At 36.0% G+C, this 288,358-nt stretch overlaps 3 protein-coding genes, 1 long non-coding RNA gene and 1 other non-coding gene across 6 annotated transcripts; 1 reads left to right on the top strand and 4 right to left on the bottom strand.

Annotated features, from left to right (window-relative positions):
- Positions 1-19,662: 19,662 nt before the first annotated feature.
- MMRN1 (multimerin 1) lies at positions 19,663-81,215 on the bottom strand. Its single transcript, XM_027600733.2, has 8 exons — positions 80,547-81,215; positions 59,048-59,167; positions 56,140-56,246; positions 43,253-43,366; positions 41,733-41,906; positions 34,749-36,737; positions 21,823-21,975; positions 19,663-20,603 (listed from the first exon to the last, which is right to left on the bottom strand). The coding sequence occupies exons 1-8, from the start codon at positions 81,119-81,121 to the stop codon at positions 20,182-20,184; spliced, it is 3,654 nt and encodes a 1,217-aa protein (XP_027456534.1). The 5' UTR covers positions 81,122-81,215; the 3' UTR covers positions 19,663-20,181.
- Positions 81,216-106,666: 25,451 nt separating this feature from the next.
- LOC113926050 lies at positions 106,667-106,770 on the bottom strand. Its single transcript, XR_003521136.1, has one exon. It is a non-coding gene; the product is annotated as a U6 spliceosomal RNA (small nuclear RNA).
- Positions 106,771-120,228: 13,458 nt separating this feature from the next.
- LOC113925533 (soma ferritin-like) lies at positions 120,229-120,798 on the bottom strand. Its single transcript, XM_027600091.1, has one exon. It carries the CDS (start codon positions 120,796-120,798, stop codon positions 120,229-120,231), a length of 570 nt encoding a protein of 189 aa, XP_027455892.1.
- A 21,206-nt stretch (positions 120,799-142,004) lies between these two features.
- SNCA (synuclein alpha) lies at positions 142,005-287,754 on the top strand. Its single transcript, XM_027599921.2, is given in 7 exon segments — positions 142,005-142,176; positions 143,365-143,510; positions 152,248-152,289; positions 160,323-160,366; positions 160,368-160,466; positions 284,328-284,411; positions 286,630-287,754. Coding segments are annotated over 6 exon segments (423 nt in total). The 5' UTR covers positions 142,005-142,176; positions 143,365-143,389; the 3' UTR covers positions 286,663-287,754.
- Positions 234,319-275,242, bottom strand: LOC113925278. 2 transcript variants are annotated; one of them, XR_003520964.1, is made up of 5 exons: positions 275,104-275,242; positions 274,364-274,491; positions 257,756-257,809; positions 257,229-257,359; positions 234,319-234,461 (listed from the first exon to the last, which is right to left on the bottom strand). It is a non-coding gene; the product is annotated as an uncharacterized LOC113925278 (long non-coding RNA). The 2 variants fall into 2 exon arrangements; XR_003520965.1 differs by lacking the exon at positions 257,756-257,809.
- Positions 287,755-288,358: the final 604 nt, after the last annotated feature.

The following is a 288,358-nucleotide window of genomic DNA, read 5'->3' as shown; positions in this document are numbered from 1 at the left end:
CTTTTGCGGCTTTCACATCAGTCCTATTAGGTGAAAAACCATATGATATAAGATGAAAACATTCAAATTTAAGTTGAATATTCCACAATCACTCAGAGCTGTCAGAGGGAGGGATGAAGAGATAAAATTGGCATATCTTGAAAATAACTGGGTCAGGTCTAATGCTGTTTGAAACTGTCATACTTGAGTATCTATTGAGGAAGCTTTGCCAAATATAGATGCATTCAGCCCCGCCACACCGCTTTTGAAAGACGATCCCTGACAAATACCATGTCCTGATTCTTGTTTCCTGATTTTATACTCAGGAAAATTCTTAATTTCATTCCTCTACATTCTTACCGATATTTGTTATATTCAATCATTTTATTTTCAGCAATTCGGTGGTGTGTACACTTATTTCGTTGTGCTTCTACTTGGCATTTCCTGATGTTGTGCGTCCTCTTAAATGTTCTGTGTCCATTTGAATATCCTTTTTTGTCAAGTTCCTGTGGAAGACTTATGCCCATTTCTCTTTTAAGCTGTATTTTCCTTGTTGATTTATAGGAGTTCTTTGTATGTTCCCAATATAAATCCTTAGTTGGATACATGTATTGAAAATAATCTCTTCATTCTGTAGGCTGCCTTTCACTTTCTTAGTGTCTTTTTTTTTTTAAGATTTTATTTATTTGACAGAGAGAGACACAGCGAGAGAAGGAAGACAAGCAGGGGGAGTGGGAGACAGAGAAGCAGGCTTCCCGCTGAGCAGGAAGCCTGATGCGGGGCTCGATCCCAAGACCCTGGGATCATGACCCGAGCCGAAGGCAGACGCTTAACTACTGAGCCACCCAGGCGCCCCAGAGATTCTTTGTATAGACATTTTCACCTCAGTTTCTCATCATTTCCTTGTAATTTTCTATTTTTTTTAAAGATTTTATTTATTTATTTGACAGAGAGAGACACAGCGAGAGAGGGAACACAAGCAGAGGGAGTGGAAGAGGGAGAAGCAGGCTTCCAGCGGAGCAAGGAGCCCGATGCGGGGCTCCATCCCAGGACCCTGGGATCATAACCTGAGCCGAAGGCAGACGCTTAACGACTGAGCCACCCAGGCGTCCCTCTTAGTGTCATTTTTGTACGTGGACCAATTATTAATTTTAGTATCAAACAAAATACCTAATTTTTTCTGTTATTTTTTTTTAAAAGGTTTTATTTATCTGTCAGAGAGAGAGCACACAACCAGGGGAGCATCAGGCAGAGCGCGCAGAGGGAGAAGCAGGCTCTGCGCGCTAAGCGGAGAGCCGGAGGTGGGACTTGATCCCAGAACCCTGAGATCATGACCTGAGCTGAAGGCAGATACTCAACCACTGAGCCACCCAGGCGCTCTAATTTTTTCTATTATGATAGGGCTTACACAACCATTTTTAATGCTTGCTATTAATCATGTGATCAACCAGCTGCATGAATTTAAATAACTATTTTGAAACACCAGGTTTATGGAATGACATCAACCCTAAAATAATGAATCTTCAGGTGCAGACCCCAATTAGATTTCATTCCCAATTATTTTAATGGGAGTTATATGTTAATGTAGCAAAATAGGGAAAAGAGTGGATTTTGGCATCAGACATGTTCATAACCTTCTTCTGCCATCCAGTTCAGCATAGTGGATAATCTAAACTTTGCGAGTGTCTCAGGAACTTCTTATGTAAAATAGGGATAACAATGTCTACCTGGTAGACTCATTTTGTTTTTAAATTGTTATATATAAGGTGTCTTAATATGATGTTATTCTAAGATGCCACTTTAGAAGCATTTAAAAGAAGAAAAGTACCAAAATGTTTTCAACCTGAACTCTAGTAGGATCCAGGCAAGTTTCTTGCTGTCACTAAATATATGAATCAAAATGTCCCTATAGCTGTGGAATAAATACAACTCATGTGAAAGTGAGAATTATAAAGCACCATTCAGGTGATGGATGGATGCTCACAATTTTACTTCACAAATGACACTGAGGCACTTAATCAATTTTTAAATTGCTTTTTGAGAGATGAAAAATAAACTCATATATCATAAACATAACAATGTCAACTGAAACTGTACTTCAGAATGATGGTCTTAAAAGGAGAATATAACTTAGATTCAACCATTCCAGAGCCACTTTTATTCAATAATTAAATCCCACGGGTCTTAATGGTATGTTTAAAACAAATGGGAAGATGTTCAGCAATATTAACAATAAGGTGCTATATATACTGCATGAGTAAAGAATAAGCCTTATTTAAGGCAATAACATCTGCTGTAGAGGAATGTGTGGACCCATGATCAAGGCTGTCAAATATAGTAGACAGGCCCAACAATGTGGAAGTTGACAGCATGCTGTTATCAGCATAGCTGAGCAAATGATTGGTACAATACTCTGAAAGAGGCAGCCATCATCTTGTGGAAAGATCAAAACACAGATAGAAATTTCTTGAGGCAATTGTGTGTGTTGTCAGCACTTTTTTAAAATGCTCTTGGCTGGAGAAGGCAAATTGCTTGGTAGCAAAGTAGAATTAAACATCCCTTATAAGCTATCTATGAGAAATGATCTCTGCATTCTATCATTTTTTTAATTCACAGTTAGTGTTTTCCACTATGGGCAAATACTTCTAAAAATTTGCTTGCTGACATAAATAAATTATATTGAACTCAATATCTCCTCCAAGCAAATTCACCCAATTGGAACATTTATAGGGATAGATGATATAGACAGAGATATAATGTTATCAATTTATATTAACAAATAAATTAATATTATATATCATTAATATATAATATTATATATTACATATTAATTTACATAACACCATATATATTATGTATAACTAATACATGTATATATGAGATTATATATGATATATGTATTCATTTGCTAGAGCTGTCATAACAAAATTCCACAGACTAAGTGGCTTAAACAGCAGACATTTATTTTATCTGGAAGCAAGAAATCTATGATCAAGGTGTTGGCAGGTTTGGTTTCTTCTGAGGCCTCTCTCTTTGGTTTACAGATGGCCACCTTATCACTGTGCCTTCGCATAGTCTTTCCCCTGAGACCATGCCCCTCTAATTACAAGGACATAGGTCAAAGGATCAGGCCCACCCTAAAGACCTCATTTTACCTTAGTTACCTTTTAAATACAGTCACATTCTGAAGTACTGGGGCTTAGGATTTCAGCATATGAATTTGGGGGGGCACACAGTTCACCCCATAACAATATATTTTATATGAATCATGTGTATTATCATATGGTTAATAGAGTTTTCTTATAGCTGCTAGATTTTACCGTTCAGTGTTTCATTTTCATTTATAGAAATGTCTTAAATAATGTGAAATAGGCTCTAGATTTAAGATCTCAGCTGCTACGAGAAGTAGGGGAAGATGCCTGTAGTCTTATCTCAAATGATCCTTGAGTGACGCTTCCAGGAAAACTGGAAGTATTGAGGGGTTGGCATTGGCAACCTCAGTGCCAAGACCCTGACAACCTTGACAACTCCTGTTCTGAGCTTCCTCCCACATGACATTTGAATTGTTCCTTGGGATACAGCATTCCCTTCTGGGTGGGACACTCTGAAAGAGGCATTGAGGAGCAATAGCAAGCCCATAGAAATTATCTCCTACATGACTCTACGTAACTGAACTAAACTCACTTGTGAGAATAGCAGGAAATGTATTTCATCTTAATATTGAGAACAATATATGTGCCTTAAAATGGAATGGACTTCTCATTCTGTAATAACCCTCACCATCCAATAAAGTATTCTGAGGTGGGATAATCTCTAGACTACCTTCCATGAAATACTCTTCTCTTTTAATTTCTACTGTTAATGTAACTGGATGATTTGCATATTATCTAAACTCTGCATGCAATTACTGATTTGTCTCCACCCAGAGAAAAGAACCCTATGGATATGTACAAAGCTGCACACCTTTTTAATACCTGAAGGTATCCAGGGTTTTTGGAAGGTCAAAGACGGTGAAATACAATAGGATAGTTGCCATATTCTTCTCCTTAATTTAATAATTTATAATTAAATTTATTCACTAAATTATTATTTAAAATAATTTATTATTAAATGTGTTATTAATTTATGACTATCATTAATTTCATAATTTAAAAATCAACATGAGAACTTCTTTTTAGTGACTTCTTTTTGTATTAGGCTGTTGTGCTGTCCTCAATATAAAAGCCACTACATACCGATGCATCATTTTTTGTTTTGCTTTTTTTTTTTTCAGAGAATGAACTATGCAGCCCATTGTGTGGCTTAAGAGCTCTGATAGCTTTCCATACTATGCAAATGGATTTTTTGGAATAATTTCAAAAACGTTGCCCCGCTCTGATTGTATCTCTACTCTTCGTATTGTCTCCTAATTCATGACAGATCAAATGACTAGACCAAATGAAGAAATTTTTATTCTCAATGATATAGAAAGGCCTGTGTGAGGGAGCTCCTCTCCAAGAGGGAAGCAGGATATGAGGGAGAAGATGGCGGATACGGGTTGGGAAGAGTGACCGAATAGATTCCCCAGGGTGTTGTGTTCCCTGCATAGGATCGCGAAGTCAGGGGGTAGGTTTCACCTGGGGGAAGCCAGTACTAGGAGAAAAGGAAGCAGATTTGACACCTGTGTTTGTGGCAGGTTGATACCATTTCATCTGACATGTAACTTGGTCTTTTCTTCAGATTCAATGTAAAGTTGAGTTTTTGCCCAGTATTTTGTTATAGTCAGGTGAACACATATCATACAACAATAAAAAAATATTACCATGGTGGTTTTTCTCAAAATCAGGCATTTTTACATAATAAAAATTGTTTAATCATATTATAACTCATGCCAGTGTTATTATTCTCACCTCTAAATGCAACAGAATATTTACTTACTTTATACAGTACACTTGATCTTAGCCAAAAGGCCAAGAAGCGATACTTACTTTATACAGTACAAAAAGTAAGTGGAATTCTGAATTTCAGAAAATAATTTCCTATTACATTTTCCCTTGTCTATGCTCTCATTTTAAATGTCCAGCTGTTTCTTCACAGACTGACTTGTTTTTCTAGAGGTTAATGACACATTTACATTTCAGAAGTGGATGGGAAATCTAGAGTACAAAACCATTTTCTCTTGGTGCTTTTTTTCCCTCCAGTACTTCGGTTTTTCGGATGTATATGTATATATGTAACAAAAAGCATAGTACCTTTTGCTAATTCATTGTCAATTTTCATCTTGTTGCTTTTCTTTCTCACTGCCAAATCAGTAATCTGACAGCACAATTGAGTCAGTCTTAACCTAGCCCCATCTTGCTCTACCTAACTGCATTCTTCGTCAATGGATGTTGGGTTGTTTTAATATGCTTCTTTTTTCATCAATACTCCTTTACTCAGAATACCTTTTTATAGTGGTCTACTACTCTGATCTGTTTTTTATCTATACAGAACAGTTCTGTCTGACACCAAATGTGTTATTAGTTTTTCACACCAAGCAATTCTGTAGTCTTTGTGGACACCAACTGGGTGTCCTACAATTTAATTCAATTCTGATACTAAGTACTCAGGGTTAGTGCAGACCTGCAGGTTAAGGGCTCAGTCCCACAAGACTGCCTCTCCACCTTTAGATGTCAATCACAAGTAATAGGTCCCCAGATTGCCCATGTTTCTGTCCAACTTGGCTACAAACTGGGGTCCCCATGACCTCCTCCTCAGGCTTGATAATTTGCTATTGTGGCTCACACAACTCAGGAAAAAAACTCTACTTACTATTACCAGTTTATTGTAAAGGATATAGATAAACAGATTTTGAGGGACATAGGTGAGGACTGGAAGGGTCCCAAGTGCAGGAGCTTCTGTTTCCATAAAGTTTGGGGTACACCACACTCCCACATGCCGATATGTCCATCACCCCCAGAAACTCTTCGAAGCCCTTTGTTTAAGGTTTTAATGGAGGTTTCCATTATCTAGAGATGATTGATTTAATCATTGATCTTTAATGATTAACTGAATCCTCAGCCCCTCTTCCTTCCTGGAGGTCCAGCGGGTGGAGTTGAAAGTTTCAACCCTTTAATCACATGGTTGGTTCCTCTGGCAACCAGCCCTCATCCTGAAGTTTTGTACTGTTCCAGCCATTAGTCATCTAATTAATATAAATTCAGGTGTGGTTGAACAGGGCTTATGAATAACAAAAGACACTCCTCTCCATCCATATCACTCAAGAAATTACAAGGGTTTTAGGAACTCTGTGCCAGGAACCTGAGATAAAGACCAACTGTATATTTCTTATTATATCACCCACATCACAAGTGGATTGAACCACTCTGGGAAATAGCTAATCAGAACATTTCTGACCCTCTGCTTGAGTGACGGATAACTAAATCCATGCAGGAATCCACGTGGATTAAGTTTGAAATCTGTGATTTACCTGTACCATAGGCAAGGAACTTCATCATGTAAAAAAGCTTTAGCAGGGCAAAAGAGATAGAAGGAAATCATGAGTGGGAAATTCATTTTCGTATCTGAATGTTTCTGTTCTACATTGGCTTACTCAAGAGATTCCTTAAAAAATATTTTCTATAGCTTTGTTTCAAGTGAAATCTCTTTGAAATTAGGAACAAATATTTTGTTGGATAATAAATTGAGGTAGACAGCCCTGAGCAACACTATACTGACACCCAAAAAGTTTGTATCACATTTTCTGAACTTCGAAGTTGCTAATTATTTGTTGCCATCATTTCTTAAGTGAAGAATTCCAGAAACACTGCTAGTGAATACTCCAAGAGTGCTGATTATATAGCAATTACTATTCTAAATGTTGCATATTAATTAATTCAACCCCTGCACCAACCCTGTGAGTTACCTATTATTATTGTTACTTATTTTACAGAAGATAAAACTGAGACTCCGAGAGACTAAGTTACTAACTAAAGGTCACATAGCAAGTAAGTGGCAGAGTGAGGTTTTGAGCTAAGCAACCTTGCTTGTGACCATTATGCAGTCTGCCTCTTAAATAAAACCTTTTAGTTAATCTGCTTTCCTTTTTTTTTTTTTTTTTGTCTTTTCCATTGTGCCAGGGAGGGAGATGAATATTTTTATCCAACATGTGAAAATTCTTACTATACATAGTTCAATCAAGAAAGTTCAGTGAAGCACTTTACCAATACTGAACCAAACAATTTTTAGCAACATAAAATGATTTCCTTAATTTTCATGCAATAACGAAACTGATTTTTTAAAAGGCAATAAACAAGCTAAAAAGTAGATTTTAAAAATTTACTTATGTGAAAAATTCTTTTTTATCTTGGCAATGATTCTTTTTCATATTCTTTTGTAACTAACTGTTTTTTTTTTTTACATTCCTGCAAGGTTAAAACATGTCACTAAATATAAAGAAAAATGATGAGTTAATATAACATCTGAAGTCCAACGAATTTTCTTCTTCATATGCCTTCATTTTCTATGTCTTTTCCCTAAACACTGATGTGTTAATTCAGGCTGAGGTAACAGGCTATTTGATTTCAGAATTATAACGGGGCCCAAGAGTGCAAGAACACCTGGCTCAGGGGTTCCAAACAGATCACTCACTGCTGACAAAATCCAAGGGAGGCAAAGAGAGGAAAGGTGGTAAAACAAGAAAGGAATTTAGTTCAGTGAGACCAACACTGGAAGACCGCAGACTAACATCTCAAAGACGGTCTCCAAAGTGCTGAAAGTACTTCTAGGTTTATATAAAGAAAACATGGGACAAAGGTTGGAGGGTATGTGCAGGTGACTGGTGAAGGTCAAATCGATCCTTGTCTTGGGGTCCGTCGCGTGAGGGCTTGCTGATGGCAGGGCAGTCCCTGTTGCTTCAGGGGGTAATTTCAGGATGCTTTGCCTGCCGGGTCCTTTGCCTGAGTTAAAAAATAAGTTGGAAAGAAGTACTTAATCAGTTAGAAAGTACAGACTAACGTCAAAGTGGAAGGAAAGTCTGCTTTCGGATGCATGAGATCCAGGGTGTGCAACTGTCTTTTTATCCATTTTTCCCCCTTCGGTTTTTCAGTCCATCACATCATGCTCGTACAAGTTTTTTTTTTTTTTTTTCTGGTGACATGGTATCTTTTGCCCTACTCGTTTTCATGAGCTTTCTCACTCTACTAAGTCTATTCATTTTGTTGCTTTTCTTTTTCTTTGTTAAAACTCGAATCCAACAATAAGCCTTATTGAGAGCTTGCTAATCATCTCTCCTGCGCATCCCTTTCCGCCCTTCACAATCTTCTTTTCTAGCATGACAGTTCTAGCTGGCCGTAGATGTGCTAAGTGCTAGTCATTGTGTGTAATGTTTTACGTGCCTTGTCTTCCACATAAGAATACTACTAATAAGTAGGATCTAATTTTTATGTCTATTTACAGATAAAGAAAACAAGGCACGGGAAAGTGAAAGTCAAATGGCCTTGAGTTTGAACACAGTCAATCCTTGCCCATCATATGCCCCAACCTTTACAGACTGCCTCTCACATAAACTATGTGTGACCTTTGGGTTTGACCAAGTGACAGCTGATTTTGATGCAGGCAGTCCCAGCAGGCTACAACCCAGAGTGGGGTCCGGCACGACCAGCCAAGAGGGTCCATGGCTTTGCGCAGGACGGAAATCATCCGCGAGCTGAGAGGAAGTGGGGGCAGAGTTTATTGAAGATGTAGAGAGAGTGTAGACACAAGCAGAGTGTCTGGAGACTCAGAAAGGAAAAAAGAGTGAGTCTCTTCTTTGCTTGGGACCTGAGGTTTTTATTGAGGATGGTGGTCTGGTGCATCTGTCCTCTCAGGCATCCAGGAACAAAGACAAGTGTTTAGGTGTTCTCCTTAAGCCACTTATGCCCTGGAGCCATGGGTCCTGGTGAGTCTGTGGTCTTGGAAAACGTTCATGCTGACTCTGCCCAGTCACTGCTTAGGTGTTATCTATTGTTCTGGAAGACTCCAAAGAAATTATTAAATCTTTGACCTTTACCAGGAGAACACACATTACTTACCATATAAGGCGTGTGTAAGGCAGGGGTGTAGGATCTAGCAAGAATAGAAGCAGGGAAATGGAGGAAAAGAAAGTGGATTTTCAGGGGGTCCCTTTAGTTTCCCTGTCCCAATTTCTGGCCTTGTTAAGAAAGGAACACCTGATTATCCTGGCACCTAAATCTGTGATGAATTCTGCTCAGAAAATTTGATATAAGGAAAAAAATAATGAAATAAAAACATTTAGCAACACACAAATAGTCAAACTGTAGTTTATAAATGATTCTTATAGCCTTCTATTTGGATTTGATCCAGCTCTACAGATTCAATTTAATTGTTATACTGAACAGACAGACGATTACAGGCAACTGCAGTTATGGGGAAAAGATAGTTTTTATAAACATTTAATATGACTTTTACTATTTCACACACCTGCATATATAAATTAAGCAATTTTTATGGCATCCTTCTGTTGAAGTTACTTTCTTAGGCAACATGATATATTTGTGCACAACGAAAACATATGTCCTATAACACTTCACTCATACATTTATTTCTCAAGTCAAGCATTCAGTAAACAAATACTAAATAAATGCCTGCTATATGTTGGCCATTGGGCTGGACCTTGTGAATATTGCAAACATCAAGAAAAAACAATGTTAAAGCCTTGTGAAATGGCTTTAATAAAAATAACAAATAAGTAGGTATTGCAGATTTCCGATTCTGGGATTCTTTTTCTTCCCTTCCCCCTCCCCATTTTTTTTTAAATTTCTTCAGTAGCTATGCCAAATATAAATACTAAATACCAGTGTTTCTTTGTCATGAAAAGCAGTATGTATAGGGTTTCAGAAATCTTTTCTTTTTTAAAATTTCACTCATTTGCAAAGTAGGTTTGATTATTTAGAGAGGTCTATAAATTATCCTTTATTCAAAATGTCTATAATTTTAATCATGTTATTTTAATTGCAATAGGTTGTAAATTTGCAATAAAATAACAAGAAGGGAGGCTGTAACAGATGTTCTGTCAGCACATGTGATTTCATTGGAGACAATCAAGCATTCATCTTGCTTAATCTTCATCAATTGAAATGTACTGATTTTCAATAATGTGAGCGCTGTACACTCAAAAGGCTTCTGATACTTAGGAACAAATTTTTTGACTGGGACCTTTTTTTTTTTTTTGTATGGTGACTAATTTACCCCAAGAACTTCTTCATCCACTATTATAAATAATTTTATTTAGAGGCCCCTGGGTGTCTCAGTTGGTTAAGCATCAGACACTTGGTTTCCGGCTCAGGTCATGATCTCAGGGTCCTGAGATCCAGCCCCAAGTCAAGTGGGCCTCCCAGCTCAGTGGGGAGTCTGCTTCTCCTCTCTCTCTCCTCTGCCCTTCTCCCCACTTGTGCACTCTCTCTCTAAAATAAATAAATACATCTTTAAAAATAAATAAATAAATAATTTTATTTAGTTATATACTATGTTCATATTACTTGATTATAAAGGTAGCTTTGTTTTTTATGGATACAGGCTTTTTTTGGTCATTCCATGTTTTTTTGCACATGGCAAATGTTTCACCTACATCAATAAAATATCCTCTATGCTTAAACTGGATGCAATTTGTAAATAATGATGTTAAATTATTTCTTTGAAATATATTGCTCAGACGGCAGTTTAATTTATTTAGATAGCTGTAGAATCTTATGAGCAGCACATTAGCAGTAATACTTTGATAAAGAAAATATAGTTAGGGCCTGCTTCAGGACTGTACACGATGAAAATAAATTTCATTGTAAACATAATACTTCCTAGGGAGTATTTTGAATTATTATTGGACCTTAGAAAATATGGGGTAAAAATAAACGTGACAAAATGATCATCAGGGTTTTATAATCTGTCCATTCTTTAGATGATGCTTTATGGGAAATTGTGTAAGAAAAGCAGAGTGGGAAGGAGAAAAAACAGGAGGGAGCAGAGAAGGAATAGGGAGATAAGCAGAGAAAACACAGGCAGTTAGAGCGACAAGAAAAACAAGAATGAAAAAGAGGAGGAAGAGGGGTGGGGGGAAGAGAAAGAAGAGACGAGAGTCTCTTACAAAAGAAACAGGATCATGAAAGTTAAAGACCAAAGCTTTTCCTTTCACTAGCAAGGCCAGACATTCTCTGTGGCCTTTCAGAGTCTCACATAGAGAATCAAGCTGTTGGGTAATGGGAAGGTGATCTCCTGCCTTGAGGCTTGCTTTCATAGAAAAGGAGTGGATGTGAGGGGAGAAATGAATAAAAGTTCCTGCCAATGGGACCTGGGGAGAGGCAATTAGGTCTTGGCTAGTTCTCAGGTACTGCAAATGCCATTTGTCTGTACCTGGAAGCGTCCCGGTCACTGGGTAAATGACAGTGGTTTGAAAGGCTCCTGAGGAAACGTGGGGACAGGGAGAGTGAATCTAGAGGTCAAAGTAAGATGTGAAGTGGGCAGAAAAGGAACAGAATTACTCTTATTTCTTTGCTTTTTCCAACCAAAAGCTTGGAAAACAAAATACGGTAACTTCCAGAGTATCTTTCCATTCATTCTGAAAATATTGTCATTTTAATCTTGGATGGTGTTCTACCTCAGGAAGGGAAAATCAGAAGAATGTTCCTCTGATATCTGTTCTGAGATTTTATAAAAATCTCCTCTCCCAAGCTCCGCCCCAACAGTTATTTATTTATATCTTTGTTTACCAGTATTCTCTCCTTTTCCAAGAGAGATGCAGATGAAATCAATGAAATTTTATTTCAGGTGGAAATTTTCTCTTTTAGGATCTGTTTTGGAGAGAGAGAAGTACATATTATTACAATCGTTTTCTGATCAATTTTTATGCAGAACCTACTTTATTTTAAGGGCAATCTGAATTCAGTGCAGATTCATTTTAAAGCCACTACTCTAAGAAATTTTTTTTTAAAAAATCTATAGCATTTTCCTCACTTTTAGACCTCAGAAAACCTAGAATGTCTAAATTTGCTAACTTCCTACATTGATTCAGCAGCGATGACTGGGTAGAAATTTAGCAATTCCGTTACTGGAGCTTAAGCTCCATTTATTTAAAAAAGTGCCCATTTTCCCCATCCATGACTTTTATTTTAATTCACAAAGCTGCTTCATAGGACTTCAAGAAGTATGCTGAACAGCACACTGCTAATCATGTTATTAAGAAACAATTTTGGGATTCTACTAAAAGAAGATGTGTGGGGTGGTAAGTTCCTCTCTTGTTAGACAATTTGTCTGACAGTTTACCATGTTTTAAGAAACAAGGGAAGAAAAAATAAGAACACATTAACCACAAAGAATTTTGAGAGATAGGGAGTAATCTGTGTTCCTTTCCTTCCTAGTTTGTGAGGCTAGTGTTACAATTACTCAGGGACCAGCATTCCACAGAGTCCAAAGGGAAATATATGTCTTAAAATTTTTGCAAGACAAATTCACAGGTTTTCAAAATGGCAGCTGGGGTAAGTAGAGAGAGTAATTTACCTAGCATAGATTTCCTCTGGGGGAGAATGGGTGGCTCGGTCGGTTGAGCATCAGACCCTTGGTTTCAGTTCATGGGTTGTGGGATGGAGCCCCACGTCAGGCTCCAAGCTCTGCGGGGAGTCTGCTTGAGAGTCTCTCCTTCTGCCCCTCCCCCCACTCATGCGGGCACACACTCTCTCTCTCTCAAATAAATAAATAAATCTTTAAAAAAATTAAAAAAAATTCCTCTGCTAGTTTTTTATATTATCTGGGATAGAGAGAAGTTGATGAAGTGGTAGCAGTATCTTACAACTCAGTTGTTTTTTCACTCTTCCTCATTCTCTCATCCTGTGTCTGTTCGTACCCTCTCTCACCACTGACCAGTTTGGCTCTTGTTTTTTCTCCTTCTCCTTTTTCCGGCCTTTCTCTTCTCATTGACATCCATTTCCTCCCACCCTTCTTCCTCTTCCTCCTCCTTATTTCTGATTTGCTCTTTTTTCTTGTTCCTCTTCCTCACGTCTCTGCTCTCTATTTTCTGACAGCCACCAGAAGCAATAGGGAAAGAAAATATACAGGAGTTTTCTCCCTGAAGTTTGTGTTGCTTTTGATTTCATAATTGTAGCGGAAAATGATGTTATAACTTTTAAACTGTAGTGATATAAGGGAGATTAGTAACTTGAGGTCTGTGTACTTCAAAAAGAGAATGGCAGACCAAAATCTGCCTAATTCTTTATTCTTGAAGGTGATCATTTTCCCTGAGGTGGTAATTGGCCCTAACGCAATTAGTTTTCTCTCAAGGTCACTTGCCAAGATAACTGGTGTGAAAAAGATGTATCTTCTTGACAAAACTGCATGAATATATTAAGGTTATATCTAGGGCATGTAGATATAACCTTTGTTACAGCTCAGAATGAGAGCATTTTAAGAAAATTTGATATCTTCATCATAGTCCTAAAACCTCTAACAAAGATAACATTAGCCAAATACAGATGTCACCTTTTAATTTTCTAGATTAAAAAAAAGAAGAAAAATTGGAATAGCTTTGGGATTGATGATTATACATTCAAGAACGTCTCCAAGAGTCGGAGTAAAATGAATTTTCCTAGAAAATTTTCTAAATTTGTAAAATTTAATTAATGAATTTAAGGCATTTAATTCTTTCCACACTCCCAGGAGGTTCTGTGCATTTCCTATCAATGACTTTCCTCTAGCTGCAGTGCAAGAACATTAGCAATAGGCCTCATGGAATTCTCAGATGCTATATAGCCATCTTAGAGTCTGTCCATTTTTCAGAATAGACTACAGAATCAGTTTTCAGATACCAATATTGCTCCATGATACCTACAATGTATTTCTTAATTTTTTTTACTATACTCAAGAATGCCTTTAGGGTACACAGGTGTTGTTTTCTCAAACATGTTCTACTTTGAGTATACACATGGGAAAAGAGAAGACAAAATGATACAGAAATGCCATGATCGTCTTTGGTCATTTCTTCCGTTCATTGCCAGGGATAGAGTTCAGAATTTGCTGTTAATGTAGAGAAAACTGTGTGATAGACTAAAACTCACTGATGACTTCTCAGTGTGCTGGCCATTTAAAGGAAATAGAATTAGAGTGTATGAAATAGAATCCTGATTCAAAAGATTTAATGATAAAATTCAGAAAGGGCAATGAAAGTCACCTTAAAAAGACACGCGATCTCTGGAGGGTCTTTTAAATTTCATCTACAGAAAAATTTCCACACTATTTAGCTGGCTCCTCAGCAGGATTAAAGAGATCTAAACATGTTTGTTAAATAGCAAATCTATAATGATGGGAGAGGGAGTAAGGGACGGTAGGGAATTAAAAGAGGATTTGAGACTATGGGAGGTATCTCTGTGGGATATTCTCTGTGAACAGCAGATAAGTCTGATAAATCATGAAAATCAGTGCATGTGAACATATCTAAGAAATTAGAATTTAAAAGTACGTGTTCTTGACAGATATTTGCTGTATAAGTAGCCACTAACTTTGTCAAAATTTAATATTTCTCTTACCATTTATTATCCATCTAGCAACCTCAAATCATTTTTGGAAATGGATAGGTAATATAAATAAATGAATTTTTCCTACACGTTTTCTGACAAATTACTGTCATCCTAATCTGCAGATTTCATAGAGATAAAGGAATACACATGTGGTCCTCTACAAATTATGCACAATCAAATGCTTTAGTGGTAATGATGGTGGTGGCAAAGATAAATGAGAGGAAGTAAATTATAAAAAAAAAGTTTAGAAAACTATCTGTAATCGTATCCTGGTAAGAAGAATCTAGTGAGTCATTTTTTTCATTAGTGGCTGAAGTAAGCAAAGTAGAGTAGTATTTATAATAACACCCACCCTTTGGGTTGTGTCATGTAGTAGTCTCACTCTTAACTTGAATGATTTTGATATAGTATTTTTTAATCTAAAAAATAAGAAATTCAAATAAGTGTTTGAATCCAAATTTTTGGATTTAGGTTCAGATACACTGAAAAGACACTGAAAATTAAAAACAACAACAACAACAACAAAACAAAACAGTACTAACTCCTACATTATGTCATGGAGCATTTTTTCCCTGTGATCTTCAGTGGGCTCAATATAAGTATTTATTTGATTCTAATAAGAAATCACATTTCAACCAGGATCTGCTATAGACTGATATTTTTTAAACTATGGAAATAACATTTTAAAATATTCTAAATATTACTACATTCAACACTTGGTAACTATAAAATGTTTTGACTAAAGCCTTTAACAATTCATGAAGCAATCTATGAAAAAAAGTAATGAAAACTCCAAAATTTGGACTTTTTCCAGAGTTTGGGATTGTTTAATTAGGATGTCAGCCCAGAGAAATGAATGCTACTTTGTTGTTGTTTTCTCTAAACACAAACACAGTATAGCTCATTGAAGAGTCTCACTGAGCTATGGTAAAAGCTCTCAAGGGAAGGGGCTTTATAACACTCCTCAGCTTATTGATGAAACCCTGGATTTGAAACCACTGGGGCGGCAAACATCTTTGTCTCCAACAGGAGAGATCCACCCAACTAAATGTACAGTCTAAGAAGGGCAGGGTTATTCCTGATTTAATGGGTCCTGCATGTGCCTTGCAAGGATAGAGAATAGAGGAACAGGTTTGAATAATAAGGAAAATTTTGTTACATTAAAGATCGCTTTTGATGAAGATGAGGAATATTACTCACCTAATTTCTAATATGAAAAAGTTGACCAGTAACAGCATTTTTTTTAAAGGTACCAGCTTATCTAAACATTTTATTTATTTTATTTTTTTTAAAGATTTTATTTATTTATTTGAGAGAGAGAGAATGAGAGAGAGCATGAGAGGGAAGAGGGTCCGAGGGAGAAGCAGACTCCCTGCTGAGCAGGGAGCCCGATGTGGGACTCGATCCCGGGACTCCAGGATCATGACCTGAGCCGAAGGCAGTCGCTTAACCAACTGAGCCACCCAGGCACCCCTATACATTTTCTTTAGACTTGAATGAAAAGTATGTGATCAAAACCTTATTTAATAAATATATATATTATAATTTATATATTAGATAAAGATATGTATGTTAGATACATTAGATCAATGAAACTTTTTAATTATAGAGCTGAATGCATATATAATATTAATATAAATATATAGTACATAGATAACATTTATATATAATGTAACTAAACTTCTACAAATTAGAAATTCATTTGATTCAGTAAATTTAAATTTTGAAACAGATGAACAATGACAAAATAATCCCCTCTGAGGAGATTAAAGAGGCTAGTCAACTGAAAATCAACATGGCTTATTTTAATAAACTTAAAATGTCATTTCTTAATGCTCAAATGATATTAGCTCATTTTTCCAAAATAAGAGTTTTGACTGATGAAAGAGAGTAAGGAAGAGCAATTTAGGCCCACCTGGCTTTGAATATGAACTTCTTCAATTCCTGGAGTGATCCAAAGGAGGTAATAGAAGCTTAGTCAGAGATGCAGAAAAAGGAGGGGATGGTTATTAAAGATACATTTCCCAACCTCACAGAGTTACTCATGATTTCAGTGGTAATAAATGTCAGCATGAGTCTGGACAATGTATTTCAAACGCAGCATCTGTCTGTACTGATTTATTTGATATTTATTTTTTATTATTTAAAAATATGATTTATCCTGCCTGTCACAAAGTAGGTATTTATTCAATAATTGATGAATAAATGGATATGAGATTGTCATCAGTAACTAGGGCCTACTGTACTTCAGGAGCTTGCTGAGCAAGAAGGTCTGACAACAGAGAAGGGCTCGGGAATTCAACTACAAAATAATATCCATGAAAGTCGCTGTCTCCATAGGAGAAATCGAGAAAATTCCAGTGCTGTATTTTTTTACACATGGGTAAGTTTGATCATGACAAGTAGAAATATATTACTAAATTAGTTGTCTTACATTATTTTGGGTGTATTTAAAAAAAAATAGCCAAACAAATCACAGTAACTTAGAAGTTGCTACAATGTTTCTTTGCTATTGGTAGTAATTTGTCATTTGTGTACTTCTAAAATATGTACAAAAATAAAGAATTATATTAATAATTAAAATTCCAAACACCAAAACATCATTTAATGCTAAATGTTCTTAATTATCTAATTATAAAATCAATTAACTAAATTGTGCATGGCAATGACAAATATTGTCAAATGATTTACGCCCTTCTGTTCTAATATTTTAAGATTTTTATTCATTTATTTGAGAGAGAGAGAGAGAGAGAGAGCGAGTGAGGGGAGGGACAGAGGGAGAAAATCTTCAGACTGTCCCCTGAGCATGGAGCCCAACACAGGGCTCCATTCCCAAGACCCTGAAATCATGACGTGAGCTGAAGTCAAGAGTCAGACACAGAACCAACTGAGCTATCCAGGCGCCCCTATTCTGCTAACATTAGAGTACATTGCAATCATTGGAATCTATGTTGAAAGTATGTTTGTAAGACAAAAATTCTGTTTAATCTATGAGTACTTGAAAATATAAAAACATCTTAGATTGTGATGCAATTTTAGGCAGGGACTAAAGAAACTATCAAAACTTTCCAAATATTTTTGAAAATGACACATTTACACATAACAGAATAGAAGTTGCGAGTCACTAAGCCTCCACTTGTCCGTATCTAGCTCACACAATTTCCTGGTAGCCTGAGTCTATTACTGCGTGAGCCTCTGTGAGCTATTTTGGCTCAACATGAGATATTCTGATGGGTAATACTAAAGTTAATGATACTAAATTGCATACTTGAAAATTGCTAAGAGAGTAATTCTTAAAAGTTCTCATCACTAAAAACCAATATATTATAGCTATGTGAGGTGATGAATGTTAACTAAACATTCAATTATATCTCAATTAAAAAAAATTCACTCCATACTTTTCTGCAGGGTTGGCCAAGTTTTATCAAGCTACAGTTTGATATCTTCTCTTACAAAATTGTTATGAGTTTCATACATGTTGTTGGAGTTAATTCCTTTTTATGGCTTGGCGTCAACTGTATGCATATACTAGAGTTTGCTTAACCATTCATCTGTTGCTGGACATGTAGATGGTACCTAGTTTTTGACTATCACAAATAAAGCTCCCATGAACATTCACGTACAAGTCTTTGTATGGACATATGCTTTCAAGTTTTGGCAAATCTGAAATTTTTTCAAGCTTCCATTATAAGAACATACCATTTTCATCTTCTAGATTGGCAATATTTAAAAAACTGTGTATTTTGATGAGGGTGTATAGCGGATAAAGAACACTCTTTCACAAGCAAAATGGGGCTACGGATTGGCACAAACTTTTCAAGGGTAATTTGATAGAACTTATCAAATGAAAAAAATATTCTTATCCTTTATTCCAGAAACTCCTCATAATTTGCTGCAATTACCCTCTGTGTGCCTCAGTTTCTCAGCAGTAGAAAGAGGATGATAATACATAACATATATCTCATTGGTTCAATAGGTAATTCATAGGACTATAGTGAACATTCAATAAATTAATTCATGAAAAATGTTTGTCATGTCAAAATTCTTTTTCATTATTATTTTCACTATCACTTATAGGAAGCTATTCTTCAGAAATACTTTATCAAATATGGAAGAAATGTACATTTAAGGGGTTCACTACAACCATATTGTTATAATAAAACACTATAAACAATCTAAAGATACTATTACATAAATTGTGGTAGATCTGTTGGAGGCAATATAGACAAGGTGTGACAGGCAACCCAGGAGGAGATTTGGCCTGGTTCTAAATCCTGACTCAGTCCTTGCTAGTCGTGGAGTTTGATCCATTCCTTAATCTATCTCTCAGTGTCTCAGTTTCTTCAACTGTAAAAATGATAATACTAATACCCACTTTATATGAGTTTTTGTGCAGAATCAGTAAGACGTTATAGGTAAGTTCCTTAGAAGAGAATCAGGACAGAGGTGCCTGGGTGGCTCAGTCGGTTAAGCGTCTGCCTTTGGCTCAGGTCATGATCCCAGGGTCCTGGGATCGAGCCCCGTGTTGGGCTCCTTGCTCAGTGGGGAGCCTGCTTCTCCCTCTCCCGCTCCCCCTGCTTGTGTTCCCTCTCTCTCTGTGTCTCTCTCTGTCAAATAAATAAATAAAATCTTAAAAAAAAGAGAGAGAATCAGGACATAATGGACATTCCACAAATCGTAGCATTAGTTTGGAAGGTTATATGGCCTTTATAAGAATATGAGCAGGCCCACATGTGCTTCTATAGAAGGATGCTCATTAGAGGAAGCCTTTATTTTTTTTCCCTGTAGATATTGTATAATGGGTGCAGGTAAAGGATCCACTTATATATGCTTAGACATGATGTTCAACCATTTGTCAATTATTACTTTAACCTCTTATTATAGACAGAGAAAAATAGTTAAGCATATTTCAAGTTTCAAATACAACTTTCTTAATTTTGATTACAAATGAAAAATTTTTTTAAAGATTTTATTTATTTATTTGACAAAGACATAGCGAGAGAGGGAACATAAGCAGGGGGAGTGGGAGAGGGAGAAGCAGGCTTCCCTCTAAGCAGGGAGCCCGATGCAGGGCTCAATCCCAGGACCCTGGGATCATGACCTGAGCCGAAGGCAGACGCTTAACGACTGAGCCCACCCAGGCGCCCCTACAAATGAAAATTTTAACATATAAAATTGATCAACACAATAGTGAAGAGTAAAAATCAAAGTTAAAAAACAAACAAACAAAACAACAACAACACTTCTTGGTCTTTGAGTAATTTATTTGAATTGTGAATTTAGGAAATATATGTTATATATTTATATATATAGTGAATAACAAGAGGTAAGCATTTTATTGGAAAGATTACTGTGACCGACAAAACTGAATGATTGCCATTTAATCGATTACCTTAACGTTAAAATGACTTAAGACGAGAGAATAAGAACTGTTATGTTAACAAATGCACTTCACTTTCTCTGCCACTAAATCACTTTAGGAGCAAGAACTTCTTTGTATACAGGTTATCCAAAAGATACTCAAATAATCTTATGACATAAACAAACTTACAGCCTTCCTCAGATTAAAAAAGCTGATTTTCATTTCATGTTAGAAAAGCCCAAAACAGAGCAGATGTGCAGGCAAAGACAAATAAAAACACTGGCTCCTTCTCAGTAAAGGTGATAGTCTGTCTTTCACACTAATTTATGTACGGTATAACAAGTAACCACTAAATGTCGTAGCAGGGGGAAATTTGGCGGGAATTGTTCCTTTTACAAGTCGCAACCACACTTCCTGCCCATAATTTAATTCTAACAAAGCATCCCCAGTTAAAACCCTGTCGCAGTGTATTTCACCGTTAACATTCTCAGATTCAAACGCAAGCTTGTCTCTTCCATCAACCACTAAAAATCCAGAGATATGGGCACTAAATGACTCAATGGTGTACTTAAACACATAGACCCCAAGATAAGGAATTCTGAATTTTCCAGTTCTTGGAGTATACGAAGCTCCATAATTGATGTCCAAATTATTAAATAGGATAGGACCGGGCGTCGTCATTCCATATGTGTGAGATGCAAAAAAGGCCACCATCGGTGCATATCTGTAAGATCCTTTGGAAAAATCTGTTAGAGGAAAAAAATGGAGTCAGTTTTCATGTTTGTTTTTTTTAATCATGTTTTGTCTTTCCTCATTTCTTTATCATTTTATCTCAGTTATAAAAAGGGGTAGCAGAAGAAACAAAGGTCATTCATCAGATTTTTAACAAGGGTATAAATGTCTGGATGCTTGTCTCTTCTCTTGGCTGAATTACCTGAAATCATTTGCTCTCTGTGAGCCTCAGTTTCTCCATTCAGATCAAGATAGAATGGTAATAGCGCTTGATATATCCCTCATAGAAATGCCTCAAAGATTAATTTGCATGTTGCTTTGATCTCTCCAGAGATAAAGGAATTCAAAGCACTCTATGATTATTATGGTATGCCAAAATGTTTTAAAGCCCCTTGAAGGAATTGAAGCTGACATGATATAGAAACAATTTTTCCAGCACCTTGTCAGTTTCTAGAGGGTAAAACGGAAACCAAACGAAGTCATATGCACTATAAAGAAGTAGACAAAAGCAATTTTCTATGTAATTAATGCCAAACATACTTACAAAGGCTGAGATTCAAATAATAGTCTAAAAAATTTACTCTTTGTTATGCAGCATATTATTAAGAAAAGCCTGATTTGAAATTTGTTTTTGCAGTCATTAAAATATATTTTAAATGCTGCACAAATTTTTTATATAAAAATCAGAAATGGTACACTCTTGAAGTTAATTTATAACAAACAATACTTATGAAGGTAAATGGACAAAAAAGGCATTTTGTTCTACTCAATACATTTGAGCATATTCTAACAGTCCTCACCCAGTCAAAATGACATTATTAGCTTACCCTTCAAGGAAGACAGGCTGCCAATTACTTTTTAAAACTTCATTTAAGTGATCATATGTGATATGAATCAAAGGTATATTTCTTTATCAACTTGTTTGAGGAGAAAGAGTTTATACCAATCAGATATATGCATCTGTATTTTCTTTTGAGATGCCCAGGAAAAGAAAAAGACTGCCTCTGTCATATCAATATTGAAAGTGTCCACAAGTGTACATCAATATGGATTTACCTGGCTGACATTTCCACTTGTAAATCATGTACGTACTCAGTAAGCTTCAGAAGTAAAAGGAATTAATCCTCACATGAGTCCAGATTACTCCGGTTTAAATATTCATTGGTAAATACTTTCAAGTAGTGTTTTTGTTTACAATAGCGAGCGAATCCAAGGACGCATGCGCGTTCATACCTGGCGCCAACGAGTTTTCTTGCACCAGCTTGACGGTGCAATTGTCACCCGTGAAAGGGTGTCGGCAAGCGCAGACAGAGTTCCCTCTTGCATTTATACACGTGCCCCCGTTCTGGCACGGGGACCTGCTACAATCTGAATACTCCTCTGTTACTGAAAAAGAATCAAGATAAAAGAGGGTCAAAGTGAACAATTTTCTCGTTGATCTTGTAGTTTGCGGCAGAATGGGAAAAAACACTGAAGGAGAAATAAGAAAAATGGGTCCCTGGGCCCAGGCTGGCCGCCAGTGTAGTCACAGGACTTCATACAAGCCTCTTAAGTCTCTGAGCTCCTTTTACGGCTTCTTGGACGTGGGGATTATTCTGTGACAAAGTGGGGATAATCCATTCTACTTCTTTGTGTGAAAATGTCAAGATTTTGGTCAACTGTAGAACAGAATAGGGTACCTGGACACATTTATATATATTTGGAAGTGACACATGATAAAGGTAATATTTCAAATCAGAGAAGAAAATGTCTATTCAATATATGGTGCTACTATAATTGAATATTCATAAAAACATACTTTCCACATGTACAAAAATACTAAAGGTCAAAAAACCCAACAACCTATATGACGGTATTATAACCAAGTAAAAGGAATATCTTTATAGAGCTTTAAAATTTTGGAGAATTCAGAGCAAAACAAAACAAAACAAAAAATCCAAAAGCCGTAAGAGAAAAATCCTGATATTTGACCACCTAAGAATTAAAAACATTTTTGCAACAGAAGTCACCATTATCAGGTTCAAAGACAAGTAACAGATTAAGAGAAAAATGATTTCTCAGACACAAAGATCTAATGGATAATATCCATAACATGAAAAGTTCTGACCAATCTAAAAGGTTGTGGGGAAAAAAAAGTGAAAAATGAGCAAATGATATGAATGGGCCAATTACCGAATGAAAACTGCAAAAGTTCATTAAAATTTTTAAAGCTTATTCAACCTCACTACTAATTAAGGAATAATGAATTTTCACCACCAACATTTTTATATCAGGTGCCAACATTCTAAAAGATAGAAAATATTCAGTCATGAGGAAAATGGGCATTCTCATATAATGTTGGTTAGAGCTTAAATTGTTAGAACCTCTGAATGAACAATTTAACCATATTTATCAGAATTAAAAAGGTTCATTTGCTCAAAGCCAGAAATTTTTCCTGGCAGAATATATACTCCAGAGACACTTGCTTATGTATACAAAGAGAACTGTTAAAAAATGTTCTGTATGGCATAATTTGCATTAGTGAAAAATTGTCAGACACCTAAATGACCATTTCATTGTTAAATAAATTATAGGTATCTTTTCCCTAAGGAATATTAGACAGCAGTTAAAGAGTAAGATAGATCCCCCGACACATTTGATTTACTGAAGGCGGAAAGCTCCAGTTCACACATTAGATATGGAATAATTTCAATTATTTAGAAAACCTCAAATTATGAATATGGTTATAAACATAATAGATAATTATGTAAACAGAGAAAAGGTTGAGGAAAGAATATACATTGCTGGCCACGGTTACCGCCATGGCGCCACCTTGTGACAAAAGTGTAAACAGTTTACAATTCACTCATTTCAAATCCTGATTGTTGTTTTTTTTTTAAAGATTTTATTTATTTGACAGAGAGACACACACAGCGAGAGAGGGAACACAAGCAGGGGGAGTGGGAGAGGGAGAAGCAGGCTTCCTGCAGAGCAGGGAGCCCGATGCGGGGCTGGATCCCAGGACCCTGGGATCATGACCTGAGCCAAAGGCAGACGCTTAATGACTGAGCCACCCAGGCGCCCCTCAAATCCTGATTGTTGGTGATATTTAAATTTAGGGTTGTTTGGTTTAACATTTTTCTCAAGAAGTGAGATCTGTAAATGTTTTATATACATTATGCTTCATATTTGAATAATTCAAATTCACATAAACTGTGACCAAACTACATGCCTGTATTGGAATTTTTTTGCAAAGAAGATACATATTACTTATGCAATTAGAAATTGGTTTGCCTTATTTTGATGTATTCTCTGCAATATTCCATAAACGATTTTGCTCACTAAGGTACATATGGAAAATATTACATATATGCAATATCTTTTCGAAAGTATTTCAAACTGGCCTACATTTCTTTAACATCTTTTCTCAACCAGGTGAATAGGTTCTTAAACCCATCTATTTACTGTTAGCTATCATTCTAAAACCTAGCCCATTACTTCCTAGTTTTAAAAACTTCAGTGATTCTTTATGACCTATAGAAATGTGAATTCTTGATGTCAAAGCACTGGTTTCATTTGTTTTCACATTTTCTGAATCTAGCACAGTGACTGACTCACAGGGTGGTGTTCAATTACTGTGTTTCACTAAGAATGAATCAACTGTGCAGGGGAGCTGGGGGGACACTGAATTATTTATGCAATCTGACTAGCTCTATAATTCTTATTTTCCCAGGTGGGAGAATGCACTCTCACCTGGAGACTCTGCCCCTGCAAGAATCAGGGATCAAACAGAAATGTACTTTTTTTGTATTGCTATTGGCTCTACTGTGATTCTATACGACCAGGGCCTTTGCCTTCCATTTAATGTCTAGGATGCACCTTTCATTTTTCTCCTCTGTCTATTCCCTTATGTCTAGGAATGGGGTGTTTCCTTGTTCCCTTTGAGTCGTTTCAGAGGATGCCATTTTGCCCTTTATTCCGATTTCTTTGCAGGGTCATTCATCTGGAGGAAGGTTCACTTGAGTTTGCTTGGGGCCTGCTATCTCCTATCACTGTAGTAGCTCGAATTTGCTGAGAATACACCTGGTTTGCCCGCTGGGGCCTCTCTCATGTTCCCCCTGAATTCCTGTTCAGGGTACCTCATACACTGGTCTGCACCTGCTTCTGTCACTTGTGTTTTAAGTTCCTTTCTTGCCTTCTTTGATATTTTTGATATCTCTGGTCTCCAAGTCCCCACCTAAATAACTCACATTATGATACATAAAATTATGCCCATGGCTCCCAGAAATGGATATATTAGGAATAGACTCTAATTAGAGCAGGCTACAGTAACAATCACCAGTTATGCTCTTATACTGAAATGAAATGACTTTAAACTTCTGTTAATGTTATATAAGCATGAAGTGCTCATGGTCTATTTTTGCATCTGTATTACATTGTGTCATAACAGGCCTTCTATGCCCTGATGTCACTGAAATTACCTAAAATCTCATATTTATTTAATTCATTTTAGCATGAATTTGCAATTATTACCAAGAAATACATTTATATTATAGGATTTATCATCTGTCCATAGAAACTTCGTTTTAATTCTGCATACTATGTTTTAATGAACTCTCCCAGCTTCATCATTTCCAAATTTACATTTTATGTGTTCATCCAAGTCATTGATAAAAACACTTAATGCATCAGTGTTGAGCACAGAGCTTTATAACAACTGAGACTGATTGGCATTGATTTATCAAATTGAAACTATTTACATTTTAATATACAATCAGCTAAAATCTACTTTTGTACATCATCCAACTTATATTTTTTACTTTATTACTAAAATACTTAAAAAATGGTTAGGTACCTTTATAAGTTCCTGTACATATTTGTGCTCAAAAGGCAATTTTTTCCTGAATTAACAAAAATCAGACCCCCCCCAAAAAGCATCATTTTCTTCCTGACCCCCCAAAAAGCATCATTTTCTTTTTGAAATCTTCTCTCATCCCCGTCAATAGAATTAATTACGTTAATTCTCTTAATTATGGTCAGATGCTCAGAAGTTCTCTTGTTGAACTTATCACACTCCACTGTAATTGCTCCCATGTCCTGACTGCCAATTAGATTGTGAGCTTTCGTGAAGTCAGGGCTCGGGTCCTCTACTACACTTTGTGTCATTACTAACTAGCAGAGTGCCTGACATACCAAGTGCGGAAACGTCTTCTTAAAGATGAATAAACCAGCACGGGGTGATGTACGGAACTGCCGAATCACTATATTGTACATCTGAAACTAATACTGTATGTTAACTACCTGGAGTCAAAATAAAAACTTAAAAAAAATAAAGGTGAATAAGCAAATTAATGAAAGATTGAGTAGATGACAACATTTTTAATCCAACACTCTATCCCTTCTCCACAGTTCTCAAAGACCAGGTAGAGTTTGATGCTATGATGTCATCAGCACGTTTTTTCTAGAGACATGGAATCATCTCAAGCAAACTTTCCCCAGCTTCTCTCCTACCATGGGCTTCAGTAACTCTTAAACTCTTTCCAGCCCATTTATTTTCTTTGGTAGAGGTCGGTGCAATTAGTTGAACAGTCCTGCCAATTCAACATTCTACTATCTTGTGCAAATGGCATAACTAATCTTTCAATATTCATTTCCCTGCTCTGAACATGACTAAAATTCCTTTGCCATTGTGTTGGAATGTTTCATAAGCTTCAATTTGTTCTGGTCTGTTCTTTCTGGACCCTAATATGTGCTCAAGTTACACTTTCCTATTAATCCTACTTCTATATTTCATAAATGTTCATGTTAAATTTGAACTGATTGGAGAGCTCCTTACATTTTCAAAAGCACTCTGCCTTTGCTAATATTTGCCATTCTTTATTATAATTATTTGCGTAATGTGCAAGGTCCATGAGAAGAGGGAGTGTGTTGAATTTACCACTCTGTCCACTTAATCTTTCTCAGGGCTCATTCAACACTCACTCAATAGGTATTTAATGGATAAAATAAAGCAGCATATTATATGGGTGTCTTCTCCTCCATTCTTATTTTTATGTTGGCTTTTCATAATGTTTTACATATTTTATTTTATTTGGTATTTTCATTGCTTAGTCCTGCTTTATCATCAACATCTTATTTTTTCTTTCTTTATTTTTAACAATAACATTGCAGAGTGCAGATAACCCTGATCTCTGCTTGGAGCAGAATGGAGTTTCCAACAGATTAGTGAGGAAACCTAGCATTGCCTCTGGGCCAGTTTGTCATACACAGAGAAATGCATTATGTACAAATCCACTACACAACTTTGCTCAAGGTAACATGTCCACACATTAGGACTTTATTTGTCATCCCAATTCCAATGCTCTCTAAAATGATTCCTTCCACTTATGGGTACATTAACATTCAGCACTATGCTGTGTCTCCATTTATCAAAATTGTTCCTATCAAATAAGGTTTATCCTTCCATTGTTCTAAAAATACTCCATATGTTCCTTTCCAACAACTTTAAGAAATGTGAATATTTATTTGTTTACATGAAATTTCCAAATTCATTGTTCTAATTACTCATATTTTGTCCATTGGTGTAGAGATGGATGGAAATATTGTTTCCAGCCATCTTTACTATTTTTCCTTCATAGTATGTTTTTATTTTTGTTCTTTTTAAACACATCTGTTGGTCTTGATACTGTTTCTGGGGTCTTTTTTCTCAGTCCTTCAAATATAATTTTAAAGCTCATTTAATCATATCAGATGTATTATCCCTGTCCCAAATAACCTTTGTCATTAAATTATCATTCATCTTAAGTCATGACCTAGGAAATTAAATGTTTTTATTTGATATTACCAACTTTATTCACCTTTTTCTTAAAAGTCATAACTTTTAATCAAAAGCACTATTTGAAAAATGACAAATACATTAAAATATGTTCAAATCATTAGTCATCGGGAAAATGCAAAAGAAAGTCACAGATACAACTAAATGTTATTCAACATAAACATAGATGAATAGTTCCAATTAAACCTATAATAAAATACTTATTATTTCTTTTCAGAGTCACTTTTAAGCTGTGCATAGTAAAATTGGCAATTAAAACCTTAAAGCATGTTTGTCAAACTTAATGTTGTAAAAATTTGGTACAGCTGTTATTTTTATGCTTCAATGTTTTGTCAAGATGTAACTCAGACCACTGTGCAATAAGTTCACGATATGTGACTTAATAATCCCTACACTTTCCTTTTCATGTTTGATAACCAATATGACAGAAAATAATACCACATGGGCAATTCTGAATTTATAGTGTTTTCGATGACCAGTAGAAAGACATCTATTCGTTGTATTTAATTATAGATCAGCTAGTAATCAAATTTGGTTTCAACTCTTGGGTGCCAAAGAAATAGTCTATTGTTGAGAAATAGCTTCTGTGATTCTTGTTAGAGAACGAACCCAGGCACGTGCAGTGTCTGTGTAAATGGGCCCTGGTATTCTGTCCCATTTCCTGTTTTGGTCAGACCATGTGTTATAAACTTTGGTTCAAATGCAAGTGTCAAACACATGGGCTCCTGCCTGCTCACCTTAGACATCATGGCCATTTTATAGCATGCCAAGGTGCAGGAAGGGGCTGTCAATTTTGTCAGCATCCTCTCCTCAACGGTCTTCCTTCCATCAGAAGGAGAATTACATAGAAAGCTGGGGAGTCATTTCTTCTCCCAGGGAACGAGAAACGAAAATCGTTCATTTAATTCTTCTTCGACACTGGTAGGTTTTATTGATACCAACTAGGGAGACTATCCCCAGTGGATAGGCTTGCTAATCAATTGTGACACAAAGAATACCTTTAAGATCATGAACAGAAAAGAATTCATCGAGCAGGCCTGAGACAGCTATCTTTAGAAAGGCCTGCCTGCCAGGTTTTGCCCTTAGCCCACATCTGGGCTTTTGGTTTCTTGCCACTTCCTAATTGTAAGTGTCATTCACTGTGCCCCGACTATTTGTACAAACAGTATGGTTATGCTGAACATCTGCCTTCCTTCTGAGAGTCCAGAGTTTCGGTAAGTACTAGGCAGAGGGTGCCAACATAACCAGTCCTGTTATGGACTGAGTATTTGTGTCCACTCAAAATTCATATGTTGAAATCCTGACCCCCAATCTGATGACACTGGTAGGTAGGGACGTTGGGGGGTGACTAGGTCATGAGGGTGGAGTCCCCATGAATGGGAGTAGTGTTTTTTTTTTTCAAGAGACCCCAGAGAGCTCTCTCACTCCTTCCCTTTCTGCCACATGAGAATACAAGGAGTTGACAGTCTGTATCCTGCAGAAGGGTTCTCACCAGAATCCAACCAGGATGGCCTGATGTGAGACTTCCAGCCTCCAGAACTGTGAGAAATAAATTTCTAGTTTATAAGCCACCCAGTCTATGGTACTCTGTTAGAGTAGTCTGAATTGACTAAGACAAGCCCCAGTAAAACCCCTGGGTGCTGACTATCTGATGGACTTCTCTGGACAGAAATACTGCATGTGTGTGTGACTAGAGAAAAGAGTGCACATAAGCATGTCCCCTTCTTGGACAGAGTGAGCATTAGAGAGCTTGCACATAGATTTCTCCAGACTAGGCCTGTATCATTTCCCCCCACAATCCTTTCATGTATCTTTTCATCAAAGTAAACACTAGCTGTGTGCCTCACTCTATGCTGAGTTCCAGGAGTACCGCTAGCAGATCACCAAACTCGTGTGTGCTTTTGGGGACCTTATAAAACACACCACAAATTCTAAATTCAAGCCGTTATCCTTCAAAATTTAATTAGCTTAAAAGTCAACCATTTTGGACAGAAGTCAACTTATTAGTTATCTTGAGGTATATTTGAAAATGTTAATTTTTATAATATGGAAAAACATAGGAAGAGTAGACAACACCTTGGAAAAAGCCATTATTAAAATTCTTGCAGACATTTTTCAGCATTTATTGATACACATGCATTTTTGTGCAGCTAAGCCTTTACATTTTGTATCTTGTTCCTTGTGAGTTATCATTATATAATAGGCATAAGCTCACTTATAAACATGTTGAATTTAAAATGGAATGACTTATAAAGACAGGGAATGATGGGATACCTAAGTCTGTAAATTATGTTCATATGTGCAAATAATTTTATGTCAAATATTAAGTGAAAATATTAGAGAAAAACCATAAATGTTGGCTAGAGCTAAAAAAAAAAGCATCATAACTAATTTCATAATATACTATTTACAAGTCAGTCCATGATTCTCAAAGTAAACTTTTGAGGTGGATATATTATTCTATATTTTACAAATGAGGAAAGCAAGTTTTAGGAAAATGAATGACTTGGTACAAACAAAAACGTTGCCAGGCAAGACCTGAACCTTGGTTTCCTGACTCCAAAATCAGTGCTCCTTAGTCATCATAAAGCCTCAATGCAGAGTCACAAAAATTAAAAATCAGTTTAAAATGGAATAAAACAGTGAAATATCCAGGCTCTTATTTTTTCTCTTTTAAATCACTTATACCCTCAGCAATGATAATTTTAAAAGAAGTTGTATTTGGTACACTACCAAGTCTTATGTGGAATGTAATCTTTCTTAAGAGGAGTGGTGAAAGGGGCAATTATGAATCAAAGAGGTTTATCATGAGAGTGAAGTATATCTGGTAAATATTGGGAATCCTGGTCACAATAAAAAGTCAATGGTCTCACGAGCATCAGGTGCTCGTCCTCAGTGATATTGTTGCTGATGCAGATGTGTTACGGCAGGACCGAGCTCCTCTTACAAGGCAAGCTGCCAAACCCTCTCTGCAGGGACAAGTCTGCCAATTGCTGTACAAACAAATCTTCAAAGATGAAATAAAACCCTCTTGGTGTCTATGGGAATATTGTTTAGACACAAATCAAATATTTAGTGATTCAATCGGAACAGCTTATCAGCACTGGCCTGGGAGGAATCATAATTAACATAACTGAATGTGGGGATTCCTAACGGGAAGTGATAGGGATCAGGACTCTGAATTTTGCCCTCCTACCGCATCAGTCAAAAAAGGATCTTGTGAGGAACTGATGGTCACTTCCAATGGCAACTGCCTCTCAGCCATATCACCAGAAAAATCCAAACTGAAAAGTAGCACCTTTACTTCCTGGTAAGTGCAGAAATGAATGGCAGTATTCAGATCCTCAAGAAGGAAAACTCCTTTGGAGTATCGATTCTGGCCATCTGCAATATTCAGATATGGCCAGACTCCGAGATAGATCTGATGCACTGAACAGAAGCAGAAGGAAGAGAAAGGCAGGTAAACATACTCCGCAATCTCTTTGAGTAGAGTAGTTGAGGACTGAGCCCTGAGTCCAACAGACCGAGAGTCGGGTTCCGTCACTAACTAGTTGCATGACCTTAAGCAGAAGAGGTCAGTTCATCTCTCTGAGGGTTAGTTTACTTATCCTCAAAATAACAATGATGATAGCTACTTCGTAAGTATTGTTAAATGAGCTAACGTATACAGTATAATTTGTACAACACCTGTGATACAGCATTAATAAGTAGTATCCAATATTAGCTATTATAATCTTACTATTATTAGGCTTCAAAGGAAGTTATCAGTATTAAAATTAAGATTCAGTTTTATAAACTAAATTCATAGGGTTTTTCATTCTATTAACTGCCCTTGTTATTCTGCAAATGATAGTGGCTCTGATCTGAACAATATTGTTGTGAGATTCATAAGATGATGATAAATTACCTTCTGATGTTAGTTAATGTAGGGGAGCAATCTGGTTACATGGTATTTGTAATATAATATAATAGTAAAGGTCAAAGGAAACCCAGCCAAATTTAGCCAGTGTGCCAGTGTGCCCCACCCCTGGTATGAAACAGGGTATCAAACAAAGTAGTTAATTGCAATTGGTTTATTCTTTTTTTTTTTTTTTGAGAGAGAGAGAGAGAGAGAGCACAAGAGGGGGGAGGGGCAGAGGGAGACGGAAAGACAGACACCTAAGCAGGCTCCATGCCCAGCACGGAGCCCAAAGGGGTTTGATCTCACCACCCTGGGATCGTGACCTGAGCCGAAACCAAGAGTCAGGTGCTTAACTGACCGAGTCACCCAGGTGTACCACTGTTGGTTTATTCTTACAGGAGAACTTAGCCTGAGTCCACTGGTTGTATAGCCAAGCACAGACTTCACCAGCTCACTGTCCAATGAATGCCATCGGTTTTATGGCCCATAGAAGACGGCTTAATGAGCATGCCTATCTACACACCTACTAAAGGGGTGTTACACATTATGCTGCTGGTCCTACATAAAGTGAATATCCACCCAGTTCCTGAAATTAGGCCAATATATCTTTATTGTCCTAATGTTGTTGGCTATCTTTCCTGAAATAAAGAACTTTAAATTAATTATTAATTTTGGTAGATAGGCCTGTAAAAAATTCTACTTCTAGTAAATAAAGGAACAGGAAGCAATTTTATCAAGGCATCATGGGAAAAAAGAGAATGGGAACTAAGTTAATTATTAGCCCATTAAGTTCAATATTGAGTCAGCCGCTATTAATAATACTGCTACCCTCTCATTTCCCAAATTCAAAACTTTGAGTATTCTAGGTCTCTCCCTCCCCAAGTGCCATGCATTCAGGCCGCGAACAGCTCACGTTTTTTACAATAATGCACTCTGCAACATATTTCTACTAATGAGCGCAGCAAAATACCTCCACAATCCTATCACTTAAAAGGAAGAAACAGAGACCCAGAGAGGTGGACTTGCTTAAGGTTACAGAGAAATCACTGCAACAACTAGGACCAGAATCCTGATTTGTTCCTTGGATCATCGGTTTTTCCACTCTCCTGCTGTCTCCATTAATTTTACTTTCAGGGCGCCTGGGTGGCTCAGATGGTTGAGCGTCTGCCTTCGGCTCAGGTCATGATCCCAGGGTCCTGGGATCGAGTCCCGCATCGGGCTCCCTGCTCCTTGGGCGCCTGCTTCTCCCTCTGCCTCTCTCTCTCTCTCTCTCTCCCTCTCTCTGTCTCTCGTGAATAAATAAATAAAATCTTTAAAAATTTTTTTTTTTACTTTCACAACAGGTTTCACATTTGTCCCCTCTGTTTCAACTTCCTCTTCCTTAGATCTGGCTCTTAATTGCTCCGCTAATACTCTCCTAACTGGTGTCTCTAATTTCATTCTTTGCAGTCGTGCTCTCTACTACTGCCAGCCTCATGCCTCTGAGATACAGTTCTTACCATACCCAACCCTCTGCTCCACATTTTCAAAGACCACTCTTACAAAACCTTGTCTAAATGCCTTAGTGTTATGATCTGAATGCATCCACCCAAAATTTATATGTTGAAATTCTAAACCCCAAAGTTGGTGATATTAGGAGGTGGGGCCTTTGGGAGGTGGAGCCCTCACGAACAGGATCAGTGTTCTTTTAAAAAAGACCCCAGAAGAAGATATTTGCAAATGACACTACAGACAAAGGGCTGGTATCCAAGATCTATAAAGAACTTCTCGAACTCAACACCCAAAAAACAAATAATCAAGTCAAAAAGTGGGCAGAAGACATGAAAAGACACTTCTCTGAAGAAGACATACGAATGGCTAACAGACACATGAAAAAATGTTCACCATCAATAGCCATCAGGGAAATTCAAATCAAAACCACACTGAGATACCACCTTACACCAGTTAGAATGGAAAAATTGACAAGGCAAGAAACAACAAATGCTGGAGAGGTTGTGGAGAAACGGGAACCCTCTTACACTGTTGGTGGGAATGCAAGTTGGTACAGCCACTTTGGAAAACAGTGTGGAGGTGCCTCAGAAAATTAAAAATAGAGCTACCCTATGACCCAGCAATTACACTCCTGGGTATTTACCCCAAAGACACAGATGTAGTGAATAGAAGGGCCATATGCACCCCAGTGTTCATAGCACAATGTCCGCAACAGCCAAACTGTGGAAGGAGCCGAGATGCCCTTCAACAGATGAATGGATAAAGAAGATGTGGTCCATATATACAATGGAATATTACTGAGCCATCAGAAATGATGAATACCCAGCTTTTACATCAACGTGGATGGGACTGGAGGAGATTATGCTAAGTGAAATAAGTCAAGCAGAGAAAGTCAATTATCATATGGTTTTACTTATTTGTGGAACATGAGGAATAGCACGGAGGACATTAGGAGAAGGAAGGGGAAAATGAGGGGAGCGGAATTGGAAGGAGAGATGAACCATGAGGGACTGGGGACTCTGAGAAACAAACTGAGGGTTCTAGAGGGGAGAGGGGAGGGGGAATGGGTTAGCCCGGTGATGGGTATTAAGGAGGGCACGTACTGCATGGAGCACTGGGTGTTATACGAAAACAATGGATCGTGGATCACTACATCAAAAACTAATGATGTATGATATGGTGAGTAACATAATAAAATGTAAAAAATTTTAAAAAAAGAAAAAAAATAAATAAAAAAGACCCCAGAGAGATCTCTCACACCTTCCACCTTGGGAGAACACAGCAAGAAGTCACCAGCTGTGAGCCAGGAAGAGGGCTCTCACCAGAATTTGTCATGCTGACACTTTGAGCTTGGACTATCTAGCCTCCAAAACTGCAAGAAATACGTTTCTGTTATTTGGAAGCTACCCTGGTCTTTGGTATTTTGTTATAGTAGCCCGAATGGACTAAGACATTTAGCTTGGCATTCGTAGCTTGTTGTGATCTACGCAAATCAAATTCCTACTCCGATATGCATTCATTCATTCAGTAATTCAACAGATATTTACTGAGTTCCTATAGCACACAAGACATTTTGTCAGGTAATGCCAAAATGAATAAGACTTAGTCTGGTCATATTCAACCAGAAGCTGATTATCTAATAGCTTTCCTTAGTTACATATGAAAGCAAAAATGTTCTACAGGGGCAAATTTGATTGTATTACAGGGGTTTTGTCAGAAAAAAGTTAAGAAACATGTAGACAAATATTTATACTCTAAACACTTGATGCCTAATTTACATAGGATGGAATCAGATTCAAATGGTACATCAGTGATCTATGAATTACCTAACTATTTACCCAAGTTCAAGAAACTGCCTTTTATGTCTTATGGTCTTGAAAAACCCCACAGATCTACTAAATATCCTTTAAATAGAAAGAGAGATTAAACATTATCATTTCAGCAATAGCTTACCAGGAACTAGAACGTTGTCTGTGTTTCTTTGGGACCGGCCTATCAGGACAGTGGTAAGATTCACTGCTGGTTTTTTAAGTGAACTGGGTTTCTTCAGCACTGGTTTTATTTGCTTCTGAGACTTGACAACACTGGCAAGACCACCAGACAGTGTTCGATTTATATACCAAGTTAAATTAGATATGGCAATTTGAGTTTTTATTTCAATTATTGATTCCACAAATTCTGTCAGACCTTTCTGAAGAAGCTGAATATCAGGTAGGGAACTTTCTATCTGCTTGGGTATGGTTGCATTCAGTTCTGAGATACGTGTAGAAGCATTATGACACATGATTAAAACATCAGACAGAGTTTTGTTAAGTGAAGTGAAGTGAACTGAGAGGTGAATGGATTTTGCTTCCAGCGCCTTAAATCTGGAAGTTAGTACGTGCAGTTGAAGAGCCTGGTCTCTCTCATTTGTAGTCGCACTGCCTTTTTTTAGTGAAACATAATAAGGTATGAGTGTCTTGGTCACTTTAGTCTCAATACCTTGCAACCTAGTTTCAAAATTTTTGGAAATCTTTGTGGCTGAGAGTATATTTTCCTCCAAATAACTCATATTTTGCTGGTATTTTATCAGTTGGGAAGTGGTTTCATTGAACATTTGATAAATCTTTTGAAAGCTGGACTGACTTAGTTTTTCATCCTTAGGAATATCTGCAAGGACCTTGGCAACTTGCAAAATAAAGTTGTATCTCTGATTGTCATTGACCAACATCTGAATGGAATCATTCAAGCGTTGGAATTGAGAAATAAATGTCAAAACAGTTTCCATATTTTGGGTACATGGATGATGGACTTCGGGATTATACTTTATTGTACTTAAAGTCTCTTTTAGCACATAGTTATCTTGAAGGAAATCAACGGCATTATTTATAATAGTCATTGTCTTATTTAGGCCATCTTCCATTTCTAAGGCATATTCACTGATACGTCTGTCCAAGGCATCACTGCGACTCTGTACTTCATTCCTAAGTGAGTTGTGTCTTTTTGAAAGTTCTTTGATAAGAATACTTAGACTGTTGACAGCACTAGTCAGGTTTTCCACTTTTTTCCTTGTAGCTATTACTTCTTTTGGTGGTTCTTGTATCATTGTCTCTTTAAATGGTGCTGCCTGCTCAAGCAAGGGTTGAAGGATCTCCATATCATAAGTCAAGTCATTTAGCTGCTCATTCATTTTATCCATCTTATTGTCCATTGGAAAGAGAACGTCAGCCAGTGTTTGGTTTAAAACTTGTAAATTCTCTTCCGTGTCCTTAATTTGAAATTTAAAATCATTTCTGCACTTGGATAGCATGTCTTCACATTCACCCCTGATAGATTCTTTCTCTATCTCCAAAGCAATAGTGAGATTGTTAATCTTGCTGTCTTGGATGTGCAAATCATCAAACATTTGCAGCATCATCAAACCCTGCTTCTTTATATTCTCTTGTAGAGCAGACATGTGCTTAGTGACATTACTGCTAACTGATTCAGCAGTTGGAACACTCCTCTGATCTGATACTCGTTCAGTTGATAAAAGCTGCTCGTGAACTTCCTTCATTTTAGAAAGAGTCTTGTTGAGGGATTCATAATACAAAATGCTCCGTGAATGTTCCTGTTCTAAAGCACCTTCTAAATGAGCTTGCTTTGCTTCTAGTTCTTTAATAGGCTTTTCACATGTAAAGGTCATTTCTTGCCTTATATTCACAATGTGATTTTTTAGATCTAGTACATCAGTCAAAGTGGGCCTGTTTTCTTGCATTAAAAAAGAGTTTTGCTGGACTGCTATTGAAACCACAGATTCATTAACTTGATGAATTGTTTGTCTGGTGTTTTCAAGGTCCTCTGATAATCTTGATACAGTCTTGAAGAGTTGTGCTATAGTCTCTTGCATGTCATTCTGAAAAATTTTAAATTGCTCTCTTACTATGTTCTTTACCAGATCATTAATGCTTTTGGATTTTAGACCTAGAGAAGGAAATATTAAACAACAATAAATGACATATGATTTTAATTATGTAAACTTATGATATCTCTAAAAAGATAAAAAGTTTGAGACTAAGCACTAATAACCCATAGTAATAAAAATACTTCTTCACTACACTTACTTATGGAATTTTAAAAATCACTATAGTTCATAGACGGTGATTACATTCTTAACTGATAAGTCTGAGGGGAGAAATCAATTGTGGTGAAGAACATACCAAAAGCATAAACAAAAGACATGAAGGAACTGATACTGATTTCAGTTAATAGAGCCTCGTATGTTATGATTCTAAGTCTACTCTTACTCTGGTATGAAAATAAATGGCCTTGGGCTTTCCAGCTCAGTAAATAATACCTGGTATTATCTCAGGACTATGTTATTAGGTTGCTAGTAATTAGGTTTCAGAGCTTGTGTTTTGAGCTCATAAAAACTAACAAACTGATGGCAAAGAAGAAATTTAATGAGATTCCCAAATGAGGAACAATATAAAGTAATGGTCACAAGATTCAACAATAGTTTATATCAACAGTAAAATAATAATGAGAGGTTTGGGGATCACAAAACAAAGTCAAATGAAAATAGGAATTCAAGATATACCTTGATTATCATAATATGACATTAATTCTTAACAAAAATAAGAGAAAACTTGCCACTAATGAAACACACATTAGTATTTCCAGTATTAGAAAGCATGGACTGATCATAAATCAGAATTATGGACAGCTCTAAAAGTAACATAAAAAAATTAAAAAAAAGGAAAAGGGTCCTGAAGTACTCAAAACTCAGAACTATTCTGAAGAGGAAATTAGTATTTAAAAATGGAAAAAAAACAACCCACCAAACCTGTTACATACAAAAATAGAAAATGGGAAAAAATAAAACATATGCTTGAGGTGTATTTATAGTACATAGCTATGAAGCACATGTAAATGGAAGATAACTCCACTCAAATACAAACGGTAATGTTTGTAATGTAAAATACTGGCAACATACTACAAAGCATGTAGAACAGGAAGGTCTGCACAACTGTGATGTGACTTCTGGCTGTCATAAAGTCTATTTAAGAAAGATAATTGTAGAATAAAAATGTAGGGTCTCTACATGTCAGAAGCAAGTTTTAAAAGGTATCTGAGATGCATGAGAGATTTACATAAAAAGTATGTGAAAGATCAATTATAGCAAATACAATGATGTATTGCTTGAGCATCTTGATATTAATCTGATACAGAGCTGTAAATGTTGTTTACATGAATAAATATTTCCCTGGAAATCCTATACCCTACCGGTCAATATTGCTAATTGATCTTTAGGGAATGGTATTTCCAGAGTAAAAAAAAAAAAAAAGTTTACATTTCTAAACATAGTGAAAACTGAAATACATTTAGCAGGCCAAAAAATATAAGTAAGTGAAAATCAATCTGTATCTAATGGAAAAAATAATAGTAAAATGTAAAGTAAGTAGTAAAAATGTAAAGTATGGGAAGAGTAAACAATGACACAGCACCAAAGTACTAAGGAAAGGCTAAATTAATTAGATAAGTTTAAGCAATCGCAATTAAGATAAATTATACTGAAACAGTCCTGGCTTTTATATGTAATAGCATGAATAATTGCACCACAGGCTTTTAAAGTATTCTTATTTTCTAAATTTTACTTAGCATTTAACCGGTTACCCATTTACACAACAAATCTTCATTGAGTGTATTTTATATGCTACACAGAGGGTAAAATTTGGAAAATCAGATTTCTGATACTAAAAACAGAATTATGTTAGCTTCACTGGGTGTAAGTTGCTACTCAATAGCAAAGTTATTTTTATTATACTTCCCACAAGATCATTTAGTCATTTCGTGTTAGTTAAAATGGTCTTAAATTTTCACGACAACTTGATGAAATACAATAAAATATTTAAATTTAGGGATCAGACCTTCTTGAAATTTATATCATTTTGGCCTTAAAGTGTTTTTCAAGATTGAAAAGGTAAAATAAAACTTAAGTGTAATTGAATTAACTAATTGTGTATAATAACAATAGCTGTTTAAATTCAGCCAACAAAAAATTATGTGATCTGGGGCACCTGGATGGCTCAGGCAGTTAAGTGTCTGACTCTTAGTTTTGGCTCAGGTTGTGATCTCAGCCCAGTGTTGGGCTCTGCGGTCAGCACAGAGTCGGCTTGAAATTCTTCCTCCCTCTCCCTCTGCCCCTTACCCCCCACTTGTGCTTGAGCAAGCATGTGCTAAATAAATAAATAAATAAATAAATAAATAAAATTTTTAAAGGAAAAAAACATGTGATCTGAAAATCAGAATAAGAATGATAGGTAAAAACACTGTAAATAGGTAAAGTGTAGTTCAGAGTCTGATCAAAGCAACTAGGAAAAAAATAAACAGTGAAAATGGAAACTAGGAGGTGCTTTAGCTATTATATATATTTTTTAATTAAGATTTTATTTATTTATTTGGGAGAGAGAGTGCGCATGAGCAGGTGGGAGGGGACAGGGAGAGGGAGAAGCAGGCTTCCCGCAGAGCAGGGAGCCCAATGCGGGGCTCAATCCCAGCACCCTGGGATCATGACCTGAGCTGAAGGCAGACGCTTAATGACTGAGCCACCCAGGCGCCCCTATATTTTAAATCTTAATGGAAAAATATACTGGGGAAAGGCTAAAATCACAGCAGCGTCTGAAAAGAAATCAGACTATTAGCTTTAAGAACAAATTATTGTTTCTGGAAAAGGAGCTTTTCAGATAACATTTCCATAATTTGTTGCTAAAACATTTTCTGCATAAGAATCTGATTTTGCAAAAATATGTCAAAGTGCTTTATGTCAATATCTGAGTGGGAACATACTTTTTAACTCTATTTGATTCTGTTTCATGTGACTCATGTGCTTCTACTTCCTAAAAAAAGAGGACACTGTGGTGACTTAACAGACAGGTATGAGATCAGATATGCTGGCGGGCCCCTCTGTGGTTGTGAATGTAGGTGCCTCCTAAGGAATTGGGACATTTGATGTTGAACAGTTTCTGTGGCTACTAGTGGATAAGCCGTGTTCCTCATCCCGGATGTAGAGTAAGCAAGCGAAGAGGTGGTGGTTTTGTTAGGCAAGTGCAGTGCCGTGGGGTGAGTTTAGTTTTTGTTACCTGAATGAATATTCATTAAGTACAAGCTCTCTGGTTTTCATAATTGATTATGCTTAGCACACAACTAATACCTCCTAACGAGGGGAGAATTTTGTTGTTGCTGTTGTTATGAGTGTATGCTTTTTTCCTGTGTCACTGCCAGAATCTTTGCTAGTAGTTTCACAAAAAGCTGTTGACAGGCCTAATTCTCTCTAATTGTCTTTGGTACTGATAACCAAATTTTGCCAAACAAATTTCATTATGGTAGGTATAGTCAATTATATACTGTTTCTATTTGACTTCTTTATCACTTCAGGGAAAATATATTCCTTTCTCATTCTTGTCATTGGTAAGTTTGGTCATAGGGGACATGCCAGAAATGTAGAGCAGGGTCTTTCCTTCAGGGGCTTAACAGCACCAATTATTTACATAATAAAAAAAAATCATGGTTGCTGCCATACTGGCAGATGATATGGAAACCTCCAACTTATCTTTTACCTGTGAACCACAGGTGGAAAACAAGGAAAAAAACAACGTGATAGATACAGAGTTATACAATAAGTATACTTTTATGTATAAAACAAAGTGAAAGGGACCCTAATGCTGAAATTTGGAAAGATACAATAAGATACAACGGAGAACTGAGATATTCCTAGTGACCAAATTACTTGCTAGAAAATCCATGTCCTCCTTGAAACCCCTTTGCCTAATTAATTCCTCCTGATCCATAGCATATTAGTTGAGATGGTTTCTTTTTGTAGAGGTCTTCCCTGGCGCCCTTAGATTGGATTTGTTGAAACTACCAAATGGTCCTACTGTACCCTGTGCATAACACTACCATAGCAATTGCTCACTATCTACAGATCCGTGTGGTAGGCAGAATAATGCTGTTCCACTCAAGATGTCCACACCCTAATTTCCTGAACCTGTGAATATGTTACCTCGCCTGGCAAAAGGGCCTTGGCAGATGTGATTAAGGTTAAAGACTTTAAGATGAGAAGATTATCCTGGATTATTCAGGTCTATCCAGTGTAATCACTGAGCCCTTAAAAGAGGAAGAGGAAGGTAGAAGAGTGGGTTTGAGACATGCCATGAGGACTCAACAGTGTTGCTGGTTTACGAAGATGGAGGAAAAAGGCCATGAGCCAAGAAGTGCAGTGGCCTCTCTAGAAGCTGGAAAAAGCCTCAGTTTATAGCTATCAAAAAAATAGGACCTCAGTCCCACAACTGCAAGAAAATGATTTTTGACAACAATTGGAATTAATAGGAAATGGATTGTCCTGTAAAACCTCCAGAAAGGAACATAGCCTGCTGTTTTAAGAGCACAAAAGTTGGGCAAAGCTGATTCACATTTATAAAGAAATCATTATTTCTATTACCTGAGATGTTTTAGGATGTATTTTATTGATTAAACTCCATAAGCTAGATAATTTCTGGGGTAACAACACACTTTAGATTTATCTTCAATATATTCATCAATATTATTGAGACAACCATATATCTGTGCCTTGATAATCCTTTCTTAACCTCATCTTTATCTTGAACTGGAAACCACAATGGAAGTAAACTAAGTATGGCTCATTTTAACTATAAAGAAATACAAGTTAAGCTGTAACTAGTACTTAATGAAAATAAATCAGATGAAATATTGAGTAAAAGATCTGACTATACAGTAAAAAAGTATTTAGATGCTTCAAATTATTTCAGAGATTGATTTACAAATATCTTACTCCAAAACTATAGTCTTAGACTTTTATACCACCCAATCTAAAGCAAAGATTCCAAAATGATATGAGAAAAGATAAATGAGTCATTTACCTTTTGTCTTAACTGAGTGACTATTTCACTTTACTTTTACCTTTTAGAAAAGATTGAAATTCTCTGTCTTTATCTTCACTGATTTTCCCTTCTAGGGAGGAGTACGTGTTCCTTACATCACTCACAGCCAAAGAAATATTGTCAATCTTCTTCTGGAGAAGGGTCAGTTTCATTGCTTGGTAGTTCATCTGCTCGGTCATCTTTTGTGTCACTGCTGCATGGAAAAGAAAAGAATATGTATATTCTTATATATATATACATATACATACATATATAATACTATTCAAAATCATTATTGAAATATCATGGTAGGTTTAAGGGTAATTCAAATAAATCATGTTTGTACTACATATTTGAAAATATAGACTACTGTAAATGCACTTAGCAAATGGCAGCCTGAATTTTACCCTAAGGGTGAAAATTTATAATATATAAATATATAACATATAAATGTAAAATACATATATATATACATTTATATATATTAGATTTCTAAAATGTTTTAACTTTGCCCAGAATCTTGTCTTTTTTTTTTTTAACTTCAAAGAGTTATTGTTACATTCTTAAAAGATGAAGAAACTGAGGGACAGAAAACCAAAGTATTACTGGTTTGCGGTTGCAGAGCTAATACCTCATCTTCTGCTTTCAAATCCGACGTCACAGAATTAAATATGTGTCGCTCTGTATATGTGTGTAGTCATATCTATAGTCTGAAGATTTTATTCTTTACTGAGGTTTTTTTTAATGAGTGATAAAGATTCAGATTTAGTCGGAATCATTTAACATAGCAATGATACTTCCCATGCTTTTTCACACACCAGTAATTCAAGGAGGATTTTATAGTATTTTATGAAGATACTGAATTCCAATCCCTTTTTTTAAAAAAAAGTACAGTTTCTATGATATATTCACCTTTATTTCCCCTAAGTCCCATTTCTCAATTTGAGTGCCCTATTTAGTATGACTAGATCTGTGGCAAGCACACAGAGATGTTTTCATTAGTAACCAACCTTATGTTTCTAAGAAATAAAGTCAGGCCTAAAAGAAATGGTAAAATACTCATGATTAGAAAGATGAGAAACTATGTGGCATGCCAACTTCGGATCAACATGAAGTTCTCGTTGATTCTAAGTCACAATTCTTTTCCCTAGTCAGTGATCCACATCCTTGGCGATCTCTTATCAACCAGGAGCTTTCTTAGCTCCTCCAGATGATGACGTCATTCCTTCCGCCTCAAGATTCTTCCACGATTTCAGGCTTTGGAGGACAAGAGTTTGACCTTACTTTGGACACCTGTGATTTCCTTACAGCTAGTATAACAGCGTTTTTAATCGTCTCCTGTGTTTGCACACAGAGCTTCAAAATTACGTGTGGTCCCTCCAGGCTGGGAACCTACGGGTCCTCCACAGTTTCTCCTAACATGGGGCACCAATAGAAAAGGACTGAGGGGTATGCTAATGTGTCACCACCAAACATTTGACAGCCAAGTGATTTCTTGTTTGGAAGTTGAGAGTGTTGACAAGAACTGGGTTAGGGATGTTAGCAGTTACACCCTGTGACCTGCGTCACCACAGTCTCGCTGCAGCTGCGGCGGCCCCTCCTCCGCGGTCTCCGCGCCGCCGGCGGTGTGACTCTCAGCCTGCTTGCTGTGCATCAAGGGCGGCTGCTCCTGGGCTAGACGGACCCAAAAAGAGAAGAGAGAGAGTTAAGCACTGGGACTGCCTCATTTCTTCCAGTCCTTCAGGGATGGGGCTGCCATTCATTTTCCTGTGTCCAGAAGCACCATGCTCTGCGATGATTGCCAAGATTGTGGAGGGAGCTGCTCCGCCCCCAGCCGTAGGGCCACGTGCTACCACGTGGGGTTGGAAGTGCAGGGCTCTAGTTCCGTTTGGGAAAAATAAAATTATTCGGGTCTCCTTTTAGGCGAAAATGGATGGTAGTTTGTGGCAGCTGGGCCAACTGGAGGGCGTACGCTGCCTGCCTAATCAAGGGGACTTTCAAATCGGCTGTGTTAAAGGCTATCGTGGCTTTAGAAGTGGACTGTGACAAAGGCTGCTTGTTTAACAGTGCAATTTCCAACTGGTGTCTCCTTGGAAATAAGGGAGAGCTACAGGTACCTGACTGAAAGAATACCTGTTTAAGTAAATGGGTTGTTCCCAGAGTTTTTAGGGAATACCTAGACTCAAAACATAAGGACTACGGGTAAAAGTAAACTATTACATGGCAAGTCTTAAGGGGATCAACTGGTAAAATCCGGGAAATTTCAGAAAAACAAATGCTTATAAAGTAAGTCTACTCTGTTAAAGAATTGATGCTCCTTTCCCATGAATCAAGTAATATTTTAGATGGAAATAGAGTTTTTCATTGGAGAAAACACTAAAAATACTGAACACGTCAAGTAAGGTAGGCCTGTAATTTGTAGACTTTTAATAAACAAATGTATTCATTGATGTCTGCATATCAGACATGAGAAAACAAGTGTTTGGTGTCTAACTGTGCTTCTTCCCATGTGAAATTATGTACCAATGAAACTCTCCCTCTGGCCCATGTTAATTATGTTCCCTAAGGTATATGTGACTGTGACACTAATACTAAAGGATCTCTACTCCATAGAAAGAATCATATATTTGGTATTAATGTGAGTTAGTCTCTATTGTTAGATTGAATTTTGCATTGCTTTTCTTCAGGGCATTGAGCTAAGCTAATGAATTTCCATTCATGTTCAAGGTTTTTGTTTTGATATTGTTTCTTTTTTTCTCTCCACTGTATTATAGAAAGTACTGTATAATTGTTAATTTATTTGAAAGAAAACAATCTGCAGTTTGGGGAAATTATACTTATTTCGGGGCTGCATTAGTGGCAAAAAGTGTTAATTTTCTCTTAGGTCCTAGCAATAAGGTTCCTTTAACCTAAATTCAAATTAATTCATATAAATGTATCTATTAAATAATTGCATAGATTTTTATCAAGTTTCCTCTTTAGATGATGTAGAAAGCATTTTTTCTAGCAGCTAAAATCTAAGAGAGTAACTAGAAAGTGAAGTGATGGTTCTCAAACCAGGGTTCCTAGATCAGCAGTATTAGCATCACCTGGAAACTTTCTTTTATGTGTAGTAGTCTTTTTTTTTTCCACCTGCAAACTTTTGAAAATACAACTTCTAGACCCCATCCCAGACCTGCTTATTTATTTATTTATTTATTTATTTATTTATTTATTTGAGAGAGAGAGAGAGAGAGAATGAGAAATAGCATGAGAGGGAAGAGGGTCAGAGGGAGAAGCAGACTCCCTGCTGAGCAGGGAGCCCGATGTGGGACTCGATCCGTGGACTCCAGGATCATGAACTGAGCCGAAGGCAGTCGCTTAACCAACTGAGCCACCCAGGCGCCCCAGACCTGCTTATTTAAAAAAGTCTGGAGTGGGGCAGTAATTTGTGTTTTAACAAGCTCTGCTGATGTTTCCAATGCACACTGAAGTTTGAGAACCACTGGAGTAAAGCATCAAAATAAATCTTCCTTAGCAACTGCCTACCTCACTGCCTTCCCTATTTCTCTTAGCAGTGGAAGAGGGTTCAGGATATGTGCAAGTATTTATAGCAAAAGGGACATGTGGCTTCAACAGGATGAACAAATGATCTTTACATTTTCTTACTGCTTACCTTTTTGATCAAATCACAGGAAAACAAAACCAAAAAATCATAGGAAAACAAAAAGAGCTGGTGCATTTAAAAGCATTTCCATAACACAGTAGGCAGAGGGTACTTTGTTAGGAAGCAATGCACGATTATAGTAAAAAGAAAGGTACCGTTTTGTGCCATACAAACAAGTGACAATTCCAATTTCCTTTTCTATCTGTTATTAACTTGTAACACATTATTTTTTTTTTTACTACCTCTTTAGAATAGTGATATTTTCACCATGGATGGAAAACAAAAGCACCTGTAAATTCTGAAACACTAAAAGTGTCATTATTCTTTCCATTATACCACCTGGAGATTCTGATTCAGAAGATCTGTTCTGGGAATTGAGCGCGCACGCGTGTGTGTGTATGTATTTATATATTTTATTATATATATTTTATATTATATACATATAATTTTAAACTCTACAAGTGATTTTTGATGTATGACCTTGGTTAAGAGGTACTGATTTGGGGCGCCTGCGTGGCTCAGTCGGTAAGCCTCTGCCTTCGGCTCAGGTCATGATTCTGTGGTCCTGGGATTGAGCCCCTCATCGGGCTCCCTGCTCAGCGGGAAGCCTGCTTCTCCCTTCTCCCACTCCCCCTGGTTGTGTTCCCTCTCTCCTGTCTCTCTCTCTGTCAAAGAAATAAATAAAATCTTAAAAAAAAAGTACTGATTTAGAAAAAATTGCAAAAAAATCTAATGTTTCATTGTTACAAGGCAGAAAATTCCAGATATTTTCATATTAAAATTTTAATGCAGAAATTGATCTTCATAGACTTTTAAACAACCACACTTGCCTGTTGATAATGAGAACATATGTTAAAGACATGATCTATTTAAACTCTAATAAGTGACAACCTTGAGTCTCCTATCATTCTATAGAGAAGTGGGCCTTTATAAGGAGGAGGAATATGATAAACACTATTAAAGAATTTATAATTATTAAAAACACTGGAAAAGAGACAAAAGTTTAAATTTTAGAAGCACTTTCTTATGATTGTGATTTTTTTGAAAAGAGAAAAACCATAGAAATTTTGTCAATAATAGAGATACCTAGGTGGCTCAGTCAGGTAAGCACCCGACTCTTGATTTTAGTTCAGGTCAAGATCGCAGGGTCGTGAGATGGAGCCCTGCGTCTAGCTTTGCCCTGAACTTGGAGCCTGCTTAAGATTCTCTCTCTCCTTCTCCCTCTGCCCCTTCCTCACCTCTCTCTCTAAAAAAAAAAAATCATTCTGGAACATCTTTTGATTTGAAAACATCAAATTGATAACAAAATCAATTAAATGTAAAACAATGTATGTTTCTGGAATGAAAATCAATTTGATTTTATTTTCAATAAAAATTAGTGGATTTTTACATGTTATATAAGTGTCTGACTCAAATAATATTCTAAGCTTTTGTCATTTAAAATTAAAATTACTAGATTTGTTTTTCATGAAGACAATCATTTTCTGTTAAAGCTCATTTTCAATCAAGAGGAAAATATTAAATTGGGGCGCCTGGGTGGCTCAGATGGTTAAGCGTCTGCCTTCAGCTCAGGTCATGATCCCAGGGTCCTGGGATCGAGTCCCGCATCGGGCTCCCTGCTCTTTGGGAGCCTGCTTCTCCCTCTGCTTCTCTCTCTCTCTCTCTCTCTCCCTCTGTCTCTCATGAATAAATAAATAAAATCTTTAAAAAAAAAAAGAGGAAAATATTAAAGAACTTTATGAAATTAGTCTCATGAAATAAATTTTTGAAATAAAAATGTCCAAGTAAAGCAAAATTTTTGAAATAATAATAAAAATCCACAAATACTTCATCCAATAGTGTTAATAAAAAAATCAATAAAGAAAGGAAAATGTTTAGGAAATAAAATTAGAATTTTAACATTATATAATTTAAATAATAGATCATTTTTAGAAAAGTAAATATTATAAGACTTACCTAATATAATTCCTATATAGGTGTATCGTTACTAATGTTTTATGTTTAGCATTTGGCAAACAAACCTTGTTTTAAAAAAGTGGAGAATTGCTTTTCAGAAACGACTTTTTTTTTAAGATTTTATTTATTCATTTATTTATTTGAGAGGGAGAGCACAAGTGGGGGTGGGGGAGGAGCAGAGGGAGAGAGGGAGAGAGAATCTCAGGCAGACTCCATGCTGAGCAGGTTCGGGTCTCGATCTCACAACCCCAAGATCATGACCTGAGCTGAAATCAAGAGTCAGATGCTTAGCCAACTGAGCCACCAAGGCACCCCCAGAAATGACATTCTAATAGAGATGTCAATTCATTTTTAACTCTATAGGGGAGAAAATAGTTGTTAAACTGGAGATAATTTGAAAACTGAAAGGCATTTCAGATATGAAGAATGTGTATATTTCATATGAAACAAAAATTAAGCAATCAATTATATGAGAAAACATCAATTTTTTAATTATATGAAAATAATATTTATATGACAAAACTAAAAATATAATAAATGTTTACATTCCTTGATTTATGGTGCCACAAATTTGGCCAAATGACGTTTGCAAAACTCTATGAATTAATTAAATAGGACATTCCTACAATTTTCATGATTTAGCTAGTAATAAATATATTGAATATTTAAAAATGCACATAGTGCTTAAGGGCTGGAAAAAATTTGAATGCTGTCATTGTTAATTCAGTAAAGACTAATAGATAATTCAGCAGGATGGCACTATCATTTATGTTAATAGAAATGATCAATTTGCTGAGTCTTGGTATCACCCATTGACTCTATATCTGATGGAGAATTCTTTAAAGGAAGTTGAGACAGTAACCTACATTAAATCATCTGTGTGACAGAGACATCATTTAGCTGTAATCAACCATTTCAAAAAAAAAAAAGCCATGCCAAAAAGTTTTAGAAATTAGTAATTATTTAGAAATTACTAGAATAATAAGATGAATGGTTTGTGTTATGGTTTCTATTACTTAATATGTTTTATAATATATTTTTATTTATAAATATATACTTACAAGTATTCAATTAAATTATTAAATATAACCATTAAATATTCAATTATTTAAGTAATCACAATATTTATATTTATGAAATATAGTTAAACACAGAAAATATATGCATTAACTTAAAAGTAATACATTGTTAACCTTTGATTTTTATATTGATTTACATATTAATTGATGTTATTAAATTAGTTGTTATATATGCTTGAATATGACCCCTGCTCCTTCTTACCCCATTCTCATAATCAAGAGACAGATTGTGCTCATGATCCCGGAGTGGAGTAACCACAGTAAAACTCACAACAGCCTTTATACAAGGTTTATTTCCAGGGGTTCAAAATACTTTGCCTAAGCTTAATTAGAAATAGTAAAGCATTGTCTTAAATTGTTTTATTATATTCTAATGAAATCAAGTCTCTTCATCTCACTCTTCATAAGTATTACATGTTGCATATTTAATGTAGAGATTATAACATTACTTCACTTAGTATCCTTTCTCATTTGATAAGGGCTGACAAATCAGAACATCACACACACCCATACACACACATGTGCGTGTGCGTGCATGCACACACGCACATACACACGAGGAGGTAGAGGGTATTTTAAGTCTTCCAGACTTATTGTTAGTGACTTCATTAAGTCACAGTTCTCTCTGTGCCATGTGGTCCAGGCAATATCCTAAATGTGCAAGAAGTAAAAACAAATCTGGACAAAAGGTCAAGGGGCAAAAAGGAGGTAAATGAAGAGCATTCAAGTCTGATTTTCTATTGCCCTTAGGGTCATAAGTATTTCAGATAAATATCATTCTTGCAATCTGGAAAAATGCTATTTATTGCATTGCAAACAAGGGAATAGAAAGCAACATACTAGAGAAAGTCAGCAGATTAGACTTAAAAACTAAAAAGACAAAAAAAAAAACCGTTTAGAATCAGTGACAGATGGAAGAGAAAGCAAATAAAGGAAACTCGAAGAAAAAAAGAAAGCTATTGAAAGAGACAAAGAATAATACATAGAAGTAGCAAGTGAAAGTCTAGTTTTCTTGCATACTAATCTTCAGTAATTCACTCCTCGTTTTATGAAAACATAATATATGTGAAATAAGAAAAATGAAATTTCTCCATATTTTTGTGAAGTTCAAGAAGACTGATTTGAAAGAAAATGTAATGGGAAAAATACTTTAAATATTAAGTGACAAAAACTAATGTGATTGTGTGTGTGTGCATACACATGTAAAACTTGCCATTTGCTCTTAGCTGTAATTATTTTTAAAATTAATTGTTTTAAGAGGAACTAGATGAGGAAATTGTACTCCTACTCTTACGTGAAAGAAACAGCTATTAAACATCGAACAAAGATCCTTGAGATCCAATTGTCATATGAATCTCTTTTCTCTGGAATTCATCGGATTGGGTCCCTGCCAAGGCTGTTAAAAACCTGAAATGCCCATTTAACAAATTCAATCGTTTATGTTATCTTTTCCTAGCTGTGTTTGTTGACTGGAGTTCAATACTTGCATTCATTCCAGTTTATTGCATGGGATTTAGCCGATGGAGAAGTGCTGATAAGATCTCTGACAGTGGAGTCAGTTACTCTCTTGTGATAAAGTTCCTGAATGATCAATGATCTTTTATTTTTTCATTTAGCAATCTTTCTGTCTTCCCAAAGGTATTCTCTACCACAGGAACTGCTACAAATTCTAGGTTTCCCAGGCAATCTTATCTTATCTTGCACTTCAGCACAGACCTTTGCTTTGTTCTATAGAGCGGATTTCTCAGTCTCTTTTTCTTGTCTATGTCTCTTTCTGAGACATAGGTGCTGGGACAGAAGGACATTTATTTAAGTCAAATAACTTTTTTTTATTAACATATAATGTATTATTTGTTACAGGGGTACAGGTCTGTGATTCATCAGTCTTACACAATTCACAGCGCTCACCATAGTACATACCCTCCCCAATGTCCATCACCAGCCATCCATCCCTCCCACCCCGCTCCAATCTAGCAACCCTCAGTTTGTTTCCTGAGATTAAGAGTCTCTTATGGTTTGTCTCCCTCTCTGGTTTCATCTGGTTTCATTTTTCCCTCCCTTCCTCTATGATCCTCTGCCTTGTTTATCAAATTCCACATATGAGTGAGATCATATGATAATTGTCTTTCTCTGATTGACTTATTTAGCTTAGCATAATATCCTCTAGTTCCATCTACACTGTTGCAAATGGCAAGATTTCAATTTTTGATGGCTGCATAATATTCCATTGTATATATATACCACATCTTCTTTATCCATTCTTCTGTCGGTGGACATCTTGGCTCTTTCCATAGCTTGGCTATTGTGGACATTGCTGCTATAAACATTGGGGTGCACATACCCCTTCGGATCACTACATTTGAATCTTTGGGGTAAATATCTAGTAGTGCAATTGCTGGGTCGTATGGGAGCTCTATTTTCCACTGTTTGAGGAACCTCCATACTGTTTTCCAGAGTGGCTGCACCAGCTTGCATTCCCACCAACAGTGTAGGAGGGTTCCCCTTTCTCCACATCCCCGCCAACATCTGTCGTTTCCTGACTTGTTAATTATAGCCATTCTGACGTGTGTGAGGTGGTATCTCATTGAGGTTTTGATTTGGATTTCCCTGATGCCGAGCGATGTTGAGCACTTTTTCATGTGTCTGTTGGCCATTTGGATGTTTTCCTTGCAGAAATGTCATTCATGTCTTCTGCCCATTTCTTGATTGGATTATTTGTCCTTTGGGTGTTGAGTTTGATAAATTCTTTATAGATTTTGGATACCAACCCTTTATCTGATATATCATTTGCAAATATCTTCTCCCATTCTGTTGGTTGTCTTTGATTTTGTTGACTGTTTCCTTTGCTGTGCAAAAGTTTTTATCCTGATGAAGTCCCAATAGTTTATTTTTGCCCTTGCTTCCCTTGTCTTTGGCGATGTTTCTAGGGAGAAGTTGCTGCGGCTGAGGTCGAGGAGGTTGCTGCCTGTGTTCTCAAGGATTTTGATGGATTCCTGTCTCACATTTAGGTCTTTTATCCATTTTGAGTCTATTTTTGTGTGTGGTGTAAGGAAATGGTCCAGTTTCATTCCTCTGCATGTGGCTCTCCAATTTTCCCAACACCATTGTTGAAGAGATTAAGTCAAATAACTTTTAAAGATCTTTATGTGCTTCAGATTTTTTTAAAAAATGCAATATATTTCAAACGTCAGATTCTTTTTTCTTTTTCTTTTCCCTCAATACAATTCCTCTTTTTTCCCTGCATGGAAACTCTAACCTTGGTGGATCAAGGACTTAGAGAAGCAAGGTCAGCAAGTGTCAAGAGCAACAACTTGGTTATTAGGTGCTTGTTCCTTCCTTCCTTCCTTCCTCTTCTCTTTCCTTTCTCCTCCTCCTCCTCCTTTTAGTAGACAGGTGTTACCTATGAGTGTTTTTTTTTTCTTCCAGATCTTTGAGGCATATAGAGGAAGTCATTAATGGCAACTCAGTAATGAGGAAGCTTGCTCTTGCTCTTAGAACCAAAAACCTTCCTGTGTGACAAGACCAGTTTCCTGCTGATCCTGCGATACCAGGATAAGTGAATGCTTATTTGGTGTTGGTCAGTACAATATAAAGATTTACTGAGATTTGGTAGTCAAACCAAAGAAAGCAATTTGGTGCAACAAAGACCTAAGATATATGGTGATTTTTGACTAAATGTATCATAATTGAGCAAGATGCTTATAGATGGTAATGTTCTTTCTTAAATGGAGAAAGCATTAAATGCCACTGGAATGAATTAGATATGCAGATATATAAGAAATACAGGGACTTTTTTCTGTTTTAAATATTTATATTAATTGAAGTCATATTTTAAAATAATTTTACTGGAGCTGTCCCATATTTAAAGTGCTAGTTACAATAGCTTATGAAATTTACTGAATTATTTCATAGCATTTGTGAAATGAAATATTTTTATATATTCATAACGTATGGTAGGGGTCAGTTTATTTCAGTAACTGGATGATTGTATTTTCAGCATTCATAATATCTGTGATACATTTCATAAAACATAATTTTCCTATAGAGAAGATCTGACTAAAGCTGACTGGAATTTTTTTAACAGATTTACAAAGAAGTTTTTCTTTCCTCCTCTCTAATTGAACATTATTTGAACTTAAATTCCTGTCTTTTGTGTCATTAGAGCAAGCCAGTTTCCTTGTTCTACTTAAGAACATTTTAGAGACATCTACTGGAAAAGCACATTATTGCAAATTTTGTAAAATTGGTTTGAAAAGTATATTGTTGCTGACATTCCAAAAAAATGTCTTGGACGCCACATCATAAAATTAGGTCCCTTTCTGAAGATAAACTCTTTGATCCTCAAAAAGGTATACCACATGTAAAATACGTCAAAACTATTACTTTGCTGTTGGACTTAACGCTTCTTCCTTTTTTTATCCAACAAAATTCTATTCACTTAGACTTTTAAAAAAAATTGGCTTCGTCTAGCTAGTATGACTAATATTTTTAATATACTAATCTAGAACGTTTTACCAGAATTTTGATTATCTAAATTGTAGCAAAATGAGCAAGTATGGAGGTTCAGTAATATTACAAACAGCATATTGTAGAGTAAGACAACGGGATGAATTGCCTCATGGATTTTGAATCACAATATCCCTTTCTAACAGGTTGGAGATGGAGCTTTGGGGTTGGGGGGAGAAAGAAAAAGAGAAAAAGGCAGAGAAGTGGAGGAGGAGAAATAAGAGAGTACAGTTGCTAGCTGTTCCATTTTATTCCTGTTCTGTGGATTTTCCCTGTATTTTTAAAAAGATCACCCTACTGCAGTGTATTAAAGAGGGCACATTCGGCATGGAGCACTGGGTGTTATACACAAACAATGAATCATGGAACACTACATCAAAAACTAATGATGTAATGTATGGTGATTAACATAATAATAAAAAGTAAAACAAAACAAAACAACAACAAAAAATTATTTTTGTATTATGACATTTTATTTGTGGGGATGGAACTTTTGGGGAAGTAGGGATTTGTAAAATTCGTGCAGTATTTTACAAATTTTCTATGGATAAAATAATCTCCCAATGCGAAGGACTAACACTGAAGTAATTATCACAGAAGCTACATGACCATGTTATTCCAAACCCTTGAGGGCTCTGAAGAAGTTTAAAGAATGGATGAGCCACGCTGATTATTCTTGTCATATTTGGGGCTGCTTGTCATATGAGACAGCGCGAAGAGTGTTGTCAAAGGAAACCTGACGATTTTCCCTTCCGTATAAGAACGAGACTGTTGGCACATATATGAAGTGTGATGGTGGGGGGGACTTGGAATGTAGGAAGGAGGAATCAGAAGGGGAAAATGTGGAAAGATAAAGAACAAAAGAAAGGAAGGAAGGAAGGCAGGAAGGAAAACAAACCTAGGATAGATGAAATAATGAAGACTGATTCAAGGGACAAAGCGACACGGTAGTTCTTGATACTACCAGTGCATCAATTGCACTAATAAAAAATTCAACAGCTTTTATGTACTGCAATAAAAGTGAAGAGTAGGACACTGAGAACATTGTAGGGAGTGACAGTAGGGTTTTTTTTTTTTTTTTTGGAATCACAGTGATATCGAGTTGATTCTATGACATGACACAGTGGGCATAGCTGCCATCAGAAAGTTATTCCTACCGGGGATTTCAATAGAAAGATGACCTTTCCACAAAAGCTTAATCAGCAGATGCCTGAATTATGAGTAATTCTGATTATAGTACTGTGACAGAAGGTCATAGTCAGATCTGTTCTGGGACATTTTTGCTAATGGGATTCAAGATAATGATTTGTAAATCTAGTATTAAAATTATCCACAGGTTGCGTCCAAATAGAACATGAGATGTCACTAAATAATCAAAGCTAAACTATTTGAATTCAATTTAAATATTTCATGTGATGCTTTGAAAAAAAAGCGAATAGCAATACTTAGTAGATATTCAAAACTGTCAACTAGTCTTGTTTCTTGTGTGTACATTTATAATGATGGAATTCTATGATTTTTCCTCACTGATGTTTATAGTCCACCTTAGTGATTAATAATCAATTAGTAGGTATAAAAGGACAAAGTATGAAGTAACGGTAGTTCTTAATCAGCCTCAGCCCAAGACATTTTTCGACATAAAGATTTATCAACATTCAGTTCCATAGGTGCAACAGGGTGTGTAATGACATTCTAAATTTCTAGAAAGGTATGCTGTGAACAAATGCTTGAATCTTTAAGAATAATGATGGAATTAATACTCCTAAGATAGCCTTCATGGAATTAATACTCCCAATATCTTATGCATGAAAGAAGAAAAATATAAAAACTAACCTAAGACTTTAGAAATATAATTCTAAATACTGTTCAGAACTTTTAACCATCTGCTATATACAGATTATAAACAAATATGTTTTACCACTGGGAATATACCTGTGCATCTCACATAAATTAGGAATCATGTGAAAAAACGATCATATGTGGACATTTTTAGAATATGCTAAATTACCTTGTTTCTAAATACTGTTGCATAGATGATATTTTATTTAAAAGTTATGGACTTTGAGAAACAAACTGAGGGTTCTAGAGGGGAGGAGGGAGGGGGGATGGGTTAGCCTGGTGATGGGTATTAAAGAGGGCACATTCTGCATGGAGCACTGGGTGTTCTATGCAAACAATGAATCATGGAACACTACATCAAAAACTAATGATGTGATGTATGGTGATTAACATAACAAAATAAAATAAAATAAAATAATAAATAAATAAAGTTTATTTTACCTGATTGTAAATGAAGTACATATTCATACTATATCCAGAAAATGTATTAAATTTTTATAACATCTCTGAAATTCAGGCCAGACCCAGAACAAATAGCATTACAGTTGAATTTGCCTACAGATTCTCACTGAATGGGCTAGAAAAACCATATATAACATCCCTAACGAAACTGCAAGTTTCCAAGCGCTTTTGTATTACAACTTTATTTTTTTAAATGTGAATCATAATGGTTTCTCCACACTTACATTAATTTTTAATCACAGTCTCTCACGCTGCTGATTGAATTCCTCACCACTGCTAATGGTTTTTCTTGTAATATTCATTCATTTAAAATATGTATGCTGATGCCATATCTTATTTTTCAAAGGAAACCTGTTTAAAGCCAAAAGCAACATAATAGCCACACAGATGTTAGGCCACAGCAGGTTACCATGTGTTTGATTAGCCTTGCCACCAGAAAATCCTTAAAATCACAGTTGATAAAATGGCTCTATTAGGATTTAAGAAGAAAAGCACAATTATTCATGCCACATTTCTATATTCTTTAAAAGTGAATTTCATTCATATACATAATATTATTTCAAATAATTGAACTGGAAAAAACTAGGAGGCAGTTTTATTTTCATATAGGGTCACTTCTAATGATTATTTAAAATATAAAATTAGGATTTCTGATATTTTAATAAGGCATGCCTCCAAAGCAAATAGTTAAAAAGTGAGATAGATCTCAACTTACTAATCCTCTAAAACTAACATAACAATATAGGAATATATAAGACATCTCGTTATGAGATTCAGGGTGCTAAACTAGCTACTAAGTTAGGAAGCTCTAGAGAGGTAACAGTTTTAGTGATTTGGCTACATGTTCAATAACTTTGGTTCAAAAGGGAGAATACAACTCTTTTCTTCACTGGAATCAATTGCTTATTCTTCAGAAGTTTTATGCTTCTAATTATTATAAAATTACTATTAGAATATACCTTTTAGTTGACATTTTGCTCCACTGAATCCAGGACAGCACTTCCATTCCAATGCGGTAACGATTTTATGTTGCATCCTGTAGACAGGATTTGATATCTTCTGAGATCTGGAGAGGAGAGCAATTATTTGTCTCACATTAAATTATCAGTTGGGATAATTAAAGTTTTGGAGATGACACCTAAAATATAAGAAGCATTCAGTAAATGCTATCTGTTATTATTATTATAATCTTCATCATCAATATTATTATTATTATTATTACGTATTTATTTGAGAAGCAGCACATGAGACAGCGGGGCGGGGTGGGGTGGGGAAGGGGGAGAGGGAGAGAGAAAATCTTAAGCAGGCTCCATGCTCTGCACAGAGCTGATGTGGGGCTCGATCTCACAACCCCGAGATCATGACCTGAGCTGAAATCTAGAGTCGGATGCTTAACCCCTCATCAATATTATTGTTAAACTTACATTTCTTTAAATAAATTACAAAGAGCTTTAAGAGTTATGCTATTTGGTATTTTAAGTTTATACCTATCATTACATTTTCTAAACGTAGTGTAGCTTTCCCTTGATAATACTTTTTACTAAACAAATGTTAAAACTTACTTTAATTCTATTTTTTAAATAGCTTATGAGGACAATTTCTTTCATTTCAATTCTTATTCTTCCTTATATCCTTATAGTTAAAAGGATCTGTTTTCCCCCAAATCAACGTCAAACAACTTAAACAGTGTATCAGTGATCTAACTGAAATTATGACAACCACTATGATTTTTAACCTGCACTTTTTCCTTTCTCAAGTTTAAAAATTTTAATTTTTAATATTATTCCTCTCATATGGTATTTATCTCTGATAGAGAGACGGGGAAGAGAGAGAGAGAGAAAGAGAGTATTTCCCTCTTATTTCCTCCCTTCTTATTTCCGGGAGGGACCCATGAGAAAATATTTCTGAGAAGAAACCGTGGAAGGGAAATGAAGAAACTATAACATTTTAGCATAGCAATCAATATAAGTGGTGAATGGTACTAAATTGTAGGCCCTATATATGTAAATGTAAATCATAAATACAATTTGGCCATGTTATTCTTACCCTTATGACTTCAATATTTAGCTAATATTTATCAAGTGGGCCTATGAAATGGGTATATATTACCTTGTTTAATTTTCTTATTAGTTCTATGTGGAAAATATTATTATCCTGATATGCTGATGAGGAACCTGAGGAATGGAGAGATGAAATAACGTGCTCAAAGTCTCAAACCTAAAAGTGATCAAGGTGGGATTTTAATCCATGCTGCGTGGGTTAGCCTCCCTTTTATTATCTAGAGTTTGTCCCCTACAACTATGTGGGGACAACAGTAGTCAATTTCCTGGATAAACCCTGATCATGTGGAGGGAATGTATTGGAACCGACTGGGCTTTAGGAGACTTGGGTTTTAGTTTCTTCTGTGACTTGAAGGGTAATTCAATATGTGTGAGGTTATTCCTCAATTTTAAAATGAGCTATAAGTTGTTTCCATCTCTAAAAGTAGGTTAGTCATTTACCTGTGTTTATTTCAGTAAATTATATTCAGTAAGTCACTCTGTCAAATAGCTCCAGCCCAGTAGCTAAAGCTAAATAGAAAGTAAGGCTGTTTGGAAAAGGACTCTGTAGAGTTTATGAGGATGAACTCAAGCAGTTAGTTACATTATTACTAGAGTCAATGTCCCTGCTTTAGCAAACTAGATCCCTGCTATATGTGACTCCAACATAATAAAAGAGAAAGTGACAAAAACTGCATATATACTGAAATAATGCATGAATGGAGAGACCCATTCAAAGCTAGAGTAAGATAAGAGATGAGAATAAAAATACATATTTCTGGTTTGTTTAAAGAGAGAGAGGGAGAGAGAAAGAAAAACTCACCTTGAACTCAGGAGGACAGTATAATGGGGTTACTGTGGTAATATTTTCATTACTGAAGAGCTAACAATGCATTCTTTGTATCTCATGTCGACAAGGAAATCGCCACAAAGGGAGTAAATGCTGAAAGCAGAACTGAGCTCAGCTCTCCCAAATCCCTAAGATGTGCTTAGCTCTCTGGACCATGAACCTCAGCTATTCCTCCAGGGAGTAAGAAACACCTTGATTTTACATATCCTTCCTGTGCACTGTTCCAGACTGCCAATGTGTCAGATTCATTGCCCAAGTTATTTGTATGACAATTTGCATAACATGAGCCATCATGGCCTGAATAATAATTTTAGTTTTTATTTCTGAAACACCCTCAGATAAGCTCCTGTGACTATATGAATTCAGAGAATTTATCAATTACTCAGCTCCTCATTTGAGCAATTTTTAAATGTCCTAAATAGGTTTTTTTAAATGAAAATTAAATAACATGAATAAATGAAAATTAAATAACATGAATCATTAAAATAGGCATATAAAGAAAGGCCCCATTTAGCTGTTCGATCATGCACAATTGCAATTAGGGTGGCTTGCCAAGTTATGGACTTCTCTCTGACCTAGTATGAAGCAGAAATTATCAATAAAATTTTAAAACTGTGTATGAATTTCATAAGCATTGAAGGACAGGATTATTGATCAGGTCATAGAATAAAGGTAAGAGTAATAGTAAAAATGGAAATAAGCATAAAAGTTAACATTTATTAAAGACTCACAAAGTACCTGTCTCTAGGCCAAGCATATTACTGCATTATCTCACATATTCTAAAAACTCCCATATGAGGCATGTATTATTGGTATCTGCATTTTAACTTACCCCATATCACGTATCTAATTTACTGTGATGACCTTACTCTACCCCTATCATACATATGCACCTGGGATGATTAACTTTCTCTATATATTCCAAGACATACATAAATACAGTATAAGCAGTGGTTATTTTCAAAAAATGTCACCTACCTCTGAGGACAGGATCCACCGGCCCAGCCACAGGGCCCTCTCCCACTTGGAATATAAGTGACTTGGTTGTCTAGAATCACTGTGGGAGATAATCTGGTATGTACATAAGCACACCAATTCCTAAGGAAGAGATAATTTTTGTTAAAAAAGTCATTATCAAAAAGAATTCTTTCCATTAAAATTATTTTCATAGGTCTGTATCTATTGCTGTCGGTATTGTGGATTAGATACTTTGAAAAATTGGTATCTAGCCTTAAAATATCTGGTGATGAGAGAAAACACTTGTTACGGTATTGCTGTACACATAAAAAGTAAAGAAATGCTACAATATCAAAGTAAATTAAGAATAAAGAAAAGTGGGGCGCCCGGGTGGCTCAGTTGGTTAAGCGACTGCCTTCGGCTCAGGTCATGATCCTGGAGTCCCGGGATCGGGTCCCGCATCCGGCTCCCTGCTCGGCGGGGAGTCTGCTTCTCGCTCTGGCCCTCCCCCCTCTCATGTGCTCTCTCTCATTCTCTCTCTCTTAAATAAATAAACAAAATCTTTAAAAAAAAAAAGAATAAATAAGAGTTAAAACCAGAACTTGTTAAGTAAAAATCCAAGACTGTCCTTATGGCAAATGTCAGCATTAGTACTTGGATTGGAGACTCAGACGTAGGTCCATTACATCTATTGAACAATGTGCAATAAGACAAAGCAAATAAGTAAATGCTGTAAAAATAAAAAAAGAGGAAAAAATAACTATTATTAGCAGCAGATGATATGATTGTGAATAAAAAATATGAAATAGTCCAGATGCAAATGATTATGAGTTCAGCAATGTAGTTAAGATCAATATAAATTTTTTATAATTGAATAAAAATGTATGGCCACAAAGTTAAGATCAGTTACAGTTCAATGTACCAATAATAAATTTAAAAAATGTACTACTTACCATAGCAAAAATAACATTATTCTTCTTAAATCCAACAAAAGAAATGTAAGATATAACATATAATTGTTAAGCTTTATTGAAAAGTCCCAAAGAAAATCCAATAAATCCTGTTAATGGATGGGAACAGCCAATGTAAATATATCAATTCTCCTCAAATTAATCTACAGATTTAGAGCCTTTTTAAGTCAAACCTTAATTTGATACAAGTTGAATAAGCTTATCCTGTTTTTTATGTAATAAACTAAAAACACAAATTTCAGAAATTTCTGGCTCTGGCCATTACAGAGCATCAGATTTACTTTCTTTCCTTGGTAAAAATCTATAAACCTAGACAAGATATATAAAGCAATAATTTTCAGATGTTAAACAACAGACAATGCAGTGAAATGATTTTTTGAGAGAAGGGAACAACATGATGTGAATTCCATATTGAATCTAGTTTTCTGCCTGCAAACAATTTTCAGACTACATCACAAAGACATGGGCCCCAAAGAGAGAGAGCACTGGGTGAAGGAAATAAAGATGTGAGTTTGGGTCTGCTGAGGTGGTTAGAATATATAGATAAAGTTCATAAAATGAGGGGGAGTGGCAGGGATGTCATCTTAAAAGTCAACATAGGGGTTCTTCTAAATCTTGGGTTGAATACCATGCAGTGCTTGCAAATATTCTTTGCAAGGCCATCAGAGAACAAATACCATGAAGCTGTGTGAGCTGAAAAGAGATTCCAGATTTTACCCCATCGTGGAGAATTCTGACGAGCCAAAGAGGAGAGTTCTCATTAAACATCTGAGTGTTTGCCTGAGCCTAACAATGACTGCATCCAGTAAGGTAAGGCTAATCTACACACACTCCAACAAAACCTTAACAAAAATCCCATCCTTGATATAACTAACTCCATGCCAGAACAGAAATCAATGCTCTCTAAGGAAGACAACAAAATCTGTTCATAACATAACAGCCCAGCATAAAAAACAAACAACAATAAGAACTAGATATGTGAAGAAGGTGGAATATAGGAACAATACATGAGTGAAAATCCAATAAACAGAGACAAAACAAAACAGAGATGACATAGATGTTGAATTGGCAACCAATGACTAAAATAGTTATTGCAAACCTGTTCAAGATTATCAAAGAAAAAAATGAGCATAGCGAATAAACTCATGGCAAATCTCAAAAAAAAAAAAAAAAGAACCATTAAGTAGAACGAAAACATACAAGATATGAATAAAAATTGCAAGGTTTGGGCCTAACAGAAGTGTGGACCCTGGACATTAAGATCAATGAACTTGGAGGTAGGGCAAAAGAAACTATCCAAACTGAAGTACAGAGGAAAAAATATTAAAATATAAATGAACAGAAACTCAAGTGGTCTAAAATATATTAGAGTTCTAGAAGAGCAGGAGAAAAAGATCAAGGAAGAGTAAATAGTTGAAATAGGGGCTGAAATTTTTCTAAATTTGGTAGAAGAATATCAGTCTTCAGATCTAAGATGCTCCATGAATCCAGGAAGATAAACACAAAGTAAAACTTCACTTAAGCACGTTATAGATAAATTCCAGATAAAAAATATGAAGAGAGAAAAAAGGCAGACAGACATTGATTTGGAAGAGAAGGGAACTACCTCAACTTAATAAAAGAGCATCTACGAAAAACCTACAACTAACATCACACTAAATGGTGAAAGAATGAAAGCTTTCCCCTGAGATCAGGAATAAAGCAAGAATGTCTGTTCTTGTAACTTCTATTAAACATTTTACCATAAGTTCTAGTCAGGCAAATATATATATATGTGTGTATATATACATATATATTCATAGAGACATATTACTCCTATGTAGAAAATTATTAAAAATCCGCAAAAGTCCTAGTAGAACTTACAAGCAAGTATAGCAAGGTTACAATACAAAAAGCAATGGTATTTCTGCACACTAGCAATGAACTACTCAAAGATGAAATTAACAAAACAATTCCACTTACAATAGCATCAAAAATAAGCACATGCTCAGGAATAGATTTAGTGAAGGAAGTACAAAAATTACAAAGTATCACTGAAAGAAAGACAACCTAAATAAATGGAAAGCGTTCATCGACTGGAAGACTTAATATTGTTAGAATGGCAATACTCCCTAAATTGGCCGACAGTGTCAACACAGTCCCAGTCAAAATCCCACCTGCCTTTTTTTGCAGAAATTTAAAGCTGTTTTTAAAATTCATGTGGAAATGCAAGAAATTCAGAAGAGCCAAAACAATATTGAAAAATAAATGGAGGGCTCAGTACTCACATTATCCAATATCAAAGCTTACTACAAACTACAGTAAGTGAGACTGTATTTGACCAGCATAAGAATAGGGCTATAGATCAATGGAATAGAATTTAGAGTTTAGAAATAAACCTGTACGTTTATGGCCAACTAATTTTTGACAAGGGTGCCAAGTAATTCAATGGGAAAAGAATATTCTTTTCAACAAACGATGGTAAGATAAATGGATAGCCATAGCAAACAGGTGAAGTTGGGCCCCTATCTCATACCAGATATAAAAATCAACTCAAAAATGAATCAAAGACTTAAAAGTAAGAGCTAAAACCGTAAAACTATTAGAAGAAAGCAAAGGCATATATTCTCATGACCTGGGATTATCTTGCCAATGTAGTAAGGCAAGAAAGGGAAGTGAAGTCACCGGATTGAATATTAAGTAGAAGTTTGTTTACTTGCAGAAAACTTGGGTTTTATGTAGAAGATCATGATGAATCTACAAAAAAAGCTATTGGAGGTAATTAGTGAACTTAGCAAGATCTGAGGCAAATATACAGAAAAAATCAATTGTTGTTTTTCTAGGTACTAACTAAAATGCTTAACCATATAAAGTTTAGAAATTTTGTTCATATAAAAACACCAGAAGTGATTGAGAAGAGAGGCTATGGGGTGCCTGGGTGGCTCAGTCGGTTGAGTGTCCAATTCTTGGTTTCAGCTCAGGTCATGATCTCAGGGTCGTGAGACTGAGCTTTGCAGCCGGCACTGCACTAAGATTAAGATTAAGATTCTCTCCCTCTCCTTCTGTGCCTCTACCCCATGCTCAATCTATGTCTAAAAAAAAAAAAAAAAAGAAAGAAAGAAAAGAAAAGAGAGAGAGAGAGAGAGGCTATGAATCAGAAGATTAGCGTTCATAATATATAACAAATTCCCACCAATAAGTAAGACAAGGACAGGGAAAAAAATAGAACAATAGAAAAATGGACAAACTACCTGAACAAACATTTTATACAAGGAAATACCTATGGCCATTAAGCGTACGAAAGAAGGTCACTTTTGATGGTATCAAGAAAATGCAAATTAAGATCACAATGGAATAATATCTGATACTCCAGAATAAGCAAACATGGAGAATTCAACAATCTCACATATTCAGAGGATATAGAGAATAAGAGGAATCTCTTAAATACTGCTGATAGAAGTATCTATTGGTACAACCACTTGGAAAAACAGTTTGTTAATATTACGTGAAAATGAACATGCAAATCCCCCCTGACCCAGTGGTTATACTTCTTGATATATATTTTAGAGAAACAATTGCACAGGTATACCAGTAATTGTGTATCTGAATATTTATAACAGCAGACATTCGTTATAATTATCAAAAACCGAAAGTAACTCAAATGTCCATTTAACATAGAAAAGAGAAATACATGCTGAAATATTTACACAATGGACATTACCCTTAAAAGAGTGAACTATAATATTATCCAATAGCCCAAACTTAACTTATATTACAAACCTGTGTGATACAAGTAAGTTACAGGAGAAATACAGTATGATGCATTTTTCTTACATAAAGCTAAAAAATAAAAGTGAACAATATATTGTTTAGGGATACCTGTATATATGGTAAAATTATATTTAATAATGCATCTATTTTGTATGGATCAAATACAGCATGATTTAAAATATTAAGATTAAGAATAAAAAAAATAAATCCTGTCTCATAGACTTAGCTGAATGTTTTTCTGATACTCATGTCTTATCAGAGACCATATTGTATCCATAACTTTTCTCAAACCAGTTTCTAAAAACCTTTCTTTATATCCATCCAAGAGAATGCTTATTCTCTTCAACATATAAAATAGTATAGAAATAGCTGGGAAACTTTCACGGCATCAGAGTCATTTGCCACAAAAATGTCATGATGAGACAAAAATAGCCTTTATTAAAGTGTGTATTTTTAGATGACATTCAAACATTAGAAGCCACCCCAAATGATAACGATATTCCTGACCTCAAGGAATTTTAAATTGTAAATATACATTAATGCTACAAATGGAGTTGTAGGGGATGGAGAGAGGATTAAATGTTAACTATTAAATAAGTGCAGACACAAAACATTATTTGCAATTGCATAAAAATAAGTTATTAAACAAATTACATGAGAAAGTAAGTTATCTAACACAGATGGGTGAGACCTAGTTGCTATAGGTAGAAGTCTGGAAAGTGTTTTTATTGTACTTGTAATATGTTACATAAATTACTTCTCTAATTTTTAAAGGTCAGCAGCAGAGTATATATATAAACACTGTTTTAGGAAAAGAAGGCTCAGCTTCACTCCTGGTTGCAATACCAAATACTTTATCATAAAGACCTTACACCAAACTATGGGAAATTCTTAATAACTGTAGATTAATTGAATGATTAGATTATATCATGATTTTTTTTTCTCCTTACTTTTTTGTCTTATTAGAAATATGCATCTCATTACATTTAATTTATATTCTTCCTTCTCATTTATGATGAGTTTTTTGGGGAGCGGGCAGGGATGATTTACAAAATATGGTATTAAAAGAAATGTTATATGACTATATAATCTAGTCACTACAAGTTCAAATCAGTATGAGATATATCCCTCTAAATCAGTAGAATGTTTGAAATCCATTTTGCCTAAAAATACAAATAATAATTAAAATAATACAAAAATAAATCTAGGGGCACCTGGGTGGCTCAGTCGGTTAAGTGTCTGCCTTCGGCTCAGGTCATGATCCCAGGATCCGGGGATCAAGCCCCACATCGGGCTCCCTGCCCACTGGGGAGTCTGCTTCTCCCTCTGCCTCTCCCCCTGGATTGTGCTCTCTCTCTCTGTGTCAAATAAATAAAATCTTAAAAAAAGTCAGTCTAAATGTTAAAGGCCAAAGGAGGAACACAGTTTTTTCCCAGAGTTGAGCCACTGAAGTTAGTAAACATCTGCTTTGGAATATTTAGGCTTCTTGGGACCAAATGTTTCTCTACAATTAAGCTGACTCTGTCATTCATCCACCTACAGCAGATACATTGAGCACCATATAGTTTATTGTGCAAGGATTTTTTGAATGAGAACTTTGAACGGTTAGTTCCATAGAGAAATAAAAAGACCTTTTGGCACATTTTGTAAAAGCATGGTGAGACTTGCAAAAATACTGTGAAACAACTGGCAAAAGCAAGAGACAGAAATACGAAAGATTTCAAATTGAGAGGACCACAAAAAAGGGATATTTTAAAATATGAATTAGATTGCTTACACAAATCCACTGATTATCCTAATTATAGAGAATGACCAGCTTCAAACTGAAGCAGTTAAATCGTCTGTCACCTGAGTTGGCTGCATGAGTGTTGAGGGAGGTGTACGAGGCAGGACAGAGAAAAGTACCACCATCCCTACATACTCTGGGCTATGGGAAAACAGACAATAGACAGATGGATAGATGGATCGATCAATCGATAGATGATAGATATAGAAACTGTGAGACTAAATCACAGTGTCACCTGCAGAGATCTTTTAAATTCCTAAATACTAAAACAATCTCATGACTGAAAGAGTTGAGTAGGCAAAAAGCAGACCAGCAGATTGCTCATGGCCCAACAATCTTTGATCCAGTGTAAATTGGAAGAACTATCCACAGCCAAAGAGCCCCTGGTGTGACTCATAATTAGGTTTATGCTACTGATGAAATAAGCTCATTAAGGGATGTTAAAAATGTAAATAGAAATTTAAAAGCAAATTATTGGAAAATATAAGTTTAAAAATAGAAAATTAAGCATGGTAAAATGGTGACAGGCAGTATAAAGGCAAATGTAATGATCCCAGACAAGCATTTTGCTGAAATCTAAAAATCTTTTGTACATTTCCAGACTGATTATGGTGGAAGGAGAGCAGGTACTTTGAAGTGTTTAGCTTTCCGTGGGGTCGTAACCCTCCAAACAGCAGACTGCATTTGCGATTCTCTTTCAGGGTAATAATACTGTTTCTTTTGGGCAGCAGCATGTACTGAAAAAAGCTTGTATTGATTCCTTGGATTTTCCAAGTTAACAGGTAAAAGGTTTGTTCTAGGGAAAACCGGGCAGCTTTGGTTATTTACAAGCACCAGCCTAGCTTGCAGACCATGCAAAATAGAAGGTAGAAAAGGGATTCTAGTTTGACTTACACAACTTGAAGTCTTGTGGATAATGAACTAAGAGAAGCATTGTAAATAAGCAATCTACTGTATACTGTACTTTTGACTGAAATGTTTTAGAAACCCAGTCTTCTAGGGATCTAGTAAAAAGACTAAATTAAAAAAAAAAAAAGTTCCGTTAATTAGTGGTTTGTCATTTGAAGCATACCCTGACCAAACCATGACCCAATCATATCCATTCTTATCCTGAACCAAGAGTAGACTGAGCAACAAAGGATTCATTTAAATAATGACTGCAACAAATATTTTCTTTAAGAAATAAAAGACAACAATTGACCAATTAACATTGTCTATACTAGTCCTTAAAACTCATATTAATAAATTGCTTGCCATCCTATTTATAAAAGGCTGAATGTTTAAACTTTTATACTGATAATCTGTGGCTTGAATTGACCCAATAGCATGAAAATAATAGGTACTGTGGATATTCACTAGACATCGAGGTACACCAGCAAAACCCCCACGTAAATTAACCAATGGCATGTAATTTTTTTTCTAGGAAGTCGGAGAACATTTTGTGTTTGGGGATACTTTATGAAGTGAAGGAACTTTATAATTTTGTTTCCTGTCATCTCCTTTTTGAGATGAATTTAGGGATTCAAAGAGGAACAAGAGGAAAATGAAACACAGTCATGGCTACCTCTGAAAAATTAAAACTTTCTCGGAGAAAGAGGATTATTTTGCAACTCTCTAATCAGCCTCCCACATCTCACCTAACAACCACCTATGCCTCCCTGACTTGAGAATCATTCTTTACCTTGTACCTAAGGGTGACTACAAACTACAAATGATAAAAATATATACATGTATTAATGAATTCATAAATGCCTCAAGGAAAGGACTAAGTTTCCCACAGGATTTAATTTATAGATAAGAATATTAATTAATCCTTCACAAAAGAATAGTTCATTCATGTTGCCACTCATTTATCTCATGGGGAACACTTTTGTTTTAATTACAAAATGATGATTGCATGGAAATACATTCCAACAAAAACCTACCTGAGCTAAGTTTGACCGTCACTAATAGCGAAATTATGAAATTATGGTATAGTACATCATTGTACACTAAACCCCTCAAATATATAGCAATTAAATCCCCACCAAATTCAACGATGAAGAGATAAACATATTCTAAATACATCAGAAATATCATGTGCTTTTAATGACAAGTGTTTACTACTTTTGTAAATCCAACCTGCTCATTCCTAAACTCAGTAACATATGTGGTCATTTTCTTCTCTCTCTTCTGCCCCTCTCTCTCCTGTAAATTTATAAAAAGTAATCCATTTTAAAAGGAGAATAAATGTTAAAGGCAAGAATATAGCCTAACAAGGCTAATTTTGTTATGTCAATAACTAGAGAGGAAATCAATCAAATAAAGCCTTATTTGGTTCAATAAATCAATTACTAAGTTCCTGAGGATAAATATATGCATACATGCTCTAAGTTTGAAAAAAAAAAAAAAAAAAGAACAGTTTTCAGGTAACACCACCAGTCAGGGTAAATGTTCTCCCTAGCACACTATCCTCATTGAAGACATGGATAACAATAGCCAAAAGGTGGAAACAATCAAAGTGCCTATGGACAGATGAATAGATAAAATGTGATATATAGGTATCTATCATCTATCTATTTACAATGGAATTTATTATTCAGCCTTAAAAGGAAAGGAATTCTGCCACATGCTACATTATAAATGGACGAAAAAGGGAAAAGAAGGAAAGGGAAGAGAAGGAAAGGAGGGGTTTCTCTCAGCTTCATAGCCATCATAAACACATTTTTTTCCCCAGCTCTGTAAGTCAGACCTAGAAGGTTATTTCTGATGATGAAGGGCTGCCTCCTGAACAAGATTTTCATTCTCTTCTTTTACTCCACACATGCGGGCAAATGAAGAAGAGATTGCATTTCTGTGTCTGGAGTTTTTGTTTCTGTTTTTTCCCTGAATGAAGCAGAAGGGGAGGAGCAGAGACTGGGATACCTACATAAGCGAAACAAAATAATAAGGAAACGTTTCCCTGACAGAGAGTCAGGTAACAGAGTTGTTGACTAATGCTCGAGCCAGACTGCCTACTTTGAGATTTTGACTCTACAACTATTAGCCATTAGTTTGTTCATTAAATGTGGCTTCGCCTTCTATACAATAAGTATAATGAAATAACCTATCTCACAGCATTGTTGTGAGACCAAATGAATTAATATAATATATAAAAAACACTTGCTGCTGCTGCTGATGATTACATGATTCAGAGAGTTAGTAAGATTGTTTACGAAGGGAATAGATATATATCTCCCAATTTTTGCCATATATGCAAATAAAGACAAGACTCCTTTTTCACATCTTTAATGACCCGATAAATTTATCTTAACCATAATTGCTTATATATATATATACACATATATATGTGTGTAAATATATGTATACATTTAATATATATGTATTTTCTCTGGCTTCCCCTCTGCCTCCCCCACTGCTCCTCCCCCCCGCTCACACTTTCTCTCTCAAATAAATAATAGTAAATAAGTAAATAAAATCTTTAAAAATAATAATAATAATTTCCAGAAAACCATTACAGAACATTATCATCATCCTTTATGTTCAGATCACATGATAAAGCTTAGCTCTTAGAATATACATATATTCAAAATGTTTCTATAGTCTTTTTTTTTAAGATTTATTTATTTACTTTAGAAAGCAAGAGAGACAGCATAAGCAGGGAGAGGGGGCCGAGCGATAGAATCTTCAAGCAGACTCCCCGCTGAGCGCAGAGCCCCACATGGGGCTTGATCCTGAGCTGAGCCGAAACCAAGAGTTGGACGTTTAACATCTGTGCCACCCAGACACCCCAAAATGTTTCTATAGTATTAAAAAATTATGAACACAAATACTTCCCAAATGTTATGAAATCTTTATTTTATACGTCTTTATTTTTTAATCGAACTATAACAAGAACACCTGTATCAAATTATTAATTTGAGAGACTAGAATTTACATGAGTTCACCAGTCATAAATGAGAAAGTACTCCAAAGGAAATATACATATACACAATATGAAAGAAGAAATAATAAAAATTGAAAGTACTTAGATTTAGTAAAAACATTCTTGATATGTAAATCACACATGAATGAAACATTAGTCATTTTATATTTAGTTTGGCTAATAGTCCAATAAGTTCATCTAGATACTAATCTCCTTAAGAAAACAACTTATTTTTAAACAAAATTTATGTTTGTAATTCATTAATATTTTTGTGTAAGTACCTTTATATAGTCCATGTTTTTCAAAATTCTACATAATATTTAAACTTGGATAGAAGTATTAGTTTTATAAAAGAATCATATAAAAATATATTTAAAACAAATTTTGAAAAGCAATCATGCAAAGCTCAGATCATGGGGAATTTCTGATATTCTGATACTTTAATTTTCTGGTTAATTTAGGTTTTAAGAAGAAACTCTTTTTTTATATACCAACTTTGCAATTAAAGTCTTTTGTCAGGCATCATTAATTTGCCTTCCATCGTGGGCACTGTATGGTAAATGTAATTGAGTTTTTGATGATAGATGATACCATGTCTCAGAATTGCAAATTATTGTGTATATACGATATTTTCAGTGTAGAATTTTAGGACAATTAGCTGAATGTGTCCCCATTCCAGGGGATATGTATAGAGTTTGCTTTTGATCCAACCTATTTTTTTAAATTTTAAAGCTAATGATAGTATATTTTTAAGAGACACATTGATTTAGAAATGTACAACATATTATATATAATGTATATTTATATATTTACAAGTAATAATTCTTAAAGTTACTCAAATATAACTGTTTTCATAAATTTATTTACCTTATTTTATTTTATTTTTTGTTTTTTTCCCCACACTCTGACTTCAACCTATTCAGGGACATTGTAAACTGTTTCTATTCCAGTAGGTGTCAGGCTGTCCCAGTGTGCAGACCAGAAAGCCTCAGAAAAGGGAGGCTCACAGATGCTATGATGCTTAATCCTATACTTAACTCCTGTTGTTGCTGTATACTGACTCTTTTAGCATCTTGTCTTAAATAATAAGTGTTTAAAATAATATTTTCATATTGAAAAAGCCAAAAGGAAACACAAAAATCTCTCATTTAATCACCTAGGATTATATAAGCACTTATTAAATTCTAGCATGTATAATACAGTATGTATTTATATATTCAGTAGTATTTAGGGAGAAGAAATATGAAAGGAATGAAATAAAAGGAAGTGATTAATGAGAAAAAGTTAAGACACAGAATATACTCCACTGAGCATTGGTTTTTCACTGACAGTAATCTAGTAGATGTATATATTTCCCAAGGAAATTAAAAAAAAAAATACTCTTTAACATAATGGTGTGTTTCTCTTGAGAATTTTACAGCTTGTGAGAGTAATCCCCTTTGGATGCTATTAGGTCTGATAATAACTTTGCAAAATACTATGACATAGATTGAATGTTTGTGCCCCCCCAAAGTTTATATGTTAAAATCCAAATGCCCAATATAATATGGGGACTTGGACCATTGGGAGATAAGAGTGCCCTCTTGATGGGATTAGTGCTCTTACTTTTTTTTTTTAAAGATTTTATTTATTTATTTGTCATAGAGAGAGAGAGAGAAAGAGCGCACATGCAAGGGGAGTGGCAGGCAGAGGGAGAAGCAGGCTCCCCGCTGAGCAGAGAACCCAATGCAGGACTTGATCCCAGCACCCTGGGATCATGACCCGAGCTGAAGGCACCCAGGCGTCCCTGGGATTAGTGTGCTTAATTAAAGAGGCCCTAGAGAGATCCCTCATATCTTCTGTCATGTTTAAAATCTGGAAACCCAGAAAAGGGCTCTCCCCCACCCGGCCCATGCTAGTCTCAGACATCCGGCTTTCAAAACCTTGAGAAGTAAATTTCGTTGTTTATAACCCAGTCTGTGTTATTTTGGTATAGCAGCCTCAAGAAACTGAGACAACATATAAATTTAATTGATCAGATTTTTCACACCCAAAACCTACTCATAGTTCACAGAAATAAGAAGAAAAATGCATATTACAATAGTAGAATTAATTTAATGGCTAGTTATTGTAATTTTAAACATTTTTTTAAAAATGTGGTGTTCAAAATTTTTACTTACAAGTGGTCTAGTGAAAGTTTTGGAGAACTTACCATTTTAAACATTATTTTAGAAGTCATAATTCATTTAAAGTAAGCTTTCTATTTGTACATAAAGCAAGTTATGTAGCTTATAGAAAAAGAGTAAATAAATGAGGTTCTAAAAGAAAGGTCATTAAATTTAGGAAATAAAATGTTCCTCTTGTTTGGTATTCAACTTTTGTTTCACTTCTGTCACTTTCACTAACATTTTACCATATTTATGACCATTGTGTATATAAAATAAAATAAAAAACTAAAAAGTAGAAAACTCTCTGACTAACCTTGGTTTCTGCTCTATTCTCTCCTCCCTATCATTAAAACAAACAAATAAACCACAAAAGCAAACAAACAAATAAAAACAAACAAAAAAATTTCCTTAGCCAAGTGTCCATATTTTCATATTTTCCAAATTTATATCTCTAGTCTTGATCTTTGCTCTGAACTCAAAATCCATCCAATGATTAGTTATTGCACAGAGTTTTGTTGAGCTCTCTTTCTATGGGCCTAGCACTGTTGGGGGTAATAAATAAAATAGTAAATAAGAAAGGCGAGGTTCCCGGGTGGTGCAATATTCACAAATCAATTAACATGATATACCACATTAATAAAAGAGAAGATAAGAACCGTATGATCCTGTTGATAGATGCAGATAAAGGATTTGACAAAATGTAGCATCCATTCTTGATAAAAACCCTCAACAAAGTAGGGATAGAGGGAACATAACTCAACATCATAAAGACCATATATGAAAGACCCACAGCTAATATCATCCTCAATGGGGAAAAACGGAGAGCTTTTCCTCTACAGTCAGGAACAACACAAGGGTGTCCACTCACCACTGTTATTTAACATAGTACCAGAAGCAATCAAACAACAATAAGAAATAAAAGGCACCCAGATCAGAAAGGAAAATGTCAAACTTTCACTATTTGCAGACGATAGGATACTCTATGTAGACAACCCAAAAACTCCACCAAAAAAATTTGCTAGAACTCATACATGAATTCAGAAAAGTTGCAGGATATAAAATCAATGTACAGAAATATGTTGCATTTCTGTACATCAATAATGAAGCAGCAGAAAAAGAAATCAAGGAATCAGTTCCATTGCAATTGTACCAAAAACAAGATAAGATACCTATGAATAAACCTAACTAAAGAGGTAAAAGATCTGTACTCTGAAAACTATAGAACACTTATGAGAGAAATCAAAGAGGACACAAAAAAATGGAAAAGACTTCCATGCTCATGGATTGGAAGAACAAACATTGTTAAAATATCTACACTACCCAAAACAATCTACACATTTAATGCAATCCCAATCAAAATACCATCAACATTTTTCACAGAGCTAGAACAAATAATCCTAAAATTTGTATGGAACCACAAAAGACCTTGAATAGCCAAAAGAATCCTGAAAAAGCAAAGCAAAGCAAAGCTGGAGGTATCACAATTCCAGACTTCCAGCTCTATTACAAAGCTGTAATCATCAAGACAGTATGGTACTGGCACAAAAACAGACACACGGATCAATGGAGCAGAATAGAGAGCCCAGAAATGGACCCACAACTATATGGTCAACTAATCTTCTTCGACAAAGCAGGAAAGAATATCCAGGGGAAAGAAGACAGTGTCTTCAACAAACGGTGGGAACACTGGACAGCAACAATGCAGAAGAATGAAACCGAACCACTTTCTTACACCATACACAAAAATAAATTCAAAATGGATGATATCCTAAATATGAGACAGGAAACCATCAAAATTCTAAAGGAGAACACAAGCAGTAACCTCTGACCTCAGCCGTAGCTACTTCTTACTAGACATGTCGCTGGAGTCGAGGGAAACAAAAGCAAAAATGAACTATTGGGACCTCATCAAGTGAAAAGCTCCTACACAATGAAGGAAACAATCAACAAAACTAAAAGCAACCTGGGTGCCTGGGTGGCTCAGTTGTTAAGCGTCTGCCTTCGGCTCAGGTCATGATCCCAGGGTCCTGGGATCGAGTCCCACATTGGGCTCCCTGCTCGGCAGGAAGCCTGCTTCTCCCTCTCCCACTCCCCTGCTTGTGTTCCCTCTCTAGCTGTGTCTCTCTCTGTCAAATGAATAAATAAAATCTTTTTAAAAAAACTAAAAGCAACCTACAGAATGGGAGAAGATATTTGCAAATGACATATCTGATAAAGGGTTAATATCCAAAATCTATAAAGAACTTACCAAACTCAACACCCCCAAAAATAAACAATCCTGTTAAGGAACAGAAGACATGAACAGACATTTTTCCAAAGAAGACATAAGAATGGCAAACAGACACATGAAAAGATGCTCAACATCACTCATCATTAGGGAAATACAAATCAAAACCACAATGAGATACCACCTCACACCTGTCAGAATAGCTAAAATGAACAACATCGGAAACAACAGATGTTGGCGAGGATGTGGAGAAAGGAGAACCCTCTTACACTGTTGGTGGGAACGCAAACTGGTACAGTCACTGTGGAAAACAGTATGGAGATTCCTCAACGAGTAAAAATAGAACTTGCCTATGACCCAGCAATTGCATGACTAGGTATTTACCCAAAGGAAACAAAAATACTGATTTGAAGGGATACATGCACCCCAATATTTATAACAGCATTATCAACAATAAGCAAACTATGGAAAAAGCCCAAATGTCCACCAACTAATGAATGGATAAAGAAGAAGTGGTATACACACACACACACACACACACACACACACACAACAGAATACTACTCAGCCAACATAAAGAATGAAATCTTGCCATTTGCAGCAACATGGTTGGAGCTAGAATGTTATTATCCTAAGTGAAATAAGTAAGTCAGAGAAACACAAACACCGTATGATTTCACTGATATGTGGAATGTAAGAAACAAAACAGATGGGGCGCCCAGGTGGCTCAGTTGTTAAGCGTCTGCCTTCAGCTCAGGTCATGATCCCAGGGTCCTGGGATCGAGCCCCGCATCAGGCTCCCTGCTCAGCGGGAAGCCTGCTTCTCTGTCTCCCACTCCCCCTGCTTGTGTTCCTGCTCTTGCTGTCTCTCTCTCTCTGTCAAATAAATAAATAAAATCTTAAAAAAAAAAAAAAAACAAAACAGATGAATATGGGGGAAGGGAAAAAAACGAGAGAGAGAGAAAGAGAGGGAAGCAAACCATAAGAGATTCTTTCCTAGAGAGAAACCCGAGGGTTGCCAGAAGGGAAGTGAGGGGTGGATTGGCTATATTGGTGATGGGTATTAAGGAGGCCACTTGTGATGAGCACTGGGTGTTATATGAAAGTGATAAACCACTAAATTCTACTCCTGAAACCAAAAAAAAAAAAAAAAAAAAGAAGAAAGAAAGGCAAGGTTCCCATTTTCATGGGATATATGTTCTATTGTGGAAAGATAGAAAAGACACAGCTGTCTACATAAATAAACCCAATAATTTCATGTCAGTGCCATGAAGAAAAAAATAAAGGTGATATAATAAGAATGACAAATTTACACCAGGTAATCAGAGTTTTCATTGAGGGACCTTAAAGCTGAAGTTGCATGAGGAAAAGAATTCTCTTTCCATATACTGAAAGAAGAGCATTCTAGCTAGAGCAAAGAGGAAGTTTCCTTGAGATGCATATAAACTGGACAAGTTCAGTACCCGGAGAGGCCAGTGTAGCCAGAGGAAAGAAGTTGAATGAACTTGGGAGTGTGATGAAGATGAGATGATAGAGATAGTCAGGAGTCGTATCAAGCAAGACCCTGTGAGCCATGGTGAGGATTTGGGATTTTATTGTAAATGAAATGGAAAGCTACTGAGTGATTTTTAGCATGTGAGCAAAATGTTAAATTCCACAGATTTTAAGATGACATCTCTGAAATCAAGAATATATTTTAAAATCAATGGTATCTTTCCATCACTATTGCTTTCTGTCACCACATCAGACTGCAGTTATTGCCATTGCCTTAGAGACGCCTTAACCAGTTTCATTTACATTTTCATTTTAAGTATGTGAAAGAGTGATATGTATATATATACATAAAATAATCTCTAAGACATAAATAAGTCTAAAAATTCTAAGAAATAATACCATACTTTTCTTTCTTATAGTATGTAAAACAATGTGTCACAAAGGATGAAGTCTTAATATCAAATGAAATCCATTAATCTGATTTAAAAGTTTTAACACCTTAAATTTACACAATGATATGTATCAAATTTATTTTTTTTTTTTAAAGTTGAAAGGATCTCTCGCTTGTGTGGAACATGGATTACAGGGGGCAAGAGTGGTAGCATGTGGACAAGTTAGGAGTCTGGTGGTAGATAATGGTGGCTAAGAGAGGATGGTGTAGTGAAGGTGGAGAGAGATTTGAGATATACTGGAAGGAGTACCAAGAAGACGTCTTGTTAGATTAGATAAAAGTTAGGAGGGAAAGAAAAATGTCATGGATATATCAAGGGTTGCTACTCATGGAGCTAGACATTTACTGAGATGGGAAGATTCACATAGGTGTGTGCAGGGTTTGGGATTGTGGGAGAAGTTAAGTAGGTAACTGATGTCTATCTATACCTCATTTTACCTAGTATCCTTTCAGGGAAGGCTTACCCACCTTCAAGGTAGGCCATTCACCCTGTTACATACTCTCGTAAGCTTCATTCAGAATGTTTACCACTATTTGGATTCAACATCAGCATTTGTGATTCACTGTTTTTCTTCCTCATGTCCTTCTCACTGGATCATAGACTCAATGAGGACAGAAGAGGTGGCAGTTTAGTTCACCATGTTACCCTCAGCACAAGCAGAATGCTGGGGACAGATTAGGTCCTCAGCAAATAATTATCCAATGCATAAACAGGTTAATTCTAATTTCTTCTTTTTATCCTGCCACTCTACCAGATAGGAAACCACAGCTCTGGGGTAGCAAGGAGTTTCTGCAGCACTAAGATCAGAGAGAGTACAAGATGAGACAAAAATATGCCAGAAAAATCCTATAGGCAGAGGTATTCCTTTTACCCAGAGTCACTATAAAATTCCAAGAGCAGTAAGGAAAAACAAAACAAAACAAAACAAGCACAACAACAATGAAAACCTAAAATGAATCATCTAGATTTCATCATAGAGAAATAAGAGTATTTCTTTGGGAAAGATTCCTCTTTATATTCAAATACTATTCTATAAATTTTACATTCAGCTTGTTAAATATTTATTGTGTACCTATTATAACCCAGAGACTTTGCTAGCATTCAAATATGTCTCTATAAGAAAGGAGATCACAAAGTTCACTATAATTATAATACACTATTGTAAGTGCAATGATAGAATAATTCAAGAAGAGCTCTGTGGAAGTTAGAAGGGCCACCTCACAGCCTGAGAAGACTTCCTGGAGCTATTATTATTGCTTCTTGGCCTTTTGGCTAAGATCAAGTATATTATTATTGGGTATAGAAGAAGTAGAGGACGGGAAAAGACCATGTTAGCCAGAGGGATGAACAGGGAACAAAGATAAGTTTAATGAACAGCATATTGTGGATCAGAGATCTACAAATTTTACTGGCCAGGAAGTCAAGAAGATGAGGCTGGGGAGGCAGGCAGAAGCCAGATCAAGGATGGCATTGTATGGCTAACTGGGTAAGGATTTGGGCTTTATTCTGGAAGCAAAGAATAGCCTCTGAGGGCTCTTAAGGAGGGAAATAAACTGGTCACTTTCATTTACCCACTTGGGAGATCAGACTGCACTTGCTGACGGAGTATAATGTAGGGGTTGAAAGCTATGTCTCCGAAGCCAGCCAACCCAGTTTGAATCTCTGCCCCGAGATTTACTTTTTTTTTTTTTTACTTTTTTTTAATTATGTTATGTTAATCACCATACATTACAGTACATTAGTTTTTGATGTAGTGTTCCATGATTCATTGTTTGCTTATAACACCCAGTGCTCCATGCAGTATGTGCCCTCTTTAATACCCATCATCAGGCTAATCCATGCCCCCAACCCCCTCCCCTCTAGAACCCTCAGTTTGTTTCTCAGAGTCCATAGTCTCTCATGGTTCATCTCCCCCTCTGATTCCCCCCTTTCATTCTTCCCTTCCTGCTATCTTCTTCTTCTTTTTTTTTTTTTAACATATAATGTACTATTTGTTTCAGAGGTACAGGTCTGTGATTCAACAGCCTTACACAATTCACAGCACTAGCCATAGCACATACCCTCCCCAATGTCTATCACCCGCCACCCCATCCCTCCCACCCCCACCACTCCAGCAACCCTCAGTTTGTTTCCTGAGATTAAGAATTCCTCATATCAGTGAGGTCATATGATACATCTTTCTCTGATTGACTTATTTTGCTCAGCATAATACCCTCCGAGATTTGCTTTTAAGTGACCTTAGTTAAATTACTTAATCTCTCTGAAAGAAATAATAACAGAATCTTCTTCATGAAGTTATGGTAGTGATCAAATGATTGAAGAAAAAAATATATATATATTCAATCAGAGCAATACAGTGCTAGGAACAGATGCCATAAAGTGTTTGCTATTGTTTTTACTTGCTAATCAAATGAAAACATGAAAGACTTTATCAAGGCTTCTTTGCATCAGCATTCTGTCCATAAGGCACGGAACTGTTTTCTCTAGCACCATTATCAATTGCATGGCATAATGAGTAAGAAGTCTTGGGCTTGATGGAAAGGATCACCAAAAGGAAACCTCAGGCTTTCCAGGACCTCAGGCTATAGAATCTCTAAGTACAGTCGGTACTTTTCTCTAGAAGTAATTTAAAATTATTTTCATTGGAAAAATCCATGGGACAACATTCTGTTTGGCAGTTTACACTTTTAATATCTTGTTTCCTCCTAATACATATTGAGTTTTTAGAAATCTGACAGATATGTTATTGCTTACTTTTTATAAGACATATCCCTGCAGGCAGAATCATTCTTCTTTTAAAAATTCTACGTATCCTTAGAAACTAGAACAGTGTCAGGCACATAATAAAACAACTAGCATTTATTTAAAAACTAGTATTTTTCAAATGATCAGTTACGAGTTCTAATTATGAAACGTTATATAAAATTTAAGTGACATTTTAATGTGAATTTTCCCCTTCTTGTTTTGATTATATTTCGTATTCTATTGATAAGTCTCTTAATGACAGCTCTTTAAAGAGTTCATAATCATTTTCAGTGAGTGCTTAAGAGTTCTATTAAATGATTTAAAAAATAAAATTATGGCGTCTAATAAAATATGACTAATAGAAATGATCATGTAAGTGATATGGCATTTGTTATCATTATTTAATAGAGTGCATTCTGTTGTCCCTCAACATGAAAAAGTTTAATGTATATGTTAAAATGTCTGTTATAGGCAAAGTTTACCCAACCTGAGTTGAACATTTTGTAATCTGCAGCATTTGTTTTACAGTAAATTGGGATTGTTCTAAATTCCACCAAGTAAATAAGTATTTAGTTAAAATCAGATTTACTTATATATATTTTTAAAGTTCTATAATCTCTGAAATACAATGAAATAATGGATTTAAATAATAAAGAATACATAAATATGAATCTATTGGTTTATATTCTTCCCAGTGTCTCCTCATCTTTATGTCAACAACAGCTTTGACACAATGCCTCTCACAGAGCAGGTGTAAGCTACTATCATTAACTTAAACTATGTTACATAGTTAGTAAGATGTTTAACTCAACTAAGATCTCAAGGCATTATTTGATGTCTTGAAATTATTTTATCGTAGGTAAAAAGCATTTGAAAGTTTAGTTTTATAACAGTAAACTACTAGTATTCCAAACAGATCACTCTGAACATTAAATAAAAACATTGACCTGCATTTTTCACAGCTATTTTGTTTGTTTGTTTGTTTGTTTTAGTATTTTTTGGTCCTTTTGAAAGTCTTCATTAATGATATATTTTTTTAAAGATTTTATTTATTTATTTGACCACGAGAGACACAGCGAGAGAGGGAACACAAGCAGGGGGAGTGGGAGAGGGAGAGGGAGAGGCAGGAGTCCCGCGGAGCCGGGAGCCCGATGTGGGGCTCGATCCCAGGACCCTGGGATCATGACCTGAGCCAAAGGCAGATGCTTAATGACTGAGCCACGCAGGCGCCCCTTCATTAACAATACTTTTAGAAGTTTTATTTTTTAACTTCAACAATTCACATAGGATTTGCTCGAATTTTAAATCAAAATCAATTTGAAAAATTGGCTTTTCTATTCATCATATTCTTGATAATGGCATAACTCAATATAACAGTACTAGTAAAATATGTTTCTTAGCACCTGTTCTGTGCGAAGCATGCATCTAAATATATTTGATTAATACAAATCTTGCAGGATCACCCTGTAAAGTTAGTATTTTTTATCTGTACCCCCTATACCATATCTGTATTTTACATGAGAAAAAACTCAGTCTCAGGGAGCTCAATTAACTTACTCAAAGTCACCAAGCTAGACAGTACTGGAACCAGGATTCCACCCCAGCTCTGCTTGGTTTGATCTTGATAATTATACCTTCCATAGCACCAGGCTCTCTCAATTTTAAATCTGTTCATGTCCCAACTGTATTGTCATTTTTTCTTTCATGTTGTGGGTGTCCTTATGAGCCCCACCAACGTACCCTTGAGTTGAATAAACAACTAACAGTCACTGTGGTGTTACATTGCTTGTTAGTGACTATCTCAAGTAAAGGCCCTTTTATAAGTGACTTTGATTGGTTCAATTAAAATAAAATTGCTGCATTTTTTGGTTCATCTTTTCTCCATTAGATAAAGTAATGCTTAATTACCTTAGCTAACTGAAATGTGATCCAATTTCATCCTGAACATAAAAACATTTTCTGAGAGTGAGAAACTGTTAGCTTGCAATCTTATAGACTTTATAGTTAGGGAGAGGGAAAAAAAAATAAAAGAATTGTTTCTTACTTTCCTCTAGTTGTTTCAAAACTTGATTTTTGATAGTTGGTTCTCTGGCTTCCAGTGCTGTCACCTCTGCTGAGGTATGTTTCCCGTGGGGACCGATTTCCCAGGCCGCCTGCAATTGAGTTGGGAGAGATCGCTTGTTGATTCGACTTTGTGGCAAAGCTCTGAAGAAATTTCATTGTAGAGTTGGAAAGGACCACTGACTCTGCTCTTGGGCTGAACTTGAGGCTAGGTTTGGTTGGGAGGGTAAGAGGCAGTAACTTCAGCACCCCTTCTATCTTCCCTGGGGGTGTGAGAGTTTGGTTTCTCACACCCTCAGGAGGTGTGCCTGTCTCTGAGGGAGGCAGTGTTGATTTTAGAAGACTCTCTTCAGAGGTTCTTGCCTCAGGAATTGTGGCTATCTCAGCTGTTGTGATCTGAGGGGTTGGCAGCATTTTATTTAAAGGAACCGTAGCAGAGGCCATGTTCTCCTGAGAGCTTGCATCCTCAGGGGTAATCCAAGTATGCGTGGTGTTGATAAGCCCAAAGCCCCCATTCCATAAACTAGAAAGCAGGATAAATAGCCTTGCTCTCTTCATCTCAGTAGTTTGAAGCAAGGAAGCTCATGCGAAATTGGGAGATAACAGTCCTTCTGGTCTTTTCAACAGCTACTTCCACACTGAGTCCGCTAAGACAGAGTTTTGCCAATTTGAGATGTGTAGAGGAAATAGGTTTCTGTGTTTTGTGGTGGACTCAGGAAGTTTGATTTCCTGTTTCTGTAGGTTTTGTGTGATCTGTGACCTCTGGTGGGGATGGATCTATGGAGGTGGTGAAGGGTCTCTGTTGAAGCTAAGGGTAAATGGGAAAACACAGGCAATTATTATCAGGAAAACCCATGAGAAAAACATGAAGTAACTTTCCTTTCCTGTGTCCATTCATGTTTCATTGTTGTTGATTTTGAAGAGAAATTTCACACTTATGATAGGGAGTATAGAATTTTGTTTGGATGAGCTGAATCAAGGAGTTTAACATTTTGTTCTACTACACAGGGAAACTGAGAAAAAAAATATGACATTTCTTTTCCACTGTGTCCCATCCAGAGAATCACATTTTGTTCAAATGCTTACACACATGCACATACAACAAACAAAAACTCATTGACAGTCTCTAACATTTTACATATCACAGGCTGAATTATGAAAAATATATAGATATACCTCTATTTTTATAAATACACCCAGCCAAGGCATTACTTGAAGTCAATCTCAATGATGATAAGTAATAACATAAAAGTATAAATTACTGAATCATACAGGTGTATATGGAACTTACTTTAAATTTTGCTTCAGAACTTTTACCAGAACAAGTTTATGGAATGAATAATCAGAATTTTGGATAATAATGAAGAAAAAAATGAAGTCACATGAAAATAAATTAAAATGGAATCATATATAATGCTTTTGTACTTTTACTGTGGTGCAAAAGGATATTAGCTGCAGATAATGGAGAACTAAATTGATTAAAGACTTTTCTATGGTTGTTTTCCTAGTAGAGATGCTTCATGGGATTTATGATTTCACTACTATAGCAAATATCTGATTTTCAGGCTTCAATTAAGCTCTCTCATCTGTAAAAAATTCCATAGCAGACTCTTTGGACATATAAATAACATGTTATAACAGTTCATTCATTCTTTCAGTAATTACCCAAACCCTCAGTTAGTTTCAGCTAGGTACTCTGTTAGGTGCTGAGATTATAAAGCAAGAACATTCTTGGCTCTCTACTTGCTAATGGTCTATTATGTTATCTGAAGACCAGATCTATGTGTAATTAATCTTTCTGCCAATTTTTGTGCCAGGCATTAGGCTCTTGCTGAATATTCAGTCATAGAATTTTTTTCTTTCAGAATTGGATAACCAGAAACCTCGTGCCTGTTGGGTTACATATTACTGTAGATACATAGTCCTGTCCCTAATCCTGTATACAGAGCACCAGGATTTGAAACAAGGCCTAATTTTTCTCTGAATTACTAGCAACTTGGTCATAATGCTTTTTTTCTCCCCTTAATTTTTACCATTTATTTCTCCAAGTATATTGTTGACAAATTAGAGATATATAATATGAGCTCATTTAAACTAAGACACATATTAATCAGTAGCAACCCTAATTAACTTTAACACGAAGTACAAAGCATCTGTTTCTTGGATATACCACAGAACAATCCCACAAAGCTTGCATTTGTAAAAGAGCAAATAGGTCCAGCACAGACAATCCAGGCAGCAATTCATCACTAAAAAGGGCAATGAAAGTGCATAATTTTCATAACACAAACATGGATTTTTCATTACTAAGAAAAAGACATTACAACATCTCTATCTGTAAAAGACACAACTAGCCTTAGCTTAGAGCAAACTAGTAATTCAGAAAAACCCAACTAAAAATTTTCTATTTAGGGTACAATTTTAAATCCATTTTCTTAGATTTAGTAAAAGTAGATGAATAGACTGTCCTGAAAGCTTAAGAAACAACCAACGTGATGGCCCACATAGATTTTTTTTTTCTTCCATGGTTTGTAAAATACATCTTGATCCCGTTCAGGACAAGTGAACTTTAGTGGTAAAGGATCACTCATTGGATCTATAACTGGTAACAAATAGCTCTCAAATGGTAATAAAAACTGAACTGAGCTAAGCAATTCATTTTGCTCTTGTAAGGTACTGACCAATAACGACTTTTGGTTACCCTCTTCCCAGCTTACAAATGACCTTGTGATCGAGAGGCTAAAGGTTCGGTATCTCATTATCAATCCACCAAGCCATCTTTCCATGTAACTCCCCAGAGAATCCCCAGCTCATTTGGAGGTTCTAGATGTATGGATCATCCCGTAATTGGAGACATAAAATATCTGTACTCCAGAAACTGTCAGAGCCCCAGCCTCAAATTCTGCTTTCTCAGACTCATTAATACTTACAAAATAGCAATTAAGAAAAATAATATTCCTGGGATTACTGCCTAAAGATACTCAATCCATTCTTCTAACTGCTTTAAATACTATCTGTAGGGCACCTGGGTGGCTCAGTCGTTAAGCAGCTGCCTTCGGCTCAGGTCATGATCCCGGGGTCCCAGAATCAAGCCCCACATCAGGCTCCCTGCTCGGCGGGAAGCCTGCTTCTCCCTCTCCCACTCCCCCTGCTTGTGTTCTTGCTCTCGATGTCTCTGTCTCTGTCAAATAAATAAATAAAATCTTTAATAAATAAATAAATAAATAAATAAATAAATACTATCTGTGGATTAAACCATACCATCAGAGTTTCATATACATGTATCCCATCATTTTGCTATACCCCACATTGCCCACTAGATTGTTTATAGTACGTTTTACCTTATTGTCATTTATTCATTTTGATTAATTTTATGAGAAAGGAACTATGAAACTCATTATATTATGTGCTATCAGGAGGTTTTTTAGTCATTTTTCATTGTATCATAAATATAGGATTGAATACATATTGCAGATTGAGTTCTTTCTAGGTAATGATATAATGGGTTCATTCTATTTTTCTTTTTTCCCTTATAATATGCATGAATCAATTTTCTAATCACTAGAAAAAATGTTTATTAAGTTGAAATAAAAATATAAATGAGTTAAAAGAGAATCTTAGATTGAGGATTTCATTGTTTGCAGATGGTGCTATATATTTTTAAAGCAATTTTATGGCTGTAAAAGTATAATCCTTTGTAGAATGTTGGGGTGTAGAGTAACTTCTACTAGATTAATAGGGTTTCTTGGCAGCTTCCTTCTTTCCTTTTCACATGAGAAATTCTTATTTTTAAAAATAGTTTAAGATGCTTATTTATTTTTTTATTTTAAATATTTTATTTATTTATTTTGAGAGAGACAGCATGAGCAGAAGGGAGGGCAGAGGGTAAGGGAGAAGCAGACTCCCCGCCGAGCAGAGAGCCCCATGCAAGGCTCCATCCCAGGACCCTGAGATCATGACCTGAGCCCAAGGCAGATGCTTAACTGACTTAGCCACCCAGGCACCCTAAAACATTTAAAATAATATTTCATTATAACCCTCCTCTATAAATTGTCACTCTCAAAAAATAATCACAGAAAACAAAGTTCTAAGCCTTTTTCAATTTTATGTTGCTCGAAAATATTGAAAACCTTTCAAATATACATATATAGACAAAGGGAGTTGTAAGCATACAGTCAAAGGGCTGGGGGAGGGAAAGATACCGATTTAAGCAAGATTTTCATGAGCCATAAAATGTGCTAGATAAGTTAAATTTGGCATATTATTTAATTCTCCCAGTCATGCTGGTAAGTATTCTACTCTGATTTTGCTGATAAAAAATTAAGCTTAAAGAAGTTAAATAATGTCCTAGAGTAACACACCAGTGATTGGCAGAATAGATTTTTATATCCTATTCTGATTCTTTCTATCATCTAATAATATATCCCATAAAAGTAGTAGTAAACTTCTAAATTTACAGAAATTTGAGGAACATAATGGTCAAGTTGTCTTAAATTCATTTTCTCAATGGTTCTTAACGTCTTTTTTTTGCTTTTATCTCACAGCTAAAACATATATTGAGATACACTAATAATTTAATGACTTCAATTAGTTTGAGTTTGTGGAATTAGAGGGGAAAATTTGTGTTTTTATGTTTGCTTTTAGTCTAAACTTTTCTGTTTCGTTTTTTTTGTTTTTTTTTTTTCCTTTTTGGTTGGGTGCCTTTTTCAATTTCTGTGCAGTATTGCAAGGGATGACATTGCCTTATTTTTGACACACAATAATATGCTTCTTTCACTTGCTAGAATGGAACCTCCAGGACAGCAGAAGACTGCTGCATTCCCAGCATCCAAAACAGTGCTCAGTTTGCATTCTGTAAATATTTATTAAATAAATGAATGAATGGATTACACTGTGAGTGTACTTCAGTAACAGCACCTGTCAGAGGGCTAAAAAGGCAATCTATTTTTCCAACTCATAGCCACACACACAAAAAACAAAAAACAATATAAATAAATACAATATACTTACTTTATGAATACAATTTCAAAAGTCTCCTAGAATACCCCTTCAACCAGATTGCCTCTTGTCAATCTTTCCTAAATAAAATTTAGAAAGCCCATTTTTTCTATCTCACCTGTTTTCAAAATGTGTTTTCAATAGGTTATTTTGAAACCATCCCAGGCACATGAGAATCAAAGCATAGACTAAGAGCTGTGTAATAAAGGATAATGAAGCAGTAGTAATGCCAGAAAAAAATCTAAAGTATGCAAATTAAAATTAAGAACAAAATTTAGGTCTTTGTGAGTTGGTAGGAAAGGTAATATGGAAGTATAATCAATTATATCATTCTTAATATTAAGTGAGAGAAGCAAGAAGCATATTAGTTTGTCAGGAGAGAAAACACAACATAGTTAGTCTTAATATTAAATTTTTAAATTTATAATTAAGAACATAAAAAACACATTGATAATACAAGACCAAATATCCCTCATAAGCAAAAGTCTGTATTGATAGTTTGCAACATTACCTTAGTGCTTAATTTATATTTCCCATTTAAGTAGAACAGTACACTTCAAATGAAATTAAGACTAATTTCTTTTGAAAATTTTAGAAATAACAATATTTCATTTCCCAATTTATGTCTGGCTGCTGAGTGACTTCTCCTGAAAATGTGGAATAGATACAATTTTTCCTTATTCCTCCTGCTAAGTACATCTGAAAATCCTGAACAGTATATATCAAAAAAACATAAGAAGACTCTGAAAAGTAGAGAAAAAAAGGCAGACTGGCTAAGAGGACTCAAGAAACAACACAGCATTGAGTTCTCTGAATTTTCTTTTTGTCTCATATCCCAGTGCTGGAGAATTTGGCAAACTAGGAACACCAACGGCACAAACAATAAAAGTCCCCAGAAAGGCCAAAAGGACTAAAAAATGGTCAGCTCAGAAAGACAGGCATCTAGTCAGACAATCGCTGCACTACCCCCAACAAAGCTACAGAAAACCATGTGATCCCATCCCCACCCATGCCAGCAAAGGCTGAATGGGGGGCCTTAGACTTCTACCTTTGGAAAGCTGCAACAAGGTGTCAGCCCCCATCCCTCTGCTGGCTGTCAGAAAAAGGCCAATAGAGAAGCCAGAAATTTCATCATCAAGGTTGCTCCTTTGAGTCACTGCTCTAACCCTCCAAAGGCTGGGTAAAAGGCAAGAGAACTGGAAAATAAAAATAACTTTGAGGCATGCCAGGTCTTCACTGAGTACACTCCAATGGTCCCCAAAAGGCTGAAGAGAAGGCAAAAGTTCAGAGAGATATCGTCATGGTGTAGAAATTATCAGGTGGATCTGGAAAAATAAGAGAACTCACCAGAGATCTAAAAAATGCTTTCTTACTGTAAAGTAGGAGGTCTCCCCGCCATGTTTTAATTACTTCCTCTTCACCCCACTGATGAGGAGGTCCCACCCTAGGGTTATGGGGATGGCTGAACACGTGATACCTGACAATGGCTGGGTGAGATTAGCAGCAGTTCATACATATACTCACACTGGGGAGGACAGCATCACATACCACACAGGGCCACACAGAAGCAGAATGAACAGCTAGGGACTATGAAGGTTTTATAAAAACGAGAGTGTGGGCTGCCTCCTGGCTACCATGGGAGGATGCACTTGGCTTTTTTAAATAATTCTACAGACTGACAGGGAGTTGAAACCCACTACTTAGAGACAAGCAGGAAGTGTGCCTGGTCCCTTTGATAAGGAGGATTGTTTGACCAGGGGCGCTTATCCACCAGGGCAAAGTGGGGAAGGCAACTTGTGGTTAGGCCATCTAAGGCCTTCTGGGCTTCACATGTCAAGGCAGCACATGATATGGCACCTTAATTTTAGACCTAATACCACACAAAGTTCAGAGAGCCTTTTTTTCTGTGTTGTAAAGAGTTAAGAACTCTCTGGAGTTTTGTCTGTGCTCAGAAAGCTTATTTGGAAAGAAAATCCTGACATGCTGTCAAAATATTTAAAGACTGTGTTGGGTTAAAAACCAATAAAAGATGAAACAGATTTAGTTTAGATTAGGCCTTGCTCAACTACCAATTGGTGTGACTCAGCCCCCACACCAGAGGCCTGACAGAACTAAGGTAATGCCCTTATCTGAGGCAAAGTTTATTTACTCCAGTTCTTTTACACACAATGCTTCTCAAAAATTGTGGGACAAAGAAATAAGAAAATGTGATCCATAGTTAGGAAAGAAAACATCAAAATAAAAAGATTCAGGAAAGACTGAGATATTAGATGTATTAGAAAGACAATTTAACATAACTGTGACAGAAGGTGGTAGAAAATACAGGCAACATGTCCAACCACAAAGAGAATTTCAGCAGAGACAAAAACTGTTCAAAAAAATGCTAGATATAAATGAAATGCTAGATATAAAAAATATGATATCAGCAATAAAGAACTCATTTGGTAAACTTAATAGGACAGTGGACATGTCAAAGAAAGCAATCAGCTAATTTAAAGACAGGTCAAAACAAAAATTACCCAAACTGAAAGACAAAAAAGATAAATGTGTAGACAAAAGGAACAGTGTCTGAGGTCTGTGGATGCTTTCATACAGTATGACATACATCTAATTGGAGTATACAAAGGTGAAAATAAAGGAGAAAAGAGAAATTAGCACAAAAGATAAGTTTCGAAAGATAAATATTTTTCAATATTTTTCCAAAATCAACTCAAATACTCAAGAAGTTCAGAAAACCCCAAGAAGGAAATTATGCCTGGGCACATTGCAGGTAAAATCCTGAAACACCAAAAGTAAAAAGAAAATATTGAAAGCACTCGATAATTAAAAACAAAATCATATTACATAAAGGGTAAAACAATTATGGCTGACTTTTCATTAAATATAGTTAATGCAAGATGAAGCCAAAAGACATCTTTAAAGTATTCAAAGGAAAAATGAACCTGTTAATTTAGAATTATATATCTAGTAAAAATATTCTTCAAAGTAAAGGGGAACTAAAGACATCTTCATTAAACAAAACCTGAAAGAATTTGTCTCCAGAAAACCTGAATACCAATATATTGACAATTTAAGTGATATGGATATAGTCATAAAAAAAATCTTAATAAAAGTGATAGAAAAAGATATAAAAGCAAAAATCTAAAAAGCCCCATTCATAATAAAAACTTTCCAACAAAGAAAACTCCAGACCCAAATGGCTTCCCCAGCAAATTCTATCAAAAATTTAAGGAAGAAATATCACAAGTCTTCATGAAGTTTTATCAAAAATAGAAGAGGAAATAATATATCTCAGCTCAATTTATGAGGCCGGGAAAGCACGAATACCCAATATTACAATACCAAATATTTTAAGAAAAATAAAACCATAGACCAATATCCTTCATTGACATGAAAACAAAATACTGTAAAAGGCTAATATAACATGACCACATGGGGATTATTCCAAGAATTCAAGGTTGGTTTACATTTAGAAATCAAGCAATGTAATTCACCATATTAGCAAAAGAAATTAATTTTCAAAAAGTATGTGTATATATCTAAGTACAGCAAAAACATTGAACAGATAAATACTGGTTTATATTATCTCTGCATATTAGAAATACAAAAGTATCAACAAAGCATGTGCTGATAACATCTTTATTAATCATGAAACTTTAAATGCTTTTCCCCCAATATAAAAAAACAAGCAAAAATGTTTGCTCTTACAACTTCTGCTCACTGTTGTGTTGGAAATCTTGGCCATCGCAACAAGGTAAACAAAAGAAACAAGAAGCAAAGTGACTGGAAAGGAAAAAGCAAAATGCTCTTATATAGAGATGGTATAACTATGCATATAGAAACTCCATGTAGGGTGCCTGGGTGGCTCAGTCGGTTAAGTGTCTGCCTTTGGCTCAGGTCATGATCCCAGGGTCCTGGGATCGAACCCCACGTTGGGCTCCTTGTTCAGCAGGAGGCCTACTTCTCTCTTCTCCCTCCCTCTGCTGCTCCCCTGCTTGTTCTCTCTCTCTCTCTGTCAAATAAATAAGTAAATAAAATCTTAAAAAAAAAAAAAGGAAACAAACTCCATGTAATCTTCAAAAAAAAAAAAAGAACCCTACTAATCAGTGAATTTAGGCAAGTTCACAATATAATGGGTGCAAAATAGTCAAGCAATTTTTGAAAAGAACCAAATCGAATTGCTCACACTATCTGATTTTAAGTTTTAATCTACAGTAGTCAGAACAGTATAATATTGGTTCCAAATAATGTAAGAGTAAGAGTTTTCTCCAAAAATAGAACACTTGAAGAAGAGTGTTGGCCCAGAAATCAATCCACACTGATTTTGGGCAAAAGCATGGTCAATTCAATTGTAACAATGATAAAAAATCTTATTAACAAAAAATACTGGAGCAAATAAATATGTAAATTTTAAAAATGAAATTTCACCTCTAGTATACTCTAAACTTAAAATTAATTTAAGATTAATTAAACTAAACCATAACCTTCAAATAGCAAACATAAAATAGCCTCATGATCTTAAAAAAGATTTCTTTGATGGGACACAGAAAGCATGCACCATAAACAAGGTGACACATTGAACCTCTTCAAAATTAAAAGCTTCAGTTATTTAAAGGACACAATGAAGAAAATGAATAGCAAGCTCTACACTGGATAAAAATGATAGGAATTTAGATATTTGAACAAATTACCCATCCAGAATATAAAATGAGTTCCTACAAATCAATTATAAAAAGACAAATAATCCAATCCTTGAACAGACACATAACAAAGAAGATATACAAATGGCCAACATACACATGAAAAGGTGTTCTACATATTCAGTTATCAGGGCAAAGTAAAGCAAATAAAACTACAATTAGATACCATTTCTCAGACATTAGAACTAAAAGTAAAACAGCAACAACAGCAGCAACAGTACTAAGTGCTGGAAGGGGAGTAAGACAATCAGAACTCTCACATATTTCCAGTAGAAAATGTAAAATGGTACCACCACTTCGGAGAACTGTGTGGCAATTACGAAGTTGCAAGTGATGTGGGAAACAAAGCAAAAGAAATGTAGCTTAGTTAAAATCTCCTTACAACTTGCAGCTCACTGACAGATACCTGAAACATGCAGAGCGTGACCTTCCTCAAGGAATTCGTGGCTCCCTCTGTGCCTCAATGTTTAAAAAGTACTTCATCTTGGCAGCAGCTCGCCCCTCAAGATCCTGAAAGCCATGCTTCCAGATGCCTTGGAGACTTGTGCTATCCCTCACCCACTAATTAAAAAGTATACAGTCAGCCACTCCTCACAATCCCAGTGCTCTTTCTGCCCACAGTCCTATCCCATGAATAAGGAAGGGGTTAAGTTCTAGGCAGGAGAGATAGGAGGCCCCTGACTCCCCGACTGGGCCCCCGAAACTATTCCTGGCAGGTGGAGATCCTGAGACAGAGCGGGACAAGGGATAGGGGGAACAAACCAAGATGGCACAAGAGTCTCAAGGCCACAAGTTTCCTGGTCAGTTCTCAATAAAAGATTGCCACTAAAAGCCCTCCGTGGCAACCCATTCAGACCCCTCTCCCTCTAGAGAGCTTTTTTCTTTCCTTTCTGTTCTCACCTTTGCTTAATAGACTTTCACTTCACTTCACCCTTTTGTGTCTGCGGGATTCATTCTCGACTCCATGAGACAAGCACCCTGCAATCTTGCAACAAAAGTACATGAACCTCACTCGTTGACAGAGGAATTTTACACTGACAAAATATGTCGGTGTAAAACCCAGGAAAAATAAAAGCATGTCCACGAAAAGACTTGTTCAAGAGGATTTAGAAAAGTCTTGTTCATAGTAGTAGCCCCAAACTGGCACAACCCAAATGTCCATCAAGAGAAGAAGATATAAATGAAGAATGAAATGTCCATACAGTGAAATACAACTCTACAATAAAAAAAGAATAAAATGCTGATATATGCAATAACATGAATGAATCTCAAAATCAATGTGTTGAGTGAGAGATCTGAAACAGAGAGGAGTACCTATGCTATAGTTCTATGTATATGAAGTCCAAGAACAGGAAATACTATGTTATGGTAGAAATCAGAAAGTAGCTTCCTCTGGGAGTAGGAGGATTTATTAGCAGCGGACATGAAAGATCTTTCTGGGATGATGGAAATATTTTACATTTTGCTTTGGGTTGTGGGTACTGAGTATATCCAATTGTCAAAATCAGTGAACTGAACACTTAAGAACTGAGCATTTTGTTGTATGTAATTTATGCATTAATTTTTTAAGTGTAAGAAAAAGAACTTAATAAGCTTGAAATCTAAAATGTTTGTCCTTTCTGGCAGTGAGCTGATCTTTCTTAAATCAATCAAGTGTACAATCTTTCCTTTCGAAATAGAACAAATATAATTCTTACATTCATCTGTGGAGCAGAGATGATCTCTAGGGACAGAAAGTTAACTTAAGTCAGCTTGATATTTACCAAAAATTTCATATACCTGGAAAATGAAACAGAAGATAAGAATACAGTGGGACACTAAGAAAACTTCACTGTTAGAATCAGGACTAAAATTTAGGTTTTCTAAAACCAAGTCAGTAGTCGTTCTATACTTAACTCTTTCTTCATAATACATTCTCCTAAATCCACCTAAACCCAATTAAATTTAGAGCATAGACTTGTTCTACTTTATTAATGGGGGAAAACGTTAAAGTACTGTTTCAACAATAGATATATTTACACACTCATACATATATATGTGTATATATACACATACATATGTAATTACATATATATGTGTATATATACACATACATATGTAATTACATATATCCATATGTATATTTACTGTTAAGCCAAAATATTGGTAAAAATGGTTAAATATCAAGAAAATGGATTATTAAAAAACAGCAACAATGAAAACCTAATACTAAGTAGCTGAAGAGCAATCCAACAATTACTACTATTATTTTTTTTACCATGGCAAAACCCACTTACTGTAGAAAAATGAAAAACCAGTAATATTTCCCCATCTTATAGAATTAAATTAAAGAAGAATGCTCATTCTGCTGAAATATCATTGTAACATATAGATGTCATCAAAATATGAAAGTAATCTTTCTGCAAGGGTTACTTTTCTTAAGCAGTAGGATATAGTTCATACAACACCCCGATTTAAATAAATGTAGCTTAAATTTAGAGCTATATCAGCTGCTGACAAACTCTCATTAGTAATAAATTTAGGAAATGGGCCAGATGTCGTAAACAAATGTAATAATCAGAACAAAAATAGCTCACAAAACACTCCACTTTCCTCTGAAATATTCTTAGTAACTTTGATGCATAACGTTATTATACCCAATTCCTTCATTAGTTGTATCATTATTGTTCAGTTCTCAAAGCTAAATCATAAATTGAAAGGTAGCCCTGTGGAAATGGATTCGATATATAATTTGCAACAATACATCAATAGATTGAAGAAGGTGTACAATATTTAACTGGGTAGGAATATGAATCAATGCTAGATACACCATTACTAAAGTTGTATTAACAGCACTGATTAGAATGACATCTTCCATTTGCCCTGGGCAACTCTGACAAAACTAAACCACCTTTCATTAATATTCTTTTCTCAGGCCCTCATTTAAAAAAAAAGGGGGGGGAAGAAAAAGCATATAATTTATTCATATATTATTATTCACACAAATAAGAACACTTGCTTTGATAGTTAGAAGAACCTTTTTACAAAACAAGTACACCCAACATTAATTCTCAAATTTTAGAAATTTTGTATGTCATGATTTGGAGCCACATTCCCTTGGAGTCCTTTAATACCTTACAATAAGCAGTTCCTAAATTTAAGAAATATGTTATAAATGTGTTTGCTTCAAATTTACAAATGAAATTTTAGTTTTGAAGTATGTATTTGCTAGATTAGAATTTATATTTAATTTAAATTTAACTAGATGCTAGCAACACACCAATAAAATTAAGAAATTACCTCCATCGGTAGTTGTAGTTTATTGTTTATCTTACTGTACGCAAATCTGTGTATCACTGGCTAAATTAAAGAAACAGAAAAGGAAATTAGCTGCTCAAAACATTCCTATGAATAAAGGGCAAAGAAATTCTCCAGATTTTCATTGAAAAAGCCAACAAATAATCTTCCCTTAATTTTATCAGCGCTTCTGCCTCCAAATCCCAAGAGATGATGATCTCTCTCCTGAATACATCTAGCCTAGAAAACACAAAGTTTCTCTCATATTTTCATGGACCACTTTCTTCTGAATCTTTTAACTATTCTTTTGAGAACCATGGGCAGGGTAGCATAGAAAGGGGGCGGCATGTCCAATGGCTGCAGGTTTGAACCTGAGATCTTTTTCCTCATCCCGTTCTGTCATGTACTGCTCATATGGTTTTAGACATTCTCTTGATCTCTCCAAGCTTCCGTTACCTCCTCTGTATTCTTCCTCCAATGATTCCATGGCTCAGGGCCTATGGGACCGTTTTATAGAATGTAAAGTCATATATTGGTAAAAGTTGGAATATTATTATCTCGAGAAACCAGGGTTATACTTTCCTATGCTTAATTTCCATTACATTTCCTCTCCTCTGGCCAAGGCAAGAGCCTGGACCCACCTATCCTTGCAGGTCTTTAATCCTTATTCTTACTCTACACACTAGAAAGCCTTCTGTGTGGCTTCCCTGTTCTAGAAACTCTCAACGGACAGATCTTAAACCAATAGAAGGACAGATTAACACTGATTTAACTTTCCCTGACAATTGTAATGACTGTTAGCTCATTATGCACTGATTCTGTGCTAAGCATTGCATTGAGTGGCACATAAACTATATTAATCCTGTTCAATTTCTCTAACAACCTGTGACATTGTGACTCATGATCCCCATTTTACACAGGAAATCGAGTAACTGGCCAAGGTATGGGTCACTGAAAGATGACAGAACTGCCATTTGAATCCAGATCCTTTAAGTCTACAACTTCAACTAAACCCTCTCCCTCAGGTTAACCGGATCTCACGTATTAATTTAGATTCTTAATTTTTGTTAACAGTAGAAGTCAGCTTCTGTTACATTAGGAAACTAGTAGAAACAGCCAATACAAAGCTTGGTTTCAAAAGAAAGCGTCCGTATTTGCAAATGCACGGACTGTCTTCCCCTGTGGCTTCTATACCCGAGCAATCAGAATAACTATAAAGTTAAAGCAGCAACATACTAGGTCCAAAAAAGTAACAGTTTCACAAAACAAAGTCTGCTGATTTAGTAGATGATTTAGTCTATCAACTAAAAGAATAGCTTAATTGATTACACCATGAGCAATAATAACATTACGACAGTTTCCAATATAATGCTTTTCTTCAGGCTATTTCATAAATATTGTTAAATTCTGCCAGAAGATTTTCCCCACCCACATTCCTACTGGATTATGATGTGTCACACATTTTAAAGGAAAGTAAATGCTTTAAAATTCTTTTTCATTGTATGTTACACAAAGTGCTAACACTGTTAATACTCAAAATAGACCTGTAATCTCATTCCAAGCAACAATACCAAACTTCTCTATCTTTACACTTTTTTTCTTGGAAGCAGAATGTTAATTAAAAAAAAAGTCACGGATTGCTCTTACCTTAATATCCTTTGCACATGATGTATAGTAGACGCTAACATGTGGAAACCTCTGTGGGCCTCTCTTTAGGCTGTCTCCAAATATTCACTTATTTGCAGAAGCAGAGAACAGGAACTTAAGAGAGCAGAGGGAAAAAGCACCCTTACAATGGCCCTGCCATTATTCTCTGTGAATGCCTAGCAACCGAAGCCCAGAGACCAAGAAACTAAGATGCCTGAGGGCAGTGACCCCAGCCCGCCTCTTGTCCTTTCAGTGTGGCATTCGATCCTAGATTCTTACTAAAAAGTGTTACCCAAACTGAAGGTTTAGTCACCACTGTAATTAACGTGTTTCAAATAATGTAAGGTTAAGATTTTTCTTAAAATCTTGATGGCCATATATTTTGTTAACTAGTAATATTTAAGCCTGTATGAAAGCAGGCATAATCTGTTTAATCATAGTTATTAAGATTTAGACTTTTAATTCTATCCCATTTAGAAACAAGAAAAACAGTAATGGAAACTATGGTAAACTGCTCTAGCGTTTTGATTCACACCATTGCAGCCCTGGGCTGCATTCCTGAGAGCATTTCATAGTCAGCCACACCTCACTGATAAGTCTATTCTAATTCTTTGCTAGAGCCTTCTATAGTTTCTTGTACAGCTCCTGTAAGTGGGTGGAAAATGAGTTCTTGGAAGCGTGCATCTCAGACAGAATTTTTCTGGAACATAGATTTCAGTCAGCTGAATCCTTTCACTCAGCTTCTGCCTGTTTTAGCATTTGTCCACCTTCTATTGCTGAGTAAACAAATCTTCTGCAAGCCAGTGGGAGGACCTCTGCTTTGTTGTCTTTTAAATACTTCAAGACTTGTCTTGCATAGGATAGGTGATCAATAAATACATGTCCCTGCCTCTGTAGCTAAAAGTAGTGGAAGCTTTGACATACGTTTGAATTCTTCCTCACATATGATTTGCTCCCTTAGAGATTTTTCACTCCCACCAGCCGAGACTCCCCAACTAAGCACATTGCTCATTGTTGAAAAACAGTCTCCAGAATTTAGGGCATTCAGATGGTGTCTGTGTGAAACATTTTTGAAAGTTTAGATGCATATGGGTGGAAATGTAATTGTAACTAAATTTCAGTGAGTTTTTAGTATCTGCTTTCAAGGCATGTATTCCATTAGTTACCTAGCTTTTAGGGAGTAGGTAGAACTTCTCTCTCACATGAAGTAATTCAAAATTCTATTATAGAATTCTATAAAAATACAATGTCATGAAGAACATTGCATCCAGCTCTCCTCTGTGCTCCACTAGCCTGTCCTGTTTAGAGTCTGGGTAGAAAACTCCTGAATTACCTTATAAATATATTATCACATCACAAATAGAATGAATTAAAACATAGTCATAAGTAAATAAAAATAAAAATAATGTCTGACTTAAGCATTACATTGTAAGATAAAAAATTATGCTTGGATGGATGGATGTAATTTCACATAACATTGAAAAAGAGGCAAAGGCATTTAAAACAATAATTGTTCATTACAAGAAAAATATAAAGTTATTTTCATAGAAATATATAAACAGAAGTGTGTGAATTCAACAAAAATATTGTGTGAGCATGATGCACAGTATTGGGCATGACAAAACTGAGTTTCCACTGTTCAAATTATTCTAGTAAAGTTAGTATCTTACTCAAATTTTTAAAAAACATGAAAACAATATTTTTACATAATTTAGTATGCAGCATACTATATGTAATGTCCTTGTGTTATGTATATACTATATTACATCTGTGCATAATATATACATGAATACATGCATAAGCTACATGTATAGCATATAGAATTATTAAATAATTGTGTGTGTGTATACACATGATAGAGAGAGAGTGTGTGTGTGTGCAACCCAAATAGCTCTATTACAAGGTAAAGGAATAAGTCTTTCATTTAATATATATACATTTATTTATTTATTTATTTATTTGAGAGAGAGAGCATGAGCAGCAGGAGGGGCAGAGCGAGAGGGAAAGAGAGAAGCAAATTCCCAGCTGAGTGCAGGGCCTGACAGGTGACAAGGCCGTGACCGATCCCAGGTGGCAAGACAGGGACCTAAGCCTAAATCAGACACTTAACCTGACTTAGCCACCTAGGCACCCCAAGGTATAAGCATTTTAAAGAGCCAAAAGAAAATAAAGAGACATGGAGTCATTCAGAGATTACTTTTCTTCCATATTCATTTTCATAAATTTATGTGCACGTGTGTATGTATGGAGAGAGACAGAGAATCTCCTTGTGGAAAACTAACTTCGTGACTCAAAATTTTTCTCTTTTTATCTCATCACTGTATCTCTAGAATAATTGTTGAAAGCAATTTTCAAAAATAATGTCAAGTTAGGGCACCTGGGTGGCTCAGTGGATTAAACATCTGCCTTCTGCTCAGGTCATGGTCTCGGGTCCTGGGATCACGCCCTGTTTGGGCTCCCTGCTCCGCGGGGAGTCTGCTTCTTCCCTCTCCCTCTGTTCCTACCCCTCCCCCCAACCCCTCTCTGCTCTCTTGCTCTTTCTCTCTCAAATAAATAAATAAATAAATAATCTAATAAAAAAAAAAAAGTAATGTCAAGTTTACTGAAGCCTTCTCAATCCCTAAATATCACTTTGTCTACTGCAGCCAGGGGTAATTTATGTAAATGCTAATCAGATTATGTGTGTTCTTGTGTTTGTTAAATTCTTGTCTTTCCCCATTGTGCCTAAAATGCAAACCAGATTCTCAGACATGATTTTACTTCAATCTCACCTGACAACCCTCTCTTCTTTGCTTACTGTATCCCAGTCATGCTGATGTTCCTTCAGGTCTCAAATCTGTCACTTTGTCACTGAACATTTGGGGGCCCCTTGCCTAGAAATCAATCTGTCTTCCTGTCTTCCCAGGTTGTTTTCTTCTCATTATTAATTCTCAACTTATATCGTTCCTTCTCCCCTCCTAGTATCTCCTTCAAATTTGTATTTCACAATTAATTGTTCATTTCCTTCCTACCACATATCACAATTAGCTGTTATTTCATTTATTTATTTGTTTTCAATCATTCTCCCCCCAAATGAGCCACTAAATTCCATAATGGCAAGGGAACATGTTAATCACATTCATTTATCTCATTGCCTAACATGGTATCTAACTAACATACAGTAGGTTTTTAATAAGAATTGTAATTGAGTGGAAGAAAAGTAACTTCTGCATACCCATAGCTCTTTATCTGTATTCTCTTTAAAAATTTAATCCTTTCTACTCGTGTTAGAGCTATTTGGAATGTAACTGGAACATAAAGTCCTCAAGTGTCCAGGGCAAGACGTGCTCTTTATTTCCTTTTTTTATTGTCCATAGCACAGATCTGCAGTCTGCTGTGGAAGATGCTGTGTTATGCTCCCAAGGTTCCTCTTCAGGAATAAAGAATTCATCCCCCCCAACCGCTGGAAGACAGTTGCAACAGTCAACTTTCTCTGGGAATTATCTCACCTGAAAAGAACTGTCTTGCTCAGTGCCATACCTCCTTCCAGCACTAGCCCGCAACAAGTGACTGAAGTTGAAATATGAAGACTCAGCTCCCTCACCCTGACTAGGGATAATCCGAATGGGATGGACCTAAGTCTTTACTGGGACTAAAGAACAGCTCAACTTGTCCCTCAGTCCACAACTTCTCCCTCAATCTTCCGAAAGTTTTGATCTCAGTAACACTCTCTAATAAACTTCCTTGGAAGTAATCTCCATCTTATAATCTGTTTCCCAAAGACGTTGAACTGTAACATCTGCAAATATTTATTTCCCCCTTTCCATAGTAATAGGACCCCTTATTTTTAGCTGAAAGAAGGCCACATGCACTAGCTTTCCCTGCAGTCGGTTGTGGCCATGTGACTACCTGAGGGGGTTATAAGCAGAAATTGTGTGTCCACCTGCCAGAAAATATTCTTAAAATATTGCATTTGCATCTTTCTTTGCTCCTTCTTCCTTACTGATGGAATATTTGGAGTTCTGGCAATCAACTTGAATCATGAGAATAACTTGGAAACAAAATCCATGTGGGGCAAAGCTTTAGCATGGAAGAGCCTGGGTCCTAGACAGTGTGATATATCACTCTGATGCTGGGCAGACCATTTCCAGACTTCCTGAATAGAGAGAAAAGTAAACTCTCCAGTTTAAGCCACAGTTAATGGGGATTTCCAGTGATTGACATCCAGCCTACATGCTAACTAACAGAGTAAGTGACACAGAGCTTCAAATGTTGCTTTGGAAGAGGAATCAATAAATGAATAAATACTTACAGGAAAGTTACCATTTTCAGGCAAATTTTCACTGTGGATATGATTAAGAGATAATGGGAGAACAGAAGGCAGCGAAGATATCTTAACAATGGGACTATTCCATGAATGGCAGCTTAACAATTTATATTCGAAGGCAGAAAAAAAAGAAGCAATAGAGAATGTTATGCTTTAATTTAAGTGACGTTGAATAAGACTATTAAAAAATGTATTCTCTTCCCAGTTCCCTAATTTCCCTCTTTGCTTGAATCTCTACCATAAACATGATTTTATACCTTATAAGATAAATTTGGTAAGACCTAAAAAAAAAAACAGGGTATTTTATACAATCCTCTAAGAGCAATACTATTAAAATGATTCAACTTTGAAAAGAATAAATCATGTTAAAAAAAGTTGACGTTTCTCTCTGTACTTGGTGAAAAACAATAGATTCCTCAGAGCTAGTGTGCTAGTGAAATAGAACTCAAATACAACTTTTCATCTGACAATAGAAGAAAAAGAAAATATTTTTTACCACAGCATGGTTTTATTTATATTAGAAATTTCATTATGATAAAATATGTCATTATACAAGGGGAGAAAAAATAGTCCTGGGGTGTTGACTCTGTAGCTGGAACTCGTCAAATCTGAGTTCAAATCCTGACTGTAGCATCTATTTGCTGTATGATCTTGGTAAGCTTCTTCAAGGACATATATCTCAATTCTCTTAACTCTTAAATGGGATGTACATAATAATGCTTTCTTTACATATCAACCCTATAATAAGTTGACTTGGCTCTTTCAGTTCTTCCTAATTCTTGAGATCATACTACTTATTTAAAAAAATAATGAGGTTGGCGTAACCCATCTTTTCAACTTTGCATCCCCAAACTCCAATGAAAACACACATAATATTTTACATTTAAAGCATATCTGTGAAGGTGGAAAATTAATTCCAGTTGTGGGAAAGTGATGTTATGATACTCGATGTCCCAGTTAGAGATCAATCTACATTATGATAAGTTTACATGTGTGACTTGAATACGTTAGAATTTTTAAATCCCCTCTCCCTCAAGCTTGAGGACATGGGAAAGTTTACCATCAGTCAGCATATGATTTTTGGAAAAGGAGAGGAGGGTTAATTAAAGCTGTCTCCTTTGTTCAGTTCAGTTTCAATAATGTACACTGGAAGATGACACAAAATCATATTTTTCTGGTATTGATAAATGGGGTCATCAGCATCAAATCATTTTCTATATTCTCTACACCAAGCAGTTTGCTACTGAAGAATATTTAATAAAGGAAGACCAAACTCAACACACGCGTGAGGCAAAAGAGAGATGCTATCATTGATTTTGAACTAAAAAGGGAGAGAAACTTTTAATTTTTATAAAAATGCATGCGTAAGCTTGAGGGAAATATATGAAGGGAAAATTGAAGGCTTTATAAAAATCCTGCTAAGTGTTCCTATGACCTAAATCAAATGCTGCTTTGTAAATGCATTACAATAATTTTGGAACTAAGACCTAACATTCCTAATGGTAATATGTGAAATAAATGGCTATTTGAAAGGACACTGGGCCTCCACTTATTCCTGCTGGGACCATTTTCATCTTCTATGCTGTTATCACCTGGGCTGCTTTTCCTATTTTCTTTCTGAAGTGATTTCACATAAAGTTTAAATGCATCTAAGCTATATGTATGTAAGCTAAGCCCTCTATGATTAAAAAATAATAATAAAACAACAGATCTATGATTTAGGTGATAGTACTATGAATTAGTTGTATTAGCAATAACAATAAAAATAATAATAATGCATTAATTTTGGGCATCTTCATTTAAAGTCACATACAGTATAAAATTTAAGATGCTTGTAATTATAATTAACTGCTTAATTCTCTAATTTAGTACTCAAGAAAATGAACATATTTTAATAATAAGATAATTCAAGGGCGTGGGGTGCCTGGGTGGCTCAGTCAGTTAAGCGTCTGCCTTCGGCTCAGGTCCATGATTCCAGGGTCCTGGGATCGAGCCCCGCATCGGGTTCCTTTCTCAGCGAGGAGCCTGCTTCTCCCTTTCTCTGCCACTCCCCCTGCTTATACTCTCTATCTGTCAAATAAATAAGTAAAATCTTAAAAAAAAAAAAAAAAAAAGGTGATTCAAGGCAAGACTATATGGACAGTAAAATTGTCATTACTCTTTAGGAAGTGCCACTGAGTTTAAGTATTGGTGCAAACAAATGGCATATATCTCAGAAATGTTCCACACCATAAGATTCCACTTGGGTCAAAAGTTATGTTTTAAAATAACCTCTTTGGAAAGTTAAATCTTTTATTTTTTCATACTTTATGATGAATTTTTTAGATAAGATCTCTGTGGCAATCAAGAAATGACAAATATTTCATGTGAAAAGGATGAATGATGAAGACATTTGGAGAATATACCAGACAGGATGGAGCACTTTAACATGTAGGCCTGTGGGAGACAGAAAGGATGAAATGGAAGTGGGCCCCCAGGTATGTAAAATATTGGCACTTGAATCAATTTTATTTTATCTATAAATATAACCTATAAATATAAAATATATCCATAAATATATGAGTATACATTATATATGTTACATATAATAATATATTACTTATGAAATAAAACAATATAAATATATCTATAAATATTAATATATAAATTTCTGTAACAAAATTCTATGGCTATGAAATTGATAGCTTAAAAGATATATCTAAAATCTGAAACCAAATCAACAAAGCTAAAAGGCAACCTACAGAATGGGAGAAGATATTTGCAAATGACATATCCAATTAAGAGTTAGTATCCAAAATAGAGAACTTATCAAACTCAACACCAAAAAAACCCAAATAATTCAATTAAAAAATGGCAGAAGGCATGAACGGATATTTCACCAAAGAAGACATCCAGAGGGCCAACAGACACATGAATAGATGCTCAAAGTCACTTATCATCAGGGAAAATGCAAATCAAAACTACAATGAGATAACCCCTCACACCTGTCAAAATAGCTAAAATCGACAATGCAAATAACAACAGATATTGGCAAGGATGTGGAGAAAAAGGTATATTCTTGTACACTCTTGGTGGGCATGCAAATTAGTGCAGCCACTGTGGAAAACAGTATGGAGTTTCCTCAAAAAGTTAAAAATAGAAATTCCCCACAATCCAGCAATCACTATTGGGTATTTACCCAAAGAATACAAAAACATTAATTCAAAGGGATGCATACACCCCTATATTTATAGCAGCATTATTTACAATAGGCTAGACAAGGAAGCAGCCCAAGTTTTCCATCAACTGATGAATGAATAAGGAAAAAGTGGAATATATATACACAATGGAATATTATTCATCCATACAAAAGAATGAAATCTTGCCATTTGCAATGACATGGATGGAGCTAGAGAGTATAATGCTAATGAAATAAGTCAGTAAGAGAAAGACAAATACCATATGATTTCACTCATATGCAGAATTTAAGAAACTAAACAAATAAGCAAAGGGAAGAAAGAGAGAGAGAGAGACAAATAAAAAAATAGACTCTTAACTATAGAGAACAACCTGATGGTTACCAGAGCGGGGGAGTGGGAATGGGTGAAACAAGTGATGGGGATAAGGAGTGCACTTATGATGAGCACCAGATAATATATAGAATTATTGAATCACTATAAAAAAAAAGGAGGGGGTAAAAGAATCTGAAACCAGAAATCTTTATCCTATTTTTAAAGTGTGATTGAATATATTTAATAAATGTGTGATCTTATACTCTTTTGCATAGGAATACATTTTCATCTGGTATCATTTTCCTTCTGCTTGAAGAACTTCCTTTAACATTTCTATCGTCCAGGTCTGCTGCTGATGACTTCTTTCAGTTTCCATGTCTGACAAAGCCTTATTTTACTATTATTATTATAATAATTGTTATTATTTTGCAATTAGTGATGCATTCACTATTATTTTTGAAATATATTTTGACTGAGTGAAGAATTCTAATATTTTTTCATTCAGCACTATAAAGATGCTACTCAAAGTCTTCTAGCTTGCATTGTTTCTGAAAAAAAAAAAAAAATTACTGTCATGCTTATCTTTATTCTTTGTTCCCCTCTACACAGTGTATCTTTTTTCTCTGGCTGCTTTTACGAGTTTTTTCTTTATTATTAGTATTAAGCAACTTAATAGCAATGTGTACTGGTGTGCTTGTGGCTCTTGAATCTGTGAGTTTAAAGTTTTCACCAAATTTGGGGGCAATGACCATTATTTCTTCAACTATGTATATATTTTTTTCTTCCTCCACCTTTGAGGGTTCCAGTTACATGTATATATTTGGCCACTTGAAGCTATCCCACAGTTCACTGATGATTTGTGTTTTTGTTTTGTTTTGTTTTGTTTTTAGCTGTTTTTCACTCTAGGTTTCTTCATGGATAATTTCTATTACTAGGTCTTCAGGTGACTAACCTTTTTTGCAATGTTTTATCTGCTGTTGATATACCATCCAGGATATTTTCCATCTTAGATATTGTTTGGGTGTTTTTTATATCTTCTCTGTCTACACTTACCATGTTTAATCTTACTTCTACCTTATTGACCATATGGCGTACAGTTAAAAGTGTTCAATACCTTGTTAAATCTATCTTCTGTGTCATTTCAGGGTCACTTTTAATTGATTTGTTTTTCTTCTCACTATGAGTTGTATTTTCCTTTATCTTTGCATGCCTGGTAAATTTCAATAGTATGCCAGACATTGTGAATTTTTTCCTGTTGAGTGTTAGATATATTTGCATTCCTTTAAATATTAAGTGTTGTTCTGGGATATGGTTAAATTACTTGGAAATAGTGCACTCATTTCAATTCTCGCTTTTAATTTTTGTCAGGCAGAACCAGAGAAGCATTTTATTAAGGGCTAGCTTTTCTTGACTACTGAAGCAAGATGATTCCTGTTATTCCGATACCTTGTGAAATATGTGGTTTTCTACTCTGGGTATAAGGAACAGGCAATATTCCTGGTCCTACGTGATCTCAGGAGTTTGTCCCCTCTACATCTTCTCCATGGTCCTTTTCCGGGTCTCACATTGTTTCCTCATATGTTTATACTCAGCAGTACCCAAGTAAATACTTGAGGATGGCCCCTGCACAACTCTGCAGTTTTCTCTCTGTATAGCTCTCTTCCCTCCAGTACTCTGCCTATAAATTCTAGGCATCTTTGGTTTCCCAATATCCCAATTCCATCCACCAAACTCAAAGAGAATGCACAGCTCTATTTAGGATCCTCTCCCCTGTATCATGGCCTGAGCACTTTCTCCAGGCAGTAATTGGGGCAACCACAAGTCTCCCCCTCAGTGCTGCTCTTGTGTCAGCAGTCACTGTTGCCTGATATCCAGTGCCTGGAAGGCCACTGTTTCATATATATTTTCTGATTTTTGTTGTTGTTGTTGTTGCTTGTTTGTTTGTTTTTGTAGCTGTATCAAGCAAGAGGATAGAGTCAATCCCTGTTACTCCATCTTGGTTGGAAGCAGAAGTTTGCTAATTCAGTTTCCTTTGGGGTTTATATCTGCTGGAGCGATGTAAGACTGAACTTTTTTAAAACATTGGATTCATATACTGGTCTGTTAGGTTATACTTAAATACTCTAAAATCAATTTATTCCTGTGACTAGGTTATTACTAATGAATCTCATATAGAGTTACACATAAGAGAAGAAAATAATCTTCATGAAAACTTTCTTTATGTAAGCTAACAGTAGTGTCAAGGACATGAGTGTGTTCCTTCATTCTGGAAAAAAAATGGATTTTTTTTTTTTTTTACCATTCTAGAGTACTCTTAGAATAACTATTAAAGAGAATCTAATTCTAAAAAGTAGTTTTGGCAAATCCACTTGCAAATTTAATAACATTAGAAAAGACCCTGACTCAAACTAAGTTGAAATGACCTAGCATGGAAATGTTAAACTACCTCTGTGAACAACATAAAGTGATTTGAAATATAGCCCAGACTAGTGATCCTTTTGTAATATCACAAACCTAAATTGCTTAGAACTTCCTGATTTTCTTTTATCTATTAGTGTGCTAACAAATTCATTATATGAACAAATCTTTTTGACTAAATGGGGAGATGAATATGACAAAGTTTAAGCAATAGATAATTTACATAGGTAGAATATTGGCTAATTATGAAAGGCAAAATGAAACAGAGAATTTAATACATTTCTTTGGGATTTTGCTTCTACTTATCCAAAATATAGATCCTATCCTAGAATTGTTTTATTTTTTAACATATTGGGCAAACTCAGGATTTTTAGTAACAAATAATCACAGTTAATAACCATGTATGATTTGAATTGTTTTCTCCTTGACTAGCAACAATTATTTAATTAGTTGATTTGCTATTATCAATACTTAAGATCATGTGGCAAAGTAAAAACAAAAACTATAGCAATTAAAGATAATCAAATAAAAATATTTTTTGGTATCATTCAAATAGCTGAGAATATATTTATATATTTCTTATAAAAATTATTTACATAAAAAGCTCCAAACAAATACTTTTAGTGAATCAGGAAAGGCATTCTTAGTTTTGTGTGCATCTACAAGATTAATTACATAAAGTATTTGAAGATTTTTTTTAAGTTTTACTTTAATTCCAGTGAACACAGTGGTTATATTAGTTTCAGGTGTACAATATAGTAATTCACCACTTCCATACATCACCTGGTGCTCATCACCTATTTGACCCATCCCCCATCCCCCCTCCCCTCTGGTAACCATTTATTCTCTATAGTTAAGAGTCTGTTTCTTGATTTGCTCTCTCTCTATATATCTTATTTTTTTCCCTTTGCTTTTTTGTTTGTTTCTTAAATTCCACATATAAGTGAAATCATATGGTATTTGTCTTTCTCTGACTGATTTATTTTGCTTAGCATTATACTCTTTCTAGCTCCATCCATGTAACTGCAAATGGAAAGATTCATTCTTTTTTTTTTTTTTTTTTAATTTATGTGTCAGAGAGAGACAGAGCACCGGCAGGGGAGCGGCAGGCAGAGGGAGAAGCAGGCTCTTCACTGAGCAAGGAGCTCAATGTGGGACTCGATCCCAGGACCCTGGGATCATGACCTGAGCAGAAAGCAGATGCTTAACTGAGCCACCCAAGGGCCCCTTCATTCTTTTTTAGGGCTGTGGTATATATATATACCACAAAAATATGGAACACTTCACAAATTTGCGTGTCATCCTTGTGCAGGGACCATGCTAATCTCCTTATCATTCCAATTCTAGTATATGTGCTGCTGGAGTGAGCACAAGGATTTGAAGATTTCTAAGATATTTGCCTTTAAACAATATAATTCCCATTATTAAACAAGTTGAATATTTTAAAATATTTATTCTTCCATGTCTAACAGATATATATGTTACCATACCTACACTGATTATCTCATTGTTCAGAACAAAAAGCCTTTTGATCTTTAATATTTGTGTACAAATTGAGATCCATTATCTTTGAAACTTAAAACATTCTTATTGGTCTCCTATATCTGCTATTTTACTTTTCAGTTTTAAGCATAACCTGAACTAAGCGTCTTTTTAAATAGTTGCTAACTTTTAGTAGATATTTATGAAATAATTATAGTTATAAAATTTCAAAGCTATAATACATGTTATAAAATATAAAAGAAATGACACAAGCTCTTAAAACCAAATTTAGAAATATTTAGCATGAATAAAACACCATATATTCCTCTCTTTTTAATGTATTGATAGCATAAGATAAATTAGTCTTACACTATTTTTTTCTTGAATACTAACAAATTTTAGCTTCAAAGTCCATGCATTTTGTTTCTAAACAGCAGATGGCAGTATCAATTCTAGATTCACTACAATTTTTTTTCTTAAACTTTTATTTTTTTTTAACTCAGAAGGCAATGCTTGGCTTAACCTCAGAAACACAATTAGCTTTAATTCAGGAAATACAGTTTTACTGGCATTAATTCCTGAAGAAAAATGTTTGCAATATCTAGAACAAAACACTGTTTCTTCAGAATTAATATCTGACAGTGCTGAAAAGCCAATTGATCAAATTTAGAGGCATTAACATCAAAACGAATGAAATCAAACTCTTAGTCCAATTGATTACACTAATAGCCCTGGAACACTCCACTTTAAAACTAGGATAATATGGGGGGCGCCTGAGTGGCTCAGTCCGTTAAGCAATGGACTCTTGATTTCGGCTGGGATCATGATCTCAGGGTCATGGATGAGAAAAAGTTGGGCTGGCTGTGTGCAGAACCTGCTTAAGATTCTTTCTCTGCCTCTCCCTCTACCCCTCCCTGCCCCCTCCCTCTCTCTCTTAAAACAAAAACAAAAACAAAAAATCCCCTATGATAATCTCCTTTGAACATCAGTAAGATTAGGATGCCTGTGAGGGAAAAGGCTGAATTGAAGTACAGTAGAACAAGGAAGCCCAAGGCCTGATGGTCACATGTATTCTAAAGGTAAAATAAAAACTAAAAATTAAAATAAAATAAAACAATAAAATTTGCCAAACTGTTCTTTTCTTTCCCTCAAGAACTGTAGTCTAGGGTAGAACATATGGGGGAAAGAGCTGAGAGAAGGAAGAAAGATGGAAAAAAAAAAATAGATTCATTCTCACAGAAGAGAGATATTCCAGTCTGGTATAGGAAGAACAGATTTATTTATTGTGGAATTATGCTGTAAACACAAAGTCTTGGTAGAAGAGTTTAGTCAGCAACTTTATCCTGATGACTCCCTTATTCTTATTCTGGTTCATCCCGAGCTGCCAAGTAGGGCCAGAGGTAGAGTTGCCAACTTCAAGTGCTCATCTGTTTTATGTGTTCTATTTTGTCCCACTTTCAGCAACGCCAGTGATATATCATTCTGTGGTGCCAAGTGATTTTCTTAGAACAACATTTTGGAAATTTAGCCTAAATGTTCTCTTGATCTATCATTATCCCATTTCTCTTGTTTACATTTTTTTTAAACGTACTTTTCCTCTGTTTTCTTTGTCACTCAAAATTGAATTATATGTCTTTTTCTCATCACTTAGCAAAGTATTAATAATTTAGCTTTTTCTGTGTTTCCTACCTCATTCTTTTCAACTTCTTATTATGCTTGATAAAATGGATTTTGAATGTAACTGTTTTAATCCCGTTTAATATATGCTTTTTTCTGTTTCAGAATATCCCTCATGTGTAACTTAGAATTATTATTCTAATTTTCTAGTTTCTAATAATTCTAATATATTATTAGAATTATTAGAAACCCCTCTGTGGTTTTATGCAGTCACTGTTGTCACTTCTCTACTGAATTTGTATAAATGGCTTGTTCAATTATTTCGACTCGACCATAAACAGTATGCATTTGTTCTACTGACTTAATAACATCAAAAGTAAGATTTAATTGTCTTTATCTATTTTCCCAGGATTTAAAAACAAAGGCCTTAAGTAAATCACTCTCCATTCCCGGTTGTGCAGAACTCCAGAATGTTATTACCTTGGGATGTCGGGATGTTTTAAAAAACAAACACACAAATAAACCAAGACAAAACTCGGTGGTGTCTGGAGTTCAGTGAGGGTAGGACTGACATCACTGATCCAGCTGCTGGGTCCTCTTCACAGTCTGGATTCCACCAAAAGAATAAGGGGGGTGGGCAGGAGTAGCAAACTCAAGTATTCACAGGTGACAAATATGTACATCAATGAAGGGAAGATTCATTTTTCTTGAAAAAATTATATAGTGCTGTCTTTCCTATTTCCACTTTTCCTAGACATGTGGCACGTTAGGATTAGTTTCAGTTGCAACAAAACAAAACAAAACAAAACAAAAAACAAAAAAAAATCCCATAGAAATAAAAAAGTAACAATGAATAAAAGTCATTTCTCTCTTGTGGAGAAATTCAGAGATAGTCCGACACTGGGATGGCAACTGTGTTCCAGAAGGTTTTCAAAGACCAAAGCTACGTCTAATCAACTACTCTGCCATCCTCAGTATATGTCCCATGTCCTCAGGGTCCAAAATGGCAGTAAGAGCTTTCCCCATCATCTCTGTATTTCAGGAAGGAGAATGAAGTATTATATTGAGAAGAAAGGGAGGAAAAAGCTTTTCAGCAGCTGTCTTTAAAGGAAGGTTCCAGTAGCTGTCATATGACACTTTCGCTAACATTAACTGTCTAGACATAATCTCGTATCCCACCAAGCTGTAAGAGATTATAGAAAATTTGCCTTTTTTCATTCTACCTGGATGTTATCCCTGAATATTTCTCAACACAGAGATCTATGTAACCAATATCAAAAAGTCAGTGTAGACACAAACCTAGTCCTTTAACTTGAGTAGAAGTACAAAGGCTGTATTGAGTGTCTCTCTCATTTTTGGTTGTGACAATCAAATCCAAATGAATTTGATTGAAACTAAAATAAAAGAAAATGCATTATACTCTGTTGTTATGGTAACTAGAATGGTTGAAATACACTCATTATTTTCACAGCATAAATGATACATTTCTAACCATGTATTTTAAAACAAATTGCTGCCGTTATTTGCCTAATAGAGTATAAAGGAATATTTGTTTCTTAGTTTGGCAAAAATGACAGTTTTGACTAATTTGACGCATTTTTAGCAGTTCTTTAATGTATTTGATTTAATTAAATTGTCATCTTGTTTTCACAATGAGCAACAGAAATAAAATTTAAAGGTCTAAACAGAAGAAGATTAAATTTGAATCCATCGGGTGAACCACTTAAAATTTCCATTGCAATTTACTAACAGAACAAATAAGTAATTTTACTGGATATGAACCAACTCAAAAAGAACATGGACAATTGCAGTGTCACTTAGGGATTTAAAGCAACCTACAGATTATGTTCTTAGAGTCCACAAAATGTTACAGCCCAATATTTGGAAAATCAACATTTTGCTATGACATGTGTGTATATGATATGTGCCTACGGATAGGTGCATATAAAGTTGTAAAAGATAAGGCAAATTTTAAACTTCTGACCACAGTGGAAACTTTCAAATATTGTTTTTTGATAAATGTACCATGGTTATATAAAATGTTAACATTAGAGTGAAAGATATACAGAAACTCTCTGTACTTGATAGACTTGTAAATCTCATATTATTTCGAAATAAAACATGTTTTAAAAATATTCAGTCTTAAAATACATTGGAAACATTTATTCAAAGTTTTATTGGCATTATGGGTAATATATTAATAATATTATATATAGAAAGACAGAGTGAAAAAGTTAGTTTGAATATGACTGTTTTAAGTCATTCACCTTCAGCCTTATCAACTTTACCTGAAGTTGGTCCATATCACCTCCCAACCTAGACACACAGTTAGGATACAGTAAACATTTACAGCAAACAACAGAAGCATTGAGATATCAAGGATTCACTATATATCAGGAAATGATAAAGTTCCACAACCTTTTAGCACCTATGTGAGGCTGCCTTGGAGAAAGCATATCCCACATTCATGAACAACAGTCTACAGCTTTGAAAGGCAAGTGTGAAAGGAAGTATTGACCCTAGTGATTCATTAAAATGTTGGAAAAAAAAAAAAAACAACCCTCATCCAGCTTTCCTCGAATGCAAGTTTTTTTCCTACCTTCTTTTTCACAATTAAAGCTACCACCATTTTTCCAGATGTCCAAGAGAAAAAATTAACGCAGAAATGTATTTTGTTGCTGAAATATAGGTTTGTATTTATATTTGAGCCCTCCATTCCATGAAACCTTCCAATTCCGGATGCTCTTGATCTGAACAGCCTGGTGCCTGCTCCCCCATAGTCTCTACCTTTTATTATTACATAAGTAATTTCATGAAACACCATCAGGTTTTTCATCAATATCTCTGGACCAGCCCTGATGCACTACCCCCACACACATATTCAAAGATTTTGAGGTTTAATACTGAGCTCCAGTATTCATTCTATTCAGTTCAATAAATCAAAAGCACATTTTACTACAGGCTATGGACTAAACATTTTTATTCACAAGGAATTAAGGCCAAATGCCTGAACTTGTGAAAACAGTGGGGGAATTGGCCATCCAGCGTTGTACTCATTCCTACTGTCCAAATTTAGTCTATTTTAGGAAAAATGGACTCTGAGCTCTCTAGATCTGCTCTCCACATCATTTCTCTCTTCACTTAAAATACCTATCATTTCCCCATTTCTTTCTTTCCAGTTATCCATAAGATCTACTTGAAGAGCCTACTTGAAGGATCTTTATTGCAATTTTTTTCTAAACCATACAGCAACAAATGATCTCCCCATTTGTTTTTAAAGAATACTGATTTACACAAGTTCAAGGACATAAAGCATAAAAAATGAAGAGATTTGATTACATAACAATTTCAATTTCTATAAATCAAAGGCTGCAGAAACAAAGCTTAATAATAGTAAGTTTAGAATTGTTTAGACATGGAGAAAGCCTTCTGGACATGTTTAGCACATTCTATTTCATATTAATATAATCCTCTTCTGTGCTCTTTATCCTCTACTAGGTTGTAAGTTTCTTGAGAAAGCAAGGATATCCTTTAATTTTCTTTTTTCATAATACTTTCTATTATACCCCACCCAGCCATATGATGAATCTTATTTGTTGAATGTATCATAATCTACTTACCAAACCCAATAATAGGTTAAAGGTAAGCAACATGCTGAGAGATAATTCTCCACAGATAGGTCTCTTACCTTTCTGCATATTTTGGGAGCAGATGCACTCACTGCCTTTGTCCCAGAATATATTTCCAGGGATATTGGTATGGGGAATGGCCTTAGACTATGTTGATAGGGTATGTCTCCAGAACAAGGACAGGTTTTATGACAGCTTTGGAAAATAGTCACAGTGTCTTACTCAGGACAAAGGGCAGACATGTATATTTCCATTATAAATATTTGAATGTCTTAATATAAAAGTTTTTCTCCTGTATGCAAACCCTGCATGCACAGGCAACATTGTGTTGTCCCGTGGGGATTTCGGTGTGTAGTCTGGCCCCTGCTATTACTATGCGTAAGGAACTGTCTTTCAGCTCTGACCCAGGAATCTTGAGTCTGCTGCAGCATTTATGAACTGTGGCAGGCTAACTTATCAGTTGCAAGTAGGGTAATATCGCAGGCCCTTCATATTTCTTAACTCAGCATTTTGAAAAATGTAGAAAATTAGAATTAGGAGAACTGAGGTACACATCACGGTCCTCTTCCTCAGCATAGAAAAAGCCAAGAAGGACAAATATATCAAGTATTGACAATTCTCATCCACAGCTGATAAGAGTGAAATTTGATATCACCACTTTGAAAAAACAGCAATATCTATTAAATCCGAATATATGCATATCTTATGATCAACAATTTCATCCCAGAATAAGGGCCCTTAAAGATGCTCACTTCCCCTCCCTGAGACATATCAGTCCCTGAGACATATTACTCATATTATCTTATGTGGCAAAAGGGAATTATAGATATGATTAAGGGTAAAGACCATGAGACAGGGAGCTTACCTTGGATTATCAAGGTGGGCCTAATCTAATTGCACAAGTCCTTAATAATGTAGAGTCTTTCCTGGTTAGAGTGAGAGTGAGATGTACCTATATGGAATCATGATCAGGAGTGATGCAGCATTGCTAGTTTTGAGGATGGGGAAGGAGGCCACAAGCCAAGGACTGTAGTGGCATTCAGAAATGCAAGGGGCAACGAAAACAGATTCTCCTCTAGAGCCTCCAGAAGGGAATGCAGCCAACCAACCCCTAATTTTCGCCCAGTGAGATCTGCACTGGACTCCTAACCCACAGAACTATAACATAGCAAATTTGTGTTAACTAAATTAACTTGTTATATCAGCAATAAAACTAATATAATACCCTAAAGAAATGTGTATTTATATGGGTATTTGTGTGCACGATTAAATTTATATAACAAATAAAATAGAAATGGTAAAAGGAATCTATGCTCGTGGAAGTCAGGAAAGTGGCTGCCCTTGGAGGTGATAACTAAGAGAACACATGGTGGGGCTTTTGGGGTCTTGATAATCATCTCTTGATCTGAATGCTGGTCCCATGGGTATGTTAAGTTTGTGAAAATATATCAAGTGGCACATTTATGATACGTTCACTTTATCTACATGTATATTGTGCTTCATATAAAAAGTTTAAAATGCAGCAATACATAAAATCACAAGGCTGAACGACTTGCACTCACTAGATGAATTTGAAAAAGGTCACTTCACCTTTTTATCATTTTGAGTGTCAGGTCTCCTAATTATAAAGGGATGATGATAATAAAAATAATACTGTACTGGATTGAATAGTGTCTCCCCAAATTCATTTCTACCCAGAACCTCAGCATATGACCTTATTTGGAAATAGGGTTTTTTGTAGATGCAATCAAGTTATGATGACGTCATGCTATATTAGAGTGGGCACTAAATCCAATAACTTGTGTCTTCACCAAAGAAAGGACAGAAGATTTGGATGCAAAGGTGTAGACACATGCAGAGGGACAATGACCATGTGCAAACAGAAGCAGTAACTGGAGGCAGGTGTCCCACAAGCTGAGGAATGGCAAGGGTTGCTGGCAAGCACCAGAAGGTAGGAGAGCACAAAAAGAATTCTTCCCCAGAGCCTTCACAGGGAGCAGAGCCTTGTGGACACCTTGATTTCAGACTTCTGCCCTCTGGAACCATGAGAGAATAAATTTCCATTGCTTTAAGCCACCCAGTTTGTGGTACTTTGTTATGGCAGCCCTAATTAATTAATCTAACTACCCCTGTCATAGGTTTTTGAGATAGGTTGACAATATAATTATATGACAGTGTTTGACAAGTACCGTACGTTGTTTCCTCTTAACATTCCTATGGGAATCGGTCTCAAGGTAAGGTGTATTCCTCCAATCTACACATCTAAATTATAGATTAATCCTCCTGAGGGGGGGCAGGTGGATGGGCAGAGGAATACATTAAAAAATAAGTTGATTTTAAGTTTTTTGTATTCCTTTAGCTTTCAGCTTTTTTTTTTTTAAATCTTCACATATAAAAAGAATGTACATCAATGTAGGATTTAGTGTCTAAGTGGGCCCAGTATATAGCAGTGCTTTTCTTTATCTAGATTCTAAACCTACTGAGAATAAGGCAAAAGAGAAGAAGGCTGAGAGTAAAGAAAGTTATTACCTGTATTCATACTGAAGCTAAGTTAGAAAATGTAGCTTAATTTAAGGGAAAAAAAAAAAAAAAGGCCAGCTGACTGAATCAAAGAATTGGCAAATTTACCCCCTCACTCCCCAGCAGCACCAAACTGAAACCTTCCTCACAGGGCCTGAACTGGTATGATTTAGGGCAGGGCCCTGCGTTGTGCTGGACTTCTATCTATAGAAAAATTCCTTTAGAAATGTATTCCACAATCTATGGGTTATGTGGGGCCTAGTGATTTATTGATAAAGTTTTGAACAGAGAAAAGGTATATGATTTTTTTCTTATTGTGTATTTAGTACAGGTGAAGTTTCTTCATAGTATCAGACATCATTTTTCCTGTTCAGATCCAAGAACAATGTCTCTATGTTTATTGTCAAAGGCATGCTTCCCGTAAATTTTATCTCTCCCACCTTGAGAAAAAGGTAATAACGGATTATTCACGAGGCCTTGGCTCTTCGGAATCCATTTGTATTGAAACGATATGTTGTCCTGCCTCTGCAGTTGTCTGATAGTATTTATTGATGCCGCTTACAGAATTACTCATGATGCTGTATCATCCACCATGCTGCCTGTGAATACTGACTTCTACAGACTCTCAGGAGTTATTACTGTGTTTTGTTGATGAGGACCACACATACAAATCTTAGAGCATGTAGGAAAACATGAACAATTGTTTCTTCCCCCTCATATTAAATTTACTGTTGGGAATTTTATAATGTAGCCTAGAAGAGCTCATCGTCCATGTCTTCTCTTGAAGTCCTTATGATATAATCACTGACTTCCCAGAGTGTGATCTCTTTCAATGCTGACCTCACCTTGTCTCTCACACATCACCACCAAGGAGGAGGAGGTGGCGGGGGAGCTGGGAACAGAGAGAGTATAACTGTCACATTTGCACAAAAATGTCCATTTCCATCTCCAGCTCCGTTTAAGACCAACTTCCTGAGAACGTGACTTTGGACTTCACCCCATTGAGAAGCAAGGGAGGACATTGATCAGAAAGACTCACAGGCAATGTAGAGCAATTGTCTTGAAAGTCCTCAGAGCAGATAGGTGCAGCTATCCCTGGTGGTTTGCCTCATGGGTGGTCTGGAGCCTGCAGAGTGAGTGGTACAATGGCTATGGGGCGAAGGATGCCTTCCAACATTTCTGCCTCTTGTGTGCTGTGGACCACAGGTGGCACCCTGAAGGAAACACAGATAAGTGAGACTTCATGCAAGAACCCGGACATATGGCTCAGACTCTGAGGGTCAGTGAGCATCTGTAGGTAGCTCAGAGCACTAAACTGGTCCTGTGTCTAACATGAGTGAGGCACCCTAAATATGCACGTCAGCATCATTCTGACTGAATCTTTCTTACTAGAGAAATACTTCTCTAACTAGTGGGAAGTGATCCGTGGATCTGTTCTGACCACAGGGCCCCAGAAAGAATCTATAGATGTGAGCCCCAGAGTTCTTTAGGACATCTGTTTGACTCCACATGGGACAGGGCTAGAGAGTCAGAGAGTGAACCTCAAAAAGGAGAAGGGATTAGCCCATGGGAATCCTGTTCTAGGCTGGGGCACTCCTTCTGGAAAGCTCTGGTGACCTGACAGATTCTAGCACCGAAAGAAGAGGTGCCGGAGTCCAGCGCCAGCGGGGGAAGGGTCCTTGAAGGAAAGGATGGCGTCGGCGAGTGAGGAGACACGGACACAGGATCAGGTTGCAAGCATCTCCTCCTGATAGCCTCAGAGGGACTTTATTTATACATTAGAATATTTCCTTGTTTTTTCCATTCTTTCATAACATATGATTTTATTTTTTACATCTTATTACAATCATCTTAAATCATTTTGGATTTAAAAACAAAGGTACTAGACAGAGCGTGACCACGCGAGACGAAGCGTAACCTATCTGCTATTGTGTGTAAATGCGGAAAAAGTTATATTTTTACTCTTGCTTAAAGGTTATCTAAAGTTTATTCTTCCTCCCAAGGCAACTTACAATGTGTGCACCCTATCCTATCAAAGTAACATAGGGAGGAGGTCCCTGTACTGTGGGAATGACATGAGATTTTCCTTTCCTAGAACTCTGAGTTTCAGAGGGGCCCGAGGAATCTCATCAATAGGGACTTTTACTGGGCCTGGATCCAACAGCTCCCTTACAGATTGGAGGACATTGGGTATTTTTACTTCTTGGCCCATCGTCAGCCTTTTTGGGAATCAGTTTCATTGTGATTGCTTACATAGGCATAACTAAATTTATAAATCATTTTATCATGCAACCCCAGAAAAAAATCCCATGATTATAAAGATTGCCACAAATGAAATGAAAGGAAGTAGCAGGAGCCAGCTGTGGAGTCTCCTGATTTTCAGGATTGTCCCCCATACTTGAACTTTGTCAAACATCATGAGTAGCTTGGCTCGCGCCAAAGAGGAACTTGGAGGACTTTGAGGAAGGCGTTCCAAAGTATGGGCAGTGTCAGTGTGATGAAGAAATAGGAGCAAAGCAGCTTTCCCCCCCACGTGGTCACAGAAGAGGCTGAGACAAACCTAATAGTGTATCCTTTCTATTTTTACCCACTGTTTAAATGACCTCATCTTCCCTGGGCAGAGTGAGGGTTAGGGAAAGAAGTGAGGACAATTGAGGAAAAATCTCTCTTTATGGGAGCCCAAGAAATGTGGGGAAACTGTTTGACCCTAGCATAGAAATAGCTGCCTTTTTAATCCTTGCTCTTTCCGGTTATCTTATAAAGAATGCCTAAGAAACCGGCTTACTTAAATTATAATTTTTAACTCTCTTACTAGGGTTTGAAGGTACAAATACCTCAGTTATGCATATTCACCTCGTATGTCAACAGAGATTGTGATTCACATAAAAGGTAGCTAATTAAAACCCATTGGGACAAGGTTAAATCCTCCTTCCCTGCTTTGAGTAACTCCGGTCTGATGACTGATTGCAGCCACAAACCTCCATTGACTTGGGAGGAGGGTAGCCTTCAAACAGAAGTTTGGAGCATTGTCATACATTCTTGATGCATAGCCTCCCCTTATCTGTTTGGGATCTGTGCCATAGAACCCAAAAACAGGGATTTACACAGGTTCTATTACTTTCTAGGGAACAAATCATGGACCATGAAAGTGAAATGCCTGATGCTATTTAAATATATAAATATGCACAGAAGCTCAGTGTGCTTTTCCTGGGATTAACAACATGTTGTTAAACCATGATGCTGCCAAAAGGACCTGATATTTCAAAGCAGGAAACATTAATGCTCAAAAAAAAGAGCAGTAGTTCTAGGTTATATCCATGATTCCTTTGTGAATATGTTGTCTGCTTCATTGCCTAAAGCAGAATAAAAGAACATGTCAAAAAGAACAAAATTCTGGATTAGCCCAACCTAGGTGTTTTGCTCTAACGTATGGCCTTTGTGATTCTGTTTCTTCATAGGCAAAGAGCCTATCATTATTAATTCCCAGCACGATTCAGAGGGTTGAATGAGGTTAATTAATTTAAAGCACTTAGATCACAGCTTGAGACATTATAGGGTACCAATAAACACTCAGCAGGGGCACCTGGGTGGCTCAGTTGGTTAAGCTTCTGCCTTTGGCTCAGGTCATGATCCCGGGGTCCTAGGATCAAGCCCTGCATGGGGCTCCCTGCTCAGCGGGGAGCCTGCTTCTCCCTCTCCCTCTGCTGCTCCCCCTGCTTGTGCTCTCTTTCTCTCTCTCTCTGTCAAATGAATAAATAAAATCTTAAAAAAAAAAAAAAAACACTTAGCATTGGTGTTAGCAATCTTCACTTTGATTTGGGTGATGGAATGATAATATATTTATAACTTGTATATTCACAGGATTAATATTAAGAAAAACTAATTATTATAAAATACTCTAAGGTATTTTATAATACCTAAAGAAATTGAAAGGAAAGTAGTAAGATTGTCACTTACTTTAACCTGTGTTTATTTGACATCAGTCAAGTTGCTATTTCAGTTAGTTTAATTCAGAGGTTCTCCAAGTATGGCTCCTAGGCGAATAGCATCAGTATCATCTGGGTAATGCGTTAGAAATGCACCTTCTAGGGACCCATTCCAGGCCCACAGAGAACCACTGATGTAATGTATTTAAGGGGAAACCAACCAAAGCACTTTATTTAACATTGTGCAGGGAAAAAAAGAAATCCGATAAGTACTTTCTTCCTCTTTAAGTGTTTCTTCTTGTAGAAACCAGATCTAACTATATAGTTGCAAATAAAGTTGCAAGTTTTTTTCACAATGTGGTTCCTGTATTGTGATCTTTGTTTAGGGAAATGCTCATCCTTGAACCCAGATATAAACACAGGATCAGCCTGTTTTCTACCTATGTGTGTCTCTCCTCACCTGCCTTCTCCCTGGACCCCTAGTCTTCTCCCCTGCCTCACAGAACTGTTTTCCCTGGAGCCCTCAGTCTATTCTGCCCCACCCTTCTATCCAAATATGCTGACCAATACAGTCCTTTTCTCTTTCCCAGTCCCAACAGCCGAAGCCTTCGTGTCTACCAGAAAACCCAGAGAAGCTCCCTAAAGACGAAGTCTCCATGAGGAATGAGAGATTCTCTATCTTAGGAATGGTGGTTCTGTGTCCATGTTGTGCCTTCTGCCCAGACCAATATTTCTTCATATTTTCACATCATCACTCCATCTCATCAGTCAAGTCTCTGCTCAGATATCATTTTTTCAGGAGTCCTTCTCTGACCACTCCATTATGAAAAGCCACTCCCTTCCCTTCAGGAACTTTCCAACCCATCCTTCTGCCTTCTGCTTTATTTATTTTTAAATTAATTACCTCTATATTATACAATATTTTTTTTATTGACTGACTCTGTCATTAGATCATAAGCAGGTCTTTTCTCCAAAACGGTACATGACACCTCACAGGCACAGAGTGAACACCACCAGCATTCAAATTTAAAACTCTGAAATACCATCTTCTGTAATAATGCCTACCGGGCATTTGGCAAAGCACTGGGTAGAAAGAATGATAGGATATGCTCCCTGCATTGGAAGAGTGTGCACCCAAATGGTCATTGGTATAGTAACAGAAGAGAATACACAGTGGCATATGAATGCAAAGGCCAACTTCACAGATCAGAGAAGGATTTTTTTTAAGAGAGAAGGATAAAAAGCTGAATCTATTTTAAAGCTGATAAATATGATTTCAAAAGGCAGAAACATTTACATGTTCTATCAATATTATAAATACCGTGCTTTCTTCAGATTAGCTCAGATCACATTTTCAAGACCAAAATACATTTGTCTCATTTATTCTTTGCTTTAAGTAAAAAGTTCATTGAGTTAAAAGTGTTTCCAAATATGTCTTGAAGCTGTCTTCTAGTCCGAGTCCCTTAACATCCTCACAAACTTCCAACAGAGAAACCAGAAAGCCTTCGGACTTCTCCCTCTCCTTCAGTTCTGATATGAAGGCAATTTTTAAATTATATCCATTGTATCTCTTATGTTTGCCACACATATTTCCTCCTTTTCCATTCTCATTGCCAGTGTCTTCTCTTCATCTCTCATCATTCCTTTCTAGATAATTATAACGATGGAGGACTTGCTGTCTTGCCTTCAGATGTTAAGCCTCTGCCCGATGCTTCCACAGGCTCTTCAGATGTGCTTTCCTCCGCAGTCAGCCTTTCTAATTCCTTCTGATAGCTATGCTGGTATTCCAGATACTTTATGTTCCTCTTCTGTTTAACCAAGAACTTTTTCAGGAATTTTAAGAGATCAGTTTCACTATTCTTAGAAGCCAAGCTCTTCAGCTCTTGCAGGTGCTTCTGTAACTCTTTTTCCATCTCCAGAGCAATCACTATAACTTGCAGGTCAGTTCCCCAGTACTCTATGTCAGGCCTCTTAGTCACTGGAAGGCAGATTTTACTCTGACACTCTTTTAGGTATTTTATGAACTGCTTTGCATATGCTCTCTTCACTTCTGCTTGATCTTGGAAAAGGGGGACATAAACAGGTGCATCAGACTCTTCATCATAGTAACAGGTCATCATAAAATAAGCATCAGCATCAGCATCACTGATGTTCAGCTCGTAAGATGCTACATAGTTAACAGCAACCCAACATCCTAATTGCTTTCCCTGAATGTAGTTTTTCATTCCCTTCAAACATCTACAGGATAACATCAGTGTGTGCTCTTTAAGCAAAAGGAATCAGATCACATTTCTCTCTTTCTTAAGCCCTTTATCACTCTTCGCATCACTTGAACAAACACACAGCCCAGTTTGTCCAAATATAGACAGTCCAGCAGTTACTCCTGCTGTCCGGCTGTGGTTATTCCTAGTGCCCTCCTTCGCTCTTCCAAGTACCTGGTTTGAATAATAACTATATGGTTACTCTTTTCATTGCCTTTATTATTTAATTTGAATTCTGTCATTTACATACAAAGTCATCATTCATTATATGCCCTGCTATTAAGAGAGGCAAGATTGATCCCACACCCTGGTTTCCCTGCTGTAAAATCTGAGTGCATCAGAATCATGGATTGTGTCCTAATCATGTTTATACCTCTAATATTTAGCACCATGTCTGGCATTGAATAGGCACTTCATGATGATTTTTGGATTTTGAATAGTTACATTTAAAATTAAAGTTTTTGTTACTACTGATATTCTGTGTGTACCATACTTGGATTATTAGGTACAGACATAGGTTTTTTTATATTGCTTTTTAACATGTTCACTTACTCCTTCAACAAACTATTATTGACCACCAGACATGTAGTAATTGAACAATGTCCTGGCCATACATGGAACCAGAGAAACTGAAAACAGTAAGTGTAACCAAATAGGGGCACAAGTGTTATAAGAAGATGCTGGAATTATATTCCAGTACTGTGAAGGCACAAAAGAGGACATGATTGAGTCTCAGGGGGTGCTGGGAAAAGAACAGTTTTATGAGAGAAATGACTCTTGAGCTGAGTCCTAGAGAACGAACAGTTGTTTCTCTGACAGACAATTTGGAGGAGGCTATTCCAGGCTGGGGCATGAAGATTTGAAGTAGCTCTGTACATTCAGGGAGGTGTTACTGTTTAGCAGAACTGGAATAAGACATAAGAGGAGCCATGGCTAGACAGGTACACAGAGACCAAGCCTGGGGAGGATTATTGGCCAGTCCCTGTAAACAAGGATGAGTCTCCAATGGGTATCAGATGAGGGAAGGGCCTGAGTGGTATAGAAAATTAGAAAGCTCAGCCTGACTGCAAATATTGAAGGAGGGAGGTATTTGCCCTTAGATAACAGAGGTTATTTCAGATATCCAAAAAAGAAAAGCAGTGTGTGAATTTATTTAAAAATTTTTTAAAGATTTTATTTATTTATTTGAGAGAGAGAGCAAGCATGAGGGAGAGGCAGAGGAGAGTAGACACCCCATTGAGCAGGGAGCCTGATGCAGGGTTTGATCCCAGGACCCTGAGATCATGACCTGAGCCACTCAGGCTCCCCTACTGTGTGAATTTAGACTCCCTTATGGAAAATGGGAAGACATCGATGATGTGCAAAATATTAAGGAGGTAGGTTTGAAGTGCTTGTTGACTGGACAGGAAGGGAGAAAGAAGATGTCACCAAAGGATAAGTTACAGCTTTCTGTTTTGGCTAAATTAGTGTTTGGTGCTGCCATTTGCCAAAATGAGAACATCAGAATGAGAAGTGAGTTTTCAAGGAGTAATGAATAGGAAAAAAAAAAAGGGTCTATAAAGAAGAATAAATGGAGAAGTAGGAAAATAATCAAAAAAGAAGAAATGGAGAAGTAGGAAAATAATCAGAAAATAACCATGTCATAGAAATTTAGGATTGGAGGATTTTAAACTATGGAGGATTATCAACAGTAAAACTGGCTGTAGACCAGCCTAGGTTTGTAAGGACTGAAAAGAATAAGAAATATATTCAGATATAGACACCTGAGTTTAATAATGCCTTTCGTAAAACCATGGCATAATGTGTAAATGTTATTCAGTTACACACACATTTATTCAGTTCTTCTGAAGTTTCAGGTTCTAGGCAAGGATCCATGAATACTGACATGAATAAGACCAAGCTCTGCCTCCAGGACTCATGGTCCACAGGATAAGTCAAACATGTAAGCCAAGGTAGCCACTTTATTGACCAACCTCACCTTGTCTGAATATAAATATGAAGCTTCTTTTTTTCTTTATTGCCTTTAGCCATATGATGTTCACTTCCTCTTTCCCATCCCTAATAGAATCTGGGTGGAAATAATATTTTTTTGACAAATTTCAGTTATTCAGTTATTCAGTCCTGGAGATCTTAAAACTTCAATACCATAACCAATTCAAAACTTCCTCTTCCTCCACAGTATGCCAGACCTGTGGCTCAAAACCTAAGGTAAGAAGATGGAGTATTTATAAATACTCTCATTTCAGGTCCTGTAAGAATTTTCTGACAGCCACAGTTGGTGATAATATTGAATTTAACTATAACAGCAACAATGCTAAATGCCCCCCCTTTTTTTGACTGAGAGAGAGAATGAGTGGGGGAGGGTCAGAGGGAGAAGGAGAAAGAGAATCTTAAGCAGGCTCCATGCTCAGCACAGAGCCCAATGCTGGGCTTGATCTCATGACCCTGAGATCACGACCCGAGCAGAAATCAAGAGTCAGATGCTTAACTGACTGAGCCATTCAGGTACCCCAACAGTTTAGCTATTCTAAACATGAACATGTTTATGATACCTAAAGCATCATAAAACTTTCCTATGGTGTGTAAATTTTTAATACTGGTTGATAAACTGGACTGCAGTGCTCCGAGTCCTAGAAGCATAATATACTGGAGGGTCAATATCAACTGGACATGGGGCTTGAAAAAAAAAGGTGTTTGGAGGTGTGGGAAGAGCTACTTCTTGAACCTGAGTGATGACACTATCATGAAAGTCTCGAGCCAGTAGTAGTCTTACATGGAGTCATTACTCTGGGGAGAAAAATCCTACTTTAGCCACCTGAAAGATCATTCTTCTTTCTTGTGAATATTCCATGTTTACCAAGAAAGTTGCTGGAAGTGGTCATTTGTCATTTTGATCACTTAAAATCCAGCATTATGAATTCAATACTTTATTGCTAGTTCCTCTGAATTCAGCATACTCCCTGGGTAGAAACTGTCTGGCACTTGTGCTGTGGGAATTCCTTATATTTTAAGTAAACACTAAGTGTTAATGCATGTCAAATCTCATCTTGCCATTTTGAGATTTTTTTTTCAAAGATTTTATTTATTTATTTGAGAGAGAAAGAATGAGACAGAGAGAGCATGAGATGGGGGAGGGTCAGAAGGAGAAGCAGACTCCCCGCCGAGCGGGGAGTCGGATGCGGGACTCGATCCCAGGATTCCAGGATCATGACCTGAGCCGAAGGCAGTCGCTTAACCGACTGAGCCACCCAGGCACCCACCATTTTGAGATTTTTAACACCTGCTTACTCTGAAAGTTAAAATGTTAAATCAGGTGAAAAACACTGCAATAAATTAAAAATTGAAATCTCAAAGCATTAAAGACCTAGGTTAAGAATTTTAAAAGTTCAAATGCTTTGCCCATAAACAATAAAGAGTAATTTGTTGTTTTAAAGAACAACAACAAAGAATGTGCAAGACAATTGAATTATTCAAGCAACGGTTCTATTAAATTACTGAAATGAGTTAAAAAAACATAAGATAGACATAATAATATACTTGGCTGTTTCTGAAAGTCAACAGTTTCTCAACAATTGATACTAAACAAAATATTTTTTCAGACACAAATGAGAATTTAATTTGGTGTTCTTAATTAAAATCATGTATTCCAATTTAGACTGTCTGCCAATTTAAAAATCAAGTGGATCCACTGTGAGATTGGCCTTTTTAGGAACTAATATAGGTGATGAAAATTATGGCTGTTGCTATGAATTCCTAATGATTACTAAGTTGAGTGTAAATACATGTACATACATACATACATGTACATATATATAATTAATGCTATATGCTAAATGAATTAAAAAACATAACTATGCATTAGTAGGAAAGAAACTCACACTTTTCACAGATTTTAAGTGAAACATTTGTGAAATGAGCAAAGAGGAGAAGCTAAAGTTGGAGAAGGAGCCGGAGATGGAAGAAAGGGAGGAAGGGGAGAGGCATATGGAAAGTACCCCTTGGATAAATTGGTGCATTCTGAAAATGTAATGTAATAAAGAAATGACACTTATTGGCAGCTAGAGGTTTGACTTCCTTCTTTCTTTCTTTCTTTCTTTCTTTCTTTCTTTCTTTCTTTCTTTCTTTCTTTCTTTCTTTCTTTCTTTCTTTCTTTCTTCTTTTCTTTCTTTCTTTCTTTCTTTCTTTTTCTTTTCTTTCTTTTTCTTTCTTTCTTTCTTTTTCTTTTCTTTCTTTCTTTCTTTTTTCTTTCTCTCTCTCTTTCTTTCTTTCTTTCTCCTTCTTTCTTTCTTTCTTTCTTTCTTTCTTTCTTTCTTTCTTTCTTTCTTTCTTTCTTTCTTTCTTTCTTTCTTTCTTTCTTTCTTTCTTCTCCTTCTCCTTCTCCTTCTCCTTCTTCTTCTTCAATAAAGATTTATTTATCTTAAAGAGAGAGAGAGAGTGCAGGAGAAGGGGCAGAAGGAAAGGGAGAGAGCGTCTTATGCAGACTCCATGCTGAGCCCAGAGCCTGATGTGGGGCTCAATCTCATGACCCTGAGATCACGACCTGAGCCAAAACCAAGAGTCAGACACTTAACTGACTGCGCCACCCAAGTACCCCTTGACTTGTTCTTTCATGTAATGACTGTATTGAATACCAACTAGGCTAGGGTTACATTAATAGAAAAAGCATAAGCATTGAAGGCAGGAGATCTGGTTGAAATCTGAGACCAACACTCTAAGCTCTAAAGACTCTGTGTCTTCATGCTCCAAGTAAAAAGGAGAAAGTGACTAATGATTCATATCTCAAATGTCAACGTGAGGATTATATGCTCTATGAAGCCACGAGCATATTACCTGATGCAGGTTAGTGTTCAAGAAATACCCCTTTTCCTTTTTACTATGGGAGGTGGTGGGTTCTTAATCTTTGTACATTTTCTTGTTTGTTTTACATACAGGTAAGGGAAGGCAAGACACTATCTTGAGTTATTTGTAAATTTGTGACTTAGAGAAAACATGTTTTCAATCAAATCATCTTTGTCCATTGAGTGTGCTATACTAGATAGTGAGAGAGTTGGTTTGTGGAATCTGGTGTGGCAATAGTAACACAGAATTTCATACATCTGTAAATTTAAGCAGAATTTCCACTGTGGAATTTTAAAAGAATTAAAATTTTTTTGTTCATATCTTCCTAATTTAAATGTTTAAATTAGTTACTGAGGTACAGACTAAATTTTACTTTTTTCGGCCTTATTGAAAGAGCAATAAAAATAATATTGAAAAAACATACTAGAAATATTATTGTACATTTGATTAATTGATATGTTTATTATCAATATTTTAGGTATTAAATAAGACTCTTAGTTGAAAGCTTTGTTTATTCAATCTGGTTTTTTTTTTTTAAAGATTTTATTTATTTATTTGACAGAGAGAGCACAAGCAGGCGGGAACAGCAGGCAAAGGGAGAGGGAGAAGCAGGATTCCCACTGAGCAAGGAGCCTGCCCGATGCCAGGCTCATCCCAAGACCCTGGGATCATGACCCAAGCTGAAGGCAGACGCTTAACCTACTGAGCCACCCAAGCGCCCTGTTTTTTTATGTTTTTAAGATAAATTTTTTGTAAACTATTCTATAATTTTACTTTTATTAGTTCAGAATAGTCTTACTTTCTTTTATCCGAATCACTGAGTATATCAGTGAAAACTTAGGAAGACAGGAGCAATAATAGATTGTTCAACCGAGATAACTTAATATAAGGATTGGTTACATTGTATCCAAGGACTGTAAAAGGACATCATGGGATAACTAAGTCCAAGAAACAGGTGTCCCCCGTGTGGCTGGGGCAATGAAGGCCAAAGTTCAGGTTATCAGAACTTAACATCTCAAAGCAAGACTCCTGTTGAGTTAGCGTTCACACTTCTGAGGAGAGGGTGCCACCAGGCTCGAGCTGGCATCTCAGGAGCTCAGAGCAGCAACCAGAGCCCCAAGGGAATCAGACCCAGGAGGAAGGGGCACTGCCTGGATGGCTGGTGCTGATAACTCAGAAGCCCCAGGGAAGGGTCCCACGTGGTTGGCCTCAGACATCTGAGCAGAGAGGGCTGCCCTCCTGGTTCTGGAAACCCGAAGGCAGCAACAAGGTTGTTACTGGAGATGTAGAAAGCAGCTAGAGCAGGGAACCAATTGCTGCTGCTGGCATGAAGGGAGATGGTCGGAGTCCAGGGACACCAACAATAACAGCCAGTGAATACGGATCACGGTCTTTCTCCCCTGTCTTCCACCACGTCTCTAAAGTCCTCAGTTGGTAGCATCTAACAGCAGGCAAAGGAACACGGTTTGTGGATCCTAGCCTCAGCACCAGTGAGGAAAGAAAGGAAAAAATTGACCTGGACCGAGGAGCAGTGGCTTTGTAACTGGCACAGGGACACTTCGTAGGCTTAGCAAAATCGTGCTCATCATCAGTTTTGTTCAACAGATTCACTTACTCACATATCAATGTGTGTTCATTTTGTGATACTCCATCAATAAGGATTGAGTATTTGGTGTTTATGGAAAGCAAATTAAGGTCTTAGTACAATTTTTACTTCATTGTTAAATGTCTTGATTTAAATACAATCAGAGAACTGTTGAGTTATCATCATCTGTTCAGTTGATTACCCAAATATGAGAATATAGTTGCAAAACTGAATTCTGGTAAATTATTACTTTTTTATAAGCATTTAAAATATTCATTAATAAGATATATTTTCCACTTTTTCAAATTTGTTCTTATTCTGACAAGTTTCTTCACCCTACAAAAATAAATAATTCTACTGCCTGGATCAATTTGTTTCATTCATAGGAGATTAAGAATAATAAAATCAGTAAGGTGGAAACTATGGGTAAGAGGGAAAGAATTAAAATGCCTGGATCAACCTTATTCTAATGAAAATATGAAATAATCAAACTAGAATGGTACAATAATATATTTGAATAACATTTTGAACCCAAATCAAAGTAACATCTTTGCTATTTTGCTATTTTTAAATTTTATTATGTTATGTTAATCACCATACGTTACATCATTAGTTTTTGATGTAGTGTTCCATGATTCATTGTTTGTGTATAACACCCAGTGCTCCATTCAGCACGTGCCCTCTTTAATACCCATCACCAGGCTAAGCCATCCCCCCACCTCTCTCCCCTCTAGAACCCTCAGTCTGTTTCTCGGAGTCCAGAGTCTCTCATGGTTCCTCTCCCCCTCTGATTTCCCCCCTTCATTTTTCCCTTCCTACTATCTTCTTTTTTTTTTTTAACATATAATGTATTATTTGTTTCAGAGGCACAGGTCTGTGATTCAACAGTCTTACACAATTCACAGAGCTCACCATAGCACATACCCTCCCCAATGTCCATCACCCAGCCACCCCGTCCCTCCCACCCCCCACCACTCCAGCAACCCTCAGTTTGTTTCCTGAGATTAAGAATTCCTCATATCAGTGAGATCATATGATACATGTCTTTCTCTAATTGACTTATTTCACTCAGCATAATACCCTCCAGTTCCATCCACGTCGTTGCAAATGGCAAGATTTCATTCCTTTCGATGGTTGCATAATATTCCATTGTGTATATATACCACATCTTCTTTACTCATGAAAGAAATTGAGGAAGACACAAAGAAATGGAAAAACGTTACATGCTCATGGATTGGAAGAACAAATATTGTGAAGATGTCAATGCTACCTAGAGCAATCTACACATTTAATGCAATCCCTATCAAAGTACCATCAACTTTTTTCAAAGAAATGGAACAAATAATCCTAAAATTTTTATGGAACCAGAAAAGACCCCGAATAGCCAGAGGAATGTTGAAAAAGAAAAGCAAAGCTGGTGGCATCACAATTCTGGACTTCAAGCTCTATTACAAAGCTGTCATCATCAAGACAGTATGGTACTGGCTATTCTGCTATTTGATTTTTTTCATGTACACAGTGGGCATTAAGAAGCTTTTGGAGCAGGTTGCCAGGTTCTAAAGATAAGTACTGTCAGAGTCAAAGCAGGACCCTAGTCCTCACAGGGGTCCCTTGTGTACATAGACACTTTCCTACACTAGGAAAAAGTGGAACCAAAGGAGAAGCAGAGAGATAGTGGGTAAAGAAGTGCTTGGAAGGGGCACCTGTGTGGCTCAGATAGTTAAGCGTCTGACTCTTGATTTCTGCTCAGGTCACGATCTCATGGTGATGAGATCAAGCCTCCTGTAGGGCTCTGTGCTCAGTGGGGAGTCTGCTGGAGATTCTCTTTCCTTCTCACTCCGCTCCTCTCCCCACTTGTGCTCATGCTCTGTCTCTCTTTCAAATAAATAAATAAATCTTAAAAAAAAAAAAAGTGCTTGGGAACCTTCTCGGTGCTTTTTCGGGAAACATGCCAAGTACTGGAGATGTAAAAAAAAAAAAAAAAAAGAGGTCCGCAGTTGTTTAATAGCCATTAATTTGAACTAAATATTTAGGAACAACTGGACCACAATCAGATTTGAAGTCCAGGAAAATACGTTTAAAAAGTCAATTCCTTAGAATATAACTGATGTTCTCTATTGTCTATACCCTATTTATTAGTCAACATGTGTAATTTCTACTGAATTGTGTGGGCAGGGTAGAATGGAACATCCTACAGGGTGGAAAGTTCAAAAATGAATAATGGATGCTTTTGATCTTCTAGCTGGTTATAAGAAAGGTAAAATCAGAAAACACATTCTTTATAACCTGATTATAATTCAGCTCTTTACATTCTCAGTCCTAAACTTTATTATACAAATGATATTTTAAGTGAATTTCCTCAACCCCACTCTTTTTAAGGAATGACGGCCAAAATGGTAATAAGCAAATGATATTGGTGAAGCTGGTTTTAAAGCCTTAGATTAAAAAAAAAAAATTCAGAGCCTTAAATTTATTTTTAGTTGAGCATATTTATTTCAACATATTCGTAATGCCAGCTTTTGTTCTCTACCCTCAGATTTTGTTCTCCACTCTGTGAAGCCTGCAGAGTACAAAACAAGCACTTGAAAAGGAGAGGACGGGACAGTACTAATTCTATATATTTTCTCCTCTGGCATATTTGCTTATAAGAGAGTGGACAAAGGAATTAGTGTCCATGGCAAAAATAGGGCCTCTGCATTTTCCGCTGCTGGAGTGCTGGTTGGTTAACCTTGGGCCAGTCACATGGCTTCTACAAACTTCAGATTCCCCGTACAAAGTACTCGGCTTGTCATGCAGCTACACAGCTTTGATTTCAAAATATAACTATTACCCTGATGTATTACCTTTCTAGGGCTACCATAGCAAAGTGCCACAGACTGGGTGGCTTGAACAACAGAAATTTATTTCTTACCATCCTGGGGCTAGAAGTCTAATGTGTCAGCAGGATTGGTCTCTATGGTCTCTCTTCTTGGCTTGTGGATGGGCATCTTCCTCCATTTGTCTTCACACTGCCTCTTCCGTCTGTTGTGTGTGTGTCCTAATCTCCTCTGCAGTCTGTTCTGTTAGATTAGGCCCACCCCAACGACCTCATTTAAATTTACTTAGCTCTTTAGAGATGCTGTCTCCAAATACAGTTATATTCTGAGGTGCTGGAGCTTAGGACATCTGAATTTGAGAAGGACACAATTCAACCCATAACACTTTGGATGTTAACTCCATTGGCTGTTCTTGCTTTTTTAATGAATTTCTACTACTTAAATCAAGACCAGTATTTTAGAAAATAATATATAAAAAAAGCCCCCAAAACAAAAAACCAAAACCAAACAAAGGTCAATATTTTAGACAGGGCAAGTCATGAGAAATAAAAGGAAAAGACTGAAAGACTGAAAAGATAAGGTAAAGAGGAAAGAAAAATCCTGGTTGAGAGGTCTCCTAATTATGTGAAGCTTCTAACTTCTAACCATCTGAGTATTCAGAGAAATGTTTGTATCTCTCTTTACCTTCATTAAAAGTCTCAATATGTCAATCAGAATATACAATTCCTGTATGAGAAATTTCCTCAAATTGCTTTCTCTAAATCCAAAGCAAAAATTAATTTGCATATTTGGCAAGTGTGCAAAAGCTCAACACCATTCCAACACTGACAGAATAATTCAAAAGGATTTTAGATGAGACATATTATTACTGGCTCTAATTAGCACTCTAAAAGGTATAACATTCTTTCTATGCAACTGAACTCTATTCAGAAAGGTGTTAAATTCATTTTATTTCTTGGGGAAAAGCAAAATGTGGAAGAAATCTTGAGAAGTGGAGCTATAGTGATCACGAGAGTATAAATCATGTAGATCAAGTAATTAAAGCTTTAATGGAGAATAATGTCATGTAAAAATAATTTCATGGATGTTGCTAGCTAAGAATTATAAGCAGAAGTTGAGAGAACACAAGTTCTGCAATGTTATCTTGTTTGGATAGAAATTAAAGAGCATGTCCTTTCTGCCATAGGGACAAGTGACTCCATGTAGATGTTTCTCCTTAGAGAGCAGTCTCTGAGATTCATCCTTTCCACAGTGGATTTGCGCACGTGCCCTGTTTCATTATTTCTCCCCTTCTCTGCCACGGTGCTGGGTTATTTTGGCCATGATAACACACGATACTTGTGAGCCTCTTCTCATCTTCAGATGAGTCTCTGTGGACCACTGCAAGAAGCTTTGTAACAAAGATTAGGGAAACTTACCACTTGCAATATTCTCAAAGTTTGAAAATTCCTGAAGAAAAATAGTGCATTTTAAATATACTTATGCTGAACAACTCTTTTAATTACATACATATGTGTGATTTTTAACTAAATATTGTATATATAAAAACAAAGTTGAAAGCTCTTCCACTATTTGAATTGGTGAGACCCAAGATGCACCTGGCGGTACTGACGCACTCTGATAGATTTTTTGGAAATTACTCTAACAGAGCTGGCTTTAATGATAGGATGGGAGGACAATTGTTGTAGACAGAGAATGCTTAATGTTTTTGAATATTTTCATCTCTGATGTAGCTTTTGGCTTTTCTAAAGTGTTCCAAATTTTCACACTTTCTTGGATTTCTAGTTTAAAATCCTATAGTGTACACTGTATGTGGCAAAATGTGGAACTCTACCTCCTTCAGCTTCACATCCTGAGGCTAATCATTTCTTAAGGAGTTTTAATTTTCTTTTTTTATTTCTTTTTTATTTTTTGAGAGAGAGAGAGAGAGCGCACGTGGGGGAAGGGGCAGAAGGAGAGGGAGAGAGAGAGAGTCTTTTATTTTTAAGATTTTATTTATTTGAGAGAGAGACAGAGCACAAGCAGGGGGAGGGGCAGAGGAAGAGGGACAAGTAGACTCCCCGCTGAGTGGTTAAAGGTGGGGGGGGCTCAATGCACAGCTTGAGGGTGGCTTGATCCCAAGACCCTGAGATCATGACCTGAGCTAAAGTCTGTTGCTTAACCAACTGAGCCACCCAGGTGCCCTGGGAGAGAGAGAATCTCAAGCAGGCTCCACGCCTAGTGTGGAGCCTGACCCAGGGCTCAATCTCATGACCCTGAGATCATGACCTGCTTGGAAATCAAGAGTCGGTCCCTTAACTGACTGAACCACCCAGGCGCTCCAGGAGCTTTAATTTTATAGACAATAAAATCGAAAGGTTTTAAACAAGTTATTCTGAGAAATTTGTAATAAAAATAAGATATACTTGGGCAAATTCTCCTTTGCTTCTAGGTAGGCTCTTTTTGATTTGATTTGACTTGTTTTGGTGTTTTTCTGCCTAACTGGAAAGTATTTACAACCTCGCTTCCTTTTCATCCAATTAGTAGCTCTTCCATGTCCAGAACTAAATCTATCCTTTACTTCCACAAGCATTATTTCATCATAGGCGGCATTTGTCTTAGGAGAAAAGCAATAAAACAATTATCCCTTCCCCACCAAAGTATGCTTTATAGGTTAAGTAGAATTAGCTGTTTTACACACCATCATAGCAGTAATTTACATGCATTAGCTCAATCCATTTTCACAAGTTTATTAGGTAAATATAGCTAAAGTTTCTCTTTTAAAGAGCAGAAGGCAAGTGGAGAAAAAGGTCAACCACAAATATTTTGAGCTGCATCGTGTGCCACTTAAGAAGAAAGAAGATGGAGACAAGAGACTTCATCATTTACAAGTTATGTCACGTATCACATAAAGAGTAAAAGAGGTCCCAGAGAAATAACTAATCAGAAACTTAACTTGGAAAATTGCATTGCTAAAAACTTTTTATGGAAAATGCAGGAGTATTCTTACAATTGTATAAAACACCACAAATGCCTTTCTTTGAGTATATGACATTATTTTCTTAGTATATATCTCTAAAAGCGAAATTGCTCAAAGATACCAAATGCTTTTGCTACATATTTTTAAGTGATCTTTTTAGAAAAGGTAATTCTCAATAGGAGAGTCAACAGGTTATTTCATGTTCCTGGGCACACTGACACTTTGTTTTTCCTTTTTCTTGCATACATGTATTTCTAATGGGCATGTACTATTTATGTAACAATGAAAAACGAAGGTGCATTATATTTATATATCTTTTCAGTCAGTCCTGTCACGGAAATCCACTTGGATTTTTAGCATGTGTGAGAGTGTTATTTTGGCCATTTAAATGTTCCCTACAGGTTAAGATCATAATCCAAGATGATTAAGGAGATTGAATTCTCATTTAATTGATTGTTTTTATAGACACAGAGAGATAAACTAAGCCATTAAACATGGGTTGCTTTTACATTTGAAAATACTTGGCAAATCATTTCACTGTTATTCTTTCTTTACTGAACATAACATCTACATCATGTGAATATATGTGTGCATTATATTCTTTTGTCTATATTTTAATGATCTTGTAGGTATATACAACTTCCTTACTTGAAAGTCAGCTGCACACATTTCAGTAATGTCAGTGAGATTTTTTTTTTTATGCAAGTTAGGTTTTCCTTTTGATGATTACATTGTGTGAAGATATTTGATTGTTACTTTTTTTTTTGGTTCTACATGAATTTGAAGACATATTTGTGAAACCTCTAGTTAGATTTGCTGTAGGAATTGAAGATTTACATATTTAAGCAGATTTATTTCTGCACTGCAAATTTTGATAATACAAAATAAAAATATACAACTTTATTTTTTAACCATTCTCAAGTGTTTAATATCCACTGCTATCAAAAAATCTTTCTTTGAGGGCGCCTGGGTGGCTCAGTTGGTTAAGCAACTGCCTTCGGCTCAGGTCATGATCCTGGAGTCCCAGGATCGAGTCCCACATCGGGCTCGCTGCTCAGCAGGGAGTCTGCTTCTCCCTCTGACCCTCTTCCCTCTCGTGCTATCTCTCATTCTCTCTCTCTCAAATAAATAAGTAAAATCTTTAAAAAAAATCTTTCTTTGTGACAACCTGATTACTTGGAGTTTCTTCCTATCTTGATCTAAAAACAAAAACAAAAAGCAGATTTTAGTCTAATATTTTAATGAGGAAAGTGAAGGGGAATTTAAACAGAAATAGACTCAGAAGAGAATCTGTGAGACTTAAAGAACAATCATTGCTCACCACAGAGAAGTTGATTTAAGAGGAGCTCATTCATAATACATAAATATATATGAATAATTATAAGGCTAAGTATATAGGCAAGTTCTCGTCCCCTTTTCAGGAAGATAGTAGGAGATGAACTCAAGTGATATTTATAAAAATTCAAAATTAAAAATTAATTTTAAAAAGAAGATTGATTACATGGTACTATATAGTTTCTTTGGTCAAAAATGATTTTACAAATATGTATTTATTAGTGTGGTTATGTTTTAATGCTAAACTATTTATCAGGTAGCAAGTAAAAACTAATTCCTTCTTGGGGCACCTGGGTGGCTCAGTCAGTTAAGCATCCGGCTCTTGATCTCAGCTCAAGTCTCGATCTCAGGGTTGTGAGTTCAAGCCCCGTGTTGGGCTCCATGCTGGGTGTGGAGCCTACTTAAAAAGGAAGGAAGGAAGGAAGAAAAATTTCTTCTCTGAATAATTTCCTTTTCTTAATTTCTTAATAATGTAAATTTCCAATTTTAAGTGGGATAACAAGCTTTCAAAATATTAATGATGTGCTTTTTATTTACAGTTGAAGAAAATTTCTTAAATGCCACTTAATGCTGTTAAAATATCTACAGAGGAAAACATATTAGATGCCTGGATAATTTTGATGTTATAAGAAAAACATGCTCATTTTATTAATTTGCTATGATTTCTGTTTACAAAGGCATTATAACTTCAGTTCAAACACTACACAAAACATTATAATTTCTACTGAAATATTATTTCATCCATTTATTTTCTCCCCTCTGAACTCAAATGCTGTTGAAAAGTAGAAGTAGAGGGGTGCTTGGGTGGCTCAGTGGGTTAAGCATCTGCCTTCGGCTCAGGTCATGGTCCCAGGGTCCTGGGATCGAGCCCCGCATTGGGCTCCCTGCTCCGTGGGAAGCCTGCTTCTCCCCCTCCCATTCCCTCTGCTGTGTTCCCTCTCTCGCCGTGTCTCTGTCAAATAAATAAATAAGATCTTAAAAAAATAAAAGAAAGAAAAGTAGAAGTAGATCTGTCAGTGTCTTGTCAGTCTGTCCATTTTTTCACTCACCTGAAACATTAGAGGCTGAGTTTATCTCTGAATTGGATATTCATTCTGACGCCTTTCAGAGCTGCTGTCTCAATGAGTCTGGCAAATTTGGAAACCATTTGTTGTGTCATTTTATTTTTCTCCCATGGCAAATCAACATAATTCATACAGAGCTCTGCCACCACCTCTTTAAAGAAACCAGGTTTTAAGAATGTAAAACTGCCAACAAATATAGTAAACATTAATTCTATCACCATCACTATTATTTCTTCATGCTGCTGAAGCAAATTGCTATGAGTGACATTGTTATTGTAATCCATACACTAACGAGAGAAAAGGGATATTGGAAAATTTTTAATTAATGATCCCTATCAGTCCTCCTCAGCTCCCCCCTCTCTGTCTTCCTACAACTGCCATCCCTGGTTGGAAATGTTTTATTTACCATAATAAGCCAAAGTTATTGATACGGAGACATCAAATACCTCAGACATGTTGTAAGTGGGACAGGAGGTCAGGGAGCATTGGGAATAACGTTCAAACTGCTCTAATGAAAAAGTGTTTCCAAAGGCCCCCTAAACAGGGGGACTAGGTAATAATAATGCCTCCTTATACTGAGAGATGCCAGTTCTTAATTCTTTGCTAAGAACCAGATTATTTATTCCTTACAGTAATCACACAAGACAATTGAGGTATCATCCTCATTTCATAGATGAGAAAAGTTGAGATTAGAGAGGTTGGATACTTGCTCTCAGTCACTACTACTAAAGTGGCAGAAACTTGCTAAGTCCCTGTGTTTAATTTGTACCTGGTACCCTTATTCTCAGAAATCTTCCAGGTTCACCAGGGTTTAGTGCATTTATTGAGCTCATAAGTATCTTTTTCTTCTTCTAATACTAAAGGATTTGAACTTTCTAAATCCCAAAATATTTAAATATATTTTCTATCTGGCTTTAAAATCTTTAATCTTGGAATCATGCATGTCTGTATTATTAGCACCACAAAAACCACAGGGACATTTAAAATAATATGCAATTGAATTTTACCTATTTCACATGGTACTTTCTTGTGATCACAATTTATAGTCATTCTACATTTTTGAGGATATACTACAGTATTAATAGATATAAGTTACACTGTGCTACTATAAATGTCCATTCTTTTTTGCTGCCTAAGGTATTATAGGAAAAACATGAAGTTGTTCATGGGGTCAAATTAGAGAATCTCCTCTGGACACTATACGCCCTCTTCATTGCTCTTCATATCTTTTTGTAACTCTATTGCCCTGTCTCAATTTCAGTGTCTTTTAAAAATTGTACGCAATCTTCATCCCAACTGTATCCATTAGGCTTGCCCTTCTGTGCTCACTATGAAACTATGAGAGAAGCCCACCAAGATGTCACTACCCCATGCTTTTCATACCTCTGCAGCAAATGAGACAAAGGTACAAAAAGAGAATACAGGTCACTGAGAATCAACATTACATTGCCCCTTGTGTTCACAACGAATCTGGAATATTATCCAAAGAGAGTAAAGATTGTATTTTCCTCACTTAAACATGTTAAATCAATTCCTATCCACTTTTTACTACTTGGTTACAAGAAGCTTCCTTATTTTTCATGCCATTCCACTTTGCTCCACAAGCTTACCACATGGCACACTTAGAAAATTAGTTGTAAGGGGGAAGGCTAAGAGAGTCTAGGCTAACCATGCACCTCATAGAATGTTAATCTCTAGCTAAATTACTGTATTAAACTCAGATAAAACAATCTCATTAAAGAATAGCAAAGTATTGGGGCCCCTGGATGGCTCAGTCATTAAGCATCTGCCTTCGGCTCAGGTCATGATCCCAGGGTCCTGGGATCGAGCCCCGCATCGGGCTCCCTGCTCCATGGGGAGCCTGCTTCTCCCTCTGCCACTCCCCCTACTTGTGTTCCCTCTCTTGCTGTGTCTCTCTCTGTCAAATAAATTAATAAAATCTTAAAAAAAGAATAGTAAAATACTTAGATTTCATTTATCAAAGAGAAAACCAACCACATACGTAGTAGTTATTAACAAAATTTGCACATCAACAATGTCTCCCAATAAGTTATTCTTCCATATTCTTTATGAAGTACAGGCCAGTCAATGAGTTAAACATTTTTTTCAAGTTTAAATTTTAAAGTTACATTTACACAGTTAAAAATTTACTTAAGGCTATGCTATCAATGATGAAAATTAAAAGAAAAGTATCTTTATTAACTTCATTTCTTTTTTTTCTTTATTTTTTTATTATATGTTAATCACCATACATTACATCATTAGTTTTTGATGTAGTGTTCCATGACTCATTGTTTGCATATAACACCCAGTGCTCCATGCAGAATGTGCCCTCTTTAATACCCATCACCAGGCTAACCCATCCCCCTCCCCCCTCCCCTCTAGAACCCTCAGTTTGTTTCTCAGAGTCCATAGTCTCTCATGGTTCATCTCCCCCTTCATTCATTTCTTTTTTGTCCTTAGAGTAATTCCATTTTCTTAGGAATACAGAGCTAAGAGACTATAAGTAGAATATAAGCAATGTCACTCTTGATAGCACGAGTAATTAAAAGTTTATTGAATGCTTAACTGTGTTCAAGATGCTTTGAGAGGAGAAAAGAGGACTAGAATATAGAATTATAACTATAATTCTAAATGACCAAAAATTGACTTACAATTTTCTTTCTCCCTTCTTTTTCTTTTTCTTTTCTTTTCTTTTTTTTTTGGTGGGTGATGAGAAATCATCTTTCCCTATTAAGAATTACCAACGTAGATTGTTTCCTGAGATTAAGAATTCCTTATATCAGTGAGGTCATATGATACATGTCTTTCTCTGATTGATTTATTTCACTCAGCATAACACCCTTCAGTTCCATCCACGTCGTTGCAAATGGCAAGATCTCATTCCTTTTGATGGCTGCATAATATTCCATTGTGTATATATACCACATCTTCTTTATCCATGGGAGGGAGGGTGTGGCTGGGTGATAGACATCGGGGAGGGTATGTGCTATGGTGAGCGCTGTGAATTGTGCAATACTGTTGAATCACAGATCTGTACCTCTGAAACAAATAATGCAATATATGTTAAGAAAAAAAAAAGAAGACAGCAGGAGGAGAAGAATGAAGGGGGGGAAATCGGAGGGGGAGACGAACCATGAGAGACGATGGACTCTGAGAAACAAACTGAGGGTTCTAGAGGGGAGGGGGGTGGGGGGATGGGTTGGCCTGGTGATGGGTATTAAAGAGGGCACGTTCTGCATGGAGCACTGGGTATTATGCACAAACAATGAATCACGGAACACTACATCAAAAACTAATGATATAATGTATGGTGATTAACATAACAATAAAAAATTTAAAGTGGAAAAAAAAAAGAATTACCAACGTAGAAAAGGCAAAATTTCAAATATGAACGCTCTGTTTTATAATAGCTTAAGTTCTTCTTAATTTCTACAGTCAAATCTAAATCCAAAGGCTATTTCTAACAAAACTGGGTCCCTCCTTTTTCCTCCCACCCTATACCACACCCAATATGTAAGGTTTTAGAGAGAAACTGACAACTCAGGAGACAATTGTGCCTTTTGGAATGGTTCCTGCTAGATTATCTCAGCTCTGCTGCTTAAGAGCTAGGCAATTTCAGCCTTTTACTAAAATTCTTTGAGCTTCAGATTCCATGACTATAAAAGGTACATAATAAAACTTAATTTACCCACTTGTTGTGATTAAATGATACAGTACCTTAGTCTTTTGTGAAGCATAAAGTACCATATAAAGGTGTTATGGTATCATGCTATGCTATAAGAATCACAAAAATATAACAGCCACTCCAAAATAATTCTCTCATTAGTCTGCCATGGGACCTAAGAATACAGCCCTTTGATTTAAAGCACTAGGTTCCAAGGAGGTCCCTGTTAAACTATAAACTATGTTAAACTATGTCATATGATACATTAAATAATTGTCATAATAGTCTATCAAGGTAACTTGCAGTGATAGGTCACAGTGGAAAAGATATATTATTTCAGTAATGAAAGGAAAAAAACAGAAGTAATAAAATGGAACAAACTGCTGATACATGCCACAACATAAATGAACTTCACAAATATGTTGAGTGAAAGGGGAAAAATTTTCATACTGTATGATTGCAATTTTGTGCAATTCTAAAATATGTACCACTTATAAAGGGCAAAAGGGAATTTTCTGGGGTGATGAAAATGTTCTGTTTTCAAAATGTTGTGTGTTACACTAATGCATGTATTTTTCAAAACTAATTTAAAGGACTATTTAAGATCTGATGATTTCACCATATGTATATTATACATCAATTTTTAAAAAGACCATCTAAGTGTTATTGCCGATATTTTAAAACAGTTCTTGCATTTTATGCATAAAGGCTGACATATTTACAGATGAAAGGATACATGTAATGCTTGGGATTTAGTAAAACATAAAGTGTGGTGATAAAAAATGGAGAGTGGGTGAGCATATAGATGAAACATGATTAGCCATACATTAAAAAAACGGTGACAGTTGGGTGATATTCACATGGATTCCTTCATTCTCTCAGCTTTTGTTTATGTCTAAACATTTTTCATAGTAAAAAGTTGAAAAGAGATGGCTCATCTGCGTTCATCTCCTCATTTACAAAAGAAAACTGTGAACAGAGGACATAACTTGTTCAAAGTGTCAAAGCCAGATGGTAAACCAGTTCCTAAGCTTAACCTTCTTTTTCTGATTCCAAGGAAACAAAATATGAGCATTTGGAAAGCCTGCTTTTAAAAAGGGCAGACCAATAGCATAAGGACTTGTTTAAGCAGAATATATATATATATATTCTGGGTCCCTGGTTCCTGTTTGTTTTGTTGTTGTTGGGTTTTTTTTGGTTTCAAAGGGTTGTTTTGTAGATTTAAATTGCATTTTACTGTTGTTGTTGGGTTGTTGTTGTTGGATTTTTCGGTTTCAAAGGGCTGTTTTGTAGATTTAAACTGCATTTTACTCAAATTTCAGAACCCAAATGAGTGCTGGGATATAGAAAGCATTTTTTTCCTACAAAAATAAATAAATAAATAAACAAATAAACAAATATATAAACAAACATAAAACAAAACAAGCAAACAAACAAAAAAAAAACCCCATACAGCAAAGACTTGTCTTTCCCTTCCAGTGCTAAAATCATCCTCCAATTCAGGCAAAAACAGCAAATGCATTCTGTTAGAGGGAGGAGCTTGGTTCTCCATTCTGGTGTGATCCAAGAACAGCTGTTTTCCCTCCAGCTCTGAAAGAGGTGAAATGTGTGAAGCAATGCAAAAATTGTCTTCAAGCCCGCGCATATGTCTGCGTGTCTGTGTGTGGGAAGGGATGTGTTGGGTGTCAGCTCCGAGGGCAACGTGAATCAAATGAGAAAGGTGAGTAGTGTGTAGAAGGGGCGAAGAAATTGGGTGGACGTTTCAGGAGAATTAACCACGCTGATTCGTCTCCTCCCTCACGCACTCGAGAGTGGAAAGTAAATTCCATTTCGAGAATGAAAACCTTAAGACCGCCTGGTATCGACGGCTGGGGAATATTTATTCCATGTTCCACCGATGGGAAAAGTCGGCGTCTGGCAACAGCTGATTGGTGGACAAGAAAATGGTGATTGTGGGGTGGGAAGAAGATTCGAAGAGGCTCCTTCCTGCCTCAACCTCTAACTCTGCCTTCCTACTCTCTCCATCCGCGGACCCTTTCGGGCTCATCCGAGGTTAAGAGGTTACGAAAATCTGAGTGATATTTGAACAAAGCCATCCTTCACATCGTGTCCTACCATCGTTAATCAACATTTCAGCGATCCGAGGGAAACGTGCTCTTGGTAGTACTGGTTAAGCATCTTTCCTGAGCTGCCTCCCTCCTTCAGTAGCCTCCCAAGAGGATGGCTCTATCTTTGGTGGTCGATCCCTCAGACCTCCACTCCACTAGGGTGGCTCGGACAAGGGGGTCCCGTGAGGAACCAGAGGGAAGGGCGGAGACAGCGAAGGAGGGGGGATGGGAAAGACGGAGAAACATCAGCCTAAGGCTAACAGGTCCAGATCGCCACAAGAGTCTCCTTGATCCTGAACCTGGGGTGAAGCGCAGAATACCCCACCTCCCCGCCCCCCAGGCCCAGGCTGGTGGCTGGAGTTGGAGGTACAGCCTCCCCCCGCCCCCATCCCCATCCGAGTAAAGGAGTGAAGTGCACGCGGCTGGGGAAGCAGCGAGCGCCGGGAGAGGGGCGGGGAGAGGAGCTGACAAATCAGCTGCGGGGGCGGTGAGCGGAGGAGAAGGAGGAGGAGAAAGAGGAAGAGGAGGAAGACCACGACGACGAGAAGGGGACCCGAGAGAGGGGGTGAGAAACCGAGCGCGGCAGCGTGGGGCGAGGTGTGTGCTGGCTTTAGAGCAGACCCGAGGACCGAGCCTGGCCCTTAGCATCCTTCGCGCTCTCTCCCTGCCTTCCCTTCCGACCTTCTGTCTCTTTCTCTCGGATCCAATTGTGCGGGGGACGGGGCGTGGCAATTCGACGACAGGTTCGTGGGTTTGCCTCCCACGCCCCCAGCCTCTCATCACCGGGTTGTGCTGACAGCAGCCTCCTCTGGGGACCATCCCTCCCCTGCCGCTGCCTCCTCCCTTCCTGTGCGCTTCTTATTCTCCCTCTTCCCATTTAAATAATATTTGGGAATTGTTTAAAAAAAATTTTTTTTTGTAAGGGGGTGGTTGAGAGGAATTGTAGTTGTGAGGATCAGAGGGACCCAGGTAAGTACCTATGGATCTAAACGGGCAGCTTTGGCAATACTGGAGGAAACCCGGGAGGAGAGGAGTCGTGGGCTTCTGGGAGGGAGGTTGTTGCTGCAATAAGGACCCGCTGTGTCGAGTCTCTCGGAGGTGGGTGCTTATCTCCTCAGTGAGCTTGAGGAAAGTAAGTTGACCTGGCTTTCCTCTGGCATCCGATAATTCCGTTCTTCTCGTCCCCAAAGGCTGAGAGGTTACGCTGCTTCTCTGGGATACGCTTTTTCCTGGGGAAACGCGAGAAGACTAGATGGAGCGTGAGCAGCCAACTTTTATTTCTCTTTTACCTTAAATCCCCCAGTCCGCCCTCTGCGTTTTCTCGATGAAGTAAGCAAGCAAGCTGAATTTGGCAGATCATTAAATAGAAGTGCTGGGAGGGCAGGTCAACAGGTGGTAAGGGGTTAACAGGTGCGGGCGCCGGGTGGGTAGCGAATTCGCGCGCGCGGAGAACGCCCCCTCGGGTGGCTGGCGCGAGTCAGGAGACTGCTCCCGGCTGTGCACAGGCGCCTGCTCCGAGTAGATAGCTGCGGGCGGGGGTGGCTGGTCGCGTGGATTAGGGCCGGTGCGTGTGGGCTCGAGCTTGAGCCACACCCAGAGTGAGTAGTTCTCTTCCCGCCCCTCTTGGTGATCAACCAGTTAGCCCTCTTCTGAGATTCATTTTTAAGACTGACCTGACCCCATGCCTCCAGCTCCCTTTCTTTTCCTGTGATCTTTTAAACGTACTTCTAACTTACCTTGTCACCGTTTGGACTCTGGGAAGTTGAAAGAGGGGTCCATCTTTTCATGTAACTACCCTTCGAAGATACAGTAAGCACAACTCAGATGATTCATCTTAATCCACGTTTAGGCAGCTAGACTTTTACTAGCCAAGATGGATGAGGGATGCTAAATTTTTAATGCAAAAGCTAAAAAAAAAAAAAAAAAGGCTTTTTTTTTTTTTTTTTTTGGTCCAGGGGTTGAAATAAGAGTCTAAGTAAAAGAGTGTCGCACTTTTGGGAGTTGTACTGATCTTTCAGTGGTTTGTTCTCATTTTATTTTATTCTACCCAAAAGTTGTTATTTATTTATTTTTATTATGTTATGTTAGTCACCATACAGTACATCATTAGTTTCTGATGTAAAAGTTCTCATTGAAATTATATTTTGTGTTCTCCAGTGTGGTGTAAAGGAATTCATTAGCCATGGATGTATTCATGAAAGGACTTTCAAAGGCCAAGGAAGGAGTCGTGGCTGCTGCTGAAAAAACCAAACAGGGTGTGGCAGAGGCAGCAGGAAAGACAAAAGAGGGTGTTCTCTATGTAGGTAGGTAAGCCCCCCCCATGGCATCTTGATATTTATTTATGACTGATGGGTTAGGATGATTGATGCTCTAAATGCTGGTATTTCTTGATTCATTTTTGCATCATCACTTGTCAAAAGGGTAAACTGAGTCAGAGGACTGTGTGGGTAGATAAATGTGTATATTTGAGCTAATAGTAAAAAGTGAGGATAACCTTTTGTTTTTTTTCAGAATATTTAATTTTTCAGTAATAATTTGGACTTTTTAAATGAATGCTTCTGTGCATAAGGGACTATAATTCATAAAAAGTTTTTAAAACTCAGTCTCCAAAAATAATTAAGAATATTTTTAAGAAGTGAAAGTCAAAGTCATTCATGGGCCTTTGATTTTTTTTAATCATCATGAATAATATTAGCAAAAGTTAGTGTATTCATATTTTAAAATAAGACTTCAATATGGCCCTGGGATATATAAAAAAGACCTATTGTGGCCCTAAAAAGGAGAGGACAGAAAAGTCTTTGGTAGAGTTCATCCTTGTGACCACTTGGTAAACTGAAGACTAATTGCCTGAAAAAGTGCTTGAAGGCTGTTGCTAATATCTCAGAGATATATATAATTCATTTATCAAATGATACATGTACTAAATAATGAGATTGATGCTTATCTTTTCTACTTGTTCCTAAATTGCCACTTTGTAGTATTCATGCAGATCCTGACTCTCTTTTTTCTTACCTTGAACTGTGCTAGGTTGGGTGTTACTTTACAATTCACTTCAAAGTCTTTGGGGAAGGAATAGACACATACATAGACAAACACTCATCCACAGAGACACATGCATACACTCACCCTCTGCTCATTCTGCCTCTCCTCTTTCTCTTCTGCTGCTCTGAGCTCTTGCACATTCTCTGGTGGCAGCTGGAGCAGCAGGAGCCCAGGATGGGCAGGAAGATGGAGGATGAACCTGTTGGGTGGCATAAGGCACTATGCCTCTGTGCGTGAAAGACAGCTACACTGCCTCTCCAACATGGAGGCACTGAAAAAGAGTTAGACTTGGAATAATTTTTATGAATGCCTCTCATATTATTTTTTTTCTCATTGCTCATAGGCTCTATATTGGCTGAGTTTGCTACAAATCTTAAGTTAAATTATTCTTTCTCTTAAGACATATCTTCAGAAAATCATTGAATTAAAGAGTGTTACAAGAGGAAAAAATGACCAGTTAATTTCAAGTGTTTTGTGAATTATATCTTTTTTAGAGGGAATTTGGAATACCGAATCAGTGATGTGCAGATAATCGATATCTTTATACTTGTCCTTAGTTTTCTAAGTTGTGCAAGTGTGTGCTTGCAACGATTCTTTGATTTCCATTATTTTATAATTTAGTAACTTTAAAGATTTTTTTAGGATGCTAATATTTATTCTATTAGTTGGTAGTGAGTCCAGAAACTATTGAATATTAATTTAATACATTCCTGTTTTCTATGTAATAAATAGGTTTTATCATCTGGAAAACTTTTTGTTTTCATTGTCAACTGTGTGTTTAGGCAAATATAATGATTTTATTTTTTTGATATTCTATTATTTGCCATTACATAAAATCATAATTTGTTTACATGTCATGTGTATTTTTAGATCATCTTCAATATATATTGTGGTATTTTTTTTTCAATTTTATTATGTTATGTTAATCACCATACTTCACATCATTAGTTTTTGATGTAGTGTTCCATGATTCGTTGTTTGCATATAACACCCAGTGCTCCATTCAATATGTGCCCTCTTTAATAACGTGGTATATCGTGGTTTTTTAACACATAGTGCATTCTATAAATTATTTATTGGTTGTTTGTGTTCTGAAGGATAGTTAAAATTCGAACTCAGACACAGGGTTTGGGATGAAAACTGACCATGAGAAGAGAGAGTAATTAGATCAGGAGTTGATAAACTTTTTCTGTAAAGCGCTAGACAATAAATATTTTAGGCCATAAGATCTCTGGGTCAATTAATCAGCTCTGCAGTTGTGGTGTGAAAGTAGCCATAGACAATAATTAGCTGTGATCCAGTAAAACCTTAGTTACCAAAATAGGTGGTGAGTTGATTTGGCCCATAAGCTGCAGTTTGCTGACTCCTGGAAAAGTAGAGAGAACATAGACGACGTCACACAAACTTAAATTCTAGTCTAGGCTACATCATTTATTGCTCTTAGAATACTATAAAAGTTACCTAACATCTATGAGCTTTACTTCCTTCATTTGTAAAAATAAGATTTAGATAAATGCAATTACCTTGCAGAGTTTTTGTGAGAATGTCATAATAAAACAAAACATGTGAGTAATAAAGCACACTTAAAAAAAATTAAAGACTTTTATTTTTTGTAGCAGTTTAGGTTCACAGCAAAATTGACAGGCAAATAACAGAGGTTTCTCACATACCCCCTGCCTCCACACATGCATGGCTTCCCCCACGATCTACATCCCCCACCAGAGTGGTACATTTATTAAAATTAATGAACCTACATTGACACATCATATTCACCCAAAACCCATAGTTTCACTCCTCATATCATACATTCTCTGCATTTGGACAGATATATAATGAAGTGTATCCATCATTATAGTATATGTAGATACTTTTGTTGTCCTAGGACAAATTGTTTGTATATCACTTATTAATTTCCTTCCACCAACCCCTGGCAACCACTGATCTTTTTTTACTATCTCCATAATTTTGCCATTTCCAGAATGTCATATACCTGGAATCATCACTATGTAGACTTTTAAGATTGGCTTCTTTCACTTAGTAATATGCATTTTAGGTTCTTCCATGTCTTTTCATGACTTGATAGCTCATTTCTTTTTAGTACTAAATACTGATTCCGTTGTCTGGATGTACCACAGTTATCCATTCACCTACTGAGGGACATCCTGGCTTCTTCCAAATTTTGGCAATTGTGAATAAAACTGATATAAACATCCATGTGCAGGCTTTTGAATGGACATAAGCTTTCACCTCCTTTCGGTAAATACCAAGGATCACTATTGCTGGATCATATGGTAAGGATATGTTTAGTTTTATAAGGAACTGACAAACTGTCTTCCAAAGTGGCTGGACCATTTTGCATCCCACTAGTAATAATGAATAACAGTTCTTGTTGCTTCACATCCTTGTCAGCCTTTGGAGTTTCAATATTCTAGATTTTGATCATTCTAACAGGTGTGTTGTGGTAACTGATAGTTTTAATTTACATTTCCCAGATGACATATGATGTGAAGCATCTTTTCATAAGCTTATTTGTCATCTATATATCTTCTTTGGTGAGGCATCTGTTAAGGTATTTGGCTTGTCTTTTAATCTGGGTTGTTTTCTTATTGTTGAGTTTTAAGAGTCCTCTGCATATTTTGGATAATAGTTCCTTTTCAGACATATTTTCTTCAAAAATTTCTCTCAGTCTGTAGCTTTTTTCATTCTCCCCACTTCCTTTCATGGAGCAGAAATTTTTAATTTTAATGAAGTCCAGCTTATTGATTCTTTATTTCATGGGTTGTGCTTTTGGTGTTATATCTAAAAGTCATTGCCATATCCAAGGCCATGTAGGTTTTCTCCTATGTTATTCTAGGAGTTTTATAGTTCTGTATTTTACATTTAGGTCTATGATCCCTATTGTGTTAATTTTTGTGAAGGGTTGTTGTCTCTTCTTCTCCTTGTTTCTCCTTTCTTCTTGCATGTGGATGTCCAGTTGTTTCAGCACCGTTTGTCAAAAAGACTGTCTTTGCTTTATTGTATTGCTTTCACTCCTTTGTCAAAAATCAGTTGGCTATATTTATGTGGTTCTATTTCTAGGCTCGCTATAAGGTCCCTTTGATTTATTTGTCTATTCTCTTGCAATTATCACACTGTCTTGATTACTATATCTTGATAGTAAGTCTAAAAGGCAAGTAGTGTCAGACCTATGATTTTATACTTCAATATCATCATGGCTATTCGCGGCTTTTTGCCTCTCCACATAGACTTAGAGTCTGTTTGTTTATATTGACAAAATAACTTGCTGAGGTTTTTATTAAGATTGCATTGAACTGTAGATCAAGTTAAGAGCTGACATACTGACAGCATTGAGTCTTCCCATCCATGAACACAGAATATACCTCCTTTTATTAATTCTCTGTGTTTGTTCATTAGAGCGTTGTAGTTTTCCTCATATAGATCTTGGATATATTCTGTTAAATGTCGCCTAAGTATTTTTTTTCTTTTTTGGTGCTAATATAAGTTTATTGTGTTTTAAATTTTAAATTCCATTTGTTCATTGCTGGTATATATGAAAGTGATTGACTTGTGTTTATTAATGTTGTATCCAAGAGTCTTACAAAAGTTAGTGTTTTTTTTTGTCATTGTTGATTCTTTACAATTTTCTACATAGACATACAAGTCATCTGTGAATGAAGATCATTTTATTTCTTCTTTCCCAACCTGTATACCTCTTATCTCCTTATATTATCTTATTGCATTGGCTAGGATTTCCAGTAGGATGCTTGCCTTGTTTCTGGTCTTAGTAGGAAAGCCCTAGTTTCTTGCTATGAAATATGATGTTATCTATAGGTTTTTTGGTAAATATTCTTTATCAAGTTGAGGAAGTTCCCCTCTATTCCTAGTTTACCAGAAGTTTTTATCACAAATAGATGTTGCATTTTGTCAAATGTTTTTTCTGCATCTATTGATATGATCACATCATTTGTCTTTTTTATCCTGTCAATGTGATGGATTACTTTAATTAATTTTTGAATAATGAACCAAACTTGCATACCTGGCATGAATTCCATTTGGTTATGAAGTATAATTCTTTTTATACATTGTTGGATTTGGTTTGTTAATATTTTGTTGAGGATTTTGTAAAGCACACTTTTATATATAGGAGCCATGGTTATTATTATCAAATAAGCTGTCCAACAGAATAATTGCTTTGCCAACATATTTTCTTTTTATCTTTTCATTCATCATTACAAAACTCACAAATAACTGGGGTGAAAGATTGGAAGTGACTATAGAAAGTTTTCTAACTTCTATATGGCTGAAGATATTTAGCACACTGTTTTCTTAAGCCTAATGAAAAAAGTAATCTCATTCCTTTATAATATTATATTTTTGGCAACTATCTTTTAACTAATTGAGGAACTACATAAGAATCAGTGTTATTTTATGATTTTTTTGTGATTTGTTTGTATACAAATTTTCAGTCTATATACTTCAATTTAATAAATAACAATTATCTCAAATGGCTTAGAAATTATAAATTTAGAGTCCAATTGAAAAGCAAAACAATTTAGTTTTCTTTATATAATGCCAAGTATGTTCCCTTATTTATTTTGTAATTACAAGGTTGTACTTCTTAATCCCCTTCACCTATTTCACCCATCCCTCACCCACCTCCCCTCCGGCAACCACCAATTCTCTGTTTTTATGTTTCTGTTATTTTTGGTTTTTTTGTTTTGTTTTTTAGATACCACATATAAGTGAAATAATATGGTACTTGTCTTTTTCCATCTGACTTATTTCACTTAACATAATACCCTCTATTGTCCATCCATGTTGTTGTTGCAAATGATAAGAGCTCATTCTATTTTATGGCTGAGTAATATTCCATTTGTGTACACACACACACACACACCCCATATCTTCTTTATCCAGTCATCTATCATTGGGCATTTATGTTGCTTTCATATCTTGGCTACTGTAAATAATGCTACAGTAAACATAGGAATGCATATGTTTTTTTGAATTCAATGTTTTCATTTTCTTCAGGTAAATACTCAATAGTAGAATTACTGAATCATATGGTATTTCTATTTTTAATTTTCTGAAGGACCTCCAAAGTAGTTACACCATTTTACATTCCCACCAACAGTTCATGAGGGTTCCCTTTTCTCCACATCCTCACCAACCCTTATTTCTTTCTTTTTGATACTCACCATTCTGACTGATATGAGGTTATATTTCATTGTGGTTTTAATTTGCACTTATATGATGGTTAGTAATGTTGAGTATTTTTTCATGTGTCTGTTGGCTGTCTGTATTTTTTTTTGGAAAAATCACTATTCAGGTTCTCTACCCATTTTTAAATTAGATTATTTGTTGTTTTTGGCACTGAGTTGTATAAGTTCTTTATATGTTTTGGATATTAACCCCTTATCAAATATCTTATTTGCAGACATCCTCTCTCATTCACTAAGTTGTCTTTAATTTTGTTGATGGCTTCCATTGCTGTGAAGAAGCTTTATATTTTGGTGTAGTCCCAATAGTTTATTTTTGCTTTTATTTCCCTTACCTCAGGAGACATGTGCATAAATATGTTGCTAAGGTCAATGTCCAAGTGATTACTGCCTATGTTTTCTTTTAGGAGTTTTATGGTTTCAGGTCTGACACTTCAGTCTTTACTAGTTTGAATTAATTTTTGTGTGTGGTGTAAGAAAGTGTTTCACTCTTCTGCTACACATGTAGCTGTGCAGTTTTCTTATCACCACTTATTGAAGAGACTGTCTTCCCCATTGTATATTCATGTCTTCTTCATTGTAGGTTAATTGACCATATAAGAATGAGTTTATTTCTGGGCAAAACCCATATTCTTAATTACAATGCTATCATTTATTATATGTTTTATTTTTATCAGAGGTCCTTAAATGTATTCAAATGGAAACTTCTTAACTATATTTAAATTGTTTTATTAAACATAGATACTTTTCTTGATTGTTTAGTAAAAAAGTTTAAATATGCATCCAAATTTCACTTAATGCCTTATTTATATATTTTCATAAAAATATTTAGTAAACATTTTCAACATAGTCTTGTATATTCATTTAGGTCATTTTAGCAATCATATTATTGAAATCATGGATATATGCTTCTAAATTTTAAATAAATTTGGAAATTGAAGCCATCTAAGACCAGTGTTTTATAAATTTGACCCGTGAATTAGAATTAGATCATGAGGGTTATTAGAAAATGCAAATATCTGTACCTGGTATTTCCTGAACATTTGAGGCTCTGACACAACAGTCAGTATTTTCAACCAGCACTCCCACCTGACTGGTTCTGCTGCACTCTCCAGTTTAAGGACCCAGTTCTTAGAGATTATTTAATTAATCCTGTGTAGTCATCTTAGTGATGGGGAACCTGAGATTCCCTAATGCTTTTTTCCTTTGTTTTAAAGTGTTTACTGTTATTTCTAACATGCTTAGGAAAGCTTTTTAAACCAGTGCATTTTTAAACTGAGGATTAGTACCTAGTTTAATCTCCAAAAATAGATTTAAATATTTTCTCAGTTTTTATGCCCTCATTTCCTTATATTCTTCTATGTCTGATAGAAATAGATTATTTGACTTACAGGGTAGTTTTCAAATGAATCTCCTATCCACTGTTATTTTCTCCAAAAAAAAAAAATTAGTTAAAAAACTGGTGTAGAGGTGCCTGGGTGGCTAGGTTGATTAAGCATCTGGCTCTTGATTTTGGCTCAGGTCATGATCTCTGGGTCGTGAGATTGAGCCCCACATCGGGCTCTGCACCAGGCGTGGAGCCTGCTTAATATTCTCTCTTTCCCTCTCTCTCTACCCCTCCTCCCAGCTCTCTCTTTCTCTCAAAAAAAAGACCCAACACAAAAAACAGCTAGTGTCACACTAAAAAATCCAACATTAGAGAGCTCATGAATAAAATTGTTAAACTTAGTTTTAATATATATTAATGAGCTATTTGTATAAAGGCTGTATTCCTCCTAAAAGTTTGCTTGGCTTAGTGGAAAGCATATAGGTTTAGGGTCATATCAATATGCTAATACTGATATCAATAGCTAGCTATTGCCTGTGTGACTTTAGGCAAATCATTTAACTTTGAATTGCAATTTCTTCAGATATAAAGTGGGCATAATTCACCTATAATAAATGGATTAAACAATATTAAAATGGCTTTTACATAATAGGTGTTCAATGAATGTTAATTTCTTCTTTTTCTTCCCTTCTACTTGAGTTTCATGGGTTGACTAATCTCTCTGCTCTCCTGTACTTTAGTGTAGCTTCTACAGTTCTGAACCTAAGATCATCTTCCCACCCAGCCCCAGTGTTATCTCCCCTTTTATTTTTCCCTAAGTTGATTATTGAAGAGACTGTCTTCCCCATTGTATATTCATGCCTCCTTCATTGTAGGTTAATTGACCAAATAAGTGTGGGTTTATTTCTGGGCAAAATCCATTATTGAAGAGGGACACAAGGGGATAAAAAGTCATCATTGGAAGGCGCAGCCACTGTGGATAATGGTATGGAGGTCCCTCAAAAAGTTAAAAATAAATCTACCCTATGATCCAGCAATTGCACTGCTGGGTATTTACTAAAGAATACAAAAACACTAATTCAAAGGGATACATGCACCCCAGTGTTTATAGCAGCTGTCAACACATGGAAATGTTGAATTACTATATTGCACACTTGAAACTAATAACACTCTGTTAACTAACTGGAATTAAAGTGAAAACTTAAAAAAATAACTCATCATTGTGGGTTAAAATTTTAATTGGAAAGAACCTCCTGCTAGTTTTGCTTTCTTCTATTTGTTGTATGATTACTGGAATTCCTTATTTTAGATTTTATGCCCTCTAAGGATATTTTTCTATATGGGCTTCTAAAGATTGAGACTTTTTTTTTATTAGTTGTATTTAAAACTAGCTAATCAGTAATATAAGGCCAGTTTGAGACTTATGTTTATGTTTTGAATTTGTTTTTATAGGCTCCAAAACCAAGGAAGGAGTGGTTCATGGTGTGACAACAGGTAAGCTCCATGGGGCCCATATCCAAGAATGATATTGAAAATATCTAGTAAGCATTAATCATTCAGAATGTAATTGTAAACAGCCACTGTGTTCCTAGAGAAGTATTCTAAGGGAATATCAGCTTTGTTTAACTTTAATTCTTTATTAAATGGTTTAAGTAAGTAAATATTTATTATAGATAAATAAAACAATATATTCCACTATCAAGAATGATGCCTCTGAATTGACCGGATATGTTTAATTTATGGTAATATCACATTTAAATATTTTGAAACATTATGTCTTGGCAAACTGCTACCATAAATTAAGTATAAGAATTGCCAGTTTTCAAAGGATTAATGTCAAATTTTCTGTACAGTGTAATAAAGCATTCTGACATTAAACTATACTCAGTATAACATTTCCTTGATGACTCAGAAAACATTTTAAGAAACACCCTTGGAATGATCAGTGAAGTATTTATTGTATTTATATCTGTTTGGCATGATTTTACCAAGAATTTGAATAGGTTTATAAAAAGATTGCAATAAATTAATATCAAAAATGAAAATTATGGTGGTGATGATGAGGAATATGTTAGAGACAGATAGAAAAATGAAAGGAGAACCAAAATTTAATAATCTTAAGAGCCCAGAGACTTGCCGTGATTCAGTTTCATGTTGTATGTATTCCAAGCTGCTTGACAGATGGGGTAAAACAGGATATATAATCAGAAATATAATTCATACGATCAGATAGCAGTAAATGTAAAATTGTCTCAGAAAAATACCGTCTTCCTATTACTGAATTATAAAATGGAAATGGAGAAAATCAAATGGGAGTATTAATACAGTTTTGTGATTGATACCATAACACTGGAGCCAGACTTCCTTGGTTCAAATTTCTGCTTACCATTTACAAGCTATGTGATTTTCTGCAGGATTCATAATGTTTTTGTGATTTAGTTTCCTCATCTGTAAAAGAATAAAGAGAATTAATGTGCACAAATACCTAGAATAATGAAATTAAGTAGTGTGTATTATACAGGTGTTATCTATCCTAACACCTGTATAATACACACTAAATGTTGAACATTTTTACAGCTAGTGGAGAAAAATATTTCATATGACTATTTTATATATATATACTTTTGAAAATAAATGAGGGCACAAAATGAAAATAGAACCTTTGAAACTGATTCTGCTAGAGGGTAGATTAAAGTATGCTGCTTGTATTTGCTCTGTTGCAATCCAATCAATATGCAATGCCCAGAACTAGGCAAGTACATGAACTGTGTTGACTTCTAGGGACTGTTTATAAATATGATGTTATTAAGCATGATTTGAATAAGACCTGGATGGCAGACAGTTGGAGACTGTACTATCTGAAGAGCCTAGCTAGATTAATGGTGTTCCATTTGATAGTCGAAGAATCCATGTGGTTTAGAAAGCAGATAAGCTTGTGGCCAGATTTAGAGCCTGTGGTAAAAATTAAAGAATACAACTAGTAACATCATTGAATGAAAACTAGGGAGATGGACTGCAAGGCTAACTGTTAACAAAGTCAGAGTTTTTATCCTCTCCACAATGAGTGTGTGTGTGTGTGTGTGTGTGTGTGTGTGTGTGTGTGTACGTGTACACTACTGAAGTTTGTACAATAAGGCAGCATTTTGTTTTCTGAAGAACAGTAGCCACAGTAGTCACCTTATGTTTCCCTGGCTTAATAATATTGAGAAACTTTGTGTATCATGTCTTCTTTAGCATACTGAAGAATCTGAGATATTCCATAGTAAAGAAATTTTCATAATATGGTTTAATCCAGGACCTCTCAAATTTATTTGACCTTATTTCAGTAGTTACTAGGATTGAGTGAAACCAGTGTTCCAGAGAACACCATGGAAAATCCTGCTAAGCAGCAAGACCATGATGATTTTTATGTGGGTAATATTTACAGCCATTGTACCAATCAACTACCCTGGCAATAGCAAAGTATCAAAAATGTCAGAAGTAGCCTGTCTATGAGAAATGCAGTGGGATAAATCTGCTGTAAATACCATCCTTCTCCCACATTAGGCAATGAGTAGGATTATTTAATATAAAATTCCAAATTCCAAGTATAAGGATAAATAAGTTTAAGATAATTACCTCCATGGTTAAGGAGAAGAATGGTTATTATACTTGGTCTAAAATGTTTATTAGGTCTATATAATATAAGTGCTAAATAAATGTTATTATTGTAATTAGTATTAAAGCAGGGAAGTGAGAAACTATTATATAGTATATAATATTATCCTCTAATGTCAAAAGAAAAATTTCTTCAAGATCCATCCCATTACTTATTTTTCAGAAATATAGACTTCAGTAAACTTAAGTTAGGCCAGAAGTTTTCTACCTAAAAAATTCCAAGAAAAAGAATTTCTCCCAGTTAGATAATCTCATGATAAAATCTAAATATCTTTTCCTTATACCTTAGCTATTTGATCTCAGTTCATTATTGTTGCAGTTGTCAACTTAATGCATTATGTTATAGAAAAATATGAGAGTGTATTTAATCTGCATGTACTGAATGACATGTCTTTCAAGCTGCTTTAAAAAATAGATGTTGATAAAAGCTTACTTAATTTTTTTTCTCATGAAAGTATGGTATAAATAATTTCCTATTATTGGAGATTTTCTGAGTTTTGGTTCTTATAAACAGAAATTTGTTACATGATAATGAACACAACTAATTTCAACATGTTATAATTTATCAAAATGTTTTATAATATAAATTTATTTTCCTCAGATATACAATTTGTACAATTCAAAGCTAGATCGTTTTAATTTTATGATTGTGTTTAAGATCAAAGATTGGATTTACTGTATCTATTTGAAAAGTTGGTGCCGCATTTTCTTTCTGAAATTTTATTTTTGACTTAAATCCAAATTAAATCTAATTATCAAAGTTAATGAATAAATTACAGAATACACAAAATTCCTTTTAATTCGTTCAAAATAATTTATTGAGTATCTGCTGTGAAATAATACAAAGAAAAATAACTGTCTCTCTGATTTTAATGAACTTTAAATAGGCTGGTGGGGGTGGAGAGACACACTGGGAAATGAATAATTCTGGCACAATGTAAACAGTTCCAGAGCAGAGATGTATCTAAAATTTTACAAGATCACAGGAGGAGAAACAGGACACTTGTTGGGAGGAAGGTTTTTTAATATAGAATTTGACATTTGAGGTGGGTTTTAACAGCAGCTTGAATTTGCTGAGTAAACAGATAGGGAGATGTCTGAGAAGGATCAAAGCTTCTGGCCAGACAAAGCTATATGAACAAAATTGAGAAAGACTGGCACATTTAGGGGAGAACATAAAATATTATACTATGATTAGTTGGCCGGAAGGTATCCTTTTTGATCCTGGTTATAAGGTCTTTTCCCTTAAAAATGAATATCATTTATTAGATGAAAAATCTTACCAATTTGAATGGGTCTTACTTCCTTTTGTTTTGTCACCCTTTTGTTTGGCATGTCAATTAACAGAGAAATAGTGTAAAAGTCCTTAACAGGGGGCACAGGGGCTCAAGATGACTGGATAATCCACTAGGTAAACAAGTCCTACAGTACTCTTTGAAAATGTGTCTGTCATTGCTACAAGTACACTCTGTCATTTTGTAATGTAACTAATTTACTTATTCTTACAATGATAAAACCTGATGAAATTATGATAAAGTACAAAGTGCATTTGACTGTGAAGTTTATGTGCATTAAAAATAAATTAATGTATATACATATACAAAGAATGGTCTAGATATTATAAAAATAACCTTTCATGGCTGGTAGAAAAATCATGAATCTGTAAAAAGATCAAAATTTCCTCTTGTCTTTGAGATATTGTAACAATAAAATGTTCATTTTTCAAGCAAAATTTTCTATTCATGTTCTTGGAAAAGAAAAAAAATGACAAGTTAAAGCTCACAATTCACTATTTTTGAAGGATCAACATTCTGGAAATGTTTAAAAACATGAAATCTCCAGTATAGCTTCTCACTGGCATTTAAATTGAACTTTGCATTGGGAATACCCATTACATGTTAGGAGGCATCAACTATATCCCCAGAAGTGGCAAAAGGCAAATATAAAGCAACACCTTCTGAGGACTCTTCCTGATTTTAGAATCTAGGGTCACTTCAGCTTCCCCACATTGCCCAGAACTAAAGAGTAAGTATCTGTCCTTGCAGACCACCTTACTTCCCTGACCTGCTATCAAAATCCAGTTGCTTTGTCCACATTATTCAATCATTGGCCTTCTGCAATGGGTGACATGCAATCTGTACTATAATCATGTGACTAGCATATAACATTTGCCAACTTAACAGCTGACAGTGCAGCTCAGCCAATTCCTTGGGCTGGGGATTATCTGGAGAGGATGTACACAAGCATAAAGCATAACCAAAAAAAAAAAAAAAGTGTCTCTATTTACTTAGAAGAGGGCCTGAGAAAAATTACCACTCAAAACCCCAAATTCCTGAAATCTGGGAAAAAAGCAGAAAAAGAGTTTGTGAGGCAAAAAGGAAAGAAGGCTAACATTACATAGATGGACATAAGAGATGCAAGATATAGGCTTTATGAGTATAAATGTTATAAGGTTTTGATGAAGAGCAGTTGTTTTATTGCTCTATTGACCTTGAGTTATTAAAAGAGCAGAAGCTCTTGTTTTTCATAGAACTCTTCATTTAATTGAAACAAACTATTTTTTATTGGAGTTTCTTTTATTTGGCAATTGCATGGAGGTAATAGAGAAAGATTAATTCAACAATTATATCAGATATAGTCTTGGAGAATTTTTTTTTAAAGGAGTGAAAGCCTTTTTTTATTTTTTATTATTTTTATTTTTTTTAAAGATATTTATTTGAGAGAGAGAGAATGAGAGATAGAGAGCACGAGAGGGAAGAGGGTCAGAGGGAGAAGCAGACTCCCTGCTGAGCAGGGAGCCTGATGTGGGACTCGATCCCGGGACTCCAGGATCATGACCTGAGCCGAAGGCAGTCGCTTAACCAACTGAGCCACCCAGGCGCCCTTGGAGAATTTTTTATATGAGGTTAAGTCTGCTTCTAAATCTAATGCAAACTATTTACACTGTCTTCTCTAAATGTTTAAATTATTTAAAAAAATCTACTGAATCACCATATTGTATTTTGTTTTGTGAAAAGAAATTATAAGTTTGCTCAACAAACTTCGTTTTTATACTTAATTCCTAGCTCTTTTGTTGCCATTAAAATTGTTGAAAATCAACATTTTTATTAAAAACCCTGTTTCAACCACTTGATGTTTGATAAAAGGACCAAAATTTCTTCATAACCATCCCTTAAGAGTAAGGGATGTTTGTTCATTTTTTTGTCTTTTTAAGTTTTTATTTTAATTCCAGTTAGTAAGCATATAGTGTTATATTAGTGTCAGGTATACAATATAGTGATTCAGTAATTCCGTACATCACCTGGTGCTCACCACGGGTGCACTCCTTAATCCCCATCACCTATTGAACCCACCCCCTACCCCTCTCCCCACCAATAACCATTAGTTTATGCTCTATAATTAAGAGTCTGTTTCTTCATTTGTCTCTCTCTCTTTTCTTTCCCTTTGCTCATTTGTTTTGTTTCTTAAATTCTACGTTTAAAAAAAATAAAAACATAAATTCCACATGAGTGAAATCATATATTTGTCTTTCTCTGACTTATTTTACTTAGCATTATACTCTCTAGCTCCATCCATGTTGTTGCAAATGGCAAGATTTCATTCTTTTTTATGGCCGAATAATATTCCATTATATATGTGTATATATTAATTAATTATATCTTTATCCATTCATCAATCAGTGGACACTTGGGCTGCTTCCATTTCTTGGCTATTGTAAATAATGCTGCTATAAACTTCAGGGTGTGTGTATCCCTTTGAATTAGTGTTTTTGTATTCTACTGAGTAGATACTCAGTAGTGTGATTGCTGGATCATAGGGTAGTTCTATTTTTAACTTTCTGAGGGACCTCCATACTGTGTTCCACAGTGTCTGTACCAGTTTGCATTCCCACCAACAGTGAACAAGTGTTCCTTTTACTCCATATCCTGGCCAACACTTGTTTCTTGTGTTGTTGATTTTAGCCAGTCTGAGAGGTGTGAGGTGATATCTCATTGTAGTTTTGACTTGCATTTCCCTGATGGTAAGTGATGATGAATATCTTTTCATGTGTATTACCCTTTGGATGTGTTCTTTGGTGAAATGTCTGTTCATGTCTTCCGCCCATGTTTCAATTGTATTATTTGGTTTTGGGGTGTTAAGGTTTGTAAGTTCTTTATATATTTTGGATGCTAACCCTTCATTGGATACCTACGCAACCATAGGTTGCCTTTTGGTTTTGTTGATTGTTTCCTTTGCTGTGCAGAAGCTTTTTATTTTGATCTAGTCCTAATAATTAGTTTTGCTTTTATTTCTCTTGCCTCAGGAGACAAATCTAAGAAAAAAGTTGCTATGGCCACTGTCAAAGAAATTATTGCTTGTGTTCTTTTCTAGGATTTTTACGGTTTCAGTTCTCACATTTAGGTTTTTAATCCACTTTGACTTTATTTTTGTGAATGATATAAGAAACTGGTTCAGTTTCATTCTTTTGCATGTAGCTATCCAGTTTTCCCACCAGCATTTGTTGAAGACACTGTTTTTTTCACATTGGATATTCTTTCCTACTTTGTCAAAGATTAATTGACCATATAGTTGTGCGTTTATTTCTGGGCTTTCTATTCTGTTCTATTGATCTATGTGTCTGTTTTTGTGCCAGTACCATACTGTTCTGATCACTATAGCTTTGTAATATAACTTGAAGTCTGGAACTATGATGCCTCTAGTCTTGCTTTTTTTTTTTCAAGGTTGCTCTGGCTATTTGAAGTCTTTTTCAAATTTCAGAATTGTTGGCTCTAGTTCTGTGAAAATTGCTGTTGATATTTTGATAAGGATTGCATCAAATGTGTAGATTGTTTTGGGTAGTACAGACATTTTAACAATATTTGTTAAATCCAAGCCATAAGCATGGAAAGTCTTTCCATTTCTTTGTGTTGTCTTCACTTTCTTTCATCAGTGTTTTATAGTTTTCAGAGTGCAGAGCTTCCACCTCTTTAGTTACATTTATTCCTACATATCTTCTTATTTTTGGTGCAATTGTAAATGAGATTGTTTTCTTAATTTCTCTCTCTGCTGCTTCATTATTGGTGTATAGAAATGCAACAGGTTTCTGTAGATTGATTTTGTATCCTGTAACTTTATTGAATTTGTTTATCAATTCTAGTAGTTTTTTGGTGGCATCTTTCAGGTTTTCTATATTTAGTATCATGTCATCTGTATTGTTCATTTCTGATGGTAACATGAGCAACTATGTGTTGTTAGTGTGACTCAGAAGGTGTAGTGAAAATCAACATGCTGGGTGAGATTAAAGAATTGATGTTGAAAATGAAATAAAGAAATACATACCTGATACCACAATAGATGCATCTGTAATCATTGCCTTCTCTAAACTTTCCTTAGTAAAATGTTAATCAAACCTCAGCTGCTCAAAGGTTCTATTTGTGATCATTATACCTGAAGCACGTTTTACTATCTGCATGATTACAGCAGTATATCTTAGCAAAGATTTAATAGACTCTGAAAAACAAACTGAGGGTTCTAGAGGGGAGGGGGATGGGGTATGGGCCTGGTGATGGGTATTAAAGAGGGCACGTACTGCTTGGAGCACTGGGTGTTATATGCAAACAATGAGTCATGGAACACTACATCAAAAACTAATGATGTAATGTATGGTGATTAACATAACAATAAAAAATTTAAAGAAAAAAAGATTTAATGTTTGTCTAAGCCATACTCAGTTAAATATCTCTGAGGTTTTATTTCTTCTGACACTTCAGTTATTTATAGCACGTGCAAATACAGGTCTTTAGAAGTTGACAGCTAGTGGAAGTGAAATTGATTTCAGTCCCTGTTGTTCCACTGTCCCTTAATCTGTTGTTGTTCTGGACTTATCCCAGTGGCTGAGAAGACCAAAGAGCAAGTGACAAATGTTGGTGAGGCGGGTGGTGACAGGGGTGACAGTGGTAGCACAGAAGACCGTGGAGGGAGCAGGGAGCATCGCAGCTGCCACCGGCTTTGGCAAAAAGGATCAGTTGGGCAAGGTATGGCTGCATACATTCTATGTTAATTTGTAAAGTCTCGGGATCACAGCACATTTTCATGGAAGGCACTAGGCAGGAATAAGATGCTTACTTGGGGGAGGGCTGACGGACCTTCTTCTCAAAAAAAAAAAAAAAAGACTACTTTTATGTGTGTATTCTTTTTTGGAGGTACTAACCCAGATAAGTGCTATGAAAATTGTACAGTAATTATGATTGTTTCATTTTCTGGAAGAAAGTTAATGAAATGAACAATGTAATAAATACCAAAAGAAGAGTGACATTTCAGAAAGAAGGGGTGCTTTCATGTTAGCTATGAATCTTGAAATCTCTCTTTGTTGGGGTATAACCAATGCTTTGTGCCCAACTGACAAAGTGTCAAACTGAAGGTCTTTTGCTTGATTTCTTTATAATGACATCATCTCTTATTAAATGGCATATTTGCTTATCACATAGCAGTTCATTTGCAAATATATGTTTGTGGAGACAGAGTCAAATTGCATACCAACCAGAGATCATGGTTTTGGGGTGATTTAAAAATTTTCAGGAAAACTTTGTATTTTTGACAAATACGAGACTCTAGTAGGATTATACAAAAGATATTATAACTTTCATTTTAAACAGGTAAGTGATAGAAAATGAGGTGTCAACTGGAAGATGAAATTTCACAAATTTTGTGACCACAGCAGCAGAGATTTTTGCTATTTCCTTGGCACCATGACCTCCTTGCTATTCCTTGAACAAATCAAATACTCCCTTGCCCTGGTGCCTCCCTCTGTCTGGAAGGCTCTTCCCAGGTTATATGCTAGGCTCACTCCCTCATCTCAGGTGTTTGTTAAATGATACCTTCTCGGTGAGGCCTACCCTGACTTATTGGAGATTGGAACCACTCTCCTCACCTCTGGTGTTCCCAGTTTCCCTACTCTTTACTTTTTCCTTTTTTACATGTACCATTTTTAAGAATCATAAATGACTTACTTTTTTTAAAGAGTTCATTTATTTGAGAGAGAGTGAGAGAGCATGTGTGTGCCTGTGTGCAAACACCAGTGGGGGTGGGGCAGATGGAAAAGGAGAGAGAATCTCAAGCAGACTCTGCACTGAGCATGGAGCCCAATGTGGGGCTCAATCTCAAGACCTCAAACTCATGCTCTGAACCTAAGTCAAGAGTCTGGATGCTTAACCGACTGAGCCACCCAGGTGCCCCCAACTTACTTTTTATATATGTTCTTTAGTATTTTATTTGTACCCTCCTAAAATATAAGCCCCGTGAGGATGAAATATATTCATTTTGTTCACCGATATATCACAAGTGTCTAGAAGAGTACCTGACACCTGGTGGATAATTAGGCATATTTATTAAGAAGGAAAGGTAAGAAGAAATTAAGTGAATAAGGAAAGGTAAGAAGAAATTAAGTGATTAAGAGTGGTTTTTATTTCTGTGTCTAATAATTATATGCGTTGCATAGCAACTGTGGCTATTCAACTATCTGAAAGTTATAATCAAAATGGTTTTCAAATAGATATTTTGAAAACTCTGTTAGAAAGTAGCTTTATTTGCTGGCAAACTGCTCTGGATTGTTTCCACTCCATGTTATTCTATGTAGCAGGCTGCCTTGATTGATCATTAAAACACTGATAATGAAAAAGCACGACTAAAAACCTGTGACATATTGAGATTTATCACAGGTATTTATATCATGTGGGCAATTGATGTTACTTATGGAAAATCTGGGCTGGGCTTCTACGGTAGTTCTTTAGCTAACGTGTAAATGTATGGTTAGTGAGAGGAGTGTTCCTTTGTCTAGTTTATGCTCTTCAAATAATCTTATTACTTACGCTAATAATTATACACATTTCTATTTTCTGTCTGAATTTATAATTATAGCTTTATTATATTTCAAAAGTTAAGAGGGATCTCTGCTATTAGTACAGAGGCAATTAACCTGTTAAATGTCCCAAGCCCTTCTCCAATCCCACAGAAGCTCTGGATTCTGTTCTCAGAAATACACACAATAAAGGACTTGGGATCTTGGAAGCCCATCAACAGACAAAGCCCATGATTTAGACCAACCCTCTGATTGTACAGATAAGGAAAGTAGAATCTACAGAGGGGAGTGACAGTCCAAGGTCACATGCCAATTGTGACCGACTGCTTTTCCATCCACTATGTCACTTCCCCAACCACTTCCTCAAAACCTATCTTCCTTTTGGGGTTTATAAACTGAATTACAGGCTAGTTTTAAGTGGAAAAATTCTCTGCTTCAGAATATTAAGAAACCAGGGAAACATGTACCATTCCCTTCTCACCCCTATTTAAGGCATACCATGTAAATTGCAAATAAGGCATGAAAGTGCTTCATTTCTTATGAAATTGGGCTTTTTTATTTTTCTAAAAATATTGCTATTTATTTTAATACTTTAAAGCAGAAATCTAAACGATATGACAAAATTAACCATTTGGAGATATTTCTCTTATGGGTACTTATAAGTTCTTCCAAATTTTTAATATGAAAATGTAGTCATAAAAACCAGAAATTGCAGCATAGTTATAGGAAAAAAAAAGCCACATTAAACAGAGTTTAAATGGCTGATTTTCATCCCTGCTCTGTCACCAACAGGCTGGATGACTTTTTGAGGATCTCCTAAGACTCTTTCAATATGAGAAACTCTACCAGAAAATTGTTAAAGCCTAATTTAGCAAAAACATTCTGAGTTTCTATTATAACTCAAGGAGTATGCTAATAATCTTTTCATTGTGGCCATATCTATGAAATGCCAAAAATCTTAGAGAGTTTAGATAAAATCTTTCAATTTGTTCATTATGAGATTTGAAGCAATGTAATTTCATCATTCAAACTCTGATCAAAATGATTCTGGTAAATGAAAATAAGCAGATTATTGTTGCTTTAACCACTTGTTAATGACTCCATTGGCATATTCATTCTCCATTCAAGAAATAATGCTTGCTCACTATGTGTCCAACACTTTGCTAGATATTGTGGTTAAAATGATGAGAAAACCGTACATGGTTTTTCTCTTCATTGAGCTTACAGTCTAGTGACAAAGGTTAATAATAATCATCTAATTACCACACAATAAGTATGCAGTTCTGTAAAATGCTGTGGAGTACATAATGCCGAGAATATCCCAGCCAGTATGGGGTAGGGATAAGGGAGAGCATTGCAAAGGCTTCCCTGAGGAAGTGATGATGTCTGCATTGGGATCTAGAAAAGTGACTGGCAATTAATAAACAAGTGGGAGTTGGAAGAAAAACATTGTAGGCAAAAGTAACAACATGAAGAAATCTCATGTGGTAGGAGGGGTACCTTGGCAAGTCAAAGAGGACTGCAGTTGGAGCCATAGAAAATAAGGTAGAAGAAGCTGGAGAAATATGCAGGGGTCACAACCTGGTTGGTCATGTTGACAATGTTGGTCTTTATTCTAAGAATGAAGGAACCTATTAAAAAAATTTTTAAGCAAGGATGTCAGGTTATAATTTTGCATATTGAAAAGATGTCTCTGCTTGCCAGGCAGGAAAGAGATTAAAGGGAGGGAAGAGTGGAAACCAGGGACCAGTTAGTGGGCTGGATGGAAAGAGGAGATGACTGTATATTCTAAGGTGTAGGTGGGGGGAAGAAAAAGAAATGGATTAATTTAAAGCCTATGTAGGAGGTAATATCAACAAGATTTGGTGGTGCATTTCATAAGGCTTGGGGGAAGAGGGATGTGGTTGGCAGGACTACTGGGTGTTAGCTCGTTGAAGTGGATTAATGGCTGTGCCATTCTCTTGGCAGTGGTGCCTCTCTTAAATATCAGCAACACTGCAAAGGGAGTGGCTGCATTGATGTTTAGCCCTCGTGTCCTTTGAGGATATTTGGCCCGTTACTCCCTGATTGATAGTGGATCAAATCTTTTTTCTTTCTTCCCTCCTTCCCTTTCTCCTTTTCTCCTTCCCTTTTTCCTTTCCTTCTTTCCTTCCTTTCCTCTTTTCTTTCTTTCCACCCTTTGGTCTTGTCTTTCTTTCTTTCTTTCTTTCTTTCTTTCTTTCTTTCTTTCTTTCTTTCTTTCTTTCTTTCTTTCTTTCTTTCTTCCTTCCTTTCTTTCTTTCTTTCTTTCTTTCTTTCTTTCCTTCCTTCCTTCCTTCCTTCCTTCCTTCCTTCCTTCCTTCCTTCCTTCCTTCCTTCCTTCCTTCCTTCCCTCCTTTCTTTCTTTCTTTCTTTCCCTCTCTCTTTCTCTCTTTCTTTCTCTCTTTCTCCAAGAACTCTAAAAGCTCATTTTGATTATCTGTTTTTATTTGCTAAATTCATCTCTTTGGGAATGTTTGCTTTGGTGTACTCTATCTCCTTTTGATGTTAACAGAGAGATATGATGACAGATACCTAAGTATTTTTTTAAATTTGAATTTCATATGAATGAAGCTATCTTTATTAATAATTTCTAATTATAATCATTAGATTAAAGGACAAAAGGGATGTCTTGAATTTTAAGAATTTGCTTTATCAAATATTATTAGCTCCTCTACTGAATACATTAGAATAATGCATCTACTAATCTATATTTTTGCCTATGTACACACAAGAGATTATCAGGTATACAGTTCATTTCCTGAAGCTCGTTCATTTGATTGGCATGGTAGAAACAAGCTGCAAATGCATTGGCAGAAATACGCAAGTTTTAAGTTCAAACAGTGGTATTATATAGACGGAATTTGTTTCCTACTTTTTTTTTACATTTTATTCACATTTATTTTCGCTTTTAGTGTGCTCACAGAAAATTAGAACACCCTAAGCAGGAGTTTAATAGCAATTTTTGTAAGCAAAGTTACATTCCATCTCTAAGTCAAATTGGCCAAAGTTTCTCCAGTATTACAAAATATGATAGACAAGATGCTACACAAAACCATTGCATCTGAAGATTTTTTCTTTTATTCTCAAATTGTTTCCTACTTCTATTGAGAACAAATTATCTGCTTGTACTAAGACTACTATAAACAAATGTAATGAGTAAGAGTTGCTCTGTAGTACATCTAGGTTTGCAATATGCAGCTGGTCACGACATTTGCTCCATCCCAACCCCTCAACAGTGCTTTGCATGTGGTTACTGCTCAAATAAATCCTTGCTGAACAAATGGGCATTTCTTTAATGCTATCTGGAATGCCCTAGAAGAGTTGGATCCTCAGTGTCCTTGAGGTCTATACTTTTGTATTTTTTAAAATTATTTATAGAGAGTGAAAGTTCTCCATATACCAGAGAACCACTGCCTAACAAATAGTATAGCAGTAAGCTTCATTATCACATCCCATTTAGTCACAGACCTCCCTACAGAAATTAATAGGTTTCATGCAAGAAATAAGCTTGAAATATTTATAATCTCAGATACTTGAAATATTCAAGTTCATCTGTTTATTATTTTTCTTCAGAATTAGAGTGAAGTGCCTAAACAGTGCCATTTTGAAAAAATTAGATCAGATTATAAGAAATTTTTACTATCCCCAGCACAGTTATCCAGAAAATATTGATTTCAGATGGATAGAAGCATGCATACTCTGTGCTGCTGCCTTAACTCATAAGAGGATAGCTAACCAAATGTGTGCTAGAGGAGTAAAACAAAGCAGGAATGTGACATTTTTTGTAACATTTAAGGGTCCTCCTTACTTCCTTTGATTTACCAGAGCGATCATGTTTAGCTTGATGCAGACTTATTTTTAAACACTTGAGTGTTATTGACCTTCTTAATAAATAATCAGATGATTGTTTGGATGTTGGATGGATGTTGACATAAGCTAACTCATTTATATTGATTTCACAAATAAGCCAAAGGTCACAGGCAATCTTTCAGATTTCTTTGAAGAAGCATACACATATCATAGGTGTAATCTTAATACTGATTTGTTTATAACAAGGTAACAAGAAATGTCAAGATTAGTGAAATATTCTGATTTATAGTACGTTCTTATTAAATGTTTAGTAATGATAAATCTAATATATTGTCTCAAATAATTGGAAATTTGAGTCTTGCTTTTGTGCTTGACCTCTGAAGATAACCAACATGACTGTTAGTTATATTTAAACCTAACGCAAAAGCTCTGTGGCACAGGGACTTGCCTGATGTGTACTTGTGGTGGGAGTGGCACAAACTATTAAGAGCATTATAATCTTAGGTTAAAGCATATTGTAATTAAAGAAAAAAACCCAATTGACCTGATTGATTTGTTTTTAACATGTATATAATCAGTAACCTTTTGTAATGTGGTATGTAAAAATCAATATTTTATGCTCATAGGAAAATCTACTAATATTACGTAAAGTCTCTCTACTTGGAAACACATCTATTGTGGTGGGCTTTCTTTGTATCTAATATTTCACTGGGCTCAGGATGGATGAATCATAATTCCTAATGACCCTTAATCTTGTAAGGTTGGAAAGGGGAAGTGCACAATCATTATATAGGAAGTTGTAAGAAACTTAGGCTTATGATTAGGTTTTCATTAAAATTCAATATCACGTATTTAATGGGTACTTTGTATGTACTGGACACTCAGTTGGGCACTCCCAAGATTACAGAGGTGGATAACATATGCATGACTCCTGCCTTCAAGAAATGTGGTCTAGGCACAGCACCTGACATATTTACCCCTGGGAAAGAGGAGCATCTCTATTCTTGGAGAATGTGTCTGTATTTGTAACAAGTATATATCCATCATAGGGAAAAAAATCCTTTTTGTTAGGAATGAGAGAGACCTATACTCTCAATAAATATTATACTTTAAATTTTGTTTCTGTCAGCAGATTATGAAATTACCTCACACACATAAAAATAACAGTCACAATATTTTAGCTGTTTAGACAGAAACATAAAAATATTTCCACCTGAGTCTTAGCACCAGTAGTTAATAATGTGTAAGCATTATAACCCCACAATATATACATGACTAAAAATCCAATTTCAAATCTTCAAAGAACCAATTTGTGATAGTAGTTTTGTTTGTTAGAAAATGTATTATAGGAAGAGTGTGACAGAACTGCTTCAAGGCACACCAGCAAACAGCTTTAACTCATATTTGTGAAATTGGCTTATTCCTTCATAAATGCTTAATATGAATTAAAATTCTACTGAATGCAATGTAAGAGCAATGACCATACTTTGGTGAATCAGTCTTCATTGTGAAGGTGGCTAACATCTCTTGCTAATGTCCCTTCACATGCAAAGAGAACATGATATTTTTGATAGTTTCATGAATCAGATATTATTATACATAGAATGATTTCAAACTTAGGTGTTTTCATTTTAAACCTCTGTTACCACCTGAGCCATATTTCCACCTTATAATTCAATGGAAAACCTGGAAAAAGAATATTAATATGTTTAGGTGACAGGAATAAAGGGAATAGACATATTTGTTTATTATGACATATAGTAGTCATTTCCCAAACTTCAATGATAACCAACTTTTCTGTTCCTAAAAAGTAAGAGTAATTTTATTTTTTGCCACTTCAAATACAGGCTTTTAGTTTTCCAATTTTCAGGGAGATATTTGATGGTGTTGTTTGCTTTATCAAGAGAAAATAGGAATTCAAGATACACAAAAATCTAGGACAAAATATGTTTACTTGAATTCAAAGGAACAGAAATAAGGTAAATGAGATGCCAATTGTCTTTTGCATGCAAATACATAATTATAGAACTAGAGTTGAATGATACATCTCATCAACCCAATTGTTCCATGATAAGCATAGAAAATAAGTAATTTGTCAACTAAAATAGGAAGTAATTCTTTTATAAGAAATTTTATCAAAGCTTTGCAAAACATTTAAATATTTAAGTTACAATTTAAATATTCCTCTTTATCAGGTGATTCTGGAATCACTAAACAGTTATTTTGAAAATTCTCAAAGTAGTATTTAATTCTTAATGAAGCTATAGTATACATTAATACAAGGAACAGAAATTATGTTTGTTGAATAAACGAATGAATGAATAAAAAATTTTTTAAAGAAGGAATGTATATTTTATCTTCCTGATTAGAGGTAGAAACTGTCTTACTCTTCTTTTGTGTTCCTCACACTAACAAAATATAATAAATCTATCTGGAACTCAATTCATAAGAATAAATTCAGTTGACAGCTTTGTAAATTGTGAAGAATAATGTGAACTTTTAATTTAAGAATTTTAGAACTTAAGAATAGAATTTAACTGTCTGCCAAACCATAATAGTAAATCACCTCCAATGCACACATATATACACTTTATCCTATTCGATTGTTGGAAATCTTCAAAAGATTGGAGAATTGGACCTTCGATATTTCGATTTCATGCCACAAAAGTTTTCTGAGAATGTACATACCGTTTTGTCTTAAGGGTCCAGTTTTTGGTCAGTAGCTTGTGTGTTATTTGCTATCTAGTGAAACCGGAGAAGGCATGTACTCTTACCAATGTCACTGAGTTTGGAGATTAATACAGTTGTCATGCAAAGCATACAGTGGTATTAAAAATACCTCATCTTCAGTTTTTAACATTATGATGTATGTAAGGTAGGCACCTTTAAAAAATAATCTCATCTAAATAACTAATGCCTGCTTAAAATAATTCTTTTATGGTGTTCTTCCTGCAAAGGAAAACTAACACTTGTGAGTTTCAAAAAAAAAAACGCAGTTCACAAGTTTTCTAATTAAAGCTGCCCTATATCTGTTCTTTGACTCATCATGATAGCCAGCTGGCCTTTATCTTTATACTGGGTTCCTGGTTTATCTATGTCATTTGATTGGGTCATGTGTATAGGTCCTGTTACGGCTCAGTATGCACAGCATGAGCTTTAAGTAGGGAACGTGGAATTGGTCTTGTCTCTCTCCTTCTGCTGGATGATGTCATCTCACCCCTCTAAGCACGGATTTTCTCATCTGTGAAATAAAAGTGTTGGATTAAATGAGTTCAGAATGTTTTGAGTATGTTTAATGGCTTGAATTTTAGGCCAGTTTGTTCAATTATGCATTGCCAGACCTCTGGCAGCTCATTTAACCTTTCTAAACCAAAGTTACTCGAGTGTCTCTAACTGGCCAGCCACCGCACAATCAGTGTGAATGAAATGAGATCATGCAGATAAAAAATAGTCAGTTGTGATATGTTATACAGTGAGGATATTTTGTTGAGAAGAACCTGCATTTTCTTTGAGTTGTGCTAGATATATGATTATAGGTTTTGTTCGTGTAAGTAAATTGTAAACACAGAAAGTGGAAAAACCATTCAATGAACATCCTACTTTATTTAGCTAAGTAAAATGAAGTCACATTACTATTATTTTTCCTTTGATTTCCCCAGTGTGGTTCTATTGAATATTATACACATGTAATTAGAAAGAAATAATTTTGGGAAATACTGGAGTAAACAAAAAAAAATTTCTCTTTTAAACAGAAGAAAATCCCAGAGCCCTAATATCTTGTTAGGGATAGAGTTGCTGTCTTTTCTAATGTCTTCTTAATGTCAAACCCATGGAGAGTAGGTCTGGGTGTTTAGTGGAGGTCAGGTTTAAGATGCCCCAGGTTGACTGAAACTGTCCCCACTCACTCTTTTTGTCCTTTTCTTAATAAGGCTGGTATTTAGGTCCTGGGTTAGAGATATTTAGAGATTATCGGGACTCAGCACCTCATATCTAAATCCTATTCTTTTATAGCCATTTTCTGTAAGATCTCTTGGACAAGGCCAAAGAAATGACTTTCTTCATTCATATGACATTCATATGAAACTTTTGTACCAAATCCAGATGAAGCTCCCTTCTGACCTGGATAGGGACAGGTCTAAGAATTGACTGTGTTATCTTGGCCCCTTCCCTTATACTTAAAGGCAGGATGGGGTGCATGGGTGGCTCAGTTGGTTAAGCATCTGCCTTTCTGCTCAGGTCATGATCCTGGAGTCCTGGGATCAAGCCCTGCATCGGGCTCCCTGCTCAGCAGGGAGTCTGCTCCTCCCCCTGCTCATGTTTTTTTCTCTCTCTCTCACTCACTCTCTCTCTGAAATAAATAAATAAAATCTTAAAAGAAAAAAGGCAGGAAGGTCCATGGAAGGGAAGGAGGCCAGAGAGTTTTTCCTGAAGCTAATTTTGTATGCCAGAACTTTCTAGAATGGGAGCAATTCCAGAAGTGTACAATCCCAAACTTACCTGATTTTGACACCTTCATGACAAGCACTAAGGCTTAGTTTATGGTCTTTAAGGCCTTGCATTTAATCTTATTTTAGTTATTTCCAGGGTAAAACAGACTCATTATATAAATATTCAACCAAATACAAGATTTGTATGTTGCCAGAGCTTAACATCAGCTCAAGTTTCCTCTCCCCAAGTTCACTTGAAAATGGGATGATATGTCTGCAAAGGGGGAAAATAGGAGGGATAGGAATAGCAATATCCTTGCTCTTGATCGGGACTGGTTTTCAGTCAGCACAGCCACTAATGTCCCAGAGTGCCTCTCTGATGTGGTACATTATATGTCTAAATGTGCCCACCCGTCCCCTCCTAACCTCAGGGTCGAGGACAACTATGCTCTCCTGTCACTCCCTGCCTCTGTCCTCCACACCTGGCCACCAGGTCCTGTGTACTCTTCTTTCTGCCTAATTTGGACTCAGGAAAAACCTAGGAATCTCCACCACACCAGCCTCAACTCTCAGGGATCAGGAGATGTGGGGGTGAGGCGACTGAGATTAAACTCTCCATCTTGGTATGTTAGCCCCCCATGTCTCTGTGGTTATTTGCCTACACTCTTTTGGCACTGGGAAAGCTAGCAGGTCCTGCTTTTCAGGCAGAATCCCACCAGGGAATGAGATGTGAGCCTTCCCAGTGCACAGACCTTTCCAAGCTCATGAGTAACCACTTGTCTCCATAGAGAAGGGTTCAAGGCAAAAGACAGATTCCCACACTCCCACTAATACTTTCCTTCAAATCTATTTTCCTGGAAATGTCTCTTCTCTTTTTAAACTTTACTGATGGGGGTGGGGGGGGGGCGCCTGGGTGGCTCAGTCGTTAAGCGTCTGCCTTCAGCTCAGGTCATGATTCCAGGTCCTGGGATCAAGCCCCACATCGGGCTCCCTGCTCGGTGGGAAGCCTGCTTCTCCCTCTCCCGCTTCCACTGCTTGTGTTCCCTCTCTCGCTGTGTCTCTCTCTGTCAAATAAATAAATAAAATCTGTAAAAATAAATAAATAAATAAATAAACTTTACTGATGGGAAAATAATGAAAGGGCCCGCACTTGAACTTTTATAATTTTAGTTTCATTGTCTCAAATGGAAGCTTATTTCATAGCAATCCTTGCACCTCCTGTTTAGATAGGGGATAGGGAATTACCTATTAGAGCTATTACCCAAGGTCACCATGCCCTCAGTTGGTGTTTCACATTACTAGCAGCTTTATGTGAGAGTTGTCCATTTAATCACTAGCAATATGGTTGGAGATGTAAGTTTGATACAAATCATTCTTGAGGACATGTTGGAAATCTATATAAAAGCACTGAAATTAGGGATAGTCTCTGAATCAACAGTTTTCACTTCTAAGAGTTTAAATGATCATGAATTTAAATATAAGGATAGCATTGATTGTAATGTTAAGTTGAAAAAAAAGTTAGACATTTGACAGTAGGGTCTTAGATAAGGTTGATAAGGCCTAAGATATGGTTGATCCATACAGTGGTATGCTGAGCAGCCATTAAAATGCTGACAGAGGGGCGCCTGGGTGGCTCAGTCGTTAAGCGTCTGCCTTCGGCTCAGGTCATGGTCCCAGGGTCCTGGGATCGAGTCCCACATCGGGCTCCCTGCTCCGCGGGAAGCCTGCTTCTCCCTCTCCTACTCCCCCTGCTTGTGTTCCTGCTCTTGCTATGTCTCTCTCTGTCAAATAAATAAATAAAATCTTAAAAAAAAAAAAAAAAAAATGCTGACAGAGAAGAATATTTAATAGAGTGGAAGGATGCTCTTGTTGCATTAGGTGAAAAGAACAGATTACCAAACAATATGAACAGTTTTTATAGTATTACCTATTTTTATTTAAAAAACAATCTGTGCATGATATATGTATATATAAAGACCTGAAGTAAATGCACCAGGCTCTCAGTTTTTCTCAATGAAGCACACTCAGCATTTCCAGCTGGATAATACTTTGCTTTGGGGAACTCTCACATTCACTGTAGAAAGTGTCCCAGCCTTAGACATTGCTTGTGAGATGTCAGTAATGCTCCCCAGGCATTACAGCGACCACAGAAAGTCCTCCCACGTTGTCCTTGAGGAAACACTGCAATAGACGATTTCTGGGTCATGGATTACAGTCATTTTATTGTCTCCCCTTGCTTATTTATATTTTTGTCGATTTCCTTTAACAAGTATGTATTAAACTCATAACAATAGCATAATAAATAGTATTTATAATATTCCATTCTATTTGACACTTATGTGACTAAGCATTCTGCTGCTTTCACCACAATTAGAACTTAAAGAGGCTAATTTTCCTTCTTAGTGTCTCAGTTCTGTTTACATTTGTTCAACTAATTAAAAAAAAATCAGCTTCATGGGTACTTAAAAGTACAGTTACACATTTGTTATTCATCCATTTACCTATTTATTCATCAGCTCATCTGGTCCGTATTTGTTGAAGTCATGCTCTGTGTAAGATGCTATTCTAGGGTGCCTGGGTGGCTCAGTTGGTTAAGCGACTGCCTTCGGCTCAGGTCATGATCCTGGAGTCTCGGGATCGAGTCCCACATCAGGCTCCCTGCTCAGCAGGGAGTCTGCTTCTCTCTCTGACCCTCTTCCCTCTTGTGCTTTCTATCTCTCATTCTCTCTCGGAAATAAATAAATAAAATCTTAAAAAAAAAAAAAAAAAAAAAGATGCTATTCTAGGCAGCATCAGAAATATAGTGATATTCAAAACCAATTTCTTGTGCTGTAGGCATTTAAATCAAACTCTTAATCATGATGAGTATATGTAGGAGTTTCTTAGTCTACTAACGTTATAGACTTTGCTTGAAGATTTCTTCCCCAACCCCTTTGTCTTTCCTTCAAGTTTGAAGTAAGGCTGTCTCTGAGTGAAGTATCATAGCACTAATAGTCTTTTATTATTTCTCAAAAAAAAAAAATCTGGTATAGTCTTGTGTTTATTTTTCTGATCCCAATTATCAAACCAAATTAAAATACTATTTCAGCATTGTCTTTTTGCTATCAAATAATACTGGGTACCACATCCAAATTTCAAGATAAATTTTAACAAAGATTTTTGAGGAGTAATGGGTTGTATTGCCTGAATGAATGTAATACTTTATTCTTTCATTTTTAGCAAGTTTATCTGATCAAATGGGACCCTTACATTTGACTTTGCAAAATTGTAATACAGATCTTTTGGACTCTGGGAAAGCTATCATCATCTTATTTTTACGTATCCTCAAAACTTTGCCTTTCTCGTTTCAGTATGCTTTATCCACAGCATGCCCCAATCCCTAAGCTTGCAAATAACTTTTAATGTTTTTATTAACCTGATAACATATAGAAAGTTGTAAAACTATATTTTTTGGTAGACTTTTTTTTTTCTGTAGTTTATTTCTATTGCAATTAGATAAGTCCATCCATAGTGTATAGTTTATTTTATATATGAACAAAGGCCTTGTACCTGGACTGGGAGGGCCTTTATATTCTTTAGTTTTCCCTATAACCTCTGAATATCTCATTAATAGGTACTGCCTTTTAGTCGTAACTAGCAGATCTGATCATCATCTCAAATTCCTAAGGTCACATTTTAAAATGTATTTTTGGACCTAAGAGCTTACTGAAACATAATAAGAATTGACTGATTGATGTAGGTATTCGGAATACATAGAATTCAATTGTAAATAGAAATTTGAAACTAATTTATACCTTTATAAAAAGAAACTGCGAAAGACTGACTTGAGGATGGTAGTAGTTTATGTTATGAGTAGTGGCTTAGTATTGTATATGTGTGTATATGCATGAGTGTGAGTGTGGAGTGTGGGTATGTAAAATGAAATTTATGGTAACATTTTCTTTAGAAATCTACTTAATCTTCTCATAGTTCAACCATTTTTTTATATTCTTTTTTTATTATAATTTTTTATTGTTATGTTAATCACCATATATTACATCATTTGTTTTGGTTCAACCATTTTATAAATACATCTACCTTGATCTATCTTTGGAATCTATGAAATGGCCTTTGGCAGTACTTCCTTTAACAAAAGTTGGAAGTTACTAGCTAGATTAGTTCTACAAAATTAGCCAGTGGCTGTTTACTACCTATAGAATCTAGCCCCAGGGCTTAATCTCATATTCAAGGCCCTATTTTATTTGGCCTCCCTTTCTTTTCAATCACATATTTCTCAATCACTCCACAGAACTCTTCAGTCTAGGCAGACCCCAGGTGTTTTCAAAATATCTCCCAGTTACCTTACACAATATGTAACTTTATTTTTTTTTAAGATTTTATTTATTTATTTGACAGAGAGAGAGACACAGCGAGTGAGAGAACACAAGCAGGGGGAGTGGGAGAGGGAGAAGCAGGCTCCCCACTGAGCAGGGATCCCGATGTGGGGCTCGATCCCAGGACCCTGGGATCATGACCTGAGCCGAAGGCACATGCTTAACGACTGAGCCACCCAGGCGCCCCACAATATGTAACTTTAACTCTGCTTTACCTTTGAGAAGGCTTTTATGCCTCCTGTCTGAATTTTATCCAGTCTAAAAAGTCCAGCTCAAGCCTCCAGAACTACAATAGAAGCTTTCTCTAACTGCCGTAATGCATAATAATTTCACCTTTCTTAGCTTTCATAGCATTTGCAGATATACCATTCATATTTGGTTGCTTAGGTGAAAACACTGAAAGAATTCTTGCTTCTTTTTCTGTTACATCTTCCATCCAATTCTTTAGCGATCAGTTCACCTGTATTTCACAATATAATATAATACCATGGCTTCCTTCTCCACTGCCACCTCCCGAGGCCAGCCCTCCATCAGTTTTTCATGTCGACTCCTTCCCTAGCCTCCCAAGTGACCTCCCTGCTTCTACTTACCACAACCCAGTAATTCTGTTCTCCACCAGTCGTAGTAATTCTTTTGAAACAGTAACCAAGTCATCCCTCCCCTGCCGTCACTCATCTAGTGGCTTCCTTTCACACATAGAGTGAAATCCAAATCCTTACTGTGGCTTACAGTGTCCTATCCCTTTTCTCTGGTGCACTGCCCTCCACATACGCTGGCCTTCCAGGCACATTTCCAATACTTACTAAATATATGTGAAAGGAGTTTTATTCATTTAAGTGTAGACGTTTCCTTCTTCTGAAAGCAGAGATAACAGTTATAGTCTTCTTTAAAAAAAACTGACTAACCAGAATTTCTGATCTTAATGTTTTTTTAAAGATTTTATTTATTTATTTATTTGAGAGAGAGAGAGAGAGACCACAAGCAGGGGGGAGTTGGCAGAGGGAGAAGGAAGGAGTCCATGGGGCCTCGATCCCAGGACCCTGGATCTGACCTGAGCTGAAGGCAGACGCTTGACTGACTGAGCCACCCAGGCACCCCTCTGATCCTAATTTTAAAAAGACAGACAGCAAGAATGTGTAAAATGGCAAAGATCGTTCTCTACTTCAAATTTCCATGTGATTTTTGGTGCATATTAGTGATTTGGCATGCTATGGAATGTGGGCCAATTCTAATAAAATTACTTGTACCTTTCATACTTATCACAAAAGTTCTTGCGTTTTCATACTTGTGTAGCAATTCTACTTGGTTGTACGTGGATACGTGATATTGACTTTTTCCTTAAGAACGAAGCAACCCTTTCACTCATAAGATAAATCTTGGAGATTTAAAAAACTGCTTATCATCATACATTATTCATATTCCATTAAATGTTTTCTTAGTAAATCACATAAATTAGATTGACTGTTGGACAGATGGGCAGAACCACATGCATCCAATATTAGGCAGTTGGTGAGCACACGATGCCAGAAAGAAGATTAGGAATATCAAGGCAGTGAGCTCCCGATTGTTCCTGACTCTCCACTGTGTGTTTTCCTTTGTAAGTAACACCTTCCCCAAAAAAACTTTCCCCATTTTATGTCGAAACACACACTCAATGTTTTCTCATGATAATTGATATATAAATAATAAAGAAGGAAATGTTTAGGCACATGATAAAGGAATTTTTCCCCTCCCTCTGCCTTTTATGCAAGGATGACAGCTATGAAATGTTATGTTTCCTCTGCAAGGAATGTGACAGTGTTCAGCTGCAAGAAGATGAGAGGGAGAGAAGGCTGCACGTCCAGGAATAGCGTGTCATTTGTCACTGCCTGGACTCATCAGCTGTGTGGAACTCCAGGAGGCACTGGCTGAGATACCAGGCTCCTTTATTTATTTCTTCCAGAATACTTCGACAATACAGATTTCATTAGGGGCAGAGAAGAACATTAAAAACTAGTTAGTGTTTGTGATGTGGAATAGTCTTCTCTGAATATGGATCAAGATTCAAAAGGAAGGCTTGGTAACTTATTTTATCCGTGGGCTACACTGATTTATCGAGAAAATTCTAATTTCAGGAAGTATTTTGGGGTGTGATAGATCTTTATAACAAATGAGGGCCCATCTAAAACTACAGATAAATTCTGCCTACTGTAATGTTTGAGCTGGTGGAAACCGTTTTAGTGTGACAGTCCCTTCTCTGTAAGAGGGAATCAATTGATATCCTACAGCAAAATTGCAAGGGCCACTAGATTCACATCCAATGCAATTTTTGCATATATTTGCTCTTTCTTAATTCCAAAATACATCCTTCAGGAGTAAACGTCAGTGCAAATTGTGTGAGCAAAATGGCATGAGGGCCACAGTCCTTTTCTATGTCCTGTCCTCAGACCCCTTGGTAGAGTAAAATTTGAAGAGCCTGAGAATAGCCCACTGTGGCCTTATCCATATTGTCTCGCACAGGTAGAATTAATGGCCACAGGGATGGTGATTTTCCTCTTTTCATGTTCAGATAAATTTGGATATTTGCTTGAAGTTAATACTTTCTGCCACATTAAAAATTTGGGGGGGAATTGGTTATATAAATCAACATGCCAAATTTCACTGGATTCATCCACTGTATTTTTTTATTATGTTCTGTTAGTCACCATACATTACATCATTAGTTTTTGATGTAATGTTCCATGATTCATTGTTTGTGCCTAACACCCAGTGCTCCACGCAGAACGTGCCCTCCTTAATACCCATCACCAGGCTAACCATCCCCCCACCCCCCTCCCCTCTAGAACCCTCAGTTTGTTTCTCAGAGTCCATCATCTCTCATGGTTCGTCCTCCCCCTCTGACTTACTCCCCTTCATTTTACCCTTCCTGCTATCTTCTTTTTTTTAGATTTTATTTTTATTTTTTATTTTTATTATGTTATGTTAATCACCATACATTCCCTCATTAGTTTTTGATGTAGTGTTCCATGATTCAGTGTTTGTGTATACACCCAGTGCTCTACGCAGAACGTGCCCTCTTGAATACCCATCACCAGGCTAACCCATCCCCCCACCCCCCTCCCCTCCAGAACCCTCAGTTTGTTTCTCAGAGTCCATCGTCTCTCATGGTTCATCTCCCCCTCCGATTTCCCCCTTCATTTTTTCCCTCCCTACTATCTTCTTTTTTTTTAACATATGATGTATTATTTGTTTCAGAGGTACAGGTCTGTGATTCAACAGTCTTACATAATTCAGAATGAATATTTTTTATAATTTAAAAGTTGAGTTTTATATGATGAAATTATTCCTTTTTCTGTGATTTAAAATTGAGTGTGTATATATATATATATATATATATATATATATATATGAAAACACATGTACACTTGAATTGCTAGTTGGCATATCACCCTTTATAGATATTCAGTCAAACATTTTGCAACTTTTTCTTTTGTAGCATGGAGGCAATAATTTTTTTTCCAGGTCCCATGTAATTTCACAGGTCCTTGGTAACAATGGCCCAAAGCACCATGGCTATATGTTAGATTATATTAGATTATATTAGAGTAAAGGCCTTTGAGCAGAGAAGTAAAAAAGTCAGCTTTCTGTGTTTTTTTAAAATTTTTTCTTGTTATGTTAATCACCATACATTCCATCATTAGTTTTTGATGTAGTGTTCCATGATTCATTGTTTGTTCATAACACCCAGTGCTCCATGCAGTACGTGCCCTCCTTAATACCCATCACCAGGCTAACCCATCCCCCCACCCCCCTCCCCTCTAGAACCCTCAGTTTGTTTCTCAGAGTCCACAGTCTCTCATGGTTCCTCTCCCCCTTCATCCATTGTATTTTGAGTGGAATTAATTCAGCCCAAAATTTTCACTTTCATTTATTTTTTAAGATTTTATTTATTTATTTGAGAGAGAGAGAGAGAGCAAAAGCGGGGTGAAGGACCGAGGGAGAAGCAGACTCCCCGCTGATCAGGGAGCCCGATGCGGGACTCGATCCCGGGACTCTGGGTTCATGACCTGAGCTAAAGGCAGATGCTTAACCGACTGAGCCACCCAGGCACCCTGTGTTGTTGATTTCAGCCATTCTGACAGGTGTGAGGTGAGATCTCATTGCGGTTTTCGTCTGTGTTTCCCTGATGATCAGTGCTATTGAGCTTCTTTTCATGTATCTGTTGGCCATCTGTATGTCTTCTTTGGAGAAATGCCTGCCCATATCTTCTGCCTATGTTTTATTGGAATATTTGGTTTTGGGGTGTTGAATTGTATCAGTCCTTTATATATTTTGGATACTAACCCTTTATTGGATATGTCATTTGCAAATATCTTCAGTAGGTTGCCCTTTAGTTTTGTGGATTGTTTCCTTCACTGTGCCGAAGCTTTTTATTTTGATGAAATCTTAATACTTTGTTTTTGATTTTCAACTTCGTCTAATGTCAGTTTCTATTAACTTGTCTCTCAGTTCTAAATATTCTTTGCTTCATTTGTTTTCTATGTGTTTCTTTTCAGACTATTGAAAGAAGATTTATTAGGTTATTTTTAGAATTATTCTGTTACTTTAGGGAATGTATTTTAAAATGTTTTAGATGCAATTACCAGTTAATACAACATTGAAGTTTTTCTTGTTAGAGATAAATTGTTTTCTCTATGCCTCACTGGAAGAGAAGTTGGCATGATACTTTTACAATATATGTAGCTGGTATTCACTCTTCTAAGGCGCATTGTTTCTGGGAATACCATTGTTTGATTTCACTCAGGCACATTGAATACAAGCTGATAGAGTCAGTAATTCTTTTAAGGACCTATTACTGCATAAGTCTTAAAACTTGCCATCTTTGATCTGCTCATTTCAGAACATTAACGTGATCTAAGTTAGACACACATTTACATTTTTTTAGTTTTCTTTCTTTTTAAACATGGTATTTTGAATGAAGTTTGAGGTGATCTGCTAAATAGCAACCAATACTGATTCTAACAGCAAAACAATATAATAAGCAACCTTGTAGCAAATATAGAATACAAGTGAGCCCACAACAATTATATTCTTCTGTTTACATCACCAACTCTTTTCACATCTGATGTTCAACTGATGTTCAATGAATTTCTACCTAGTACCATACACTATGGTAAATTTTAAGATATGAGAATGAGTAAGAAATGCTCTCTGATCTTAGGGAAAAGTAATATAGCATCTCTGTATAATAGTTACTCTGACAAATCTCAGTAGAACTAGGAGTAGTTTTCACAGATCTGTTTTAGACTGTAGACACTTAGTTTGATGTCTTTTTCTCCTTATCAGCCTATAATCATTCCAAACCTCTTAACTTCTGGGCAGCCATGAAAATGAGACAGGATACTAAATCTGCCACAAATTTATCTTGATATTCTATTCAGTCTTCCTTGGTATTGAAGGTCATGAAGAGAATGAGGTAGCTGTGTGTGTGTGTGTGTGTGTGTGTGTGTGTGTGTGTGTATTTCTTTTCTGTTCTTTTCATTTCTTTCTTTTTTTTTCTTCTGTTAATAGAAGAAAAAAAAAACAGCAGTATGAACACAAAGACACTGTCTAAAACTGATTCTTGAGTAAATAGGGATCTTACCCTTAAGAATCTCCATGTAAAGAGATCCTACACCTACCCACTGTCAATAGCTATGGAGTAATCTGTTGTGTGTGGTATAGCTTGAATTCTAGAAAATTGAGTTCTAAAAATGGCCCCTCCAGTTAAAGATATATAATGCAGCCTTTCCCAACTTTCCATAAAAAGTGGAATTACATTAACTTCATTAGCTTTGTTGCCCTGAACAAAGTGCTTCATTATTCAGTTACATTCTCTGTATGAAATGAGAATAATAAAATACACATATCAGAGATGCAATAGAGACTACATGAGATAAATGTGGTCCCAGAACCTGGCACAAAAAAGCTTAATATCTATAGTCTTTGACAATTCTTCCTTAGTATTCTAAAGGAAACTTGTCATACCACATCTACAGCAGTGATCAATTGTAATGTGGTTAGTTGAGTGCTTTCTTGTCGAACCACATCTACAGCAGTGATCAATCGTAATGTGGTTAGTTTAGTGCTTTCTTGCTAAACTGTGAGCTCTTCGGGGTAAGGATATGACCCTATATTTTATGTAGTGTTTTGTGATTTTCAGATTGCTTGCATAGTATCAAATACACAGCATAAATGCCTATTGTTATTACAACAGTTTCACGGTAGGATGGGCAGAAAGAAAATATATTTTTTCATTTACAAATGCATTCTCGAGGCTGAAAGAAGTCAAATGAACCAAGGTCTGATGATTGTGAGTGTCTCCGGTGAAACGAACTAAATCCACTGACTCTAAGCTCAGTGCTTGTCCTACGATCCCATTGAAACTATCACATATCCCAGCAATGTTTCCGGTGTTGCAGCACATGATTCTCAGCTATATATTTGTGCGTATCAGAAAAAATGTCCTGCTACTCAAAATCGCTAACAGTTAGCAGGAACTGATAGTCATTACTGTTTACCAAATGAAACATTGATATGAATGCAAGAAAGGACAGGGAAGGTTTATATCCTAGGTATGTAGTCAGCTTTGCAGTTTGAAATGGACAGGCAAGTAGCCAAGAAAAGATCAGACAACCAAAGGTTCTGCTTTTTAATTGTAGTGATGTGAAAATGTGTTGAAAGCTGACTACACACTTATTAGAATGGCAAAAACCAAAACACTGACAGCACCTAATGTTGGTGAGGATGTGAAGCAATAGGAACTCCTCTAATTCATTACTGGTGGGAATGCAAAATGGTACAGTCACTTTGGAAGTCACTTTGGCTGTTTCTTACAAGACTAAACATACTCTTACCATGTAATCCAGCAATCACATTCCTCAGTATTTACCCAAAAGAGTTGAAAGCACATCCACATAAAAACTTGCATATAGATGTTTCTAGAAGCTTTATACGCAATTGCCAAAACTTGGGAGAAACTAAGATGTCTTTCAGTTAGTTAATGGATAAACTGTGGTACATTCAGACAGTGGAATATTATTTGGTGATAAAAAGAAATAAGCTATCAAGCCACGAAAGCATGGAGAAAGCTTGAGTTCATATGTCTAAGTGAAAGAAGCCAGTCTGAAAAGTCTACATATTGTATGATATTAACTCTGACATTCTGGAAAAGACAAAACCAGGGAAAGCATGAAAAGATCAGTGGTTGCCAAAGCTTTGTGGGAAGGACAGAGGGATGAATAGGTGGAGTACAAAGCTTGTTTAGGGCAGTGCAACTATTCTTTCTGATACCATAATGGTGGGTGCATGACATACATTTGTAGAACTCATAGAACTATACAACACAAAGAGTGAGCCTAAAGGTAAACTATGGACTGTAGTTATAATAATGTATTATTATTGGTTCATCAGTTTTAATGAATGTATCATATTAATACAATATGTTAATAATAGGAAAAGTTGGGGGAAGGGGAAAAAAGGAGTATATGGAAATTATCTGTATTTTCTGTACTGTTCTTCTATAAACCTAAAACTTCTCTAGAAAATAAAACCAATTTCAAACCTTATAAAGCCCAGATTAGTTATGGTAACAGTGTAGTAGGAGCCTTATTTCATATGATTTCACCTGTGCAATAGATATAGTTGTGCTTCACTTTGGGTAAGATTCAGTATACAAATTTCTGAATTTAAGGTTTACGGGGAAATTATTTGAATTTCAAAATAATTCTTAATGTTCTTCTCAAGTAATACAAACAGAGCAGTTAATGTTTCATTTAATCACAGAAGATTGATGTATATAGGATATGCCAGGAATGCAATCAGAAACTGGGAGAAGCATGTTATTACTGACAGCTCCCACACAGAACTGTGAGGCACTGTGTGGCATTTTTTCCTTCCTCAAATTTCATTTGGCCACACATTCAACTAATACTTACTGCGGGCTTGGGATCTGGCCCCTCACCAAGTATTGAGAATACTCTCTTTGGCATCAGGGGGATGTAAGGTACAAATACCACTTTCCCCTACAGTCTTACTTTGTTTTTTGTTTGTTTGTTTTTGTTTTGTTTTGTTTGGACCTCAAACAAATAAGCTCATAAATTCTTCTGAGGATAAAGCCTACATTTTAGTCAACTTTGTAAACTCCATAGTATCTAGTACAGTGTCTTCAAAAACAGTAGGCTCCAAGAATTTGTTGACTCATTGAATGAGTGCATGACTAAATTAACAAACAGACATCTCCATATACTTTCCTGCTTCTTTATAAGGTGTGACTATAAAAACTAAAACAGTCTCACTTCTTATAATCTCAATATTTTCTTCTTGGGAAGAGTTCCAAGAACTATTCTACCTGGTTGTTGCTCTTCATTGTAAGTTTGTATCTCTATTTCACATGAGAGCAACAGGGTAAGAAAGCGCATTTAGTGATCTTTTGTATTCATAGCTAACTTTAATTGATCAAATCAAAGCGTAAGAGGTAATATCGGTATCAGTCAGTGACTATTACAAGGCTGCCTGCACAAAACATGGCAACGATTGGGGCTAAAATGGAGGAAACTCCTCAATGACTATTTGGTGTTTTTCTTTTCTATAAATATTTTGATCTGAACTCACCTTGTATCAGTTATAATTCCTGCAGAAACAGATGGTACACACAAATTAGGTAATTTGTGGAGACTTTCATAAAGTGAGTAATCATGAAGGGTTGGCTAGAATTAGGATGTAATGTAGTACTTCAGGATAGTAACAGTGTGCACCATTATACCCACTAGGCCTAAATGAGCAGAGGCAGAAGAGAAGTTACAGATTCTGAGGCAGTAGGCAGCGGGGAGAGGAGAGGTGTATGTGTGTGTGGAGAGAGAGAGAGAGAGAGAATATCAGAGTAAGAGAGAAAGAACGGGAGAAAACACATGAACAAGCAGAGGTTGTTTAAAGATAGCTGCCTGACAGGAGCTGTGGTCTGTGGAGTGACCCAGCTTGCCCACGCTGACCTGGCAGGGAATGGATGTTTGGGAAACAAACAACCTGGTCTTCCTTTCCTCCCTCCATTTGGTTTTCTGGTGCTCCCATTGGCCAAACACATAGGGTAATGGAATTACCAAAGGAGTACATTGCTGTAACCTTCTGGTTCTCAACGCTGGGACAGGGAGGCGGCAATTTTGTTTGCAGGGACATTTTTGTTTGTCACAACTCTGGGAGGAAAGGGAGAGGTGCTAATGGCTTCCAGTGGGTAAAAGCCAGGCATTTTGCTAAACTTCCTCCAATAACAAAGAAGTATCTAATTCAAAATATCACTAGTGCCAAGTGTGAGAAACCCTGATGTAGTTCATATACGTTATCTTCCCAGAGCAAGAGTAGAGTGGAGAGAGTTTGTAAGGAGGAAGAAGGAAGAAACCAGCATACTTCACAAAAGAAACCAATAAAAATAGCAAACATGAGAAGAGATAGCACTAAAAACATAGAAGTGTCAAAAATATGACTGTAGTCTTTTATGGAATTTATTAAAATTTATACTGGAGCTCATGATATTTAGCAAGCCAGGTTTATCTTTAGAGAAATAAAAATCCTTCTGAGATTTATACAAGGATTGATTAATAAAGGGCACACACAATACTCAGATTATAGTCAGTCATGTTATGCAAATCACAGACAAGAGCATAATAGAACAAAGAATTTCATGACTACATAGTGAATCCTCTCGCTTTCATTTAGGTGCTGTGAAAGGCTATGGTATCCATAGTAATACAGCCACGTAAGATAGTAAACTTGACATTTATGCAGCCATATATGTTGCCCACACCGATATCCATGGCTTTTCTATCTAGTTGACATTTGATTCTTTTTTTTTTTTAAGATTTTATTTATTTATTTGACAGAGAGAGAGAGAGCGAGAGCAGGAACACAAGCAGGGGGAGTGGGAGAGGGAGAAGCAGGCTTCCCACTGAGCAGGGAGCCCGATGCGGGGCTCGATCCCAGGATCCTGGGATCATGACCTGAGCCGAAGGCAGATGCTTAATGACTGAGCCACCCAGGCGCCCCGACATTTGATTCTTTTATTCATCTCTAGTTTATTTCCTAGAGCACTCTCTACAGAAACTGTTTCTCATATTTTTGTAACTTGAAGTTATAGATTCCTGACTCATTCTCCGAGTTTTGCTTTTTCCTTAGCAATGTTATATATTCTCATGAGTATTTATTCTTTTTTACATTTCTAGTAGGCCCTTTCCTAATATATACTCTCATATTTCTCTTTGTGCAGTGCACGTTTTTAGACATCATGTCATCACTTTGATCTCAGCAGGCCTAAAGTTGGGTTAATCTTTTTCCTAAGTAGGAGCACTTCCATATCAGTTATCACAAAAGACACCAGTATTTTCTCTGTGACCTATAGTACAAATCTTGGGTATATTCACAATCTTCTCTTTTTCACGTCTGACCATAATATCATTCTAGGATCCTTATTTATTTCATTCATTCTTCCAATCTCTCTTTCATCTCCTCCATTATGGTTTGGCTAGAACTCTCATTAACTTATGCCTACATTAGTGTGTAGGCTCTCATTTCATCTATCTGTGGCTTACCTTGTCCTCCCAGTAAAAAAGTTTTTTTAAAGATTTTATTTATTTATTTGACAGAGAGAGACACAGCGAGAGAGGGAACACAAGCAGGGGGAGTGGGAGAGGGAGAAGCAGGCTTCTCACGGAGCAGGGAGCCCGATGCGGGGCTCGATCCCAGGACCCTGGGACCATGACCTGAGCCAAAGGCAGACGCTTAACGACTGAGCCACCCAGGCGCCCCCTCCCAGTAAATTTTTAACTGCTGTCTGTACTGCCTCACACATCATTTCCCATTCAAACATATTTAACTGACTCTTCATTCATTAGAAGCAAAAGGTTGTCACCAGATATTTTAGTGTTCACATTTTTTTGTTCCAATATTATGTCTTTTGTCATTTGTTTATTCATACATTTAAGAGTTGGCTAACATTTGAACATCCAGGAAATTTAATACCTACCATATATGAAGTCTCTAATGCTAGTTCATTCATTGTTACTAGAATGTATCGGGCTTTTTCTATGTTCATGTATGTCTATATATTTTATGCCAAAAACCTTTTCTTAAATCTCAAATATCTCAGGCACATACTTTTGCCCAAGATCATAAAAATCCCTGCCATAAATTTTTATACAACCTGTTGCCTACATTACTCCTGTTGAACTTGTCAGACATACCTGTTTCATGTCAATTATCTTTTCAGTACAAAATCTTTTTCCATATCTTCATTGTAATTACTTTAGTGTTGGACTGTGATTTTTTTTCCTCTTAGTTTCCCTAATAGCTAATACAATTTCTTGCATAGAATAGGTGCTCAGTAACTGTTTCCTGTTGATCTCTCTGGCTGCACTGTCCACTATGGTAGGCACTAGACTCCTGTTGCTATTAAGCCCTTGAAATGTAGCTAGCCTGTATTGAGATGTGGTATCAAATATACAAGGGATTTCAAGAATTTAGCATAAAAAAAGAACAAAACTTCCTAATAGTTTATACATGTGGATATTTTGAATGTTATATTACATAAAATATAAAATTCAGCTGTTACTTTTTGCTTTTCTCATGTGACAGCTAGAAGAGTTTAAATTACATATGTGACTCACATAATAATTATATTGGAAAGTGCTCTAAGCAATAATGTGCATGAGTATTTAATGTGCACTATAAGCAATGTGATCAGATAAAGTATTTCATATTCTTTGATGGTACATTATTCTTGACATTGATTTTTTTATGTATATGTGTACAGTTTAACATTGGTAATTGGAGAGGGCAGGATGACAATAGGTTTTCATCTTTTGACTAACTTAAAAAGCTGTATGTGAGGAGCCAAGGTATCTGATTACTCAAGTAATTTGTATTCACTTGCAGAATTCCAAGGATGTTTATGCACCTTCATATTGCTTTTAACTTGCTGTCTCAGAACTTTCCTTAAAATCAGTATGTGGTATTCATACTTATTCCTGTTTTCTGTGATTACCTTTTGATATCACTGTGATTTCCAGGAATATTTTGGGTTGTGTACTACGTGTTGCACAATTTGATTAATTGCACAATTTGTACTACACATATTCAGTGCTCATTATTCTAATGTTTCAAACCCCTGGGGTGTTTATTTGAGTTTCATACAGCATGTGTCCTAGCTTTTGCTGTTTTTAACCTAAATATTTAATATTTTGATTAAGCATTATGGAATTTCTAAATACTCAGCAAAAATAACTGTCCTTCCCACAATGAGCTATACAGTGCAGTGGCTCAGAGCACTGGATCTAGAGTCAGAAAACCTCTGCTGCCTGCTTTTGCTAAGGTATATACCTGCTGTGGTACTGTTTCTTCATCTGTAGAGTGATAATAACAACAATAAATTCCAGAGTGTTGCTATAAGGATTAAATGAGATTAAGCACTTAGAATATAAATGATGCATAGTAAACTCTCAAAGAATGTTAGGTATTACTATTGGTATTTCAATCCTTTAAAAATCTTAGCTTCTTCTCTATCAGTAAAGCTAAAGTTACTATTTCATATAAAACTTGTAGATAAATAATGAAAGTTTACCAAGTGGTTACATATTTTCTATTTTCCAAACATTGATTTAGAATATAATAGAATATAATAGGAAAAATATAATTTAAAATCTGACCTTATATTTAGAGGCTGTCAAATTATTTACAAGAAATTTCAGGTGAAGTTGCACAAGGTAAAATTATACTTTGTAAAATTTTCTTATAGCATCCTAAATCTGTCTGTCAGTGTTCACAAGGACTCCATCAAGCACTTTGGCATTATTATTATGATTATTACAAAACTTTTTGCTTACTTTCATTACTCAAACCAATTAAGTAAGCATATATGATTATAACTTTTTTAACCTAAAAGTCTAAAAAGAAAAACAGAAATTGAAATACCCAGGAGAACCATATGTTGGAAATGTATTGAGTTCTGTCCTTTTAAAAATTTTTGCTTGAAAATCTTACCAATCCCTGCAGTATGTGTAGTGTACATTTTTAATTCTTTCTTAACCAAATTGGTATAGTGAAAAAAGGTAAGAATTTATATATATATATATATATATATATATATTACCCTTTATAAAAATTGCATTACAGAAGAAAAGGGAGTGCTCACCTGCCAGAGGCTGAGAATCTCTATACCTGCTATAACATAATAAACACTTACAGGCCACTCCACTTAAAATAAGAATAATAGGCATTCTTTTCAAGTGTACACAGAACATTGCCCAAGAGTGATCACATTCTAGACCATAAAACAATTTTCAATTTATTTAATAGGACTGAAATCATACAAACTATTTTTTTCTGACCACCACAGAAATAAACTAGACATCAATAACACAAGGATGTGTGAAAAGTTCCAAAAATATTTAGAAATTAAACAGTGAGCTTTTTAATAATGAATGGCTCAGAGAAGAAAGCACAAGGGACATTAGAAATTATTTTTAACTGGATAAAAATGAAAAAAAAACAGTAGTAGAATGCAACCAAAGCAATACTTAGAGGAAATCTGTAGCTTTAAATCCTTATATTAGAAAAGAAGAATGGTCCAAAATTATTGGTCTAAACTTTTATCTATTTTAATAAGATAGAAAAATAAGGAAAAAAATTAAAGCTAAGTTAGATAAAATGAAATAATAGCAATAAGAGCAGAGATTAATGTAATAGAAAACAAAATATAACTAGAGAAAGGTTTAAAAAGCCAAAAATTGGTTCTTTGAAAATATCAAAAGAAGTGATGGACCTCTGGTTGACTGGTTAAAGAGAGAGAGAGCGAGAGAGCGCATATTACCAATGTTAGAAATTAAAGAATGCATATTTCTGCAGATCCTACAGACATTAAAAGGATAATAATGGAATAGCTTGAGCAACTTCATGCATATAAATTTCAATAATTTAGATACCATGGACAAGTTATTTTGAAAATATAACATCACAACGATATAAAGTGAAATAGAAAATCTAATCTTTATCTGTTGAAGAGTATCAGAGGGGAGAGGGGTGGGGAATGGGTGAAATAGGTAAAGAGAATTAAGAGTACACTTATCTAGATGAACAGAGTACTATATAGAAATGAATCATTATACTGTACACCTGAAACTAATATAACACTATATTAGTTAAATAATAGTATGTTATTTAAACCTTAACTGAAAAAAAAAAGAATAGACATATAGATCAGTGGAGTATTATAGTAAATCCAGATATAGCTCCATTTGTATATGGCCAATTTATTTTTTAACAGAGATATAATTCACTGGGAAAAAGAAAGCCTTTTCAATAGCCAGTGCTAGAACAACTAGATATCCATACGGGGTGGGGGGAGGAGAGCCTCCATCTTTTCCTCATACCATATGCAAAAATTAACTGTGTGGATCACAGACTATATATATATATATATATATAATCAAAATTTGTGGTATATTCATACAGTGGAATACTACATGGTACTAGAAATGGAATGAACTCTGGTAACCTCAACAACATGGATGAATCTCAAAAATATGCTGAGTGAGGAGTGCCTGGGTGGTTCAGTCAGTTAAGCATCTGCCTTTGGCTCGGGTTATGATCCTGGTGTCCTGGGATCGAGCCCAGCGTCTGTGTCGCTCTCCCTCCTCAAAGGGGAGTCTGCTTCTCCCTCTGCCCCTTCCTCTTCCTTGTTCTCTTTCTTTCTGTCTCTGTCTCCCAAATAAATAAAATCTTTAAAAAATGTATGCTGAGTGAAAGAATCTGGCAGAAATGAGTACACACTATAATTCTAGAACACACAAATCTCATTTCCAGCGACAAAAAGTAGATCACTGGATGCTGGGGGCAGAGGTGAGTATCAATTCAGTCATCCAGGAAGCAGATGCCAAGATGGTGTTAGAATTACAAGAAATTTATTGGGGGGCCATATCTGTGAAAGGTAGAAAGAAAATGGGAGGAAAGTAGGCCCAGAAAGTCTGGGACCACAGTGCAGTTTTGCTGTCTGTGGAAAGGGAGGCAGAAGGAAGAATTGGGTAGGAAGACATCAGGCTGCAGTGCAGCTCTGAAGAGGTCTTGGCTTCCAACAGTGGCTCTGGTACAAAGATTGCTGGTTCAGTCGTGCACTGGGCAGAAACCTTCAGGCATTAGTTTCTGTGCTGTTCTCAGTCATGGGCAGAAGGCTGCCTTGGTTCATACGCTGGTGTGGGTCCCCTCGCTGCTGCAGTAGGAGACTGATAGCACACCCTGTCGCTCTTTGGCTTTCGAACAGGGATCCAAGAGGTGTACCTTCTACCACACTGGGCCAGGGCGGGGGTGGGGAGAGGAGATTAACTACAAAAAGTTACAAAAGAAATTTGGGGGAGATAATAAGAATATGTAATTTCTTGATTGTTGTAATGGTTATCTGGAATTATTAATACATCAAAACTCTAGAAATATACACTTAAACTGCGTGTATATTATTGTAGGCAAATTATACCTCAATATAGTTGACTATTTTTAAGTTATCGACTTTCCTTTATATGTAAGAACAAATCCAAGAGCAACCTTCCCTCCAAAAATTGATTGCCTAATGACCAGCCCAGCAGAAGTTACCTTGTGGAGGACAAATGAAATGTGACATTGAGTAAGCCGGGGTGGGGAGGGGTGGACCTGTCTTAAGTTAGCAAACTTCAAAATATCTGCTACTAGCATACATTTTGAAAACACTGCAGTATCTTCCCAGTACACCATTTTGGCTCTAGGGATGCCTGGGTGGCTCAGTCAGTTAAGCGTCTGCCTTCAGCTCAACTCATGATCCCAGGGTCCTGGGACTGAGTCCCACATCGGGCTCCTTGCTCAGCAGGGAGCCTGCTTCTCCCTCTGACTGCCACTCCCCCTGCTTGTGCTCTCTCTCTCTCTGACAAATAAATAAAATCTTAAATAAATAAATAAATAAATAAAATTTTGGCTCTTTAAAGGGGTTAGATTATTTGTCCAGGGAAATAAAACCTTGAAGATCTATTAAGGGGTCTAGAGAAGTAAAATATGAAGGCTCTCTTTGCTAGACAAGATATTTAACCTTCAGAACCTGTGGGATGAGGTTGTGTTAATTACACAAGGGTGCTTGCCTATCACTGGTCAGGTGATGATTTGATCTTCTTTCCCCTCAGCTTGTTCTTACTCCCATAACCTGCTGTTTCAGTTTTGTTTTGTTTTGTTTAGTTTTCATCTCTTCCTCTCGCTCACCTACTTCCCTCACTTGCAGTCGGTCATAAAGTCTGTGATTTTACTTTCTATATACAGTATTTCTAGAATTCATCTCAGGACTTCAAAATCTCTTTGGTAGATGGTTGTAATTATCTCCAACTCATCTCTTTCTGTCACTGCAACCATCCAAATTCATGTCTCATAACTCAGAGTTGTCCCCTGCTTCACACCCATGGACAGCTCTCCTTCAGATTTGGACAGGCTCCCAGGTATTGACCTGGGAGACCCTCCGTGTGCCAACTCAGGCTTTCTCTCTCACCTCATCTGTTACCTCTGCTGCCCCACATTTTCCCGTCTGCTTGTCTGGTGCTCTCCCAGCATGTTCTGTGTATCTTTTCAGAGTTTCCTGGCTGATGGTACATGGTAACTTTGTTAAATAATGTATTTCCAAAATTTGATAAGAAACTTCCTAAAGGCTAGGATCGATCGTGTTCTCATTCTTATAAAGTCCTCAGCATTTTACCAAGTCCTTAAATATAGAAGAGCCCCAAATGAAATAAATCAGTTGTTATTCAGCAGATTACTTCTTCTCTTTTGCTTTACATATTTTTAATTAAAAGTGAAAGTTATGATGTTTTTTATTATGCAGAATACATAATCTGAGTTTGACATAAATTTTAGGAAAACTAGAGATATTACTTCCTAAAAGTTTCTTTTTATAATCTTCCTGAGTATTTTTCCATAAGATGCCAAAAAATAGGGAAAAAATTGAGTTTCAATATCTTTCCATGAAGTGCTATTATGACAAGACTCAGGAGCTATTTGAACTCTTATCACATTTAATAGGCAGACTCCTAACCTAGATTTTTCTATTCTTTTTTTTTTTTAAGAGTTATCCATTTATTTTAGAGAAACAAAGAGAGAGAACTGGGGGGGAGGGGAGGGGCAGAGGAAGGGAATATTCAAGCAGACTCGTTCCTGGGTGCAAAGCCCAACACAGGGTTGGATCCCATGAGCCATGAGATCATGACCTGAGCCGAAACCAAGAGTCAGATGTTCAACCACACAACAGACTGAGCCATCCAGGCACCCCTAGATTTTTCTATTCTAATATAGATTGTTTCATTGGAATACCATACAAAGGCTTCCAAACTGGAACTTTTTTCTGGGGTAGAAGGTTTATTTTCTTCTCTTAGAATATTGAAGGAGAGGACTTAATTTTTCCAGTTAATTCCTCCCTATATACTTGAACCAAATTTAGTTGTCAGTCTTCCATCTAGAAAAAAACAAACAAACAAACAAACATTACCCTGACCTGTGTTCTATGTCATGTGAAGTGAACAACTGCTTTTTATCTTTGATGATTAAGTAGCTCAGAGTATTTTTTAGCACTCTGACAATAGAAGTAGGAATAGTATATCTGTTGCATGATGTGGTGATATTTTTAGCTATAATAGTGTATTGCAGTTGTAATTGATACAGTTCCATGGGAACATGTATTGTGGCTTTTTAACAGTTGTTAAGTTCACTATTTATAGGTCAGAGAATCCCCAAATGATAATCATGTGGTAAACAAGGTCTAGATTGTAATGAGATAAGAACTAAAATAGCTTTAAGTTTATTATGTCCAAAATAAATAGAGGAAAAGTACGATAAAGTGCTCCTGACTTTTATTTCTTTCTTCACAAGTTCTTCTCATAACCAAGTAAAAAATACTTCATTTTATTTAAAAAAATACACAAAATGTGGATCTACATGGGATAAAAATATCGGAATCAGGATGGTTTCTTCTCCCTCATTCTCCAGAACATCCAGGCTACTGACTTGGCTTTGCCTAGTTTTTTCTTTACCTCCACCACCACAAATATCAATTCATGTCTTCAAAATTTTTCATCTGGCCTGTAATAATAAATTTCTAATTGCTTTCTGTCACTATAACACATTCCTGCTACATCAGTATACTATGTTATATTAGTCACACACTATAACCTCAAAGTAAGAGCCTGTCCTAACAGACTGAGACTTGGAACATCTGTTACATTGATGGATAGTCTTCAGGACCTCTGAAGGGGGGCCTTTGGGCATTTATGCAGAATACCATGAGTAGGGTAGGTATGCACAATTTGAGGGAAGTGTTCATGTCTATCAGGTTTTAATAGGCTTAAACAATACATAAAACATTAAGAACTCTTACAGTATGGAGAATTCAAAACTTCTTCCCATCATCACTCTCTATCCCATTTTGAGTTCTACAAAAGAATCTGTAAGAACACACACAGAACCATCATAATAGTGGGCACAGCTTTAAGTGGTAGAATAAAAGGCCCCTAAGGTTCTTTTCCTACACACAACTAAAATTAATTCAACAAGGATTTCTTCAGCTCCTACCAGTTGCTATTCTAGGCACCGGAGATATACAGATGAAGCATGCAAGATTCTGCCTTCATGGGACAGTTAATAAATGAGTAAAGAAAAAATAATTTGGATAGGTGTAGGTGCTATAAAGCCTGTTATTTTATTTTCTTTATTTTAGAGAGAGGGAGAGAGGGAGAGAGAGAAAGAGCGTATGAGTGGTGGGGAGGGGCAGAGAGAGAGGGAGAGAATCTCAAGCAGACTCTGTGCTGAGCTTGGAGCTGATGTGGGGCTTGATCTCAGGACTCTGAGATCATGACCTGAGCCAAAACCAAGAGTTGGATGCTTAACCAACTGAGCCACCAGGTGCCCCCAAAAGCATGTTATTTTAATTAATAACAATAATAATAGTAATAATAATACCATTTGTTTATACTATGTGCCAAGTAATATGCTACTTGGTATTCATAAACATGACCTCAATTAATCCTGAAGATAATATCTTGGTATTAATACCCTCGGTTTTCATATAGGGAAACTGAGTTTTAAAATTTTTATCTTCCTCCAAATAATATAGTTATTAAGTGACAGAACAAAAATTTTGGTTTTCATTCATTAACCCAACTTGACCAAGGGTTTATCATACGTCCAGCATCGTTCTAAGACACTAGGATATAGCTATGAAGAGAACAAACAAAATGTCCTGCCCACAAGGAATTAACACTTTTACAGCAGTTAGGCAAACAATAAACAAAAAAGTAAGTATAAGATACATGCTGTTGGATCATGATAAGAGCTATGAATGGCCTTAAGCTAGGAATGGCAGGGAAACATTCTCCCTTAGAAGTTCCAGAAGTAAACCACACCCTGCCAACACTTGATTTGAACCCAGTGAGACCCCTGTAAGACTTCTAACCTATAGAACTCTAAGGAATTTAGGGTGAATTTGTGTGGTTTTAAGCTACCAAATTTGCGGTACTTTATTTAACAGCCACGATAGAATAATACCATGTCAAAATAGTTATATCATAGAACAATAAAGTGCAAATGTGACAAATAATACCATGGCATTATTGTTAATGCTGAAGAAGAGAATGGACTTAAACCTCTAAGGACAGTGTTTGACATAAAATGTTGCATGCTATAGTATTATCATCATTATCAAAACTTAGGGGCTTAAAACACATAGCATACATGTAAGGAGATATAAGATTTTCTTGCTGAAGTAGAGGTTAGAATAGAATATATCCTGGTAGATAACAGCTATCAAATAGAGGAAACTGAATGTTTTATTGGTTTAAATTTAATTTTAGAGGATTTTGAGAACAAAATGCAAGCTACAGGATAGATTAGTCTCTGCTACAGTATGTGTAAAAATGACATGATGGAAGTATTGAGAGACTAGATTGACATATTTGATATACTTGTGACAAAGTCATGACCAGGGAGTTAGCACGGGAATAAATAACTACCAGAAGTAAACCAAGGAGACTGTGTTAATATGGGGGAGTGTAGACAGAATGATTCTCTGGCCAGATGTTGAGCTATTGTGAAGGAATTTTTGTACATACTGCATCACTGGGTTTCACCAGGGAGAAATTGAACAAGATGGGCTTAATAGCCCAGTTCTACCACTAGCTTATGGTTTAGGCAAGTCACTTAGACTCATCTACCCTGTTTCTATTTGTAAATATGAGGATGTTTGTTACAGGATCTCTAAGGCTCTTTCTCAGCTGTGAAATTGTATAACTTTCCATTGCCTCCGCAGTGGACATTTACTGTTACATTGCAAATGTTCTAAATGTACCCAGTGTCAGGAACATTCACTTAAAAAATAAAAAATAAGCATCCTAGAAATAATGTTATTTTCTGTATGTCTTTATTTCCCTTCAGAAGTGTCCAGGACACAAACCATTCAGAGGTGAGAAAATGTCATGATGTTATTAGTACAAGTTGGAAAGGTTTGCTTTTCTGAAGCTAGATTTTTCATTTTTTGAGTGCTTTTCATTTTTCCAAATGAAAGCAATTTGGAAGGGTCAATATCTCTGTATGAAGGTAGCCAGGTCAAAATTACTTGTTTGCAAGACATTTTTACCCCCTAGAAACCATTGCCATATAGCATAGGAGCAAGCAATTTGATAGTAGGTATATTTACAAAATGCTGGAAAATTATAATCAGCAGGATTTTGAAGCAATGGTATATCATTACTTTTGAAAGTGTTTGGGGTTAAAAACACGTCACCAGACTAGGTGATGATGATGGGGGAGGATAGCAAGGGGAGGAGATTTATATGTTTTCTTTGTGGACAGAGAAACACATTCTTCATTTTTGTCAGACTAGTAAATCACAGCTGTGCAGAATTTTTTAATGTATTCTTTTGAGACAAGCAAAAAGCCACCAAAGGAAATCAACGCCTTATTCTCACATCCAGAGAACAAGATGAGAAACATATCTATCAGTGACTTTAGTTTTGACTTGTGGAATAACTCCTCTTAAGAAAAACAAATTAATTCAATGACTATCTACTTAATCTTTGACCTTTATTTTATAAGAGATTTTTCTATATGACATGCTGAGCTGTCTCAATTATATCAGTGTGTCCCCTGAGAGAGATAAGAAAGGACCACAAATATATCGCACATTATCTTTAATAGCCATTATATACCAAACCATTACTTAGATTTGTATAGTACAAACAGTATTTGTTAATATCAGAAAGCATTCTATAAAATAATGAATCAAAGCAGTTAGAAATATTGAATAGTAACTATTATTTTGTACTAGTTTGTGATGTTCCGATTATCAATGTTAAATTGAGACCTGATGAATATGGGTGTGTGTGTGTGTGTGTGTGTGTGTGTGTGTGTGTGTGTGTGTGTGTGTACACATATACAGTGGAGGTGATTTCCCAGAGGCCAGAATTCAATTACCCACATAGGTTGCTGCTGGAATTGTCCTTCCTTCCTCCTGTTGTATTTAGCCATTGTTTGCGCCTCTTCCCTCTCTTTTTTCCACCATCACTTGTCATCAAAGACATGGTCCTCTCCCTGCCAAATGCAACTAGAGACCTAGGGCACAGAGATTTAGGTAGCAATCATCACCTTCCAAGAATGAAACCATGAATTCTGCACAAGTTTACTCATGAAGACTCAGTCCCTTTTTGCAGCACCCCAAAGACCACTTTCCCCTGCCTAGAGCCTCAAGACTAGTTACCTTACTATTGAGAACTAGGAAAACTTACTGCTGAGAACTAAGATAATGAGTACAATTAGAACAGGTAGAGAAACCTGGATATTGAGAATGGACTTTTAGTATTTCTTGGTTAGATAGGTAGTACTGATAATGTAGTTACAATTTCATGACATAGTAAGACAGACTGTTATGGACTTGTTTTGGGAAATAAAAAATATCCTTAATGTAATTTCTGTGGTGGAAATAAGGTCATTGTTTCAGCAAATGGCTTACAAACACAGTTTTGGAGGAGACACATTTATAATTGAGGAGACAGTGCCCTAGGCAACAATGTTCTCTTCCTGTTAAAATCATAAGTCATAATTAGTTTTCTTATATACCATCACATGTATTGGTTCCTTTCAGCCCAATTTAGTTGTAGTACTGCAGATGTTACTTTTCTATTAATTTATCAAAGTACTTCATAAAATTTTATATGTAGTATATTAACCATGAGATTTTTATAAGATTATTCAGCATAATGAATAGATGCTGAAATTATATAAAATCTAAATTATTGTTACATTAAATAAAACACTGCTAATCAGCCCTGTCTTTATTCATTTGAGATAATTTTTGGCATTCATTGTGAATATTCAAGGAAGGGAATATATTTTTAACAGGAATCTTACATACCTCCTACATGGAAATGAAGCATTTACTGAAAACAACTATGAGACAAAATGTTTCTGAACATGTACTACACGATTCCTATAACCTTTTCTCTTTTGTAATGATATTTGCTTTTACCAAAAAAAAAATCATGTTGGCTTACAATATATTCTAAAAGTAAGCAGTGTTTTGGTTTTGATAAAAAAATAAAGACATAAGAAGTTTAAGCACACATAATAAGGTCTTCTTTTTAATTTGAGTTATGCCACTGGACAATCGAAAAGAATGTTCATTGTTCTCATGTGGCCCTTGACTTTCTCAAGTCTCAGAAGATATTTTATAAGCAAGGGAATAAGAGAAGAAAGATTTTGATTTCAATCTGAATAAAAAATTCAGTTTTATGTACTTGATCCTGCTATTTAGGAAGGTAGCTGGTCTTCAAAGATAATTATAAATCTAGGTATCCAGCTCTGATTTCTCAGACCTTTCAGATACCCTTTTCAATTCAGACAGAAATTTGAGAAAAATATAAGTGCTCATATTAGGTAGTCTCTGGGGATGTTTTTACTATTAACTTTTTAAAAATGTTGCTTGCCAACGTTTTCTTTCATGTAGCACTGTATTAAAAATGAATTAATTCATCCATCTTCCTTTGTTCTTCCTGTTTTTCCTTCCTTTCCTTCCTTTCTTCCCTTGGTATGGAGACATGCAAACGTGGGTGCCTGAGGTCTGAGCAAGCTTGAGGAAGGAGGTTGTCAGACAGAGGTCAGCTGCAGTGTGGCCAGAGCCAAAGAAAGAAGTGGGAGAGGGAAAGGAGGGGTGTAGAGAGGGTTGTTGAAAAAGGTAGCCACAGTGGTTATAATATTTGTCACACTGGACAAATAATTGAACAAACAATAAGTACACATACTCTAGCTTGGATGGTAGTGTTGTATCAGTGTTGACTTACTGGTTGCAAGAGTTGTGTAATGTCAGTTATATTATGTCTTTTTGTTTGGGGGAGGTACTTATTGGAGTATTTAGGTTAATGCATTATTGTGCAGGAAAAAATAGATTTTTATGTCAGGGGAAAATCTCTATTGCATGCCATGCATAAATATAGATATAGATGTGCATATGCATCTACATATACATATGATGCATATACATAGGTATGCATCCATATGATGGGCAGGGAGAGCAAACGAGAGTAAAATGCTAATAATTATGGATTCCAGATGAAAGGGATACTGAGATTTTTGTACAGTTTTGATACTTTTCTGTAGGTTTGAATATATTTTGAGTTTTTAAAAATGAATTTGTTTTAAAGATGAATTTGTTCTTAAAAAAACAAACAAAAAAGAATTAATTCAGCAAATACCTACTGAACATCTATGTATTTAAAAACCATAAGATGAATTTCTATAAAATTACTCAAAAACAATGCAAGTTTATTTCTCATTCACATAGATCTGTGGTATAGATTTTGGGCTAGTGGGTGAGTTTCCTCCATGGAGTAATTGAGGGACCCAAACAATTACCATTTTATAGCCTCACCATCCTCTAGGGGGACATATGTGTTCCCAGTTTGAAGTAACATACATTATTTCCTCTCTTCTTCCATTGGATATTGGCCACAATTAATTCCAGATAGACTGGAAAATGCAGTATATAGCTACATGTCCTGACAAAGAAGAGGAAACAGATTTTGGTGGACAGCTAGCAAACTCTGACATAGACTGTTATTAAGCATTGTTTGTGGATAGATGCTAACTAGAAGGAGATATTTTTCCCTTCAGCAAACATATATTGAACACATTTTCTTTGGTGGAACTGAGCTAAGTGATGGGAATGTTCAAATTTTATAAGCAGACATAGTCACTTCTGTCAGTGAGATCGGAAAGGATGAATATGTGTAATATAATCATACCTACATAGGGCTTGTGTCACTTAAGTAAAATGAATATTCATGAGTACAATTTTTAGCAGTAAGTTACTGTGGGATGGTTAAAAGTCATCTTTGAATGTTATTATGTTAAGGAGGAGATGTTTTGGGTTTGGAAGTTAATGATTATAGTTAAAAACAGTTCTTAATTTTTTTAGTCTTTTCTAGGTTTAAACATATTTATACCTGCTAACATTCAGAGGGTAGAGACTGTGTTTTTACAATCATGACAAGAATACAACATGTTAGTCATGCACGTGCCACATTTTTTATAAACAACTAAATCATGTTGACTGCTTTGGACTGAATTGACCATTAAGAGTGATCTGGTTAAGTGTGCAGACATGGCCAAAATGCGGAGAACCCATCTGTGTTGCAAGTTTCCTTTCCCACTCTTTTCTAAATGCTCCTTAAATTTTTGTTGGTGAATGTACTTTGTAGATCAGACACCCTCTTGGCTAGATCATCACTTTTATAACAAATCTATACGCTGTTCTCGCTGAAATATTTTTAGACATTGCCCTACTGGGAGTTTTTTCAAGTAATTAATATACAGCTTTTGTACCAGCTTGAACTTGGCTTCTTGGAAATAATTCACTCTTAGCAGAATCTAGTTCCTGAAGAACACTGAAAGCTTCTGTAGATGTTGGCTCAGAACTTTCTCTTATTTATTATCTCTGAGTTATCTCTTCTCTGTCATTTCTCTGATTTTCCTAAAGGAATCCAAAGTATTATTTTGGAAAGCAAAATTTATTTATAAAGAAAAATCAGGTGAAGTATTGACTTTGACTTATCTCTAACCTTCTAATAAACTTAATTTTTTTAAAGATTTTATTTATTTATTTGACAGAGAGAGAGAGAGCGCGAGAGCAGGAACACAAGCAGGAGGAGTGGGGGAGGGAGAAGCAGGCGCGGAGCAGGGAGTCCGATGCGGGGCTCCATCCCAGGACTCTGGGATCATGACCTGAGCCGAAGGCAGCCACTATAACGACTGAGCCACCCAGGCGCCCTAAATTTAATTTTAAGACCCTTTTAAGGGTCATTTAGTTGTGATATGAACAGGAGGCTCTGTATTCAGTTTTTAGTTCCTACCAGCGTAACATACCATATTGTGACTGCTCGTGGAGATAAAGACCTTAAAAATATATCTATCTTTTCTAACTTTATTGAGATATGATTGTATATAGATTGATTAACTAAGATGTATAATGTAATAATTTAATATACATATGTATTGTGAGATGATTACCACAGTCAAATTAATTAACACATTTATCACCCCACATAGTTTACATTTTCTTTTTTTATACTTGTGAGAACATGACTATACAATACATTGTTAATACAATACTAATAATACAGTATTATTAAGCATAGTCACCATGCTGTACATTAGATGCTTGGAACTTATTCATCCTGTAACTGAAAGTTTGTACCCTTTGACCAACATCTCCACTATTCCACCAGTCCCTGCCAACAACTATTCTACTCTCTAGTTCTATGAGTTCCACATTTTTAGATTCCACATATATTTCACTTAGTATAATATCTTCCAGATTCAACCATGCGGCCACAAATGGTAGGATTTCTTCCTTTCTCATGACCGAATAATATTCCATGACACACACACACACACACACACACACACACACACACACACACACACACAAACACATACACACACACATTTTCTTTATTTATTCATTCATTAATGGACACTTAGGTTTTACCCATATCTTGGCTACTGTGAATAGTGCTACAATGAACATGGCAGTGCAGATATGTCTTCAAGATACTATTTTTATTTCATTTGGATATATACACAGAAGTGGGATTTCTAGATCATTTGGTAGTTTTATTTTTAGTTTTCTTGAGTAACTTCCATACTCTTTTCCATAATACCTGCACCAATTTGCATTCCCATCAATGGTATACAAGTTATGTCTTCTCCATACCTTCACCAACACTTATAATCTTGTCTTTTTGATAATAGACCTCCTAACAGGTGTAGGGTGATATTTCATTGTGGTTTTGATTTCCATTCTTCTGATAATTAGTGATGTTGAGTACTTTTTCATGTACCTGAGCCATGTGTATGTCTTCTTTGGAAAAAAATGTTTATTTGGGTCCTTTGCCCATTTTTTAATTGGATTATTTAGGTTTTGTTTTTGTTTTTTGGGGGTATTTTTGTTTGTTTTTGCTATTGAGTTGTATGAGTTTTTTTAAAATATATTTTGGATATTAACCCCTTATTGGATATGTGGTTTGCAAATATTTTCTCCCATGCTTTAAGTTGCCTTTTCAATTTGTTGATTACTTCCTTTGCTGTACAGAAGATTTTTAGTTTGATGTAGTCCCACTTGTTTAGTTTTGTTTTTGTTGCTTGTTTTAGTGTCATAGCTAAAAACTCATTGCCTAGACCAATATCAAGGAATTTTTTCCCTATATTTTTTTTCTAGGAGTCTTCCAGTTCTTATGTTTAAGTCTTTAATTTGTTTCAAGTTTATTTGTGAGTGGTATAAGTAGAGTTCCAGTTTCATTCTTTTGCATGTGGATATCCATTTTTCCCAACACCCTATTAAAGAGAGTGTCCTTTCCCCATTGTGTATTCTTGGGGCCTTTGTCAAAGATTATTTGATCATATATGTGTGGGTTTATTTCTGAGCTCTTTATTCTGCTTTATTCATCTATGTGTCTGTTTTTATTCCAGTACCATACTGTTTTCATAATTATAGCTTTGTAATATAGTTTGAATCCAGAAAGTGTGATATCTCCAACTTTGTTCTTTCTCAAGATTGCTCTGGCTATTTGGGGTCTCTTGTGGCTCTCTGTGAGTTTTTGGATTATTCTTTCTATTTCTGTGAGAATGTAATTGGAATTTTGGTAAGAATTGCACAGAAGCTGTAGATTGCTTTGGGTAGTATGAACATTTTGACAATATTAATTCTTTCAATCTATGAACACAGGCTAGCTTTCATTAATTTGTGTCTTCTTTAATTTCTTTCATTAGAGTCTTATAGTATATAGTGTATAAATCTTTTACCTCTTTGGTTAAATTTATTCCTAAACATTTTATTCTTTTTAATGCTATTGTAAATGGGGTAGTTTTCTTAATTTCTTTTGGATAGTTTTTTGATAGTGTACAGAAACACAACTGATTTTTATATGTTAACTTTGTATCCTGCAACTTCACTGAATTTGTTTATTATTTCTAAAAGTGTTTTCGTGGAGTCTTTAGGTTTTTTTGTATATAAAATCATATCAACTTCACTGAATTTGTTTATTATTTCTAAAAGTGTTTTCATGGAGTCTTTAGGTTTTTTTGTATATAAAATCATATCATTTGCAAACAGAGGCAATTTATCTTCTTTTCAGTTTGATGTCCTTTATTTAGTTTCCTTGCCTAACTTCTCTGGCTAGAATTTCTAGCCCTATGTTGAATAGAAGTAGTGAGAGTGGACATACTTATCTTTTTCCTGTTCTTAAGGGAAAGATCCAGCTTTTCATCACTAAGTATGATATTAGCTGTAGACTTGTCATATATGACTTCATTATGTTGAGGTACATTCCTTCTACACCTTGAAAAATATATTTAATATTAAGTATATTATCTAGTACTTGGTATGTATGGCAGCATAACAATCTATTGTTGGCTGTGCTATTACCTATTTATCCTTCCTTTTCTTTTAATTTAAAAAGAATAATTTTAATCACATTATACATAAACCCACATCCAAAAAATAACTTGGGGAAAACCATCAGTCCTGCAGTTAGAATATGGTATAGAGTGTCCTAGTAGAGAGAGTTCTATATCTAGAGAGATCTAACATAAATTTGAGTCTCAAATCTGTCCCTAACTACTGGTATGCCTATGATCAATTCATGTGACCGCTATGGGTTTCAACATACTTATGAATAAAATGCCAATCTTTATTTATAATCTTATATATTATAAATAATGTTTCAATAAACATCCTTACATTTAAATCTTTGTTTATGTCTTTATCAATTCTTTAGGAAAGATTGGAGAAATAATTATTGAAGATGCATGTCTGCTACTCAAAATACTGAAAACTTTTGATGTACAATAAATACATTATATTTAGTAAATATTTCTTGTGTTTAAATTTATTCACCTTCTTGCTTTTTAAATGGTTTCCTGAATAAACACATACAAAAGCACTAAAAAGTTAACAGAATTTTACAAGGCCATATAACTGAGTAGATCTTTTGATGTCAATATAGGTAGCTGATCCTGTAGAAATACTTCAGGAAATATACTCAGTATCACATTATTTAAGAGCTCAGTGACCTTATTTGTGTCATTTACAGCCCCTGAATTTTTTGTGTAATAAGAGAATGCTATTATCTACCTAACAATGTTATGTGAGAACCAAATGGAAACATACATGTGAAAGTGCTTTCCTAGTGGTAAAACAATATATCTGTTTTTATTACTGTCATTAATGTTTGATAGATAAAATTGTCAGCCTCACTGAATGATCTTTTATTTCAGTTTCTAGTTATTATTGATTTCCCTCTAACATTTCCTAAGATTAATGAATAAGACATTTCTCTTAAATATATTGACCACTGTCTTTCAATGAACATACCGGATATATTTTTACAGTAATGTCAGAACACAGTGAAGTTTTGAAGCTCTTTATAGAGGACAAATTTATGAGCAAAATTAAAAACAATAAAGTGAACAAATGCACTTATATGAAGCATGTCCAAAAACATTTCATCTCTAAGAGGGGCAAATTTCAAGAAAAATCTGACTTATTTTTCATGGACCTTTCAAAATAAACCCAGCTCATATGGCACAACTTTAAGGAAAGGAAAGAAAAAAAATATCCGAGAATCTCTGGAATCCTGCCTTAAGTATAATTTGGCATTTTACTCCACCTTCTGGATGCAGCTGACTGGCACACTTATATGATGTGAGGGGCATCGTGGAGCCAGAAGAAAACCAGGAAATTCAGGGTTCTTGCTCTTTAAGATCAACATGCTTTGTTATTAGCAGTAAAATTCTGCCACTCTGTACTGCAAACCTAATATTATATGATTTGTGGGACCAATCTCTTTTATGTTGCTAGACTTTCACATTCTCTGCCTACACTAACTTAGAAAAGTAAACATTTCTTGGTAAATATTAGTTGATAGTCCCATTCCATATTTCTAAAAAATAATTCCTTTAAGGTGAATTTATGCATATAGATTAAAATGACTAACTATTCATATGTTTCAATTAAAATATATTGTTACCTTAAAATGGTTAGATTCTTAAATTTTATAGTCAAGTAAATTGGTCAATCTTAAAAGAATTTCTAAGATTTTTTCAGCTTCCACTACCTTGGGAAGGAATAACTTAAGAGAAATTTTAACAAAGACATCTCTTCATACATGTGGAAGTTTTATGTTTAGGAAGTACTGCCACAGATATTTTTAAACACATGCTAAATTCCTGAAAAGCTCTTGAAAGGCTTCCAAAATGCCAGGGAAATTTCAGATGTACCTGTGGCTGTAAATCTCCAATCTTACCATTAGAATGGGTCACCATAGACCCTCATTTTCACATTCATTTTTAGACCCAGAGTAATTAACTGATTTGCTCAAGGTCACAAAACTAGAAGGTAGTGGCATGGGCGCTAGAATAAGTATTGCTTTCCTAAGTGCTACGGTCTTCTCACTACTAAGCCTTCTATATTTTAAAAGTACTGAAGGGCGCCTGGATGGCTCAGTTGGTTGGGCGACTGCCTTGAGCTCAGGTCATGATCCTGGAGTCTCGGGTTGGAGTCCCGCATCGGGCTCCCTGCTGGGCAGGGAGTCTGCTTCTCCCTCTGACCCTCCCCCCTCTCATGCTCTCTCTGTCTCATTCTCTCTCTCAAATAAATAAATAAAATATAAAAATAAATAAATAAAAGTATTGAAGATTCTGAGGCTCCTGGGTGGCTCAATCAGTTGAGTGTCTACCTTCAGCTCAGGTCATGATCCCAGGGCCCTGAGATCGAGCCCCATGTCGGGCTCTCTGCTCAGCTAGAAGCCTGCTTCTTCCTGTCCTTCTTTCTGCTTATGCTCTCTCTCTCCATCTCTTTCTGTCAAATAAATAAAATCTTTAAAAAATATAAAATAAAAATACTGAAGATTCTCTCTGCTATTGATGTCCTTTCCTTGATGTGTTTCATATTTTTGTTCATTTGTTTCATATTTTTAAACAATTGAGATACAATCTCCCTGTTCCCTATTTCCAACCCATCTTAGAAAGAACTTAAAATCTCCCTCCTTTATCTGCAAGATGATTTATAGTGATGGCATCCAAAATAAATGTTTCTCTCCAAGGCAGGGTTTCTCTGCTTATAATAGAAATATTATATATTATCAAGTGTACAAAAATTTTCTTCAACAGGGAACCTTCACATTCCTCTCCACCTTATTATAGCAATCGGAGCATTGTGGTCCCATGTTCCCCTAGCACCTGTATTTCAGTCTTTTTATTCACCTATCCATTCATTCCTTTAGCTGATAATTATTGACTACTACTGAGTTGCCCTTGGATTTAGTTTCTGCCATTTTGTCTTGGAGGAATATGGGAGAAGCCATAGCATACTCTTTTCTTTTAGTATATTTACTTCCATCTCGTCTAGCCCTGACTCTGTATTTCAAGCTTCTTATTGTTTAAAATTATTTCTGCACCATAAATTATTCTCTTGGTCACTTTGTTTCTTCACTTATAAAAGTGACTCAGAAAAATCACCCAAAGATTACTATAAATCACAGACTATAGACTATAATACCATCTCAAATTTATAGTTTAAAGTGTGGTTTGTTTTTTGTTTCTTTTTTTTTTTTTTTGAGAGAGAGAGAGAGTGGGGGGGATGAGGGGCAGAGGGAGAGAGAAAATCTTTTTTTTTTAAGATTTTATTTATTTTAGAGAGAGCACATGATCAGGGGGAGGGACAAATGGAGAAGGAAAGAAAGCATCTCAAGCAGACTCCCTGCTGACCATGGAGCCTGACACAGGGCTTGATCCCAGGACCCTGAGATCATGACCTGAGCCGAAATCAGGAGTCGGATGCTTAACCAACTAAGCCACCCAGGTGCTCTGAGAGAGAGAATCTAAGCAAGCTCCAAGTCCAGCACGGAGCCCAGTGTGGGGCTCCATCTCATGACCCTGAGGTCATGACCTGAGCTAAAATTAAGAGTTGGATGCTTAATTAATTGAGTGAGCCAGCCAGACATCCCTATAGTTTAAATGTTTTAAATACAGATATTGAAAAAGGATACAGATCTCATATAAAATGATAAAAGTAGTTTTTTTTACTCACCTCCCTATGTTGCAGGTCAATAATTAAAAAAAGAAAAAAATAGCTTTCTTTGATCCATCAAAAATGTATATCTAAAATTTAGGAAGAAATGTGCATTTTCTCAAGTTACCGCTCTCAAATTTGAAGTGGAAGAATAGAAGTTTGACCTTGAAATTCATCACAAACCCAATCTATTTGCCTTTCCTATTCCCTGGTAGGATGTATTGAATAACTGGAACCTGGAACTACTATTCTCATTCTTTAAAATCTTTCTTAACCTTCTGTTGATAACTGGAATAAACAATATTTGTCTTACCTGCTTCTTCCAATATCATAGTGATGGGGCTTAATGTACCCTTTGATTAGCAGATAATAATTTAACCACTGATGGAAGTGGGCAATTAGTCCAAGGGCAATTAGAATTAAGATTGGGATTCTAAGGAATAAAATAATTCTAGAGAAATTTGTATTTAAGTCACTAGTATGACACAACATGTTTGCCCATGCATGCAGAAACTATCAATTCCATATGGATGCTTTTATTCACAAAGAAGTAACCACATGGGATCCCACTTTTGCTCCAGAGAGACAAGCAGCAAGAGTCCTTTTCTAAAGATGTATAAAGAAATTAAAAAGAAAAAAAAAAGTCTTGTGTTGGTTCAGCTAAAGCAGAACACTTTCAGTTGGTAATGGCTTTTAAAATTAAAACAAGTTCAGCATGTAGGTCGTTAACCTTGGATATGTTCTTTATTGTCATGATCTTTAACCATCTGTTCTCAAATCTTAAGTTTTTTTTCTTTGCTAGATTATATTCATTCTCACAGTACTGAAATGATTTCACCATGTTTAAAGACAAGAAAACTAAAAGTAATGCCTTCCACATCATTATTTTTAAAGATGAATTCCTAATGAAATACTCCCCTCTGAGATTGAGAAAGGAACCGGGTGACATCTATGCTACTTGGGTGGACTAGTCCTAAGTGGCTTCTGGCTGTTTTTGAAAAAAAAAAGATATATCTGAAAGAAAAAGAGGAAAGTCTGGTATTTGGCTATATTTGCTTTGAGAATATGTTTATAAGATATATATTAGGAAATGTTTTCCTTTTATGTTCTTGTTTAGGAACAAGGTGTAAAGAATTTTGAAAATGTCTAGGGCCAGTATATAAGCCTAAAGTAAAGAAAAGTTGGGTACCAATGCCATTAGGTGAAACACTGCACTATTAATATAAAGTCATGTAGCTGAGAATGTAAGAGGGCCTCTTGTTTAGGATTAAATATCAGCTACAATCAGGATTCTACATTCACTTGGATATATAATTTGTTTTTTTTCATGGATGGTGTTGAATGATACTGAGATATGTACCTTTCTTGTGACCACTGCTTTATTGCAAAGCAGTTAGCCAGGCTTAGAGATGCTCTCTCCCTGTGTGCAAGAGCGATACCTGGTATGAAGCTATGGGTCTAGAAAGGCTTGACTATGAGCAGAGTGCTAAGCAGGAAACCACAAGAATTCAGGTTGCATTTTTACAGGCTAGTGAAACATATTTCATACTTTTCCTATAAGATATTATTTATGCAAATCTTGTTCCAAACTACAACCAGTGAATCAATTAACTGACTTGTTTTTGATTTTGTATTATATGTAATATATATGTGAGGGTCTCTATACAAAGAAGTATAATTCAATTCATCAATCACTTATTGGGCCTCAACTCAACTGCCCTTACGGTTTTAAATCTAATTGACAAGTGGAGATGAATTAATTAATTGATTAAACAAACCAGTTAATAATGTAACATTTATTTAATAATCAAATAATGATAAATTAAATCAATGTGTTAATAAATAAAATAAGTATTTTATGAGTGTTACAGGCAATAACTTTGGAGAAGTAAAGGGTAGGTTGTCTGAAAACTAGTCCTACAATAGTGAGGTTTAATCAGATTCTTGAAAACTTTCAGTGAAAGTAATAACATGATGAAATTGAGGGCTTTAAATAGTCTGATGACAATGCATAAAATGCTTTGAAGAGACAAGTTAAGGGTAGGAATAACAGTTCAAAGGCCATAACAGATTCATCTGAACTCTCAAGATTTTGGAGTACTTATTTATATATTCTAATTGGCAGTTAAATACTTAAAGGATAGTTTCTTAAAGAAAAGAAAATTCTGCTAACAATGGCTTATGCATAATAATATTACAATAGTATTTTCTCTAGTTTATGCAATAGATTTAGAAAGGCCTTTGAAATGATTTACATATCACTATTTGATGGACTTTTACAAAATGATAAGCTGGTATAATATTTTTTAAGGTCCCCATTATAAATAAGATGTGAAATATTTATTGGTTCTGAGGTATTCACCACAAACTATTCTGGAAATTCAGATTTTTCCTGAAAACTCTTTAGAATTTTTGTCATCTTTAACATCTGTTACCTCTATGTTCAGGTCTGGATTAAGGATGTATATTTCATAATAGCAACAAAAAGAATCAGGGCCCAAGGTGTATAGGATAGGTCAGAAAACCCAGTGGCACCAGAGGTCTACACTGAGGGCTTACCAAAAAAAAAAAAAAAAAAAAAAGTAGCAAAGCACATGGATGGAGATCCCTGGAAGGTCTTCCGCTGGTATGAAAACCATGCACATTCCCTTACACTCACCCACATGCACACACGAACATGCACACACATAGGACCAGTAGGCATCTATGAGGTAGGAAGGGAGGGCCATGATAGTACAGACAAACATTCTGAATGGCCATTTAGGAACAGGTTTCTCTTTCCACAGGAACATGGCATGGACCCAAACTAAGTGAGTACAAGTACTTGGCTTTGAGAAGCAGGGTTCCAAGCAGGATCCTAGGTGTACAAATTGAGAAACATCAAGCAGGGGAACTATGTCACTGGAATATAGGCTTAAAAATACCCAATCCTCCCTGGACAGGGCCCTGTGTGCCATGCAGAGTTTGTAGGTGTGTTGTGGGACATAGATGGCAAGGAGATGATTCTGTGAGCCAGGTTGCTATCATTATAAATTGCTATAATTGCCACACCCACTGATTTCCCATGATGCTTTTTCACCTTTCATGTTCCAAAACCAACCTGAGTTATGGTTCTAAATAGTTAATCATAGGAAATCAATGGGTCTGGCAATTATAGCAATTACGGAAAAATGGTGTGGAACAGTTTGTTGTTTTTGATTATAACTAACCTGACAATAGTTCGAGACCCCAAATGTTAAATTGCTGGGAATATATATTATTTTAGTCTTTTTCCTTCAAATTTTTAAATATAGTTTTCAAAATTCAACATAGTTTGCAAGCATAATTTATGAGCACATGCTTCTTAACAGCTAGCACTTTTTCTCTCCACTTTTTGTGATTCCATAATAGAAGGATTGAAAAATTTCAGACCCACTTAACCATCCAATCTTATACAACCCATACATTCACGAAACATTTGTGGGTCGTACTATGGGTTGGAGATACGAAGATAAACAGAGGTCATGGTGTCTCAAAGTATGTAATACAATGTGAGAGGAACAGCCACGGAACTACGTATCAGGTGATGTGGGAACACTGAGAATCAAGAATTGGACTCTGAATAAGAAGATTGTAGAAAGCTTCACGGAAGTGTCATTTGAACATCCACAGCACCAAATCACTTCTAACCAGGCTTTTTTTTTTTTTTTTTTTTTTTGCCTTGGTGCTCTTGTGCCACTCTCTCCTTCGCCTTCTTTCCCCTTCTCTTAGGCAACTCTTCCCTCCACTTCAAGACTTTCTGCAGACATAACACCCTCCAGCAAGTCTTCCTAACTGTCTCTTCCTCCCAGCCTGGCTTATTATATAGCCTCCCTTATGCTCCTGTGGCACCTGTGCACACTGCTGTATCATTCACTGCCAAGTTGCCTTACGGATTTCGGTCTCCTCCAGTTAGACTCTGAGCTCACTGACAGCAATAACTATTGCATTCCCCTTTATATCCTTGACACCATGCTGAGACCCTGAGAGAAACACACAGAGGTGAAGCTGGGAAGCAGGTTGGGCCATATATGAGTCACTCTTTAGATCATGTACATTTGAACTCTAACTGGTAGCAATATGAACACACGACAGTTTTTCAATAGGGGTGAGGTGAAATCACGTTGTGATTTTAGCAAGAAAACTCTGAAGACATACATAGGATTAAGGAAGAGATTAGAAATAGGAATTCCAATTAAGAAAGTTAAACACAAGTGTAGGTGAGAGATCACTGCAGGTCTGACCCAGATTTCAAATGCGGGAATGGATAAAAATGTTAATAATTTCAGTGTAAGCAGAGAGAGAGAGAGAGGTGAAGAATGACTAAGTGTGGGACTCTTTAAGATGCAAATGAAATTTTGAGTATTTGAGCTAATCAGGCCTAATACCCACTTTTGGACAAAGCAAAAATGCTTGCAACTTACTATTTCAACCATGGGCTAAAAATATATATATAAATCTTCATGTCACAATCTCCTTCTTATACCTGATTTGACAAAGGAATCCAGTCAGTCCCATTGCTTTCAAACTCCATTGAAATCCAAGGCCAGCAAAATAAATTCTACCTACCCCAAGAATACTATATAAAAACTTTACTGTCTTTTTTTCCTAATCATGTGTTTAAGTATGGGTAGATCTTTTACCTTAGTAATAAATTTTTACTATAACCATTTATATTCATCTATGTTTCAAGTAAAAAAACTGTTTCCCTATCTGAAAAACTTACAACTGGGTAAAAGTATTTTTCCCATAAGAAACATAGAAATGTCATAATAAATATTTTTAGAGTTAACTAACTAATTTTTAAATATTTATTATGTAAAATATTTCAGGTCACTTTAAGAGTAGTATGATTACAGGGCGCCTGGGTGGCTCAGTTGGTTAAGCGACTGCCTTCGGCTCAGGTCATGATCCCAGGGTCCTGGGATCGAGCCCCGCATCGGGCTCCCCGTTCCGCGGGAAGCCTGCTTCTTCCTCTCCCACTCCCCCTGCTTGTGTTCCCTCTCTCGCTGTCTCTCTCTCTGTCAGTTAAATAAACAAATAAAATCTTTAAAAAAAAAAAAAGAGTAGTATGATTACAAAAATACTTCAGTATTGTCTGCTAGCTACTTCTAAGGATACTTTTCATATAATTTCACATTTTTATATCACTATTACAGATTTTGTCTCCAAATCTTGAAAAGGCGTATTTTGGTGCACCTCTGACCACCATACTGGAATCTACACTTACATCGGAATAAACATTATTATGTAAATATAGTTGTAAGAATATGCATGAATTACACCGCCAAGTAAATGATTTCATTATATTTTATGTTCAATCCAAAAATATAAAATTTATTTTTAAACCTGTAGAATGCTGGTAAAATGGTCAGAAGAGTCTGGCTTGATTGTTACAAATCTCAAACTGTTCATCGGTGGATTAGTGAGTAGTTTATAGGGAGACCGTGATTAATAACCATTAAGTCTGCCTGCAACAATCAGAAGGTCCAAGGGACAGGGAACAATGCATGATCAGGCCAGACTTCAACATCTGTGCTCTCCTGTAATGTTTCCCTGAAACTTTAAAAGACAAAGAAGAAAACTTGGGAGGCACTTGATATTGACAGCTCTGGGTCTTGATGCATAAAAACGTAAACTGCAGAGTGCTGGCGACTTGCCCAGGCAGGGCTGTCTTGGGACTGCTTTGCAACAAGGCTGACTGTCTGGGAGAGGGGAAGGAAAGTGACACTAGCTTCTTGTCCCTTTTTCCTTCAGACTGCACTTTAGCCCCTCCGCAGGTTAATATCTCTAGGTGTGAGGCCTGAGGAAAGATGCCCATCCTGTTTTTCTTCCTCGTTAACAATCTATCTCAAGCTACGTTGGGGGAAATCGTACTTTTTTCCAGACTGTGTTTGTGCTTTTGGTGAGTCAGCAGCCTTCATCTTCTTTCAGTCCACAAATATTTTTGAGCTGCCACTTAGTACTTGATGTTGTAACTCTTACGACGGGTCTGTTTCCTAACAGTTTAACAAAAAGTTTATAAATGAGAATTATGAATTCATTTATTTAATCAAATATTTACTGCGCATCTGTAGTTTGTCAGAGACTGTATTAACACTAGTGATTCAAAGATGAACAATAGAAACCTCAGGCTTAAAGAAATTCTGTTTGCTAAGTTTTATTTTTTTTTAAGATTTTTTATTTGAGAGAGAGACACACACACCAGGAGCATGGGGCGTGGGAGGGGCAGAGTCGGCTGGGCACGGAGCCTGATGCAGGGCTGATCTCAGGACGCTGAGATCAAGACCTGAGCCAAAACCAAGAGTCAGATACTTAACCAACTGCGCCACCCAGGTGCCCCTATTGCTAAGTTTTATAATAGAAGTAGGTTCAGGGACTTGGGAGTATAGAGGCAGGATGTGTTTTAATAGGAGTAGTTGGGCCTTGTCTTACCTTTTTTGGAATTTGAAAGCTGAATCTGAAATATAGTGGAGGACTCAGGTAGTTTATTTGGGTGGAAATCTCAATGAAGAGGAGAGAGTGCAACAGGTAAGGAGAAAAAGCCAATATAAAGCTATGTTATTAACACAGAAAGTCTGTCTAATAAACTTTGTTTTATATGTCTATACACATGTATATGGATTCAGAAGTGGGTTATAAGATATCCTCAAACAAAAATCTTAAGGGGAAAATATGTATTATTCAATGAAAACTTAATATAAGTGTTATAGGTCAGTAAACACTGCATCTTTTGAACATTGGCTGTATTTATTTAAAATTTTAAAGATTAGGGCACCTGGGTGGCTCAATCAGTTAAGCCTCTGTCTTCAGCTCAGGTCATGATCCCAGGGTCCTGGGATGGAGTCCCACGTTGGGTGCCTTGCTCAGCAGAGAGTCTGCTTCTCCCTCTATCCCTCCCCCTTGCTTGTGCTCTCTCTCTCTCAAATAAATAAATAAAATCTTGAAAAAATAATAAAATAAAATTTTAAAGATTAAATCAAAGATGGTACTAGATCTTAATTTAAACTTCTAATCTAAGACATAGTTATGATGTGGAACAGTTGTTTGATGTTTAAAGAATAAAAGGCTAAAGAAATTCAGCTACACAGTTATACTGTGAGGTAGAAGTACTCCATAACTATTTAAATTTTTCTAATTATACATTAAGGGAAGATGTTTAATTTTACTGTCATTTAAAAAAACAGAATTTTTATACAGTATTAAAAAGATTCAGTATTAAGTATATGAAAGAAGCAAAGTATCTTTTATTCACTTGTCTTGCATCTTTTAAAAGTAAAGTTCAACTGCCCTTTACTCTCCATAAAAAAAAAATTAATAAATTGAGATAGTCTAAGGAAAGTCTAATATTCTGATTTTAATTCACTTTAAATAATATTTTCCTTAAAATGTTCATGCTCTGTCTTCTACCAAGTCTAGGTTAAAAAAAGAAAACCCACTTGGACTTTAAGGTGGAAGAAAAAAATTAAGTGTTTTGAAAATACCACACTTTCTTCCCTCTGTCTTTTTATTTTTAATGCAGAAACAGAAATAGTATGGATTGAGTTTGTCCTGGGATCTCACAAGTGTCAGTATTTCTTCCCCCCGCCCCCATCTTGATAGCAACTTGAAATAGGATCTCAGTAGCTGAAGCAAAATTGGGCTCTGGAATTTGGTTAAAAATTATTTGGCTGGGAGCCTGTTGCTGAGGGAAGAAGTAACAAATCCTGAGCATATTTTTGGAGCCAAATGCCAAATTGTCTGTGCTTAGTATCACAGAATCAGGCTTACCCTTCAAAATGATGCCAGACCAAATGCCAGGAATGTTCTGGTTTTGGCTACAAATTCACAAGAAGCAAGAGGCAGAATCACAATTATATGTGACCCTACATGATTTTCAGAATAAGTGTCTTTTGCTTTTTACTCATTTACCATTCTGGTTTTCTTTACATTTCACAATTTTTAAGGTGACTACTTGTATAAGAAGCACTCTATATGTATATGTGTTAAGCTCTCAAAAATTGCTGAAAGTACTACAAATCTTGCAGTGTAAAATAGATGGGGCTAGGGAAAGGAACTTAAAATATTCTTTTCCTACACTGTCCTACTTTGGCATCTGTATTTTTAAATTTTTCCATTGTTAACACTCAATTTGGTGATAGTAGCTGTTACCAGGCAATTCTAACTCCACCCAGATAAAAACAAGTCTTTAATCTTGAGGATGGATTTCCTTGCCTCTGAGCATAGATTCAAGATGCTTACAATTGAGCAGGATCAGATTTGAAAAGACAGAACAATATATATAAATATGAAAAGTAGAAGAGAAGCATCAAACATATCTAAACTTTTAATTTTACCAGTTTATAGATCTATATAGTTATACCTTTTTAGTCAGTTTATACAAATAACTATACAAAGCCATTGCTTCTCCATGTAAATATCAAATATTTCCAACAGACTGAAGACTTTATAAAGGTCACTTTTGTAGCCATCTATTTTGTTTACCTTATTTCTTTCTTAATCTCACTAACCATTATTTTTGCTTAAGTCTTTCAGCAAATGCTTGTGACCTCAGTCTTATCCTGTGGAAGTACTGGTAATGACAAAAATGCATATTCAGACTAAGGATAAAATAGAAACAGAATGCCAGTTCATGGAGAAGAATCTACTTCTGTCCTTAAATAATTCCTTTTGTTCTGTGTTTTTAAATCTGCTCTTGCTTAATCAATTTTAAAATCTTGAATGTAATTTATACATTTAAGAATAATTAATACCAAAGCAGTGATAATTAAAAGTGGAGATCTACAGATAATTGAATGAATTACAATGAAGTCTCATCACTTTCAAAAATAGCTCTGCACTCATTTTTCACTTTTACTTCCTGTGACTGGGAGCAGTACCCCTTTCCTGTACAGAATTAGCAACATTACCACATTTGAGTGAGAAAGACCTTCAGTAGCTTCAAGACTGAGGGGATCACATGACTTCAAAAATCATAAATTTGTCATCTACCAGTGTCTAGGCACTTTAATTACATTCAAACATACAGTAAGAATTCCTCAAGCAAATTCTTCCTTCATATTATTTTCATTTCTTGGGTCCTTGTCTGTTGCTATAGACAACTACGATGTAGGAATGTCTTCACGTGTTTGTTACTCCTACTAGACTTTGAGATCCTGTAGGTCAGGGACAGCATCTCATTCTTCCCAGAATCTCTAACATCTAGCACTATGCTGGTCATAGAGCAGATGATTGCTGAGGAATTTAATAAGGATATGTACAAGGGACAGAATTAGCATTGTTGGATGAGATGTAAAAAAATGAGCAGCTTTGGAGGGTTAATCTTCAAAGCAACCAGTAGTATCTTCTCATCTCTGGGTTGATTGCCCTTTGATTTCTTCCACTGAACCGCACATGAAACATTATATGATTTCCATGTGTCTTGAATCTAACACCTACTCCTAAGATACACTATTAATTTAATAATACTTTCCAATAAAACTTGGGGAGACAGGCAAAGAGGAGAATATATGTACTAATTTTAGAAATGTATCCCAATAGTAGAAAACAAAAAAATATGGAAAATTATGGGTCACTGAATCAAAGAAACAGTATTTTATTTTATTTTATTTTTAAAGATTTATTTATTTTAGAGAGAGCATGAGCAGGGGGAGGGGCAGAGAGAGAGGATCTCAGGCAGACTCCACACTGAGCATGGAGCCCGACACAGGGCTTGGCTCAATCTCTCTACACTGAGATCATGACCTGAGCCAAAACCAAGAATCAGATGCTCAACCAACTGAGCCACTCAGACGCACCAAGAAACACAGTATTTTTTTTTTAAGAAACACAATATTTTAAACTTCTTTGTTTATTAAGAGTTGGTAGTAAATCATTATGCTCACTGACCTATATTGAGCATTTACTAATACCAGGCACTTGGTTATGGCTTTTACATGTATTATCTCATTTATTTTTCACAGTAACATAGGATGTAGGCATTTTGAGAAGTTAAACAATTTGGCTTTGACCAAAGACCTAGTAATTAGAATTCACAGACATGTCAAACTCGAAATCCCATGCTTTTACCCATTATACTCCCTATATCAGCCGCCTAATTTATTTGCGACAGGCAAATCATAAACTTTGAAACACCGATGTATCCTCTTACTGTTTTATCTTCAAATGGTGATTTTATCTTACTTTATGGATTAACGAGCATAGTATATTTTCATATTACGTAACAGGAACTTATTTATAGTTATACCCTGGGCATGATTACAGATATCTATTTCCAATGCTGTTTCACAATGGCAGAACATAACAAAACAAAGAAACTTAATACACAGATATCAGTAGGGCCTGTGGTATCTGAAGAGAAATAAATGCCCCTACAACAGAGGGAGGAAGCATGTGAAGTATTTCAGTGAACAAAGGCCCTTCAGTCACAGACTTGGGAAAATAACAACCAAAACACACTTAAAATTTCTCACACAAAGTTCATAAAAAGACCACTTTGTTTATACAAACTGTTCTTTAACTACTTACAATGTTCTGTCAAATATTGCGATTTTTTTTCCCTGAGATTTCTTCTGCCTGCCTGTTTCAGGTTAATAGTCCATGGCATACTTTTAATTTGCTTTAATTTCTTAGGTGGCATACAGCAAACATAGGGGAACAGTGGTCTCTGGTTGGTGTTGAGGTTAGAGTTCTGCTTTCCCATTTACCGACTGTGCCACCATGGGCAAGTCATTTTGCCTCTCTCTCAAATCTTCCAAAAGGAGGACAGTAGGAATACTTACCTCAAACAAACAGCTATAAACTGTTTAGAAATGTGCCTGGCACATATTGAACACCCAATGAGTGTTGGATTTTATTACTTCTCTGGAAATGGAGAGTGGGATTATCAAAGTTACATTTCTTTAAAATCCAGACATGGAAATAATTATAGGTCTGTTTAAGAGAGCTTGGCATGTGTTTTCAGGATAAGACCATTCCATGTCAACTTCAAATGAAAGGGCATATCTGAGTTCCTACTCTGGATGTCAGCCTTCTTGCCTCCATCTTGAGATACAGAAGCTTTGATGGGGGATGAGGTAGAGTTTTCATTTGTCTGCAAAAATTTCCTAAAAGAGGTAGACCCCCTCCACCCCCCCAGTTCCAGAGTCTGATCCAGTCCAGATGCCTAACCAAGTGAAAGCAATTGTCCTCTTCATTCAATCTAAATTATTATAACTTGCAGAGATATTTTTAAGGCCAAGGAATTCTGTGTATGGTATATTTTTCATTATATAGGTCTATGATTCCTGAGAATAAAATATTCAAAGTCAGGAACCAGAGTCAAAGTCACAACTTAGATCAACACCTCACCAAGTCAATTTGTGTGTGTCACCTGCACAAAAGCCCTAATCTCTACCACCTTGACTTTCATTCTTCATTTATTAGCTATTCGCAGCAAAGTACCTACTGTGTGCCAGTCTTGATTGATCTACGTTTTCTTATATTGCCATCTTCTGCTGCCCCCACTCTTCAAACCATAAACATATGGAGTGAAAAAATGAAAATCTGTCTCCTCATCAAAACCATGTTTCAAACAAACTATATTTTTTAATCAAAAATACATATTTCATCCTAATAAAACTAGTGTTTTTGGTGTGCCATTCCAGAAATTTTTGTTTGTGTCTGGACAAATAAACTCAGGTACATAATTTGGGGGGATTTTCTTATATTACTGTATTATTTTTTTTTACCCTGTTTTGCTTTTTACTTAATTCCTTGATATTGTCTTGACTTAGTCGGGTATGGGCCTAGTTGAGTATTATGGGACTCCAGAGTCCTCCTAACCTGGCCTAACCTGTCTGGCATGAAGCATGTCTTATCACAGGATTTCAGAAGTAAAACTAAAAAGGACACATTTTAAAATGAGCTTTCCCACTGAAGTAGTAGAGGTAAAGAGTTATGATACCTATTTTATTTTTGCAAATAGGTAAGTGTCTTATAATTTTAATTATATAGGACTTGTGTGTGCATGTATTAATAAGTTGTAGATCGCTTTACATTACAAAAGCATAGCCATGATAATTTGGCATCTGAATTTGGTAAGCCTCTCTGGGTCTGTCGTGCTGCGTCAGTGCAAAGAGGAGCTTTACTTGGAAACATAAGGAGCCATTTAAATCCTATTTGATTCAACATATTATATTTCCAAATATGTTCTGATTCTGTCTTTCCTCCCAAGTTTATCAGCATTCATGTAGTGCAGGCCTCCTCATCTCTCCCTTAGTCTCTAGCTAGAAGTCTCCACAAATGCAATTGTGCATAATCCCAGCTACAACCCTCCTATGATTACTCACCCCATGTACAATAAAGTCCAGACTTCTTACTAATGCATCCAGGTACTCTATGGCCTCACTTTATTTTCTTCAGACTAATTTTTTAGCAGTTGACTTCCAAGGCAAGTGAAAACCTAGAGTCATGACTGCATGATAAATAAATCTGAAGTTGAAGATCCCAAATGTAAAGACCATGTAATGAAAGGTTTACAGTGACAACACAAGAAGCCTTATAATATAGTGGATGAAAGCTTGATCTTTACTGTTACACAGACCATTTGCCAACTATGAGATGTTGGGTAAGATGTTTAATCTTTCTGTGCCTCAGTTTCTTCTTGTGTGAGATGAGGATAAAAGTTACTACCACTTCACAGGATTTAAATAAAGCATCGGGGGGAAAATAAATAAAGCATTGGGCATAGTAAATTTGTTCAATGTTAAGTAAGTGTTTAGCATAACAATTACAGATTCAGTGGTGGTGTTATTATAAAGGGAAAACTCTTGATTCATGTTTAAAGTAGTCTGTTAGGTATAGATCTATGGCTATAAAACAAAGGTTAGAGAATGACCTGGAAAGAGTTGGTTACAGGATGATTGAAGGTAGTGATGGCAAGAATAAATGAAGACTGCAGAGTGTGAGCCTGCAATAGCAGAAAGAATGAAGGTCTTGCAGGAACTAGTGTAGGGGAAAGACAGATCAAAAAGGCTATTCATGGAGTTCCTGGGTGGTTCAGTTGGTTAAGCATCTGACTCTTGATTTTGGCTCAGGTCATGATCTCAGGGTCCTGGGATCAAGCCCCACTTTGGACTCCATGCTCAGCGGGGAGTCTGCTTGAGGATTCTCTTCCTCTCCCACTGCCCCTCCCCCTGCTCTCTCTCTCTAAAATAAATAAATAAATCTTAAAAAAAAAAAGCTATTCATGTTTTTTGACTTCTTTTGCCAAAATGGAAATGAGAAATTTGGGACTTACAAATTAGGGCAATTGTAGCATCTGGTTTCTACATAATTCTTATCCCTAAAAAAGAATCTATAAGAAACCCAAAGGATAAGAGGCAGCCATGGGTAGCATTGCATTTCAAATCATCTTCTAATTATTAAAATTATAGCTTGTTTCCAATATAAAAATAAAGCTTGCAAAATAAAAGAAATGGGTTCCAAATTTGTGACAGGCAACGTAAGGATAAAGCCTTTTAAGAGATGAATTCCATCTCTTTAGAGCTCAAGTACATGACTTATCAATGTCCAATCAAGCCTTCATCTAGCGCTCAATTTCAAAATGTTAATGATGCCAATTAACAATACAATCTCTGGATACCACAAAAATAATTTGTGCAATTTGATTGTCAGTGAAACTGAGAAGCAAAGAATGTTAATATTCTACCTGTATATATATGGAAATCCAATATCAATGAAATAATATCTGTTGGGACTAGAAATAAGTGAGAACTTTTATATCTTTCCATTTGCTTTTTCCTCAATGGTATGATCATATTGAAGATAGTTCTGTATAGTAAGGTGTATAAATATTCTTTATCTTAAAAGAGATAACATACTGGTTTCAGCATAACTCTTAAATTAGTTTGTAGTTAGGCAGCAATTATATTACTAGCTTTGGTCCTGTTACCATTTTCCATTTGATTTTATAGAGTGGGATTTTTAAAAGTTGAATGCCTTTTTGTATCCATAAACTTTACTGAAAGATTCATTTATTTGTTTGGGTCTGCTGATTTTTATAATCATAATTTCACTCTTGGGGCACCTGGGTGGCTCAGTCATTAAGCGTCTGCCTTGGGCTCAGGTCATGGTCCCAGGGTCCTGGGATCGAGCCCCACATCGGGCTTCCTGCTCAGCGGGAAACCTGCCTCTCCCTCTCCCACTCCCCCTGCTTGTGTTCCTCCTCTCGCTGTATCTCTCTCTGTCAAATAAATAAAATCTTTTAAAAAAAATAAAAATAAAAAAAATAATTTCACTCTTACAGATTTCTTATAGGATTACTACAAGTGATTTATACCGTACTGAATTTCATCATACATATTAATAGGCTTTTACTTATGGGGAAACAAATAATGATCAGAAGTTAAAAGGCTAGTCAAAAGTGTTACAGCTTTAAATGTTATAGAATTTATATTTTAAAAGTTACATGTTGGGGTGCCTGGGTGGCTCAGTCATTAAGCATCTGCCTTTGGCTCAGGTCATGATCCCAGGATCCTGGGATCGAGCCCCCGCATCAGGCTCCCTGCTCAGCGGAAAGCCTGCTTCTCCCTCTCCCAGTCCCCCTGCTTGTGTTCTGGCTCTCACTAACTCTGTGTCAAATAAATAAATAAAAAATCTTTAAAAAAAAAGTTACATGTTAGGAAAACTCATGATCTCTATGTTTAGAAGCTATAGATAATTCTTCTATCAATTATATAACTCTCTAATACCACCTTTCCTTAATGAAAATATGAAATTAATTAGTGAAAATATATCAGTGTGCTAATCCTGCATAATTCAGCTAATTTAGAGATGGTCTCTAAACCCATTTTAAATTCAATGATATTTTCCATTCATCTTTCACTTATTTAGTGAAAGAATATTGGTTGAATGCCTACAATATATAAGGCATTGCATTTAGCCTAGAGTTTACACTGACTAACGCTTGAAATACTATTGAAGATATTAAAAAAAAGAAAAGGTCTGAGGAAAGACAAAGGGTTAATTCATTTTAAAAATAACATTTGAGGACTAGATTTTTGTTTGTTTTTTGCAAGGCATAAAGTTACCATCTTTATTAAGAGTAGATGTTTCAGATTTGGGATGTGACTCCAGTTCCAATAAAACTCGTTGAACAGCTGCTACACCGATGATCCTGTTACACAAACACTGAGCCATGTTCGCAGTAGCTGCATGCTTCAGCTTTCATAATGGTTAATTCCTTCCGTCCTCATTAGTGATCTTCTGAGCTTTGGGATTTCCCATAGCACCTCGGGTATAAAAGCCTATTTATCTAAATGAAAAACAAAGAATAAGATACAACAAATGTGCATGAAATACAAATGGCTTTGTCCATTTATTATAGCAGAAAATGGATATTTGAGAAATTAAAGCTGATATTAGATTATATAACTGCTTTTTATCTAGAAAATATCCCATGTCAAGTTTTATGTACTTTGGAGTTGAGAAGGAAATAGCATTTATTTTTATGCACGATCATCTGTTTTCTTAGAAGAGCTCTCTGATGAATGAGCACCATGTAAATATAGGAGATATGTAATTATATTCTTTCTTGACCCAGTTCCTAAATAATAGATGTCATTTTAGGAGTTCCTCTAATACTTGTTCTTTTGTTCTAGACCATATTCAGACACATATCCACTCTGACTCCCAGCCAGTGGGATCATACTGTTCACATGACCCTTTTAGTCCTCTGTGCGTATACCTCATACCAAGTGGACCTTAGGATAGTGACTGACTGTGCCTACCCAGGTTCATGGTGTTTGTCTGTTATTATGGTTTTATAAGGAAAGGCAACACTTCTAGGTAAAGTGGCATGAGGAAGAATAATCCACCAGACAACTGCCATCTCTTCACTTCAAATGGTTTTCTTTTGAACCTGCAGCTGGCACAAATAAAAGTCAAGTTTAAAAAGCTTGTGGTTCTTGGCAAACCACTATCTTCCTTTGCATGAAAGAGTTTAAGATCTTAAGTATTTCCTTCCTAATGGTAGTAGTTTGTATTTTCATGTTTTATTAATTATACTAAATATAATTATATTAAATATTAGCAAATAAATAAAATAGGGTTAAAAGGATAAATTAAATGGGAGATATATGTAACTATAAGTAATGAAAATGATGATAGTATGCATGTATAAAATAGCTTCTTGTAGAGAAAGGAGCTGCATTATAAATAAAAACACTTAAACACTTTTAAAAAGAGTACTGTTCAGTCGTAAGTCTGGAGACATATAAATAGACGGGTCTATAAATTGGATTGTTTCCTCTGTGTGGATCTCAGTTTTGTCTTCTTTTCTCTCATAAGAAAGAATGCCAAAGTATATAGCATGCTTTTTTTTATACATGTTTTTAAATGGATTCCTCAAAAGGTAGATTAGTGATTAAATTTTCTTACTCTAAGAGAAGATATAAAAAGTCCCAGTTAAATCAGCATTATTTATTTCCCGGGGCCCTAAATAGAGGGAGTCATTCTCAATGTAGGTTACACCCAAATTCACAAAACCAATGTGGAAGTGTAGGCAGAGAAGCTGATAAAGCTCAGTGAAGCGTTTGCCTGCTTGTTTGTGATTATACGAGTACAATTAATGTGCAACATATGTTTAAAACTTCTGTGATAAGGACTTCTTTTTTTTACATACTGCATCATAAAAAGACTAGATATCAAACAAATTAGCTGATGGAAAGGAAATGAGCGAGAACCTGAGACTAGGCACTTGAACATCACGTTTTTCACCGCAAATCTGTTTCATGCATTGCTCGCTTATGCTGAGTCTTCTTGAACTCTGATGGTTAGATAATATTCTTTTTCTGGGATAAATGTGTTTGTGCTCCCATATAGTGCTACTCGTGGACAGAACAGCATTAAACGTCAGTTATTTTCTGTGGCTTCCAAGACCTCTCTTTCATAATCATCTTTGAATATTTTAATCATTGTTAAAGTACAGCCAAAGGCCATCCATGGTAGGGCTCACATGGACAAAATTCAAAAGGAGTTTTAATTGAAGGTCATTTTAGTCCTCAGATAATGCTAATCACATTGAAAACAAACCTATCACTGAACAGAACTCCAAACAATAGAGCCATTTGCCAAATGTGATCTTAATTTTAAATGGGACTGTTGGCAGTTAAGATGAGTGTTCTGTCACACTTGAGAGCATTTGGGTCCCTGAAGATTTATATGACAGCTTAGCCGTTATCGAACCAGCTCCTCATAGATGACTTAGTAAATGTCTGTTTTTGCATCAGATAATGGCTTACAAGTTAATCTCCTCTTGCTCCCAGTTACACACACACACACACACACACACACACACACACACACACACACACACACACATCCACACATACACACCCATACCCTTTCTTCCCAAACAGCTTATAAAGTGGGAGGAAAAGACTTTGATTTCTGACTGTGAATTGATAGTGTTACACAGGCTATCTGCTCATCATCTGCTAGTCACACTAGCAGAGTTTATGGTTTCAAGATACTGGAAACAATGCATATATTAGGAAATGAGCAGTTTTCTGAAGTAGGTTTTATTGTAGTTTTTAAGTTATCTAATGTTTTTACCTCGTGCTTTATAATATTTGATAATAGAATTGACAAATTCATTTTTAAGTGAATTATTTAGAATAACTATCATAGCAAACTCCCTAGTACCTAAATTTCAAATCTTCATTCCCTGCTTTAAATAGTTTGACTATAATAGGAACCATGATCAGCTCCAACAAATTCCATGTCAGGATTCATTGCATTAAAATAGACATTGTTTTAAAGGCCATTTCTTGCCAAAGCTGTCAGTTTTGAGTCAAGTACCCCTTAAAAAGTGACCTAGAACAGTGAATTCCAACCTCTCAAAATACACACCTATTATTTTTATTTAAAGATAACATTTTTCTTTCCTGACACATTGCATTATGTATGTATTCCTTATAGTCACAGAGTTTTTATAAACCATTTCAGCATCTCTGAAATAAACATCTATGTTTTAATCTTTCTCCTTCCGTCAAAAATGTCTTATACTGCTACAAGTGTATATAGTGTGCTTAAGACACTAGGGGTGAAAAGTAATAAACCAACTTACAGTGTAAATGTGTTTGAAACTATAGGCTGACATGGCTCCAACAAGAAATAGATTCGTCCAGTCCAGAGTGCCTTAGCATCCAGATAAAAATTGTTTTTTGGCATTATATACCTGATTTTATTAAATGACCAGCTGGTTCTCTTTTTATATACACAGAATATTTCTAGGCATCTTCGTAATTGGTGCCTAAAAGATATTAGTGAGGGGCCCCCTGGGTGGCTCAGTCAGTTAAACATCTGACTTCTGCTTAGGTCATGATCTCAGGGTCCTGGGATAGAGCCCTTGAGCCCCACCTCTGGCTTCCTGCTCAGCAGGGAGTCTGCTTGTCCCTTTCCCCTCCCCCTCCCCCCTCATTAAATAAGTAAATAAGTAAATAAAAGATACTAAAGAATAAATGGCTAGCAATAAGAACAAATATCTATACAAATGTATCCTTTATTTGGGTGTAATTCACTCTCTTAAGTTGCTAATAGCCTCTAAGAATGACAGCTGCAATTAGTTGAATAAACCATTATGTTTATTATTAGAACATTAGGCCATTAATAAGCCCAAATAATTCATGAAATTTCTATCTCGTATTACTATTGTTTAGGTTATCAGATGCTGATTTCTTTAACGGTTCTTTCCAATTATTCCACTTAATTTTTTGCTTACCCATTTGCTGAACAACAAAATAAAACAGGTCAAAGAGAGAAGTGTGCTTGAAATCCTAGACAACTGCACTTAAAATGAAAATAAATGCACTATTTATAAATATAGTTATTTTTATATTGTATGTCATCTAGGCCTTTTGAAATATATTATTCTTTTAAGTTTAGATTTCTTAAAATATTCATTTAGGGTTGGATGCTTTCTAAAAAATTGCTTTCAGTTTTCCTTTGAAAATATTAAAGAATATAACTCCACATTCTACATGTACATCCAAACATTCAGTTTTAGCAATTTTGCAAACTCCCTAGAAAACTACCATTTACTCTTTTACAATGTAAAGAATATATGACAAAGACCATCTTTCAACTTTCCCTAAATACTATAAACATCTTTATTTCTTTTCTATCCCCTTTTGTCAGGAGTTCTGAAGGACTGTATTTTTATCTTAAGTTTCATAAAGGAGGTTAGGAGAAAATTAAGCTTAAATTCTTTTAAAGCTGTTATTTTCAGGAGAAATTAACATTGCATGTTTTGGGGTTATAGATGTATTGAAGATTTCAAACTATTGGTAAAATAAGGTTTCTCTTTTGTTAAATATATTTAATAATTTAAAGTTATGAAAAGTATCTAAGTGCTTATACTTTTCCCATGCTAATAATCATAAACAATCTTACCCAGTAGTCATACAGAGTATACTTTACGAAAGGTTTTTTTTTTGATATATAAAAAAATTCATATATTTGCCTTAGTGGAACTGATGGAATAAAACTATAATAACCAATATAGGCTGAGTTATTTTCTATTTGCATTTTATGATAATTATGTTTAGAACAAACCTTTAAAATCCTTCAATAATTTACTTTGCATTTGTATTTTGTGCCTTTTTACTTTCAAAATCAGTGACTTTTTAGGTCCACTGAATAATTTTTAACATGGGCTGACAAATAGTGCACTGTTTTTTGTTTTGTTTTGTTTCTTTAAATTTTTAACAGAACCGTAAAGTACACTTGCCTGAGCCCCAATTGGAGACGAAATGGATGGCTGAACTTTATCACTCTAAACCTCCCACTGTTATACAATATGGCCACACAAGTGAGCACACAAACCCGTCTGAGTCACTCTCAATGCTATAAATGTTTAAATAGTTTTCTTGAAATCTGGAAATGGAGCTGTCCACAGATGATGCCTCTTCCTTTGAATGTCATTATTATCTCCTTTACAAGTTAATTAATGCAAACTTAGATGTTACATTGGCACTTGATGAAACTGTATTGAGCCTTGTATTTTTGATTCTGTGGGTGAATAAAAACCCTTGGACAAATGAAAATCTTGAACATGTGCAGGAGTATCTACAAGGTATCAAATACATTTTTTTAAAGTTTAGAAACATTTATTATTACTTTTGAAACTTGTTAAATGTGATTTAATATAAAGTATAATTTGCTTTAACTTGATTCCAGATTAAAAAAGTATGTTTACCTATTTGTTTTAAACGGTAATCCTAGAGATTGTAACAGCAACTTGCCTGTTATATCTCAGTTAAAAATAATCTTTATCAATTATAGAACATAATAGTTTTCATTAACTAAGGTAACATTTCAAATAGGTAAGCCTAAAAAAGAAGAAAAAGTTCCCATGCTGTGTTCAGTTTCCATATAAACTTATTGGTTTCATACTGGGGTGGGGGAGGAATCTAACCACTGGCCATAAACTCTACTATAATCACTTTCCTCTCGAATGCATCCTACTAGATCCATAGGGAAGTAGGAGAGAGAAGATGGTTCATGATAGTCCATGAACATCACAGGAAAGAAGACCCTGGAAGCACATGTCCCGATAGTATCACATGTATGCCAGTGAGAGCATATTAGTATTGTCAAGTCAGTTGCAATTTTTCCACGGTTGAGAGTCAAGTGAAATGCTTAAATGTATTGAGTCATTGGACTTAGAGACTAATTACAGCTATTTTATGGCTGTACTAAAATAAAGCCAGCTAGAAAACAGACTAAATTCCCTGAGATAACAAGCCTGACTGATGACTCACCTTAAATTTGGGGAGCATCATTTGTCCTTGCTTCTTAGTTTGTCTACTTGACGCCTTGCCAGTATCCATTAAGTAGCTGTGAGGAAAGAGAAAAGTGCTATGTGGATGCATGACAAGACACGGGGATTGATTTGTGGCTTTTGATAGTTCCTGCATGCTGTTATCTGCTTTAGTATAGAAACGGATCTGCAACTGCTGATAATCGCTGGCTGTTACCATCCCAGGGGTCACTTACCTAACCCAAGTAACTTCAGATCTGACAGCCGGAGGATAAACATGATTCCCCTCCATTGCGGAACTCCATCTGCAGGGCCTGAGCCTCCCCTCGGCCTCCCAACTGATTTATTGGAATCTCCAAGGCTATCTCACATGTGCTCAAGAACAAGTCTGCTTGCTTTTATCTGCTTTGCTTCGCTTTCTGAAATCTGCTGCCCTCAAGTTACTAAGGGAGGAATCCTTCCACTGCCACCCTTGCCCCTGACCTTGCTTCCTGTGTCTTGTGATCTCAATCAAAACAATGCCTTCAGCATTTGCTGTGGTCCTCTCTCTCTTCCTTCTTAAGCTCCCTAGAGCCAGGCTGGGGAACAGACCACTGTTTCCCCTCTTGCATCTCTATACCAACACTTCCATTCTCTGGAGATCACCTCTCTTCCCTTTTATTTATTTATTTTTAACAAAGCATCATAAAATAGATACTTTGAGCACATAATGAAAATAGAAGCCCATTAACCACTTGGTTTCAGACAATCCAGTTTATGGAAAGTTTATACAGGAAGGTCCCATTTAAATTGAGATGGGAAGGGAGAGGAGGAGCTGAACATGTGATGAGAGAGAGAGAGAAAAAAAACTGGGGGTGGGGTGATGGAAATGCAGGGCAGAAGGCAAAGCAAACTTATGTGAGAAGGAGAATCTGGTGGCTTTAAAGGCATGAAAGACTAACCAGACTAGTCTGAGAGAGAGTCTAGCTAGAGCAAATCTGAGAGAGAAAGGAAGACACAGACGCTGAAGATAAGAATGATTCCAGATCATATAAGTCATAGTCAAAAGGCTTTATGGATAGACTTGTGGGAAGGCATTTAAATTTTATTCAAAGGAGATTAACATTGCTTTATTTATGTCACTTTGATTTATGACCAAAAAGGTGTAAGAAACAAGGTTTTTAAAAACAGAACAACAACAATAAAACTGGTGATGTTTTTGGTCACAGAACGCTTATATACACATTTTCACAATGTAAAAATCTTTTAATACAAATTTGAACATGCATGAGCTTATGAATATTAAGGTTTATTGGGGAATGTTGCTAAAGGTGGGATTTATTGCATGAATGAAATTTATTAGGGAGAAACATCCCAATGCTTGTTGAGTTAATGCATGCACATTTTTTTGTCTTCCTGGAATGCGGTGAGAAGAAATTGTTAAGTAATGTCTATAAAGCACTTTTCATTTCTTTGAAGAAAATAACTCTGTAGTAGAAAAATTGCAACTGGTATGTCCTGACAGCTTCCAAAGTTCTCATTCAAAAGTAAATGTGGAATCTGCTTATTTAAATGGCTCGGATTCAGCCATGTTCTCGAAAGAATTTGTTTCCATAGATTTCTCCAAAAAAAGAAGGAATCCTGAGTTTAAATTGTTAAGTATACATCTTGGAGTAGAGCTTTTTAAAATCTGACTGTATTATATTTTGAAAGAAATAAATTATACTTATAACTGTATTTCATAAAATGCTGTATACCATACTGAACAGGAATACCACTCTCTTTGTGCCTTTATAAGTCTGTCTACCTGTGCATCACAACATCCATGTGTTGAACGTCCTCCGATCTCTCCCACATGTCATAATACTAATGTTTCAGTTACAGTTGTTCATTTTACACAAGCCTCTTAAGAAACAGACCATTGACACAAAAACAGTAGATTATCAGGGCAAAATTTCATTGCCGGTTATTCTGTTTTGTTTTGTTTTTTTTTTTCAAAAAAATGTATGTTTTGTTCATACTTTTATCACAAATACAAATTTCTTTGGCTTTATGCAATAAAATCCAGTGCTTTTTTTCCTTCTCTCAAAACATCTCCTTCCTCCTCCATAAGTTTTATACTTACTCAAAAGGACTATTCCAGTATCAGATGCTATTGTCTGTGTTTCTTCCTGGAGCAAGTGTTAATTAATCTCTGTGGGTCTGCATGTAAACTGGAGGTGGGGGAGGGGGAGGACATGTAGTTGTCTAGGGAGTTGATCTCATCTCTATAGGAAAGCTGATTGATGTTCTATATAAAAAGCTTTTGAAAAAGGAAATGGAGCAGCCACTTCCCCGGGGCTTCCTCAGTAGTCAGAATCCTTCATTGCCTTAGATCCTCTGCCTTTTGCCCTGCTGGAGCCACTTCATTGGATGGCTGGCCATTGTTCTTGTTCATATTTTGGCATATTTTTACCTGTGCTCTTTGGAAAAGATGCTTGGAATAGGATACATGCTTTCTCTGAAAACACCAAAGTACATAATACATTCCAAATGGAAAGCGAAATGACAGAGAAAATATAATTTATTTTAAAAATAATTTATAGAGGGGCGCCTGGGTGGCTCAGTCAGTTAAGCGTCTGCCTTCGGCTTGGGTCACGATCCCAGAGTCCTGTGATTGAGTCCCGATTTGGGCTCCCTGCTCAGGGGGGAGCCTGCTTCTCCCTCTGCCTCTGCCTCTCCCCCTGCTTGTGCTCTCTCTCTCTCTCTCTCTCTCTGTCAAATGAATAAATAAAATCTTTAAAAAAATAAAAATAAATAAAAATAAAAATAATTTATAGAAACACCCCATGGGATATATGTTTAAAAAAAAAACCATCTAATCTTCTTGTTGAGTTTCTACTAAGTATACTGAGTAGGACTTAAAGATTTAAAAAATATTTCTTACTTTTTTATGTGTTTACTTTTAAGTATGAAAGTTTCCAAAGAATTTTACTTATCTAATTTAGGTAACAGATTGTATTACTTAGGAAGACTATAAATAAAACATTTTCTGAGTTTTTAAGTAATCTAAAATTATATGGAATGTTAAAACTAAAAGAGGAAAAAATAATTCAACAATGCTTCAGGTGAACCTAGAAATTGGCCTTTCTACAGTATATTATAGTTTCAAAAGTAAGAAAATGTCTTTCACACACAAGTAACATGGATAGGAGTAAAAGATTTTACTCAACTAATATGGGAACCAGGAAGCTGGTAAGACTGGTTGGAAGGAAAAATTTGAGGAATAAAGATTTATAGAAACAGTCAAAGGAATTCTAAAATGAATTGGCTTATAGTTGCAAAACTAGTTGATATTTTACTGATCAATGAACCTTTGGAATTATGTTTTCTACTGAACAAACATCTACAATTTAACGTAAAACTCCAAAGTGGGAACATCTGGGTGGCTCAGTCGGTTAAGCATCTGCCTTCGGCTCAGATCATGATCCCAGGGTCCTGGGTTGGAGTCCCACATCCTGGAGTCCCTGGATCGAGTCCCGCATCGGGATCCCTGCTCAGCAGGGAGTCTCATTCTCCCTCTGCCTGCTGCTCCCCCTGCTTGTGTGCATTCCCTCTCTCTCTGGCAAATAAATAAATAAATAAAATCTTAAAAAAAAAAACTTGAAGTTGTTTGGGCCCCAATCAAATAGTTAATTGCGAAGTCTAACTCAGATAGTTTCTCTCAGATAATTTAATCATTGGTAAGCCTGTTTAAAAAAAAAAAATTAAAAGACATATAGTAATCTTTTTTCTTTGTTCCCAAGCTTTATATTTCCTCATGAGCATAAGTGCTATGAAATTTTTAAATAATAGAGATATCATATAGGCCCCAAAACCCCTCCAAAAAAGGCATTCTAGTCTGTAGTGTATGTGTGTGTGTGTTTACACATGTATTTGTGTACTTGTATATTAACTAAAGAAAGCATGCTGAGAGACCTTTATTAAATGATTTGAGAGCAGATGGTATGCTCTAGAGAGAGAGAATGGGAGAATGAAACATTATTAGAAGAATCACTTGCATTGTATTGTCTTTTTTCTTTTTCTAAATTCTTTTTTTAAAAAAAGATTTTATTTATTTATTTGAGAGAGAGAATGAGAGAGAGAGAAAGAACATGAGATGGGGGGAGGGTCAGAGGGAGAAGCAGACTCCCTGCCAAGCAGGGATCCCGATGCGGGACTCAATCCCAGGACCCTGGGATCATGACCTGAGCCGAAGGCAGTCGCTTAACCAACTGAGCCACCCAGGCGCCCTCTAAATTCTTTAATAGAAGTCAGTTAGAAGAGATCAATTTCTGGGAAATGGGGCAAGATTTAAAGTCAAATCCGAAGGAAACTAGAGATTTATGAGCGGATGTTAAATGGAAAAAGTGTTTCTTCTTTGATGTTGTTTGTACTTGTGTTTGATTCATATAAAAGTTCCCACCTGTTAAACTTTAAAGGTACTGTGGAAATACACAGGGGTAGAGACTGTTAATGAATCCTACAAAAATTTTAGTGATTTCAAAGGTACAAATATTTTCTCATTTGCCTGGAACTCCAACATGAATGTAAACATTGGTAGACAGATTAAACATAAATGGCACGCTGGTGTGCGTGTATCCCTAAACACATACCCCCACATATCCAGGCATGCCTTGAGAGGCTATGTGGCCTGGTAGTTGAGAGCATAGCTTCCAGACCCAACATTCCTGGTTCCACTTCCTATAAGCTGACTGAATTGGGGAAAATTAGTTAATGTTTGTAGAGTGGACCTCCTCTTAGTACCTACATCCTAAGGTTATGGGAAATCACCCAATGAGTATCTAACAAGTAGTAAATCTTCAAAAAAATATTAGCTACCTTTATTATCTATAATTCTATTTCATTCTATAAGTTTCATTCTATAATCAAGACACTTTAAATTTAAACATTGGTTATATTCATTCATTTTTTGTAATTCTGAAAGATGACTTTTTTTTTTTTCATTATCAAGTACTTTACAATTGATGCATTCCTTCTTCATCCAGAATCCTAAGCTGAGGTGGGAGTCCCATTGATAATACCAGGAATAGAAAATGGACTATCTGTAATTGGATTTGGGGGGCTCCTTCTGCAGGGGAGTAAGGGCAAAGGGGTAGAGACCACTCTCATTGATTTGGATGATATTGTCACTGGGATCAAGGCTTTTCTAGAAACGTGTGCTCTCAGAAAAGCCAACCACATTTATATTTCCCCCAGAGAAAAAAATTCTTTTCTCAGAGAAAGGAAACTTACTAGTCAATGCATATGTAAAATTTTGCAATAGCAAATAAAAAACGAAGAGTCACTTTTAATCTTTACAAATCATCCAAAGAGCTTATTTTTAAAATTCAAATTCTTGTTGAATTTGTTCAGTAATTAGCGCTCAAAGCTTGGGAATCTGCATTTATAATGAGTACCTCAGGTGACAGGCATGCATATTGACCTTAATGTACTATAAGTACTTACACATAAAAAGGAAATGAATTAAAATATTAAATTTAGTGTAAGCACTTAATATCAAACAATATATATTTTTACCTATCTTACAATTAATGAATCCTACAAAAATTTTAGTGATTTCAAAGGTACAAATATTTTTGTACAAAGATATTTATCATATCTTTATGGGGCAATAGTATCTTTTTTTTACTTGGATCTGAATCCTAATTTCTGCTATAAATCACCAAGGGATTCCTATTTTACACAATTTAATTGAGTTATTTTTTTAATAACTCTTAATTTTCTGTTTTCTCCACTGGTGTCCTTATATATATTTATTCAGTTTCATATTTTTTTACTTGGCATTATTTGCTAGGCACTGGGCAAAGAACTGTAGAAGATAAAGATGAAAATATGATTTTATCCCTGCTCTGAGGAACTTACTCCCCAGCAAAGGACTCTGGCCTACACCAATAATCTCATGATAGTTTATGCTGAACTAGATCCACAGGGAAAGTGTTTAGCAAGGCACATAGCAAAGAGAGATTGGCTCTGACAGAGGATATCATGGAAAAACTTATAGAAGTACAGTTAATCAATGATTATTTGCAAACTATTTACTAGGTGCATATGCTGTTCTAGGATCTAAGGATACGGGGATGATGAAGATTTTAGGTCTCTCCTCTTAGATCCCTTCTCTTCTACTTGGCATGAGAGCTGGTCTTAGAAAAAGGCAATTAAGGAAATTGGCAAGGAAACTGAAGAAGTTCTTATCACTCAGTTTGCTTGCTTTTGTTTGCATTTTTATTTTAACACAGCACAATGTAATAAGACATAATCCAAAGTCTAGGGCCAGCTTTGGTTGGCATTCCTGTAACCGAGAGCCAGGTTCTCTGATCACTACATTAACCCCGGAAAGGCCCCCAAAGGTAGTTTTATACTGCTCTTAGGCTAATGAATCATCAGTTTGCTTCTTGTCTCACTAAGCTTTCACATCTTAAGGTGGTGATCTAGTGTAAATATCACTTTAGCACCTTGATCACAAGCACCTGATTCATATTTCTTTACTAGCTCAGGTGAAATCAGATTAGATAAGTACATTATAGGTTATGAAATATGTGTGAAATTCATAATGACCTCCTTTTAAAAATGTGCAGAAATAAGATTGAGGTACATTCCAGAGACCTTTTTGAGAATATCTGTATATCAGAAAATGTGGCTGAGAAGCAATCTTTTTCTTAATGTATTTTTTTTCTGGAAATGAAGATCTAAAAATACTTAAAGATGCAGAACAGTAACCTGTCTCCAGTGATTGTCTCTTAATTAATGTGGTGATTTGTGTGGAGAAAAGGGACAATTGCAAGAGTCCCTTAATAATTATCTAGCCAAGGGCTTCAGATAATTACAGCCAGAAGACTTTCAAGACACAAAACACTCTGCAAAATTTGACCTCTCATTTGATTCAGGCATTTTATTTTAAAAGTCTTGTCTTTCATCTTGATGCTTATGCTTCATAAAGTCAGCTAATGTCAGACGGATCCTTGGAAGTAACAACATTACTCAAGTCACAGCTGGAGGATTGCAAGATAGTAAACCAGGCTTTAAAAAAACCCTGTAGAGAGAATAAGAAGACTTAATGAAAAGAAAATCAAGTAATGATTGGGTAGGAATAGGGAAACGTGGAGTGGAATAATAAAACATATTCAAAATAAGAAGTATTAACTCTTGGCAAAGAAAAAAATAGTATCAGAGTATCAGACAATGATATGTTCCATTTGTATAGCTGATCATTAATTAGTGGTCTTGCTGTGGGAAACATTAGAGAAAATGCTGAACCATCACATTCATGAATATTAAATCCGCCCATTAGCAAAACTTCCTTTTTGCTTAATTTCACAATTGATAGTCCAAATAATATTCAGTTTTTCCCCATTGCAATTAAAAAAATCTTGTCTTTGGATGAGTTTATGGACTTTAAAAATTCAGTCAGAAACTGCATAACCACATTTTGTTTTTGTTAAAAGTCAGCTTGCCTTCATGATCTCTCTAAATCTTTGAAAAGTCTTTCATCAGCCCTCTCTCTAACTTGAATAATGGCAGTGTTTTCTGAAAAATGATGAACTCTCTCCTTGTTGTGCCTCAAGATACAGAGTATATAAACCATCCTTAGAGACTGAGCTCTCAATTCCGAGTTGTCCTTTGCGATACCAAGCAAGGACACTGCTTTGTATTAAGTGGCCATGATATTAAGTGTAGCTAGAGGCAAAACTACATTTTCTAAACACCTTATATTCTTTTTAAAATGACTGACATGTAAATTAGATTATAAGTAGACAAATGCATGGATGTTATATTTTCAGCTTCCTATCTTTTTTTTCCCTGAGTTATTTCCCTATTTTAGCAGCCTTCGCTCTCAGGTGCCTTGCACTCCTCAGTGGTGTGTGTTCACACTAACCAAAGCAGTTGTCTTACCTGCCAGAAATAGCTGTGACATTTAGAGAGAGGACCAGAGGAGAGAGCAGGCCTTAACAGCCAAGGCTGAAGAGCTAATAGTGAAATTGGGACATCAGTCACACAGAGATTTAGGGATAATGAATGTACAGCTCCATCTTCAAAAATTTTATGGAAATGATTTCTGTTCTAAATATGATTAAAACTAACCCATGTTAATTCTGTTTATTGATTTAGTAACTCATTCAATATATATTGTGCTATGCTATGAAGATAATAAAACTGAAAGTCTAAAATTTCACATTTAGACACTCACTCAATACTTGTTCTGTAACACCTGCATGTGTATATGTGTTTGAACGTCTTATTTTACAGGTATGCAGATGAAATACAGATTGGATAACTTGTCAAATTATAGTGATTTATCAGTAGTACCTTGAAAGTAGCTTCAGGTTTTTAACTGATGATTCTCTATTATATCATGCTGCCTTTTTCCTGAAATAAGATGTTTGTATCTTTCTTTTTTTTAATTTTTTTTATGTTAGTCACCATACAGTACATCATTAGTTTTTGATGTAGTGTTCCATGATTCATTGTTTGCACATAACACCCAGTGCTCCATTCAATACGTGCCCTCTTTAATACACATTTGATCATTGTGGGTTTTCACACTTGCTTCAAAGAACTCTCTGAATTCCTTTGATGTGCCTAAGTCCCCGGTCCTGGGGGAGAGGGAATGATGGAACCACTTTTATCCATTTCCACAGAGATTGTAAAAAATTTCTTGTGAAGAAATAGTATTTTATATTTAATCATGCTTTGATGATGAGGAGGAGGGTGATGATGATGATGATACAGAGGTTTAAAATGATTGGATTGTCAAACTCGGGCAGGAATTGTTATGCTGTATTAACGCTTAGAGAAGCACCAACCTTCTGTTTTCTGAACATAAGCACATGAGAGCTCCAACACAGTCTTACCACCTGGTTTTTGTTTTGTTTTGTTTGGAACATTCAGTGGCTGTCCATTTGCCTGAGGAAACTCAACAGAGGCAAACATTCTTTCCAGGTTAAACTTGCTGAAAGTAAATTGTGTGTACTGGCTCTTCTGCTCTAGTGAACTTTCTAATAAAATAATCTTTGTGTTGCTTACATCTTGGTTTCCACAGAGATGGGACGCATAGATACTCCACACCGAATTATGGTTTGAGTTGTGAAAAATGGGACAGGAGTTCTGCAGATGAAAAAAAGAATGCCAATCCTGGAAAAGTTAGGGCTAGAGAAGATGAAATAGTTTCCCAGACTTAAATTCCAGAGATATCAAAATTAAAGTAAGAGGAATCAAAAATGAAGGTAAACTAAGCAATAAAAATTCGTGTAGGAATGTGCAAAATATAATAGTCATTCAGAATAATTAAATATAGATTTATATTGAATTATTTTTAACCTCAAAGATCAAATTTCATTTCTTCCAACTCACTTTAAAACACATTATGCACAGTCTCCTTTGTATAGCAAAGTGACTTTTTTCTTGTTTCCAAATGCTTGGAATTATTTTTAAAAATACTGTATGATTTAGGAATTTGGGTGAATAGAAAGTGGTTTTGTATATAAATATAGTGTGTGTACATATCTATATCTATCTACCTATGCTTTAGACTTGGCTTTTAGTTAATGTAACAAACTGGGCCATCCAAATGATTTGTTTACACACTAGCTGTGATGCCCAGAAAGTCACCCTATGACAAAAAACTGGCAGTACAATTCTTTTTTTTTTTTAATTTTTAACTTAAATTCAAGATAGTTAACATATTATTAGTTTCAGAGGTAGAATTTTAGTGATCCATCAGTTGCATACAACACCCAGTGCTCATTACATCAATTGCCCTCAATGCCCATCACCCAGTTACCCCATCCCCCCACCCGCCTCCCCTTCAGCCACCCTCAGTTTGTTTCCTATAATTAAGAGTCTCTTATGGTTTGCCTCCCTCTCTGTTTTTATCTTACTTTATTTTTCCTTCCTTTCCCCTATGTTCATCTGTTTTGTTTCTTAAATTCAACATATAAGTGAAATCCTATGGCATTTATCTTTCTCTGACTGACTTATTTTGCTTAGCATAATACCCTGCAGTTCCAAACATGTCATTGCAAATGGCAAGGTTTCATTCTTTTTGATGGCTGGGTAGTATTCCCTTGTATATACATGCATCTTCTTTATCCATTCATCTGCTGATGGACATCTGGGCTCTTTCCATAGTTTGGCAATTATAGACATTGCTGCTATAAACATTGGGGGGAGATACTACATTTGTATCCTTTGGGTAAATACCCAGTAGTGCATTTGCTGGGTCATAAGGTAGCCCTATTTTTAACTTTTTGAAGAACCTCCATACTGCTTTCCAGAGTGGCTGCCCCAGCTTGCATTCCCACCAACCACATAGGAGGGTTCCCCTTTCTCTGCATCCTTGCCAACATTTGTTGTTTTCTGACTTGTTAATTTTAGCCATTCTGACTTCTGTGAGGTGGTATCTCATTGTGGTTTTGATTTGGATTTCCCTGATGATGACTGACGTTGAGCATTTTTTCATGTGTCTTTTGGCCATTTGGATGTCTTCTTTGGAGAAATGTCTGTTCATGTCTTCTGTGACTTTAGGCAAAAATGCAATCTGACATATATGCTTATCATCAATAAAATGGGATGATTAACCACAAGATTATTCAATAAATAAATATAAATTCCTTCCCCTGCCTTTTCCACCCTTAAATTTTCCATCTTTATGATTTCATTGCCTATCTTACTGCAAAAATAGAGACCATATGTTTCAGGCTTCTTTTGGTTCTCTTGTTTCCACCTGGAAGTATCATTGCATGTTAATGTGTCCTGCCTCTTCTAATGTAAACACTCCCTGTGTTCTTGACCCCATCCTTTTCTCTCTCTTTTGAGATTTTACATTATCAATCAACGCCTCTGTCTTGTGAAACTCTATTCCTATTAGAATCATTAATGAGTCTCTCCATTTCTTCAAAAAGAAAAACAAAACGACAGAACAAAAACAAAAAGACTAGTATTAATATAGTCTTATCTTCTAAGGCTTTTCCCTTACAAATCCCATTGCCCTAAAAATTAATTGTCCCAACAACTTTCTCTACTCATCACTTATCAATTATGTCTACCATCCTGGCTTCCAGTGGCCCTGTTCATTCCTTTATTCCCTGAAATCCGACTTATTCATCTTTTCTGGATTCTTCAGCAAACTTAAATATTTAATAAATATATGTATCCCCCATGCATAAAAGACTGAGTACTGGGACACCTGGGTGGCTCAGTTGGTTAAGCATCTGCCTTCGGCGCAGGTCATGATCTCGGGGTCCTGGGATCAAGTCCCGAGTTGGGCTCCTTGCTCAGCGGGGAGCCTGCTGCTCCCCCTGCTTGTGCTCCCTCTCTCTCTCTCTGACAAATAAGTAAATAAAATCTTTAAAAAAAAAAAGATCGAGTACTAAAAGAGCACATGTGTACTTCTCTTATTTTCTCTTTTCAGTTCTTGAAACTGCCAGTGATAGTACCAGTGTGTTAGAAAAACAGCTTTTTCATTTAGCTTTTAAAACATTATTTCCCATTTGCTTTTCCTTCTTTTTCCTACTTTCCCTCCTAGCTACAAAATTTCTTCAGGTGATACCATAATGCTTTCTTTCACTTGTCTCTTTTTCTCTTAATTTTGGGGACTCTGATGACTTCTTCAAATAGCTCTGTGGAGTAATATTCAAATATATATCCAAAGTTTCAACTCTAATCTCATATTTTCAACATATATTTATGGAGGCACCTCAGACTCAATAAGAAATGACTGGCACTACAATTTATTTTGCCCTCTTTTTCTCTATCACAACTGCTAATAGTCCCCATCTTCCTAGTTATACTCAAAACCTTACTGTTTTTATCCCTTGTCCTTGTGTTAATCTGCCTACATTTGAGCACTGTGGGGAGCTTAAGAGTCTCACATTTCTGTACATTTTGGAAGCAGGCATTAACTGCTTTTTGAGACTGTATTTCAAGGATTTTTATAGAGGGAAAAGCCTTAGAAGATAAAAGTAGTTTCTTTGTCTAAAGCAAAGGGCAAGTGTGCTGATAGCCTTGGTTAGAGATAATGTCTCATTCTGGAGCAAAGGAAAGACAGGTTTACTGCCTATTATAAAAGATTCATGTTCCTTAAATCCTGGATTCCTCTTCTGTAATGCAATCGGCTGGCTGTGTAGGTATCACCTGCACTTCCCTATGGGAATTAGGGCTTAGAGAATCACCTCAAGAAAATGATGATACTCTGGCTACTTCTGTAGCCATTACTCTGATGGGTAATAAAGGCATTCATTCACCTCTGACCCAGGACTCTTATGTTTTTAGCCAGTATCTGTAAAACTGTGGCAGACTAACTCATTAGCTTGCAAGTAGGATAAAATCTCAGACTTATCACAGGTCTTAAACATCAGTTGCTAAATCCTGTCCATTAAACTTCTACATCTCACCAAGGCAATCTCTTTGCTCCATTTGCATTCCCATTCCTCTAGTCACCTGACCACTTCTCTCCAGGTTATTGCTATAGCTAATCTACTTCATGATCCTTCCACTGAATAATAATTTCCATTAGTTGAGTAGGTTGATATTGGCTAAGATTGTATATGTGATAACAATATAACACAAAATGTATGGAAGCTCTATCTTTGAATTAGACTATCAGAAATAATATTTTCTGCTTCATAACTTATAATTTGGAGGCATTTATTGATAAATAATATAAAAATTATCATTAGCTGCTCAGTTCTTTGTACAACACAGTGTTAATTTTACATTTGCCTCCCCAAATCTTATATATAATCCCTTAAATATAAATATATTGCACATTTTGGGAAGCAAGTCATGGTGTTACCAGTTGGGACATATTATCATAAATACTAATGTTACACTATTGGTATTTGCCATTTCTAAGACCTCTGTACTCTGTATTCTTTCCCCATGAGTGTCTCTTATGGCAAGGTTATAATTGACTGATATAGCAGTCTAGAGTTTCACAGGCACAGTACTAAGCCTTTTGTGAGGTTGATCCAAGAGTCTACAAAAAAATGGTCATAATATATATCTTGTTTTGCTTCAATTATGAGAAGCCAGTTTTGCAAGGATAGAAGGTGCTTCTTTACCAGCATTATAAACATGAAGAAAAGTACATTCATCTTTAAGTATGGGTGCTGTGAATATTTCTCACCCTTGGTATGGTCTAAATAAAATACTACTTCTACTTGTAAGTCTTCAGTTAAAAACAGTGAGGACACTGTACAGCATTTGCACTGATAGGTAAAAAGCAAGTGCTATAGAGCTATTTCACTTGGATGTACTCAGAACATAGCAAGGCCTGTCTATCACTTAGTACTAAAAGTTTTCGGCTGCATTTCTAAGCAACTGAGAGGGAACAAAAAGGGGGACTTGTGAACCAATTTGAGAAAGGCAAAATACTGACAATAGTCAAATGTAGCTAGTCAATGAAAAAGGCAAAAGCTTCCATTCTTAAAATAATTATTTGTTTGTTTCAATCTTTCCCCCAAAAAAAGCTTTATAAAAATTAGCAGGAAAATGAAAATATAACAACAGCAGCAGGTAATATGTTTTGAGACAATATAGGATATACATTTATTGGAATAGTTAGATCACAAAAAAAAATGCTTAAGACATCTAGAGATGCTTAGTAAATATTTGTATTATTTTGACTGTGTGCTGGTCATTATAGGCTATTTTATGTATATCATTTCACTTAATACAACAACAGTCTGATAAAGGTTTTATTACCACCATTTTCCAGTTGAGACCTCTGCATTGCTCAAAATCTCACAGATACCATCTGCCACTAGGTCAATCAGCCACCAAATCCCATTCTCTTAAAAGCATGTTTTTTCCTTATCTTCTCAACAACAAATAGTGCATACAGTTGTTGGAGGGAGGAGACTATGACACAGAGTATTTAGAGTGATTGTGTAACCACACTTCTAGTTCCTCAAGAATAATAGGATTAGGAATTATCCTCAATATATAGTTTTCCAACACACACACACACACACACACACACACGTGTACCAACACCACCTTCTCCTTACAACCATAGAGACACTTGCAGCATCTCAAATACAGAATATTTTGTATGTTCTTTGTTTTTCTCTCATATTTTATACAAAAATTGAGGAGTTTCCACTCAATAAAAAAACAGATATAAACTAATCAAAGAAAGGAAAATGGTTGGGGAACCTGGGTGGTGCAGTTGGTTAAGTGTCCAACACTTGGTTTTGGCTCAGGTCTGATCTCAAGGTTGTGAAATTGAGCCCCTCATGGGACACCATGCCTAGTGTGGAGTCTGAGTTTCTCTATCCCTCTACCCTTCCACCCATCTCTGTCTCTCTTTCTCTCTAAAATAAATAAATCTTTAAAAAACAAAAGGAGAATAGTTGACAAATTAAATACAGAATCTGCTTGAGATTCTCCCTCTCCCTCTACCCCTCCCCTCACTCTCGCATTCTCTTTCTCTCTCTAAAATAAATCTAAAAAGAAAAAAAAAGGATTGAGGAAAAAGCTCAAGTGATGATATTGCAAAGCATTCTAAAAAACTGTAGTTTCTGTGCCACATATTTGGGAGGAAATGAACAATTTATTTCTGACAGTTTTATCATCTTTATTTGGTTAGAAGACACTAATGAAAAGGTCTAAACCAGAAAAATGCTATTCATTAAATTCATAATAAGCTATCTTTTTCTTTAAGAAAAAATTAATTAGCTTAGTGTTTGCAGATTTAATAAACATATGATAAAAAATACATTCTGTCTATGTAAGACATAGATGTAATAGCTGAGTGCCTTGGGAACCAGACTGCCTATCTCTGTTCATTCATTGGTAAAATAGAGATAATAGTAGTAACTTTCTCATAGGGTTGTTTTTTAAGATCAAATAATGCTTGTGAAACTCCTGGAACAGTACCAAATAGAGATAAGCCCTAAATAAACCTTAGTTGTAGGATGGAAAATTAATCATTTTAATATTTTATTTCAGTCACCTCCTAAGGATACACCCAGGCTATTACCTTTCTTGATAATCTTTTAAGTAGATTTCCTTTTATCTTAGATCTCTTGAGACATGGATAGAGGTTTTCAGAGAAAACTCTTTCCACGTAACCAAAAGAAAGTAACAATCACAATTGTGACAAAGCTTAACAATGAGAGTATTTTCAGGGTAGAATAATTGCAAAACCTACAGAAAGTGACTACTGTGGCCTGTAGGGCATCATTCCTGAGCCCCTTCTGTCTGTCAGAGATGCTAAACAAAGATATTCCAACTTGAAGGCTGAGATCCACTTGAAGAGTTTTCCTTCCAGATCTTCAGAGCCTTTCACATGTGATTGACATCTGTTCACAGTAGCGAGGAGACTCCTGGACCCTCAGGTATCAACATGCATCTGACTACATGTACTGCGTTCCTGCTCTGGCTTTCTTAGAGCCTTTTCCTCATCTTACTTTCTTAGACAAAGAAGACACATCTTCATCTTGCTCTTTAAGATTCTCCTCCTAGATTTCATGTCCACTGATCTTGAAGCTACTGTCTTCACTCTCTGCTTCAGAGCCTTATTAAGTCCTAGCCACCCTCTGGTGTACAAACATTTTATTTTGCCTGACATATTTTCTCCCAGTCAGATACTAAGACCAGTTTCCCACCTAGTTTTGAAAGCAAACACCTAGGCCTTGGATCAATAAGATTTTGATGGCAGATTTCCTCTTTCTGGGAGCCTTTTAGCATTCCTAAGACACCTAAAATACAGAAGCAGACCCTGATCTCTGACACTTACCCTCACTGATTCTGTACCCAGGTCCTAGTTTTAAGACTTGCTGCCATTATATCAATGAATTTGCAAAGATGAAACGACTGGCTGGTTCTGAGCTCAACACAAGGGTAGATCTTTTTTTCAGGTTGACCCACTTTTACTTTGATGTCTCATTCAGTCACTACCCCAGGGACAGGTCTGCAAAAATCCTATCTATGCAAACTTAAAATAATAAGTAAATTTAAATATATATTTATTTACTTATATATAGTATATATATATATATATACACACTAGTTATGTATATTTATATATATTTATATATATGTATATATAGTATGTATAGTATAATGGAAGAAGAAGATTCATTTTTAGAGAGGAAAACAAAAGATAGTTTATTCCCAGACTTCCCATTGTATATTAGTGTTTAGAACTAGGTCTATAACCAAGTTGCAGGGAAAAAGGCTGGCAAGGTTGCTCTGTTGTGAAGTCTTATTAGGTGAGTCAGCTAATTACATGGCACTATCATAAATATGGCAGTCACTGAGCTGCTAGTTAATGCTTACAAGAAGAATAACGTTTTAAGATAGAATACTACCACTTGGCTATATTATGGAAATTTCTTCTAAAAATTGATTTCATACTGATTCCTGATTTATAGACCAGTTATTTTGTAATTTATGGTTGAATGTATTTAAAACTGGGTTCAGGGATAATAGATAAATAACATCCAAAAAATAACCTCCAAATAGATTTAATGTATTTACTTTCTCCTTCATTTTAAACCTTATAAAAACAAATTAATTTTAATTGTATCTGTTCCCTTTATCTTTCTCTCTCTCTGAGGGGGATTGTCAAAACTAAAGAAATAGGGCAAATGGCAAGAAAATAAGTAGTATGTTAATTAATTATCCAAAATAGGGTATAAATAGCTTCTAAATACATATTTCTATGGAAGACTGGTTTCTCTAAAAGTATGATTGAATTAAAATACATTTGCATTTTTAATTTGAAAAGATTCCCCTGTAGGTATGAACTATGTATAATAGTGTAATGTTTTTACTATAGATTTATGGTGTTCATCAATTTGACTATTCCCAAGTGATCCAGATGGTTGATGACATAATAATCTGTAAATTTGCTGAGACACAATCTGAGTTGGTGTATAACACATGAAGAGCATAGGCTGCTTTGCCAGTAAGAAAGCCTAGCAGATGACCAGGAACTGTATCTTTACTCAGCCTTGTTTTGCTAGGTTTTGTTTATTGTAGCATATGCAATTTATGATGAAAATTGTGTGCTGTAGTTGCACTTTTTAGTTAAGAGAATCAGGATGGTCTCGGGAGGTAGCCCCAGATGTAATCAGTGGTCTAGTATAATGTATGTCATATGTGTGTGTTTTCCCATATCCTAAAGCTTGTCTTATACAAGTGAGCAGTAAATGTTGATAGAAAAATTATGGACTAGGACATCTAAAACACAATAGGATACTATAGTATCAAAACTTCATTTTTTAGTTTTTCAATAAAATAAATGGTACTTAACACTGTCTACACACATTTCCTTTACTCCCCTTTTTAAAATTGGGAGTATATGATATACACATTAGTTTAAAAGTCTATGTTATTTTCACTGGAACAGGATTTCTAAGCTTGATTCCATATCGGAAACATTGGATTCTTTAAGATGAGTGCTAAGTTCAACCATTTTTCTCTCTTAAATTGGAGTTCTTTGTTTAGTTTCTTAATCGCTAGGGTTACTATCTCCTCTATCCCGAGGGTTTGATCTGTTGAGTTATTTGGGGTTGATTAACATTGTTTGACAATGCAGCAAAATATTTCCACCCAAAATATCCTTCAGTGTAAAAACAGTGGGGAAAATGTTTAAGGCATAGATGCCTGGTAGTGGATGAAGGCATGTTATTATAAATATCATCATGTATTGCTTCTCAGAGTCTTTAGAACACCCTGTACCTTTGCCAACAGTTTTTTTATAGATTTCAAAATGAAAGATTTTCAAAAAACATGTATTCACACTGATAGCAAGTACATTGCTATACTCTAAACCAAATAATGCCACAGAGTTTACAAACAGTTGATGATGTTGAGTAATAATTTCCTAGGAACCTGGGGCGCCTCGGTGGCTCAGTAGTTAAGCGTCTGCCTTCGGCTCAGGTCATGATCCCAGGGTCCTGGGATCGAGCCCCACAATGAGCTCCCTGATCAGCGGGGAGCCTGCTTCTCCCTCTCTCACTCCCCCGCTTGTGTTCCCTCTCTCGCATTCTCTGCCAAATAAATAAAATAAAATCTTAAAAAAAAATTCCCTAGGAACATATAAAATATTCACAGGGCCCTAGAAACCTACATTTTTAACAAGGACCCCTAGTGATTGTTAAGTCTTGCTTAAGAGGGTGGCTTGGGGAAGTAATTTTTATCTCCATTGTGCATTAGAATAAATATACAATAAAATTAAAAGTCATGCAACTAAACAGAAATAATTTTGTTATATAAATGATTAATTTACATTTGTTAAAAGATAAACTGAGGCATATTAAAATTTTTAAGAGTTTATTTGAGCAAAAATTTGATTCAAATCCAGAATCATCCAGCCTAGCAGATAGAAAGGAGCTCGAGATTGTGTACAAAAATCCAAGACTTTTAGGCAAAAGGGAGTGGGAACAAGTAAGTTATACTTATGCAAAAAAGCAGATTGGTTATGACAAGGTTACTTTCCTTTAGGCGATCATGGGTTATCTATCAGGCAGTTAACCTAACTAGTGCTGATCTGGAGATTCCTGACAGACTTGAAGATTCCATCTCTATGAAAGCTGAAACTGTAATTGAGTGAAGTCTTTGTTTGATTATGTGGGGCTTAGCCTAAATGACTCCGGTTTGGGCCTGTCTTGTTGTTTTGCCTTTTTTTTTTTTTTAAACAATTTCTCCCTTTTGATCAGGATCGCAGCCTAATTAAGAGACTTGATAAAAAATTGAAGGCATTAGCACTACTCCCAGTTATCACTCTGGAGCTCTCATGGTTTTTGTTGAATCTCTTCATAGTATTCACAGGTCACGATGTCAGGTTCACATTTTTTAAGTTGGTCATTCTCTTTGTTCCTTTTATGATGTTCTTTCTATTCTTAGGGAGGTCATTTGCCTGGTGGTTAGCAGCTGTGAATATGCATTTAAATCATTTGAGAGAATACAGTGCCCTGGAGAGACTACTATGATTATTATGGGCAGGATCATTCCCAATGTGTGGAGTGCACTTTAAAGCCATGGACCATGAGACCCAAACCAGTCAGACTCAAATAAGCCAAAGAAAGACCCCTTTGAAGAGGTCACTTTCTTAAGCCAACTGGCTTGTTCAGTGATCTTACATAGCTGGGTATCAACTTCCTCAGAAATGTTAATCTAAGTTCAGCAAGTGCTGTTGGCTACAGCACAGACATTTCCTTGCTTAGCTAAGAGCTAATTAAGGGCTCTCCTATTATCATGAACAACTTTGGCCAGAGAATCTGAGGACTTTTGTTAGGCAGGTATTTCTTTAGCAGAAGATTCTGCAACATCTTCAAGAATTAAGGAGAGGTTCCTAATCATAGCCTCATTTGCCCTTCTTGTCTGGGGAGTGGGGATCTGCCAAAGGAAGTGAATCTTAAATCATGAATGTCTACTGATAATTCCTGTTTGAGTCTGTGGCTCAGGACTGGAAAGGCAACAGCCATGGAGGCTGGTAAAATGCAAGTAAGGGTCTCTAGACCACACAAGTGGTTTTATTTTGTTTACCCTTGCCTTGTCTCCCTTTCATTATATAGAGCCTGGATGCAAAGTTTCCCAGGTTTGGAATTGTTAACTGGAGATAGGAAAATGGACCTCTAAGGTTAGGGAGTTTGGCACCATAGAGATGAGGCTGAGTTTGTTCCAGAGAAACTGAGGCATTGGAAAATCAGGGAGAAATCTCTGATGGGCAGAACTACTGGATCCACCAGCACTGTGGGAAATCCTACAGTCGCTTGGAGGTTGGATTACCCTCCTTTGCAATGGCCTAAGATACATGAATAGTGGTATTATCTTTCCAGGCCAGAAGAAAGAAAAGATAGACAAAAGAATCATAAAGATATTCATTTAGAGAAAAAAGAACTAGAAAGAAATGTTTTTGATTTGACATATTAGGAAGAAGCAGTCTGCCTCAATGTCAGCGACTTCTCTTCCTGGCCAATTGATTTTGATATCTTCAGTATTTGCACAGGACGGATGTCAGGTGGAGCTGCCTTCAGGTATGAAATATGCACCTGAATTTTAATACCTTGGAATTGGCTGCGGTGTAAGTGGTCCAGACTACTTGCTAGGGTCCTTTCCATGAACCTCACTTTTTCAAAAGCATTAGAGTAACAAAATGATCTATAAATGACAAAACACTTTAAATGCCCATGGTTAAAGATCTGAGGAGAGTTCATTATAATGGAATTGATGAGGAGGCTTGGTTATTTCTGTGACGTACATTTTAAGATAATAACTGGAATTATGACTGATAACATTATACCAGAACATATCATATTTTTATGAATTTCATAAAAATTTGAGAGCACTTATACTAATAACATGCATTTATTTATATAGAGAGATGTATGTGTATATATACATATATATGTATGTAGACATAGGGGTGTGTGTATATATGTGTGTAGACATAGGGGTGTGCATATATATGTGTGTGTAGAAATAGGGGTGTTCGTATATATATGTGTGTAGACATAGGGGTGTGCGTATATATATGTGTGTAGACATGGGTGTGCGTATACATATGTGTGTAGACATATGGGTGTGTGTATATATGTGTGTAGACATACGGGTGTGTGTATATATATGTGTGTAGATATAGGGGTGTGTGTATATATATGTGTAGACATAGGGGTGTGTATATATATGTGTGTAGACAGAGGGGTGTGTGTGTGTGTGTGTGTGTGTGTGTGTACACAAGCAAACACATATCTGTGTCCAAAAATATAACCTAAGAATTTTTATCGTCACTATTTAACAATGCTTAACATATAATTTAACATACCAAGTAAACATAATTGGTTTTACATCTCTCTTTTACAATCTGAGACACAAATCCTTTCAGATTTTCCAAGGTTCCTCTAGGAAATCTCAAAATTAGTTTGAAGTTAGAATTTGATTTTAAGAAAATGTCAAAAGGTTTAAGCATTTGATTAATTAGGATCACAGATCATTATGAAATAATAATTATCTATTTAACAAAAGTAACAAAAGATGACATTAAAGGCAAATGCAAAAGGCTACATACTTAGGAACAAAACTTAGCTCTCTTAATAGTGAGAAGATTGGGTCTTATTAGGTAATCAAAGACTGAAAAAGAAAATGTGGGGGCGCCTGGGTGGCTCAGTCGTTAGGCGTCTGCCTTCGGCTCAGGTCACGATCCCGGGGTCCTGGGATCGAGCCCCGCATTGGGCTCCCTACTCGGCAGGAAGCCTGCTTCTCCCTCTCCTGCTCCTCCGGCTTGTGTTCCCTCTCTCACTGTCTCTCTCTTTGTCAAATAAATAAATAAAATCTTTAAAAAAAAAAAAAAAGACAATGTGAAGCATGGTAAGTTATTTTGGTAAAACAGAAAATCTTTGCTGACCAGGCAGATTACTTAAAAAATAAAGAGAAATATTTGTTTAAAATTTCCTATTAAGAACAAACCAATAATCTAAGAAAATTTGTACTTTTAACAGAGAAAACTAATTTCCAATTTTGTACCAGTGCATTTTTTTGTTGTTATTATTTTTATCTATTTTTTAAATTTTATTATGTTATGTTAATCACCATACATTTCATCATTAGTTTTTGACGTAGTGTTCCATGATTCATTGTTTCCGTATAACACCCAGTGCTCCACTCAATATGTGCCCTCTTTAATACCCATCACCAGGCTAACCCATCCCCCTACCCCCTCCCCTCTAGAACCCTCAGTTTGTTTCTCAGAGTCCACAGTCTCATGGTTTGTCTCCCCCTCTGATCTCCCTTGCTTCATTTTTCCCTTCCTACTATCTTCTTTTTCTTAACATATAATGTATTATTTGTTTCAGAGATACAGGTCTGTGACTCAACAGTCTGACACAATTCACAGTGCTCACCATAGCACATACCTTCCCCAGTGTCCATCACCCAGCCACCCCATCCCTCCCACCCACACTACTCCAGCAACCCTCAGTTTGTTTCCTGAGATTAAGAATTCCTCATATCAGTAAGATCATATGATACATGTTTTTCTCTGATTGACTTATTTAGCTTAGCATAATACCTTCCAGCTCCATCCACATCGTTCCAAATAGCAAGATTTCATTCCTTTTTATGGCTGCATAATATTCCATTGTATATATATACCACATCTTCTTTATCCATTCATCTGTCAATAGGCTTCTTGGCTCTTTCTATAGTTTGGCTATTGTGGACATTGCTGCTATAAACATCGGGCAGCACATACCCCTTTGTATCACTACATTCGTATCTTTGGGATAAATACCCAGTAGTGCAATTACTGGGTCATAGGGCAGCTCTATTTTCAACTTTTTGAGGAAACTCCATACTGTTTTCCAGAGTGGCTGCCCAGCTTGCATTCCCAACAACAGCGTAGAAGGGTTCCCCTTTCTCTGCATGCTCGCCAACATCTGTCATTTCCTGTTAATTTTAGCCATTCTGACTAGTGTGAGGTGGTATCTCATGGAGGTTTTGATTTGGATTTCCCTGATGCCGAGCGATGTTGAGCACTTTTTCATGTGTCTGTTGGCCATTTGGATGTCTTCTTTGGAAAAATGTCTGTTCATGTCTTCTGCCCATTTCTTGATTGGATTATTTGTTCTTTGGGTGTTGAGTTTGATAAGTTCTTTATAGATTTTGGATACTAGCCCTTTATCTGATATGTCACTTGCAAATATCTTCTCCCATTCTGTTGGTTGTCTTTTGGTTTTGTTGACTGTTTCATTTGCTGTGCAAAAGCTTTTTATCCTGATTAAGTCCCAGTAGTTCATTTTTGCCCTTGTTTCCCTTGCCTTTGGCAATGTTTCTAGGAAGAAGTTGCTGCGGCTGAGGTCGAAGAGGTTGTTGCCTGTGTTCTCCTGTAGAATTTTGATGGACTCCTGTCTCACATTTCAGTCTTTCAACCATTTTGAGTCTATTTTTGTGTGTGGTGTAAGGAAATGGTCCAGTTTCATTCTTCTGCATGTGGCTGTCCAATTTTCCCAACACCATTTGTTGAAGAGACTTTTTCCATTGGACATACTTTCCTACTTTGTCGAAGATTAGTTGACCATAGAGATGAGGGGCCATTTCTGGGCTCTCTATTCTGTTCCATTGATCTGTGTGTCTGTTTTTGTGCCAGTACCATACTGTCTTGATGATTACAACTTTGTAATAGAGCTTGAAGTCCGGAATGGTGATGCCACCAAATTTGCTTTTCTTTTTCAACATTCTTCTGGCTATTCGGGGTCTTTTCTGGTTCCATACAATTTTGGAATTATTTGTTCCATTTCTTTGAAAAAAGTGATGGTATTTTGATAGGGATTGCATTAAATGTGTAGATTGCTCTAGGTAGCATTGACATCTTCACAATATTTGTTCTTCCAATCCATGAGCATGGAACGTTTTTCCATTTCTTTGTGTCTTCCTCAATTTCTTTCATGAGTATTTTATAGTTTTCTGAGTACAGATTCTTTGCCTCTTTTTAGATTTATTCCTAGGTATCTTATGGTTTTGGGTGCAATTGTAAATGGGATCGACTCCTTAATTTCTCTTTCTTCTGTCTTGTTGTTGGTGTATAAGAATGCCACTGATCTGTGCATTGATTTTATATCCTGCCACTTTACTGAATTCCTGTATGAGGTCTAGCAGTTTTGGGGTGGAGTCTTTGGGGTTCTCCACATAAAGTGTCATATCATCTGCAAAGAGTTAGAGTTTTACTTCTTCTTTGCTGATTCAGATGCCTTTTATTTCTTTTTGTTGTCTGATCGCCGTGGCTAGGACTTCTAGTACTATGTTGAATAGCAGTGGTGATAGTGGATGTCCCTGCCATGTTCCTGACCGTAGGGGGAAAGCTCTCAGTTTTTCTCCATTGAGAATGATATTTGCTGTGGGTTTTTCATAGATGGCTTTTATGATATTGAGGTATGTACCCTCTATCCCTAAACTCTGAAGAGTTTTGATCAAGAAAGGATGCTGTACTTTGTCAAATGCTTTTTCTGCATCTATTGAGAGGATCATAAGGTTCTTGTACTTTCTTTAATTAGTGTATTGTATCAGATTGATTGATTTGTGGATGTTGAACCAAACTTGCAGCCCAGGAATAAATCCCACTTGGTCGTGGTGAATAATCCTTTTAATATACTGTTATGTCCTAATGGCTAGTATTTTGGTGAGAATTTTTACATCCATGTTCATCAGGGATATTGGTCTGTAATTCTCCTTTTTGATGGGGTCTTTGTCTGGTTTGGGGATCCAGGTAATGGTGGCCTCATAAAACGAGTTTGGAAGTTTTGCTTCTATTTCTATTTTTTGGAACAGTTTCAGAAGAATAGGCATTAATTCTTCTTTAAATATTTGGGAAGCCATCTGGCACTGGGCTCTTGTTTGTTGGGAGATTTTTGATGACTGCTTCAATTTCCTTAGAGGTTATAGGTTTGTTCAGGTTTTCTATTTCTTCCTGGTTCAGTTTTGGTAGTTGATACATCTCTAGGAATGCATCCATTTCTTCCAGATTATCTAATTTGCTGGCATATAGTTGCTCATAATATGTTTTTATAATTGTTTTTATTTCTTTGGTGTTGGTTGTGATCTCTCCTCTTTCATCATGATTTTCTTTATTTGGGTCATTTCTCTTTTCTTTTTGATAAGTCTGGCCAGGGGTTTATCAATCTTGTTAATTCTTTCAAAGAACCAGCTCCTAGTTTCATTTATCTCTTCTACTGTTCTTTTGTTTTCTGTTTCATTGATTTCTGCTGTGACCTTTATTATTTCTCTTCTCCTGCTGGGTTTAGGCTTTATTTGCTGTTCTTTCTCCAGCTCCTTTAGGTGTAGGGTTAGGTTGTATATTTGAAACCTTTCTTGTTTCTTGAGAAAGCCTTCCATTGCTATATACTTTCCTCTTAGGAATGCCTTTGCTGCATCCCAAAGATTTTGAACCGTTGTGTTTTCATTTTCATTTGTTTCCATGAATTTTTTTAATTCTTCTTTAATTTCCTGGTTGACCCATTCATTCTTTAGTAGGATGCTCTTTAGCCTCCATGTATTTGAGTTCTTTCCGACTTTCCTCTTGTGATTGAGTTCTAGTTTCAAAGCATTGTGGTCCAAAAATCGGAATGATCCCCATCTTTTGGTACTGGTTGAGACCTGATTTGTGACCTAGGATGTGATCTATTCTGGAGAATGTTCCATGGGCACTAGAGAAGAATGTGTATTCTGTTGCTTTGGGATGGAATGTTCTGAATATATCTCTGAAGTCCATTTGGTCCAGTGGGTCATTTAAAGTCTTTATTTCCTTGTTGATCTTTTGCTTAGATGACCTGTCCATTTTAGTGAGGGGGGTGTTAAAGTCCCCTACTATTATTGTATTGTTGTCGATGTGTTTCTTTGATTTTGTTATTAATTGGCTTATATAATTGGCTGCTCCCATGTTCGGGGCATAGATATTTACAATTGTTAGATCTTCTTGTTGGATAGACTCTTTAAGTATGATATAGTGTCCTTCCTCATCTCTTATAGTCTTTGGTTTAAAATCTAATTTGTCTGATATAAGGATTGCCACCCCAGCTTTCTTTTGGTGTCTATTGGCATGGTAAATGGTTTTCCACACCCTCACTTTAATCTGGAGGTGTCTTTGGGTCTAAAATGAGTCTCTTGCATATCGATGGGTCTTCTTTTTTTATCCAATCTGATAGCCTGTGTCTTTTGATTGGGGCATTTAGTCCATTTACATTCAGGGTAACTATTGAAAGATGTGAATTCAGTGCCATTGTATTGCCTGTAAGGTGACTGTTACTGTATATTGTCTGTATTCCTTTCTGGTCTATGTTACTTTTAGGCTCTCTCTCTGCTTAGAGGACCCCTTTCAGTATTTCTTGTAGGGCTGGCTTCGTGTTTGCAAATTCCTTTAGTTTTTGTTTGTCCTGGAAGCTTTTTACCTCTCCTTCTATTTTCAATGACAGCCTAGCTGGATATAGTATTCTTGGCTGCATATGTTTTTCATTTAGTGCTCTGAATATATCATGCCAGTCCTTTCTGTCCTGCCAGGTCTCTGTGGATAGGTGTGTTACCAATCTAATGTTTCTACCATTGTAGGTTACAGACCTCTTGTCCTGAGCTGCTTTCAGGATTTTCTCTTTGTCTCTGAGACTCATAAGTTTTACTATTAGATGTGGGGGTGTTGACCTATTTTTATTGATTTTGACGGGGCTTCTCTGTGCCTCCTGGATTTTGATGCCTGTTTCCTTCCCCAAATTAGGAAAGTTCTCTGCTATAATTTGCTCCAATATACCTTCTGCCCCTCTCTCTTCTTCTGGGATCCCAATTATTCTAATATTGTTTCATCTTATGGTATCACTTATCTCTCAAATTCTGCCTTCGTGATCCAGAGTTGTTTATCTCTCTTATTCTCAGCTTCTTTATTCTCCATCATTTGGTCTTCTATATCACTAATTCTTTCTTCTGCCTCATTTATCCTAGCAGTTAGAACCTCCATTTTTGATTATACTTCATTAATAGCCTTTTTGATTTCAACTTGGTTAGATTTTAGTTCTTTTATTTCTCCAGAAAGGGTTTTTCTAATATCTTCCATGTTTTTTTCAACCCCAGGTAGTATCTTTATAATTGTCATTCTGAACTCTAGTTCCGAAATCTTACTAATGTCCATATTGATTAGGTCCCTGGCAGGCGGTACTGCCTCTTGTTCTTTTTTTGAGGTGATTTTTTTCCATCTTGTCATTTTGTCCAGAGGAGAATAGATGAATGAGAGATTAAAATGCTAACAGGGTAACAACGACCCTAGAGAAATATACACTAAACAAATCAGAAGAGACCTGAAACTGGGGGAAAAGAAAGGGAAAGAAAGAAAAAAGAAAAAAAAAAAGAAAAAGATTAAAAAAAAAAGAATATGATCAAATATATCAGACTGGTGCATAGATCAGTGCCACACCCTAGATTTTGGGCATATTTTGGTCTGTTAGAATAAAGTGCCTCCCAAAATTTTAAAGAAAGAAAAACTTATATATGTACAAAAATAAGGGTAAATACGATGAAGGGATGGAATATGACTGTATAAATGAAAATTATTCATAAAAGGGATTGATAAGATGTTGGTTGAAAAGGGAAAAAGAAAAATTTTAAAAAGAAGTGGAGAGAAAAAGAAAATTAAAACAATTAACTTTGAAAGACTAAAGAATCATGGGGAAAAAAGCCATGAATTCTATGTGCTGTCTTCCCCTAGTGCTGGAGTTCTGCTGTTCTCATTAATCGGTAAACTTGGTCTTGGCTGGCTTTTCTTGCTGCTCTTCTGGGGGAGGGGCCTGTTGCCGTGGCTCCCAAATGTCTTTGCCCGAGGCGGAATTGCTCTGACCTTGCCGGGGTCGGGCTAAGTAATCTGCTCAGGTTTGCTCTCTGTAGCTTTTTTTTTTTTTAAGATTTCATTTATTTGACAGAGAGAGACACAGCAAGAGAGGAAACACAAGCAGGGGAGTGGGAGAGGGAGAAGCAGGCTTCCCGTGGAGCAGGAAGCCCTATGTGGGGCTCGATCCCAGGACCCTGGGACCATGACCCGAGCCAGCCGACAGCAGACTAACGACTGAGCCACCCAGGCGCCTCATCTCCGTAGCTTTTGTTCCCTGCAAGCTTTCCGTACAGCTTTGGAGGATGACAGGGAAAATGGCGGCCTCCCCATCTCTGCCCCAGAGGAGCCAAGAACTTGGGGCCCCACTCCTCAGTGTGCCCCCAGAAGAAAGCAGTCAATCACTCCCATCTCCCCAGTCTCCTGCCGCACTCCATGCTCAACCAGCCTGTGACCAAACGTTTCTATCTCTGGCACCCGACCCCGTGAGGAGTCTCCAAATCCAGCAAATCCCTGCGGTGCACTCCCGCGCTGCTCCTCCCAGGGGAGGGAGGGGAGTCTCCCTGTTCTGCCGCTTGTTGGGTCCCTGCTGGAGGAGCAGTGGCCCAACTGTGCTGTGGATCACAGTTTATGGCAACCCCGAGCTGAGAGCCTGCTCCATGTCTCCGTCTCTGCCCCCGGCTTCCCTGCTCCGATACCGGGGAGCTCTGCCGCCCTCAGGCACCCCCGGTCTATCTGTGACCCCGAGAGTCCTGAGACCACACTGTCCCCACAAGTGTTCCCCGCTTAGCCACCGGAGTGATGTCCCTCAGCGGAACTGACTTCTAAAAGTTCCGATTTTGTGCTCTGCAGCTCTATCACTTGCCAGTAGCGGCTGTGGAAGGCCCCCTCCTCCACCATCTATCTTCCCGAATATCGCCTCAGAGTCACTTCTCCACAAGTTCTACCTTCCAGAAAGTGGTCGCTTTTCTGTTCAGAGTTGTTGCTTTTCTTTTCTTCGATCTCCTGTTGAGTTCGTAGGTGTTCAGAATGGTTTGGTACCTATCATGCTGAATTCCTGGGACCAGACGAAATGTAGGTCTTCTACTCCTCCGCCATCTTGCTCCTCCCCCTCCTGTACCAGTGCATTTTTGATATTAAAACTCATTTAAAAAAATCCATTCTATTTTTAGCCAGCTTGATCACACATAAAATTCCTTTTCCAAGATTCCCTTTCCACAAACCTTCTACGACTTTTGCATATCCAATCAGATTTTGTTCTATGCTTTTTCCTGTTTCTCATTCTGAAACAATCATTTTACTTTCCTTACCAAATTTTCATGTACAGTGGTTTCCTTTCACCTTTATTATTTCTAAGTAGTTTTAACAAAACATATTGATTAGAATTCTTAACTCTTAGAATTTTTCATTCCTAGTGAAAACTAAGAAGTCAAAGCAGTTGTGGATTGTTACACCAGCATTCTGTGGACTGGCAAATTTATAAATATATATAATAATTTCTAGAAGCGTATTCTTTCTCATAGTAAATTTTCCAATGTGGTATGTTTATTAATAGACCCAATTACCTTTAGTTCATCTGTAAAAGGAGGCCAAAAGTGGGTAAACCTGTGATCAGTAATTAATGTTTTAGTATTTTATCTTATTTGGAAATTACGTAGTCAACAAATATGCATTTTAATTTGTCTCAGTATAACTTTGAGATTTCAGATTACCAAAAAGATCTTGAAAACTTTTTTAAAGTTGAACACATGATAAAGCATAGTTATTGTTGAAAATTCCATTTGTAAAATTTTACTTACATAAATTTAATTTACTTGTTCTTAACAATTATGTTTAGATTAGTCATGAAAATTTTTTGAGACATTAAGCAACTAACCTTCATTTTATGTTATCTTTCTTGCTAACAAATTCTATAACAGAGACAATGTGAGCTTATTTGACTTTAGTAAACCTAGGTAGAATAAAAGTATTATATTTAATTCTGATAACCCTAAAGACATGACTGTTTTAATTAAACTAACAATGTTTAGTTTCTATTTACTAAAGATTATCCTAGGTCCTGTGACCTGGAAAAACATTGGGATTAGTTTCTATATTTCTGAGAGCATACTTAATTTATATAAATGATTGTCTTCAGGCCAATTAAATAGAGCTGTTTACAAATTAATTCTGGCAATATCATTTGAAGATAGAAAAAATTACACGTTTATAACATACATATGTAGACATACATAAACACATATATAAATGCAACATGCATTTCTGTCCAGCCATATTTTTAGAGTCCCCAACCTGAAGGTTGCCAAGCCAAGTTCTCAGTACATAAAATAAGACAAACAAGAAGGCAAAAGTTAAACCTGGGAGAGAAAAGATCAACAAAGCACAGGTATCTGAAAGCAAATTCATGAGTCACAATTCAAAGACCTCATTCTTAATTTTTTTTTACTTCCAATCTGAATTTGGAAAGAAAGGGACAATGTGAAATTTTACCTTCCTACAGACAGAGATCTGGGAGAAATGACTTTGGTGAGAATTCTCACCCTTTGTTGACTTCTGCCACTTTTTGTAGGATCTTGTCTGGAGTGAGGTATCCTAGCAGGTCTCATTCTGGTCACCTGAAACTAAGAGAGGAAATATAATTTTCCCTCTATTCTTTATGGTGAATGCTTGGCTGAGACCCCTTTTCCTCTACGGCACCTCCTAAATGGATAAATTATCTAGGTTAAAACTTCTCTACTGTAGTCACTTAGATTATCTTTGTTAAGATTGACCTGCTTGTTCAGCCTTAGAATAAGGTTTTATTCACCTGAGGCCTCACACTGGACCAAGTCTAGCTTAACTCAGACCTAGTTCGATTCCAGTCAGTTTCTAGGTCCATTCCAGAAAAAGAAATGCTCAAAGTCTGAAAGCAGAGCTAGGATTCAAAAGGGACTTCCCATGACCTCCAGACATGGCAAGAATATAGTGAGCTCAATAGGAACAAAAGGCACATTCAGTCCATTTGCCTGCTTACTTACTTGTCCGGGGCTTTCAGAGGTCTCCTTTGGTTCCTGCTTCTGGCAATAGAACTGCTAAGAGATAAACCAAAGCATATTAAAAAATGTAAGAGTTTATTTGGGCAAAAACTGACTTGAATCAGGCAGCATCTGAACTAGAAAGGAGCTCGATTCACTGTACAAGATAAAAGACACAGGAATTACGGAGTGGGAACAAGAAATTATACTTTAGCCAAAAGGCAGGTTGGCTGTAAGTAAAGTTACTTTCCTTTAGGGGATGGCAGGGGTCTAGGAGGCAGTTAACCTAACTAGTGCTGCTCAAGGGATTCATGATGGCCAGGTTTAAGATTCCATGTCTAGGAGAACTGAAACTCTAATTAAGTCTTGGTTTGGTGACGTGGAACTTCACCTAAGTGACTTCATTTTGGGGTGTTGTCTTGTTTCTTAACATATCTAAGTATAACGTGACTAAAACATAAAATTCATTAGCATATGTATAGTTGTATTCATAAAGAAAAGTATGCTAACCAAAAGTTATGTAACAGTGTGAAACAAAACATGTAAATTTAAGCAAAGTTAATGAAATTTGAGTTGCCTTTTGAATCACAGTTTGACCAAGGGAAACAGACTCTACTGTTTTCCAAATATGGAAGTTTTAATACAGGGAATTATCCCCTTCCATAACCAAAAGAAAGATAGAGTACTGAGGGTCAGGGAGGCTGCTACCCACCTGCTGGGGATGCAACCGCACTTTGGGTGGTGCTCATGCCCTTGCCTTAGAGCAAGCTGGGCAGTTAGCCAGGACTCTGTCCTCATGGTGTTGTTGCTTTGCATCCCTCCTTTGCTTGCTTCCCTTTCCCCTCACTTTCACGTTCCTAGAATTGCACTTCCCAATTGGTAATCGGTTATATATCAGCTGTATGACATAACAGGTTAGTTTAGAAAGAACTTGAGTTTGTGTTTTAGGGTGGAAGAGGTCACAGCCGTTTCTAAGTCTGTACCTTTACTTAGCAATGGAGGGCCACTCCACTGTAATATTTTTGACAACCATTTGAGTTGTCCATGGGTTATACACAGAAGTAAGATACTAAACTTACTCTATTTCATTGTTCTTAAGACAATCTTACTTGAAAAAAGAAACCACAGATCCTCTGGAGGTAGGGCCTATAAGAGAAAAAAAAGGTATTCTCTTACTGAATCTATATACTCTATTGAACTTTGCACACAAGTTCTCTTCCTAAACATGCAGGCATATGCCATAATCTAGCCATTTTTTCCTCATGTATTTTATTACCCTAATATATTCTGGCTTGATACATTATAATGAAAACTTGGGAACAAAATGTTTTTTGTTTCAACCTTTGGTTGAACACCAAAGGTGTTCAACATTTGTTATACTGGTATTTTTTTTATGGTAAAAAATGAACAGAAGCTGAATTTTGTATTTTCTGAGAGGGATTATGTTTTGAAAACAAGTCCTTAATATCCATAAATACAAAATCTTAATGTTATTTAACATTCAAAGCATAATTAGGCACAGTTCTAAATTGGAGTTGGAATTGAAATTTATTAAGAGATATTTCTAGATAATACTCAAGGTTTTTAGAGATAAGTTTATAAAATGGTAAATATACAAGTTAAGGATAAAATTATATCTAGTGATTAAACTGTTTCTTGCAGTATTCTCTTTGGAATAGCTGCCAAATATTTTAGTAAGCTTAAAAATCTATTAATACATGGAGCTGACAGATCTAGATCACAAAGTCATATTCTGAAAAACATATCAGGGTTAGAGATTATTGAAATGAATGTGTACATTGTATTGCATTTGATGTGAAAAATGACATAAACAACTGATCATCAACTAATAGATGCTGTTTTCTATACTCCATCCATTTCTCCCCACCCAAACCTGGATAATTTCAAAGCAAATACCTATTTTATGATGATTAAATAATCAAATGTTTACTTAATTTCTAAAAGTTAAAGACACTTTTTAATGCAAAACTCTCATATATTTTCATATTTAAAAAATAACTCTTTAATTAAATACCTATTCAGTATTCAGACTTCCCCAGCAGTTTCATATTTGCTTAAATCAGGATTCAAATAAAAATAAAATAACATTCTTAAAGAAAAGAAGAAAACATTGTTAAGATGCAGTTTTCTGATACTCTCTCATCTACTTTATCCTCAAAACTTTTGTTTTCCTTGAGATTTACTTTGTTGAAGTAGCTATGTTATTTGTTTTATATCACTCCCCAGAGTCAGAAATTTTGCCAGTTGTATCTAATGTGAACATGTTCTTCAGCTGCTACATTGCTGTAAATTTTCCGATTGAGAATAGACGTGAATCCAGTTCAGATGTTGGGTAAGGATACCTTATAAGGAACACAGAATATGTGGTTCTCTCTCTTCATGTCATGTTCACAGCCTTTGTCAATCATTGCCGAGTTTCCTTGTAAAATGATGATACTTTATTTTTCCTTTCTTAGCCAGATTAGAGAGAAAAACTTGTACTCACCAACTATTTGTTTAACCCAAGGTACAGTTAGTACAGGAAAGGCAAAATACATACATGATAATTCTAATTCTAATATGAGATCAGATTTCTTGTCAATTCTGGCTCTAATTTTTTCCATAAAATAACCTGTCTCCTACCTATTCTGTGCCTTTCTCATCCCACAGCCTCCTATTCTGATCACTGTGTAGTAAACTTTATTGAAGACTTTGGGACAACAGGCTATGTGTGAGGGGCAGGGTGGGACAGTGGAATGATTTTGCAGCACAGAACTCAACAGAAAATAGGAAACTGAATATCAGTTATCTTTGTCCTTAAGGGATTTTGCTTACTTACATAGCAGGAACCATCACAAGAGTAGGCCTATCTTTTACACTGTCACTTCATCCCCACTAGTTCCTTGACTTTCACTAGTTCCCCTGGCCACATCTTCAAGGTGGATCTTTCTACACACAGGTGACTCACTCATCAGAGTAGTTTGTTTTTTTTTTTAAGATTTTATTTATTTACTTGACAGAGAGATAGAGAGTACAAGTAGGCAGAGCGGCAGGCAGAGGGAGAGGGAGAAGCAGGGAGCCCGATGTGGGGTTCAGTCCCAGGACCCTGGGATCATGACCTGAGCCAAAGGCAGCCGCTTAACCAACTGAGCCACCCAGGCGCCCCCAAAGTAGTTTGATAGAGACAATTCTCCCCTGTGCTTTAACTAATATTGTTTTTCCTTCTGGGTAAACTTCTATAATATAAAAGATGCAATGGCCCCATAGAACATATAATGTTTATAAATAAAATTCTTTGATAGGTCTCAGAAATCAAATTATAAGAATTTCATTTACCAGGAATAGACTCTTTTTTTTAAGATTTTATTTATTTATTTGAGAGAAAGACACAGCGAGAGAGAGAGAGAGAGAGAGAGAGAACATGAGTAGGGGGAAAGGGGAAGTGGCAGAGGGAGAAACCGACGCCCCGCTGAGCAGGGAGCCCGATATGAGACTCGATCCCAGGACCCTGGGATTATGACCTGAGCCAAAGGCAGATGCTTAACCAACTGAGCCATCCAAGTGCCCCCAGGAATAGACTCTTAACTAAGTCTTAAAGAATAGATTGGACATAGGGACATGATAGAAGATCTAATTTCTCAGTTTCTGAAATCTATAAACATTTCAATAAAAACATTTGAATGTCAGAACTCTTGGAGAACTTCGGAATAGTGGTTAAGAGCACAGTCAGAAGTCACCTCTGCCAATTTAACTCTGAGTAAATTACTAAACCTAAGACCAAGTTTTCTAGGGAAGATGTGGCTAAGGATAGTGTGCCTCACAGTAATTGTGTGAGCTGTCTCCACTGTATTTAAGGTAAAACAGTTATTTAAAATTTTTACAGCCAGTTAATAATTTATTAAAATATTAATGTACTAAGGCACCTCAGTGGCTCAGTTGGTTAAGCATCTGACTCTTGATTTCAGCTCAGGACATGGTCTTGGGGTCGTGAGATTGAATCCTCCCTCCCCCTGTTGGGCTCTGCTCTGGACCTGGAGCCTGCTTGAGAGTCTCTCCCTCCCTCCCTTTCCCTCTGCCTCTCCCACACCTATCCCCCACCCCTGCTTGTGAGTGCTCTTGTTCTCTCTCTCAAAAAAAAATTAATGTATTCAATAATCTCATTCTCCAGAAAACAATGCTTAAAAAGCCCAGCAGTCAGGCATGTAAACACAATATATTTATGCCTTTAATGAGTTAAAGGTTTTTGAAAGCATAAACCTGTTCTTGTTATATGCTGATAGTTATTGAATATCTTGGGATTTTTTTGATTGCTTATGCTTATTTTTTACCCTCTTTCTTCCATTTGTTAAATGACTAAGATTCAGCTGTGCACATTTTAAAGATCTAATTGGCTTTGTTAAACAATTAATAAATGGGGCAGCATCCCATCTAGCAAATGGGGGTGAGGGGAAGTCCAAGGAGATGCACAAAATGAAAGGCTTTTATAGAAGGAGGGTGGGGCAAGAAGGATATTAGCAAAAGAATTATTTTAGGGGAAGCCACTTTCTGGGGGGAAAGCAAGGTGTTTTATCATACAGATTACCGCTTTTTTTGAGGGAGGAAGAGGACCCAATTGGCAGATTGATTGGCACTGACTGAAATATTCCTGACTGGTTAAGACTACATTTCTGGGGGAGGTTGAAGCAACAATTAGAATAGGTATCAAGCCATGCTTTGGGAAATTCTTCCAAGTGATGCCATTTTGGGCCTGTGGTTTTCTTTCTAACAAGCACCACCACCCCCCCCCCCCCGCCTTTTCAGCAGACTCAGCTTAACTGACAGATGTGATCAAACTTTAAAACATTAGTGTCTCTCACAGCTTTTGTTCCTCCTTGGTGAGGTGGCCGTAGGCCATGACATTTTTACTTAACCTCTGTGATATTCATAGGTCACATTTTCCAGTTGACATTTTTTAAGTTGATAATTTTTGTTGTTGTTCCTTAGATGTTCCAGTCATAGTTGCTTGGTGGTTAGTAGTTGCAAACATACATTTAAAGTTTCTGAGAGAATATAATACACCAAGGAGATCATTATGATTAATATAAGCAGGATGATTCCCAATATTTAGAGTATATTTTGGAACCATGGTCCCCAAGACCCAACCATCAAAATCAAGTAAGTCAAGGAAAAACCCCATGAAAGGAGTCACCTTTTTAAAGCCAAGCAGCTTGTCCTTATTTGAGTTTTAGCTTCCTCAAAAGCATTAATCTAGGTATGGCAAGTGGTGTTGGACAAAACACAGACACCTCCTTGCTCACCTACAAGATAATCAAGAGCTATTCTATTATCATGAACAACTTTGGCTAGAGAGTTTAAGGATCTTTGTTGAGCTGCTATTGCTTTAGAAGATTCTGCAATAATTTTAAGGAGATATTTTGGATTATAGCTTCATTTATATTTATCCCTAGCCAAGGAAAAAAGGACCTGCCAAAAGGAGTGAGTCCAGAGTCTCAAAAGCCTCCTGAGAGGTCCTTTTTAACTCAACAATGTAAATTTAGGAGAATCAACTGATAAGATGTCTTATGTTGCTTGTGAAAAATTAGGGGCACATTTAGATTTTCTCCTAGCCTGAAATCAAAGATGTTAGTCCCTGCCTTAGCAGTGGCCTGGGAGATACAGATGAGGGTGTTATCTTTCTAGGCCAATGCCAGAGGAAACGAAAGGAAAAGAGGGAGAAGGGGTTTTATGTTCACAGTATGAAGTCTTAATCCAGCAACTTGAGTGGAAGCAGTCTACCTCCATGTCAGCTACTTCTCTTCCTGTGGATTTGATTTAGAGGTCTCTAGCATCTTTTAGTTTTGGAGCAGGGTCAGTGGTCAGGGGCACTTGTTAAGGTCCCTTTCAATGGGGGCTCACGGGCTGTCTTCCTCTGATGACATTTTAGAATACCCACAACACTCCAGGGGATGACCAACAGGCTCCTTTAAAATTAGGATCTACGTGGGTGATGGCCCTTGGGGAAGGTATGTGTTGTAATAAGCACTAGGTATTATACAAGACTGATGAATCACAGACCTGTACCCTTGAAACAAATAATACATTATATGTTAATTAAAAATAATTATTTTACAAAAAGAAAAAATAGGATCTAGAAAACATTCTTTATTGATGGCTGGCTTGAGCATAAAACATTAGAGACTTATAGTAGCTGATCATACTAGCATGAGAAAACAAGGGATCAGCAAAAAGCTGTAACACTGATAGAATTTCAAGTTGGTAAAGCTTTTGTTAAGGCTTCTAGGATTAGTCTGGTGAAGTGGGTGCCTTAATCACTGGAGATAGTGGAAAATACACTTCAAGTGGGAAACACATTTAAGTTTTTTGTTTTTCCTGTAAGGGCATCAGACTTGGAGCAAGGAAAGGCTTTAACCCATCCAGAAAATGCATATACAATAACAAGAACATATTGATAACCCATACTAAGTAGCTGTTTAATGAAGTCTAGTTGCAGGGGTTTCATTGAATTTACAGCCATTATTTGTCCATATCAGTTTTTCTGATTCAGAAGCAGACTATTGCCATGTCTCAAGGACATTAGGATGGCAAAAATCTGGCAATAAGGGGCTGTTTTTGCAGGAAAATAGACTTTAACTACATGTGCCACAATCCTACAAATATAATATAAAGAAGGCTTAGTATTACTTATATGCTTCCATGTAAATTACATATCAAATGTCCAATTTGTTTGACAAATATTTTGGAATGTTCTAGATAAAACAGGCATTTTTAAAAGAACTTGATTTTGGAAGTTTGTCAAAAATACCCAAAAAAGGGTTTAAAAACACTTATCTAAATAGGATCACAGATCATTATGAAACTTAATAATCAAAAGGTAAAGAATTTTATACAATAATCTTACCAAAAACAGACCAAAAGTCCAAGAAAACTGTCATTTTAACAGAGAGAAAACCAAATTTTATCTTTGCACCAGCTTATTTTGATATTAAAACTTATTTTAAAAATAAACTCATTTAGGGGAGCCAGGGTGGTTAAATGTCTGCCTTCAGTTCAGGTCATGATCTTAGGGTCCTGGGATTGAGCCTCACATTGGGCTCCCCACCCAGCAGGGAGCCTGCTTCTCCCTCTTCTGCCTGCCACTCTGCCTACTTGTGTGCACTCTCTCTCTCTCTCTGTCAAATAAATAAATAAAATCTTAAAAAATAAATAAATTTATTTAATCTTAGCCAGCTTGACCACGTATTAATTTTTTAAAGGTTTCTTGTTCATAAACCTTTTACAATTTTTTTTATATATTCTGATTTTGTCCTTTATTTTTTTCACTTTAGCCTCAATTCAGGACAAATTTACTTTTTTTCTCCCTCAACAAAAAATGCATCTTAATTTCTATACTTTTTTTTTTTTCCTGAAAACCTACTTTCCTGGCATACAGAGAGGTTTCCCTTATTTTAAGTAGTTTTAATTACATATATTATTTAGAATTTTAACCCTTAAAGACCTTGATTTCTAGTGAAAATGAAGAAGCAGTTGTGAATGGTCATATCAGCATTTTTTAAATTTTCAAATTTATGAATACATTTTAAAACTTCTAGAAGCATGTCTCTTAAAATTTTCAAATGTAGTGTTAACATTTCCAAGGGTCTTTTATTTAATCTACTTGTTCTTAACTATTTAGATTACTTACAAAAACTTTATTAAACATTACGCAGCCATTATCCTAAGCTATTTTTGTTGTTGACAGATCTTGTAAGAGTTAACAAATTTATTTGGCTACTAAACTCAAGTAGACTAAAATTTTTATATATAATGTTGGTAACTCTAAAAACATGTTTGTTTTAATTAAACTATCAACTTTAGGATTTATTTCAAATATTTTTTCAGATCACATGAACTTGAAAAACATTTGGGTTAGTTTCTGCCCCTGAGTTAAAGAATGCCTATCTTTAGACGAGCCTACCTTCAAGCCAATGAAATAGTTCTCTCTTACAAATTAATTTTAGCAATACCATCCAGAGGTAGAAACACATTTACAACACATATATAGACACACATAAACATACAGACAGAGGCAGACCTTATAGCTTCTATTTTAAAATCACTGCCATGAAATAGATACAAAATTTACTGGTTATAAATGTTGGATGAGTTTGTTTTTGAATTTAAGGTTATTGGCCTACATGACTAACGGTTTCTTTTAATATTTGTGGAGAAGACAAGATTTGTATTTGTCCTTGGCAAGTCAGGTTCTAAATGGCTTTCCCTCTTGTTTTTTTTGATAAAAATTACCTCCCTGGAATTTGTATTTTAAAGAGATGAACTAAGTTCATTGGAAAAGACCAGGTAGGACACTGAACATTTACATTTCAATAGCACAGGAAAAAAATGCAAGCACTTTCTAGAATGACTCTCCTTCCCTCAAGACCAGGATTTTTATAATACTTATGCATTTTGAGATAAATAGGAGAGGTTGTGGAATTGGTAAAAAAAATATTTGTGTCTTTGAATTGGTTCTGTAATCGTACCTCTGGTCCTGTAAGACTAGACTTGTAAAATAAGGACAGCTGTTTTTAATTCCTCAAAGAATTGGGTTGCTGTGTAATGCTATCAAAGGACTGACACACCCATCCACTTATGAGAATGTCTTCTTTTCTTCTGGGTACATTCACCTGAGGTGAGAGTGCTTAAAATTTTTTATATCAGGTTCTGAATATCAGCTTCCAATTTGGCCAAATTTCTGATTATAGAGTCGTTAAGTCTTAAAATATCTTGTCAGGTTTTAGCTAGGACAAACAGTAAATATTTCTGGCAGTATTAAACAACTTCATGGATCGCTTCTCGGCCTTTTGGCTAAGATCAAGTGTAAACAACTTCATGGACCCAAGAGGCATCCTCAAAAAGGGTGTAAAAGATACTATTTTTTTTTTCAATATCTGTAGTTACTCCCAAAGATAGTCAAAAAAAGTACTGACAACCTGCATGTCCCAGACAGGCAGAAAGTCAAGCCACGTTCTTAAGATGTAAAATGAGAAAAGTAAAAAGAAAATACTTATGCCCAGGAGAGAAAGAATAAAAAATTAATATGTTTAAATTTGGACCAGAAGGAATAACATGATTTTTTTTTAAGTTTTTATTTATTCACCCATTCCCCCCACCCACCCACCCCCCCGGTAACCATCAGTTTGTTCTCTATAGTTAAGAATCTGTTTCTTGATTTGTCTCTCTCTCTCTCTCTCTTTCTCTCTCTCTTTTTCCTCCCCTTTGCTCATTTGTTTAGTTTTGTAAATTCCACATATGAGTGAAAGCATATGGTATTTGTCATTCTCTGTCTGACTTATTTCACTTAGCATTATATTCTCTATCTCCATCTATTTCATTGCAAATGGCAAGATTTCTTTTTTATGACTGAATAATATTCTGTGTGTGTGTGTGTGTGTGTGTGTGTGTGTGTGTGTGTACATCTTTTTCCATTCATCAATTGATGGACACTTGGATTGTTTCCATATCTTAGCTATTGTAAATAATGCTGTGATGAACATAGGGATGTATGTATCCCTTTGAATTAGTGTTTTCGTATTCTTTGGGTAAATACCCAGTGGCACAATTGTTGGATCATAGTGATGTGGGAAACAAAGGCAAAAGAAAAAAAAATTAAATTTCCTTGCTGCTCACAACCTATTGACAAGTCCTTGAAACAGGCAGAGTGACCTTCGTCTGGGAGCTCAGCTGCCTCAATGTTGACGCTTTGCTAAGGGCAAAAGGCGATCTTAGCCCGACACCCCAGGATTCTATGAGTCTATCTGAAACATAAAGAAATTCTTTTGGAAACTTCCTTTACTCTACCCCCCAAGATATATGTTAGCAATCATCCTCCAAACATACGGTCCGCTGATATACATCTGAAGGGTCCCATGACTGAGTTTTTACCTAACACTAATAAATGACCTTTTCTTAACAATAGCTAGCCCCTTCCAGGTCCTGGAAACCTTGTTTCCAAAATACCTTGGAGGTTTGTACTATTCCTGGCGCCCTCCCAACTTGAACGTATATAATCAGCCACTCCTCATGAGCCCACTGCAGCACTTTCTGCCCTGGAGTCCTGTCACCGTGCTTCAATAAAACCACTTTTTTGCACCGAAGACGTCTCAAGAATTCTTTCTTGGCCGTTTGTTCTGAACCCCAACATTTCCACATCAAAAGGATAGTTCTATTTTTAGCTTTTTGGGGGACCTCTATATTGTTTTCCACAGTGGCTGCACCAGTTTGCATCCCCCCCCAACAGTGCAAGACTGTTTCTTTTTCTGCATCCTCGCCAACACCTGTTGTTTCCCGTGTTGTGGATTTCAGCCATTCTGGCAGGTGTGAGGTGATATCTCATCGTAATTTTGATTTGCATTTCTCTGATAAAAACTGATGATAAGCCTCTTTTCATGTATCTGTTGGCCATCTGTATGTCTTCTTTGGAGAAAAGTCTGTTCCTGTCTTCTGCCCATTTTTTAATTGGATTATTTTTTGGGTGCTGAGTTATATAAGCTCATTATAATATTTTGGATACTAACCTTTTATCAGATATGTCATTTGCAAATACCTTCTCCCATTCTGTAGGTTGCCTTTGAGTTTTGTTGGTTGTTTCCTTTGCTGTGCAGAAGCTTTTTATTTTGATGTAGTTCCAATAGTTTATTTTTGCTTTTGTTTCTCTTGTCTCAGGGGAGTTATGTAGAAAAAAAAGTTGCTATAGCCAATGTCAGAGAAATTACTGCCTATTTCTCTTCTAGGATTTTTATGCTTTCAGATCTCACATTTAGGTCTTTTATCCATTTTGAGTTTATTTTTGTGTATGGTGTAAGAAAGTGATCCAGTTTCATTCTTCTGCATATTGCTGTCCAGTTTTCCCAACACCCTTTGTTGAAGAGACTGTCTTTTTCCCATTGGATATTCTCTCCAGCTTTGTCAAAGATTAAATGATCATAGAGTTGTGAGAGTCTTTCTGGGTTTTCTTTTGTCTCTATTTTTGTGCCAGTACCATGAAGTTTTGATTACCGCAGCTTTGTAATATAATTTGAAGTCTAAAAATATGATACCTCCAGCTTTGCTTCTTTTTCAAGATTGCTTTGACTATTTGGGGTCTTTCGTGGTTCCATGCAAATTTTAGGTTTGTTCTAGTTCTGTGAAAAATGCTGTTGGTATTTTGATAGGGATTGCATTAAATGTGTAGATTGCTTTGGATAGTATAGACATTTTAATAATCTTTGTTCTTCCAATCCATGAGCATGGGGTATCTTTCCATTTGTTTGTGTCATCTTCAATTTCTTTCATCAATGTTTTATAGTTTTCAGAGTCCAGGTCTTTCACCTCTTTGGTTAGGTTTATTCCTAGGTATCTTATTATTTTGGGTGCAACTGTAAATGGGATTGTTTTCTTAATTTCTTTTTCTGCTTCTTCATTATTAGTGTATAGAAATGCAACAGATTTCTATAGATTGATTTTGTTTCCTGCGACTTTGCTAAATTCGTTTATCAGCTCTAGTGGTATTTTTTGGTTGGGTCTTTTAGGTTTTCTATATAGAGTACTATGCTATCTGCAAATAGTGGAAGTTTGACTTCTTCCTTACTGATATGCTTTTTGTTTCTTTTTGTTGCCTGATTGCTGTGGCTAGGACTTCCAATACTATGTTGTATAAAAGTGGTGAGAATGGACATCCTTGTCTTATTCCTGACCTTAGGGGAAAAGTTCTTCATTTTTTTTCCCATTGAGGATGATGTTAGCTATGAGTTTTTCATATAAGACTTTATTATACTGAGGTAGGTTTCCTCTAAACCTACTTTGTTGAGGGTTTTTATCATGAATGGATGTTGTACTTTGTCAAATGCTTTTCTACGTCTATTGTCTTGCTTTCCATTACTCTCGCCTGCAGATGGCTGAGCTGCTCTTGTGCTTTCTCTGGTCTGTATTTATTCCTTCTAGCGTATTTTTAATTTCAGTTATTGAGTTCTTTCCCTCAGAATCATTCTTTTTTATGTTTTCTTTCTCTTTGTTGATGGTCTCACTGAGGTCTTCCACTCTTCTCAAGTGCAGTGAGCATCTTTATGACCATTACTTTAAATTCTCTGTGAGGCATATTACTTATCTCCATTTCATTTAGCTCTCTTGCTGTGATTTTTTTTTTTCCTGTTCTTTCATTTTCACTTGGGACATATTCCTTTGTCTCCCCATTTTGTCTAAACCTCTGTGTCTGTTTCTGTCTGTTAGGAAAGTCAGCTACATCTCTTGCTCTTGGAAGTAGTGGCCTTATGGGGAAGAGGTCCTGTAGCTTTCTGCAGTGCAATGTCCCCTGTTCCCCAGAACCTGGTGCTTCGGGAGTGTCTCCTATGTGTGTTGTGCATGCTCTACTATTGTGGCTGAACCACTTTTGCCTTCGGTCTAGTTGTCTGCAGTGTCTTTCTTTGCCTGTTGTGGGCAGGGTTTGGTCCCTGTCTTGTTAGTGGGCTCATATGTGGCACTTGGGCTTGAGTCAGATTAGGCATTTGCTAGAGCTGTGGTTGTACCAAACTGCAGGGCACTTTCCCTGTGTTACCCCCTGAGGAGCTTGCATTGTTGGGCAGGGCCTACAGTCAGATCACGTGTCTGCCCCCAAGCCCATTGCTGGGGCCACAGTCAGAGTGGCCTGTGTAGTTATCTTCCCCTCTCCCTGGGGCAGGAATCACTTTGAAGTGGGGCTGGCCCCTTCAGGGCTGCTTGCACACTGCCACTGTTCTGGATAGACTCTGGCCAGGCTCTGGCCAAGGGCATATCAGAGGGGGCAGGTCCATAGGAGAACACAGCAGTAGGGCATGCAGTGTTAGCGAGCTTTGTGCATGTTTGCAGCAGGAGGGGAGCTGGAGCCACTTAGAAACCTCCTGCCACAGGGCTGCAATGGGAGAGTTCACAGGAGAGTGTGGGGGTGGCGCGCACAGTGCGCGCAAGGTCTGTGCAGGTCTGCTGCAGGAAGGGACCTGAAGCCACCCGGGAAACCTCCTGCTGAGGCTGGCAGGGTTGGATGAACTGCAGAAGCCTACAATGGCAGGTCACCCTGTTAGGTGGCACCTTTTTGGTTCCTGCAGTTGTCTGTGTATCCTGCAGGTTGGTGGGCAAGGTAGGGAAATGGCACCTGCCAGCTCTTTTGTTCTTGCATAAGTCACCCGAAGATCCCTGCCCCTCAAGCATAAACTCTGAGATTAGTAAACAAATATCCCTCCTTTATATACCCCAGGCGATTTTCAAACTGCTTCTTCTCTGCTGTATCTCCATGGGGCTCTTTGTTGTCTTATCTCATTAAGGGCATGGACTGTTTCTTATCACTTTCCTGGCTCTCCCAGAGCCAAGCATGCTCAATTTTAAAGTTCCAGGTGTTAAGCCCTGCTATTTGTAAGAACTCATGAAATTAGGCCCCTCTGCTTTTCAAAGCTAAATGTTACAGGTATTCATGTTCCCCATGTGGGTTCCCTGTGTCTGGGGTGCCTGGTGAGAGGATCTCTCTCTCCTTTCTCCATGCCAGCATGGTCCCTCCTTCCCATGGACAGTCTTGTGCATTAGTTTGGCTCTTAACTAGTGTCAGCTCTTCCTAGCCTCTTCAGTGTGCCCTCGTCTCTACAGTTAGCTGTAGAGGGTCTGTTCTGCCAGTCTGTGCCATTTTCTGAGTCATTTACACTGATGTGAGTATTATTTAGTTGTATCTATGGGACAAGGGAGCTTAGAATCCTCCTACTTCACCATCTTCCCTAGAAGTTAAGCCTTAGCTCTTTTAAAATTGAAAAGATTCTGAAGGATTTTTTCCCTTCAGAAAACAACAACGACAAAAAAGTTTGTTTTTCCTTCAAAAAACAAAAGGAAAAAAAAATGAAGTAATCAAAGACCCAATAAATACAAAACATACAATCTTTATTTTTCTAAGCAGCTTATGTTAAACAAAAAACCTTAATTAGAAATTGTAAACAATGACCAGACCAATAATCTAAGAAAACTTTTCTTTTAACAGAAAAAAAGCCACATTCTAGTTTTATAGCTGTGTACTTTTTAAAAAACTTTTTCTTTATTTATTCATGAGAGACAGAGAGAGAGAGAGAGGCAGAGGGAGAAGCAGGCTCCCAAGGAGCAGGGAGCCTGATGTGGGACTCGATCCCAGGACCCTGGGATCATGACCTGAGCTGAAGGCAGACGCTTAACCATCTGAGCCACCCAGGCGCCCAGCTGTGTACTTTTAATATTAAAACTCATTCTTAAATAAATTCATATTAATTTTAGCTTGATTATACATTAAAATTTCTTTTCACAGATTTTGTTTCCACAAACTTCTTCAACTTTCTTTTTTACATTTGGATTTTGTCCTATATTTTTCCTCTTTAAATAAGCAGCCTTACTTTATGCCAAAATTGCTTTTTTTCCCCTTAACTAGAATATATTTTCATTCCTCATACCTTCCTTTACCAAAAGCAAACAACTTTCTTTTCTTGCATACAGAGGTGCTTTCCTAGTAGCGTTAATTACATATATTGATTAGAATTTTCAACTCTTAGGGACTTTCACTAAGAAGTAAACAATTATGAATGCTCTTTTACATTGGCATTCTGTGAATTGACAAACATACTGTTTCTATTTCTAGAAACATACTTTTATGATTTCTGCTTTTTTCATAGAAAATTTCTCAATGTGGTTTAAAACATGTTTACTAATAGGTGCAAATATTTTTGATTCCTCTGTAAAAGTAAGCAAAAAGTAAATAAGCCTATTTTCAGCGATTAATGTTTTAGTATTTTATTTGGAAATAATCTTGACACTTAATGAATTTAACTTAACTCATCACTTAGCAAAACTCTAAAGTTTCAGGTTACCAAAATGATTTGAGGAAATGATGTTAAAAATTCACCTAAAACTTTTATTTACACCTATTCAATTTACTTGTTCTTAATTATGTTTAGATTTGAAACATTAGACAAAATCTAATTCTAAGGGTTTTTTTTTCCTGACTAATTTTGCAACAGAGACAACATGAACCTATTTGATTAGTAAACATAGGCAGAATAAAAAGTTATGTTTGCATTATAGTCAGTGTTGATAAGTCTAAGATATGTCTATTATAATAAACCAGCAACCTGAAATTACCCTTAATACTGAATATTTTCCCAGGTCTTGTGAATCTGACAAGCATTTGTGTTAGTTTCTTTTATGTTTCTGAGATTTTCTCTAAAAAATTAAGTTAGAAGTACTTATTTTTAGGTGAATTAAACAGAGCTCTTTACAAATTTTAGTAATACCATCCAGAAGTAGAAAATGTCACACTCTGTACTAGACACACATAAGTATATAATCAGAGGCCTTGTTGTTTAAAAGTATTTAACCATGAGACAGATATGATAATGCAAAATTTACGTGGGGCCCTCATTCTAAGATAGATAATGGGGGGGGTGTCTATAAGGTTATTAACTTGGTGGACTTATGTTTATGGTCATGTTAAGGCAATTCAGACAGAGGACTAGGAGGAGTATTGAAATGATAGAGGGAAGTACTGAGAATTACATGAGTCTTATAGTCTTCTCTATTAGTTACCTCTTGCGTCTTTTTAATTTTTTATCAGTTTTTTTTGTAGTGAAATTTTCAATGAAGCTATTTTTAGAATTTTGAAGGCTTTACTTTAAAGTACACTCCTTAAAGGGGATCTTATATAATTGAAACATTCCTCATAACGGCCATTGTAATTCTAGATAGTTTTTAGTAAAATTTTGCCATTTCTGTAGATATTCACAGATTCTGAGCCCATGGTTTTTAGAAAAAAGCAGGTATGCTGGACGGTGATGTGCTTGACTGCTTAGAGTTTAAGGATCCCATTAGCCAAGTCTTTGGGTTTCTCAGAGGCAAACTAATATCTAAAAGGCACATGCAGCTGGGGTGGGAATTATGCATGTTTTACAGTGTACCTGGTTGCACAGAAGCTTTCTTGAAGTGGGTGGGTGATCTACTGTCTATCTAACCCATTGTGTAACCAACTTATCCTAACATGGGAGTCTTTGAGTTAGGTGGTGTGTAAACTAACAGCTCTTAAATGCTGAACCCATGCCCACGAATTTTTGCAGGTTTTTGGCATCCAAGATTCCCTTTAACAATTAGCCTTTACCTCATGTGCCCATTAACAGAAACCAATAGTTACCAAGGAAACAGAACCATGGACACCAGCAGTAGGCAAAGAACTTGATACTGGGAAAAGGATTAAACCGGAAGACCTCAAAGAATGAAGACTCTGGACTGATGCCAAACAAATTAAGAACTTCTGGTGGCAGATGCAGTTCTCCATGTGGAATCTGAGGATAGAACCAAGGGCTGGATTTAAGAAATCTGTGGACTTGCCAATGGAAGTTCCTACATGCACCACCAGCAATTCCCAATGTGGACTAAATCAGCAGACTCCACTACTGGAGACTGGAGTTGGAACTGAGGAAAGGATTCCAACTGAAATTGCAGACTGAAACAAGGACTGGTTAGAGACCTCCTGTCAGTCTAGACTGGCCCATTAACTCTAGACTGTAAAGCAACTTAGATTGGAAGCTCGATGCAAAAAGAACAGAGCTCATATTGAGAGGAACTCACCAATGGCCCTCAGAAATGGTGAAAAAGACAATGAACTCAAAAGGATTGGTGAGGCATTGTGCCTCTGTTTCTTGTTGTCCTTGAAGGCTGTCAGAAGTTCACTTTAATTGTCAATACTGCAACCAAATCTGTTAAAAAAAAAAAAAATTCAACTGAGCAAATTTGTAGATCTAATTAGCTTTACTCAGTGAGTCAGGCAAATAGAATGGAGTTCCATCAAGCTGTAGGAAAGAAAAGATTTTTAAAGGCAGAGAGGGAATGGGGTGGGGGGAAGAAATTATTAACAGTGACTGCATTGTTTTAGGCAAGGTCACACTCCTAAAGGGAACAGAAATGGTCTAATAGCAGGTTACCTCCTAGTGTAGATGAGGAAATTAGTATGCTGGTTAAATTTGTATTCTTGGGGGTGTTAGAACTGCAGTTAGTTTAGGTATTAAGACTTGGTTTACTGACATGGGTCTTTAACATAAGTGATTCTGTTTTGGGCCTTTGGTTCTTTTTAACAACAGGTTTACTTTATTTTTCTCATACTTGACTATCACTAAAAGTTACCTAAATACTAATAGTAGATTAATGGTATCTTTTGTTCCTCCTCGTTAAAAGATGAATTGCTGCCCCATTTTTTTCACTAAGGCTATTTGGTGCTTAGAAAAAGCTTAAGAAACTTGCCCAACATCACAAAAGATCTAGAATCTGGGAGATCAGGAAGATATGGCAGAGTAGGAAGATCCTGAACTCACCTGGTCCCTTAAACACACCAAGATAACAGCTACATCTGTTACCTCAAAGACTTGCAGAATAGACTTTCCACAGTTAATAAAGAGGAGGCCACATGGAAGAGTATAGGAGGGGAAGATGCAGATAGTTGGGAACCAAACCCCCAGTGAGACTAATCACAAATGGCAGGGTAGGGGGGGGATGACATCACAAACAGAAGAAACAAGATCCAAACCCCACCCCAGACAGGGGGGATTAGCCCTGGGAAGATGAGTCCCTTTGACTTTGAAAACAAGTGGGGCACATTTTGTGAGCTTTTACTATCAGTGGGGCTTAACTCCAGGTACTTTTAAAATCAGCACGCTTAGTTTTGGGAGAGCTAGAGGGTGATATGAACCTGAGTCTCTGCCCTTAAAGAACCAGCATAGCAAATAACCCGGAGGAGAAAAAACATAGGTACAGCAGTTTAAGTAAAAGCTGTGATATATATGAAGGAGAGTTATTTACTAATCTCAGAACGTGTGCTGAAGGGGCAGGGATCTTGAGGAGACTTATCCAAGAACAAAAATGCCAGTGGGTACCATTTATCTTCCTATCTCCCATACTAGATAGCTGAACACTTGCAAGAATCAGTGTGAACATTCTCCGCCTCTCTTGCTACACAATGTGCCTGGCACCCACATTCCCCTGCAGACCCACCCTAAGTCACCTGTGTTAGCAGGGCATCCCTCCAAAGCAGCTCCTGCCCCAACACACCCTGTAAGTAGCTCCAGCAAAGGCTGTTGCCATTCCAAAATGATTCCTTCCCTGGCAGGAGGGGAAGAAAACTACAATACACTAGCACACCCACAGTTCCAGCAGCGGAGCTTTTAAACTGAGTGTTCAGGGATAGTGCTTTGCCTTTTGGTGCACCTGCATTCCTGGCAGACAGACTAGGTATTGAAATCTGGTCTGACTGCCAACCTTGCCCACCATTGAAAGCCTCTCAGGAGCCCAACCAGGAGAGCATTTTGCTGTTTGGTGCATGTGCACCTGTGGCAGACAGACTGACTGCAGACAGCTAGCCTGACTGCTGACATGCCACATCTTGACTGGTGCATCCACAGCAGGGAAGTGGGTCATTGCAGCTCACTGGACTGAAGGGCAAATGCAGCTCAGCCACAACAGTAGGGTATACACAGCCCACATAGGAGACATCCCTGAAATGCCTGGTTCTGGTGACCAGGGGACATTGTGCTACCGGGTGCCACAGGACTTCTTCATAAGGCCACTATTTTCAAGACCAAGAGACGTAACTACCATCCCAATACATCAAAACAAACACAGAGTGAGGTAAAATGAGGAAACAGAGGAATATGTTCCAAATGAAAGAACAGGACAAAATCACAGTAAAAGAGCTAAATGAAATAAGATAAGCAATATGCCGGGCAGAGAATTCAAAGTGATGGTCATAAGGATATTCACTGGACTTGAAAAAAGAGTGGAGAATCTGTGAGACCTTCAACAAAAAGATAGAAAATATAAAAAAGAACCAGTCAGAGATGAAGAACTCAATAACTGAAATTAAAAAAATATAATAGAGGGAATCAATAACAGGTTGGAGGATGCAAAGAATGAATCCATGATCTGGAAAACAGGGTAAGGGAAAGAAACCAAGCTAAACAGCAAAAAGAGAAATTGAAAATGAGAAGAGGTTGTGGGGCACCTGGGTGGCTCAGTCAGTTAAGCGGCTGACTCTTGATTGTGGCTCAGGTTGTGATCTCAGGGTTGTGAGATCAAACCTGTGTAAGGCTCTGTGCTGGGTGTAGAGCCTGTTTAAGATTCTCTCCTTCTGCCTATACTCCCCCACTCACTCTCTCTCACTCCAAAAAAAAAAAAACAGGTTGAGGAAATTCAGCAATTTCAAGTGTAATTAACATTTGCATTATAGGGATATCAGAAGGAGAACAGAGAAAGAAGCAAAAAATTGTGTGAAGAAATAATAGTTGAAAACTTTTCTAATCTGTGGAAAGAGACAGACATTCAGATCCAAGAAATACAGAGAACCACTAACAAGATTAACCAAGGGGGTCCACACCAAGACAAAATATTAAAATGGCAAGAAAATAGTTATAAACAGAGAATTTTAAAAGCAGCAAGAGAAGAGAAAACAGTTACATACAAGGGAAACCTTCAGGTTTATCAGCTCTCAGCTGAATTTTCAGCAGAAGCTTTATAGGTCAGAAGAGAGTGACATGATATATTCAAAATGCTGAAAGAAAGAAACCTGCAACCAAGAATACTCTTTCCAGCAAGATTATCATTCAGAATAGAAGGAGAGATAAGGAGTTTCCCAGACAAAAAAAGTTAAAGGAGTTCATCACTACTAAACCAGCCTTGTAAGAAGCATTATAAGGAATTCTTTGAATGGAAAGAAAAGCCATAACTAAAAGTAAGAAAGTCATGAAAGAAAAATATTCACAGGTAAAAGCAAACATGTAATATAATAGAATAATTATTTGTAAAACGAGAATGGAGATTAAAATGCAAAAGCACTTAAATCAATTATATCTACAAAAGTCAGTCAAGGGATTCACAAATAAAAGGATGTAAAATATGACATCACATACATAAAAACTGCTTTTGGAATGTGTTCAAACTTAACTGACCATCAAATTAATAGAGACTGCTATACACATAACATGTTATAAATGAACCTAAAGGTAATCACCAATCATGAACTTATAATAAATGCACACAAGAAAAGAAAGGAATCCAGACATAACACTAAAGAAAGCCATCAAACCAAAAGGGAAGAAAGCAAGAGAAGTAAGGAACAGAGCAGAATGACAAAAACAACCATAAAATAAATTACAAAATGGCAATAAGTAAATTCCTGTTAATAATTACTTTAAATGTAAATGTTCTAAATGCTCCAATCGAAAGACACAGGGTGATTAAAGTTAGAAAACAAGACCCATCTATATGCTGTCTGTAAGATACTCACTTCACACCTAAGAAGACATGCAGATTGAAGGTGAAGAAACAGAAAAACATTTACCATGAAAATGGAAATGGAAACAAAAAAACTGGAGTAGTAGTACTTATCAGACAAAATAGAATTTAAAACAAAGACTGTAGCAAGAGACAAAGAAGGGAACTACATGATGAAAAAGGGAAGAGGATAAAGCAATTGTAAATATCTATGTGCTCAACATGGGAGCACCCAAATACATAAAGCAACTATTCACAGACAAAGGAGAGATTGGCAGTAATACAGTAGTTGTAGCATTCTTTAATACTCACTTACATCAATGGATAGATCATCCAGGCAGAAAATCAACAAGGAAACAGTGGTTTTGAACAACAGATTAGACAAGATGAATCTAATATATACATACATTCATTATTTATATATATTTAATATATATAAATTTATTTAATATATATAAATTTAATATATATCTATAAATGTATATATGTTATATATATACTATATATTTAGATGGACTATATATATGTATATATATATATATATATATATATATAGTCCATCTATAAATAGAAGAAAATACATTCTTTTCAAGTGCTCATGAAACATTCTCCAGGATAGCAGGATAGATCACATGTTAGGCCACCAAACAAGTCTCAATAAATTCAAGAAGAATAAAATTATATCAATATATCTTTTCTGACTATAATGGTATGAAACTAGAAATCAATTACAAGAAAAAATCTGAAAAAAAAAAAAAAAAACAACACCACAAATACATTGAGGCTAAACATGCTACCAAACAATGAATGGGTCTACCAAGATCAAAGAAGAAAAATAAAATAAATTGATACAAATGAAAATGAAAACACAACAGCCCAAAATCTTTTGATGCAGCAAAAGGAATTCTAAGATCAAAGTTTATGGCAACATAGGCCTACCTTTTTTTTTTTTTAAGATTATTTATTTATTTGACAGAGACAGTGAGAGAGGGAACACAAGCAGGGGGAGTGGGAGAGGGAGAAGCAGGCTTCCAGCTGAGCAGGGAGCCCGATGCGCAGATTGATCCCAGGACCCTGGGATCATGACCTGAGCTGAAGGCAGATGCTTAAGGACTGAGCCACCCAGGCCTACCTTAAGAAACAAGAAAAATCTGAAATAAACAACCCAACCTTGTATCTAAAGGGGCTAGGAAAAAAAAAAAAAAGAAAAAACAAAGCCCAAAGCTAGTAGAAGGAAAGGAATAATAAAGATTATAGCAGAAATAAATGAAATAGAGACTAGACAAATCAATAGTAAAGATCAATGAAATAAAGATCTGGCTTTTTGTAAAGGTCAACAAAGTTAAAAAAAAAATCAACAAAGTTGATAGACCTTTAGCCAGACTCATCAAGAAAAAAGAAAGAACTCAAATGAAATTAGAAGTGAAGGAGGAGAAATAATAACACAGCAATACAAAAAACTATAGGTGAATATTATGAAAAATTATAGGACAAATTGGAAAATCTAAAAGAACTAGATAAATTTTTAGTAAAATATCATCTTCTAAAACTGAATCAGGAAGAAATAGAAAATTTGAACAGAGTGATTACTAGCAATGAAATTGAATCAGAATTAAAAACTTCCAGCAAACAAAAGCTCAGGACAAGATGGCGTCATAGGTGAATTCTACCAAACATTTAAAGGGTTAATAACTATTCTTCTGAAAGTATTCAGGAAAAAGAAGAAGGGGGAGGAGGGGAAGAGGAGGAAAAACTTCCAAATTCATTCTACAAGGCCAGCATTACCCTGATACCAAAACCAGACAAAGACAGTGCAAACAAAAAGAAAACTAAAGGCCAATATCTCTGATGAACAAAGATGTAAAATCTTCAATAAAATATTAGCAAACAGGGGACACCAGGGTGGCTCAGTTTGGTTAAGCGCCTGCCTTCAACTCAGGTCATGATCCCAGAGTTCTGGGATCGAGCCCTGTGTCAGGCTTCCTAATCAGTGAGGAGCCTGCTTCTTACTCTCCCTCTGCCTCTCCTCCTTTTGGTTCTCTCTCTCTCTCTCACACACACTCTCTCTCTCACTCATGTTTGCTGTCTCTCTCTCTCTCTCAAATAAATAAAATATTTAATAAAAAAATATTAGCAAACAGAATTTGACAATACATTACAAAAATCACTCACCACAATAAATTGGGATTTATTCCAGGGATACAAGACCGGTTCAATATTTGCAAATCAATCAGTATAATACATCATATTAATAAGAGAAAGGATAAAAACCATATGATCATCTCAATAGATGCCAAAATAATTGACAAAGGACAATATCCATTCATGACAAAAAAACTCTCAACAAACTTAGGTTTAGAGGGAACATACTTCAACATAATAAAGGACGTATGTGAAAATCCCTCAGCTAACATCATATTCAGTTGTGGAAAACTGACAGCTTTTCCCCTAAGATCAAGGACAAGACACAGATGTCCACCCACCACTTCTATTCAGCATGATACTGGAAGTTCTAGCTGCAGCAATCAGACAAGAAAAATAAAAGGCATACAAATTGATAAGGAAGAAGTAAAACTTCCACTATTTGCAGATGACATGATACTATATATAAAAAACCCTAAAGACTCCACCAAAAAAAACTATTAGAACTGATGAATTCAGTAAAGTTGCAGGATACAAAATTATGTAAAGAAATCTGTTGCATTTCTATACACTAATTACAAAGTAGAAGAAAGAGAAATTAAGAACACAGTCCCATTTGCAATTGCACTAAAAAGAATTAAATACCTAGGAATAAACTTAAGAAGGTGAAAGACCTGCACTCTGAAAACTGTAAAACATTGATGAAGGACATTGATGATGATACAAATACATGGAAAGATATTCATGCTCATAGAAGAATTAGTACTGTACAAATGTGCATACAACCCAGAGCCCTCTACAGATTCAATGCAATCCCTATCAAAATGCCAATGGCATTTTTCACAGAAATAGAACAAAGAATTTCTAAATTTGTATGGAACCACAAAATATCCCAAACAGCCAAAGCAATCTTGAGGAAGAACAAAGCTGAAGGTATCACCTTCCCAGATTTCAAGATATACTACAAAGCTGTAGTAATCAAAACAGTATGGTACTGTCACAGAAATAGACACATGGATAAATCAAAAAGAATAGAGAACCCAGACATAAGCCCATGCTTATATGGTCAATTAATCTACAACAAAGGACGCAAGAATATACAATGGAGAAAAGACAGTCTCTTCAATAAATGGTGTTGGGAAAACTGGATAGCTACATGCAAAAGAATGAAACTAGACCACTTTCATATGCCATACACAAAAATAAACTCAAAGTGGATTAAAGATCTAAATACGAGACCTGAAACCATAGAAATCCTTAAAGAAAACATAGGCAATAATTTCCTTGACATCAGCCGTAGAAACACTTTTTTCGATATGTCTCCCTAGGCAACAGACACAAAAACAAAAATAAACTATTGAGACTACACCAAATAAAAAGCTTTTGCACTATCAAAAAGGCAACCTACTGAATGGGAGAAGATACTTGCAAATGACATATGACAATAAGGGTTAATATCCAAAATATATAAAGAACTTATACAATATCAAAAAAACAGTGCAATCAAAAAAATGGGCAGAGGACCTGTGTAGACATCTTCTGAAGAAGACCTACAGATGGCCAACAGACACATGAAAAGATGCTCAACATCACTAATCAACAGGGAAATGCAAATCAAAACCATAATGAGATATTTATTACTTGACACCTATCAGAATGCCTAGAATAAAAAAGAAGAAATAACAAGTATTGGTGAGGATGTGGAGAAAAAAGAAACCTGTGCACTATTGGTGGAAATGAAAATTAGTGCAACCAGTCTGGAAAACAGTATGGAGTTTCCTCAAAAAATTAAAAATAAAAATACCGTATGACCCCATAATTCCACTACTGGGTATTTACCCAAAGAAAATAACAACACTAATTTGAAAAGATATATGCACCCCTATGTTTATTGCAGCATTATTTACAATAGCCAATATATGGAAGCAACTTAAGTGTCCATTGTAAAAGGAATGGATAAAGAAGGTGTAGTGTATTTACACACACAATGGAATATTACCCATAAAAAAGAACAAAATGTCACCATTTGCAACAACATTTCTAAGACCTAGAGAGTATAATGCTAAGTTAAATAAGAGAAAGACAAATAAGTGACTTCACTTATATGTGGAATCTAAGAAATAAGAAAAATGAACAAAGAGATAGACTCTGAAATTCAGAGAACAGGTGGTTGCCAGAGGAAAGGTGGGTGGGGAATGGGTGAACTAAAAGGGATTTAGAGTATAAACGTCCAGTTATAAAATAAATAAGTCACAGAGATGAAAAGTACATAGGGCACATAGTCAACAAGATTATAATAACATTGTTTGGTGACAGATGGTGATTATACTCATCGTGCGTGGTAAGCACTGAATAATGTATAGAATTGTTGAATCATTATGTTGTACACCTGAAACTAATATAATACTATATGTTACTTGTACTTCAATTTAAAAAGTCTAGAATCTAGAGAAGCTAAGATTTGAACTCAAGTCTTGTGATGCTACCGACCTCATATCTAACCACAACACAAGAGAACCTGTATTCTTGACTTGTGCTAAGAGGTGAAACTCCATGGAAATAGTATCTTTATTCCACATTTAGAAGTAAGGTATTCTGGGGAATGTCTATATTTTATTTCATTTATATATAACTTGGACTGTTTGGGTTTATAAAAAGGGAGTTGGGCAGGAGATGATGATCTATAAACTACTCAGCCCAGTTAACGTAAGCATGAGGTTTAGTTTGACTTTTCACATGGGCAGCCATTTCTTTATCTCTCTGCCTACCTGTGAGTCACTTTCATGATGGAGACAGGAGGAGCTATTATTTACATCAGGCATATTTTTAAACATAAGCAACATTGGCTGAGGGAGTATTTGATCTCTTTGAGTAAGTCCATTTTAGGCTCACATTGCTTCTCTGCTTTTTCAATTTTCAGTGAACTTTACTGGAATAAATGCAAAGCAACAAAAGGTATTTAATGAAGGATACTAGTGAAGACCTGAGTTCAAGTTGAGTTTTATGGTATCTTATTTCTAAGGGGAGAGATCTGGGAAATTTGTGGATCATGTATTTGAGTCTCTCTCTCTCTCTACATATATATATATATATATATATATATATATATATATATAGTGATATATAGTTAGTATATATTTATATAGTTATATATATTTATATAGCTTCAATTTTGAAATTTCAGAAAATAATTTCTTTGCCATCATTTAAAAATAAATTATAAAATATGTATGCTTTTACATAATAAATGCAAAGCAACAAAAGGTATTTAATGAAGGATACTAGTGAAGACCTGAGTTCAAGTTGAGTTTTATGGTATCTTATTTCTAAGGAGAGAGATCTGGGAAATTTGTGGATCATGTATTTGATTCTCTCTCTCTCTCTACATATATATATATATATATATATATAGTGATATATAGTTAGTATATATTTATATAGTTATATATTTATATAGCTTCAATTTTGAAATTTCAGAAAATAATTTCTTTGCCATCATTTAAAAATAAATTATAAAATATGTATGCTTTTACATTATAAATGGTTATATAAGTTAACTTATGAAAAAGTAAAACATAACTACCCAATAAAAAGTGCTTTTAATATTTTGTTGGATTTTCTTCAATCTTTTTAGCTTTGTATCTGAATAATACATTGGTTATGTCCATAATATATACAACTTTATATCTTTCTAAAATGCTATTATAATAGGTTCTCAATTTGTTATATAATTCTTATGCTATAGTAAATACATATCTTCATAATAATCTATTGAATAGATTAATTATAATTTCTAAACTTTTCATCTTCTACTGAACATTTAGGTTAACAATTTCTTTTACTGCTGTCATTGATGCTTTGAAAAACATGTTTGGATGATAGCTTTGGACTACTTCCTGGGTAGTGAATTACTTGGGCAAAAAATTTGTACATTTTTAGTGTTAACAACACATACAACCACAATATTTCTGCAACGGTACTATATAGTTTAGAATGCGAGCAGTAATATTAAGGAGTGCCACTTTTACAACATTCTTACCAGTATTATATATAAGATGTTTTGAAAGTGTGCCTAATTTTTAAAAAGTAAAAGCTAGTACCTCATCATATTCCTTTTGTGCTTCCCATTTAGAGTGAAGAAGGAGGCCCACAGGAAGGAATTCTGGAAGATATGCCCGTTGATCCTGACAATGAGGCGTATGAAATGCCTTCTGAGGTAAAATTTTATATACCTACAACTCTAAAAATAAACTTCAGGACTTCAAGTTGGGTCTTTTTAATAAGCAGTACCAAAAATCTGTCACTGTCAGATTTTCCTTCCATTTGTCCTTAATGAAAGTGATTTACTCTCTAGAGGGACAAATTGGCCAAATCCAGAATATATATTGTGCAGACAACTTGAAAGCTAGAAGTGGTTTTTACATTTGTAAAGGGTTGTTTAAAAAAAAAAAAACAGAGATACTCTGTAGTTCACACAACCTAATATATGTACTTAATGACCCTTTACAGAAAGTGTTTGCTGATCCCTGCATTAGAAAATTATTTTATTAAAAACCTTACTTTCTAAAATAAATCCCCAGATGGAAAGTTGGAGAAATTAACTGAATGCCTAAAGTAATTATTATTTGCCATACATTTCCAGCAGGATATTTGCATGGTAAAATAAAAGGTACCCACAAAAATTATAGAGTAGAAATATGATAAATGCATGGTTTGCAGGAACTGATGTACTTCAGTCTAGCCTTTTGATGATTAATTTTAATTTGAAAATAAGTTTCTTTAAAAGAAAATGTATCTTAAGGAAAATTTAAAAATACTTTTAAATGAATGCAGCTGACTCAGAAGAAATAGAAAATCTGAATAGACCTATAACAAAGTAAAGAGACTGGATTATTGTTAAAAAAAAATCTACCCACAAAGAAAATCCCAGGACCAGACAGCTTCACTGATGAATTCTACCAAACACTTATGGAATAATTAATAACTATTAATTATAATTAATACCAATTAATTTCTCTTCCAAAAAAAAAAAAAGAGGAAAGATTACTCCCCAACTAACTCCATAAGGACAGTGTTACCCTTATACTGGAAACAGACATCACAAAGAAGATGTATTATTCATTAAAAATCAAGTTAAAATGTCTTTAGTTAGGTTATATACTATTCTTCATGGCATCAGTTAAAGGCATAGTGATAATCCCATTTATAGAAATTGAGATTAAATTGTTTCTTAGATTTTACCAAAATTTTTGAATCTTTTTATGCACAGCACAATGCTAAATACTATAGAAAATACAAGAAGATTAATTGATAGTACCAGGACACAAGGAGTTTACATTCTAATGGTTTGACAAAAACAAATACAAATTTACTCCTTCATTTATTCATGACAATTCCTTTAAACATTATTGACTGTCTTCTATGTATCAGGCATCACAGAGGCAAAAATATTCAAGATACACAAAAAAAGTATAATATTTTACAGGAGCTGGTCAGAGTGATCAGGACTTTTATAGAAGAGTTGGTGTTGATCTGTGTGGGGGGGGGGATGGGAGATATGATAGGCCAAAATGAAAGGAGGACATTCTAGCACAAGGTAATATCAGAAGCAAAGGCATGCATGTCTAAACATGCATAAAGATATGTCTGAGGAACAGTGAGTAATTAAATAGGATTTGAGGTTAGGGAACAGAGACTAGTGACATATTAACGCTGCAAAGATGGGTCAAAGATAAGTTGTAGAATACTAGGAGAACCTTTCCATTTAAGTTTGTACTATATTCAGAAAGCAACTTGAGTTATTGAAGATATATTTGTTCGCTCATTTTAAAGCAGAATCCTAATTAGAGTTGTTCTTTAGGACTAATCTGACTGCTTTAGTTAAGATCTTTAATATTTTTACTGTGGTTGCTATCCATATATTGTATGGGGAGAGGGGGGGTTTAGAATAAAAGTAATAATTGAAGCCATGGATGAAGAAGACATTTTCATTGAGAAACAAAAGGAGAGAAAATGTCACTTGCCTTTAAATGTCTTTGTCTCATTTTAAAAATTAGAGGATCTTAGCCCTTGAAGAGGCTTTTTAAGCCACTTAATTTATCTCTCAAAATGTACAGTTGAGGAAACTGGGAGCAATATAGACCAACTAACTTGTCCTACAGGACTAGAACATATGATTGTTAAATGTCATCTGAAAGTAAAATTCAGATACCTGAACTCTGAGCAGCATAATTCACTTTTATATTTGACAGGAAGACAAAATTATTAAAAATGAAAGTATACTGTGTGTAACTGAATAGTTGCAGAGCTGTTATGAGTATAACCTTCATTCAAGGCAGTGAGCCGTGTCCTATCTCATTCACCCTAAATCCTTCATTACTGATGACTAAAACTAATAACACTGCATGTTTTCTTTCTGATTTTCTTCATATTAGGAAGGATATCAAGACTATGAACCCGAAGCCTAAGAAATACTTTTGCTCCCAGTTTCTTGAGACCTACTGAAAGATGTTCCATCCTGTACAAGTACTCAGTTCCAACATGCCCAGTCATGATATTTTCTCAAAGTTTTTACAATGTATTTTAAACTCTTCCATCAGCAGTGATTGAAGTTATCTGTACCTGCCCCTACTCAGCATTTCAGTGCTTCCCTCTCACTGAAGTGATTATATGGTAGCAGGGTCCTTGTGTGCTATGCGATATTGTGGCTTCAAATCTAAAATGTTAAATTAAAACACCTAAGTGACTACCACTTATTTCTAAATCTTCACTATTTTTTGTTGCTGTTATTGAGAAGTTGTGATTTACTATCATATACTATAAGATTTCTAGGTGTCTTTTAATGATTATTTCTGTTTAAAAATGATGTGTTGTGAAATTTGTTAATATATGTAATACTTAAAAACGTGAGCATGAAACTATGCACCTATAAATATTAACTCTGAAATTTTACTGTTTTGTGATGTGTTTTATTAACTTGTGTTTATATATAAATGGTGAAATTAAAATGTTATCTCATTATAAAAATATTAATCCCATCTCACTTTAATAATAAAATCATGCTTATAACAATATGAACTGAGAACTGACAAAATTAAAGTTCTTGACAGCCATTTGAAGGAGAAGGAATTTTAAAAGAATTAAGCAGACAAGATGGAACATTAAGCCTTTACTCTGGGAATTCACTGAAGCACACTACCCAAAGTATCTTCTGACATGCAGTGGTGTCTTAAGAGGCTATTCAGAAAAAATGGGTTCCATGGAACAGTAAGTTTAAGAAATGATTTTGACTATGTCTGCTTCAAGTATTAATAAAACATATTAGCACATTAAGACTCCGAGAGAATCTGGTTAACTTTGTTTAACCCAGCATTTTATTTTTATTTTTTAAATCAAATATCCCCGCCACCACCCTCGGAAATGTCTTTAAACATTTCTGGGAACTACCAAACCGTTACCTTAAGAAATGTCAATTTAAATGGACACATTCCTAGAAATATATCTTTCAAAACTGAATCAGGAAGAAATAGAAAATTTGAAAAAAAAATAATTACCAGCAATGAAACTGAATTAGTAATCAAAAAACTCCCAACAAACAAAAGTCCAGGACCAGATAACTTGACAGAGGAATTCTACCAAATATTTAAAGAAGAGCTAATAATTGTTCTTCTCAAACTATTCCAAAAAACAGAAGAGGAAGGAAAGTTTCTAAGTTCATTCTGTGAGGTCAGGATTACCCTGATACCAAAACCAAAGACATGGCAAAAAAAAGAAAACTACAGGCCAATATCTCTGATGAACGTATATGTAAAATCCTCAGTACAATATTAGCAAACAGAATTTGGCAATACTTTACAAAAATCATTCACCACACTAAATCGTGATTTATTCCAGGGATGCAAGGGTGGTTCAGTATCTGCAAATCAATCAGTGTGATACATCACATTAATAAGAGATGGGATAACCGTATGATCATCTCAATAGATTCAGAAAAAGCTTTGATAAACTATAACATCCATTCATGCTAAAAACCCTCTGCAAAGTTGGTCTAGAGGGAACATATTTCAACATAATAAAGGGAACATATTTCAACATAATAAAGGACATATGTGAAAGTCCCTCAGCTAACATCATACTCAGTTGTGAAAAACTTGACAGCTTTTC

Source organism: Zalophus californianus, chromosome 2 (genome assembly GCF_009762305.2).
Source record: "Zalophus californianus isolate mZalCal1 chromosome 2, mZalCal1.pri.v2, whole genome shotgun sequence".
Classification (NCBI taxonomy): Eukaryota; Metazoa; Chordata; class Mammalia; order Carnivora; family Otariidae; genus Zalophus; species Zalophus californianus.
Note: the sequence above shows the minus strand (reverse complement) of the source record. Positions and strands in the feature narration are given on the sequence as shown.

Bases quoted from the DNA above. Each gene is read 5' to 3' on its own strand.
- LOC113925533 (XM_027600091.1), bottom strand. From the start codon at position 120,798: ATGAAAAACTACATTCAGGGAAAGCAATTAGGATGTTGGGTTGCTGTT.
- MMRN1 (XM_027600733.2), bottom strand. From the start codon at position 81,121: ATGAAGAGAGCAAGGCTATTTATCCTGCTTTCTAGTTTATGGAATGGG. The intron at 59,168-80,546 runs GTAAGAAACAAT...TCTCTTCCTTAG, and splicing joins TTTGAAACAACTAGAGGAAA to GAATTGGTGTGCTTATGTAC. The intron at 41,907-43,252 runs GTCACAGGGTGT...TTTTCCATGCAG, and splicing joins GCGAGACTGTGGTGACGCAG to CAGTGACACAAAAGATGACC.